The sequence below is a fragment of the Pongo abelii genome, chromosome 5, assembly GCF_028885655.2.
Source record: "Pongo abelii isolate AG06213 chromosome 5, NHGRI_mPonAbe1-v2.0_pri, whole genome shotgun sequence".
In the NCBI taxonomy this organism is placed as follows: domain Eukaryota; kingdom Metazoa; phylum Chordata; class Mammalia; order Primates; family Hominidae; genus Pongo; species Pongo abelii.
The window spans coordinates 42,470,042-42,758,399 of NC_071990.2; the positions used below are offsets into that span (position 1 = coordinate 42,470,042).

The window sequence follows — 288,358 nt, forward strand, 5'->3', positions numbered from 1 at the left end:
GCCAAGATCGTGCCACTGCACTCCAGCCTGGGAGACACAATGAGACTGTCTTAAAAAAAAAAAAAAAAAGAAAAAAGAAAAGACCAGGTGCAGTGGCTCGGCTCACACCTGTAATTCCAGCACTCAGCACTTTGGGAGGCCAAGGCGGGTGGATCACCTGACGTCAGGAGTTCAAGATCAGCCTGGCCAACATGGCAAAACCCTGTCTCTACTAAAAATACAAAAATTAGTCAGGCGTGGTGGTGTGCACCTGTAATCCCAGCTATTTGGGAGGCTGAGGCAGGAGAATGTCTTGAACCCGGGAGGCAGAGAGTGCAGTGAGCCGAGATTGAGATTGCACCACTGCACTCCAGTCTGGGGAACAGAGCGAGACTCTGTCTCCAAGATAAAGCTTCTTCCATTTGTGCAAATCTTTAAAAATTTATTTTTATTTTTCCTTTTATTTTCTCCTCATCTTAAAGTCTGCTTCTATAATACTATATTGTCTTTTTTTTTTTTTTTTTTTTTTGTGAGACAGTGTCTCACTCTATTGCCCAGGCTGGAGAGCACTGGCTTGATCATAGCCCACTGCAGCCTCAAACTCCTGGGGCTAAGTGATCCTCACACCACAGCCTCTGGAGTATCTAGAACTACAGGTGTTTGCGACCATTTTTTATTTTATTTTTATTGTTTTGTAGAGACAGAGACTTGCTATGTTGCCCAGGCTGGTCTCAAACTCCTGGCTTCCAGCAGTCCTCTCACCTTGGCCTCCCAAAGTGCTGGTTTTACAGGTATGAGCCACTGCACTTGGCCCATTTGTGCACATTTCTAAGCTTTATTTCCCCAAAGTGCTTTCACATATGCATTTTAGCCTAATGGAAAACTCTAGGCTTATAATCAGATCTGGTTTCTAATCCCAGGCTTACCAGTTAGTTGAGTGACTTTGAGCAAGTTACTTCCCTACCCTGAGCCTCAGTTTGCTCATATGTCAAAAAAAAACAAAAAACAAAAAACAAAAGATAACAGTAGTTCCTGCTTCCAATAGTTGCTTGGGAATTCAATGCAATACCAATGTATGGTGTTTAGTACAATACTGCCATGTAATGATACACTATAGATGTCATCCACTATTTGTGACATTAAGTTTCTACCTCACCTGCCTCACAAGGTTGTTGAGAAGATTAAAAATAAAAAGATCAAGTTTATGAGAATATTTTATAGCATCCAATAAAGAACTGTACAAATATAAAGTTTTTTTTTTTCTCCCCACAAATAGTTATTACTACCCTATTTTGCAGGCAAGAGAACCAAAGAAGAGATAGAATGATTCGCCCAACATCACACCTATCTAGGAGATAGAAAAGGTCTAGGAGCAGAAACCAGTTTCCCTGCCCCTCAGGCTGGCCTCTGTTTACTAGAATTCAGTCCGTGTTGAGGTGTGGCAGAGATTCCAGTGTGGCCTTGCACCAGAGTATGGAAACAGCACACTTCACCTGTGTGCACTTCTTATTTATTTATTTTTGAGACGGAGTTTCACTCTTGTTGCCCAGCCTGGAGTGCAATGGCATGATCCTGGCTCACTGCAACCTCCGCCTCCTGGGTTCAAGTGATTCTCCTACCTCAGCCTCCTGAGTAGCTGGGATTACAGGCATGCGCCACCACGCCCAGCTAATTTTTGTATTTTTAGTAGAGACGGGGTTTCTCCATGTTGACCAGGCTGGTCTCAATCTCTTGACCTCCTGATCCACCCACCTCAGCCTCCCAAAGTGCTGGGATTACAGGCTGGAGCCATCACACCCGGCCTCACCTGTGTGCACTCTGCTGGACTCGGTGATGCCCCATGTTGGCAGGCTGCCCAGTGCCCTTCTCAGAATCAGTCTCTCTCTCTGAATTGTGACACTTAAGGGGATTTCCCTCAGCTAATGGGGTTTTCCAACAGCCTCCCCACTCCCAACTCTGTTGCTGCTTCCAAAGTTTGCATCGGTCTGTCCAAATGGCACTTCCGTGAGGCCTTTCAGCCTGCCTCTGTCCCCTTTGAGTAGCCTCAGCTGGGTGAGTGTTCTGCAACTATAGTGCTTGCAAACAACTTTCACCTAAGTTACCTACTCTGATCCACACCAGAAGACATGGATTTTATCCTCATTTTATAGATGAGGAAACCAAGGTGAAATGACTCACTCAAGGTCATATGGTAAGTTAGTTACAGCTAAACCAATAACCATCTTAAAAGCAGTGCCTTTTCTACCTCTGCAGTGGGCTGGTGCTGATTCTATGATGAGGTTCAGTTCTATTTAAATCTCTTGGATAATAGGACTAGAAATACCCACCACCCTAGCACCACTCCAAAAGAAATAGGGGCTTATTTTTAAAGACCCGTGTGGTCTGGACAGCTCCTGGAACTGGAAAGGTATGCTTTAAACAGTCTTAGGGACTGGATACCCTCTTCACTCCTGAGGCCAAATGTGTTCTTTTTAATGATGGCCTTTCGCTGCTTACCAATAGTTTCTGCTTCCTCAGGACTCTGCGTGGCCACTGCTCTCTGCTTTTGGCTCATCAGATTTCTCCATTCATACTCTCAAATGTGGGAATTTGATTTGGTCCTCTCATCTTCCTGGGCTGAGCCAAATGTGTCACCAAATGGCCTAGGGGCCTAATGGTTTGGGGTCAAGTGCCGACTTGCTAGGGCCTAGGTAGAACTCATTGTAAGGGGCAACATCAGGTTTTGCCAAGAGTAGGGCTGTGAACAGTGCTCTTTGGCATGAGGTGTGGGCAGGGACAGCGTTCTGAAGCATGGCCTATCCGTTAAGGGTCTCTTTCCTACAGCCTAAACTTCCAGACACCCAACCTCATGTAGAGGAGCAGGAGTCCAGTGATTCTAGATAGTTGATGCAAGTAAACTTTGCTTTATGTCCAGAAAAAATAAACATAGATACATCAAATATTTTACAGTTAATCATTTTTTGATTGTGCCAGTTGTTCTGTTTTTAAAGACAGTCCTTTCCAAAAGATCCTCTCTTACATAAAGGAAGTAATCAGCTCTTTGGCTCCTTTTTTATATTTATTTTTATTATTATTGTTTTTTGGAGACACAGTTTCACTCTTGTTGCCCAGGCTGGAGTGCAATGGCGTGATCTTGGTTCACTGCAACCTCTGCCTTCTGGGTCCAAGGGATTCTCCTGCCTCAGCCTCCCGAGTAGCTGGGATTACAGGAATGCGCCATTATGCCTGGCTAATTTTTTGTATTTTTGGTAGAGACAGGGTTTCTCCATATTGGTCAGGCTGGTCTCGAACTCCTGACCTCAGGTGATCTACCTGCCTCGGCCTCCCGAAGTGCTGGAATTACAGGAGTGAGCCACCACGACTGGCCCTTTGGCTCCTTTACACAGGGATATCTACAATTCAAAGATCACTTATGGTTCTCTTAGGAATATATTATTCAATTTCTTAAAACGTCTTCCTAATTATGCTTTGCTGTGTCAACATGAACTCTCATCCACATTCCTAGAGCACATCTCAGCTCGCTAGCGGTGGCTGAGGATGGTAGATGGGGAGTAAATGGAATTCAGGATTTACACACACATTCTCTCTCTGCCAAACACACACATGGATGAGCATACCTGGAGGACTGGCGAGTTAACTCATTGAACAAATGGTTGCTGAGCACCTGCTATAAATTGCTGTGTACATGTGGGTGATGGTGAGAGGATTCCGAATATTGATAGGGCTCTTCTCAATGCTGGAATTGAATCTGTTCCAAGGCCCCCATATGTCTTTCTGGGTATTAAATTCCTTGGCAGGAAGTAATCATGTGCAGCCATCTTTATACACTCTCCTCCCCCATGTATAATACAGTATGGAATAATGGTGGCTCATGAGGATTGACTGACTGAATAAAAGTAGAAAAAAATCTTCCAGTTAGGCCTCCAGAAGTAGACCTTAAATTTACAGCACTGGCTAAGTCACACAGTTTCTAGAGGAATAGCTATTTTATTTGGTATAGGTTGTCTAAAGTAAACGGCTAAAATTAAAGTCAAAAACCAAAAAAGGCCAGGCGCAGTGGCTCACGCCTGTAATCCCAGCACTTTGGGAGGCCGAGGTGGGTGGATCATGAGGTCAGGAGATCCAGGCCATCTTGGCTAACACGGTGAAACCCATCTCTACTAAAAATACAAAAAAAAAAAAAAAAAAAAAATTAGCCTGGCGTGGTGGCACTTGCCTGTAGTCCCAGCTACTTGGGAGGCTGAGGCAGGAGAATCCCTTGAACTCGGGAGGTGGAGGTTGCAGTGAGCCCAAATCGCGCCACTGCACTCCAGCCTGAGCGACAGACTCCATCTCAAAAACAAAAAAAAATCCAAAAGAGGCTGGGTGCGGTGGCTCGTGCCTGTAATCCTAGCACTTCAGGAGGCCAAGGCAGAAGGATTGCTTGAAGCCAGGAGATCAACATCTGCCTGGCTAACATAGTGAGACCCTGTCTCTATTAGTTTAAAAACAACAACCCCCCTTCCCCCCCTCCCCCACCCTCCAAAAGAATCTAGATCAAGGTCTTGAATAGGCATTCCCCACTTAAAGCAAATTTATTTTTGTAAAATTCTGTAAACTTCTATATGAAATCCAGAATTTCAAAGTTCTTCTATAGTTTTCTGTTGACCATGAAAAAGTAAACATACATCACGCCTGTAATCCCAGCACTTTGGGAGGCCGAGGCGGGTGGATCACGAGGTCAGGAGATCGAGACCATCCTGGCTAACAAGGCGAAACCCCGTCTCTACTAAAAATACAAAAAATTAGCCGGGGGTGGTGGCAGGCACCTGTAGTCCCAGCTACACGGGAGGCTGAGGCAGGAGAATGGCATCAACCCGGGAGGCAGAGCTTGCAGTGAGCTGAGATCACACCACTGCACTCCAGCCTGGGTGACAGAGGGAGAGTCTGTCTCAAAAAAAAAAAAAAAGTAAACATACAGCCAGGTGCAGTGACTCACACCTGTAATCCCAGCACTTTGGGAGGCTGAGGTGGGCCTCGGACAGATCTCTTGAGGCCAGGGGTTCGAGACCAGCCTGGCTAACATGGTGAAACCTCGCCTCTAATAAAATACAAAAATTAGCCAGGCGTGGTGGTGCATGACCTATATAGTCCCAGCTACTTGGAAGGCTGACCCGTGAGAATTGCTTGAACCCGGGAGTGGAGGCTTCAGTGAGCCGAGATCGGGCTACTGCACTCCAGGCTGGGGAACAAAGCAAGACTGTCAAAAAAAAAAAAAAAAAAAAAAAAGTAAACTTACTTACTCAAATTTGGAAATTCAGATTTAAAATGCAAATAAATCGGGGTGGACTTAAGACTTTGTGGAGGATTTAGTGTAAGACACCTGTGTGTCACAGTGTGCTCCCTTGAATCACAGTGTGAGTCATAAGGTTTAGAGACCACCAAGTCCCCAGGTGGTTCATCCACTGCTTGAATAGCAGAAATGTATGTCCGGGTCTCCGGAGTCAGGGGACACTTTGATAATAATCATTAAATTTGATCAGTAGACTTAAACTTGTTGTCTACAGAAACCAATTAACAGGTAAACTAGCATTTATCCAGCATTGAGAAGTCATAGCAGTGGCTAGAAAGAAGAAATATTTAAGCCAAACGAAACGCAAAAGATTAATATTTTATTTTCAGAGCAGCTGATGCAATATTGAATCAGGTTTTCACAAATAAATATGACAGTGTCTATTTGGTTACATCTCCATTTGATGAATGCCCATCTATAGGAACTGTAATAACTTTCTGAGAAGGCTAATGATTAGAATGTGTTAAATAAAATTTCCCTGGTTCCCTTTTTGAAGAAGCATTGTGATAATTAAGAAAAAAAAAAAAAAAGCTTATCACTTGGAGGGGAAACAACCTAGAATGCCCCAGTTTCCTTCTTTTTTTTTTTTTTTTAAGGAATGCACCTTTTTAGGACAAGTCTATAAAACATCTTTATTTATTTGTTACATATGATGTTTAAATATAACTTTGCTTTCAAGCTTCAAACTTTTTTTAAACCCCTGGTAAAATAAGACTTTTGGTTCACCTTAACAAAAACTGACCTAGGAAGAAACATTTTTAGCAAAATGTTATTATAAAATTCACTAGAAAATACTGTCCTCTTGTTGCCAAAATGTTACATAAAATCCTTATTAAAAATACACACATTACAAAAGAAAAATTATGAATATGCTATACATAGTGCTTTAATATGGACCAAGGGACTTGCATTCCGGGAAAATACAGTTAAGCACACTAGATATTATGATGTCAACTTATAATAGTGCAAACCTGAATAAATTACATCCTGATATGGAAGGCATGCAATTCATCTGCTGAGAATAGAACATAACGAAGCCAGAACAGGAAGCAATCACAACCACTATTTAAAAATGTTTTCCTTTTTATTACATTAATTTTTTTCAAAAATACTTTTCTTTACAATAGAACTCCTAGAAAATATTTACAACCTTCCTCTAATAAAATATAACAGCAGTTAAATATATTTGAAAATAAGATGGGTTTTTCCATAAAATATATCTGTTAACTTTTTATATACAAGCTTTCTCAAAGAGGTCTAAATTCACTAATGAAAAACCATCTGATAGTAAACAGTAACCGAGTTGAGACATTAACCATTAGGAAGAAAAGTTCTTTGGGGTGGGGTAAGGGGAGAAGCTAAAACACAACACATACATGCAGGCAGAATTATTTCAGAAAAAAAAAATAAGTGCAACATTGTACTAGGAAGTCCATTCTTTAAGTTGATAGTCAAGAAATACTAATTCAGGAATTTGAACTGTCTCGTTAAGGAGGAGTTCTTTGGTTGTTTCAAGTCAAAAATCCTTAAGCTATACTGCATGGAAAATTATAAGTAAGCTGTGCATTCTATTTTTGCCATGGCAACTGAGTTTATTTTTTAATGTTTAAAACTGGAACAGCTGGGCAAATCTCTAAACAGAGGCAATACATTTGCTTTAGAAACACTTTTCTGGATGTTTGCTCCTTTGATAGATAAGCTTCCATAGACCCAATAGCAGCACCCTTCTAGGCTCACCCTCAGACACTAAGTGGAGGGCAGTAGTCCCTGGGAGAAACGATCAGCCAAGGATATGACAGCTGTAATGGTTTGGCCACAAAGTTGATGCACACTACCCAGGCAGTTCCTGACTCATAACTGCTTGGATAAAACAGGATAGCATAACCTTTCTGAAATGGCAGCAAATGAAACTTTTTTTTTCCCTCTAAACAAAAGATGTAGGAAAATGCCAAGACCTCTTCTTTGAAAATAGAATGACGGAAAAGAATTTTATTTTTTCTTCTGTCCATGGCTTTCCTGAAGTTCAGAGACCACTGCCTGTGTGGGCTGCTGTGGCTCACAGCCGGTTCCCCCCAGTGAGTGTGTGCTAAATGCTTTTGCAGAGTCAAAGACGTCAGGTCCTACTCTCATGCTTCTGCTGATACTCTCTCTCATGTCAAGCTATGAATGTTGTCAGCAAAGTGGCCCAGCGTGATAGGCACACCTACTTGGAGCTGGGAACCAGCATACCTGGGGTGGGCGATGCCTGAAAACACCGGCCCAGGAAATCACGCTGCATTAACTCCGAAAGGGGAGTTGCATGAAGCAGGATCCTCTCTGTACTGGCGCTGTGTCCCAGCCTGACTTTTGCCCTAACGGTGGGATGGGTCAGTCTGACTCAGCTCAGAAGCCTGGGGCTAAATGGCATTTTTGAAGGATTACAGGTTTATTACCTTCAAGTACAAACAGCAACCCTGCTGACAGGGACAGAAGGAAGCAGGGCAAAGTCATGGAGGTTGGAGAAGTCTAGAAGTGCTTTGGTAAGTGACTTGTGATGAATACATTCATTGTTTGAATGCAAACATTATAGCTAAGGTGTATCTGAAGCCATTTTTGTTGGCCTTCAATACTATCTGTCTTGTATTTGCTATCATATGTGTTAGAAAACTATTTCTTATAGCTAACATCAAAGTAAACTTCAGTCCAGCGGATGTGAATTAGAGCAAAATCCCGGTGAATGTGGTTTCACAGTACTTCCAAGTGGCACAAAGTAATTTCAGAACTCCACTAATCATTAACAGTGTTGCAAAAAAGAATAGGCTTTTCTGATTTGTTTTTTGGGCAACAGAACACTTTCTGGCATTCTAGGTACTTCATTCAATATGTGTCCTTCAATCACCCTAAAGTGAAAGCAGTCCTGGCAACTTAATATTTGCCTCCAGATGGGTCTCTAGTCAGTTCATGCTGAAACACAGCTCTGCCACCCACAACTTGGAGCTAACCAGCCCCCAGGGAACATGGAAGACGACAGGACACACCTGTTCTAGAAAACCAGGTCCTCAGTAAACACTGCTGGGAATGAAAACCTAAAATTATACAGTACTCCATTCCTGTGAATGGGCCAAAGGATGACGGGCAACACAGGGGAAACCTGTTTTCACATTTGGTCATCTCATGTCGTGTGAGCTGGAGGAGAGCCGTGTAACACAAGGGCTTGCTTTGCCCCTGGAAAGCTGCCCCTAGCATAGTATCTCCAGGCAAAGATGCCATGCTCACTGCAAACTATGGAATGAGGTCAGAACAGAATCAAAGTAATGCTTGATGGGAAAAGTTGACCCCAAGACCCCAGTACTAAGAGGGTCGCCTGCCTCTCACACACACACACTCACAGCAAGCTTTGGGATAAAAGGCAAATGGGATGGTTGACATCTGAATGCAATGGAACATGAAGGTCAGCTTCAGTCCCTACCGGGAATGATTTCATGAGAAGGGAGCCCAGATGAAACACCTCTTAAAGATAGTTGTGCCAATTATTTATTCCCCCAACCCCCCAGAAAAACAAATTTTTTTAAATAAAAGGAAAAGAAATGGGATTTTTTTTTCTAAACCTGAATAAAATGACCACTTTTAAAACAGGTAGTTTAAAAGGGTTACAAAACAAGCAGGCAGTCCAGGTTTCCTGATTAATGAAGATGGAGGCCGTGGGTTTTCACTGTCTCTAAGTGACACACAGGGCTTTATAGTTCTGCATCACCCTGAAGCAAGACTGAATCTTGATCATCCAAGAGAAGATCGGTGTCCACGACTTCAGCCTCTTCCATGACACCTCCCAACTGCTGGACGACGTCGTCATCGAGGATGTCCACGTCCTTGATGGGTTTGATCAGACTCAGCTGGTCCAGGGGCAGCAGCCCCGGCGCCCCCACGGGCCCCGTAGTCCTCTCGATCGTGGCTGCCATCTCAGCTGCAAAAGCTGCCTTCTGAGCCTTTTGCCTCTGCTGTTCCTCCTGCTGCCTGTGAGTTTTCATGTGCGCATTTCGGCTTTTGATCTTGAAGAAGACTCTAAAAATAAAGAAAGAGAGGTGTGTAGAATTTAGAAGGAGATCTGAGTTCTTGGAAATCCAGATGTCCTATGGGGAATGGGGGTGCGTGGTCTGACAGAGTCCCTGGCTGCTGGGCTTCTAGGACTTCCTTCCCCTGTGACCTGTCACCTCTCTTCCTTCCTCTCCAAGCATTACAAGGAAAGGGATGGGGACAGAACACACTGACCGTGCCTCAGGCTTCCTTCCTGTGACAACGGAGGAGGAATTCTCAAAGGCCTCCTGTCCACCTGGAGTCTGGAGCACAGGCCCTTTCTCCTCTTTCAGCCTCCCCCTTCTCCTCATCACTGACCATACCCTCTCCACTGGAGAATCTTCTAAATCATGCTAACAAGCCCTGATGGTCCCCATCATGAAACAACCCACCATCTGCCTCTGGCCTCTGCCCCTGTTCCTCCACAGTCGAAAGTTGTTGGTTTTTGTTTGTTTGTTTGTTTGTTTTTTTAAATAGAGACAGGGTGTCTCTCTATTGCCCAGGCTGGAGTGCAGTGGTGAGATCACAGCTCACCATAACCTTGAACTCCTGGGCTCAAGTGATCCTCCCACCTCAGCCTCTCGATTAGCTAGGACTACAAGCACATACCACCATGCCTGGCTAATTTTTAAATATTTTGTAGAGATGGAGTCTTGCTATGTTGCCTCGAACTCCTGGCCTCAAGTGATTCTCCCACCTTGGCCTCCCAAAATGTTGTGATTACATGTGTGAACCACTGCGCCCAACCCACGGTCAAAATTCTTGAAGGATCTGCCCACACGCACTTGGTGGATCTCTTTTTTCTCTCCTTCTTCCTCTCCAAGTGGACTGTTGTCCCCTCCCTGTCAACCCAATTGCTCTTCTCGAGGTCATCGTTAACTCTGTGTGGCCAAATTCAGTCGCCCCTGTCTTTATTGTACTTGACTTCTGAGCTGCATCTACTACTCCCTTTCACTTAAGGCCCCTGCTTTGTGGCCATGATACTATCATAATGGCTACACATCCTACAACACAGAGGACACTCCCTCTTCCCCAAGCAAAGAATTAGCAGACTCGAAATGCCAATAGTGCTGAGGTTGAGAAACCCTGGGAAAAAATGATATATTGCTGGGGTTAATTCTTTAGATGAGAGGTCTGCAAACTATGGTCAGTGGGCCAAATCCTGACTGTTTTTGGGAATAAAGTTTTATTGGCACATAGCCATGTCTGTTTATGTAATGTTGATGGCCGTTTCTGTGCTGCAGTGGCAAAGCTGAGCAGTTATGATAAAGACAGTAAACGGCCCACAAAACCTCAAATATTAACTATCTGGACCTTTTTCAGAAGAAGTGTACCCAGGTGTGAGACTGTTTATGGAGAGGGGGTGGCATAATACTCTTTAGTCACTCCTGAGCTCATGAAGGAAAAAACAAAACAAAACAAAAACACACACACAAAACACCTGGTTTCTAAGGCCTGAGTCCAACAGGGCTGATAAATCACAATTCTGCTTGGACACATTGAAAATGGTTAAATGTAACAAACATAATTTCAGCACCTCTAAGAGGTATTTTGTGAACATTTGCCTAATGTTATTTTGAGTTAGGAAAAGCCACAGAAACCATTTGTATTTTCCATGAAATCATAACTGGATTTCTGGTAGAAAAAGTTCCCAAGCAACGTTAAGACTCCAAAAAAAAAAAAAAAAACATTTAATAGATGCCACTGAGACATGGCTGGGAAACATGAAATACTGATTTTTTTTTAGTTAAATCATCCTCTGTCTCCACCTGGTGGAATGTAGAGTTGTAGCCTGTTTGAGCCTAATGAGCGGGAGGTGCTGGCTCCTCGAGGGGGAAAACTGGCAAGACCCTGATACCCTGATGCTGCCACTCCAGGACAAATAAGTGGGAGATCACTGAGAGTCCGCTGAGGGTGGTTCCATCATTATTTCAATTAAAAAAGCCTTAAGATCAATCCAGGGGCCCATTTCTTCCATGGTGCACCAGTGTGGTGGGTGGTGATGTTAAAATGACATCATGGCCAGCTTGGAAGGACAGCAGGGTGTGGAGGAGACCCACACCGAATCCCACCTCTCCCATCCCTGTGCTTCACAGGGGGAAGTGATCTGCTAGTTCCAGTTCACTTTGGTGGGTGCCATCAAGCTGGGCTTAACCAGAGGCAGCATGGTATAGAGCCAGGAGCACAAGGCCAGGCCAGCCTGCATGGTGTGAATCCCCACTAGGCTGCTCGCTGTGAACTGCAACAGGGGCTTCACCTTTTTGTGCCTCAGTTTCTGCCTGTAAAAAAGAAGCTCCTAGAAGTGCCTGCCTCACAGGGCTATTTTAAAGATTAATCAGTACATGTGCTATGGGTTCAATGTGTCCCCCAAACAGCACATGTTGAAAACTGAATCCCTAATGCAGCTGTGTTGGAAGGTGTGGCCTAATGGGAGGTGTTTCAGTGATGAGGGCCTCACCCTCATGAATGGATTCATGCCGATTATAATAGGGTATGAGGCTGCAAGTTCAACCTCTTGCTCTCTCTCTCCTCTCTTTGCCCTTCCACAATGGGATGACTTAGCAAGAAAGCCCTTGCCAGATGCAGGCCCCTTGACCTTGAACTTCCCAGCCCCCAGAACTATGAGGAATAAATTTATTTTCTTTATAAATTATCCAGTCAGTGATATTCTGTTGTAGCAACACAAAACAGACTAAAACATGTAAAGAATCCTTTAAAACAGTGCCAGGCACATAGTGAGTAGCTGATAAACAGCAGTTACTATTAAGTTGCCTGCTCTACTCTACGAGGATGTACAAGTAGAGGTCCCACCTGGCCTTGCTTATGTAACTAGGGATGTTTTCCTGGTAGAGTTTCAGAAACCACTTGGGCAGCATCTCTCCCAGGTAATACTCCTTTTCATGCTTGAGGCACTAGGAATTATGGGAAGAGGAACTCAGCAAGGCTCCTAAAGGATGTAATTCGTAACAATGTAGTACCCTTCTAGTCAGGTGGACTCATTGAGAACTACACTGGAATTCTCTACTGGAGGCTGTGGGAGGGAATCACCCATCTTACCATCAATGGCATTTTCTACCTAAAGCAAAAAAACAAAGTAAACCAAAAGGACAGAGCAGTGGTCAGAAGCCCAGGTCTGCATTTGGACAAAACTGGATTCAAATCTCAGTTCTGCTCTTTACTGGCACTGTGACTTAGGTCAAGTCATTTTACCTAATTTTTAAACCCTTATTTGTAAAACAAAGATAAAAAAACAGTATCTGTATCACATGGAGTTTCTATGTAAGGATTAAGTGAGCTCATACACATAAAGCATGTAACAAAATAAGTGCTCAATAAGCGTTAGCTATTATAATTACTATCTCATGTTACTTTTTTCTTTAGTTGTTGTTGTTTTTTCAATTATACCTAAAAGGGAAGGATAACAAATAGGTTTTATTTCATGTGTCAACTCTGATTAATTGGTTGTGCAGCTTGAAGCATGACACTGAAAAGTAATTGAGGCTTTGTCTTAAAGTGATAGCAAAGTGTGGTGATTGATTAGTGATGTCTGCCTTAGTCACAGAAGTAAGCGAAGGTGGTAGGATTACCCTGTATGAGCCATCTGTGTTATAGAGAGTTCCTGATTAGGTGTTCTAGAGCCATTCTCAAATCATTCATCGGGGATCCAAACAGAGTAATGCTAGTGAACACAGCTTGGGTGTGAAGGGAAGGAGTGGGAACCAGAGTCCCACCTGCCATTCCTGGGAAAGAGTGAAGTTTTGTAACTTAGAGGTTCACTCTCTGAAGATATCCATCCTTACAAGGCTCTAAGATAACAGAAGGCCATATTCTGAGTCTGCGACAAGGACTACATACCCATCCCAAAGATGATATGAAGAAGAGTTTTGAGGTCTAAGTTATTTTCTCTGATTGAAGAAACCTCAGGCCATCCTGGCCCAGCTCCCATAGAGCAACTACCCATCATGAACTCAGATTCAGTCCCCGGTCCCCTGCACCTACTTGCCACACTCCTTGCAGGGGAAGATGGTGGTGGGGTCTGTCTCGCCACTGGTGGTGCTGTGAGAGGGTGAGCTCTTCACCGAACAGTACCCACTCTGGGTGCCACCAGGCTTCTGCTTCCCAGAGGGGATGGCACCTCGGGCCTTGGTCACCTGGTTGGTGCCCCCATGGATGCGGGCATGGCCATTCAGTGCCTGTCGGGAGCTGAACACCTGGGGAAGAAAGGGAGTGACATGACATCTACAGTCCTGAAAAGGAAATTAGGGTTATTAGTTACTCAGTGGTAAACATGGAATACTTGAAACTGTCTAATGACAGGGCACAAGGGTTTTATATAAGCAAACTTTGGGCATATGCTACAAAAGGTAAACATCAAATACCACAACCACAAATCCTGTGCCAATCAAAACCTCATCACTGCTACAATCAGAAGAGAAGAAGTGACGTGGCACAGGATAAAGAATAAAGCTACTGTCTAGAAGTCAAGACGTCAGGGGTTTGGACCCAGCTCTACTATAACTAAAGCTGTTGGGCCATTTCCCTTCTGTATACTTTATTTTTTTCCATCTGAAGAATGAGAAGGCTGGACCAGCTTTCAAACTTTTTTATTTATTTATTTATTTTTTGAGACAGAGTCTCACTTTGTCACCCAGGCTGGAGTGTGGTGGTGCGGTCTCAGCTCACTGCAAGCTCTGCCTCCCAGGTTCACCCCATTCTCCTGCCTCAGCCTCCCAAGTAGCTGGGACTACAGGCGCCCGCCACCGCGCCCGTCTAATTTTTTGTATTTTTAGTAGAGATGGGGTTTCACCGTGTTAGCCAGGATAGTCTCGATCTCCTGACCTTGTGATCCGACCACCTTGGCCTCCCAAAGTGCTGGGATTACAGGCGTAAGCCACCGTGCCTGGCCTCAAACTTTTTAAAAGATGGTAACTACCTCCTTGTCTCCCTCCCGTTTTTCTTCCTTCCTTCCTCTTTCCCTCCCTCCTTCTTTTTTAGGAAATCAGTTCTTACTCAAAAAACTCAGGCTCAAGTTAAAAGCAGAGGTGCTCTGGCTAGAATGGAGACAGCGCCCCAGTATTGGGCCTGTTTGCTCAGCTCTATCTACCCCGAGGAAGCCCTAGCACCCTAAGGAATCCAGTTTGAAAGACAATGATTAGGTTTTCTGACATATTCTACGTTATAGATAGCCTTAATCAGTAGCCCATTGTTGAAGCAATGTTTAAGACCCCCAAATTTTAATACAGAATGATAAAAAGAGGAAGGATCTGGGCAGAATTTTAAAATCCTGCCATAAAGCTGGGTTTCTTAACATCAGCACTACTATCATTTTGGGCTGGATAATTCTTTGTTGTGATGGGTGGGGGGCTCTGATGTATAGGATGTTTAGCAGCATCTCTGGCCCTACCAGATGCTAGTAGCACCTCCCCATTTATGACAAAAGTTATGACAAATTCCAGACATTGCCAAATGTTCTTGGGGAATAAATCATCCCCAGTTCAGAACCACTGCTATAAAGGGATGTAAATCCATATCCCTGAATCGCAAGAGTCCTGGCTTCAAGCTTGTTAAACTCATCAGCTAAGGGGAGTACCTACGGGGCTGTCTAGCTATAGTAGTTGCTGTGTTAAGTGTATGATCTCTGTTTTTTTTTTATTTGTTTGTTTGCTTGATTTTTTGTTTTTGTTTTTGTTTTTTCAGATGGAGTCTCACTCTATCACCAGGCTGGAGTGCAGTGGTATGATCTCAGTTCACTGCAACCTCTGCCTCCTGGGTTTAAGCGATTCTCCTGCCTCAGCCTCCTGAGTAGCTGGGACTACAGGCGTGCACCACCACGCCCAGCTAAGTTTTGTATTTTTAGTAGAGACGGGGTTTCACCATGTTGGCCAGGATGGTCTTGATCTTTTGACTTTGTGATCTGCCTGCCTCGGCCTCCCAAAGTACTGGGATTACAGGTGTGAGCCACCACGCCTGGCCAAGCTCTGTTTATTTTCTCACATAGGAAAAACCTATTGCTGACTTAGCAACCAAAGCCTCCATCGTTAGGCAAGGAATAAAATAAAACCAGCATGCTTTTTCCACTGTGATTTTTAAAAGTCATTAAAAAATATCTTTTTTCTTATGTACAGAAAAATTGGAAAGGAAAAATATCTACCTTGCTGAGCATTTGATGGGAAAAAGTAAAAGATAACTTCCCATTTGGTACACAACTTACCGTACATAGAGCTATGATTTGAGGAGGCATCTAATTTCTGAACAAATTCACCAAGAAATACCATCACTTAAAGTCATTATCGTAATCATGCTGCACTGAACACTCTATACAAAATGGCCAGGTCATTAAACATCAAAGATGGAAAACAAGCCAGCAATCTCTTCTGTTCTCTTCAAAGTGAATACAAAATGTATATATCTTTTTTTTTTAATTTTCATTTTTTCTTAAATGCAAATCAAATGAATTTCTGCTTTAGGATCTAAATATTTTAAAGACTGTTGCTTTCTCCATCTAAGTGACAGGCTTAATAAGCAGCATTCAGTACACTCTGGAGAACAGCACTGTCCTATATCATGTACAAACAAAGACAAGCACACTGACTTGAGGAAAATGGGCTTCCTCTGGAAGGGGCAACATTATTTGGAGGGGTATCCCCCTAGAACTTGCCTATTACAGGTGTGCCTGGCCTTAAGAAACCTGATTTGGAAAAAGCTCACCAATTCAGACTAGTGGGGGACCAGTGGCAGATTGAGAAATAACCTTTAAAAATATCCTTTAAAATAAACATGGAGCCTTAGACAAGGCCAGCACAGATACTGTAAGGTCTTTCTTTAGTGCTAAGAATGACTAAATGGCGAACTTGTTTTATTTTAGCTAAATTATACTTCTAATATTCTTGAAAAGTACTAGCCTCTGTATTTACACACACCCCCTTTTAGCCTGTTTATATGATCAATTTACTTTTAGTAAATCTTTTTTTCTCCACCATAGAGTACAAAGATAAACTTTAGTTAAATCTTTGTAACAGTGTTCTCAATTTTAAATTAGTGACATTTCAATTAGTAACACTTTATGAAATGTGAAATGCAAAACCTTCTAAATAGCTAAAATTGCAGGAGGTAGGGCAAGTAATTATGTCATAAAAGGATGACCTTTGTCAGCAGGCTCTCCTAGTACATTTAAATGCATGTTGACAGGGCACAAGCTTGTGTGACACACAGTCCAGGGGAGTGCAGAGGCTCCAGGAGGCCATGCTCACTGCAGAGCTTGGAATCACACACTCCTGGGCATGGGGGCCTTCTCTGTGTTCTCCAACACGCAGCATTGTGCTTGACACAGAAAACACACTCTGTAAATACCTGTTGGCCAAATGAAGAAGAAAACAGTGGCAACATGGAACACCCTTTGCCAAACTGTGATTGTTGGAAGAGCACTCTCGAAAATACATCATCTCTTAAAGCCAGGCACAGCTATATGGCTCTCGCTTGTCCCAGATCCCCAGACGACACAGACACACTTACAGCCCCACAGTTGGGCATTTCACAGATGAAGGAGCCTGAGGGCTGGCCCAGGGCCTGCAGGGGCGGCCCCTCCGTGGGAGCCAGGACTGGGACGGGTGGTGGCTCCGGGGACTTCGGCACTTCACTCTCCTCTTCTTTTGTGGATTTCCTATCTTCTTCCGGGTCCTCCTCCTCCTCCTCTAACTCTTCTTCTTCTTCACTTGTCTAGTGTTAAGGTAATAAAAGCAAGAGGGGAAAATCCCCAAATGGCATTCTTAGTGATGAACAGAACTCACAGATCAACAGAGGAGAGAGGGGCTGGATGCTGGCGCTGTGTTCCTTTCTTTCTGCATAAGGAATGGTGGACAAAGCCTGTTAGGCGTGGTCCTCAAAAGGTTGGTCTCCGGATGCTTAGGACTTTGAGGTCAAGGAAGTAAGTCCCCTGCCCCACTTTGGGACCCCTCATCACTTATATAAAAATATGGTGAGGCAGAGAGGAGCAATTTCTACATGCAAGGATTCCCCGCCTTGTTCGAGACCATCAGATCTTAAAATGACTAAAACTCAGGCTGCGTCCTGCCTGTAAGTAGCTCTGTCTCCTCACAGCGGTGAAGAGGGTTTTCCAGCAATAACAATACCGTGGAATCCCCCTTGGAGAGAAACTAAAGAAGGACCTGTGCTGATTTGTTTTAGAGGCTTTATAACACACCATGCAAGATGCCGGATTTGACCTGCGGTGTGCAGAGAGCACGTGACTCAAGGGGCGCTCCACTCTGGTCTTGTCAGAAAATAGAGTGAAAGGAGAGAAAATGGAAGGGGAGATTCCCTTTTATTTGTCATGTGCTTTTCCTTTTGTCTCTGACCATGGGCTTAGAAAAAGCAGTGTATTCAATGTTTCTATTTAGTCATTTTCTCCTACCAGAGGCATTTAATGAAAAAGAACAAGAAAAACTTCCTATGAATAAATGATCTCCTCTGCTTCTATGGCCCCTCTCCCCACTTCAGAACAGCAGCCATGTGGAGAATTAAGCAGAAGGTCCCTGCCCTCCTCAAGGTTAACAGAATAGTAAGTTACTGGCATAGCTTGGAGTGGGTGCCCTGGGTGTGCTGGGATGGAAGGGCAGGGATCCAGGAGGCTCTCATTCTCCCCTTGCTTAACTACTTTATTCTGCTCTCTCCATCCTTCCCAGGGTAGGGGTGAGGGGTGACGGCTCCTGCAGGCCCCAAAAGGGCTGAGGACCAATCAGCCTCATTTCAGCTTTTATTTTACAGTTTACAAAGTGCTTTCACATTTACTATGCCACTGAATAGGCTGTAAACAGACCTCTCGTTTTATAAACGAGGAAGGAAAAGGCATGTCCAGCTGCCCCTGACCTGGCAGTTCATTTGTCTCTGCCAGGCTCTCTGCATAACTCATCACTTAATGCACGTGGGCTCCAGTCTACTCTACCCCTGACAGTGATGTAAGTCTGGGGAGCCTATGATTCTTAAAGCCCAGAAGCAAGACTTTCCAAGAAGGATAAAGATTTCTTAACCTAGGACCCAGAAAACATAAGCTTCCTCTCTGCAGTTTGGATTTGGGGTGTGTGTGTGAGAGAGGGAGACAATGCCAGTATGTATGTGGCATTTAGTAGCTCCTCACTGTTTCAGTATTGTCCTTAATATCACATACATGTATACTTGCGATGTAGTATGAACAGGGTGTATTTAAGAAATGGCTTCAGTTTCCATTGGTAAACAGGATTAATTAGCAATGATCACATTTGTTAGAAGACCTCAGTGAACACTGATGTAGGCCTAGTACATTTGACAAAGTGGTTTATGATCTAAGCAGCCAGCCTCTTACTAGTATAGAATATACAGGTTGATTTCACTTAGGTGGTCTTATTCCTGTAAGACTCCACCATCTTTTCATCTCAAAGAGTTTCAGGTAAAACCATGTTATGTCAAACTGGGACTTTGTGGTCTCAAACATTAAGTAGCCCATGGCCTACAGTTTGGCATTTAAAAATAATTACATACAACAAATGACAATGCCATTTGTTTCATGGTATTTGTTATAATGACAATTTTCTCACAATGCCATTGTTTGGCTTAAACATTCTTAGAAGAAATGTTCCATATAGCCACAAAATTATAAATTACACTGTACCATGATTATGTATGTCTCAGGAATTTAGATAGGTGTTATTTCAACTGGCAATCTATAAATCACAAAATGATTTATCATCAAGCCATATGGCTCACCAAAGTGACTAAGAGATACAAAAATACAAGAACAAAAATCTTAACAGTAGAACTTTTTAACAACAAGTTGGTCATTTTATGATATACTGTGAAACAAAACACTTAGTATATTCCAAAATTAGAAGGCGGGCAAATATGGGGGTGGGGAGGAAGCTATACATTTAACATGGTGCGCAGACCCTCAAGTGTCCACAATAAGAGTTTCTTGAGGAGGATATTTTTATTTCTCAAGCATGCAAATGGAATTCATATTATGAGAAATTGGTAAGTCAGAATACAAATGCTCAACAACCCAAATCTGCTCAAGACACAAATTTGTGTGTTAGTCACTAATAATAATGATGACGATGACAATATTGAATGCCTGCTGAGAATCATGCATTTCACACACACACACACACACACACACACAATTCTAGTTCTCATAACACTGTAACATTTTTTCATTTTTAAACAAATGAGGAAATTGACCCAATAAATAAGTTTCTCAAGGTCACACAGCTGGTAAAAAAGTTGAACTGAGATTCAAAACCTGGCCTATCTTATTCCAAAACCTCAACCTTCTTCACTCCTTGGTCTGGCTGCAAATGTCCACAGGTGCATGTTTGTCCATCTGTAAATGGCTTAGAGATCCTAAACCTCTCAATATTATTGGAACCAGCTGCTTTGAAATGTCAAAGGGAAGGAGGATGTTTCCCAAGGCCCTCATCAATGGACTGTGCTGTAGGTAACTGTGCTGACATCATGGTGAGTTCTACCTTTGCCCTTGGAGCCCTGATTGCTGTTTTCCACAGTCAGTTAACTGCCTCAGTTGGTTTCCTGAATTGTGCTAAATTTTGGTCACAGCCAGCCCCATATATTTGGCCTGAGTCGGGGAGCATGAGCACAGGCAGGGGACAGGAAGGTGTGGCCAGCACCTTCTCCTCTCACCTCATTAACAGAACCCATCTTGGCTCCCTGCCTCTGCTTCCAGTCACACTGCCCCTCCTGAGTGAGCAGCTGTGCTCTGTTGACCTCCCGGCTACTTAGCTAAAGGGCAATCATTCCTTTCAAACCTCCTTCTTTTCCCCTCTCAAGTCCTCAATAATCCCTGAACCAACTGAGCATGTTCCTTCATGTTCCATCTGGAAGGACACGGTCACCCGCCCTTTAGTGAAACATTGAAGATACATGATCAGGAGAGCTATCCCTGGTGTCCCAGGCAGGCCCCGAGGACAAAGAGTAGGACCACATCCTAGGACTGTGCCTTGCACACCCTCCCCAGGCGCACCCTCCCCAGGATCCCCATGATCCCAATTTTTCATATCCACTTGGCAAACTATGCTTAGAAGGCTGACTGTGCACACAGTGCCCACAAAGGAGCTGTGAGCTGCCATATTGGCCTTTAATCAAGATTTTCTTGTTTTTTTTTGTGGGCCTGAGTCATCTCTGCACATAAGCCTTTTGCTCTCCCTAAGCTCACAAGTAATGAGGGTGTGGACACTCCTGGCCCAGCCTAATACTGGTTCCTGGTGAATAAACCCAAGAGGGTGTGGCCCCTCGGGCACCCTCTTACCCTCTCCTCCTTAATCTGAAGCTTCACACTGGCCTGGGCCTTCCTACCCATCCTCAAAGCCCAGGCAGTCCAAGACGGTGCCTCTGCCTTGTGTGGAAACATTTTTGTTAGTGTCACTCCTCTGCTCAGCATCCCCTTGTTCATTCCATCTCCCTCCAGTGAATTCACAGAAGGAATGTTTATGAATCAGAGCAACTCCTATCTTCGAAAAATATTCACTCATTCATTTAACAAACATTTATTGAGTGACCAGATTATGCCAGGCACTGTCCTAGGCACTTGATAACACCCAAGCCTAAGATACACCAATTTACCTTAGAAGACCATATTCTCTGATTTTGCCCCTCTTCCAAAACACGGCACTGACAGAGCCCAGAACATTCCAGAATTGGAAGGGACTTTCTAAATCATTTAAATCATCTGGCCATTTTACAGGCCAGCAAGCCTAGGAGCAAAGCCTAAGTCTTCAAGGCTAGGAATCTTTGTGCTTCCTTGTTTACTGTCTCTTCTACTCATTTGGAAAGCAATGCTCTGTGTGACCTGGGGCAAGCCCCTTCTTCTCTCTCTGGGTCTCAACTTTCTGCCTGTAAAATGGTGAAATTGGGTGAAAGAGTCCTTAAGGCTGCATCTAAGACTTTCTGGATCTCATTGCATACTGCTTTTAAACACTCTTGGGGTTCATGGTGTATTTCCACTTACATGTGTTACATTTTCCCAACAAGGACATATGTTCTGTGTGGTGGGGGGAGAGGAGGGAGGGGCCATTTAACATCCCGGGTTACCTACAGCACTACATACACATTGCTGTTTACATTGTGGGATTCAACTGCTTTTAGTTGACTGAACTGGAGGAGATCATACTGGTTATTTTTTTTTTTGAGATGTAGTCTCACTCTGTTGCCCAGGCTGCAGTATGGTGGCGCAATCTCTGCTCACTGCAACCTCCGCCTCCCGGGTTCAGGCAATTTTCCTGCCTCAGCCTCCTGAGTAGTGGGGACTACAGGTGTGCACTACCACGTCCAGTTAATTTTTTAGTAGAGATGGGGTTCCACCATGTTGGCCAGTGTGGTCTCGATCTTCTGACCAAGTGATTCGCCTACCTTGGCCTCCCAAAGTGCTGGGATTACAGGTGTGAGCCACAGTGCCTGGGCGATCACATGTTTTTTAAAACATTAGGCCACAAACGAGCAAAAGACTATTCTGATATCATACATCACTACTTAAATGAGTCAAACAAAAGCCCTGGTCACAAGAAATCCTGAATGTAGAATACTGCCATCTCTGATTGAAAAAATGGCAATACCATTCTATTCTACAGATTTCTATTTTCTCTGATATTTGGGCTCAAATATAAATGTATTTATGTATGTATATTTCATAGCTAGGATCAATTATTAGTTAGAAGCATAGGCTTTGAAGCATTAATGAGTCCAACATTTTTTTTTTTTCAGATGGAGTTTCGCTCTTGTTGCCCAAGCTGGAGTGCAATGGTGCGATCTTGGCTCACCGCAACTTCTGCCTCCCGGGTTCAAGCGATCCTCCTGCCTCAGCCTCCCGGGTAGCTGGGGTTACAGGTGTGTGCCACCACGCCTGGCTAATTTTTTGTATTTTTATTAGAAATGGGTTTCACCATGTTAGCCAGGCTGGTCTCCAACTCCTGACCTCAGGTGATCTGCCTGCCTTGGCCTCCCAAACTGCTGGGATTACAGGCTTGAGCCACCGTGCCTGGCCAAGTCCAAATTTTTTATACTTCTTTAAGAAAATGTGCGGCCAGGTGCAATGGCCTGAGATTACAGGGGTGAGCCTGTAATCCCAGCACTTTGGGAAGCCAAGGCAGGAGGATTGCTTAAACTCAGGAGTCTGAGATCAGCCTGGGCAACACAGTGAGACGTTGTCTCTACAAAAAATTAAAATATGAGTGGGGCGTTGTGGTGTGTGCCTGTAGTCCCAGTTACTCAGGTGGCTGAGGTGAGAGGATTGCTTGAGCCCAGGAAGTTGAGGCTGTAGTGAGCTATGATCATGCCACTGCACTCTAGCCTGGGCGACAAAGTGAGACCCTGTCTCAAACAAACAAAAGAAAATTTGCATCTGACTGCTCTTAACTACACAAGGGAATCAGGCTCAACAACACACTCAGCAGCTGCGTGACTATGGCCAATTTGCATAAGCTCTGTGCTTCAGTTTCCTACCGCATAGAATTGGTATTAAATGAATTACATTGGATTAAATGAGCCATTATTTATAAAGTCCCTAACACAATGCCTGGCACATGAAAACTGCTATTTCACTGTCTGTTATAGAAAATAACACACATGCATGTGCTAACCCTTACAACTGGGGCACAATTGGGAATGAAAATATAATTTCAAATATTTACATAATTCATGAATTCCCAATACTTCCACTGATGGTGACACAAGCTAGAGTTTAGTAATGTAAGACATAATTTTTATATACACATATACGGTAGGTAATGTTTTCCACAGAGTGTGAAAAGGAGATTTCCCATGGCTATGGATGCAGGGTGGAGAGTTAATTGCAAGGATCACAAGTGATAGTAATCATCAAAGCCACACATACAGGGTTCAGAGACTAGTTAGGTCTTCTTGTGTCTTTGGTACATACTTAATGTGCAGTTGACGGTGGACTGTCTGCTAATGAAGGAAATCAATACCAGGGATAATGGTGATGTAAGGATTAGAATCATCTACATGCAGCGAATTAGTTCCTCAATGATGGAGGGTTCCTGGCACTACCTAGAGGTCAAAGCTCCTCTTGCTCATGCTTTATAGACTGTGGCAAAATCTCAGGGACCCTTTCTGAGGCACATTATGGGCTCAGGTCAGTAGCATCTTGACACAGAAAGATCAGAAAAGAATATTCCAGGGGGTCAGGACACCACCCAATCATAAACCAACAAACCCAAGGCTGGGACCATCCTTGGTTTAACTCTTCCGGCTCCTAGCTGCCTTGAAGCGGGCACCAGCCCTCACCTCTGTTTCTGAACACTGAGCTACAGCCCAAACCTATGGATGCCTTTCCTCTAAACCTACTCAGGACGGCAGGTCCTGAATCCTGCAGGAGAGCTGGGCTGTTGTCACCTCCTTCCTCTGGCTATCTTGGCAGCAAAGCCAAACCAAACACCAGCTACTTACTAACCTGGGCCTGGGGTGGGAGCTGTGCCAGCACAAGCAACAACTTAGCAGCTTCACTCACCACACAATCATCGATGATTTCCGCCAGGCGTGTCCGGTGTTTCCGCCCCAGCCGCATGATCTTTTTCCACGTGTAGTAGTACTCCACGCACTGAGCCACCGTCTTGGACTTCACCTGCCGGGAAAGCGAGCTCAAGGTTAGCTCCAGCAATGGGCAGAGAGCAAAGGTAGCAAGCATTTTTGAATATTTAATTTTGTAATAGGGTAATAAACAAGTTTTTACAGTTCAAGAAAAAAATGTACACAGTGAAAGGCCTCCTTCCCACGCCTGTCCTTACCCCTCACCCTGCAACACAGGTAGCCCCTTGCATTAATTTCTTTGGGTACTTGTGGGGTGGGGGAAGGCGGGAGGGATAGCATTAGGAGACATACCTAATGCTAAATGATGAGTTAATGGGTGCAGCACACCAGCATGGCACATGTATACATATGTAACTAACCTGCACATTGTGCACATGTACCCTAAAACTTAAAGTATAATAAAAAAAAAAATTTCTTTGGGTACCATTCCAGATTTTTTTTTTTTTTGAGACGGAGTCTTGCTCTGTCGCCCAGGCTGGAGTGCAGTGGCGAGATCTCGGCTTACTGCAACCTCTGCCTCCCAGGTTCACGCCATTCTCCTGCCTCAGCCTCCCGAGTAGCTGGGACTACAGGCGTCCGCCACCATGCCCGGCTAATGTTTGTATTTTTAGTAGAGACGGGGTTTCACTGTGTTAGCCAGGATGGTCTTGATCTCCTGACCTCGTGATCTGCCTGCCTCGGCCTCCCAAAGTGCTGGGATTACAGGCGTGAGCCACTGCGCCTGGCCTTTTTTTTTTTCAGATGGAGTCTTGCTCTGTCGCCCAGGCTGGAGTGCAGTGGCACCACCTTGGCTCACTGCAACCTCCACCTCCGAGATTCAAGCAATTCTCCTGCCTTAGCTTCCGAGTAGCTGGGATTACAGGCACCCGCCACCACACCTGGCTCATTTTTTTCTATTTTTAGCAGAGATGGGGTTTCACCATCTTGGCCAGGCTAGTCTCAAACTCCTGACCTCAGGTGATCCTCCTGCCTGGGCCTCCCACATTGCTGGCATTACAGGCATTGAGTCACAACACCCATTCCAGAATTTTTTTCTTTTTTTGAGATGGAGTTTCACTCTTGTTGCCCAGGCTGGAGTGCAACGGCGCGATCTCAGCTCACTGCAACCTCCACCTCCTGGGTTCAAGCGATTCTCCTGCCTCAGCCTCCTGAGTAGCTGGGATTACAGGCATGCGCCACCACGCCCAGTTAATTTTGTATTTTTAGTAGAGACGGGGTTTCTACATGTTGGTCAGGCTGGTCTCGAACTCCCGACCTCAGGTGATCTGCCTGCCTTGGCCTCCCAAAGTGCTGGGATTACAGGCGTGAGCCACTGTGCCTGGCCTCCAGAATTTTCTAATGCATGTACCAACACACACAAAAATATATTCCTTCCCCCACCATCTTTCCTCACAAAAGGTAGCACACTATAAATACTGCTTTGCAACTTGATTTTTTTCTCAATATAGCTTGGAGATTTTTTCAGATCAGTCCTTACAGACTTACTCAATTTTTTAACCCATAAAGCAGCTGCTTTATCATTTAATATGCTTGAATGTCTCTAACTCGACCTTCAAAATATGCTTATGAGAAATGTTCCTTACTAATGGAATAGGAATATAAGGCAAAAGTTATGATGACAGAGCTTAGGTTTTGCAGGAAATGGGCCTTGCCCTATTTAACCCCAAACAGGCAAAGGTCTATGCATCTTAAGGCAGAAACATTCCTTTGTTTAGTTCATATGCTGTATGATCAGGTGAGGTGTAATAATGTGGGTTTGCTGGAGGCAGATTAAAGGCTGGCCTTACCCTTGAGGGTGGGAACAAGGCCACCTACATGGTGAGATGAGAGGGGCACCAAGTCCTGTCTCCTCAAAGTTGCCCCCCTCTCATCCCCCTGACACCTGGAATTTCCACACTAGAATCACCTGAGGGAGTGAAGATAGTGTCTGTCCCAGAGAGCCCTGGGTTAAAACCCATGTTGCCTGGTAAGCTCGATACACGAATCCATCATCAGTCGCAAGTGTGGGGCCTAAAGGATTGAGGTCTATGCCAGGCCAGTCCTGGGGGGGAGGGTGACTCAAGAAAGATGAAGCATGAGAGCTGCTGGGCACACAGGGCAGCAAAGGCATGGCGGCCACCAAGGGCAAGGCAGGAGTAAATGCAGACATGGAGGTGGAGGCAAGTCAGAGACAAAGTCCTCCTGCTTCTCACACTTGCCCAGGCAAGGCCCTAGACTGACAACAGGAGACATGCCACCCTAGGACACCTCCGAGGACCATCTGTCTCAGCCAGGGGCCAGTGGGTGCTGTTACCTGCGGCCCTGTTCTCTGTGTACTTGAACAGCCTTAAATGGCTTTAACACAATATGGCTCCATCGTCCATCAGTTTGTTGAAACACTCTTTGAATGATTTTAATTTTTTACACTAACCCATCTCTCAGCCAATAAAGTCAATAAGTTTATCTGTTGTATAAAGTGCTATTTCATCTATGTGAAAGTTTTATTTTGCTTTAGAATGCTGTATATGCAAGGTATTTTTATTATTACTGTCATTAAAAATAGGAGTTCAACACCAGAAACTGTGCTACTGGGTAGAGGGAGGCCACATATTCTCCTTTCCCCAGAAAATTCTGTCAGAAATATGGTAGATCTGTCAAATATATGTAAATTATGTATGGCCAGGCATGCTAGCTCATGCCGGTAATCCCAGTGCTTTGGGAGGCTGAGGGAGGTGGATCACTTGAGGTTAGGAGTTCAACACCAGCCTGGCCAACATGGTAAAACCCCGTCTCTACTAAAAATACAAAAATTAGCCAGGCATGGTGGTGCGTGCCTGTAATCCCAGTTACTCTAGAGGCTGAGGCAAGAGAATCGCTTGAACCCGGGAGGTGGAGGCTGCAGTGAGTCAAGATCACGCCACTGCACTCCAACTTGGGTGAGAGAGTGAAACTGTCTTGGAAAAATAAAATAAAAAAATAAAATAAAATAAAATGAAATAAAATAAAATAAATTATGTAAATTGTGGACCAGGAGCCTGAGTTCTAGTTATTCTGACAGAATTATGAATTACACATTTTTATTAAGATAGAAAATAACCCCGTACCACTGCAATCTCCAGATAATCTATGCCTTCTTTCCCCTGTCCTCTCCCTGCCACAGTCCTAACACTGGGGCCATACCACCCCTATATCCACTACCATCCTCACCAGCGAGTGTGGAAGACATCCTTTTTGTAAGTATCTTAAACCAGTATCCAAATATTTCTAAATATTTTTGTGTACAATTTCCCAAATTTAATTTCAAGGGGGCAATGGGAAAAATCACGCTTACCATCTTCTGTACAAAAATAAAGTCTTTGCTGTAAGTGGCTAGTGCTTTGTTAAACAGTTTTCTTTCTAGGGAGGTCCACTTGTCCGAACCTACAACAAAACACAAACCTCGTAAGAACAGCTCACAGTTCCCCCTGCTTTTAGTTGCTGGTTCATTTAGTTAAGTTACAAAATACAACTACAGAGCAAGTGATATAATACATATCAAACTCCCATTTGAACAAAAAGATAGTGTGATATAATGGTTAGCAGCTCTGACACCTGGGTTCAAGTCCCAGCTATGGCCTTGACCTTGGCAAGTTACTTATCCTAAGCCTGTTTTGTTACCTACAAATGGGAATAACTGTAATTGCCTCCACTGATTAGGATTTTTGTGAAAGTTAAAGAAGATAATGCACAAAAAGTGTCCAGCATCATCACTGGGAAACAATGAGCATTCAACAAATTTTAGGTAGTTTTAATGTAATTATCATATTCACAAGTGCAAGCATTCATGTAGCAAGTACCCTTCAGGGTGTGGCTGGATTCACCCTCCACCCTCAAGATGCTCACAATCTACTGGGGAGACAAACAAGTAGGCCATGACGTTCAGGGTGGTAACTGCAATTATTCAGGTAAAGGCGAGGCGCCAATGGGGCACAAAGGAGAAACACCACACTCAGATTAGGGCCAGGGCAGCCAGGACTTCCAGCTAGAGAAAACGTGAGTTGAGTTTTAAAGGTCACATAGAAGCAAGTCAGACAATAAGGAGATGGAAGGGTATTCTGGTGAGAGGAAGCAGGATGTGTAAAGTCAGAGGCAAGAGTGAAGTCATGCACTTCAGTTGTTCATTCAACAGTTATTTATTAGGTGTATATTACAAGCAAGATGCTGTGCTAGGAAAAATAGCTTAACATTTCTAAGTGCTTACTATGTGGCAGATTCTAAGTACTTCAGTTACTCATCATTAGGTTCTACTAACAATCCTGTAAGACTGTTAGGATGATGAGCCCATTCGACAGATGAGGAAATGGAGGTTTTCAAAGAACGACTAGTAATCTAATCTGGTTCAAGTATAAGGTTCCAGCAGAAGCAGATGAGGCTGGAGAGGTGAGTGGAGCCAGTTCTTGACAGATTTGCTGACCGAAAAGGGAGAGGCTTCACTGCTGGGCTGGTGCATCTTCCTTACTGACTAAACCTGATATTTATGTCTTTTTCCTCCATGAAAGAAAGCAGGATATGCAGATAATAATATAAAATTGACTGGCTTGTTTGGGGCAAGAAATAAGGCCTACTTCTAAGGGGACTCCTATTTCTGGAGGCTCTAGGGAAGCTTCCACCACTATGGCTGGTTCAGAGAAAACTCAGTCTTGTTCTTCTGGCCTGCTGAATTCTCCACATCTCTGATTCTTTGGATGGTATTCGGCCAAGGCTTTGACCTCACTACACTTCTCTAGACTTCATTAGTGGGGTGCACTAGTACCCTACCTCACTATACTTCATTAGTGGGGTACACTAGTACTCCAAATCATAATATCTTTCCTCCCATTCCGGGCGAGTCCAAGGTTTCCATTTTGCTATGGTCAACTGATGGGGCTGCAGTACAGGAAACCCTAACCGCCTCTTTCTTTGTAGGGTTTGGCCAAAATAAGTGAATCGGGCAAAAATGCTGTGGGCAGGCAGGGCCTCCTTAGACCACAGGTGGGGAGCCTAGGGTCCTTAGGAGAATATATGGCTCAGTGACATAAACTCACATTTCTGAAATAAACAACTTCCTTGTGCAGCTCTTTGATGGGTCCTCAAGTCAGGAGCTTTGGCTCCAGACTCAGAATATGCTCTCCACAGCTGGGCGGGGTCAAACATCTACAAAAGTAAGGCCACCACCCAATTTATTTGGTTTGCAAACTTATCTTTTTTTTTTTTTTTTTTGGAGATGGAGTCTTGCTCTGTCACCCAGGCTGGAGTGCAGTGGCGAGATCTCGGCTCACTGCAACCTCTGCCTCTTGGGTTCAAGTGATTCTTTTGCCTCAGCCTCCTGAGTAGCTGAGATTACAGGTGCGTGCCACCACACCTGGCTAATTTTTGTATTTTTAGCAGAGATGGGGATTCACCAAGTTGGCCAGACTGGTCTTGAGCTCCTGACCTCAAGTGATTCGCTTGCCTCAGCTTCCCAAAGTGCTGGGATTACAGACGTGTGCCACTGTGCCCAGCTGCAAACTTATCTCTTTACTTCTAGAAGGAAAGCAGCTTTCCCATGAATCCTCAGCAGAAGGGAGTCATCTTCCATGGGTTCCAGAGGGCTGGACAGCTCTGACCGTGCAGACCACAGTAACAGGGAGCCTCAGCGGGGCTGGGGGTTTGGAGATTCCTTGCTGGAGTGCATGTGAGCACAGGGGTTGGTGGGATTTGAGGCTCTATAGCACTTCCATCACCATTCTTCAAATTCTGTCCAACATTCAAAGCCTTGGGGTCCCCTTACCCAGGAACAGAGGCAGAAAGAGGACCACAGAAAGGAATAACCAACAATTCAGCTCAACAACCAAACAACAATCATGGTTCCTTTTAGGTATCCACCAAAACAGCAAACGGGTAAGAGGAGTCAGAAAGATAATGATGGAAGGAAGACCACAATGGCGGTCTGTCATACCAGCTGACTCACGCAAGCTTACACAGAGGTTGCTCTGCGGCCCTGCTGCAGGTCCAGAATCTGTGTGGCCCTCAGCTGCATCTCCGGTGGGGTATCGGGACATTTTGCTGATGAAACCCTCAACTAGATTAATGATAATTCTTTCCAACCTCAACCAGACCATCAGTTTCCTAAGTTAGAGTGCAGCTCTGAGACATGACAAGACACTAACAGGGCCATCCAGCCTTCTCAGCCAGTCTCTGCAGTGAATATACTTTTTTCTACCTGCCAGGCTCATTACCTGATTTCTGGCCCCCAAAGCAGTGTTCAGTTCCCAGGCCTGTCGATTTCTGAGAAGCATGTCCCTTCATGTTTCCAAATTGTTTGCCAGATGCAACTCCACAGGTGAAGTAACTTCCTGGCCCATCTGTTAGGAGGGATCCCCAAACCTCGTGGGGGAAGGAGACCTTCTCCCAGCTGACTCCTGGTGGTTTTTAAGACTGCTGCTCTGTCATAGGATTTGGTGGCTTCCTGATTCTGGAGTGTGCATTCTGTACAACTCATCCTGAGATGGAGTGGGCTGCGTGTTCTCCCTGCCCCTCTATGTCACTCTCCCATTCCAAGGGATACAGGGCTGGGTCAGGGAGCACGGTCTTAAGAGAGTAAGAGGTGGCTCTTCTGCATAGTCCTAGGCTTTGTGCTTTGGTGCAAATGACAGTGCTCTGTGTGTGCATGTGTTAGTGTCTGCTCAACAGGGTGTCCACAAATTGAGGGACAGAGGCTTGGCTGGGAAACAAATCCATTCTCACACTAGAGCTGGCTTCCTGATCACAAGATTGCCCACTGAGGCTGAGAGTCCATCCCTGGGCTCTTGGATTGAATTCCCAGGCTAAAGCCTTGGACAGATAAATAACATATGAATGTGTTTTCCCCAAATAATATCACTGAACTGTGATAAAAAGGGTGATTTTAGTCACCTTAGGTTGTGAACCTGGTTCTGCCACTTACTCCTTCTGTGATCCCAGGCAAGCCTACTTAACTTCTCTGAGTCTCAGTTTCTCCACATGACATAGGGATGGTGGCAGTCACCCTGTGACTGACAGGTTTGGTCATAAGTGTTCGATACATGTTTTGAACCTTCACTGGCCACTTGGAGAGCAGATTCCAAATCAGCCCAGGGCTATGAGACGTATGCCACCCCTGCTGATATGTGGACAGTGGCATCCAACACCACCTGTTTCTTGTTCTGTGTATTTCTTATCCACAGTCTCACTGCTGGCTGCTTATTATATCCATAGTCTTCTCCTTCCTGCCTCCAAAATCTCTCTGTAATCCGAAGTTAAGGAAAGGCTCAGATGTCTCTCTTTCCTGGAGTCTGACAGGGACACGTTCCTCATTCTTAGACAAGGTTCTCTAAGCCGGCCCTTCTTGGATCCTGCATCTTGGACAAAGTCCAGGATAAAATACAAAACCGAGGCAGGGGGTTGCCTCAAATCCTCCCCTATCCTTCAACTACCCCCCACACCCTCCCTTCTCTCTAGGATCCCTGCTGCCCACTCAGCATGCACACAGGGTTCGTGGGTTGAGAGTTCCCCCACACTCATTTGTTCTACCTGGGAATTCCTGGCTATTGGGCTATTACCAGCAGGAGCCCCTAACAAGATGATTAAGGCTAATTACAAAGAACCTAATTAACTGGATGAAACCGGTGCTGGAACAGTATCCAGAGGAAAACTGTTCTGACCTTCGGTTGCTGGGAAACAGGCTCTGGACTGTGGCTAATTTGGGGGCAATCGACAGTGAACCCAGGCAATTAAAAAGAGACATGGTGGGGTGAGAGAAAGTTTGGACACAGTATCTTTTAGAGGGCCTTTCTGTCTTTCTTAAAACTTCTATTATAACTTTTTTCTTCTCTTTTTCTTCTTTTGTTTTTTTTTTGAGACAGGGTCTCACTCTGTCGCCCAGGCTGGAGTGCAGTGGCGTGATCTCAGCTCACTATAGCCTACGCCTCTTGGGTTCAGGCAACTCTTTTGCTCATCCACCCAAGTAGCTGGAATTACAGGTATGCACCACTATGTCTGGATAATTTTTGTATTTTTAGTACAGATGGGGTTTCACCATGTTTGCCAGGCTGGTCTCGAACTCCTGAGCTTAAGTGATCTGCCCGCCTTGGCCTCCCAAAGCGCTGGGATTACAGGCATGAGCCACCGTTCCTGGACCCATTGATGATGTTTTGAAGTTACACAAGACAGACATGTTCATTGTAGAAAAAGGAGAACTGTTTTTATACCAGATTTTCATTTCCACACAGGGTTTTCAATAGTGGGTGAAGGGTGAGTAATTTTTTGGGGGGTGCAGGGTGAAGCAGGCTATTACACCAAAGTTTTCTCTGTGGATAAAAGGGGGGGGGTTGGAAGCCTCAAACTGAATCCAGAATTTGAGCTTGTCCACTAGGCAATTTTTTTTTTTTTTTTTTTTTTTAATTTAAACCAGTGCTGTGTTAGGCAAGGTAAAAGAGTATTAACTCAGTCCTGCCCTTGAGGGGACCACTGTCTAGAGACACAGGCTAAGGATGCCTGGAAAATGAAATCACAGCTGTGCTTCTTGCAAATTACTCTCTTGAGTACGTAATTCTGTCTCCTCATCTAACTGGGGCAGCTTCCAAGGCAGAAGAGACAAGTCCTCTCCAATGGAATGAGTATTTCCTCCAGGTCTCCTCCATCTCCACAACTCAGGTCAGGGTTTCAGGACTAAACAGGTGTTTGGGCTGTGCTGAGGGCCAATAAGTAGCCTCTGCTGAACACTTGCCAAGAAGCCAGGGTCAGTTCTAACACCCCTCCACTCTTCACCCATCTGCAGGAATGACTAGTTCAATGAAAAAAAATCAAGCATGCTGCAATCCATATAATCACAACCAGGCTTCCTCTCCACCCTGACTCCCCCATGCTTGGCCCTTCCCAACCCAAGTGCTAATTGGGAACCACTGCACACAACTGCTAACCACACATGGGTGTGAGGGTGCTGAGAGCAACAGAGGGCTGGACTGTGCATCGTGGTGTGGGTTGAGCGCCAGGAGCCACCACAACAGCACCTTCCTCTGAGGATCCTGTACAGGGTTCATGTGGCCTTGGCAAGCAGCCCTTAGATCTGGGCGAGTTGCCCACCACATCGGTCCTTCCCCCATAGCACATCCCTCCTGGGTCCCAGCACTGGCCACTTTTTCCTTTTCTTAATGAATGGCTTGGAGTGGGTGGGAAAGGGAAGATAATGAGTAAAGTAAGGAAGTTATTTTCATAGGCCTGTGTCTTTGTCTTTCTCCCCAAACTTACAGCCTCCCTCCCTGACATGGACAGGCTCAGGCAGGCTTGGGAGACCTGAACTCCCTCTCCAGATAACTAGGAGCCTGGAGAGCAAATTCGGGGCTGGGACTCAGGACGGGTGACACTGGCCACAGCCACAGAGTCAGGAACCAAAGGAGATCCAGAAGATAGGGTCCCAGCAAGGTGGCAATTAAGCCAACAGGCAGTCAGTACTGGGGAGCAACCCAACAGGGCTCAACACAAAGGCCAAAGCAGAATGGGGCCATGGAGATGGGATTCACTGACACTTAGGAAGCAAATGAGGGGGTTCAGCAGTGGGGGAAGGAGGTGGCGGCTGGGGCATGTGATGGGGAAGACTCTGCTGCTTCTCCTGTGGCTTAGAAGGAAACTGTTAAGGAGATGGTTTTGGGTCAGACTTTAGAGACCAGTGACCTCTGCCCTTTTTGCTCATACTTCTAGAAGATTCTCTGGGTCCCAGTCTATCATCAGTTCCTGGAGAAGGCAAGTGACTGGCAAACATAGGTGAGTACGCTTCTCTTGGAGACATCAACCCTTCACAGCTTAGCTCTACCTCTTTTGCCTCCAAGGATTGAAATGATTCCAGAAAACAGCAGAGTCTTTCCTGGTCTGCCTGCTGGAGAAGGGGACAGGGGACAGGCAAGGGATTAGCTAGAAACCCCTAACCTCAAGAGATCAATTAATTGTTGCAGAGTTTAGGGCCTTCTTGTTTCAAAGTTTTTGGTAATATTTTAGTGTTTTTATTTTGTTTTGACTGGGGTGTGTGGCGCTCCTAGTACATAGCTTTCTGACCTTTTTAATCTCATGATACACATAAAATGATACTTGTTTGGTACACTTGGAAGAACCAGAGGAGAGCTGTATCCCAGATGAAGCTGCTCACAGCTGGAGCTAACCAGCCCAGAGGCTCTGGCGACCCCAGCCACTCTGAGGGCTGAGGGCAGCAGTATCTCACAGCACATGGTTGGGAAGCTCCTTTTAGCCAACCCACTGTCCCACCATCATGCAAAGAAGCTTGAGATAGGCTCCAGGAGGCTGGACAGCCTCTCAGGGTTCAATGGGCAGCAGATGATGCTGGAAATTAAGAGAGAGGACTGAGCTGTTTCCATGGCAGATTAGGGAGAACTCCTACATCTTTTTACCCACACTTGGGACAGACACCAAGCAGGAAATGATGGAGAAAATATTAAGAAGCTGGCTCCTTTAGGCCACCGGAGAAGTGATGAACTTCTTATTCCATGCGTCCACTCTGTACTGGCCTAGTTCCAGGAATGACCTACAGGCAGACATCTTGGGCTTACTGTGCTTGGAAGAGGGGCTTTGAGGTCTACCTTGTGATGACAGGCAGGAAGGCTCGTTCATGAAAGAGGAGGAGCACAGTAGGTGAGGCAAATGTTGGTGGAGAAAGCAAGCCAATATTTGTAAAGAAGCCCTCACTGGGCTGCCCGGACTAAAGATTGCAAAATGTATAGCTAGCTCCCCAAGCCCACATATTTGGCACCTGCCTAGGCAGGGTCTGCCCAGAGCACCAAAGAAACCCTCAAGTGATCAAAAATCAAGAGGCACTGAAAATTCAGCCCCCTCCAAAATAAAGAACCAACTTAGGTTCGTGGAGACCCTCAGAAGGAACAGTTAGTACATGGAAATGAAAATGTTGACCTCAGTGTCACTGGTCACTTCTTAGGCTCTCCGACCTATTTCCTTCACTCTTCACAATTCTCAGTCCATTTAAATCTCAAAGGTGTCTTCTACTTCCCTCTTATTGTGGTATTGTCATTAATTCACATACAAAACCCTGCGTGTATGAAGACTTTCCTGTCAGTGTGATCCATTATTTAATAACTGCCTCCTCCTCAGAGCCTCTGAGCTGCACAACGTAGGACTCTGCCCATGTCTGTCATAGTCACTGATGCACCTCAGTGTTTAGCAAGTCCCTAATACACAGTAAGTGTTCAAAAAATAATTGTTGGATACATGAGTAATAAATGCTACTAGGATGTGTCAGGCATTGGGCTACATATACCATCTCTAATCTCACAAAAACACTACAAGGGATGGAATACAAGTCTCATTTTACAGGTGAGAAAACCAAGGCTGCAGAAGACCATGGGACTTGGCCAAGGGGTGCAGTAGAATCTAAACCCATGGCTACTGATTCCAAAACCAGGGGGCTGCTGATTGTACCTTCTGTGGCTCTCTCTTGTCTCATGCACTGCTCTCCTTGCCACACGTGCAGGCACTGTCCACTATCACCCAGGTCTTGGCACACCCACAAGAGGCAGGAGCTTATGCCAACAGACAAATGCCAACAGAGCCAAAGCAACAGACATAGCTCTGCCCTAGGAGGCCTTGAGATCACAAGTGGTGATTAGGACAGAACCGGTGTTATCCATTGCTAGAAAGTGACACAACCGAACATGCAAGCAGCCCGCTGTCAGGAGGCAACAGGGTACAGGGCTCCTGGCAACCTACCGGCATAGTGGTAATTTGCTAAAGGATGACATTTTAACCTGACAGGCTTCCGCAGTAGCAGCATTTCCAGAGCAACCTGCAGACCCAAGGGAGAGAAAAGGCAAGAGTCAGTAACTGGTCTATGTGTCCTACGGAGATCATCTACCCAAAGGGGAAAAGTGGTTAGCACTGTGGAGGCCAGGGGCGGGGGCACTGGAAGGAAACCCAGAGGGAGACTACCCTAACTAGGGTTTCATGTCTGTTCAGCAAGTAAGACTCTCATTCTAATACCCTCTCCATCCATGCCTGAAGCCAGTTTTTCATGTCACAGGAAAACAGAAAGACCTGACTCTTCCTTGGTAAAATCCCACCAGCCCCAGAGATGAGTGGGGCCTCCTCTGACTGGAGGCTGAGTCTCTGGGCAAAGGTTCCGAGGAAATGAGTGGGTGATCTGTAACTGTTTTATAGAAAAATCGTGTTTCATTACAGCTGAATAGAAACAGCTGCATCAGTAATAACTGTACTACACACACACCATCCTTCCAGAGAGCCTAGCTAAATAAACTGTTTCAAATCAGCCTTGGTAGCTTTTTAAAAGATGCCGCAGGCAGAGTTGAACAGCAGATAGTTTCGGGGCAGAGCAGGGCCTAGAATCTTGCTACTCTAAGTGTGGTCCATAGAACAGGAGTACGTCCCCCACCTGGGAGCTGGTCAGAAAGGCAGAACCTGGGCCCTACTCCCAAGCCTCTGAATCAGAATCTGCATTTTTAACAAGATTCCCCAGGTGATGTGTACGCACATTAAAAGTTTGAGAAGTGCTACACTGCCACACTGATCTCAAAGGGTTAAGGACAGTTCTCCAGCATTCTAGGAAATACTTGAAGGGTATCATAGTATTGGGACATTTATTTTCACATTTTCATAAAATCAAAATGCAGGAACCTAGATATACTACCATGTATTTATATAAAAGGGAAACAGAGGTTAGTGATTGAGTGATCTGGTCAGAAGTCCAGGATGAGGCTGGGTGCGGTGGCCCATGCCTGTAATCCCAGCACTTTGGGAGGCCAAGGTGGGAGGATCACCTGAGGTCAGGAGTTCGAGACCAGCCTGGCCAACATGATGAAACCCCATCTCTACTGAAAATACAAAAACTAGCCAGGCATGGTGGCATGCACCAGTAATCCCAGCTACTAGGAAGGCTGAGGAGGGAGAATCGCTTGAACCCAGGGGGCAGAGATTGCGGTGAGCCGAGATCATGCCATTGCACTCCAGCCTGGGTGATAGAGCGAGACTCCATCTTAAAAAAAAAAAAAAAGAAAAAGGAAGTCCAGGTTGAGCAGGTCAACTGTTAGCTCTGATTTTGGGAAGACAGCACCAAGGCATGGGTTTGGGAACATCTGCAGAACTGTGTTAAAAGTGGAAGAATGGAACCAGTTGGTGAACAGTAAACACTTTATTTTGGTTAGAGGAGAAAAGAGTTCTATAAACATCAAACTTTGGCTGATTTCCATAGTAGGGAAGAAGAATCAGCAGAGTATGATAGGCTATTTTAGACCAACTTCTGCTTCAGTAAAGCCTTCTACCTCCATCACTGGAGACTCAGTTTTCTGATGTGAAATGCAAGATATGGAAAAGAAATTCTAATGTCCTAGGACAGTTGTACCCACTGTTCTAACTTTAGGAACAGACGTGGAAACAGAAATCCAATTGGAGATTTTTTTCTACAGACTTTAACATCCTGACCTACTCACCGAGAGAAGGAATAGGGAGGCGTGCTGATTGGTCATCATGCGCCGATTGGTCATTACAAATTGGTTGTATGGTACATGAGACAATATTGAAACTTGGGAAAATACTCTTCAGGAATTTGTAAAGCCTCTTTTTCATGGTTCCTTACCATCACATCACCTTTGGCCTCAAACAGAGAGTGCAAAGCAAATTCAGAATTGGTCCCTCCACCTGGCAATGCACTGGAACAGCACAAATTCAGAAGATTCTCCACTGTTGGGAATAAGGAGAAGCCAATGCATTAGAGAGAGCTCAGTGTAATGGAAAACACACTAATCCCAGAGCCAGTGATCTCAGTGAGAGAATCAAACCTCTCCCACCCAGCTCTTCCCATATGCCAATACCTCTTTGCTGGAGGTCATGGTTTTCTAGTTCTGGCCAGGGCTTCCATACCAGTGTGGCCTTGTGTGTGTCCTGGGCCAGGGCAGAGATATCTTGGAGTTCAGGGATTTCTGCTTGGAATCTCAAGCCAATGTTGATGCGTCTTTAAATGACAAGAAGAAAAACAACAATGTGGTCTTCTATTTGATGGCTCAGGCCAAGGGCAACTGTCAGGAACTTGAAAAAGAAGGAAACTAGTTCTTTCTGCAAGAATGCAGGGGCATTTCCTCACAGTGTGACCCTAAGATTCCACACATGGCTTTTTCACTGGGATAAGGAACAGCTTTAAGATTAGGGAGAAATATTTTAGGAGCAAGGGGGCAATCGGCCTAGGGCTTTTACAGCTCCCTGTAACTGGGAGAGGGAGGGTGATTAATTCCAACAGAACAGTTTCCCAGAGCATGGCCAATGGTGCCATTTAACCACACAAAAAAGTGGACAAATACAAAGCATTCTTTTTTTTATCTCTTTCAGATCACTTTCACAGATATTATCCCATCCGAACCTCACAGAGATCTGTGATGTAAGCAAGGCTGGAATAATTACTCCCATTTGATGAGTCAACTAAACCCTATAAAGGTTAACTGGATCAAGATCAAATTACAAAATGGTGTTGGAACTTAGGTTTTTTGATTCCTGACTCAATCTACTCACCACTCTACCACCTGGCCTCTTTTCTGTGCCTATCCATGAAAATAACCACCTTTGCCTCTCCTAATACCACCCACTGCCTATGCAAAATTAAAGTACTTAACAATCCCATTTGGAGGACTGGCCAAGAATTGGGGAGGGGGGAAGTGAAGACATTCAGAAGGAGCCTCTTAAAGAATGAGCCACCCCGAGGGAGATGCCTGTGTCACTGGGGATGAGAAAGCACTGCCTGTGGAGCCAGACACAGGGACGCTAGGCTCTCTGAATACAGGGCTTCATGCTTTGACCATGTATTTAGTCTTTGGCAAAGGCCTTGAAATACTGGCAACCATTGTGTAGGGAAACAACAGTACTCAAGAAATAACTGCGATCCTACAATTTCTACAACTGCTCTCTCAGTGTAATCCTCTGACTACAAAAGTATTAACTATACTTCTCAAGAAGCTGAGGCTTCTGTTCTAAAGAGTAATTGACTTTTCCTTACGGTTCAACATCTACAGTCTGCTCTCCAGGCCCTGGGGTGATCGTCACGTTGCTGCCATCGATGCTGTCTAAAACACAAAAATCAGAGGTCACTAGTCAACAGGGAAGGAATGTTGAAAAAGACTAAAGCAAATGAGCAGTTACCTAACCAGCCATAATAGAGCTCCTCTCTTACCCAACTCCTGCCAGAGTTACCCTTGACAGTTTCCAGGGAGCTGGGTGGAGTATGGTGCGAAATAACTTAGGGTTACCCATTTCTCACACATGGTGAGGAGAAGCCAGCTGTCCCACAATGGTCTGCTAAGCGGTGTGTTTTCTATGCAATTATTCTTGCTCCAGAAAGAGATCCTAGCCTCTCTATGCTTGATTTTTATAAAGCATGGTAAAATATCAAGGCTTGATCTTGCATGTAATACCTAATCTTATTTGTACATCTACTGAGTACATTTTCTTTTTTTTGAGACGTAGTCTCGCTCGTTTGCCCAGGCGGGAGTGCCGTGGTGCGATGTCGGCTCACTGCAGCCTCCGCTTCCTGGGTTCAAGAGAGTCTCCTGCCTCAGTCTCCTGAGTAGCTGGAACTACAGGTGCCTGCTACCACATCCCGCTATTTTTTTTTTTTTTTTTTGAGATGGAGTTTCGCTCTCGTCCCCCAGGCTAGAGTGCAGTGGCGTGATCTTGGCTCACTGCAACCTCTGCCTCCCAGGTTTAAGCGATTCTCCTGCCTCAGCTTCCCGAGTAGCTGGGATTACAGGTGCGTGCCACCATGCCCGTCTAATTTTTGTATTTTTAGTAGAGACAGGGTTTCACCATGTTGGCCAGGCTGGTGTCCAACTCCCGGCCTCAAGTGATCCACCCGCCTCGACCTCCGAAAACGCTGGGATTACACGTGTGAGCCACCGTGCAAGGCCTCATTTTTTCTCTCTTGCACGATCATTGCTGGCAGTCTTAAAAAGTGGGTGAACATTTCAACTGTTTCCTTAACCCAGAGACTGTAGTGATCACTTTATACATCTGTCTTCCAATTAGACTGCGATTCCCTTGAGGATAAGGGCTACGTATTCCAAGTCTTTCTTAACACCCAGCAGCGTGTGCTACATACAGCCAATACTCCGCAAAAGTCTGTGGGATAAATGAGAAAGCTAAAGAGAACGAGGTGTCCCAGGACTTTACCCAGCACCCAGAGCCCAGGAGGACGCTAAAGGGGTGACTCACTGGAGCGACACAGCAGCACCCGTGGTGTGGGCGTCAGGGGCGTCAGGGGCAGCTGCGGGTGGGCGCCAGGGCCGTGGCCGGAGATGAGAACATTGCTGAAGAGCCCCGAGCCCTGGCGCACCGGGCTCAGCATAGGTGGGGGCGTGTAAGGGGGCAGCTCGTGGGTGGGGTCCAGGAGCAGGTGGTCCCCGAGGACGCGCGGGGAGCGCAGCTGGCTCTGGTACAGGGTGGCGCCCGAGTAGGAGGCGGCGGGGTTCGGGTTGTAGGAGGGCGGCGGCGGGATGAAGAGTGGTTCCGGCCGGTGCCGGAACTTTTTCTTCTCCTGCACGGTCTTGAGGGGCTCCTCGGCTTTGGGCACACTCGGCTGATGCTTCCTGGGGATTTCCTAAAACCGGAACAACGATCTGATTCGAATACTTCAGCTTCCCCCGCAGGCCATGTCCACAGGTTCAGGGAAGGGGGCCTTCTACTGTCTAAGCATAGAGCCCTTCTGCTTGACCCCCCACCCCCAACGCCCCCACATTCTGACCACATCCATTTTAGGCAAAGCGAGTTCTGGTCGCTAGACTAGGGAGAAAACTAAGGTTTTGGAAGAAATCCCTAATTTCTGAAAGAGCTGGGGGTGGTAGGAATAGTGGGCGGGCAAGAAGTAATAAATTCAAATTCTTTATTGCTTATCACTACATTCCCATCTGTTTGAGTGGAATCCAGCTGAGTGGGCTCTTTAATTCCCCCACTGCTCCCCAGGGACGGACATCGGGAACAGATACCACATGTTCTGAGAAGGGGACAGAATAATCTCTTCAGGGAAGCTGGGACCGAGACCTGTGAGGCAGGAAGTGGGGGTTCAAGCCTAGCCAAGGTTCCTAAGGCCAGCGACCCACACCGGGCTCTCCTGGGTCACTTTCAGCACGGGGGAGAGCCCTCGATGACCTCTAAGGGCCCTTCCATGTGCTCACCTAAAAACGGATCTGGTTAACCTCCCCCGTCACCACCCCTCACTATTGCTCCCAGAACTCGTAGCTTATTTGTAGCAAACTCTTCTCTGAGGTTGGCTTCCTGTCAGGAGAGTTAGTTTATTTTAATGGCAGCGGAACCAAGCATAGTCTGGAAGGAGGATCTGCCACATGGATACATATATACTAATAAGTAAACATAGGCACGTAAACAGATGAGCAGGGCATGCCAAAGCCAAACAGAAACAGACTAGGGTTGTGTGGTAGCATCAGCCCAGAAAAGTCGAGAGCTGGGTGTGGCTGCAGAGGCCGTGTGGTTGGGAGGGGCCACGGGGATACCTGAGGGAAGGTTCTGGGCAGTTTGGGGTGCCCTCTCAGGCCCTGCAGGCCAGGGGCCAGTCACAGCTGCAGGTCCTGGAGACTCCTGAGCCCAGGGTGGCGCCTGGGTAGGAAGCAGCAGGGGGTGATGGGAAGGGCTGGCTCTGGTCATGTGACCATCTGCCTCCAGGCCATGTGACCTGCCTCATGGGCTCCTCTGCTCTGGACTCCTCTCCCTCCAGAGCTTCAGGCTCTGCCCCCTTCTGTTTCTCCCTCAGCTTCTCTGCCTTCCATGGTGCCATCCTGGCCTCTAAGAGAGGAGTCTAGGGAGGCAGAGAGTGGGGAAAGGAGGAGGGGGCAGAGGGTCCCAGGCTCCCGGCTCCAGAGTGAGGTTCCTAACTACCCGCCCCCACTCCCCGACCCCCGCGCCTCACCCCCAGGGGACCATCCTTAGGCCAGCGCGCTCAACCGCCTCTTTTCTCCACCAGAGGGCTCCTCAGCGCCTAAGGCTGAGGCGAGAGAGGGGCTGAGGAGAATGGCGGAAGGAGGCTTGTGCCCCCCACAAGGGGAGCAGCCCTGAAGACACACTCTGTTCCCGGGTAACAGATAAGGTCATCCAAGAACATAAAGACCTTACACGATCTCAACGCAGCACTGCAATCCAGACCTCTGATCACAGGGCCAGAGATCCCTTTTGGGCTCCCTCTCCTCCAGCTTCTTGTCCTGTTACTCCAGCTCTAAACCTGGATTTTCCGATCCTCCAGGCAAGGCTCTGAGCCACTGGGCCAGAGAAGCCACCCAGGATGACATGTATGGTTGTCACTTGAGAGGAAGCACTTACAGTGTTCCACCCCACCAAGCTATTTGGACACTTTGGGGGTGAGGCCAAGCACTGAAAACTTTAAAAAGCTGCCCACAGAGAAGGATGAGAACCACTGATGAGTCCAACCCTATCAAGGTCAGGGGAGGAAACTGAGGCTCTGAGTGGGGGCAGGTCTCAGCTGTCTTCATCCCAGCTGGCTAGGAGCCCAAGCTGAGATGGACATTCGGGGCTCCTTCCCGGATGTTTTAATTTCTTTACATTAAGTGCCAGGGCCTTGCTCCCATGTATTCAGTCCCATCTACATGCTTCCACTTCAGCCTACCGCCCCCACCAACGAGGTCTCTCTCACCCTTCCATTAAGCCAAGTTCATCCCTTCGTTCAAAATCCTGCTCAGAACTCTAATGATGATCTCCTGAGCAAACTCCCTTGCCCCTCCCCAGTCCATAATGACTTTGGCTACCCAGGTGTATTCTCATCCAGTCACACTTAAAGCATCCATTTCTTGTCTGCCCCTGTCTTTCTCTTACCATCTTGAAGGGGTGCCTGGGACTCTGACCCCCATGTGACTATGAACCCTTAATTGAGAGTTCCCCAAGGGAACTATTTCCCCAAGGAAACACTGTTTCTCCCGCCAAAGCATGAACTTCCCTGGGCAAAGAGGGAGCTTGGATGTGTCATTTCATGTCTCTGCCTGTTGCTGACCCCCCAAGTCCTGACAGCTTATGAGAATCTTCCCCCTAGTTCTCCAACAGTTTCTCTTCTTTTGAGGACTTGATATTACACAGATAACCATAAAGGTTTTTTTCTGTACTTTTCTAGTTGTATTCATTATCTTCTCTCCCTCTATCCCGGCCCAGCCTACCCTTATGCCTCCTGGATTCTCAGCAGCTACCTATTCCTAAGGACAAATATGACCCAGCATGCCACTTTGTGGGGAGGGGGTAGGTTTGATATTGCCAACCACACAGGTCACAAATTCCCTAGGGGCCGAGAGACAGAAAGAGAGAGACAGACAGACAGAGAGGGAAACCCTTCCCAGAGGCAAGTTAAGCTGTTTGAGTGAAGCACTTAGAACTGGAGAAAGGAGAACAGTGAGTGAGAAAAACAAATCTCTTTGCTTTCCTGAGATTAGGGGTGGGTGGCTCTCAGTGGAACTACTTTGGGAACTTTAATGAATTAGGTTCTCCAGGGTATTTAAGCAGACAAAATATTAAGCATCTGGTAAGGCTGATTGTCAGAATGGATGCCAGGGCTATTGCCTGGAAGCCTGCTGCGCCAGTGTTTACCTCTTTGGTTGTGGGTTTGGGAGGTCTGGAGATCCTGGGGAAGGGGCCAGGGCCTGGGGCAACAGCTGCTTACTTTCTGGGATAGAGTACTTCCATATTTCAATAATTGCTATGATTGTCCCAGTGATTCCCAGCTGAATGATCATCTCTGTTTAAACCTGGGAACACTTTCGGGTCTCTCAGAATCTAACCCAGGCCATTAGTTTGGCATTTAATGGGGAGCAGGCAGTGTGAACAAGGATGGGGTTCCCAACATGGTCACAGGGGTTCAGCCCTGAGAGACAAAGCCATGTCTGAGCTCAGGTCAGTGACTCTGGAAGGGCCACCCCATCTCCAAGAAAGCAAAGGGATGTCCCCACCTAGGCAGGTGGGGCAGAGCAGCAACTCACAGCAGGCGTGCGGGGGGCAGCCCCTTGGGGTGAGTGTGGGGGAGAGAGGGTCATCCTCACGAGCACAGGCATCTCGTCGTCCGACATCGAGCTGGCTGGCTTGTCTCTGGCGGAGGGGGCGGCAACGGTGCTGTTGGTGAACCCCTGAGAGCTGGGCTTGGGTGGGAGAAGCTTGACAGGGACAGACACGGGCATGACCATAGGCGTGAGGCTTTCTGCCTCGGGAGGGAGCTGTGGTGGCGGCGGAGGCGGAGGCGGCAGTGGCGGCTGGGGCTGAGGCGGCAGGACCTTCTCTCCTTCCTCCTACACAGACAATAAAGGCTTTGATCCTGGGCTGAGAGCAGCTCTCACAAGGGGGATGCACTTTGCTTTTCCCGAAAGGTTCCAGGACATCAGGTATGGGTGATAGAGAACCACTGCAGGGCGATTTCCTTCCTGCAATCCTGAGTCCCTTGGCTGGAGTGATGCCAGCTGATGGTGGAGGAGGCCATGGACTCCATTTTCTACAGTTAAAAAATCTTGACCATGCATTACTTGTATATTAAACTATTTTTTAAAAATTGTGTGGTTGTCATGCTTTTAAAGAAAAGGACACGGACTTGTAATCAGTCCCAAAAAAGGTATGATCTTGTGTAGGAGTTTTTAATTCTATGGGCCTTAGTTTACTCATTTGTCAAATGGAAATAGGCATTCCATCCTAAATTTTATTCAGGTCAGGAAACCACACTGGAGATACAAAACATGTACTTTTAACAAGTAAAGACAAAAGCTTTTTTAAAAAACATAATCTGGCATGGCCAGGAGATGGAGTGATTTGGGTAATCAAAAATTCTGGTCAACAGAGATTTAATCCCATAGATTTAAATTAAGAGTAACAATATTAAAATAATTCTGAGAAAATTTTTTGATTTTAATCTAACTCTAAAATTTGTGGATAGTTTACTATCTGGATATCCTACCTGGATAATCCAGAGGGTATTTAAGGATCTTTAGATGTTGAGCCAAACATCACTGTATCAGTAAACAGAAAATTCTGACTGAGAGCCTGATGATTATATTAGCTTTCTCTGGCCATTGACCACTAATCTGGAAGGCCCCAGTGGGCCTGGTCTTGGGTGTGTCAAGCAGCAGAAGTTTAAAAATAATATTGCATTTACATGTTTTCCTTTGCTGTCTTCTCCAGGAGGCAGAGAGAGAGGCTGGGATGCCCTAAAAGGCTTTCTAGCGCCTCTGATTTTGACCCTCGCTCATCATAAAGCTGGGGAAGTGGGGCTGCTTGACCTGGCTGGCTCCCAGCGCCAAAGCCTAAGCATTCCTGTCAAGGGAGGACTGTGCCTCGCCAGGTCCCGCATGGGGCTCACATCACTCTCTGTCTGACCGCAGCAAAGCAAAGCAAGCAGCACACGGCCTAGAAAGGACCGGGAACTGGCTCCTGCTAACCTGTTTGAGGTTGGGGGAGGCCCTCATTCCCCCGTGGGACCGCATGTGGCCGTTCAGGGCAGGCAGGTTCTTGAACTCCTTCAGGCAGATGGAGCATGTCAGCTTGTTCTTGGCATCAAACTGCTCCCCAAACGCTCCTTTGGGTTGGCCACTGCTCAAGGGTAGAGCCAAATGGAGAGGACACATATGTTGAGGAAGGGGAAACAGTGACTTGCCACAAGACCTCATACTCACCACAAACCCATTTCATTCATCCAATGATCCTATTGTCCATGGCACCACTTGTATCACCCCAATGCCCTTTAGAGAACAAAGTTCAATTTATAGATGAAAAACTGAGGCTCCAGGGTGGGAAAAGGCCTTCTCAAAGTCATGCAAGAATTGAACAAAATGTCCTTCTTCACACCAAGCCTTCAGGCAATGGATTTTGACTTGGGAACGATAGCTTATTACCCTTCCAGGGTCAGCCTGAGCCCAGCTCCTCCAACAGCCTCCCCACCTAGAGACATTTGTGCAAGTTCCTGGGGCAGCCGCCATACTGCACACTTCAGCAGTTTATCAGGTTTGGCTAAATCTTTATTGACCATGCCCATGAGATGAGGAAGCAAGTCTGTACTGTTCACTGCTGCGTTCTCAAAACCTAGTTCTATGCTTGGCACACAGTAGGCACTCAATAAATACCGAATGAATGCATAGTGGACAGAACATGGGCTTTGCAGTCAATCCCAGCATTGTTACTTGATATGTAACCTTAAACTCTTTGAGCCTCAGTTTTCTCATCTGTAAAGTAACAATCATAATAGCTAACAATTATTGAGTGCTTACTGAGTATAGGCACATCGTAATCACACCCACCCTCATAGGTTACTTTACTATACATAATGCCTAGTGCTTAGCACATAGTATGCACTCAAACACAACAGCTGCTATTATTATTTCTACACACTTCTTTGAGGAATGACTTGGAATTTAGAAATGAATCATGAGAGACACCCCAGAAAATCCTCCCAGTCTCCCAAAATACCAACAAGGTTCCACTCATCCTACCTTGACTCAGGGGACCCTGGCTGGGCTCTCCCATCAGGTAGGTGCATCTAATTTTGAGCCAAACAGGACACCGAAAAAAAGAAGAGAAAAAAACGTGTTCTGAAGGGAGAAGTCCTCGAGCAGTGGGAACACCAGGTACTCTTCCAGGACTCTTTCTGCTGTCTGCCTTGTGCTGACCCCATTCATGTCCACTCACTCCCTCACTCTTCTGCATTTGACTTCTGTCCCTGAATTGCTCCTTGACTTGGGACCACCGCCCCACTCCTGGAGCTGCTGCCAGCCACAACAAGCCCACCAGGATGCAACCCCCCACCGTGTTCTTTCCTGTTCTCCCAGGGCACCCACTCTGTGCACAGACAGGCTCCATTCCCATAAGAGACACAGAAGAAAGAGTTGGAAGACACAGCATTATGCCAGGAGACCCCCTGACGGAATTCTTTTTTTTTTTTGAGACAGGGTCTTGCTCTGTCACCCAGGCTGTAGTGCAGTAGCATGATCATGGCTCACTGCAGCTTCTACCACCTGGACTTAAGCAATCCTCCTGCCTCAGCCTGCCAAGTAGCTGGGACTACAGGTGTGCGCCACAACACCCAGCTAAATTTTTGATTTTTTGTAGAGGCAAGATTTCGCTATGTTGCTTAGGCTGGTCTCGAACTCCTGGGCTCAAGCGATCCTCCTGTCTTGGCCTTCCAAAGTGCTTGGATTATAGGTGTGAACCACCATACCTGGCCCTGGAATTCTTCTTAAAAAGCCTTAGCCAAATCATCTCATTCTTATATTTACAAAGGCTCTCAGTTACCACCGGTTCTGAACCCCAGACAAAACAAACTCTAGGGGAAGTTCATCTCTGGCCTTCAACCTCCAACAGAACCTTCTTTCTACCCAACCAGTTCCCATCTGGGGTCGCCTCCTCCTCAGACACTGCTGTCATGTGACTGTATGCCTTGGAATAAGCCAAGGCATGAAAAGTGCCCAGCACATAGTAGGCTGTTTTCTGGTCAAATACTTTTGGGAACTAATCAAGGGTTAATCATGGTGCACAGGCTGAACCGGCCTGCAGACATGTTTGTTTGGCTAGACTGTTTTTTAAAAACCGTTAATGAGAATGCTATGGGATGGGGCATCTGCTCTCTAGTCCACAGTCACCACCACTCCCTAATGTCTCATACCAGACAGTTTTGCTTATTTACTTTCCCAGCCTGGATCATGTGGGCAGCTAAGGTTTTCATCTCCACAATCACACATGGTATCTGGGAGACTCACGATGCATACTACCATATTAAAGGTCACAAAAAGTCCTGTAGTACAGCACCCTGTTTCACTTTGGGAGGCTAAAGCAGGAGGATTGCCTGCGGCCAGGAGTTCAAGAGCAGCCTGGGCAACATAGGGAGACCTGTCTCTACAAAACAAAACAAAACCAAAGAAAGTGCTCAGGCATGGTGGCATGCACCTGTAGTTCTAGCTATGTGGGAGGGTGAAGTGGGAGGATCGTTTGAGCCCAGGAGTTCAAGGCTGCAGTGAGCTATGATTACATCACTGCATTCCAGCCTGGGTGACAGAGCAAGACCCTGTCTAAAACAAGAAAAAAGAGGCCGGGCACAGTGGCTCACACCTGTAATCCCAGCACTTTGGGAGGGTGAGGCAGGCGCATCATGAGGTCGGAGTTTGAGACCAGCCTGACCAACATGGTGAAACCTTGTCTCTACTAAAAATACAAAAACTTAGCTGGGTGTGGTGGTGTATGCCTGTAATTCCAGCTACTTGGTAGGCTGAGGCAGGAGAATCACTTGAACCCAGGAGGTGGGGGAAGTTGCAGTGAGCCGAGATGGTGCCATTGCACTCCAGCCTGGGCTACAGGGCGAGACTCCATCTCAAAACAAACAAACAAACAAAAAAAACCCCCTAGTTTATTTATCCAGAGAACCCACTGTTTCCCTAGCAATATTCATTAAACACTGTGGAATGGCTGTTCTGAGCAATATACTTTGAGAAATGCTGTCATAATGTGGTCTCCCTCCCAAAGGGAGACCAATGTCATAGAGCATATCCAGAGTACACAGATCCAAGGGAACTGAGACACCAACACTGTGTGGTCCCCTGACACGTGACTCAAGGTCTTGACCATTAAGTGAATCATTTAGGGCATGATATGGTACTCTGGCCATCTCCTTAATAGATTATAAGCTCCATGGCCAAAGGACTTAATAGAGATTGATTTTGTATTCCAAGTGCTTGGCACAGACAGTGCGTGACACATGTAGGTTAATGTTTGTGGAATGAGTAAAGAACAAAAGGGTTGAGGGGGCTTGGAGAGAGGATTGAGCACTGCAGACTCAGCTCTGGCTGACCCTGTAGCACACTGGGTATTGAGAAAAACTCCCACTGGGAGAATACCTGGGGCCACATGGCACTGGGAGACAGCTGCTGATGCTGAGGCCCCATGTTGTTGAGGTGGATCCCACTGGGGGATAGGAGGGGGCGATGGGGGAGGGCGCTGCTGACCCGGGTCAGATCTGAGCTTGCTGGGTCTCCCATTCCTGTGTCAGGAGGCCCCAGGTCCCCATGGGAGCTCAGCATGGCCTGGGCCTGTCTGTCGCTAGAGTAGGTCTTCAGCTGACTGTCCTCACGCTGCTGGTGCTGGGACAGGTGGCTCTGCTGGTAGAGGGGGTGGCTGTAGGGCTGCTGGGGCTCCTGGTAGTAGTACTGGGACATGGAGCCCAGGGGAATCAGCTGGACAGTGTGTGCCTGCTCTGGGGTATACTGGTGAGGGTCCCTGTGATAAGATGGGGGCTGCAGGTGCATCTGTTGCTGTTGCTGCTCTTGCAAGTGCTGCATCATGGGTTGGGGCTGATAATACTGAGGTATCTGCATTGAACCCTGCCGCTGCTGCAGCTGTAGCTGCTGCGGTGGCTGCTGCTGCGGCGGTGGCGGCTGCGGCTGTGATGGGCGAATTTGTTGCGGCTGCGTCTGTATTTCTTGCATGGAGATACGCTGTTGCCCGGCTTGCTGCTGTTGCTGCGGTGGGTAATACTGGTGCTGCTGCATCTGTTGCATGTGCTGTGACAGCATCTGTGGGGCCTGCAGTGGCTGTCCTCCCTGCACTGGCACCTGGGCCAGAGGCTGCTGGTAGTCATAATACAGGTGCCCTTGGGTAGGGTGCTGCCCGACCTGAAGAGCTGGTTTGGACAGCCCACCAGTGAAACCAGGGTGAGGCTGCTGGGGCACCTGCTGGTAGCGGGAAGGGATAGCCGGTGCTGGGGGCTCCACGGGCTTCTGAGACAGCAGCTGGCGGAGGGCACTGTCAGGGGCTCCATCCATCACTGCTGACTGAGTGTGCAGCACCTGGGCCATATTGTTGACCTGAATTCGCAGGTTTTGGTTGGCAAACACCTGGGTGAAAGAGTCCAGCTTGTGTAAGACACCGCTGGTAAGCTTCTGGGTCCGGATCTCACTGGCCTGGGAGTAGGTATATTGGTAGCCATCAGTGGGCTCAGCCGGGGCTGGTGCCCCCCACATCATGTTTGAGTTGGCCAGGTTTCCACGTAGCTGGACATGGTTTCCAGGCCCTGCATGACTTCCCCACCCTCCCTGCCTCGAGGTATCCATTTGGCCAAGGTTTTTGGAGCCAACAGGCAAGCCCAGACCATCCCGTGTATCTTGAGGGAAGTGGGGGGAGATGGGCGAGGCCTGAGGGGCATCCATTCCGCCCCCTGTTACTGCATTCCCATAGTTGTGGTTCAGCCCGCTGTGGACGCCAAGTGGTGGCTGTTGGTAGAAAAGGTTCTCACTACCATGAGCCACATGGTTGGTCTTGTACAGTTGCTGGTCACCCATGCTGTCTGCCTTGGTTGTGAACGTCCAGCCACAAAACCATAAAAAAGGTAAATAAAACAAACCCAAAAGGACTGAAACCCTGAGAAGCTGAGAGAAAGTGTCGGCACTACTCCACGGCTGACATGTCTGTGAATGTGGGTGGAGCCAGGTGTTCCTGTTGGCCTGTACCACTCATGTGCAGAGTGGGGGGTTTCACATCCTCTCCCTGGCTGAGGTACGGACCACACAGCACTGTGGTGAGGAGACGTTGCTCACACCTGCAAGGCAAGATGCAAAAGACAGGAAAGGATTTATTTGGATGTTTTGTGATGAGCAATTGATATCCACCATTACCAGTGATAAAAATAAATATATAATCCCAGCTACCTGGGAGGCTGAGACACGAGGTTCATTTGAGACCAGCCTGGGCAACATAGGGAGATCCTGTCTCAAAAATGTTTTTAAATTAGCTGGGTGTGGTGGCATGCGCCTGTAGTCCCAGCTGCTCAGGAGGCTGAGGAAGGAGGATCACTTGGGACCAGAAGTCTAAGGCTGCACTGAGTTACAACTGCACCACTGCACTGTAGCCTAGGTGACAGCATAAAACCACACCTCTCTCTCTCTCTCTCTCTCTCTGTATATATATATACACACACACACACACACACACATATATATATATGAAACAGGAGACTCTATTAGAAATAGCCAGTGTCATGCACTCCACACCCTTTTCACTCAGTCTGCAGATCTTAACTCTCACATAAGATGCAAACTCCTTACTTTTGAGCCATTGCTCAATGGCTCAGTAGTTCATTGATTTGTTAATTCATTGTTTTGTTCATTGATTAATTCATCCATTCTTCTGAGACCCTGCTATTGAAAGCCCAACACTATTCTAGGACCTGTGGGAAATATAAAGAAGTTTAAGATGTGCATTAATCAATTTATCTGTTCAACACATATTTATTAGACACCTATTAACTGTAAGGCACAACGTGGAGAAATGACTAAGACACAGGCCTGCTCTCAAGCATGTAGTTAGAAAAGGTGATGAGTTGCATGAATAATTACAAAGGGGAAAAAGATGCATGTAATCAAACGGTAAAAATAAGAGAAGCAGGGTGCGATGGCATGCACCTGTACCCCCACCTATCAGGAGACTGAGGTGAGGATTACTTGAGCGAAGGAGTTCAAGACTAGCCTGGGCAACACAGCAAGACCTCATCTCTTTTCTTTTTTTTTTTTTTTGAGATGGACTCTTGCTCTGTTGCCCAGGCTGGAGGGCAATGGTGCGATCTTGGCTCACTGCAACCTCCGCCTCCTGGGTTCAAGTGATTCTCCTACCTCAGCCTCCCGAGTAGCTGGGACTACAGGTGCCCGCCACCATGCCCAGCTAATTTTGTATTTTTAGTAGAGACGGGGTTTCACCGTGTTAGCCAGGATGGTCTCGATCTCCTGACCTCATGATCTGCCCGTCTCTACCAAAAATACAAAAATTAGCTGGGCATGGTGGCAGGCGCTTGCAATCCCAGCTACTTGGGAGGCTGAGGCAGGAGATTCACTTGAACCCGGGAGGCAGAGGTTGCAGTGAGCCGAGATTGTGCCACTGCACTCCAGGCTCGGTGACAAGAGCAAAACTCCATCTACAAAAAAAAAAAAAAAAAAAAAAAAGAGGTTCAATTTCTAGATCCTCAACTTGAAATTCTTTCTAGAACTCATGGATGGCAGAGGTGCAAGCTGTCCTTTTAGGACTTCTCTTTCCTAATCACCCTCCTTTACAACAAGAAGGGCAAACTTTTCATGTACTGCACCATGGAGAACGAAAAATGGAAACACAATAAATGCTGATCCTTGTCTCATGCTAGTAATAAGTAATATTCTTCCATGGATAATGAAATTGAAAATATAGCTCAGCACCAGCAAAATTTTGTTTCTAGACCTGGATGGTAACTGCATGGTCATTCTCACTCTGCTGTAATTCAAGCTATACACTATGACCTGGTCATATACATAAAGGTGTATATGTCATACGTCAATTAAAAAAAGTTTATTTTAAAAAGTCACCCCCCCAAAAAAGTTACCCAGTACCACCATTTCATTTAGAGATGCATTTTCAATATAATTTAACTATTTATGTTTACTATTTATCCAAATTAGTAATACATTTAATGTTTTGATCAACTGTGTACTATTAATAATTGTGATAACTCAAACCAGAAGAACATTTTAATACTTAGATCTTTTAATTTTAGGAAATTAAAAAAGTTTCAACTTTATATAAAATTGCTACAGAAAAATATGGTAGGGAAACAAGTGAAAAAGTTCCAAGCATAAAAATATATTACACATATCACATTAGGATAAAATTCCATAGGGCAAATGAAATGAAAATACAATTTCCAGAAGAAAAAGGAACACTGACTATTAAAGAGGGTGTTCACGCATTTTTAAAATGGATGACGGGAGGTATTAAATTGCTATGGTGTTTAGATTCCACTGGATAAATTTAAAACAGTGATGTAATAGTTTTGCTTAAAAATATCAATGTTTACAATGTACTGGAAATGGTATCTTCAGCAAATGTATCATAAAAAAATGTGTGTGTAAACTTAAAACTGTATGAAGGGGCAAAGAGTTTTAAAAGATTCTTTTAGGGAGGATTTTAAACAGAAAAGTTTGAAGACCACTGCAGTCATCCCCCTCTACCTGGGAGTGAGCTGAGTTGGTCTGTCCCTTTCTGAACTATGAGAGAAAGAGATGGAAAACTTCAGATGAGGGGTTGCATTTGGTGGAGTGAAGGGTGGAGGAAGGAAAGCCGTAGGTGGAAGGGGAGGCTGGCCAAGGATGGCTGCAGCAGTGAAAGGATGTTGGGCGTGAGAGTGCTGAGTTTCAGAAGCAAGGAGACTAATGAACCTCGCTGCTCAAAGGGTGGTCCAGGTCCTCTCACCTGGGAGCTGGTTAGAAATGCAGAATCTCAGGCTCCAGTTGAGATCTATTGAATCAGAATCTGTATTTTATTGAGATGATGCCCACCCCCAAGTGAGTCACGTGCACATTAAAATTTGAGAAGCACTGAATTAGCAGACTCTTGCTGCATCCAGGTGAGGCATAATTAAGACCAGAACTCAGAAGACAGTGAGCAGGGAGAGAGGGAGAAATAAGAGAAACATTCCCTGTCTTGCCAGTGGGAAGCAACTCTCCTTCCTTGAAATGCTCTGGCCCACTGGGGCTTATGACCCAGTCTGAGATACCCACTCCTTTCCTCACACATATTCTCTCCTTTGATAGCCTCATCCACCACCCATCCTTTCTGACCCCCAAAGATTGCCCCCAGCTCAGATGGTCTGAGATCCTGATTAGCTGCCTACTCTACGTCACCACATCCATATTCAAAGGCAATTCAACATCATCTCTCCCAAACTGGATGCTGTTTTCAAAGAGCTCTTTCCTTGAACTTGCCATGTTCCCTTCCACTGCAGGGCCTTTGTACATGATGCCCCCTCACCATTTGGAGAGCTCTTCCCCTCCTTCCCGCCACTGGGTATCCTTCAGATCTCAGCTCAAACTACACATTCTCAGAAAGTTCACTCTGACCCCAATCCCCAAGTCTACATCAGATTCCTTTCTTATATGTTCTCATAAAACCATATTCCTTTCCTTTAGACTACTTTCTTCTGCTTGTAATTGTGCTTCCACCAGTGCAATTATTTGATTAATGGATCTTACTCTATTAGAGCAGGAACCAGGTCTATTTTTACCTAGGAGTCTCTTCCTCAAACCAACTATAATGCCCAACACATTGTAGGACTCCAATAAGGATTTGTTGAAGGAAGGGCAGTATTTATTGAATGAATAAATCAACACATGAGAAAGAATTAGAAAACAATGATCAAATATCCCAGTAAGTTGAGACAGGCAGAAAAAGATACTCAGTATAGATCAAGAAGTTCTTACATTCTCATGAAGAATAGTCAGATTGCACCTCAGTCCTGATAGACAAATAGGGCTTACAGAGGTGGAGAGGATCAGGAAGGGTATTCCAGACAGGGAACAGCATGAATAAAGGCATAAAGTCAGGTGCAGGAGTTCATGCTGGGACATCATGTCCTTGTCCAGAACTTACCAATGATCAGGCTAAATTTGTAAGAAAGGGATAAGTTGCAGTGGGCCTTAAAGTGACATCCAACAGTATTATCCTTTGGGCATTAGGCCTGGCTATTTCAGAATGCCCTACCAGGCTTAAACCTCTCCACTTAGCCTTCCTTAAAAGGCTTACACAAAGTCACCACACCCAGGAAGAATTACTTGTTGAAACTCACCCGACTTTGAGCACTATTGATTTCATGTCTCTCTCCTATGGCCCTGTGGGTAGAATGGAAGCTAGATAATTGAACTTCTGTTGACATGTTTGCTTTGTTAGGTCTTCCCAAACTGCTAGGGAAAGGGATTACTTCACATTCAGAGTTGCAGGAGGCTATTTTTTATTTGTTGACATTTCCAGAACTGGAATATAGTTTATTTATAAGCACAGAACCCTAGATGGAACCCTGGGTGGGTTCCCAAAGTGTGGTTCTTGGGCTAGCAGCCCCAGCATCACCTGGGAAATAAAAAATACTAATTCTTAGGCCCTATCCAGACCCACTAAATCAGAAACTCAGGCTGTGGCTCAGCAGTCTGTGTTTTAATGAGCCCTCTTGGTGAGTCCGATGCACACTCAAGTTGAAGACCTCTGCCCCAGAGATGATCCAGTCTCTCCACATTACAGATGAGGAAACCGAGAAACAGAGGCCCAGAGATGTAATTTCTGGGCCTAGAACAGTGCCTCGCTAATGGTAGAAAATCAAGACTCATTTGTTCAATGAAAGAAGAGGAAAATGGCTCAAGCCTGTAATCCTAGCACTTTGGGAGGCCAAGGCGGGTGGATTACTTGAGGCCAGGAGTTCAAGACCAGTCTGGCCAACATGGCAAAACCCTGTCTCTACTAAAAAAAAAATACAAAAATTAGCCAGGCATGGTGGTGCACACCTGTAGTCCCAGCTACTTGGGAGGTTAAGGCACAGGAATCCCTTGAACCCAGGAGGTCAAGGTTGCAGTGAGCCGAGATCAAGCCATTTCACTCCAGCCTGGGCAAGAGAGTGAGACCCTGTCTCAAAAAATAAAAATAAAAATAAATTAAAAAAAAGACAGAGAGAAAGAGAAAATGATTTTTCCTAAAACACCATAGGGAGATAATGGCAAAACATGTGCTATTTATTTTACGTTAAATGTAATATTTTTTGAATAGGTACTATATTCACATGGTCCAAAATTCAAAAGGTTAAAATGGATATGCAAAACGGCAAAAATTATCCTAAATAAATGCCTGTAAATATAGTGAAAATCATGCAAATTGTAAAAATAAGGGCGTGAAAAGTCTCCCTCCACCTTCCACCCCCATCCCCAGCCACCCAGCACCCCTTCTGGGACAGTCAATCAGGTTCTTATATATCCTCCTAGAGACACTTTATGCTCATACAAGAACACTAATGCACAGCCCCTCTTATACAGATGGTAGCGTGCTAGGCCGTGGTTTAGCATCTTGCCAAAAGGCTATTTTAAACATATCATTTAAAACCTGGAAACTGTTCTTCTTAGTGGATTAGTCAATCTCACAGAATTCTTATAATACCAACTCAGGATTCAAGTCTTTATTATTTTTCTAACAAGGTAACTGTTTTGCTCATTATGTGTAACAATTTCTACTGGGTAATTTGTACCAGGAGCTTTTTCATTCATGAATTAATTAACAGGACTGCTACTTTCCCATTTCTTTGGTCAATTTCTTCCTTAGAGCAGGACTCCAGGATTCCAGGGTGGGCTCAACAAATAAATGCCCACTCAGAACCTAAGGTGCCACTCCACGCTCCCACAGAACCTGTGACCGCTTTTCCTCTGCACTGACCATGTCACAGTCAGGCGACCCACTTCCGTGCCTGTCTCCACACTGGCTTCCCAGTCACTGTGATGTAGGGACAGCAGCCTGCCCATGTGGTGTCCTCAGGGATTGGACATAGCAGATGCTCAATAAACGCTCACTGAACTGCAACACTGCGCCAGGCAAAGGAGACCTAGAGTGGCTTGTTCCCCTCTGCAGGTCCCATGCCTCTGACATGGACTAAGGGACAGAATTTACTAGTTTCTGTTGAGGGCATAGTGCCCTAAAGCACCAAATTTATGGAGTGCTGTAGATAATAACAAGGCTCTACAGAGACCTCCCAGCACACTTTTTCTATACAGGGCCAGCTAGTAAATATTTTCAGCTTTGGGGCCCATACATATGGTTTCTGTCACAACGCTGCCATGGTAGCGTGAAAGCGGCCACAGACCATATATAAGTGAATGGGCGTGGCTGTGTTCCAATACAACTTTATTTATGGACACTGAAACTTGAATTTTACATAATTTTCACATGCCAAATGCTGTTCTTCTGATTTTTCTTCAACCAATTAAAAACGTAAAAATCCTTCTTCACTCACAGGCAGTACAAGAATAGGTGTGGGCTGGATCTGGCCTGACCCATGGTTTGCTTGACCCCTGTTCTAGAGCATCAAAGTCTCTCCACACCCCACCCCCTGGCCTGGGGCACCAGGAGACAAGGCCGCAGTCTGCAAGGAGGATATCTGTCCTAAGGGCCACCCTTTGAACCAGAGACACAGACAGAGAGATACACCAAGAGAGGAAGTTGACTTTGGCCGAGGTCTCCGCAGGACTTGTTTGCTTACAATTCAGAAGGGGTAACACCCTGCTCCGGCCAGACCACCATTGCTTGTTTGAGGAAGAAAAACCAAAAAGATTTTCCTTTTTCTGACCCTGGGCCGTCAGTTAGAGACTGTATACACAATTCTCCAAATGCCTTGGCTTGTGTTTTAGTCCAGCCTTCCTCTCCGCTCTGTCAAGGAAGCTTCACTCGACTCCCATGGGGCTCCTCTTACTCCAGCTCACTCCCAGCTCCCCTAAGCAGGCAGGAGCCAAGGGCGGCTCTCCAGGATGTGGGCCGCAGTTCGCGGTCTTCTTTTTAGCACCGTTGTTGTTCTAAATGCTTTCTGATTAGTCTTCTAAAAAATTCCAGTGGGTATTTTATAATCCAGTAACCCGATTATTGTGGACGTGTGCTGCCAATGACAGCAGTTAGCAGCTAAATCTTCCTCTGTGCAGTGAGTGGTTCGCTCTTACTCCTTCACAGCCCTGGCTTTCCTGCTGACTCTGGGCTGTGGGAGGATTTTCAAGGCTCCCTTTGGGCAGCAAGAAACATTCATTTCTCCACCCTCAGGTCTCACCCTGTAGCATCAATTGCTCCCTCCAAGCCCTGGGGATCAGTAAGAAGCCCGATGCATAGCCCAGGAACCTGCAGAACGGACAGTTTGGATTTTGCTTCCTGCAGGTAGCTAGCTCCTCATTAGGAAATAGAGATTGGACCGATTTCACTTTTTGTCACTGTCACTGCCATCTTTCCTCTGGGCTGGCTGTAGTTCTTTACCAGGGACTTTAACATCGTCTTCCCGCTGTGACTACCATATGCCACTTCTCTCTCTTCCTAGCTGCCATGGAGCAGTATGGAAACTAAGGACATGGGGAGAGAAGTGGGAGCTGCAGGAGTCTAGGGTAACTTCCTGGAGGAGGCAGCCATGGTCTGAGTGGGCCTTGCTGATATATTCCTGGACACATTTGTTTCATACTACCTTCCCTACGTATCCAACAGCAGGGGTCTGCCTGCTCCACCTCCAGGGCCCTGGCTGGGATGACCTCTCCCTCCTGTGTGGCTTGAGCTTCGTATTGTGGCTCCCACCCTGTGAGGCCTGGGGTTGCCAGTTGCCCTTTTCTGCCTTCTCCTTGTGACATTCTTTGGAGTCTTTTTGAAGCCTCATCCTCCCTCAGACTGTGAGCTTAAAGATACAGGTTTGCCCCGCAGCAGTCCTGACATGGCTAGGATTGTAGGGAGGTTAGGAACACGGGCTTTGGCTCTGTGAATATGGGATAGTTAGAGGAGCATTGGAAAAAGCTGGGAGTGGTGGCTCATGCCTATAATCCCAGTAATTTGGGAGGCCAAGGCCCACAGATCACTTGAACCCAGGAATTTAAGATAAGTCTAGGCAACATAGTGAGACCCCATTTCTACAAACAATTAGCTGGGTGTAGTGGCGTGCGCCTATAGTCCCAGCTACTTGGGAGGCTGAGATGGGAGAATCACCTGAGCCTGGGAAGTTGAGGCTGCAGTGAGTGGTGATTATACCACTGCACGCTAGCCCTATCTCAAAATAAATAAATAAATAAATAAATAAGAAGAAGAAAGAAGGAAGAAGAAGAAAAAGAAGAAGAAGAAGAAGAACACTGCAATAGAAGACAGGAGCCCTGGGCTTTGGTTCTACTGACTCCACGTGACCCTGGGCAAGTCATTTGCCCTCTCTGGACTTCAGTCATGGCTTTCTCTATATCCAGATAATTGAAGCAAAGTTTTTCTAGAGAGAGAGGCTGAATAAAATCCATACAATCTCTGCCTCATCTTAACCTGACTTGTAGAGACAAAATTCAGGGTTCTGGATCCAGCTGGTATTCACTGCATAGATCTGACGACTGTTTAGGGGGCAAATGCACGCAGTGTAGAGACCAATGTAATCTCCACCTCTCCTTTTATGACACACAGAAGCTAGGGAGGGGAGGCGATGTTAAATTGATGTAACTGACGTGGCTGAGCACTTCCTGTATGACAAACTGCTCTGGGAGACTAGAATGGAACAAGCTCCAACACAGTTACCTGGGATTAACAACCTTCACATCAGTACTGATAAAGTCAGCTACAGCCTATGGTTCCAAGGAGAAAGCAGCAGATGCAAATACAGAGATCCTGTGGCAAACTTACAACCACACTTACCACACCTTTCAGCCTAAAGGGAGAGGTGCAACAGGCTCTGAGTGGGGCATGCCAGGGACGAGGACCACTCCAGCTTGCCTGGCTCCCCAGGAAGCTTCCTCCCAACCCACAGTTGACACCATCCCCAATCACCTGGTGGCAGTGAGGTTGACAGATGATCCAGCTGAAAGCTCTGCAGAAAGAAGATGGGACAGAGGAGCATCAAAACAATCCACATGTGATTACCTGAGTGACCCAAATGCTTTCATGATCACATGTGTCCCCTGAGGAGGAGCTGCTAAGAGAATTTCAGAATCAATCATCAATCAGATTGAAGACTTGCTTTGTGCCAGGAGAGATGAGAGGTCACGAGGGCCCCTGGCCTCATGAGGTTTACAGTCACATGAACTGAGGCCCTCACACTCAGACCAGCAACTGTGTCCTGTCATCCTTTAGTCTTTCATACCAACTCACACTGAGGACCTTCTATGCCAGAGCTGCTATGTGACAAACCTGTGTCTTTAAGATTGCAATCTGAGGAGAAGGAGGCTTCCAAAGGACCCCAAGGAATGTACAAGGGGAAGGCAGAGAAGAACAACTGTTGACCCCGGGACTCGCAGGGTGGGAGCCACAATATAGGGCTTGGGCCTCACAGAAGGATGAGGTCACTCCGGCCAGGGCCCAGGAGGTACAGTGGGCAGACCCTTGTTGTGGGGGACTCCGGGAAGGTCTCTGCAGGGCACTTGGCTGGAGGGGTCTGGGTCCAGGGCCCACAGGAAGGATCCTCTACTCCTGCCCCCAAGAACTTGGGGCGTGGGGCCTTCTGAATCAGCACCTGGGACTTCAGCCAAACAAAGGATCCCCGGCCCTGCAGCTGTCCTGGGCAGGGCAGGGCAGGGCAGGGCTGGGAGAATGGGAGGAGATTTCCCTCCGGCTGCTCTGATGAGGCCCCAGCAAGAGTGGGAATAAAGATAGAGGGGAAGTGGGCTGGCAGGGAGATCTGACCCCCTTGGCCCCACCTACAGCCTCAGAGTGAATTATTAATAGAAGAAAACACAAGTCAAGCACCTGCAGGCTCTGTTGCTCTCACTTAAGCTCCACACCTAGCGTCATGGGGCCAAGTGGCCAGAACAGCCTCTGGCAGGTGGGCAGCACAGACCAACTTCCTCTGCAAGGGACGATAGGGAGGGGGGTGGCTGGTGCTGTCACCACATCCTGGCCATGCACATTGAGATGGCACCAGACCCACAGACTCTCCAGGCCTGTGTGTATGTGAGCTATACTCCCAAGCAGATCAGTTGGTGTGACTTTGGTGTGTGGCCTTCCAAGACATCAGGCTGTATAAAAAACCAAAGGGTCACCCAGGGCCCCAGAGAAGAAGCGATCATCTTAAGGGACAACCACTCCCCTTTTTTTTCTGGAAAACAGCTCACACAGTAACAAAGTCAGTGATGTACAAAGTCAGTATGTAAAATAACCGTGCAATAGTGTTCTTGTGTTTGGATTGTCGTGGGTCCCCTCTGGGTCTCCTGCCTGCGTTTCAGACAAAAAGCCTGTGCGGAAGCCCAGGGTAACCCAGGTTATGATGTCGGTGCCATGCGGGAGCATTCTGTAAACACCGGCAGCGACACCGAGCTACATCCTGGGCAGTGCCACGGTCCCAAGCTTTTCACTTTTAAGATAAGGGGGCTTGGACAAGCCACAGTCCCTTTGGCTCAGAGTTCTAAGGTCTTTTGGGGAATTCTGGGAGTCAACAAACAAACCCGAGGGGACCTCTGGCGACTGGGGCTGGAGGCCTTCCAGCGGGACTTCCTGAGTCGCTCCCTCCTCCAGCCCTCTGAGGATCCGGTTCTGGCCTCCTTCTAGAAGCCCTGGGGGATGGTGAGCCTCACTCAGGCACCCATCTCCCAGCAGGCTCGTTCTCTGAGGGAGGGCAGGGGGAGCCCTGGCTCGCTTGCTCGCTCAGTGGTCTCCGGGACTCAGCCCATGCCTCCCCTGACAGTGTGAGTGAGTGCTCAGGAGGCACTGACCCAGGGCAGCCAGGAAGAAGCCTCTATGCCTTGCAGCCCTCGGGGTTCAGCCCAGCCACTTGGCCTGCCTGACGACATCTCCTCTGTTCTTCATGGTGCTATGGGAGGCTGGCCTTCCCAGGCAGATGAGCGAGCCTCCTCATTCGAGGGTCCAGGGGGAGCCTCACCCTCATGGCACCCTATGCAGGCTCTCAGGGCCCTTGGGAGGCTGCTGCGGGCGGGGAAAGGAAGGAGTGAGGGAGGAGGCCTGGAAGCCAATTGGGAAGATGTCCTTGAGAGGCAAGTCCATGGGAGCTGCAGAGAAAGTCTGCCAGGAGGACCTGGTTCCAAACTTATTCCAAATCACAGCATGCCACGATGAAGAAAAACAGTATGTTTTACTTCATAAATGCTTCTAAGAATTCAGTGTTATGGAATAAAGTTGGAAGTGAAATTCCCCCTCACCTGAGATTCCCACTGTCTGGTGCTTTGTATGTGGATGGTGGGAGGGATGATGAAGGTTGGCTTCTGGTTACTGAGAGGCCTCAGGGGATAAAGAGGGGTCCTGCCCTTTCTGGGTTTGCTCCTCCTCTGGCAATCTTCACACTCCCCTGGGAAGCCCCCAAACCTGTCTGGACTTGCTCAAGGCAGATATCCTGTTGGTCACTGGCCCCCATTATCTCACAGTCCCAATTTCTTGCCAAAACAACTTCCCTTTGCTGCTAGGGGACCCCTGCAGCTGAACCAAGAAGACAGAAATGCGGCCCCGGAGCCTGGGCTGCAGGGAGAGTGTAAGGACCAAATCCTAGCTAAAGGTTTTACAGGCCCAGACACGCATACTTCTGTTTGTTGGAAACATTACCCCACCAAGCTCAGTCACCCCAGGTACTTCATTTTTCAAACAATACTAGATATCCAGTTCCATAGAAACAGAATTGTGTTTAATAGCTCTGTTTTTTAAAATCTCTCCCTCTCTCTCCACTGTGCCATGAGCAGTGTTTGGCCAAAGCAGATTCACTCAATGTTTATGGAACACAGCAAACAAGTTTGTCAAACATCAACCCTGTGTGCATGGTAAACTATTAGAAAGTGAAGGAGCCAATCCCCTTCTCTGCACCAGCTGAGGTGGTCCAGAATTACGTCTAGGATGCCTGCTTAAGAGTGCCCAGACTCTGCCAGCATCCTCCAGCCCTGTGTGGAGGCGGGTCACAGAGGGGTGGCTGTAGGAGGGACACCCAGCGTGGCATCAATGAGCTGGACTAAGATGCTGCTAGGCAAACAGGAAGGAAGAACAGCAACGATGGCTAACGTGCACTGGGCGCTAACCCCGGGCTAGGCACAGTGCCAAGTCCCTCAGAAGCCCCTCCCAATAACCCCACAAGGTGGTAAGCGCATCCATCACCTTTAACTACCTTACCAACCTCCCAATGACACCTTGCAATGAACATTCTCAGATGCATCCCCTTAGGAACATCTGTGAGAATTTCTTTAGGATACATACCCAGGAGTAGAGGAAGGTGTGATGCTTTTTATGTGTCAATTTGGCCAGGCTGAACTACTGCCCTCAGAATTCCCTTTCTAGGGAGTTGGTTAAAGCAGAGACTCATAGAAAATGACATGTAGACAAGTGTGTATGCTGCAGTACTGCTAGAAAAGCCAAAGACTGAAAACAACCCAAATGCCTAACCATAAGGGATTGATTGAAGGAAATCATGGAATAACCACAGGATGGGATACTATGCAGTTGTTAAAACTAACAAGGAGACTGGGCGCGGTGGCTCATGCCTGTAATCCCAGAACTTTGGGAGGATGAGGCAGGAGGATTGTTTCAGCCAAGGAGTTAGAGACTAGTCTGGGCAACATGGTGAAACCCTGTCTCTACAAAAAATACAAAAATCAGCCAGGTGTGGTGGTGCACGCTTGTAGTCCCAGCTACTTGGGAAGCTGAGGTGGGAGCATCAATTGAGCCCAAAAGGTTGAGGCTGCAGTGAGCCATAATGGTGCCATTGCATTCCAGCCTGGGTGACAGAATGAGACCCTGTCCCAAACAAACAAACAAACAAACCAAACCAAACCATAACAAAAAATCCAAAAGAACAACAACGAAACTCTCTATGAAATGATATGGAAAGATGTCCAAGGTTAAGTGAAAAAGAAAGATGCAGAACAGTATGTTCAGTATGCTCTCTTTTGTGTAAAAAATGGTTAAAATAGAATATATACATATGTAGGTATATAGACAGTTGATTTTTGTTAGTTGTGGTAGTTACATCCTATAAAGTCTCTATGATCACTGAATTAGTGAATACTGAGCCACTGCTCCTAAGAGAAATACAGGGTTAGGTTCCTGCAAGCCCCTGGTTGCAACATTTTTGTCAACTGATCAGTATATAACCTTGTTTTATATGTGTCTACTTAAAGGATATCTTATTTAACATCTATTTTTTTTCATTCATTAACATTTACCTCACAGCCAACAGTACTACAACTAATGCCTGAAAGGAGCTTATCTAATTCACCCATTTTCTCTGTAAGGCACATCACAGCCTTCTTGTGCTGAGAGCAGTAGGCAACACTTCAGCATTACACTTGGGGGCCATTTTAAACTGTGAAATCAACAACAAAAACCACAAAAATATGAAAAATGCCACACTAAATACACCATAAAAAGCACATTTGTGTCCAGCAGGAGAGCTGAAATAAGAAGGCGGACTTGCCTTGTTCAACCTCAGCTTGGGAACGTGCATCGGGCGACTCAAAACTTTTACTGCTCTGTGCATGTCCTCAAATGACCAAGAAAGCACCGAGCATCAGTTCTGTGGTTACAAATAAGTTTAGAGAGTAGGGAATTTGCAAATATGGAATCTGTGAATAATAAGGGTCAACTATGTATTTATAATTGATATATATTCATAAAGAAAATCTGGAAGGATCCAAGAAACTAATAATAGTTGTCTGCAGGGAGGTGGCAGAAACTGGGCTAACTGGGGAAAAGAGCAGGAGGGAGATTTTTCATTTTATAACTTTTTATATTTTTCTGTGTTTCTGAACCATGTGAATATATTACTTACCAAAAAAACCCAGATAGAATAACATATGAAGAAAACTTTTTTTTTTTTTTTTTGCAATGGAGTTTTGCTCTTGTTGCCTAGGCTGGAGTGTAATGGCGTGATCTCAGCTCACCACAACCTCCACCTCCCAGGTTCAAGTGAGTCTCCTGCCTCAGCTTCCCGAGTAGCTGGGATTACAGGCATGCGCCACCGTGCCTGGCTAATTTTGTATTTTTAGTAGAGATGGGGTCTCTCCATGTTGGTCAGGCTGGTCTCGAACTCCCAACCTCAGGTGATCTGCCCGCCTCGACCTCCCAAAGTGCTGGGATTACAAGTGTGAGCCACTGTGCCCCAGCCAAAAAAAACCTTTATGTGCACTTAATGGCAGTACATTAATGCCTTATGAATTTATTTTAACTTAAAACACAAATATCTTACTGGTCTTTTGAGGCAGGGTCCAGAACTTTTCTTTGCTCATAGATCTGTGGAATAGAGCTCTGTATTTATCTTTTGTGCATAAACCACTGATGATGCATAATCTATACTTTTTCAGTTTGGTTTCTTTAAAAAGGAGCCAGAAGTAGAGAATCCTGGTAAAGGAATTGTAGTGCAGCATCCTCTGACATGCTTTTATTTTCCTCTCCCTCTAGTGTCAATCTTTATAATTTTTAATTTTCTTTTTGTAGAGACAGGGTGTCACTGTTTCCCAAGCTGGTCTTGAACTCCTGGCCTCAAGCAATCCTCACGCCTTGGCCTCCCAAAGTGTTGGGATCACAGGCGTGAGCCACGGCACCACAGTGCCAGTCTTTAATAGTTGTCTTGCTCACACCTAATTTGGCAGCAATTCTCTTTTGGTGGCTTGCTTTTATCACTTCTTTCCAAAGCATTCAACAGTGAAAAATGTGTCGCCTGTCACACATTCTCAGCTGAGGTAGAACAAGGTGACTCTTACTTTTCATTGAAATAGCACTTCTCTTTCTTTTTTGCATTTATAGTTCATTGGCTTAGATCACATTTAACTAATTTACATAATTACAATAACAAGGACAACTGGCATAAGCAGGTTTGGGGACCAACACAGCCCGTGACTACATTTGTGGGAGTGGGTGCTCTGTTTAGGGGAGCGCTAGCAAGTTGTGGAGAAGGCCAGCTGCCACTCAGCTACGTAGAGGCTGGTTAAAGACAGTTCCACCTGCGTGTGAGTGTGACTTGCTAACTTTAACACGAGAAGCATGCTAGATGTCTCTGAACTATGCCGTCTGACATTGTGCTTCATGCATTCAAATGTCAGGTAAGTGTGTACAGGTCAGGCACATGCTCCTCAGGCAGAGCGCTGGGGTCCCTGTGGTGCTCAGAGCCAAGCTGTCATGGGGCAGGCACTCTGAAAACATTTTCTGAAGTGAGCAGACCTTTTTTTTTCCAAAGGTCTTCAAGGTAAGATTTCTGACAAAGCTGACATTTAGACTTCACGGTTTAGGAAAGGGATGGGGAAGGGCAGGTCTGTAAGATCTCCTAAAGTGTCTGGGATTAAATCCTCAGTTGGCCCCCAGTGCCCGAGGCTGAGGCGAATCCCTCAACTGTTTAGAGACGATGTGGAACCCTCTGCTCGTAAAGGGGGAAGAGGCCCAAGTCCATGACCTGAAGCCGAAAGGCCTCTGTCTCAGCAGATGACCCTAACCCTGCTTCACAGAGAATGGGGGCTGCCAGCCTTTGCTCTCTCCACCTCCTCCCGCCAAACAAACTTTCACACCTCCCCCTGCCCTAACTCTTCTCTTCACTTATCTGAAACAACTGGAGACCCTTTACCCAGGATCCTGAATCAGAAACTGGGACCCCAGGGGCCCACCACCTCCCCATTCCCACTCACTTCCAAGAGATGATCAATTCCTGCCCACTTCTCCTGCACAGCCTTTCCCTGGCCATCTTCTCTCATTGCCTAATCCATGCTCCTCTGGTCGGGTCTCCAACGCTCCCTCTGCCAACAGGTTAGTGTCCAAACAGCTCAGCTGGGCATAGAAAGCCCTCAGGATCTGGCCTCACTCACCTTTCCAGTGATTTCCCCACCCACTCAGATATACCCTGAGCACCTGTCCTATGAAGCCACACAAGGTTTCCATAATGCTGGTCCTTCTGCTTGACAGCTCTTTCTCCCATTCTCCACCTTCTCAGCCTACAAGTTCCTGTTCAAACCTAATGTCTTTCACGAAGTCTTCCCTGATCCTCAGCCACTCATCATAACAAAACATTTATTGCATGCTCACATATACCAGGTACAGTGGATGTAATGGAGGTGGGAACAGAGATAGTGCCAGTTATATAGGGCTTGCAGTCTGGGGGCGTGCATGTCAGCCAGAGACAGGTGCAATTTTACACCTGTCATGAGGAGCTATAAGATAGGGCCGAGGGCCGGGCACCGTGGCTCACTCCTGTAATCCCAGCACTTTGGGAGGCCGAGGTGGGCAGGTCACCTGAGGTCAGGAGTTTGAGACCAGCCTGGCCAACATGGTGAAACCCCATCTCTACTCAAAAATACATAATTAGTCGGGTGTGCTGGCACTCACCTGTAATCTCAGCTACTCGGGAGGCTGAGGCAGGAGAATCGCTTGAATCCAGGAGGTGGAGGTTGCCATGAGCCAAGATGGCGCCACTGCACTCCAGCCTAGGCAACAAGAGCGAAACTCCATCTCAAAACCAAAAAAAAAAAAAAAAAAAAAAAAAAAATAGACAGGGCTGTGACCTTGGCAGAAAAGTCAGGGAAGGATCCTCTGAGAAAGTCACAGTGATGCTGTGATCTAAAGATGAGAAGGACATAGGGAGGGGAAATAGGGTGCGGAAAGCTGTATTCCAGATAGCGTCAAGGACAGTATGGGCAAAGGCCCTATGGCAGGTGGGAACAAGGTAGATGTAAAGAACTAGAAGAAGGCCAGTGTGGCTGAAATGGAGGAAAAAGAAACACAGTGATGAAACTGGACAGGGGGCAAGGGCAAGACCATCCAAGGCTCTTGAGGTTAAGGATCTTCATCTTAATGGCTCCCCTGAAGAGCAGGGGGAACCATTAAAGTATCTTGAACTCTGTGTGTGTGTGTTTGTGTGACCAAGCACATGTAACTGATCATATTTCTATTTCGAAAAGTTTGCTCTGGGCCAGGTGTGGTGGATCATGCCTGTAATCTCAGCACTTTGGGAGGCCAAGGCAGGTGGATCATTTGAGGTCAAGAGTTCAAGATCAGCCTGGCCAGCATGGTGAAACTCCATCTCTACTAAAAATACAAAAAAATGAGCTGGGTGTGGTGGCACATACCTGTAATCCCAGCTACTCGGGAGGCTGAGGCACAAGAATAGCTTGAACCCAGGAGGCGGAGGTTGCGGTGAGCCGTTATCATGCCACTGCACTCCAGCCTGGATGACAGAGTGAGACCCTGTCTCAAAAAAAAAAAAACAACAACCAGCAACAACAAAAAAACCTTACTCTGGCCACAGTGTAGACCAAGGGTCAGCTAAGTTTTTCTGTTCAAGGCCAGATGATATATATTCTGGGCTTTGCCGCTGAGAGGCAAATACAGGCTATTATGTAGGACTTACATAATAAGAAAGAAAATTCTACACATTTTTAAGAACACTGAAAATATGATAATTGAGTGAGTGTAAATTTTTATAATACTGATCCTCTAATGAGAAGAATAGGATTGTTTTTTGGAGAGATAACACTTCCCCTTCAAAGAGAAGGAAAGTCAGTGTTCCCATATCATCAAATGCTCATCTGTAAAAGCAGCTCACGGATTGTGTGAAATCGACAGGCAGTGGCTAGATTTGGCCCCTGGACTGTAGTTTGCTGACCCCCATTGCAGACAATGGACTGGAGGAAGGTGAATGAGGACATGGGGCAACTTAGGTTTGCCATGGTCCAGGCCAGACAGCTTGGATGAGGGTGACGGAGGGGTGTTTTGGGGTGAACCTGACAGGATTAATGATAGAAGGGACCTATGGGGGTACAGGAGGAGGAGTCAGATGTGACCTAGATGTCAGGTTCACATTTATGAAGCGTGGAGCACTGGGAGAGCTGTTTCACATGGAGACCTCAACAGGAGCTGTCACTGAGGCAGCTGGACCGAGGTTCCAAGGCCCAGAGAGGTTTGTGAGGCCCCTGAGAACAGGCAGTCACTGAAGGCAAGAACATGAAGAAGGGCGGCCAGCGCGCCGGTGAGCATAGGCCCAGCGCTCAGGGGTCATGTCTTCCTCACACCAGTCAGCACACCGCTTCAAACTGTTTCTTTTGTCTCCTCCATCAAACTGGGACTGCTTCTAAGGAGTGCCTCATGGTCAGCAGAATACCTGGCACCCACTGGGTGCTAAGGACATGACAGAGGAAGGTAGGCAGGGAGGGGGGACGTCGCGACTTTTGCTTCCACAGTAAACTCAGAGCCAATCACCTCAATTCACAACAGAAGCCGATTTCCTCCTCTTGCCCTGGTCAGCTGCCCCTCACCTGTGGCCAGCCCTCCCCAGCAACTGCTTTTGAGAAGGGTCACTGGACCCTTCCCCAATCACTCTAAATCATCCAAGTGTGTGAGCACACACACGCATTTGCACACAAATCTCCTTCTGATCAACCCTGGGAACATGATTTATGGTGATGGTGTATTGACAACACACTCATCAACTGTCAGCTCAACATGTCTAAATATTATGTCCCATCACCCAGAACATCATTTTTTTAATTAAAAAAAAGTTAAGTGGCAATCTCACAGCAAGGAGAGAGGAAGGAAAAAAAAAGCCACAGGTCAAAGAAAATTAATTTATCCTTTTTCCCATTTCTTTCTTTTTTTCTTTTGAACAGAAGAGTAAAAAGCTCATAATTGCATCTCTTTAACAGCCCTGGGATGGGGAAGTCAGTGCTGGGATGTGGGGTGGCCTGCTCCAGTGACCACATGGTGTGTTCGCTTGACATCAGTGGAGCTCCCGGCTTGGAGACCAGTATCCCTGGGCCACAGTCACGAACTCTCTGGCCCGGTGTAAAGTCTCTGAGAAGGACACCAAAGAATTCGTGAAAGGGTGTGCAGGTCCTCATGGCCAATAATAACATTCTAGAAAATATTTCGTAATAACATTCTTGAAAATATTGCAAAAAGAATGGACATATACTATTTTGTTCTGTGAGGTCGCAACAAACCTGTGAGGTCAGAACTGTCTTCTCTGTTTGAAAGGAGGAAATTAACATGCAGGGGATGAACTTCCCAAGGTTGCATGATTAGTGATGAAGGGCTAAGCCCCCAACCCTCTGCTGCCAAAGGACGAGGCTTCCTCTGATATTCTGCGGTGCCTCTTGTCCTCCCATTGCAGATCTGTTCAGCATGAAGCTACTTCCTCCTTGCAGGACCCTTCCAGCTTTTATCACTGGTTTTTGAAGGGCCAAGGAGAGAAAGTCTATGCCATAGTACAGGAACGTCCCACGAATCTGGCTGTCAGCTCCTAGCAAACTTCAGTGCTCTAGTGTTTAGCCATGAACTTGGAAGTGTGAAAAAGAAGCTGATGCACTTTACACTAAAAAAAAAAAAAAAAAAAAAAAAGTTCTAGGCTTAAAAGCTCCAGTTATCTGGATAAGTTTTTTGTTTTGTTTTGTTTTTGTTGTTTGTTTGCTTGTTTGTTTGTTTTTGAGATGGAGTTTCGCTCTGTCGCCCAGGCTGGAGTGCAGTGGCACGATCTCAGCTCACTGAAAGCTCTGCCTCCTGGGTTCACGCCATTCTCCTGCCTCAGCCTCCCAAGTAGCTGGGACTACAGGCGCCTGCCACCATGCCCGGCTATTTTTTTTTGTATTGTTTAGTAGAGACGGGGTTTCACCATGTTAGCCAGGATGGTCTCGATCTCCTGACCTCGTGATCCACCCGCCTCGGCCTCCCGAAGTGCTGGCATTACAGGCATAAGCCACTGTGCCCGGCCCTATCTAGACAAGTTTTTACTCATCAGGAATATCTCATTGGAGAGAAACAAACAGATTATATGACAAATATTTTCCTCATGGAAACACCAAGAGCACTGCTTCTGGAGTCAGATTGGGGTTCAAATCTCAACGTTCCACTGTCAAAGTGAGTCCTTCCAGCAGGCCTAACTTCGCTTTTGAGCTTCAATTTTGACATCTGTAAAACAGTAATAATAATAGCTACTGTTCTGGGTTTCTGAGAAGATTAAACAAGAGAAGGTACAGGACACATGTGCTCCCAGGGAGGACTCGAGCAGTCTCATTGTCTGGGGTGGGGTTTCTGTTGTTCTGTTTTGACGTGGGTTACAGTTTAGACCAGGCTCAATGACTCAGGCATGATTGAGTTGGTTTGGTTATTTGTTTCCTGGGCAACCTTCAGCCCTCCTTTTGTTTCAATCAGCAGAATGGTGCTCAGGGGCAGAAACTGCCAGGCGTGGACGCAGGAGGGAAGAGAGAAGGGCAGCCTGGGCCCTTTGGGATAGGGACCAACGACCTTGCTTACTCTAACATCCCCTGAAAGCGCCTGTGTCCAGGGCACATTCATTTTATCCACAATGATGATCCAGAGACATCAAGGAAAGGCCATAGTTTGTTCAGTAGAATTGTTCACTGACAGCAGGAGACAGAACGCAAACATGCACATGACTGGCTCATCCTTGCAGGAAGTCCGAGAGCGAGAGGCCTACAAGTCTACACTGGTCAGTGCAATTCAAGGGGTATAAAAGAAGGAATCGGTGTGGCCACGGGTCAGGCTGAGTTCCCCAACTTGGTGTTACTGGTAACAAAGGTGGTTTTCTACTTTCTGGGATATGGCTCTCAAGCAGTTCAAGACCCCAGAAGAGGAAATGAGATGCAATTATTTAGTGGCAATCTAAAGCTTAATCGTATCCAGTAGAATATCACTTTACCTGGTATCACCATCTAAAAAAGTTAGAAGGGGTGGGCCCTGTTAGCTGGAGTCATTTCAGTTCCTCTATAATACCAGATAAAGTGATATTCTACTTCGTTTTCTGTTTCGAGAGGGTACCCAGCTCTCCAATTCCAGAAAATTGGCAGTAACTCTGTCCATATTTACCATTTCCTTACTTTTAATTACAGCCTTTCCTGCTTAAATGACATCCCCCTTTAAGGAACTGGGGACACATTGCCTGGAAGGGCTGTCCCAGGAAATCGGGTCTGGAGTGGCCTCTGTGGCCACCTGATCTGATGGGCACATGGGCCTTCCCTGGTGGAAGCTCCTGACTCCCTCAGAGCTCATGCTGGCGTCACAGACATGGAAAAAGAAAAAATGAGGCCAATCTAACCCTGACAGTTTGTGGGGGACACTCTCATACCCATTATTTCTCTGTGAGGCAGGCCCAGCAGGAGGTTTTATTTCCATCTTGAGATAAGCTACGGAAGCGCCGAGGGAGGAAGAGAGAGTTCCAAAGGATCACACATCCTGGTAGAAGCCAATTCAAGGGAGATGAGAACCAAAGGCGCCCGGTCCCAGGCCAAAGAGCCTCCGAAGACCACAAACCACTGCTACTAGAACGAGGCCAGAGCCTCCACATGGCTTGAGTGTTGTCCAAAAATACAAACAAGAAGGCATCACTGAAGTGCAAAGAAACAAACTCCTATTTGTTTCTATTTCATCCATAAAAATGTCACAGCTTTCTCTGAATAGCTCTCATGTTGTCCTCCTTTTTCTCTCCACTCTTGGCCTCCTGGACCTGAACCAAGTCTCCCTCTTCTCTTAGTTCGGTGAACACAGATTATCTCCCTCTTCACGGGACAGTCACAGGAAATCTAAACATTTTCAGATGGGGTTCTTTTAAGCCCACTTCCCCTGTCCTCCACCCACCCCCCACCCTGTTGCTGTGTATTCAGGAAATGCAAACCCAATATAAAGATAACCCGGACCAAACAGAAAAAGAGATGTGCCCTGTGACCTGGTTGGGCAAATGACTTCCCCTTCTTGCACCTCAGACTCAGCTTCTGCAGAATAAAGTTGGACCCGAGGAGCTCCAAGCCTCTGTTGGACGAACCTCCTGAGACCCTGCCTGGCCTGTCCCAGAACACTGAACAATCCTGGGCCAGGATATCAGGATATTGAGACAGTAGGGTTTCCCACCAATGATACCTGATCCCTAAGGATCTGAGCCCTTTGGGGAAACAGTGCTAGAAGTCAGGATGTCTGGATTGCAGTCTCAGTTCTGCCATCTTTTGGAAAAGGGAAGAGAGTGAGTAGGGGTAGGAATTAGGGGTAAGAAGTAGCGGTAGCTCTATCTATAATGTAATTTTTTTTTTTTTGAGACGGAGTCTCACTCTGTCTCCTAGGCTGGAGTGCAGTGGTGCAATCTCAGCTCACTGCAACCTCCGCCTCCTGGGTTCAAGCAATTCTGCCTCAGCTTCCTGAGTAGCTGGGATTACAGGCGTGCGCCAACACGCCCAGCTAATTTTTTTTTTTTGTATTTTAGTAGAGACAGGGTTTCACCACATTGGCCAGGCTGGTCTCAAACTCCCGATCTCATGATCTGCCTGCCTGAGCCTCCCAAAGTGCTAGGATTACAGGCGTGAGCCACCGCGCCCGGCCTTAATGTTGCAATTTAAAAAAATAGAATAATGGATATGACTGGTATAATAAATAATGAAATATTTTTAGAAGGGTTCCACCAACACTGAGAAGGAGCCAATGGCCAATCTCCAGGGCAGCACATGAAGATTTGATGTAGAGCATATTTCCACCGCTTTTATGTGGCTCTTTAAGCACAGGAGCTCTTGGCCTGGGGCACCTCCTGTCTCTATACCCGCAATAACCCTGGCAACCCAAACTCCTCAGATAATGTGTCCCCTGAATTCCTGGTCCTGAAAAGGGTCTCCATCTGCATCTAGGACAATCCCTTCTTGCAATGTACAGAGCTAGCCGACAAACAGAACTCAACCTGAGGTGTCATCTGATGAAGAATGTTTAATCTACCAGGTAACACTCTCCATGGGCAAGGTCAGTTGGATGGCGTTAGTAATCAGTCTTGGCTCACGGCTCTGAGTAACCAGAATACAGAAGGGGCAGGAGGGATGAATCATGACCAGGACAGAGGCTGTTAATAGACTTTGAGGTTTGCTGGTGGGAACAAGGGGCGGGGTGGGGCTGGGCATTTAACTCCAGGCAAACAGGTTTGGCCTCTCGGCTGGGTTGGAAATGTCCTATCATCTTGGGAGACTGGGATAACAAAGAAGCCCCATCCCTAACTCTAACAATGTCCCTGCTTAGTCCCCCCAGAAACCTTCACCCTTCTAAATATTTGGGCAATGCCCGGAAAAAGATAAGAGGTGAACTTCAAATAATTTCTTGGTGCTCCCAAGAGGCTGAACTTTTAAAGTTGCCAATCCCTGTTTTACAGAAGTGAGGTGGTAGCCCAGATGAGCTGAAGCATTAGTCAGAGAGACAGAAGGCATGTGGAAACCCATTCAAGACCTCCATGTTCAGCAGCTATGAGTGGTCAAACACACTTGGGAAATCTGGTGTCAAATGTTAGCCGCAGGACTTCTGAGGGCTTTTGATAATGGGAGATGGTGTTCCAAGAGGGACCACAAAGGCCATCTGTGGGGCTTTCTAAACCCCAGTTCCTACCACTTCTACACCCAGGATGCATGAGGCTCCTTCTCCAGCAGCCTCACCTTGGCTGCCCCATAAGACCAGCTCAAATCATCATCCAGCCTCATCCAGGAAGCCCTCCCTGACCATTGAAGGGCACCGTGCTTTTCCCTCTTGGATATCCACTCTGAGTACCTAACAATCTTATGAAGATATTTTAGACTTTATGCATTTTTTTTGGTTTCAGAGTCCTCTTGTGATTAACAGACTTTAATTTTGGAGTAGTTTTAGATTCACAGCAACTTTATGCATTCTTTTATACTACTTGTCCACTATACAAAGCCCAGAGTCACTATAAATAGCAGGCTTTGAAAAAAGACTTGTTGCCTGATAGATATCAAATCAGGAAACGACACATGTCTAGGTGTAATATAAAGCCATTTATTAGAAGAGGGCATGAAAAGTGAAGTCTCATGCCAGCTATAAGAATAGAGCTAAAGGATATTCACAACCATTCTCCCCCAGCCCCATCACTGCTGAAAAATGCATCCTCAGAGCAGTAATGCCATCCCTTGATCTGGGGGCCCTGCAAGGGAAACCTCCACAGTGAGTCCACGCAGCCCCAGCCCCACCACGGCACCAGGACACAGGGCACAGCTCAGCGGGAGGGCCAAGATCTGGAGTGTGGAGGTCTAGGCCCCATTTTCAGAATCCCTGGTTTACATCTTCCACAAACACTGGCCAGACCAGCACGTTCTATCTTCCCTCAGATTATTTTTAAAAACACCCCAGTTCAAAGAACATCATAGAGAGGCTGGGATTCCCACATTTACATTAGATTTCTGCCTCCATTTTCATCTCATTTTATAAACTGGCTTTGTCAATTTAAAAGCATCACCAACAAGAGCACTGGCCTTGAAGTGGTCTGTTCTCAGTCATGGTTATATGAACCACCACTGACCAAGCACTGATGATGTCCAAGCTCTGTGTTACAAGCTCTACAGGCATCATTTCATTAAGTCCTTGAACAGCTCTATCCACTGTCCCCATGTGACCAATGAAGAAATGGAAGCTCAGAGAGAGATTCCGCTATTAAGTGGCAGAGGTAGGTTCAAACTCAGCTCTTTCTCCCTGCCCCTCAAAACCCAAAAGCCAAACCACTGTGCTCTGTAGACTCCCCTCCAATGAAAGGCACACCACCATGAAAAAGAAAAACCAATCGCAGGAAGGATGGGGAGAGGGGAAAAGGAAGAAGAGGCAGAGGGAAGGGAAGAAGGTGAGAAGGAGAGAGTAGCATAAGGAGGAAAGGAAGCCAAGGTCTGGATGAGAAGCCCATGGGATCTGGCTTCAGGTTCAGGAGACTTTTTGCAGAATGGGAATGAAGCAGGAGGGCTGCTGGTGACTGCCAGACAAACAAGCCACAAAATATGGAGAAGCCATTTCCTCCCTCAAGGAAGATAAACAAAAGATTCATAAACAAATTGTACAAAGCTGTTCAGCTAGTTAAAACATTTTGGTAGCAACTCATATTCTTTGTGGGATTAAAGTTTGTCCTCGCCAATGGTCAACAGTTATCTTGGGGAGAAGGAAGGTGGGGAGAGGAAAGGAGAGGGACATATTCTCTCCCAGCCTTTCACCTGCTAGGCCTATGGCTATACCCTCTCTGAGCTTCAGGTCACTCTTCTGTGAAGAAATAGAAATTCCTGCCCTCCTGACTATTGTGGAGAAGAAAAAGATATACTTTTGGCAATATGGCAGACCAGATACCTTACTTGCCACTCCTAATGGAAAGAACTAATATGCTGGATACAATTTTAGATATAAAGACTGAATACACATTGCTGAGATAGTACAAATGAAAAGACCAAAACAAACCCAAAGCAGGAACCTTGGAAGGTGAGCTGGCATCAAAGCTGGCTTTTGCCCTGAGGGTTTCTGCTGAAACCTGGAGATTCTAAGTTTCCCAATGACAGCAGCACAGGGTTAAGAGCCTAGGGAGACCCCTCCACAAAGTTGGGACTTCAAATGGTTCCACTCCACAAAATTCATTCGACTTGGTGAATGAGAAGTAAATGCAGAACACAGAGACTGCAAGAAAACTGGACCTTGGGCTGAGCAGAATGGGGGGAAAAGCTCTCTCCTGAAAATGTGTAACCATAGCTGGACTTCACACAGGTTTGTAGCCTGAATTATATTACTTGGGTAGCCAGAAAAGCCTTAACTAGAAAATTAATTTAAAGTGATTTTTGTTGGTAATGCCCACCAGACAACCAGCAGAAGTTAACCAAATCCTCTCTGGAAAAGACAACTCAATCCACACCTCAGATAATTCCCAAAGATAAAGCGCCAAGAAAAAATGAGCAATTCACAGGAAACAAGGCATTATGAATACCAGCCAGCAGAAACAACAAGTGGCAGAACCAGACCTGCAAGAACTTCAGATTTGGGAATTACAAGACACAAAATTATAAAATTTCTAAATGGCAAATTTAATATTTTAAAGAAATAAACATCTTCAAATATGAGCAAGAAATGAGAGACCAGAAAAAACACCAAGCAGAACTTCTAGAAATGACAAATAAAGCAAAAAGAAAAAATCCAATGAATGGGTTAAACAGCATTTAAGACACATAATAAATTAGTTAAATAGAAGATAGTTTTTTTTGTTTGTTTGTTTTTGTTTTTGAGACAAAGTCTGGCTCTGTTGCCCAGGCTGGAGTGCAGTGGTGTGATCTCGGCTCACAGCAACCTCCACCTCCAGGGTTCAAGTGATTCTTGTGCCTCAGCCTCCAGAGTAGCTGGGATTACAGCTGCGTGCCACCACATCTGGCTAATTTTTTAATTTTTAGTAGAGATGGGGTTTCACCATGTTGGCCAGGCTGGTCTTGAACTTCTGACTTCAGGTGATCCACCCACCTCGGACTCCCAAAGTGCTGGGATTACAGGCATGAGCTATTCCCCAAGCCAGAAGATAGACTTGAATCAATTATTCAGAGTTCAGCACAGAGAGACAAAGAGATGAAAATGTAAAATAGGTTGAGGGCGGTGGCTGATGCCTGTAATGCCAGCACTTTGGGAGGCTGAAGCGGGTAGATCACTGGAGGTCAGGAGTTCGAGACCAGCCTGGCCAACAGGGTAAAACCCTGTTTCTACTTAAAATACAAAAATTGGTGGGGCACGGTGGCTTATGCGTGTAATCCCAGCACTTTGGGAGGCTGAGACAGGCGGATCACCTGAGGTCAGGAATTTGAGACCAGCCTGGCCAACATGGTGAAATCCCATCTCTACTAAAAATACAAAAATTAGCCAGGCGTGGTAGCGGACGCCTGTAGTCCCAGCTACTCAGGAGACTGAGGCAGGAGAATTGCTTGAGCCCAGGAGGTGCAGGTTTCAGTGAGCCAAGATTGTGTCACTGTATTTCAGACTGGGAGACAGAGAGAGATTCCGTCTCAAAAACAAAACAAAACAACAAACAAACAAACAAAAGCTAAGGTAGCTACTCTGGAGGCAGACGTGAGAGTATCATTTGAGCCCAGGAGTTTGAAGCTAGCCTGGGCAAGAGAGCAAGACCCTGTCTCTAAAAATTATCTATCTATCTATCTATCTACATATATATATCTAGCTAGCTGGATAACCCCTGAAAAAACACACATAGAGTCTGTTTTTTCTATCTATCTATCTATCTATCTATCTATCTATCTATCTATCTATCTATCTATCTATTGTCTATCCAGGTAGCTAGTTGGGTAACCCCAGAAATAACAGACATAGAGTGTGTAAGTTCCAAATAAGAAGATGAAAAATGAAATGAGGGGGGAAAATACCTCAACCTAAAAGAAAGAGCAGAAAAAATTAAACGCATATAAAGATGGTAGAAATAAATCCCAATTCATCAATAAAATACACCAGTTCTAAACATCTATGCACCAAACAGCATTGCCTCAAAACATATAAAGCAAAAATTTCAGCATCGCAAGGAGCAACTGACAAATCCAGTGGGAGGCTTTAACACACCTCTCTCAATAATTGATAGATAATCAGACAAAATCAGAAAAGAATATATTATAGATGATTTGAGCTGCACAATAAGCTAACTTATTTTTCAATGATGGTATATGGAAAACTATATCCAATATTTAAAGATGTTTTTTGAAGCATTTATGGGACATTTAAGAAAAAAAGTTGCAGAGATAAAAATGTAAAAAAGGAGCACACGGAAGTAGTTCAATGCATATTTCAAACTCTCTCTAAGGATCTAAACCTATTTTGTCTTAAAAGACAGAGACCCTGTCTTTCTTCTTCACTGATATATCTCCAGAGTCTAGCACAGTGCCTGTCACAAAGCAGGCTGTAAATAGCCACTGAAGAACGAATGGTGAATGAATGATTCTCTACTGAAGATGGTGCAGGTTGCATGAGCAACCAGCAAGGCAGACGCTGGAGGTAACTAAAGCCCTTTCCAACACGGAGGGGAAGAGAGGACAAGGTGACTGGCACCAGTCTCTAGGGAGAATTTATACCAAAAAAAGAAAGACGGAGTCATGACAGCCAAATCTTCAAATCTTCAAACCCAATGAGACAGTCATGTGGAAGAGTCTTTGAAAGCCAAGTCTTTGTGGTTCCTAATGGCAGAGCAGAGACCAGCAGACAGAACTAACAACTAACTGTCCAACACTGGCTGGAAACTGGCCTGACTGATCATCTAAGGCCCCTTATGACTCTGTGTGGGACAGAAGTCTGTCTGGCAGGTACTGGGACTCTCAGGTCGTGGACTGAGTAATCTTTCCCATTCTATCCTGTCTCAAGAGATTTTTTCATTCAAAATTCCCTGGATACCCCATCCTGTAAGACCTGTCCAAGGTCCCAGATTCAGGAGGTAGTGGAAGAATAAGAAAAGCTCCATTCCAGACACTCAACTCAGTCCTTTCTGCTCCATATCAGCCTCTCCTTTAACCAAAATGAGCACGCTTTAATCTGTAAGGCTGACACGCACTTTCTAAGTCTACCCTCATCCCAGGAAACCTCATTCTTTTAGCACATAGCAAGGGATTACAAATGCATACAGAATGCGTTAAAATGACAATTCCTCAGCCTTCCAGAAGAAGGAAAGCAAGCTCACCTTGACCTCCGCAGATGGCTGAGTTGGGGGCCTGGTTCTGGGGGCTTCTCCTGCGGTCGGCCAATCATGCTGCTTTCATGCTGCTGGACAGGTGGGAAGAGGAGGCCTGGTCCTGTGGGGAAAAGAAGAAGGAAAGGTCATTTCCTCATCATTTGCTCCTAGCTCTTCATCACCATCCTGCAGAAGGCACTACCAGAAATCCCAGGGAAATTCCTGAGGCTGTCCTCACCTACTCTTAGGTAATGAGGAAGCAGACAGGCATGCATTCAACAAACGTTTCCAAAGGCCTGCAATGTGCCAGGCAGGGCACTGAGGAATGAGGCCATGGAGATGAACTGGATGCAGTCTCTGCACTTAGGAAACAGAGAGAGAGAGACAGAGAGAGAGAGACAGAGAGAGACACAGAGAGATATAGAGAGACAGAGAGAGATCTGAGTTTCATTATAATATCAGTTGCTAAGTGCTGTGATTCCCCAAATCCATTGAACAGCTGACTTTCCTCATGGGGGAGCTACAGCAGCTTACAGGTGCCTTGGCATACAGCTTTTCAAGTTATTTGTCATGAAGAATCAGTTTGTTTTGTTTTGTTTTGTTTTGTTTTTTTCTGAGACAGTCTCGTTCTGTTGCCCAGGCTGGAGTGCAATGGTGTGATCTTGGCTCACTGCAACTTCCGCCTCCCAGGTTCAAGCAATTCTCCTGCCTCAGCCTCCCAAGTAGCTGGGATTATAGGTGCCCACCACCAAACATGGCTAATTTTTGTATTTTTAGTAGAGACGGGGTTTCACCATGTTGGCCAGGCTGGTCTTGCACTCCTGACCTCATGATCTGCCCGCCTCGGCCTCCCAAAGTGCTGGGACTACAGGCGTGAGCCACCGTGCCCAGCCGAAGGACCAGTTTTTAAAAAAATTTCCACACCATTAGAGATGACTACTTTAATAAAATATAGTAAAAATGAACTGCTAGAAAAAGGAAATGAAAAGATACTGATACAAAGTGCAAGCTCACTTTTAAGTTCTTTGATTCAACAGATTATTCTGTCAAATCGGCATGAAAGTTACTAAGCACGGACTCAATTTCTGAACTTATCTCATGGACCGCTAAAGAGTTTGCAGAGAGCACCACTCCCGAGCCACAGCTGAGTAGTAGCGTTGCTATAGTAGAGACTTCCACATTGCACACCTTTCCTAAGATGTCTAGCTGATATGTTCAGAGAGGGAGGCTAGAAAGAAAAATGATTTCAAATTCACTCTCTGGACTATAAAAAGTTAGTTCAGAGAGTCTCTCTTTGGGAAGGAGAACCACAGCAGGAGCTTTGGGAAAGTGTGGCTCCATGCTGTTTGGAGATAGGTGGTGGCACCCACCTGCTGTGTTCAGGTAACAAAGTGTGAGGCTCATGGAAAGCTGTTCCCGGAGCCCTGTCTGCCTCCACCCTGAACTTCCCAACCCTAACTATGGCAACCCCGCCTGAAGCTCCCTTCCTGAATGAGAAGAACAAAGAGTCATCTATTAAAATGGACTGGGACATTTCAGAAAATAAATCATTTTCAAAATGTCAAAAGGGCTGCTGGTATGCATTCCTACTATTTAATGCTATAAAATGATTTTTTTTTATAATGAGAAATCCTTTGTCTGTGACAGCTAGCTCCAAAAAAAACCTTTAACTGCCTATTTCCTTAATACTTGAGGGAGGCATTACAAGTCATTTTCACCCATTTGAATGTTTAAGAGAAAGTGCTCATTCTTCTAAATTCGCTGCTTTTAAGTAGTTCTTATTTTAAGCTTCAGAAGAAGATAACTCTGCAGAAGAAAACTTCCTTTTTCAAAGCCTTGTTTGTTTTGTTTTTTTAAATGCAAACACACATACACTCTCACTCCCTGCTTCAAATGTTAAATCATCTGCAATTTTGGAGTTTGTTGCTCATGAAATTCTAGCGATAAGCACATCACAAACATTCCTATAGCAACAGAGTGTTTTTGAAGCAACATCTGTAATGTTACAAAGATTGTATATCATTATCTCTGAATGTTGGCAAAGGGAAGGTTATGGGGAATAACTGTTTATGTACAAATAAGTCAGTACAGTAACTGGCAACCTGAATAGCAGACCTTACCAAGGAGCTAAGCATGGCACGGGTGGGAAGCAGGAATGCACTTCATTCCGTTTCTGTGAATAAATTCACCATCCTTACCCTCTATGTGTGAAAACAACACTCTAGGGTCCTCTCTGCAGGAACATGAGTTCTTGGAACTGCTTGTCTTATGGGCAAGAGTTTGTCTTAGATAACCATATGGTCAACTTTTATTAGCCATCTACTATATGTCAGGCATGGAGCTAGACTCAGGGCTTCTAAAGATAGGTTCTTCTTCAAAGAGGCTCAAGAGAGACATATAAACAGATAATTACAATTTCCTAAGACATTATTGGCTGGAGTTAAGGGAAAGGAAATGAAATTAACTAGCTCAATCCATTCATCCAACCATCCATTCACCTACCCAGTGTTGGCTGGTGCCTAGTATGTACTAGGCAAATGCAAGGCACTTGGCATACAACAGCTGAGTGAGACCAATGCGTTCCCTACCTTCACGGAGCTTACAATCAAGTGCAAGAAGGAAACCAACATTAACAAACTAGAGATAACTATAATAGTGGTCCCCTAAAGAAGCATAGCTAATGCATAATAGCATATGCCAGAAGATGGACTAGCATGGACATGGGGCAGAAGTGCTTTCCTAAGCAATCAGTCTTTAAAATGAGCCCTAAGAATAAATTACTGAAGCAAAGTAGGGAGGGCAGCAGGGGAAAGATAGAGAGCAAGGGTGCTGCTGGTACACGGATTAGCCTGTGCAAAGGTCCTGGGACAGGACGGAGCATGGCGTACTCTAATTAGGAGAGAAGGCTCTTGATCAGGATTACACTGTTTCTTAACCTCACACTGTGCTCCAATCACTGTGGTATTCAAGACAGACATTAAAGATGTACAGGATTGGCTGCGCACAGTGGGTCACACCTGTAATCCCAGCATTTTGGGAGGCCAAGGCAGGTGGATTGCTTGAGCCCAGGAGTTTGAGACAAAACCTGGGCAACATAGTGAAACCACATCTCTACAAAAAAAATACAAAAATTAGCCAGGTGTGGTGGTTTGTGTTTGTAGTCCCAGCTAGTTGAGAGGATCACTTGAATCTGGGAGGTGGAAGCTGCAGTGAGCAGAGATCGCACTACTGCACTCCAGCCTGGGTGACAGAGGGAGACACTGTCTCATTAAAAAAAAAAAAAAAGAAGATGTACAGGTTTTTCCAAAAGCACCCAAGAAGTTTTCTAGGGCAAATCAGGAACATATTGTGCCTAACTGCTAAATTCTCCCTCTTCCCAAACTGGCATGAGACATCCAAAATAGGGGCACCGTTGCCCTCCCTCCCAATGTATGATAAGTTTTAAGATTCTTATCTACTTATTTTCTGCAACAGTGGTAAATTCAGTTTGGCTGGTGGCAAAATTAGGTGGCCAATGCTGACATAGGGATGTGGATAAGCATTCTATTAAAATGATTGCTGGAGAAGCCTCACGGAGGTGTTACTTTCTAAGAAAGGTCATGCAGTTTCATGCATAGCATGTGAGCTTTGGAGCTAAGGAGACCTAGGCTCTGCCCTAGGTCTGGCCCTGCCCCTCACTAGCCGTATGACTTTGTCCCACTTCTGTGAAATGAGGTTAGCAGTGTCTTCCTTGCTGAATAGGGAGATCAGTGAGAGCGTAGGTCCCTCACTGAGCACGCTGCCCCTGCTACTAATAGGCCCTGGATAAGTGGCAGCTGTTGCTAGCACTATATCCAGTGAGTGGGGATAATCATGCCCCTCCCTCTATGTGAATATCCACAAGAATCCACAAGGATTTCCCTGCCGGTGCTGACGCTGCAGGGCAGCTTTGCAAGGGCTCAGAGTCAGCTATTGCTGACCAGGGGTCCTGATGACTTGCTGGTTCTTGGTCTGTGCCTTGAAAGGTCCCCAACCACTGTGCTGAGAGATCCCAGAACAATCCAGATACCTGGCCCCTACCCCTTAGAAGTCAGTAGAACCTCCCAAGCTGAGACAATGAAAAAACTCTCCAGACATTGCCAAGTGTCTCTTGCAAAATCACTCCCAGTTGAGAACTACCATTCTACCATGTACAGAAAGGCCTACCCACAGCAAGAATTATCCAGCTCACAAAACCAGGGTGCTTACAGATAGCTCCTCCCAGGAGCTGAAGGCCTGAAGCCAGCAGACCTGGGTTCTAGTTCTAATTCCAGCTCCACCATATGATTGGGGTCCTCTTGGACAAACAGCCGAATCCCAGATGGCAAGGGAGATGAACAGCTACTATATCCCAAAGGCCAAAGAACAGCTACTGTATCCCATTCAGACCAGGCACGTTGCTAGGACTTCCCAGACAGTGCCTCTAGTATTTACAACCATCCTGCTGAGGTGCTGTAGGGATCACCATTCTACAAGTGAGGAAGCCGAGGTCTGATGCCTTGCCCAAGGCCACAGAACTGAGTGGTGAAGCCAGAGCTTTAAGGGCCAAATCCCATCCTCTTTACCCCATCACCCTACCTCCTTACAGGAGTAGAAATCTTATCTCCTTCCCATATGACCAGTAAAGAGGCAGCCCTGGAGGGTTGTGTGACTTTCCAAGGACCTGTCATATCCATCATGCCACCAAGCAAGGCCGGAATCTTCCCACAGCCCCACACTCCTATCAGAACCTCAGTTTCCCTTCTGTACAATGGGGGTGACAAATGCCACCTCACACGCCACACTGCTGTCAGAGTTAAGGGAGAGTGAAGATTAGGAGTCTTAGGGAAGGAAGAAATTAATACACAGAAACAAGCACTTTAAATGAGTATCTAAAAGCCCAAATCAAAGAGGGGTTCTCTGCAGCCACAAGGCCGTTGAAAGGAAAAGAACAGCTCACGTCTACCAGACCAGGGATGGGGGTTTCAGCTAGGGGAAGGGAGGGACACAGGATATAAACTATGAAGCAGGACCAAATGAAGTGTGAAGAATTCCCTCCGTGCCACCCACAATTCATTAGAAATTGGCACAGATTTTAAAAAGAAGAAAAAGGAACAGGGGAAGGGAGATGGAGGAAAATGGGGAGGAGGAGGAATTAAATGTGAGACAGGCTCTACAGAGCATCTGAGAAACAGTGCAGAGAGGAATCACTGCAATGAGATCCCAGGCTTCAGTCACCTAGGGACCCACAGTTCTGTCAAATGAGTTCTATGTGGAGATGCCAGAAGGAGATGTAATTTTCAAGTGAGGCCCAGAAACTTTTCAGACGTGAGGAAAACTCCCATTCTCTCTCCAAACATCTCTCCTTTTTTTTTTTTGAGACAAAGTCTCACTCTGTCTCCCAGGCTGGAGTGCAGTGGCGTGATCTCGGCTCACTGCAACCTCTGTCTCCCAGGTTCAAGCAATTCTCCTGCCCTAGCTTCTCGAGTAGCTGGGATTACAGGCATGCGCCACCATGCCCAGCTAATTTTTGTATTTTTAATAGAGAGGAGGTTTTGCCATATTGGCCAGTCTGGTCTCGAACTCCTGACCTCAAATGATCCACTTGCCTCAGCCTCTCAAAGTGCTGGGATTACAGGTGTGAGCCAACACGCCCGGCCAATCTCTCCCTTCTTTTGATGCCTTTCCTCTTTCTCCATGGAGGCTGAGTAAAGAATAATTTTCATGCACTGGAGGAAGGGGATCCTGCCCAGACCATGATGGGATATAGGCAGATCACTTAATCAGGCCCTCATGTATCTGCTCATTCCAGAGCACAGAAGCTTGGGCCTTTCATACCAATATCAGAGCAGCTCAAACACTGACAGCATGTCAGGTGGACTCACCACAGGCCAACATGGGTGACAGGCTACCATCTGCTCCCCAACCTCAGGCTGCCCACCCTCCTTGCTCACAGCGCCAACCAGCTTGTCTTTCAAGTCCTCAGACACACCAAGCTCTTTTCTACCCCAGGGCCTTTGCACATGCCAGTCCCTCTGTCTGGGATGCCCTTTTCCCAGCTCTCCTCTCATTAGCATCTACTCATCTGTCAGGCTATAGCTTTGGGAAGTTGTCTCCAACCCTCTGAAATTTAACTGGGCAAGAGCATTTATCACAGTTGTAATTAATCAATCATGTGATTAACGAGTTGGTCTCCCCAGTCAGACTGTAAGCTCTATCAGGGCATGGGCTAGGTCCGTTTTTTTCACCGCTGTGTCTAATGGCCTGGCACAGCAGTCAATCCTGATTGCACATCAGAATCACCTGCAGCTTTAGAAACCAGGGATGCCTGGGTTTCACCTGGGCTCTTGTTGAACACCCTGTTAAACAAGAGCGTGTAAAGCTCGCCAGGTGGTTGTGATATGTGGCCAAGGCTAAGACCGCCGACTTGAAGAAGAGGACCTTGGCTTATGTCCTAGAACAATTTTGAAGTGGTGCAGGCAGTTATATGAATAGTAGGACCTTGCTCCCTTTGCTTGTGTATACAATGTATCACTTAAATGTTGTGTTCCACCCTAGAGATTAATTTTGAGGAAATTCCAGAAGAAGAAAACAAAACCCTCATTGTTAAAGAGGAATACTATTCCTTTCATTAAGTGCTCCCCACATGGCCTCCTCCCCTGACACTCCTCTGTCCCTTTACTCAGGTTTATCACCTTCATCCTAAGGGCCACAGGATTAACTTGATGTGTTTCTGAATACACTTAAATATTTGGAGTAAAATCCTTTAATTTTTAATTAAAACAGGCCCAGCTCTATATTACACAGTAGAATACCAAACTCCACATTAAATTTTATTAAAACAGGAGAGTTCAAGGCCATTTCATGTTGGAACGGGCCCTCCAGGCCAGCCTCAGATGGACAAGCAGAGGCGCTTTGCGGAAACTCACCCAGGGGACACCAGGGGGTGGATCATCTGTGCTGATCTGGCTTTCCCAGGACAAGTCAACGGCAAACTGTTCCTTTCTACTCAGTTGTGCTTACTAAAGGGGAGAGGGTAAATGTATGAAAAAAAAAAACAAATAAAAAAGATCCAATCGCTATTGCAACAGCACACGAAGTAACAATTCCAATTCCCTGATGGGCTTCCCCAGCCCAACAAAGGCACTGCTGCAGGGAGTCCCAGAACCTGGCAGCAGTAGACTCTGACTGAACTCACTGAAAGAGGAGCTCTCATCAAAGCAGTGGTTCTCCAACTTTCAGGTCTACACGAACCATCCTGGGGACTTGTGAAGAATGAAGCTTCCCTTCATACCCACCAGGTTGGCCATAACCAAAAACACAAAATCACAAGTGTTGACCTGGAAATGGAGACACTGGCACCCTATGCATTGCCAGTAGGGATGGAAAATGGTGTAGCCACTGTGGAGGGCAGTTCAGGCGTTTTCTCAACACATTTAAACATTGAATTACCATGTGACCCAGGAATTCTGCTTCTAGGTATATACCCCACATCACTGAAAATGGGTACTCCAACAGAAACTTGCACACAAATGTTCCTAGAAACGTTATTCACAGAGCCGAAAAGGTGGAACGAACCCAAATGTCCATCAACTGATGAGTGGATAAACAAATGTGTTATATTCATACAATGGAATATTATTGACCAATAAAAAGGAATTAAACACTAATACATGCAACAACATGGATGAACCTCGAAAACAGGGTGTTAAGTGAAAGACGTCAAACAAAAAAGGTCACATAGTGTATGGTTCCTTTTATGTGTAACATCCAGAATAGGCCAATGCATGGAAACAGAAAGCAGGTTAGTGGTTGCAAGGGGCTGGGGAGGGGAGAATGGTGAGTGGGTACAGAGTTTCCTTCTAGGATGACAAAAATGCCTTGGAACTAGACCGAGGTGAGGTTGCACAATATTGTAAATGCAGGAAACGCCAATGACTTGTATACTTTAAAATGGCCGTGCAGCCATAAAGAAGAACGAGATCATGTCTTTTGCAGGAACATGGGTGGAGCTGGAGGCCATTGTCCTCAGCAAGCTAACGCAGGAACAGAAAACCAAATATCCCATGTTCTTACTTATAAGTGGGAGCTAAATGATAAGAACTTATGAACACAAAGAAGGAAACAACAGACACTGAGGTCTACTTCAGGGGGGAGGGTGGGAGGAGGGAGAGGAGCAGAAAAAATTACAACTGGGTACTGGGCTTAATTCCTGGGTGATGAAATAATCTGTATAACAAACTCCCATGACATAAGTTTACCTCTGTAACAAACCTTCACATGTATCCCCGAATATAAACTAAAAGTTAAAAATTTTTTACATGAAAAAAAAAATGACCGATGGTTAATTTTATGTCGGTGAATTTTACCTAATATATATTTTTTCTTTTTTTAAAAGAAGCTTCCTGGGCCCTACCATTAGAGACTTTAACTCATTAGGTCTGGGCTGGGCCCAGGGACCTATTTTTTAAAAGAACATCCTGGGTGACTCTGAGAGGGGTGGTCCCCAAACACAGCCTAAAAGGCAGGGTCGATTTGTGTAAACAATGCCTTTACTTTGGATGAATCCATAATGACTGATACTATTTACCTACTGAGTGTCAAGTATCTGCCAGGCACTGGGTTTGGTGTTTTTAAATGCACTATCTCAGAATCACACTGCAAGGTAGAAATGATCTCTTTAATTTTATAGATAAGGAGATGGAGGCTCAGAGAGGCTAAGTAAAGGGCACAGAGCTAACAATGGATTCAAATCAGTATCTGTCTGACTCCACAGACCATATTTTTCTCTCTCCCTACTCTATGCCACTCGTTCTTCAACAAGCTCTTTCAGGCAGCAGGAATCTCATCTCGGTGTTATATGTGCAAAATGCTCTTTATGTCCCAGGCTTAGATCATCTTACTCCAAGGTGTGGTCTTTAGACCTGAAGCCTTAGCATCCCTGGGAATTTACAGACTCTCAGTCCTCACCTCAAGTTTGCTGAATTGGACTTTGCTATCCCCAGATAATTCATATGCACATTGAAGTGTGAGCAGCACTGGCCTTTCTAGAGCTGTGCTGTCCAATATGGCAGCTACTAGCCGTAAGTGGATATTTAAATGAATATTAATTTAAAATAAAATAAACTTAAAAATTTACTTTATTTTATTATTTTGTTTTATTTATTGAGACAGGGTCTCACTCTGTCACCCAGGCTGGAGTGCAGTGGCATGATCAGGGCTCACTACAGCCTCAATCTCTTGGGCTCAAGTGATCCTCCTGCCTCAACCTTCCGAGTACCTGGGACTACAAGCATGCGCCACCAGGGGTCTCCTTTAGCAGAGACAGGTTTTTGCCATGTTGCCCAGGCTAGTCTCCAGCTCCTAGGCTGAAGCAATCTGCCTGTCTTGCCTCCCAAAGTGCTGGGATTACAAGCATAAGCCCCCGCACCCAGCCTAAAATTAAACTTAACTCAGCTTTTCAGTTGCACTAACTACTTTTCTTTTCTTTTTTAAGAAACAGGGCCTCACTCTGTCACCCAGGCTGGAGTGCAGTGGCTTGCTCACAGCTCACTGCAGCCTCTAACTTCTGGGCTCAGGCAATCCTCTTGCCTCGGCCTCCCAAAGTGCTAGGAGTACAGGCATGAGCCACCACGCCCCGGCCTACACATTTTAAGATGCTCAATAGCCACATGTGGCTAGTAGCTACCATATTAGACAGCACCAAATAGAACATTTCCCTCAATGCAGAGAGTCCTATTGGACAGGGCTCTCAGAGCAGCGTAGTGCAACCTTGGCATTTGTGACACTGTGGGTTGGATAATTCTTTGTTGTTGGTGGGGCTTTCTGTACACGGTAGAGTAGTAGTTCTCAACAGGGAGTGATTTTACTCCTCAAGGGATACTTGGCAAGTCCAGAGACATTGTTGGTTGTCACAGTTGGGGGAGTTCTTCTAATATCTAACGGGTAGAAGCCAGGGATGCTGCTAAACATCCTGGAAGGCATGGGACAGCCCCCAACAAAGAACGATCTGGTCTAAAATGTTAGTAGGAGAAACCCTGCTCTAGTGTAATCAAGAGAAAACTGCCAGTCTCAGCAGAACTGGTAGCAGGAGGCTAAGGAGACCAAACAGTACCCACCCCCAACCATTTGTCAAGCCCCAAGAAGCCTTCAGAACTCTGAGAAGCTACTCTCCAAGAAAGCAGGTGTCTATTTTTGCCAAAAATGCAGAACAAGAAGTTCTGGTTTCCAGAATAATCTATAAACTCTTTACTAAAATGAAGTCCCTGCATTTCCAATCCCAAGAGCAAGGAAAGGAAGAAATTCCTTTTTGGCGTTGATGTTTGGAATGTGTGATAAATTCTGCATGTAAACCACAATCTGCTGTTGGTTAGGTGTAGAGATATATCACTCATTCAGTTGTGCATTCATCTATTTATTTATAAATATTTATTGAGCACCTACTATATGTTGGGTACTCTTCTAGTGTTGGAAACACAGCAGGAAACAAATAAAAGGTCCCTGCCCTTGTGGAGCTGATATTCTAGTGGAGGAGAATAACAATATACAAGTAAGCAGGCACATGTGCAATGTCATGGCAGGTATGATGAATGTTATGAAGGGAAATAAAGCAGGATAAGGGTCAGAGGAGTGATGAATATGGGTGGCGCCTATCCATGGTCACCTGAAAAGGTGACATCTGGGCATAGGCCTGAATGAACTGGCTGAACCAGGTGGCTCAGGGAAGGAAGAGAGTCCCAGGCAGAGGACACAGCAGCTGTGTCCTTCCACTCTTTGGTGGAATGAACTTGGTGGAGGGAGCCGGCAGGTGCAGTCAGCAAGGCAGGAGGCCAGGCTGTAGGCATGAGATCATGGAGGGGCCAGGTGCGGTGGCTCACTCCTGTAATCCCAGCACTTTGGGAGGCCGAGGTGGGTGGATCACGAGGTCAGGAGATCGAGACCATCCTGGCTAACATGATGAAACCCCGTCTCTACTAAAAATACAAAAAAAAATTAGCCGGGCGTCATGGCGGGCGTCTGTAGTCCTAGCTACTCAGGAGGCTGAGGCAGGAGAATGGTGTGAACCTGGGAGGCGGAGGTTGCAGTGAGCCAAGATCGTGCCACAGCACTCCAGCCTGGGTGACTGAGCAAGACTCCGTCTCAAAAAAAAAAAAAAAAAAAAGAAGAGATCAGGGAAGGTTGTGAGCAGAGGAGAGATGGGGTCTGATTCACTTTTCATGTGGAGAACAAACTACAAGAGGACAAGAGTGGAGAAAGCTGTTGTCGTCTTCCAAGTAAGAGAGGGTGCTGGCTTATTATTAATTAATTAAACCATCAACATTAATACAAATTATCTATTGGGCCAATGCTATTACTCTTTTCTTTCAGATATTATCATAAGGAGACCAAGCATCGCATTCCAGCTATTTCTACAAGAAAATGCATTCTGAGTTCCATGATCAACTTGAAAACTTTTCCATCCACCTTGGTTTTAAGCTGGTGACTGTGTGGTTGGATAGAAGACAGCAGGAAAGGGAGTCAGGGATGAGGGCAGATTAACAGGAGGAAAAAAGGGCATCTCCCCTCATCACGCCCTTTTCCCCAGAGCCACCAGAGAAGAGCAGTCTCAATGGAATCTTCCTATCATACTCCTTCTAAGGTTTGTTGGGCAGCAGATAGATGAGCCCCAGCTGTTCTGCTCCAGGCTGGCTCTCCCAGAAGGATGGCACTGCAGCTGTGTCCAAAAGAGAGCTATGGAGTCTTTCTCAGAAGCGGGGAGCCCCTACTTTAGAGTTTCCGAAGATTCAAGGCAGCACTGGATCATGGAGTCAGTAGAAGTGGGGCAGAAGAATCCCCCTGTGCCGCTTACAAAACGCACAACAGGCATGTCAGCCAATCTCTCTGATCCTCGGCATTCCCCTCTGTAAAATGGAAACAACCTCCTTGGCCTCTCAGAGTGGTTATGATGGGTCAAAGCAGACAATGCTGGCACTGGGTGTGCCGAGGTCTGGGCATCTGCACCTTCGGGAGCAGATACAGATGCTCCATCCTCCACGGGCATATGGATTTGTGCTGTACTCACATCCAGGTAATCTGGCTTTACCCACGGAAAGGGGCTTCCCTTTCATTAATTCATCGACTCCACACACATGCACTGGGTCTTAGTGCCGGGTGTGGTGTTTGGAAGAACAGTCAGAGGCAGCCCCCACTCTCCAGGAACACAAGGGCAGTGTGGGAGACAGACCCGAAATAGGTTCTACCAATGTTCCTTCTCCTTCAGTGCCTGGTTGCCCAAATAGTTTTCTTGCCTTCAGACTAGAGCCACCAGCCTTTTGGGGCCTACAGATTCCCCTCATCTACCCATAGCTTGCAGCCTCGACCCTGGGGCAGTGCTCTCTGCTCATTTCCAGACGGGCAAGCAGGCCTGATTGTTTCTGCTGAAGCAGGAAAAGATGGTGAGAGAAAGGCAGGGCCGGCTGGGTAGAGAGGGGAACCAGCAGAAGATTTGCCTTCAATAAGGCTTTCCTTCCAGCCCACACTTCCAGGACACCCACTTGTGACCCTGAGATCGCCTGGGGTTCGGCATCTCTCTGGTGCTTCCCAAGGAACGTCTTCAAGAGAAGGCTCCGGCTCTGAGTCATCTGAAGCAGAGAGGAGACCTTGTAAAAATAACTCTAAGTATGAAGCTCCTGTATTCATATTATTCACGATACAAAGAACAAAAAAGCAGGGCAGGAAGCAGAGGAGGAAAGTGTCGTTCACATCAGTTTTCTTCATATGACAAGCAGCCAGGAACTCACTTGCTAAGCCTCATCTCTCTCTCTCTCTTTCTCTCTCTTTCCTTGGAGCGATTACATAAGCTGGAAAGGGGGTCTTCTCTGCAACATCCTAACTCTCCCAAGAGTCCCTCTCCATCTGTCACCTGTAAATCTGAGCCTTCCCAGTAACCCTTACCGGGATGCAAACGTGCTCAAGTTGTGCCCTCTCCTGGGATGTGGGCCCCAGAACAAGGAATTCCCTTGAAGACCCAAGGGCCTTCACTGAGCCCCAGGAGTGGGATTTCTGGCACTGTGACCATATGAGGGAGAACCTATGGGGGAGGCTGGCAGGGTTGGCCAGGTCCCTGAAGGCATATGTGGTGGGGCTTCCTTGAAAGACCTTGAATTTCAACATGTTAGGATATGTGGGCCTCAGGAACTCTCCTGGTCATATTCAGGACTTCCTGGGCTCCAAGCAGGGAGGTGCTGCAGACTCACTTCTACACTGCCTTCTGAGAGCCATGGTCTTTAGGGATCATGGAGGTAAGGACAGGGATTTTGAGACAAGGATGAGAGCCTAGTAAGAGAAAAAGCAAAGGAATAAGACCAGGAGCCGGGAGAGATGAGAAATAAACAAGATCCTGGGAAACAGGGAACAGCTGGAGGTGTGGCCCTAAAGGGTTTTTTTTTGCGCTTATCAGGCACGGCCCTTTCTGGAGAGGTGCCATAGTGGTGGTCCTGACCTCTTGTGGCTCATAATTGAAGACAAACTAATTACTTTTAGACAAATGCATGTACATGTTAGGAAATGAAAACATCCACCATGGCATGGTAAGTATAAGCTTCAGCTAAATTCAGAACTCTAGCTGATGCCAGTAAAAAGAACTATTAGCAAATTCACTGCTTTGTGCTTTGTAAACATCTCTATTCACAAGAAAACATGCTTTAGAGTATGAGTCTACCCTGATCGAACTCTTCATCAACATAAATCCCTGGTTTTACAACAAGAAGCCAAGCTCACCCGATGCTTTCAAATGTGCACAGTTAAACTAGGGCAGAGGTTCCAGCAAGCCTTGCAAAATTAAGCTCATGCATCTAAAAAAATAACTGGCCGAGTGCCTCAATGCTAGGCATTGTTCTCCGTGACTGGCACGCAACAGTGAACAAAGAAGACAAAATTCCCTGCCCTCATGGAGATTTCATTTGAATAGGGAGAAACGGAAAATAAAAATTATTATAATTAAAGTGTATAGTGTATTAGATGGCTGTAGATGCTATGGGAAAAAACGAAGTAGGAAATAATCAGGGAAGCCCTCTCTGAGAAGGTGACATCTGAGCAAAGGCCTGAAGGAATAAGAACAATGAGATTTGGGGAAAGAGCATTCTAGGAGGAGGAACAGCAAGAGCCCTGTGGTGGGTACATGCCGGATGTGACTGAGGAATTAGAAGGGTGTGGCTGGGACAGTGAAAACCAGGAGGAAAGCAGTAGGAACAAGGTCAGAGATTCTAAACGTGATTTTAAAACAAAACAGAAGTATAAACTTGATGGAGCGAATAGGTTGGTCGCATAGGGTGCTTAGGAAAGGCCAAGGTAAGGAGGTGTCAGGTGAGCTGAGACCTAAATGAGCAAAGCATGAAGATATGAGGAGAGAACGTTCACACCAGTGGTGACAGCGAGTGCAGTGGCTCTGGCAGGGATAAGCGTGCATGTGGCAGGTGTGCAGTGGGTGGGATGAGGCAGCATGGTAGGAGGTGGTCTCCATTATGTAGGGTAGTGGTCTCCACCTGGAGTGATTTTGCCTTCCAGAGGACATTTGGCAGCGTCTAGAAACATTTCTGTGTCACGACTAGGGAAGTGCTATTGGCACCTGGTGGGCAGGAATGCTGCTAAACATCTTACAATGTGCAGGACAGTCCCTTTCAAGACAGAATTCTCTAGCTCCAAATGTCAATAGCACTAAGGTTGACAAACCCTGGTGCAGGGCCTCACAAGTCACAGTAAGAAGTCTGGGTGCTCACAGAAGCACACGCCAAGGACTTTCTAATGCCTCGTGCCTGCTGGAGTGTGATCCTTACACGTGGCACATCCAGGTCTAGAGTATGGCACATTGGGATGAAAGAGAAGGGCGCCAGGATCGTGCTCAGAGCACAGAAGCAGGGGTAGAGGCAAAGAGGCTGTGATGAGGTCACCCTAACCTAACTTGGAGCTAAGAGGGAGCTCCTGGAGTAGAGACAAAGGAGGTCAAATGAAGGGGGGCCATCGGGCTGTCTTCTAGCAGCTGATGTCCTTCAAGACCAGGTGGGGCCCCTGGGTCAGGGTTGGGGAAACGAACACCACCCCCACCCCCACCCCCACCCCTTAACGTCATAGCAAAGTGGCTGAGGGCTGGAGAACGCTGCAGGTCTGAGCAGTGTGGAAGGCACGGGTTGGGACCAGTGTGCAGACAGCTCAAGGCTCAAGAAGGACATCACCAGCAGAAACACAGGCAGAGGCTGAAGAGGAGGGACTTGGGTGGGGGTGCTCTCCTTTCAGGGAAGAGGACCCCCACACCTACCCTCACGGTACCTGGAAGATGCACATAAGGACCCAAGAGAGGCCTAAAAAATAAGAGGCTGTTTTGGGATGATCTCAGATTTGGTTCTTCCTGCAGAATGAGTTGTTCTCTGCTCCACTGGGGGTGGGGGCACCTGGACGTCAGGCTGCCTGGCTAATGGGTCTACACAAATGACATTTCGAGTCACAAGCTATTTCATTTCTCCGCCAAAGTCAAGAAAGTCCATGGGTCTGGGGAAGTGGCTGTGATGACCAATGACTCTGGCACGCAGTTAACCCCAAGCATGCACCTCCTCTTCCCCGCATTGCTAATCTTCATGATTCATCCAGAGAGGCTGGTCTGCCTCAGTGGAAAGAAAATCTAGGTGAGGGTCTCATTACTAAGAAATGAGAAAAATGCCTCAATGTAGAGGCAGGTCAGAACCCTTCCTGGTCACTATCCAAAGAAGCTTTTCTAACTTGGGGAGGATAGATGAAGGGGGCTGCCTCATAGTGACTTCATTCTAACAAAATTTTGGATGGCATTTTCAGGTGCCTGCTTATGTGTGCACAAGCAGGCAGGCACCTTCATTAATACTCTTGAAACCACCTTTGCAAAGATTATGACAGTGACAGGAGTCTAGCATGGCTGACTCCATCTTGCCTCTAGCCTCACAAGCCGGCCGTCCTCCCTCATTCCTGGGTGTAGACCAAGCTAACCACGGGAGGAATTTAGTTTATTGTTTTAACTTTGAAGCAAGGATGATAACAGTCCCTCCCTGAAAGGAACCCCCTCCTTGCTCAGGGACCAAAATCGCCTTTGTAATAGTAATGAAAGGCCACAAGATTAGGATTATGGGAGGGGCCTGAATTCTGCTAACATGTAGGTATAGCTAAAGGATAACCAGCCATTCCCCCGCACCGCCCCCAGCTTGCCTTTTTATAATCCCTTGCTACTCAGGAGTCATGTGGCCAGAGGTCACAAGATTTGTGACTTCCCCAATTGCTCCTATAGATAACATCACTATCGTAGAACTTAAGATGGGTCTTTTGAGATGCTTTTCAGACTTTTGCATTCTGGCAACCAACTGACTCTACCTGGACCTGGGACTCATGACAACCTGTCCTGTGGCCCCCTAATGTAGAGGCTGACTCAGCACACAAGGACCATTTTCCACACCCCTACGATTTCAACCTTCACCAATCAGCAGCTCCCATTCCCCTGTCCACAAAATTATCCATAGAACACCCTAGCCTCTGAGTTCTCTGGGAGACCAATTTGAGTAATAACTCCAGTCTTTCTGCTTGGCTGGCTCTGCCTTAAACTGTTTGTCTACTACAATACTGTGGTCTCAGTGAATTGGTTTTGTCTGTGCAGGAGGAAGGAAGAACCTGTTGGGTAATTATACCCTCACTCAGCACTAATTTCCTCCTCAGTAGTTTTTGTTTGTTTGTTTGTTTGTTTGTTTTGAGACAGAGTCTTGCTCTGTTGCCCAGGCTGCAGTGCAGTGGTATGATCATGGCTTGCTGCAGCCTCAACCTCCCAGGATCAAGCAATCCACCCACCTCAACCTCCCAAGAAGCTGGGACTACAGGTGCTCACCATTATCCCCGGCTAATTTTAAAAATTTTTTATAGAGACAGGGTCTCATTTTGTTGCCCAGGCTGCTCTTGAACTCCTGGGCTCAAACAAGCCTCCTGCCTTGGCCTCCTAAAGTGCTGCTCCCAGACCTCAATAACTTTTAAAATAACAGTCTCCTCCACATATAAAACATGTTCATTGTAAAAATTTTAGAAAACAGATACAAAATAAAAAGAAGAAAAACTCCATCACTTGTTGAGAATTATTTTTTTTTGCTAAACTTTTTAAGATATAGTTGAGATTATATTGTATACATAATTTTGATATCCTGCTTATAAAATAAGCATTTTGTCATGTTGTTAAAAGTTCTAGGCTAGGTGCGGTGGCTCACGCCTGTAATCCCAGCACTTCAGGAGGCTGAGGCAGGTGGATCACCTGAGGTTAGGAGTTCAAGACCAGCCTGGCCAACATGGCGAAACCCCATCTCTACTAAAAATACAAAAATTAGCTGGGCATGGTGGCAGGCGCCTGTAATCCCAGCTACTCTGGAAGCTGAGGCAGGAGAATCGCTTGAACCTGGGAGGTGGAGGTTGCAGTAAGCCAAGATCACCCCACTACACTCTAGTCTGAGTGACAGGGCGAGACTCTGTCTCCAAAAAAAAAGGTTCTTTATAAATACTAGTTTTAACCATTGAATAATAATCCACTCTAATGCTACAAGAAATAGAGGTCCATATTCTCCAAGGTCTTATTTCGCTGAATACAAGTAGTTTTAAGCCAGCCCCCAACATCGAATACAGGAAATTTCTGAGCACTTACTACTGAGTGCCAGGCACTCTACCCCTACCTACCATGTAGGGTGGCTGTGGGGAGGGCTAACATTGGACTGACATAGACAAAATTTCTTTCTTTTCTACAGTCTTGGGATCTCTACACTTCACTTGGTGGAGGGTCATATTCCACTGTTTTCAGTGAAACAGCCAAGACGAACCCTTCATTCAGTTGAGAGGAAGCTCCAGGCTCTAGTTAGGCACTGGAAGTAAAGGAAATGTGGGTTAGGTCCCAAGAAGCAGAGGTAATGTGGACAACTGAAAGGCTCCAGAATGGATACTCAGGGGCTGGACAACTACAGCCTGCAGGCCAATCAGCTGCCTGTTTATGTAAACAAAGCTTTATTTGAACATAGCCACACCCATTCATTTCAGTATTATCTATCTATGGCTGCTTTCAGCTGCAACAAGCAGAGTTCAGTAGCTGCAATAGAGACCATGGCTGCAAGCCCAAAATATTTAGTACCTGGTTCTTTAAGACAACATTGGTTGATTCCTGTATTGGGAGGCAACCATCCTTCAAAATTGATGCTCTCCCTTCTTTGGCTAAGAGTCCTCACTTAGAGGTACTCTGAAGTGTGGCCAGCCAGAGACTACATTTCCCATCTCCTCCTGCAGCAAGGTGGAACTCCCTGACCAGTTCTCTCCAATGAAATGTGGGCCAAGTATCCTGTATCGCTTTTGGGCCAAGGTGGTTAAGAAGCGGGTGAGCCTTCTCCATCTTCTGTTTCCCTTCCACCTGAATGAAGAGTCCTCATAGGCCTGTGGCAGTGTTTCTCCACCTTTTCTTCATTGTTGCCCTCCTAAGGGGCCTTTTTAGACATTTTTTTCCCTAATCACTTTCCTCCATGACATTTTCACACCACAGATATACTCTATATCTGTTTATGTACCATGTAGATGTTTGTGATTTATGCATCAAAATGTAAGATTTTTCAGCCTCCAAGATCTTTGCCCCCTTGGGCATGATACTGCCCCCATTAAAGATGCATGCTCCAGAGTATAGCAGAGTGACAGAGGCAAGGCACATAGATCCCTAAATTAACTTGTAGAGGAAAGCCAGTTACAACCAGAAACACTTGCATTGACTGTTACAAGGGCAAGAAATAAACTTCCTTCATGTTAAACTCCTGAAATGTGGGAGATGATTACAGCAGCTAATGTTGCCCTAACCAATACAAGCTTTTAATTTGATTGTTAAAAAAACTGAGCCTGGCACACTGGCTCATGCCTGTGATCCCAGCATTTTTGGGGGCTGAGGCAGGAGGATCACTTGAGCCCAGGAGTTCGAAACCAGCCTGAACAACATAGAGAAACCCCACGTCTACAAAAAAATGTAAAAATTAACTGGGTGTGATGGTGTGTGCCTGTGGTCCCAGCTACCTGGGAGGCTGAGGTGGAAGGATTGCTTGAGCCTGGGAGATCAAGGCCATGATTGTGCCACTGCACTCCAGCCTGGGTGACAGACTGAGACCGTGTTTCAAAAAAAAAAGGTGTATTCAATAGACATATAATAATATAATGTTATATATTATATTAAATACATTATATCATTATTATTTTTTGTTTGTTTTTGTTTTGAGATGGAGTCTCACTCTGTCTCCCAGGCTGGAGTACAGTGGCGTGATCTTGGCTTACTGCAACCTCTGCCTCCTGGGTTCAAGCAATTCTTCTGCTTCGGCCTCCCCAATAGCTGGGATTACAGACACCCACAACTATGCCCAGCTAATTTTTGTATTTTAGTAGAGATGGGGTTTCACCATGTTGGCCAGGCTGGTCTCGAACTCCTGACCTCAAATGATCCACCTGCCTCGGCCTCCCAAAGTACTGGGATTACAGGCATGAGCCACCGCACCCGGCCATAACTAAATCATATTATATTATTATATGTCTATTCAATCCAACTTTTAATCCTAAATTTACCCCTTTAGGGTTTAGGACAGGTTTCCTAAATCCTAAAGGGGTAAATTTAGGATTAAAAGTTCCTACTTTAGGTGGTGGAGCGTTTAGCCTATTGGCTCTTACATTGACATAGGCCAACAACTTAAACAGATTCAAGAAGGGTTGACATCAGTTCTGAGCACAACCTATTAAAGACGAATACACTAATTGCATTCATTTATATCCTCTCCATTTGAACACATCACTACCAAAACAAAAGTGAAAGAATTTTTTTTTTTTTTGAGACGGAGTCTCGCTCTTTTGCCCAGACTGGAGTGCAGCGGCATGATCTTGGCTCACTGCAACCTCCTCCTCCCAGGTTCAAGCAATTCTCCCTACCTCAGCCTCCTGAGTAGCTGGGATTACAGGCGCCCGCCACGTCTGGCTAATTTTTGTATTTTTTAGTAGAGATGGGATTTCGCCATGTTGGCCAGGCTGTCTTAAACTCCTGACCTCAGGTGATCCACCCGCCTCAGCCTCCCAAAGTGCTGGGATTACAGGCATAAGCCACCGCACCCGGCCTAAGAATTTTTTTTAAAAGGCATAACTTCAACAATACAAGGAACAGGTGAGGGCTACCCAGGACAGAGATTGGGACAACTTTGTGGAAAACAGACAGAATATGGAAGATTAGAAACTGATGATGCAAGCACAGGAAGCCTGAGCTTCAGCGCTCAAATATTATGAGATTCCATTAGCCGGCAAAATGGCCACAGGCTCATGACTCAGAGATGCCAGAACAATGGAGGGCAGGAATCAGATAGGAGGCTGAAAAGGGGGGAATTTTATAAAATCTGAAGTCAGAAGATTTGCACCCTTCATAGGTGGCTCATGAGGCAGCCAGGTTATCTATTCTTCCAAATCAAAAAAAAAAAAAAGGCATTTTCTTCTCTGGAGAAACTGAACTGACCACCCCCAACCCTGAGATTCTCCCCAAACCCCACCCTGAAAAAAACATTTGAGATCCAGGAAGCAGTAGAACCAATCTAGTAAAGTAGTAGAGGAAATCTCAGGTGACAGCTCTATAGCAGACCTAGAATGAAATCAAATTTGAGAAGAATAGAGGACCCTGGGAGAAAGGAATATATAAAATACCCAACTGGCCAGAGAGTTTGAGAGAAAAAAATGAGGATATAATAATATAATAACAGCAAATAGTTTTTAAAAAAAGGCAATGAGAAACTCTTGGAAAAATTAAAGCTGTAAAAGAAAGCATCCATAGTATATTACTTGGCTCCAAAGAGAATACCACATCAAGCATCAGGGTCACACACTTAAATGCCTTCAGGGTCATGCAAGTAAGTAAATAAATGAGCAAGTCAGGTATTGGAACACTTGCATATACTCCGAGTGGTAGGAACTGTGGCAAACTAGAGTAGGAATGCCTATTCTAAAGGGGACAGACTCCAGCAGAGTGTTACTATATGTGGGAAGTCAGACCATATGTGCCAGAACTTCCAATTTTTAAAACAAAACCCCAAACTCTAAATCTTTTATAAAAAACTCTACCAATTTTTAAATGTTGGATGTAAGCCTAAAAAAAAAATCACTAGGCAAATCAAACAAGTATGTCCAATGGTGGATTGTCAATGTGCAACTTGTCATTTATGCAATCACAATAACATAAGCCCTATCTGCTAGTTTTTCAGCCTTTAAGATCAACCTGTAGATAAAGCATAAAAGACTGAATGGCAGCTACAAAATACAAATGTAAATGTTATCAATCTTAACAACGTAAAAGTAAAAGCAGAGATGACAGAAGTTGGAAAGTAGAAGGCAAATTAGGTAAGAACGCAGATACTGCCATTTTACTGCACCGGGACTCAGGAAGTACCGTTGTTAAGAAACAAGAAATATGATAGTAAGAATCTTACTTATAAAGGTAACTAAGCAGAGGAACTATAAATAATAATACAACTTTGTTGTGAGGATGTGGGGAGGAGAGGTAGAGGGACGGTATAAGGGAGTTAAGTTGTTATCTATCATAACAGAAAGTCAACAAGCAATTTCTAAAATAGGAGTAAAATTAAAGCACATTACTGAAAATATGGAGGTAAATGCCAAAAAAAACAAAATAAAATAAAATTGAGTTAAAAGTGCCTCCAAGGAGTGGGTCTGGGTTAGGAAGGGAAGGGGCCAGGAGACTAATTTTTATTATAAATTCCTCTGAATGCAAACTCCCTGCCCCAAATAAAGCAAAATGCCCTTTTCAAGAAAATAACACAGATCAATTCGTGGGGTTGTATATTGGGACAGATAACTAAGCCTGTAAGTTTGACTCTCAGATACTATAGATAACGATCAAAAGAGTTTAAATAAAAATAATTTAATAAATGAACAAGTTACAGAGGTGTGGGGAGGATTAAGGCAACCAGCAATATATGGTGCAGCATGCAGAGACTACGTATGAGACTAAGTATGAAGGGCAAGAAGGCAGAACAGTGTTACTGTAGCCCAATGCGTCTGGAGGACTGGAAGGGGGCTGTAGCTGTAAAAGATAGCCATTGCCAGAAAACTGATAAGGCTGAGAGGAAGCAGGGGGATTAATGCTACCTGCTTTCTGCCTATTCTTGGATCTCCTACTGGTGCCTTCTACTGGCCAAACCCAACCACACCTAGAAGGTAAAGTAAAGGAGCCTAGTTGACACAATCCACTGGGGTTGGTCTCCCAGGCCACAGCAGGGCAGAGAATGGCACTGGGAGGAGGAGGGGGGCAAACAGAGGATAACTAGCGCCTATTCTCACACTCTCCATTACCCTGCCCTCTCCATTGCCTATCTGAATGAAAAAAAATGGATTCAACAAAACACGTATTTGTCTAAGAGTGGTAAATACTGACCTCCTCTAGTTCAGCAGCAGAACTAAGGAACTGTCAGGAAGAGGTGATAAAGGAGGTGCAACTTTCCCCCAGTTTGTTTTTTTTTTTTTCTTTTGAGATGGAGTCTCACTCTGTCGCCCAGGCTGGAGGGCAGTGGTGTGATCTCGGCTCACTGCAACCTCTGCCTCCCAGGTTCAAGCGATTCTTCTGCCTCAGTCTCCCAAGTAGCTGGGACTACAGGCATGCGCCACCACGCCCGGCTAATTTTTGTATTTTTAGTAGAGATGAGGTTTAACCATATCGGCCAGACTGGTCTCAAACTCCTGACCTCGTGATCCAACTGCCTCGGCCTCCCAAAGTGCTGGGATTACAGGTGTGAGCCACCGCACCTGGCCTCCCCCAGTTTTCATTAGGGATACTGATGGATAACTTCCATAGGTCAGCCCTGCATTCTATCATGTGAGAGAAGAAAGATACCTATGAAGCAAGAATCCCAGCAATCTGACAATAGGGAAGGTGAGACAACCATGGAGAAAGACCAGGATACAAGGTAGCATGATGAGCACCCAGTGAAAAGTGCAATCTTAGGTGCCTCCAAGCCCCAAAACCAGGAGGCAACATGTCTTGCCAGGTTTTCCTAAGCAGGTAAGCGTTGGTCGGCCCCAAAGGTTGAGTGGAATTAGACAGGAGAAGGCAGCCAGTGAGACATGTTTAGGGACAGCGAGCAAGTCTACCTGGCCACGGGAGGAGTGAGAGATGGGCTGTTTGCCAGGCCAGGGCAGTACAATAGGGGGAGATCTAAATGCCAGGCTCAGGAGTTGGAACTTTATTTCAGAACAGATTGTTGCCAAAGTTTTCTGATCAAGTGACACGTTTGAGGCAACAGGGACATTACATGGATGGGATGTGCTTGGCATTTGTTGAACCACCATCAAAGAGAAGGTGGAGACATAAAGTGGGAGACTTGCTAATCTTGGTATTCCCACAGCCTAGCACAGGGTCTGGTCCATAATTAGTGCCCAGAAAGAGCCAAATCAAGAATGCAATCCCATTTACAACAGTCCACCCACCCAAATACCCAGGAATACATCTAACAAAGAAGGTGAAATATCTCTACAAGAACTACAAAACACTGCTGAACAAAATTATAGATGACACAAACAAATGAAAAAAACATTCCATGCTCTTGAATCAGAAGAATCAGTATCATTAAAATGTCCATACTTCGTAAAGCAATCTATAGACTCAATGCTATTCTTATCAAATGGCCAACATCATTTTTCAGAGAATTTGAAAAAACTATTGTAAAATTCATATGGAACCAAAATAAGCCCAAATAGCCAAAGCAATCCTAAGCAAAAAGAACAAAGCTGAAGGTATCACATTACCTTACTTCAAACTATACTACAAGGCTATAGTAACCAAAACAATGTGGTACTGGTACAAAAACAGACACATAGATCAATGGAAGAGAAGAGAAAACCCAGAAATAAAGCCACACACCTACAACCAACTGATCTTCAACAAAGTCGACAAAAATAACAATGCAGAAAGAACTCCCTATTCAATAAATAGTGCTCAGAAAACTAGCTAACCATATGCAGAAGATTAAAACTGGACCCCTATTTATCACTATATACAAAAATTAACTCAAGATGGATTAAAGACTTAAATGTAAGACCTAAAACTATAAAAATCCTAGAAGAAAACCTAGGAAATAGTCATCTGGACATCAGCCTTGGAAAAGAATTTATGACTAAGTCCTCAAGAGCAATTGCAACAAAAATGAAAATTGACAAGTAGGGCCTAATTAAACTAAGGAGCTTCTGCACAACAAAAGAAACTATCAACAGAGTGAACTGACAACCTACAGAATGGGAGAAAATGTTTGCAAACTCTGCATCTGACAAAGTCTAATACCCAGAATCTATAAGGAACTTAAATAAATCAACAAGAAAAAAAACAAATAACCCCACTAAAAAGTGGGCAAAGGACATGAACAGACACTTCTCAAAGGAAGACATACAAGTGGCCAAAAAGCATATGAAAAAAAATGCTCAACATCGCTAATCATCAGAGAAATGCAAATCAAAGCTATAATGAGATACCATCCGACACCAGTCCAAATGGCTATTATTAAAAAGTCAAAAAATAACAGATGTTAGCGAGGCTGTGGGGAAAAGAGAATGCTTATATACTGTTGATGGGAGTGTAAATTAGTTCAGCCACCATGGAAAGCAGTTTGGAGACTTCTCAAAGAACTAAAAATATAACTACCATTCAACTCAGCAATCCTATTACTGGATATATACCCAAAGGAAAATAAATCATTCCACCAAAAGACATATGCACTCATATGTTCACTGCAGCACTCTTCACAATAGCAAAGATATGGAATCAACTAGATCCCCATCAACAGTGGATTAGATAAAGAAAATGTGACACATATATGCCATGGAATGCTATGCAGCCATAAAAAAGAATGAAATTGGCTGGGTATGGTGACTCACACCTGTAATCCCAGCACTTTGGGAGGCTGAGGCAGGAGGATCATTTGAACCCAGGAGCTCAAGACCAGGCTGGAGAACACGGTGAAACCCTGCCTCTACAAAAAAATACAAATATTAGCTGGGTGTGGTGGTGTGCACCTGTAGTCCCAGCTACTCAGGAGGCTGAGGTGGAAGGATGGATTGAATCCAGGAGTTCAAAGCTGCTGTGAGCTGTGATAGCACCACTGCACTCCAGCCTGGGGCCACAGAGCAATGAAATCACGTCCTTCACAGCAACATGGATGCAGCTGGAGTCCATTATCTTAAGTGAATGAACACAGAAGTAGAAAACCAAATACCACATGTTCTCACTTATGAGTGGGAGCTAAACACAGGGGTACACATGGATGAGAACAGACACAGGGGACTCCAAAATGGGGGAGGGTGGCAAGGGTTGAAAAACTTCCTATTGGGTACTATGTTCAGTACCTGGGTGATGAGTTCAATTGAAACCCAAACCTCAGCATCACACAATATACCCTTGTAACAAATCTGCACATGTACTCTCAAATCTAGAGGAAAAATTGAAATAAAAAAAAAAATTCAGTGCAACACTGGCCAGGCGACTGGCTTGCCAGTCGGCTGGCTGGATGGAAGAGGTGACAGGGGCCTGTATGAGAGTGGTAGCAATGCAAATGAATCAAATGAAACGCAGAATCAGTAGGTTCCAAAGCCTGGATGCTTCTCAGAGTGCGCAGGTCTGACACTTGTCTCTCTTGGAGAGTGGGAGATTATAACACAATTGCTTTATCACTCTGCAAATATTTCCCAACTTGTGAGGGCATGTTTGGTTATTAACAGATCGTGCAACAAATTAGACACAGGAAACAAAACATGAATGACAGAAAGGTGGGTGGGGCCCAGGGCAAGAACTGGAGACCAAAGCCTCCCCTCACATACAATCCAGGAGGATGGGGCCAGACACCCTGGCTTGCTTTGCTCTAAGATTTGATCATTCCATTCTTTATAGCCCATCTCAGGAGGGTGACAAGGAGCAAGACTCCCTTTCCATGGGGCTGTTTCTCCACCATGCACCAATGTATTATCTATTACCACAAGCTTGTTTTTAAATAATGATCTTGGCAAAAATGATAGAAAGCAAAACAGTGCTCTTGTATTAGGTTCCAGAATAACAACAGCTGTTGGAACTGCTGAAAATTAAACAGCCAGACTGGTAGCCTAATAATGAATCAGAACAGTTTCCTCAAAAGGTGCCATCAACAGACAAGGGACTTTTGGGTGTTCACCTCTTCCAAACAATATAACCAACCACTTCCAATCATATGGGACTGCTGCCTCAAATGCCATAATCCTACTGGCCTGGTATAGAAGCACAGTATCTTTTCTAGCAGCGGGCCAGAAAATGATTTTGAGATTCTAGTCAGAATCCTTGAGACATTTAAGAATCCTCTGATGTTATACAATGCCCACGAGTAAGGGCAGGAGGTGGGGGGAATCTGATAAACTTAGTACCACCAGGATAGAGATCAATAGTGGCTGATTCTCCACCATTCCTTCATCCAGGTAGGAGAAGGGGATGTGCTTGTTGTTTCCTGGTCCCAGAATAAGTATACCCAGTGACATCCTGCATCTGTGCCCCACTGTGCATGTCCCAAAGTGGTTTCACCCATATATCTCACAAGAACCAACCCAGAGGAGGAGCTGGGGGTCGTCCCTTTAATTCCCTTTTACAGATGGGTAAAATAAAGCACAAAGCACAGGTATCTGTGTAGGCAATTTGTCCGGGGTCTCCGAGAGGAGTCATTGACCCAATCTGGTCTTGGAACGTTGGTCTGCTGATGACTGGAATGCAAAGATGATGACTTCTGTATCCCCAGATCCTAGCACAGAGCCTAGTCCATAATGAGAGCCCAATAAACATTTACTGAATAGATAACTCCCAGTGCCCAGCTATCCCATTAACCTCCCTTAGGACTTGGTTTCTTTGTCTGCGGAGTAACAGTCTTCTTTTATAAGGTTAACGTGAGGATCAAATGCATTCACACACGAAAAGCTTTAACAACACTGTCTGGAACATAGTTGGTACTGTTATTGCTGAGGTTGTTAACTGCTAAGAAAACAAAGTAAGATAGGAGGAGAGAGAATGGTTGTTTTAGAAGACTCTTCTGAGGATGCACCATTGGAGCAAGATCTAAGTGAAGAAAAGGAGTCAGCCCTCCTGGAGCTGGGGAACAGCAGGGCAGGCAGAAGGCACAGTGGGGGTGAGGGCTTGGAGATGGACAGGTGTGAACTCGGTGTGTTTGAGGGCCAGAGGAAGTGGTAGTTTTGTAATTATCACAGTCCACCTTATTATGGTTTTGGTTTTCATGCCCCAATTACTATCCCTAATTTTCTTTTCTTTTCTTTCTTTTTTTTTTTTTTTTTTTTTGGAGACAGGGTCTCACTTTGTCATTCAGGCTGGAGGGCAGTGGTACAATCTTGGCTCGCTGCAACCTCCGCCTCCCAGGTTCAAGCAATTCTCATTTCTCATGTGCCTCAGCCTCCCAAGTAGCTGGGACTACAGGTGCATGCTACCATGCCCAGCTAATTTTTGTATTTTTTGGTAAAGATGGGGTTTCACTGTGTTGGCCAGGCTGGTCTTGAACTGCTGGCCTCAAGTGATCTGCCCGCCTCCGCCTCACAGAGTGCTAAGATTACAGGTATGAGCCACTGTGCCCAGCCAACTATCCCTAATTAAAAACAAACAAACAAACAAACAAAAAAACTTTTATTTTAGGCTCAGGGGTACCTCTGCAGGTTTGTTATGTGGGTAAACTGGTGTCACGGAGGTTTGTTGTGCAGATTATTTCATCATCCAGGCACTAAGCCTAGGAGGCAATAGTTATTTTTTCTGCTCCTCTCCCTCCTCCCAGCCTCCACCCTCAAGCAGGCCCCAGTGTCTGTTGTTCCTCTCTTTGTGTCCATGAGTTCTCATCACTTAGCTCTCACTTTCATGTGAGAACATGCGGTATTTGGTTCCTAGCCCTAATTTTTGGGAGGAAATGTGGAGTTGTCTGTCTGAACAGCAATGCCATGCTAGGCAGAGTCTTAAGGGCCACTCTGAAGGTTTGTTCAGAGCATCTTAAATAAGGCTGAAGAATCTGCTCTGCTGAAAGTTAAAAAAATTCCCTACAGCACTGTTCACACATTTCTAAAACTGAGTTTACTTTCTAGGCCATGGGCAACCGGCTGGGGAAAATGAGGCTCCTATTCACCCTGATCCTGGAAGGCCCCCAGCTCATGCTCAGTTGAGAGAAATTTACCAGCATCCACCCCAGTCAGCCTCCTCCCTGACCAGGTCTCCGGGAAGTCACTATGATAAGTGGGCAGGAAAGAGGCGAATCTATATAGCAAGCACTGGGAGAAACACACATTGGAAGGTAAGGCCCTGCCTTGAAACAACACTGTCGTGTGTCATTTGAGGCTATTCTGTGCTGTTATCACAGTGAGGACAAGACGAGTTGGACTACCTGACTTGACTCAATGCTGGTTTGGATAAAGCATTGAATCAAGTCAGGTGGTCCAACTCATCTTGTCCTCACTCCCACTTAGGCTCAATCGGTCAGAACGGACTTGGACAGGAATAGCCCCTCCTCTTGACACCAGCTTGGTTCCCATGGCCCTGGTGGCCAACACTGCTCCCTGAGGCCAGATGTCAGTGGCCAGGGTGGGGTGGGGGCTTGCTGAGATGACAGCCATGCTCATCCCCATCATGCCCCTCCTGACATTCAATCTCTGCCTCTGAATCGCTCCAGTTCAAGGTGGGTCTTGGAACGCTCCAGCCAGCAGCTCCCAGGTCAATAATGTGAAGGCTCAGGTGGGGACTGCCTCTTCCCCAGGACCAACCTCCCACCCTCCAGCTGCCACCATGCCTAAGCAACCCCCAGAAGAATTGTCTACTGTCTTCTGAAGGAACTGAGGATCACAACCTGGAACTCAGTCACAGATGCATTTGCAGCCAGCCCATCCCTCAGGTCCAGCGAATATATAGATATAATGGAAGTTCAGGAAAAGGTCATTCTGGAGGCACACTACACAGGAAAAAGACCGAGACATTTTACCATTGAAAATGTATTGATTTGGCTGGGGGTGGTGGCTCACAGCTGTAATCCCAGCATTTTGGGAGGCTGAGGTGGGCGGATCATGAGGTCAGGAGTTCGAGACCAGCCTAGCCAACATGGTGAAACCCCAACTCTACTAAAAATGCAAAAAATTAGCCGGGTGTGGTGGGGGCACCTGTAATCCCAGCTACTCCGGAGGCTGAGGCAGGAGAATGGCATGAACCCGGGAGGCAGAGCTTGCAGTGAGCCGAGATTGTGCCACTGCTCTCCAGCCTGGGCAACAGAGCAAGACTCTGTCTCGGGGGAAAAAAAGTATTGATTCTATGTATGAACAAACAAAAAGAGGTAAATAAATTAAATGTCAACAAAACGAAAAAATAAATTTCCCTCTGCATATTAATATCCTTAATATATAAAGACAGCATTAAAATCAATAAGAAAATAACCACACGAGCAAAAAAATGGGTTATAGGCAACCCACAAGAGAAGAAACACAAATGGCATGAACACACAAGAAATAGTCAACCTCAGGAGACATCAATAAAATGCAGATTAAAATAGCCTGTCAAATTGGAAAAGAATTTAAAATCATACTGCAGTGTTGGCAAGAGTGTGGAGGAAACATGTATGCCAATACACTGGCTAGGGGGAAAAAGCTAGTAAACTCACCAGTATCTATCAAAATTTCAACATGCATGCCCTCTGACCCCGGAGTCAAGTCTACAGAATGTTCATGTTATATACACAAAAACACAGGTTCAAATATATTCAGTATTGACAAAGGTGTAAAGAAGTGGACACATTTATTGCTAATGGGAATGCAAATTAGTATCATATTTATAAAGAGAATTTTAGCAATATGCACCAGAAACATCTTAAAGTTTTGCATATCCTTTGACCCAGAAATTCTTACAGAAATTCACCTGTAGGAATATGCCTAAAGATTTAGCTGCAAGGATACTCATGCAAACATTGTTTTATTTTTTATTTTTTTGAGACAGAGTCTCATTCTTTGCCTAGGCTGGAGTGCAGTGGCATAATCTTGGCTTACTGCAGCCTCAACATCCTGGGCTCAAGTGATCCTCCCACCTCAGCCTCTTGAGTAGCTGGGACTGCAGGTGCATGCCATGGTGCCCAGCTAATTTATTTATTTATTTTTGTATTTTTAGTAGAAATGGGGTTTCACCATGTTGGCCAGGCTGGTCTCTAACTCCTGGGCTCAAGAGATCCACCCGCCTCGGCCTCCCAAAGTGCTGGGATTACAGGTGTGAGCCACTGCACCCGACCAAATGTTTTTTTTAACGGGGAAGCTGTAGGGAGGAACAATCTAAGTGTGCAAAATATGAGACTGGGTAAATAGAAGGCACAGGCATAGAATGGAATACGACAAAGCTCCTCCAAAGTATGCTGTAGGACTTCTGATTCAAAGACGGTAGATTGAAAGCATGTCTTTATCTCCTTTCCCTTCTCAGATTCCACTAAAATGACGGTTTACAGGAAAGAGGCAATTAGCAACAAATTATAGGGAGACCAAAAATGGATGGGAGTGGTAACTGAGGCAGCAGGACAGGACACTCACAGAGAAGGATGTGCATAAGAAGAATGTGATCTGCTTGGTGAAGTCCAGAGAGTGAGAGAAGCAGCAAGGAAGACAGGGGAGTGCAGGGTGGGGACTGAGATGAGGCTAGAGATGGGACTAACTGAAAGTCAGAAGGCAGGAGACTAAGACCTGCAGAGACTCTGCCTCCCTCCACCTGCCTGCACTTTGCAGATGTGCGAGTGGAGGTTCCTGCTCGGGATTAACTGACTGGCAACTAGGTCATCCCAAGTATCAGCCTATTCCCTGGGGATCGCCCACCGGATAACCACTAAGTCAGAGGGGTCGGAGGTATAGATCCCGCAGAATGAAGGCCCACTGGGTGCTGCAGATCCCTAAGCAGGGAAGAGGCTGGGATTCAGCAGCTGGGGCAGAATCAGACATTAATTAGCCAGGGGAGGGCACCCTGTGAGCCACAGGGCTGGGTGCCGGGTGCTGTTCCTTCTAGCTCTGACATTCCGCACCACTGAGTTCCAGGTGAAGCTGGCCTAGCAGCGCTGCCAGGGGTACACATACTCTAGGCCCACACGGGCCATGTGGCTGGCCCTTCCACCTCCAGCCTCCCTTTCCCTTGAGCTCTGCCCCAAAGAGTTAGGAATGAGGAATTTGTAAAATATGTGTCACTGGCCATTCTTGCCCTGAAAAATCACGAAATATTCTTTTTTTCTTTTTGAGATGGAGTCTTACTCTGTCGCCCAGGCTAGAGTATGGTGGTGTGATCTTGGCTCACTGCAACCTCTGCCTTCCGGGTTCAAACGATTCCCCTGCCTCAGCCTCCTGAGTAGCTGAGATTACAGGCATATGCCACCACACTCGGCTACTTTTTGTATTTTTAGTAGAGACGGGGTTTCGCCATGTTGGCCAGGCTGGTCTCGAACTGCTGACCTCAGGTGATCCGCCCACCTCGGCCTCCCAAAGTGCTGGTATTACAGGCATGAGCCACCGCGCCCAGCGGGGAAACATTCTAAACCAGCCATGACAGACTTGCAAACAAGAGGCCCTGAGAGAGACAAGGTGAGGTGTAGCAGGCGGGGCCAAGCCCAAGGATGTGGTGCCCCCTCCAACATTTCCTTAGATCCCTATAGACAGAAAACAACTCAGAAAACAGACTAGCTATTACAAGGGTCCCTTGGACAGTCAAGGCTCTCTCAGAGATGAAGCTGGGGGCAATGCCAACTCACCTCCCTGGGGTGCAAGCAACAATGAAAGGGAAAGCAGCCTCCCATGGCTGGGGCTGGGGAGCAGCTTCCTTGGGCAGCAGTCTCTATTACTTGATGGAAGGGATGGTTCCCTCTAAAGGAAGGAGATAGCCCTTGCTCCTTTTCTATAATAGGACCTCTCTTCCCACCACTGTAACCTTCACCTCTGTAAATGTGCTCAAAGGGCCCTCACGGTTACTTAGGGCCTGTTTAAAGAAGACTTCTTCCACTGGTTTCTTTGGGACAGTCAGTATTTTCCTGTCATGGTGCTTACTTTTTCTAAGAATTCCAGCAGGCTGCATTCTGGCCATTAAGATCAAGGTGACTAAGGGCCAATGTTTCCAGCTGGGTATGAGGAGGGTCTTCTGCAGAGGAGGGTCTTCTACAGAATAAAAATGCCATGCCCTTCTGAGCTGAGAGGGAAGGAGAGGAAACTGGCCTACTTTTATGGGTCATTTTCCCAAAAAATTATATAGGGAGCTCCCATACTATTCCAGGGACTGTTGGAAGGTAAAAGAACCAATTTTTACCCACAAGAAGAGCCTACTAAGTGATGGGTTGGAGGTTAATACGGAAGTTGAGTGTGTGAGTCAGCAGAATGAGCCAGCATTCAATAGCTCAGTGCAAAAGCACACACTCATCGGTTAAGGTCTTGTTCCTTAATAGAGATGAATCGTTTGCTGGTTGGTGTTAACTGAGATGGTTCCTGATGAAAATAATCAGTAAATGAAAATGTATCTCAATTTTCAGAAGCTCATTTCATATGAATCACTTTCGCTTTTCTGGGATTTCAAATAAATTGGAGAGCTTGGGTCAAATGATGTTTTAGGGTGCTCACAACTGTTCTCAATGCTTAAGAGCTTACTTGAAAGAGTAAGTTACAAGCCTCTTCGTGAGTCATGAGTCAGACATCCCAGGGGATGTCCTTTGTTATCCAAAGGACCTGGAACGTTGTCCTATCAGGCACCTGACTCACTGGACCTCTTCTCTGTGGCTCCTTACTGCACCTGACACAAACCTGCGGTGGCCGCATCAGTCAGAGGCTGCCCTGCACCCTGCGCAGCTGGAGAAAGGCTTGGGCTTGGCCTGAGAACTGACCTCTGGTCTCTGGACAAGGATGCAAGGTTCCCACCACTGGTAGGTAAAGGGACTGCCCCTCATTCCAACAGGCACAGGGGTGGAAAATAACTGTAAGATCCAAAAGGGGCCCCATGACTAACTTCAGCCTCCATGGGAGGAAAATACAGGAGCCTCCGAGGGCCACATGGGCCCCTTGAGTGCTTACTTAACTTGAAGAGGAAATTGCCCCACAGACTCCACCAACGGATACAAAGACACTGAGGCCCAGGGCAATGACGAATCCCAACGGCCACATCCGACCACCTTCTGGTCATCAAGAAATGGAAAATTTCAAGGATGCAGCAAAGATATTTTTTCTCTTAGACTGGTAGTCCTAGGTGAGCTTTCAGCTGAGGCCACTAGGAAAAAAAAGACCACACACATACACTACATATATATACACACACACACATACACATACACACACGTATGTACACATATATGTATATGTACATATACACATGCACATACACATGAATATATATATATGTGTGTGTTTTTGTGTATCTTATACATAAGCCACCCTCATGGGATAAATATAGAAATCTAAAAATAAAACAAAGAAAACTTTGGGAAGGCAAGCGGGACCTGGCATCCAGTGATCTGAAGGTAGCTGAGTTGTGTCAGGGTTATGGAAAGCTTAAGACAGGAACCCCAGGAGATCTGCCTGTAGCAGCCACTGAGAGACTCCTCCTTCCAGAACAACTGACATCTCAGGCTCTGCAACAACTTCCACCATTACTACCCTGTTCCAAAGTTGTAAAGCAACTGAAGTCCCAACTCTAATAGTCTCAACAATTGTATTACCTAACAGTTTTACACAGGCCAATGTCATTGATCAAATCTCATTACAAGAAAGAATTGCTTGTATGGGCCAAGTCGTGGTGATATTTTGATCTGATTAGCAAAAAAAGTGTCTCTGGGACTAATTCTACACAGCAAATCCTCTATCTAGGCCTGTCCCTTAGACTGGTTACTCTGTGATGAAAATAGCTGGTTCTGAGCAGGAAACAGGGTGGACCTGTGAGAGGGGCTGAGTGGAACATGGCATGGCTCTGCTTATGGCCCCAACTCCCACACGGGTAAGAGAATTAAACTCCAAGTCTCCACCCAGGCAAGGGAGGTCACAGCCACAGGCCCAGGAACCACAAAGGTGAAACAGGGAAGGGAAGATGCTCCCTCTGATGTTTCAAAGCTCTGAGTGAGCGGCAGAGCACCAAGGAGCCCCACGTGTGCTTGAGTGAGGCACCAGGGACAGGAATCAGCACTGGGGTTCCAGCCTGATGGTCCCTCCTGGCTCACTCAGCTCCATCTTTGGTGAGGTGATGGGAGTTAGCCCAGATGGTCCCTTCCATCTCTAGAGTCCTAACATCCATAACAACATGAATCGGCATATTAGCCCTAGAAATGACCTTGCCGGATCATTATCAGGCTACGTGGCACACAGGCCACAGAAGTGGCTTCAAGTGCTGTGCCTTCTACACAGCAAAAGTAAGTATTTATGAGATCAGCTATGGAGAGTAAAGCAGAGAAAAAGGAACTGGGCAGAGCGGGAAGGGGATACCAGCAAGCCAGAACTTTTGGCTCACCTGGCAGTGAAAGCCAAGAGCCTGAAAGCCTTGCTCCCAGATGCTGGGGGCTAGCATGAGGTATTCCTTAATTTTACCAATAGCTCGAGGTAGGGCATCCCCTCTGCTGACAAGGCAGGGGCACAGCAACAGTAACAGCAGCAGCCAACCACATTTACTAGTACTCACAGTGCGCCAGGCACTCCCAGGTGCCTTACATATATCAACTCATTTAGTAAAGCCACAAGACAATTCTGCCATGGACATATTTCAATGCCCATTTTACAGATGAGGAAACTGAGGCACTAAAGGTTTAAGAAGCTGGTTTTGAACCCAGGCCAGTTGGATCTAGCGTCTGTGCTTGGCAGGGTTAGCCAGGGCCTGTGCTTCCACATGGTTCTGGATTAGTCAACGTTGAGTGCGGATGGGGTATACCATTGATTGAATGCCACTGATGCACCAAGTCTAGGCACGTATTCACGTGCATTAACTTTGGGATTCTCTCTCTTCTACCCTCCTCCTCAACTGTCCTGCCAACCTGGTCAGCACCTGGTCCAACTCTAGCTCAATCATCCCTTCCTCAGGAGCACATTCTCTGACTCCCCAAAACAAGATCTAGCTTCCATTACGTGCTGACATGGTTTCCTCTACTCCATCTTCCTGTTGCTTCCCATGGCTTGACATTATTTACTTGCCTGTTTATGTAATAAACACTTCTCTCCCTGGCAAGACTCTAAGCCAGTGCTGACCAGCAGAACTTTCCACAACAATGGGGATATTTTACATTTGTGCTGTTCAACTTGGTAGCCACTAGCCGCTGTTGAGCACTTGCAGTCTGGCTGGTGTGACTGAGAAACTGAATTTCAAGTTGTATTTCATTGTAGTGAATTTAAATTTAAATAGCCACATGTGGCTACCACATGGGACAGTGCAGGCCTAATCCCCACGAAGGCCTGTTTTGTGCTGCAGTATCCCCAGGGACTAGCAGGGTCAGAATGCAATAAACATTTATGAAATGAATGAATGCGGAATGAATGGATGAATGAATGGAAGAATACATGAGAGAGAAGTTGATGATGAAGAAAGAAGCAGGATCCAGAAGCACCCATTCTTCTTTCCTGTCCTTTCTGCACTGCCCCACTAACCTGCCATGCACCACCATCCCCGACCATCATGCCTCATCCCCTGGGTCTTGAGAGGTTCCCTGGAGGAGCTCCTCGTTGCTCCACCTTTACAGCCTCTGAGATCATCATAGAGTCAGGAGCCATAAATGCCCATTTCTACCTCCCCACCTTGGTCAGGAGGTATGTCTTCTGCAGACTGCCTTATTTCACCTATTGAAGATGCACCGGAGTAAACAAGCTATCATCCCCTGCTTAAATAATCTTAAGAGATTATTTGTCCCAAGAGAGGGATCATCCCTCTTTCCCCACTCTAAGCTCTGCCCAGAACTTAACCAGCAAATGTAGATTCGTCCTATCAGACCGCTCACCTCCCAACTTGGCGGAGGAGCATGAATTACGTAAGGAAACGGTGGCTCAAGGAAAACTCACAGCACCCGGGACTGGGGAGTCAGCAGCCTTGGGTCAAATTCTAGTTCTGCCACTAACACATCAGGGAGCTTGGTGAAGCCTCACAGGCCTGTCTCATGGCTGCTGCTTGGTGTTTGTTCAGCTCGTATTTATTAAGCTCCTGCCATGTGTAGGCTGTGTGAGGGCACTGGGGCTGCGGCAGAGGATGGCGTGATCGTGGCTCCGGCTCAACGGAGCCTTGGCTCTAGCAAGCGCCAGAGAGAGCAGCTCATGATAGGAGCTGCGGGGGGCAGGGGATGCGTGCAGAAGAGTGGGCATTTGGAATGGGGTGGGAAGAAAAGAGGCAGGAAGATGCAGAGAGACTCTGGTCACTGAGGCATGTCCGTGGGCACCCTGAGCTCCTTGGTGGCAGTGGGAGCACGAAGGAGCTGGACACACCCTGGACGCTGCCCAAGACCCAGCAGGGAGGCAGCTGGTCAGGGAAGGGCAATGGGTAGGGGCCAGAAGACCCCTCTCAGAGTGGGGCTGGACCAGCTGTGTGCAGCCCGAGGGCCAGGGAGCAGGAACTGTAACACCCTCCATCTTCTCCAACAGCTGAAGCATCTCTTTCCACTTGGCCTTTTACTCTTGGAAAAGCCGGGCTGAAGTTCTAATACTGCTCCTGATCCTCAAGGAGATTAGCTGGAGCAGGTCTGAGGCCCCTGTGGTTTTTCTCTGGGTTCAGGAACAATCTGCTCTGCTCCTATTTATTGAGTCCCCACCTGCAGATGAGCAGGCGTGATCCTCATCCTCAAGGCTCACCAAGTCTACTGGGAAAGGCAGCCATGCTCAAACCACTATCCAGAGGCAAAATGAGCCACAGACAGGCACGCCTAATGTGAGAGCTCAGTGGAGGGGGAGTGATATCAACAGTGGGCATCAAGATGGCTTCAAGGAGACATGGCCTCTGAGCAGAGCCTTGAAGGACACACAGCCTTCTAATGGGGAAGCAGGGGAGGAGCTTAAGCAGGAGGGATAGCATAAGCAAAGGCATGGAGGTGGGAAAGCCGCAGATCAATGGTTCTCAACCTTGGCATATGAAAACCTCCCGAGGAGCTTTCACAGGCTGATGCCCAGGCCCTATCAACCAGAGATTCTGAGGCAACTGATCTAGGATAAGGTCCAAACATTGATATTTATTAAAAGTTCCCCAGGGTTGAGGGTTGAAACCCTTGCCACCTGGACCAGCAGCAGCAGCAGCAGCAGCACCTAGGTGCATGTTAGGGATGCAGAGTCTCAGGCCCTACCCTGGACCTCCTGAAACAGAGTCTGGATTTTAACAAGAGCCCCCAGGTGATTGTGGGCACGTGAAGGTCTAGGAAGTCCTGTTCCAGAGGAGTTACATTGAAATCAGCTGGCTTACATTTTTCTGATCAAAGGCACCTGGCTCACTGCTGTGAGGAAGTGGCAGGACCCAAAACAATACCAAACGACCAAAAGCAGCACTAGCCACGTGTCAGAGCTGGCCTCTGCTGGGTACCGTGGGGAAAGGAGGGTCACCATATGCCTCAGGCACAGGAGAGAGGGAAGGAATAAACTTGGGGGTAGGGAAACGGGCAACCAGTGTTCTGAACAAGACTGGGATTCTGAGGCAGAGAGAAGAAAAGGAGACCTGGGTCACGGGACGTGGGTAGGGGACGCACACCCGCATACACACGCATGTGCACAGAGGTATGAAATTCAAAATGGTGCTAAAGAAGTGTCAGGCTCTAAGAACTACTACCAGAAAGTGAGTACTAAATTAAATGCATATGCTCATTAGAATGGAATTTTTAAAGAAATTAACAAGCACTCTCCTGTTCACCTCTGGAAAGCAGCAGTGTTACTTCTGAGAATTATGAGCTGGAAACCAGATCAAAGGTAGACTCACGTGGTGCTCCCTCTGCCACCTCCTTTCCTCACACACCACTTCTAGGAGTCCTTCAGGATTTATGACGGCTCTCCCTGCACCCAGCCTGCCATCCTGCATCCAGATCTTGGTAGTAATCAACCATGTGGCTAGAATGGGACCTACCAGAGGTCCTTCTGCACCATAATACCAGGGTTCCCACATGGGACACTCTGCACTGCCCACACTCAGGAACTTCTTAGGAACGTGAGCTTTTTGTGGTGGTGACTCAATGTATATTTGTTTATCTTTATATTTTTTTCACAACTGGTCTGTGCCAGACAGTTGGCTGACTAACCCACCAGTAATCCCTAACCTCTCCTGCCCACCTCTGCTACAGAGGCTGGAAAAGCTAAATCATCTTTTTCCCAGCCTTTCTTGCAACTAGGGGTGAACACATGGTACTGCCAGGACTGACGAAAGCAGCAGCACTCGGCCGAAAAGCCAAAACACGAAGAAGGGCAAAGCGGAAAGACTGAAAACTCTTATCTATCCTTGAGGTCACTGCTGAACTGCAGGTCAATACCAGATAACCATTGCCTCTATCCAAACTTCTGGTTTATGAGAAAATGTGTTTCTCCATCACCATTCCTTTGTTTTTCTGCTACTTACAGCCAAAAGCATGCCTATGGTCTTTCCTGTCCTCCACATCTCTCCTTCCATCTGCTTCACCTCCTTGCCTATTTACTGTTTCCATCAGTTTTTGTACCACCCTCTGCTCCTTTTTTCCTTCATCTTTTCCTATTCATCTCCTCCATCCCCAACTCACAATATAATAGCAGGGTTGGAAAACCAACCCACTTTTGAAACATCAAGTCTTAATGTCCAATCAGTCCTCAGGCAGCAACTTCTTCTGAGCCCAGGAAACTCGATAGCTATGAATTGTACCCAAAGCTGCAAAAAACAATAAGCAAATTCTATTATGTTGTTTCTTTACTTCTTGGATTACTTTTACGAGCTAATAAAAGCACATAAGGATATTTCACAAGTGTGTTTATGTTTCTATTTAACAAACCTTGAATTTCATAGTTTAGGTATCAAGCCTCAGCCAAACCCATGCAGACTGACAGATCAACAAAGACAACAGGCCCTGAACAAGTAGCTCCTCCTGAGAATAGATGTGTAAACAGAAACACAATGTATGAATTAGCCCAGTGCTCTTTCCCAGGTAGACTGAGAGAATCTGGACACTACCTGTGGCTGAGCCCCGGAGCCACCAGAATTTAATCAGATACGTGATTAAGAAAAATCTATTTTAATGCTGAATAAGTTTAAGATTTCTATCTTTCAGTTTACTACTTAATATATATTCAAACCAACATGTTTTCTGCAACCATCAACATGTCTTGACCTCTTTTAGGGTGTGAAGTGCTCAAAGGCAAGAACTGTGTCCAAATGGCACCATGTCCTTCCACCCTGCACCCACCCCAGGGCCAAGTCTTGTCCTATCCTCAAAACAACAGCAATCAAGTCAAAATCAGAAATTGCATAGCAGTTGCCAGTCACAACCAAACAGCCATTTCTTACCTGTACATGCTACAGAAATTACTCATATTTTCAGGGCTCCCTCATTTCAAGAATGATTCACATTTTTTTTGTGACTCAGACACACCACCCCATTCCTGCTCTAGCTCATAAGGAGTGTGGAGTGACAGCTTTAAGGGATGCGTTAAGTACCCCCAAGACTACCTTGGAGGGAGGGCAGGCAGAGAGAGGGATGAGGGTTCACCAGGCCCATCCACAGACGGTTGAGGGTTCTTTCTGGTGGCAATGTGCAATTTGTCAAAACATGAATATTGCTGCCATGTTCAACGTCTACTTATCAGCCCATAGATTAATCTATTTATTCTTTTAAAAGTAGCATTTTCCTCCTGTATTAGCTTTGTTTCTTCTTCACACACCACATAAGAAGCTTCAGAAAGGTCACCTTTCCTGAGTGATAAATATGGGCAAAAAAGAAAACTCCTCATTTTATTTTATTTATTTATTTTGAGACAGAGTCTTGCTCTGTCACCCAGGCTGGAGTGCAGTGGTGCAATCATAGCTCACTGCAACCTTGAACTCCTAGGCTCAAGCGATCCTCCCACCTCAGCCTCCTGAGTAGCTGGGACTACAGACGTGTGCCACCGCACCCAGCGGCAAAAAAGAAAACTCTTCTCAGATCGCAGTAAATTAACATTCTCAGAGGAGTCTCCTGAAATGATCAATTTCTCTCTAGAACTTTCTCTGATGGAGGAAGTTTCTCCTTCCTCCATAACACCCCTAGCTGACTGGATTTTAAGGGGTAATCTTCATACCTATAGGTGCTGGGAGATTGTTTAAAACTAGTTACTCCAAGGACCCTGCCAGTTCTAAGGGGCCAAGGGCCCATCATTTCTGCCTGGGTTCCAAAATAGTCCCCCGTGTACAGTGGAGAACACAGCCTGGATTCCCTCCACATCCTTCCAGATTTGGGTGCAGGGTTTTCATGACCTCAAATCATTTACCAGCAGAGCAAGGAGTGGAAGAAACAAGAGGACTGACAGACAGAAAGCTCTAGGTTTGAACCCCGCTCTGTGTGATGTTAAGCATATTACTTAACTCTTCCAAGCCTCGGCCATCTCATCTGTAGATTAATACCTGCCCTGCAGGGGTGTTTCAAGGATTACAAATAACCGTAGGAAGTTTCTGGCCCAAACAAGATCCTCCGTACTGCCCAAATATCAATAAGCATCATTCTTATCACCATAGTGAAAACACTCAAGAATCACATTCAACTCTGTGACAGCTGAATCACACCTAAGTACAGGCACTGGGTGGTCTGTGTATATGTCTGCTAAGGATTTTCATTCTGCCGAGGGTCTGTTCATGGGTCTGCCTCAGAGTCTAAGGCCCCGGGAACAGGAGGGAGTAGGCGTAAGGAAGGTTTTGGACAATGCAACCCAGGAAGGTACGTTTCCCTCAGAGATGGGTGCCTGTTCTTTTTCTGGGAGACTTGGCCTACTATCACAATTCAGTGGGTTAGCAAAGGTCTGCATGATGCCAAGGCCCCAGGTCTACCCCTAGCATGACTCCCTCTTCCAAAGCCATGAAGCCCACAGACTTTACTTGCCAGTTGTTTCATGAAAAAAAATGACCAGCAGTCACAAAGGGCAAGTTACCATAATCCACTGGCACTACTACAAGAACACTAAACATTTCTTCATCAGTTCATGTTGGATGTGATGGGGTAGGAGTCTCAACTTTCTTTGTAAGAAGGAGGATGGCATAATGAATGTTCAATATCAAGTCATACATAGACATTCCCCTCCCGCAATCCCAGGCTTTGGTAATTATTAGTAGAGCCATCTGCTCAGCTTAATGAAATGTGCAATCTCCTGTACATATAATTAGTGAAATCATTTTAATTAATTAAACAAATTAATTAATTGCAAGGATACTGCAACCATTTTCCAAGAACTGCATCCAACTCATTTATTCTGCATGTGTCTACTGGGCTCCCCCTGAGGGCAGAGGCCCATGCCAGTGCTCTGAGGAGGTAAAGATTCCCACTGTCCTGAGCAGAAATGAAAGCCCAACACACACAGTTGCTGATGACTGTCCCTTCTGCTTAGGGCGTTCAGTTCATCCTAGCTTCCCTGGGACTGTCTTGGTTTTAAAGTTGAAAGACCATGTCCCAGGAACTCCCTCAGCCCTAGGCAAACTAGGGTGGTTGGTCACCCTATACTTTGGCTTGACCTGGGGTCAAAGGTCACCACTGGACAATCTCCACTGTAAAGGAGATGGCAAATAGTGGGTATCCTGCAACTCCAGCCCCTACTCATGGCAGACATTGCTAGTAGACCCAAGAGTCCCGCATCCTTCTCACCTCTGTTCCAGGCAGCCACTATTAATCACCCTGAACAGGAGGCCTGGGAAATTAAATCTATTTTCTATCTATGCCTGAGAATCACAGAAGCTCCAGGCTCAAAAAAAAAAAAGAAAATGCTGTCAAAGTCTAGTTTAATCATCCATACAGTGCTTAAATCCCTTCTACTGTATTCTCCACAAGTGGCTAGCCAGCTCTCCTTGTATACCTCTAATGATGGGGGACTCACTGTCTCATAAAGCAGTTCTTCCTGTCTTCAACAGTCTTGGCTGTAAAACCCTTTCCTTGAAGTTACTAACATGTCTCTCTCATCAGTCTCTTTTTTGGAAACCACATGGTGGTCCCTCAAGTGACGAAGCACAGTTATTAAATTGCTCCCAAGTCTTCTCTTTTCTAGGCCCAATTTCTCCAACTGTTGCTCACATGATTTGGTTTAAAGTTGGCGTGCCATCCTAATCTAATGACTCATCCAAGGCCTCTCTGGGGCCAGGTACTCACACATGGCTCCCACACCAGTCACCTTGTTCCTGGTGGATTCTCTGCTCTGCTATAGTATCTGGCTGCCCCACCCCACATTGACTCATATCAACACCCTGACGCCATTTCTGAGCCTGTTACTGTTGAGCCACAACTCCATCCATCTGTCACTGGGCCTCCCAGGAGCTTACACTCCATCTGGAGAGTCCTGGGATATGAGAAACCCACAAGATGGTAAGAAAACATAATATAAATTACAGACTGCCAATTTCCCAGTTACAAACAACTTGCTCTAAAGGTTTGCTTAAAAGTAATTTCTTTAAAATGCTGACAGCATGTAGCCACAAGAAACCATATTTAAAATGAGGGTTAGACTCCCAGGTCAGCCCACAAAAGCCTTCTGAACTCATAATGTACCTGCCGCATAAAACTAACAGTGTTATTTTAACTCTATGTAGCCACCATTTATAAGATGGTTTCCACGGTGACATGCACTCTGAGATCCATTTCAGAGAACTACACAAAAGGTATACCTGGTGTTGCGCTGCTCTATGAGGTTGTAGGGGGAGCCTGCTGACCTCGGAGGAGAACTGACTCTATACACTGGTCCTCCCAACCTCCTTCAGGCCACAGGTCCTTTGAAGTGTGTTATCCTAAGGACAGAGCCTACGTGCACGAGCCTGAGTGAGCTGTGAGGCTGCAGCCAAGAGAACTTCTGGAAGGAGGCAAGTGATAATGGGTATGGGGTTCGGTTGTGTGTTTGTGGTGGTGCTGTTTTTCAACAATCTACTACAGACATGAGGACAGGGGTATTTCTCAAAGTCAGAAATGTAAAACTAGAAAAGTCATGAATTGTCTTGTTCTTCTCTGTGCCTGTAAGCAGGATCTTTATAAGCTGGCATCTACAGTGCTAAGAGGGTAGGGGGAGGAAGACGGACTGATGCATAACTGACCGCGTGGGGATGCCAGCAGAGCTGCTGAGCCTCAGTTCTTGCCTGTGGAAGCTTCAGCCATATCCTTCGTTATTCCTGCCCCAACCGTCCCTTGGCCCCAGGCCAACAGAGCAGGCAGGAAGGCACTGCATGGAATTGGAGGCCAACTCTTCCTGGGCATCCCACCTGAAGGAGAAGGAGCTGCGTTCACCTGGAGAAAGGCAGGTGCTCCCAAGGACCGAACTGCTTGGAGTCTCAAGGCCAGACCGGAGACCCTGCTCCATGACCCCACTATTGTTCCAAACTTGTTAACTAGTGCTGTTAAACTCCCCAAGCCTCAGCTTCCTCATCTCTAAACTGAGCAGAATGTCCTCTTCACAGGTCAGGTGCCAGTAGTAACGGAAAGGCAGTCATAATAACAGCTGAACTTTCTGAGCTCTGACCAGCACTGCTCTATGCATAGCACTTCCATTAACTCGTTTCAGCTGTACAAAAATCCTATTATTTTGTAAATAAGGAAACTGAGGCCCAGAGAAGATGAGTTATTTACCCAAAACCGTGTAGCTAGTAAGCAACGAGGTCAGGAGGATAGGTAAAAAGCTGCTTTGGAAACTGTAATATGGTATATAAATGGTGGTGATCATTATTGTTAATGACTAACACAGGAAAATGCTTGAGTGCTCAAGCCTGGGCCATCTTTTCTACCACAAGGCATCTGGGCGGTTCCTGCCCAGTGCTACTAAAGCTCTGCTAGGATATCTCCTCCAGCCCCAACTGCAGATCAACCCAAGCAGTCACCTTGGCAGGACATGCTGCTTGCTAAATGTCACAGCCCCCCACCAGATGCTTGCTTAAAGGCTGCCACTTCACCTGACCACCTGGATGAAAACTGCAAAGTGCACCCTACCCACCTTCTTTGTCTCATTTTTTTCCCACAGCACTTATTACCTTCTAACCTTCTACATATTGTACTTATTTGTTACTGCATGTCTAGCCCAACTAGATTACAGGTTCCATGAGGGCAGGGAATCTTCTCTGTTTTGTTCATTGCTATATCTTCAGCACCCAGGACAGTGCTGGACACAAGGTAAGCATGTGGTATTTGCTGAATGAGTGAGCAAGTGAACCTATATTATCATGGAGAAAATGTCCATAATATATTGTTAGGCAAAAGAAGACAGGCCTGCCTCTAAATTCTATATATAATGATCTCATCTCTGTAAATGCATTACTGTGTGTCTGAGCATGTGTGAGTGGACAGAAAAAAAGTCTAGAAAGCTACACATGAAAACGTTCATTGTGGTTCTTTCTAAAAGGCAGGAGCAAAGACAATTTTAACTTCTTTCTAAATGTTTTACAAAGACCATGTATTATTCCTATAAGTTTGTAAAGCAATTACATTGGAAAGCAAACACATTTGTGCATGTGCACACACACACACACACACACACGGGAGAAGCATACATTGGCTACAGAGGACCCGAGCAAGAGGTGAGGCCCAGTGACAGCTTACCCACCTTCCTGACAGCAGGCTGGTGCAGCTTCTTCACTCACAGACCGGCAATGCTGAGAGAAATAACAGAATGAGATTTACACAGGCCTAGGACTCAGCAGCACCTCCTTCAGAACTCCTCCAAAAAAGGAAAACTCTAAAAACCAAAAGCTATTTCACTGCCTCTCCAGAGCAGTCTTGGAATTATTTAATCCTCTGTGATTGTTTTTAAATTATATTAGAATGTTCCAGAAAATGTAAAGCTAAACTAATACATAAAGTGCAGTCTTTTGCAACTAAAAATCCACTTTGCATAAAAAGCCTCATTCTCCCATGCCAGTATTAAACTGGAAGTCAGGATAACTGAATTCCACCCAAGATCCTGGGCCTGGCTTGGGGCACCGTCTTGATTCCTGCCCTCCTTCTCCATTCTGACAGCATATTCTGTATACAGGTGCCCATAGGAAACCAACCCGGTGACTTACATATCCCCTGTCACCCATAAATCACCGAGGTACCATTCATCAACAATATGCATCCAGTGAGGGCCAACTCTGGGCCCAGCACGGGCAGGTGCTATGAGGTGGAAAAAAAGGAAACAAAAGATAAAGTCAGCCTTCAGAGAAGGACTAACACACAAGAAACAAGGAAGAAAACAATTGCACTCCCTTAACGGCACAGTGCTTACTATATGTGTAATGAGAGTTCTAAGAAAAATGAGGTAAGTGTGGGCAAGAGGGCTGCGAGGAAGAGGGCGGGCTCATGCTCAGGCTGAGCCAGCAGCAGACCAGGGTGTTGAGGTTGGAGACAGGAGGTGGACCTCAGCACCTGTCACCTCAGGACTGTGGGCAGAGCTACCCCAGCCACTGCCCATTCCCTTGCCCCTGGCTTCCAGGCAGGGGGTGCTGCTTTGACCAGTTAATCGGCTGCCCACTTACTGAGCACCACGTGTGCACAAACAGCCTCCTGCACAGGGGGCCGACTCCCCCTGAAGGCAGATGAATTCTAACTCTCTGTGACAGAAGCTTTCACATCTCAGTTGATCTGAGGAGCCAACCAGAGCCAGAGAGGAAGAGAAGCATGTGCATCTATGTCCAGCTCCAAGAACTCTGGTCAATCCACAGCGATCCAGAGCAATGCTCTAGAAAGGCCTCTATTAGAAATGCAAGCAAGGCTCAGGTAGAAGCAGTGGAGAAGGCAGAAAGAGGAGGAAGGAGGCCAAGTCAAGGACATTGCAAAGGGAAAAGGAATTTCAAAAGATGGCTTTGCAGGGGGCAGGGAAGAGAGCAAGTGGCATCTAAAGAGACCAATCATCCTAGAACTCAGGACTTTCATTCTAAAACCAGGACAGTCCCAAGCAAACCAGGACGAGTTGGTCAACCCAGCCATACCATCCTCAGGGATGGTAAGAAGTTGCCTGATAACTGGGTGCTCTTTCTCCCATCCTTTGTGGAACTGTCACTGCTCATTAGCACCCCTGGGGCCAGTGGAAAGGAAGAAATGGTCAACCCAGGGAGGTGACTACGGTGTCCTTCCTGCTGTCCTCCTGGCTTGTGTCTTCTCATCTCAACCATGCAGGTTTCCAAAGGGGCTCAAGTAGAATAAAATTCTTTATTGTTGTTCTTAAAATAAAATCTAGAATCACAGCCACTATCCTTTATTCCACTGTTTCACAGACATGAGCTTATCAGCTGTCCAGTTGGGAGAGGACCCCATGTATCCCTCTTGGAGAAATAAGCACCTTATCTGTAAGAAACTTGGAAATCAGAAGAAGCTGGAGGGGTTGGCACACTCAGCTCTTGAAGCCATCCCCATTCATTCTCCATCTCTCTCTTCCCTCTTAGAGCTTCAGTTCCCACCCACCTCTCCCAAAGGCAGGTTCTAAGAGAGTACTCCACCCACATAATCTGTTCATTCAGCGAGGATTTACTGAGCATTTACTATGTGGCAGAAAGTTTGTTAGGCAAGATTCAGAACACAAAGCACAATAAGACACAATCTATGCCTTCCAAGAATTTATGGTTCAGTTGATGGGGAGAGGGAGTGGAGGTGCGGGCAAGGATGGTGTAGAGGTGAGAATCATTGAGTTATTCAACACATATTTACCTTCCCCTTAATATGTGCCAAGAACTGTACTGAGAGAATGTAGATAAACAATGGAACAACTGCAAAACCACGTATAAATGCTGGTCATGTGGGAGACCTCAGGACAGCAACCGCCCCAGCCACCAAGGCAAATACCAACTGATCACCGCTTCTCCTTCGCATGGCAGTATGTGCTGTGGAGGACTAAAAACAAAAGAAAAGTGGTAAGGCCAAGCCCTGACCTCAAAGAGTGAACCAAATGATCAAGGAGATAAAACCCCCACAAATAAACCAATTCGCGAGCCACCAGGTATGGTGAAGAGCTAACTATGGGACACAGAACTTCAGCACAAGGAGCAACAGAGCTGGACAAAGTCTGCAGAGCTTCCCAGAGGGAGCGGAGGTAAAACCTGAGAAGTAATACCGAATGGGGAGCGTTTTCCAGGCAGGAAGAACATAACAGGTATCTGTGATTTTTCTCACAAATCAAAGGTGAATGTATAGTTATTACTGAAAGTGTTTCTAAATGGCACACCTATCCACACGTCTTTGGCTTGAGTAAATAGGAACCTTGCCAATACTGACCTTCACAAATGTGAGTTACACTGGAATAGAAAGATGGGCATCAAATCTAACTTCAGCTGCCCACACTATGAAGGTGGGGAATTGAAACACAACCCTGTAATGCAAGTCAGTGTGCACGTCTGTATAAACACACACACACACACACCCATACTTCCCTGGCTTTTTTTCTTTTTTCTTTTTTGAGATGGAGTCTTACTCTGTCGCCCAGGCTGGAGTGCAGTGGCGCAATCTCAGCTCACTGCAACCTTCGTCTCCTGGGTTCAAGCGATTCTTCTGCCTCAGCCTCCCGAGTAGCTGGGATTACAGCCATGCGCCACCATGCCCAGCTAATTTTTTATTTTTAGTAGAGATGGAGTTTCACCATGTTGGCCAGTCTGGTCCCGAACTCCTGACCTCAGGTGATCCACCTGCCTCGACCTCCCAAAGTGCTGGGATTACAGGTGTGAGCCATCGTGCCCGGCCTCCCCGGCTCCTCTTTACAGGTCTACCCTCAAGCTAAACAAATTTCATCCTTCTGTTAGAAGAACACTCCATAACTCAGAGAAAGAGAAACTGAATTACCGGGGACAATCCACAGATTAATAACTGGGAATCGACCACATTGGTTTTTGCTATAATGATATTCACTAAGTATGAGCAGAAAGGCCACCTTTGGTCTAATGGTACACTGGTCACTCAATAACAAGTTAACAACCATTGACTGACTATCTATTTAATGAAGAACACTGCAATGGTGCTAAAGGAATGGAAGGAAGGGGGCAGTAGGAAAGATTAGTTAGAAGGAAGGCAGGATACAGTGAAAAGAAGTGGAAGACTCACAAGATAGTGAGTCTGGTCCCAGCTCCACCACTGCAAAGTCTTGAGTAAGTTGATCCCACCTTTACTTCCACATCCATGAACATGTCCTATCTATCTCTTAGGGTCATTTATAGTTGAAATGAGCTAGTGTAAGCCTAAGTGCTTGGAACTGCAGAAGGCTCTGTATAATGCACCATGAGGATCTGGAGGTACCTACTTCCCCAGCTTCACTAACTACCCTGTCTACTTTCCCAAGAGTCTTCTGAATCTCTCAATTTGTCCAATCCTCTCAGACAGTAACTGTTTCAGGGGAGCACAGGGGCCAAGGGAACCCAGTCGGGGGCAACTAAACTCAATTCCAGACCTTTGGGTGGCCCATCAACGAAGCTGTCTTGTTTTTTTTTCCACTGGAAAAACTGGTTTTGGGGCATCTCAGCTGAGCCCTGGGTAAAGCCTCACCTGATGCCGGAATCTACCCCTAGATTGTTCAACCACATAGGCCAATATTTTCTTCTTTTGCTTGAACCAGTCTGGGTTGGTTTACAGGTAATCAACTAACTGATAGGGAATGAACAAAAATATGGTTAAAGTAATGCTATAAACCTTTCTAACTCCTCACGAAACCTGTGGCTCCATAAGCTACCCAGTGAACCATTTCCTACCTGGTGTCCCGAAGGAGGTGAAGATGTTAAAAAGATCACTCAAGGAACAAAAAGAAGAAAGACAATCATAAGCAATAAAACCAAAGTGATTACTGGGTCTGCCTTTATTTCCTTCCTATCTTCTAAGACCAGGGAGGGTCACAGTGATGGAGGGGGTAAAACCCTTCAATGGTAAGCCAAAGAATTAGTGTCTATCTCAGCTCTACTTCTGCCTGTTTTCTCCAGATGTTTACCTATTCCCTTTCATGGTAACCGCCGAAGAGCCCAGAGGAACAATACCAGTATCCCACTGATTTATTTTATATCTTAAAAAATTACTCAGGGCCTGCAGTACTGAGCTCATGTTCAAATTAAGTTTGCTGAAAATCTAATTTGGGATGAGTAATTTAATTTGGCTACTACAATTAAAAGTGGTGCAGTATTTGTGTTTTAGAGGGAAATCGTATTAGATTCACCTAATCTTATTAGTGGACTATCATATTTAGATTGCATTCTATCTGGAACAGATACATACTAGATTGATTTCTTTCATAAATCATTTGGGAGACCAAAGGGACTAGACTTCTCCCTGCTCCTTGACCACCCACCCGACACAGGTCAGTGCAGCCAGTGAATGCAAAAGAGGCCTCACTGAGAAGCCCACTGCACAGCTCTGGAATTCACTAATCCAACACATCCATCTAGAACAAGCCCTCACGTTTTGCAGATGAGTAAATGAGGCCCAGAGTGAACAAGTGACTTGCTTCGGGTCACATGGTCAGTTAGTGACAGAGCTAAAACTACATTTAACTTCCCTGTGCCACAGTCTGTGTCCCTGATGCTCCAATACATGTGTTCTTTATAAGCTCTAACACGAAAAATGGCCAGATGGCCCCTGAGGCCCCGCTATTACTCACTTGGTTAAAGCATGGAGTCATCAGATGCCACCTCTCAGCCTGCCTCTCTGCCTCTCTGAAGTTCCCAGGGAAGGAAAGGAGCATGGAGAAGCTGATCTCACTATCTCCATGGATAACTTAGACCAGTGCCCCAAATCCTTCCTATCAAGTCCATCATCTTGATGACGAGTTTAAACCCCCTCACTCCCAGGTAACAAAAATTCACATTAAGGACATTCAAACCCTATGACAGGTCAGGAAAAAGAGTCTGGTTTGCATTTTAAAATGTTCTTAATCTCAGGAATACTGTTAACTGTGCAGACTCAATGGGTATAATACCACACATCGGGGTTCCAACTGCAGAGTTTAACCTAAGAAAATGAGGTTATGAAGCAAAAACATGAAAATAAGCTAGATAAGAACACTTGCAACATATGACAAGGGAATACACACACTGCATAAAAATCCCTTGTAAATGATTTTTCAAAAGATGGAGCACTGCAAAATAAAAATGAGAAGACCCAAAGAGGGTCTCTCTCTCTCTCTCTTTCTCTCTCTCTCTCTCTCTCTCTCTCACACACACACACACACACACACACAGATTACTGATGGCCTCATGAAAAATGTTCAAATGCATTAGTAAGCAAAGCTTGCAAACTGAAACAACACGATACTATTTTCAATGATCAAATTGGCAAAAACTGAAACAACCATAATGTTCACGATAGTCAAGGATGCCCTGAAATAGAAATCCTCAGATGCTACTGATGACTGTAAATTAGTCCACATTTCTGAAGGGCCATCTGGTGATATGGATCACTAGCCTTAATACTGAGTTCACTCCCAAGAATATTCCCTGATGAAATAATCAGAGGAATACTCCAAGATTTACGTGCAGAGACATTTATAGCAGCAATATTCATACTAATAAAAATCTAGAAAAATCCAATGGTACTGTAATAGAAAAATAGTTAAATAAATGATACATCAATACAAGGAATAATATGTCGGCTTTAAAACTCATGTTTTTGAAAAAGATTTAAAGACACAGGGAAATGTTCACAAAATTATGCTAAAACTCAAAGCTATTAATAGGATGGTTCTATTTTGTTAAGAAAAAATATATAGCATATGCATTTATATATATCATGTGCATTATAAATACAGTATCTTGTGGCAGATTCAGCTAAATGTCCAACAAATATTTATGCTTCTCTTTCCAGAGTGTGGGATTTTCGGCAAGAAGCAGCTGCTCAGCCAGGGGCTACATGCCCCAGCATCCCTTGTATCTAGGTGGTGCCATATAACTACTCCCACCAATGGAATGGAAAGTGATTTGAGCACTTCTAGGCTGAGGGAGGTGGAAAGTGATGTGCCTTTTCTGTGCTCTCTTCCTCTATCTGCCAAACGGACACAGGGGACTCCAAGACCCTAGAGAATGGAAGAGCAACCAATGGAAGGGGCCTGGGCCGCTGAATCACTCAGGGGAGGGCTCCACCGGTGGAGTGACCACCAATCTGAAACATCTATGTTGGACTGAGTGAGAAATAAACTCTATTGTGTTAAGCCATAATTTGGTGTGGGTGTTGTTGTTGTTGTTTTTGAGACAGGGTCCCAACTCTGTCACACAGGCTGGAGTACAGAGGTATGATCACGGCTCCCTGAAGCCTCAACCTCCCAGGCTCAGGTGATCCTCCCACCTCAGCCTCCTGGGTAGCTGGGACCACAGGCACACACCCACGCCTGGCTAATTTTTTATGGAGATGGGTTTTGCCATGTCGCCCAGGCTGGTCTTGAACTCTTGGGCTCAAGCCATCCTCTAGCTTCGACCTCCCAATGTGCTCGGATTACAGGCGTGAGCCACTGCATCCAGCCTCATAATTTGGTGCTTTAATGGTTTCCTCAGCTAGTGTTACCTTAATATGCACACACAGAAAAACTACTGAAAGGAAAACAACCAAATTTTATCTGATGCACTGTATGTTAGTCAAATTATAGGTATATTTTAAAAATGTATTTGATTTGACCACAAACATATTTTATTTGATAACCAAAAAGTTACCGAAATAAAAAAGCAGACTTTAGGTAGCAGTGTTATATGGTGAAATCTTAAAATAGTGAATATGGTTACAAACATTAAAATGTAGAAAATTACAAGGGCTCAAAGGAAAAAAAATCCAGACGTACAACCTTTAGCAAGATCTACTTAAACAATTCTGGACAAATGATTGTCCAAAAATGAACCAAGGTTAGAATCCTTTAATATGGAAAGAGCCCTTGTGAGCCAATTAAGTGAGAGATAAATAGAATAACTGGGGGGAAAGACATAACCACTTAGTTATAAAATATGAAATGTAAATGATATATAAAAAGATTTTCAAACTCATTAATAATCAAATACATGCAAATGAAAATGAGATAGTCTTTATCTCTTTATCAGATTTATACATTTAAAATATTGTGAATATAGGATCCAACATTGCTAAGATTATCATGAAATGGGTAATCACATACACTGAAAAAAGGAGTTTGAAATTGTATCATAATTCCAATGAGTAATTTGGCATGACAACAGGAAAAAAATGCCTTAGCTTTCCCAGGCAGGGTGCAGTGACTCACACCTGTAAACTCATCACTTTGTAGTCCTAGCTACTTGGGAGGCTGGGCTTGAGCCCAGGAGTTCGAGGCTGCAGTGAGCTGTGATCACACCACTGCACCTTGGCCTGGGCGACAGAGTGAGACTCCATTTCAAGAAACACAAACAAAAAACAACCAAAACCCCCTTTGATTTTCTAGATATTTGTTGAAAGAAATAATTAAACAAGTATGCAAAGTATGCACCAGAGTTGTTTGAATAGGAAGATGAAAAAAAAACAACTCATGGCCAGGTGTGGTGGCTCACTCCCGAAATCCCAGCACTTTGGGAGGCCAAGGTGGGTGGATCATCTGAGGACAGGAGTTTGAGACCAGCCTGGCCAACATGGTGGAACCCTCTCTTTAGTAAAATTACAAAAAATTAGCTAGGCATGGTGGCGGGTACCTACAATCCCAGCTACTCAGGAGGTTGAGGCAGGAGAATCACTTGAACCCAGGAGGTGGAGGTTGCGGTGAACCAATATCGCACCATTGCACTCTAGCCTGGGCAACGAGTGTGAAACTCCACCTCAAAAAACAAAAACAAACAAACAAAAAAGACAACTCAGCTATCTGTAAGGAGCTGGTTAAACACATTATGATATATGTGTGTATGTGTATTCATGTATTGAAACAATGTATAGACATTAAAATTATGCCAAAGATCTAAATGAACAAAGCATAAAAATGCTCATAAGGTAAAAAAGCAGGATATAAAGCAATTCAAGTAGTATAATTTCTTTATTGTTTAAAAAAGTGTGTGTGTGTGCGTATATACATATAAACATACGTTATAAATGCATAAGAAAATATTATGGGAGGATTTTAATCAAAATCGTGATGGTAGTTGTGGAATTATATATTTGCTATATTTCATAAGCTTTCAACAATGGACATGTATTACTTTAATTTTTTTATGTTGTATTGTGAAAAATTTCAAACGTACACAAAAGTAGGTAGAATATATGTACCCACCACCAGCTTGGATGAAGATCTTCAGGGGTCTCAGTGTAAGAGCTGGAATGTGGCCAGAGGCCCTCTGTGAGGCATGGGTGGGATTGGGGTTTGGATCCAGCTGCCTTGGAGGGTGCTTGTGTCAGTGCTTGGGGGAAGGATCCAGTTGCAGCCTGCAGAGCCATGGGAGGGCGTATTTCTTATTACTGCTGAATTTGTACATTTTCTATACATTTGTTTAGTGTTGTATTTCGTTATCTATTCAAGTGTTCTAACAAGGTTTAGTACTTTTCTTTTTAATTTGAGCACTTCACAGTGTAAAGATTAATTCTGTCATATTATTGCCAGTCTTTCCCCAGTCTGTTGTTTCCCTGCTTTTTTTTTTTTTACATAAACGCTTCATTTTCCTGTAGTTTGATTGACTATTCTTATCCTTTTTGAATGCTTTTCTTTTGTTTCTAAGTAATATTCAATGCTATAGATTTCCTATGCCTCTACATTTTGCACTTTAATTGTTTAATCCATCTGTAATTCATTTTGGTGAAGCCAAAATGATTTTTCCCAAATTGTTAATGAGGCATCAGGTTTATTTATTGAATAATTTTCCCTTCCCCACTGATTTGTGATGACTGCTTTATGATTTATTAAATTATTTATGAAAGGGTCTATTTCTGAACTATCCTAGTTCACTCATCTACTTCCACCTTTTATGACAGTACCACAGTATTTTAATTACAAAGACTTTATATTGCATTTTAATACCTGGTAGTGCTATATATTTTAATATCCAATAGATCTAACTCCCTTCCCCCAAAACCACTTTCAGAATTCCCCCCAATGTTCTCGTCTATTTATTTTTCCAAGCAGACATAGAAACATCTTGTGAAATTTAAAACATCCTGATGGGACTTTCAGAGGAATGGCACTAGACTCATGAACTAATTTCAGAAGAATCCAAATCCTTAATTTCAAGCTCATCATCTAGAAATAGGGTTTTTAGTTAAACTCTTTAAGTCTTCTTCATCTACAACTAAGCAATCTGTAGTTAATAATAACTTTATCATTTTTCTTTATAATATTTATTCTCCAAGTTACTATTTTATGACTTTCTGCACTGACTAAAACTTGAAGAGGTAACCAGTGATGCCTTTATTGTTTCACCAGTAAGTATATAGTAGCAGTGGGCTGCATGAACCTGATATTCCTTATAATATTAAAGATTGGTCACTTTATATATTCCTCTTAAAGTGGTATATAAAAACTTAAAAACTGATTGAATACACTTTTGGAATTAATGAGGTTATTACACATTTTTATTTAAACAACTTATGTGAACCATAGGGAAATATATGTATATGAAGCCATTCCTGCATTCCAGGAATATAATCTATTTGGTTACGGTAGAACATTCACATACTCTATTGTTGAAATCTACTCGCTAGAATTTTATTTAAAACTTTTACATTCCTAAGTGAGACTGGTATAGATCCTCCCTCTGGGGACTTGCCTGTTTTGATATCAGGGCCTTGCTTGCTTGAAAGAAGGATCTGGAAGTTTTCCATCTTTTTTCTCAATCCCGGAACAGTTTATATAACATAGGAATTATCTGTTCCTTGAGAGTTTAAAAGGATTTTCAAAGGCCTTTTTATATCTTAAAATATTCCACCTGGCACAGGGGTGTCTAAGTGTGTGTGTGTCCATGTGGCCATTACCATGTTAGTATACATTTAGAATGACATGTAAGATACTGATCTCAAATGGAACAGCTCTATTATAATTTATGGCCATTCTTTCCCCCATGAAAAGGGAGTAAATACCCAAGATGATAAAGTGTTCAGAAAAAAACACATTTTCCCAGGCTTTGGTTCCAAGAGCCTTCCTTTTAAGAGGCACATGAAGGTTATAGAAGGTGATCATGGAATATTGGATGTGTTGAACCATTCAAATTTCATTGAGGCTGATAAAGTTTGGCAACCATAACTTTACCACTGACATTCAAAACTAGGAAAGCTAAGACCTGGAGAGACAAGGAGAACCTCTGTCTAGCCCCAGCTCACCTCCAGCTCTGTGGTAAAGGTCTTCCAACTTCCCATTTTATTGTGCCATCTGCAGCCTAGGATGCTTCCCCTCTTCCACAACAATGAACACTTGTCACTCTAAGGCTTTCTGTACTGCAGGGCCCCTGGAGAAGTGACCCTATAAGCACTTCACAGGCACCACAAATACAGACTCAAGAGTTGTTTTGGACTGAATGTTTCTCTTCCCCCAAATTCCTATGTTGAAGCCCTAAACCCCAATGGGATGCCATTCGGAGATGAGGTCTTTGAGAGATAATTAAGTTTAGGTAAGGTGAAAAGAGTGAAGTTCCCATGATGGGATGGGTGATCTTATAAGAAGAGGAAGAAGAAATTCCTGTCTCTGAGTGCACAAGGAAGAGATCAGGTGAGCACACAGCAAGATGGCTCTCACTCACAAGCCAAGAGAAGAGGCCTCAGAATAAAACTTACCTTGCTGAGCACCTTGATCTTGGACTTCCCAGCCTCTAGAGCTGTGAAAAATAATTTTTATTTATTTATTTATTTATTTATTTATTTTTAAGATGGAGTCTTGCTCTTGTCGCCCAGGCTGGAGTGCCGTGGCACAGTCTCGGCTCACTGCAGCCTTCACCTCCCGGGTTCAAGTGATTCTCTTGCCTCAGCCTCCCGAGTAGCTGGGATTATAGGCGCCTGCCACCACACCCGGCTAATTTTTCTGTATTTTTAGAGACATGGTTTTGCCATGTTGGCCAGGCTGGTCTCAAACTCCTGACCTCGTGATCCACTCACCTCAGCCTCCCAAAGTGCTGGGATTACAGGTGTGAGCCATTGTGCCTAGCCCATAAATTTCTATTGTTTAAGCAACGCACTTTATGGTATTTTGTTATGGCAGCCTGAGCAAAGACAAGAATGTTGTGGTAATGTCTGTCAAAAAGCACAATGTCGTCTGCCGTGGAGCAAGATATGCCTTGAGAGAAACCAGTGGTAAGGGGTCTCAACAAATTAAGACCCAATGTCGGCTGGGTGTGGTGACTCATGCCTGTAATCCCAGCACTTTGGGAGGCCGAGGCAGATGGACCACAAGGTCAGAAGTTCAAGACCAGCCTGACCAACATGGTGAAACCCCGTTTCCACTAAAAATACAAAAATTAGTCAGGCATGGTGGTGCATGCCTGTAATCCCAGCTACTCAGGAGGATGAGGCAGGAGAATCGCTTGATCCCAGGAGGCAGAGTTTGGAGTGAGTCAAGACTGTGCCACTGCACTCCAGCCTTGGCGAAAGAGTAAGACTCTGTCTCAAAAAAAAAAAAAAAAATCCAGTGTCTGCTAGAACATGCAAGAACTGTGCCATATAAGCATATGAGCACAGATGAGGATACTAGAAGGACTCAAACGGTAACGCTTTGCCTAAGAATGCGGTTAACAGACAATAACTGTAGGTGTTAGTGTGCCACAGAATGGTCTTCTTTTTATTGAGAAAGCCACATCTGAGATCACGTCCTTGTTTACAGGAGACCCATGAAACATTAGAATTAGGACACCTTTTGCCAGTCAAGGTGATGAGTGTTAGGATAGTCCTGTAGGAAGGCAACCAACTTGCTTTGGCTCCAGGATTCCATGATTCCATTCACAATTTCACACGGGCGAGCAAGCAGTCTTTCTGTCCCGGTCAACAAGGACAGAGGAGTTGCTTTCACACCAGTCATGGCCTAACACAGAAGCTTAATCCTGGCTGGAAGGCAAAGTGTGTTTGTGGCAAAGCCAGGCAGACGTGTAATGAAAGCAGAATGAGTAATGTTTAGTTAAGCTTCTGGATGGCAGAGGTGGTTGGGTGTATGTTTGGGGATTTTTAATGACTCCAAAAGGCGTCTTAAAAAGTCACACTATTTTGGCAGTTCTGAGATGCAACTTTTGCTACAAGTACTAACACCAGCAAGTGACTGCTACAAGTATTAATACTAGCACTTACCAGCAACATTTCTCACAAGCACCCCTTCCTTTCTGGGGCTCCTGTGATCAAACCAAGTTTTCTGCATATGTATGGGGGTGGGGGGGACGGTGGCACACACACACCCTTTCCCACCTACAGAGGCATACCATACAACTGAAAGCCAGATCAAATTGAAGACATTTATCATTTTTAGGGTTAAACAGTGGAAAAGGAAAAACTGTTGACATACTTTCTAATTTGAACTACTTAGGTATTGCAAGATTTTCTTCCTGCTGGTGGAAAATTTAACAATTCTAAGTTAATGACTGGAGGGTAAACGGTTCCTTCTTTATAAAATAAATTAGGTTTATCAAAACTTGTATTAAAATGGATTTTCTCCCAACTTTAACATATAAATCCAATCAAGATATGACTCTAGGGAACTCTTAGGTTCCAAGTGAGGCTTCAAAAAGTAGGGTGTATTTCCCTACAGTTGCACATTCAGTAGCTAACTCCACATCACCAGGTGAGCACCTGACACCTGGAGGGCAAATGCGGGGCAGTGCCCACCCTCCCTTGGTGTAGTTTTCACAGGTGATGTCAGAAAAATAAGAACAATGTAGTAAATTATTCCTAAAGCTGAGTGTTTTCTATTTAAAGATTTTTGTTTTGTTCTTATATCATATTTTCCTACTACTTTGGCATCAAGATGGTTTTTTCATAAAAGCTTGGTGATGAGTGTTAAGAGTTTTTAAAATGTCCTAACTTGGCAAAGTAAAAAAGACTGGGAGCCCTAGGCCAATGCCCTAAAGACTTTTTTTTTCTCCTAGTGCTTTCTGGGTCCAGGTAATCTTCATTTGAGAACCACTAGTTTACAGTACTCTCTGAGCCAAGGAATTTGGAGTCAACCAGTGCTCATCTAGGTATCAAAATGGTGGCAAGCCCCAAGTGCAACTAACAACCTACAGAAAACGGAAGTCTAACTTTAATCAACACTCAGGGAAGTGGGGATGAACAATGTAGTTTTCAAAGCTCCTGGCCACTCTGGAACACTGTTCTCCTGCTGCACCCTACATGCTCACCCCTCCATCGTCAAAGCCTCCTCCTCCTGGTTCTGGAACAGGTGGTAAAACTTTTGGAGGCCCTGTGCCAACCAGTGCTCTCCCCACCGTTAATCTGGGAACTCCAAATCAAGATGCTTGACACTTCTGGGATTCTGAGAGGTCAGCCCTGTGGCACCAGAGGCTTTCGGGAATGATTCACCATATCGTCAGCTGAAATTCTACTGAAGTGGATGCCCAAGACTAGCTTCTCAGTACTGCAGCATCTCACTCAATCCCAGTGATCTGAAAATCCATCCATCCTCCCAGGACAGTCTGACTGCGCAGCTGGTTCAGGAAACCAAAGGCAAGGGGTGTCACTCATCCCTCCAGAGCCTCCAGACTGAGAATAAGGAAAAAAATCGCTAGGTGCAGTGGCTCACGCCTGTAATCCCAGCACTTTGGGAGGCCAAGGTGGGTGAATTATGAGGTCAGGAGATTGAGACCATCCTGGTCAACATGGTGAAACCCCATCTCTACTAAAAATACAAAAATTAGCTGGGCGTGGTGGCATGCGCCTGTAGTCCCTGCTACTCGGGAGGCTCAGGCAGGAGGATCACTTGAACCTGGGAGGTAGAGGTTGCAGTGAGCCGAGATCGCGCCACAACACTCCAGCCTGGTGACAGAGCAAGACTCCGTCTCAAAAAAAAAAAACAAAAAACAAAACAAAACAAAAAAAAACAAAAATCAGCCGGGATAGGTCACGAGGTCATGACAGGCCACCAACTATTTAAGAGATTTTTCAACTAAGAATATAAGAACATATTGCCATAAAATTTTAAAATCTCTATATTCTAGAGGTTATATCTATTTTTAATCGTATGCTCCTTAAACTTATCTGTATTTAGGCTTCCCCCAAAATGAATTCTAACAGAAAAAAAAAAACTTTGGTAAAAAAAGAATCCATAAACACTAAATATTTTAATACCTTTATTTACCTCCTCTCTAACAGAACTAATCAGCAGCAGATAATATATTTGTTATGAAGAGAGTTAATTTTCTAGATTAAACATGCACATAAAAACATAAAGGTGACAATATTTGGCAATATATGACACTAATAAAGGTAACGTTTATTGGGCTAGCCACTGGGCTAAGCACTTGACTCGGATCACCTCAGTTAATCCTTACAGCAAACCTATAAAGTAGGTGCTATGCTTATTTCCATTTTATAGATGAGCTTATAAATGAGGAACCTCATTACTGTAATTTAATCTTCACCAACCTAGAATTTGAGTTCAGTGTTTACTCTGGCTATTAAAAGGTTGAATAAGCAAATTAGAAATTAAACGGAATTTCAGAAGGTATATTTAACCTACTAGAAGGTTCCACATTCTAAGACATACTGAAAAACAGATGCTAACTGCTTCCAACAGGATGTGTTTGGGAAGATCCTGCCTGACACTATACCATATTAAAACACTTGAAGATTCAAACTTTTACTAGTTAAGGTTGAGTGTCCTCTCACTATTATCCCCAATGACTGGTCCAAGTTAGTAAGGTATTATTCTACTTCTATGGGTGGTACAGTATGGTGGATGTCAGCTGCGGCTCCCAAGATCTATTTCCCCCCCCCATGACAAAGTGTCCAGAACTCTACACACCCCCAGCCTCCCCACAGCCTGGTGCAGAAGCCAGTCTAGTGCAGAAGCCAGCCTGAGGGTGAACTGACCCAGGGAGGAAGGAGTGGAGAGATAAAAAAAAAAAAAACAAACCCTGGATGGTTTAGGATACTGCTGAGCTGCTGGTTCACACCCACCCTGCAGTCCACCCTATCCCTGCACGTGGCAGGTACATGAGCTGATTAATCAATTCATTGTGCCGTGGGAGCCCCTGAGTTAGGTTTTCTGGTATTCAGAATTAGGATTTTTGATAGTCAACCTGAAAGAATCCAAACTGATAAATGGGAAACAAGAGCTTCTATGGCCTGAATGTTTTGTGTCCCTCCCAAATTCATGTGTTGGAATCCTAATCCCCAAAGTGATAGTATTAGGGGTGGAGCCTTTGGGAGGTGATCAGGTCTTGAGGGTGAAGCCCTCATGAACAGGGTTAGTGCCCTTCTTCAGGAGGCCTGAGAGAGCTCTGGTCCCTTCCATGACGTAAGGACACAAGAAGTTGTCAGTCTGCAACGTGAAAGCGGCCCTCACCAGAACCTGACCATACTGGCGCCCTCATCTCAGACTTCCAGCCTCCAGAACTGTGAGAAATATGATTTGTTGGTGGTTATAAGCCTCCCCATCTATGGCATTCTGTTATAACAGCCCAAACAGACTATGATGTGTGTGAATCCACAGTCTCTTCCTGGCACTTACTCAGATTTTGCTTTATGCTGTTTTTTTTTTTTTTTTTTAAACTGTTTCAAATGTTTTGTGTTGTTTTTCCCGAGAAAATGTAACGGGCTTTCGAGAAACACTTTCATGAATTAATGAGTGGCCTTGGGCAAATCCCTTGACTTCCCTGGGTCTTTTCAAGTCTGAAAAGGACTGGGATCTCCATTGCTCCTACCATCCCTCACAGCCGGCACGTCTACATAGCTGACCTCATGATGCAAAGTTTCACTCAAACATACACAAAAGCCTCTTTTGGTCTAAAGTAGAAACGTCCTTATAATCCAAGTGACCTGCAACTCTTGACTCTGTGAGACTGTTCCCATTCGCTCCGCAGATCCACCCTCCATCTTCCTTCATGCAGCTCTGCCCCACAGAGGCTCTGCCCTCCGTGGACAGCATCCACCCAGTTCCCTTGCCTTCTAGCTCTGACTGAGGCTGCCTAATGGGAGGCACTGGCATCAGGAGATGGGAGATCTGAGGGGTTCAGTGAGGATATTTATTCTCTTGGCTCCTTCCTGGCCATGCTGCTGTAGGTTGATTGCATTCCTCTACCAGGGACACCTCTCCAGCTCCTGTTTCCCATCCTGACAGCCAGTCCCTCCCTCTTCCTTCTGGGCACAGTAACAGCTCCCTGACACTGCTGGCCCTGGGTGCTTCAGCATCTCTCGTTGGCTTCTCTTAACTCTGCCTGCATCCTTATAAATACTCCCTTCAGTAGATGCTCTTCAATTACCCCATTTGCACGAGCCACGTGTTTCTGACTGGAACCCCGAGACACAATGGCTTTAAACTTAAATCAGAATCAGGCACAATAAAAAAGAAACCAAAGCAATCAATTCTGAGCCTCACATAGGAGGAATGGGAAGTGTGGCACATGCCAAGAAAACAAAACCACACACACCGAAATAATCAAATCAGACACCACCACCCCTTCCCCACTGTCGCCAAGAATGCGTGGAGGATGGAGCCATCTCCTGCTGGATCAGGGTTTACACCTGAAATAAAAGCTTAAAATTATATTTATGCACAAACTACTGACCCTTGAAACAGCTTGTGGGGGGCTCGGCAGAGGAATCATAGCTGTATGCCCATTTTTTGGAGGGACAAACTGAGAACGGAAGGGATCGTGAGGCCAGAGCTGATAAAAACGTGAGGAATGCCCCAGGGCCAGCTAAGGCTCCTGAGTCCAGCAATCCGCCTCTGGCAGGCTCTGTGGAGCTTCCCACAATGGCCTTCTACACCACCACTGCATCCCAGACATTTTTAAATCCTTCTAAACACTTCTAGAACTACCATCCATGGACATCCATTGGATCCTCAACTATTTACAACTCTGCGAAATCAAGAGACACCCTCCGCCCCATTCCAGAAGCTGCCAAAAACCATTATGTGAATCCACAATCCCTGACAATTTCCCAGAGAAAATTTTCTAGAAATTAATGGATGTCCAGGCCCAGAGCAGCCCTCCTCCGCTTCCTGGGGCATTCTCCACACCCTGTGGGTCCAAGAAATGGTCTTATGACTGCTTTGCTGTAAAATGTTCCAACACCAAGAACTACCGAGAAGCTACCTGTTTGAGGATGAAGAGGCTGAATCTTTCAGGGTCGTCCTGCTTCTGCGTCTTCTACCTTCAGCATCCTCCACAGCCAGGGCCTGCAGGAGTGACCCAAAGAGCACAGTCAGGACATCTGGCTTCAGCATGGGAACAGTGAATATCAATCAGGGAGAGGCTGGGGTAGTGACCTGGGATGGAGCCCTGAAGAACCCAGCAGCTGATGGGCCCACCCAGGAGGAGGACCCAGCAAAGGCTGCTGAGGAAGGTCCCGAGGGAGAAGAGGACTTAGGAGACCAAGATGTTCAACTTCATTCTGGTTATTCAGGCTCTAAACCCAAGTCATCATGGCTTTCCTCTTTCCCTTACACCCCACATCTAATCCATCAGCAAAGGACGCCAGCTTCAACGTAAAGTAATATCCAGACCCTCACCATTTCTCAACACCTCCACTGGTACCACTTTGGTCCAAGTGAGCATCATCTCTCATTAGGTTATTGTGATAACCCCCTAATTAGTTGTCCTACTCCTCCCCTCACCTTTCTATAACCATGTCTTGGGGGTTGAACTGTGTCTCCCCAAGATTCCTATGTTGAAATCCTGACCCCTAGGATCTCAGAATGTGGCATATTAGGAGACAGGGTCATTGAAGATGGCATATTAGGAAACAGGGTCATTGATGATATAAATAGTTAAGATGAGGTCCTACTGAAGTAGGATGGGGGTTCCTAATCCAAAATGACTCTCGTGTCCTTATAAAAAGGGGACATTTGGAAGATTGGAGGTTTTCTGCCACAAGCCAAGAAGCTACCCAGAGTTGGAGAGGAGCCCGAAACAGACCCTTCCCTGGAGTCTCCAGAGGAACATGGCCCTGCCAACACCTTGATTTGGACTTGCAGCCTCCAGAGCTGTGAGGCAATAAATCTGTGGTTTAAGCCACCCGGTGTGTGGTACTTGGTTATAGCAGCCCAAGCTAACAAATACAGCAAGCTCCCCAGAGCAGCCTAAGTGATCATTTAAAAATCACTCTTCTGCTCAGAATACTCCTATAGTATTTCATCTGTATCAAAGTAAAAGCCAAAGTCCTTGAAATGACCACGGTCCACATGACTTGGCTGGGCCTCTTCCCTGATAGACTGAGACACCTGACCTCTTCTCCTCCTACTCTGCCCTTCCTCCATTTCCTCCAGCCACAATGGCTTCCTCAAACATCCAGGCAGGCTCCTGCCTCAGCCCTCCACACTTGCTCTTCCCCATCCCTGGAGCACTCTTCCCCCAGACATCTGTCACTTCCTACAGGTTTCCGCTCTCATGTCCTTTGCAGTGAGGCTCACCTCCAACCCCGGCCCCCTTCCTAGCCTCCTTCCCTGTTGTATTTCTCTTTGCAACCCTTATCACCGCCTGACATTTATTATTTTTTTCATCCCCCTTTCCCCACTTCTCTTAGACTATAAATTCCCTGAGAGCAGGGACATCGTATTATGGTGTACCCAGAGCCTGACACATAATAGGTGCTCAAGAAATAGCTGTTGAAAGACTTTGTATGATGGAATCAAAGAAGCCAAGAGAAAAGGGAGTTGCAAGAAGGAGGAAGCTGTCCAGTGTCAAAAGCAGCAAAGAGCCCAGACAGATAAGGACTGAAGTGTCCGTTGTGTGTGGCAACATGGAAGCCGTGGGTGACCTTAGAGAGGGCAGCCCCTGCAGAAGGCGGGAGGCCTCTGCAGCAAACCCACCGGGTCCCTGCTCTGGACCAGGCATAAGCCCCCACCAGTGGAGGCCAGCCTGTGTGGGCTGTGTTAGCAAGGGCAGATTATTTCCACACATCCATCCGTGAGGGGAGGAGAAAAGAGAAGGTAAGGCTGAGGGGTGTGAAGGGCTGAGGAAGTTGCTGCTGCAGGACTGAGGCGTGAGGTCCCAGGGGCTGCAGGAAGCACGGGGATCCCTGTCCACGGAGAGGGTTCTCTCTGGCCAGGAAGAAGGATGTCTCTTTCTCTGAGTGCAAGGAAACAAGGTGGGAATGAGCCCAGATGCAGGTCAGCACACAGGAGGGCAGGCGGGAACCTGAGTGGGCTCGCCGTGGAGTAATATTTTCAGGGAACAGAGAAGCCAGGTTGTCTCCTGAGTGGTGAAGGGCAGATAGGAGAGGAGGCTGGGGTGCACGTCCCACTGTGGGTATCAAGTGCAGGCGTGGCCCTGAAACCCAGCACCTCCTGACGTTTGTGCCCTAGGTGGCTCACTCTCTCACCCTAGTCCACACCCTGACTGGAGACAGCCAGCTGCTGGCCAGTATCCCGGAGGGCCCTGCTCTAGCCAGAGGCCGTGGTTTCGTAGAGGCACAATCTGCATGGATGTGGGGTTTTCTGTGACACCCCTCAGTAGCCAGGGTTTAGGAGAAGTTCCTAAAGCTGAATTCGAAGGCCCCAAGCAGTTCCATCTCTTTCTGTGAAGGCTTCATCATTCTCCCGGGCTCCCAGACTCAGAACCTCATACTCCACTCCCCTAATCCCTCCCAGTCACAAAACCATGCCTCTTCCCGCATGAGAAGATTCATTATTCCTTGAGCACCTACTAAGTGCTGGGTGTGTTACAAGTTAAAATCCTCAAACAAGAGTCCTGTGAAGTGTTTTTAGCCTCTATCTATAGATGACAAAACAGGTTGAAAGAGATGAAGTAATTTGCTCAAGGGCACACAGGTAGCAAGCCGCAGAGCTAAGATCTGAAATCTTCCACTTCCCTCTCGTCTTTTCTACATACACTACCACCACCCTAGTCCAAGTCCTCAACGTTTCATTCCTAACTCTTGACATGATAAATGTCTCCTAAGTTACCTCCCAGCACTGCCCATTTACAGTTCACAAATCGAGACGGATCTTCTCACAGCATTGCATTTACTAATCCCGGCTCCATGCTTTGGCTTTGGAGGCTCCTTAATACAGGAACGTTCCAAGCTCCACAGCCATCCTTTGGGATCCTTCATAAATGGTGCATATCTCCTTCTTCAATCTTGTTTCCCATGCGTACCTCTGCTCACCCCATCTGTAATCCCCTGCCCAGTCCATGCACCCCGTCAAGGTCCGAACACCCAGCACATTCCTCCCCTGCAGCTCTGCCCTCTGGCCACCCAGCTCCAGCCCAGCTTACCAAGCTCTCCTGGCTCTTCTGAGCTCACTGCATCTAGCTTCTCTGGGCAAGAGTTCCCTGTGCCCATGTGGACTTCCAGCTTCTTGAGGGCAATGAATCGTGTATTGAAAATGCTTGCAACTGCCCACTGCTCAACACAGTGTCTCAGTTATTTGATTCACAGAACAATTCTGATGCTCAGGTGATATGATTCCAGAAGTTTTTCAGAAAATGTAGGAGAACCAAGATGGCCAAGTGAAGGGACACAGGGCCTTCTTGAAGCTGGGAGGCATACCTGTTCTTCCTGTGCAGGAGGCACCGGAGTCCGGCACCTCCTAACATCCACTCTAACGGGGAGGAGGATGGCTGGGTTTGGCTCCTCCCTCCTCTTCCTGCACCTGCATATTCAAGGTCTTGGTGTCCTTCCTTTACCACCCTTCCACATGCTTTTGTAGACATAGATAGATACACTCTCTTCTTCCTTCTTCAAGGGAGAGCTTGAAATGTGAGAAATCCAGCTGTGTGGAGAAGCTCATGGTGACTGGCAGAACAGTCAGGGCTGGGCACCCAGAAGCAGGAAAAAGAATATTCTATTTTGGGAAATGAGGAGCTGGACTGATCCACTTCGATCACCAGCTATGGACCACCATCTAACAATTCTGGGGTTCCCAGAGCCACAAGAGGAAGATGCCTGGGAAAGGTGAAAATCAGCAAAACACTCAAGGGCCATCTGATCACCCCAGGCAGACAGGCAGATCTGGGTAACAAGGGGCTAAGAGAAAACCACAGGTTTCAAGGGATACTGTCACCAAGAAGCCCCATAAGAAATCAGGATCTGCCCAAACCAGGGGCAACCAAAGGGGCAGTGTACTCCTCAGGACTTAGCTGAAGTCACAAGAGCACTGGAGTCAGGCCTGCAATCAAATCCTGACCTCGTCAGCCAGGTCAGCCTTCACCTCTTGGAGGCTGGCTCTGCATGAGTGACTGTGAGGCCTAAATAAAATAAGTGTATAGAAGTATATAATATCTAGCACAGGCCTGGCCTTACATAAGAGGCACACTCAGTGTTGCTCCCCTCCCCCTTTCCAGCCTTCAGACCTCACAGCTCTCTCTACTCTTACTAACAGAAACAAGCACAGAGGCCACAGAGCATTTCCCAGCAAGAAGGTTTGCAAAGAAGGATGGCAGAAGTCCGCAAAGGAACAAAGAGGCCACCCCACTGCTGGTAAGAGAGAAGCACCGGACCTCGGTGAATGCCTGAGTTTCAAAACACACAAAGCTCCGAGCCTCTGATTGTACCTAAACAGGAAGTTTGTGACAAACTTAGAAAACATGCATGCACAATGGCAAGAGGCTGCACGCCACTGAGAAAAGATGAAATCTGGTCCTGCTGGGGGCTCTGTGTTGAGGAGAAGGAGCGTGTGGAGCTGACACTACCACCGCACCAAGATCTTCCTGGCTGTAGGGAGGCACCCTTACCCTGGGCTTCTCACCCCAAGCATGGGAGTGATTTGGGCCAAAATGTGTGGAGCTGTTCTGGTTTCCAAAGCCAGGCTCTGCTCACCCCCTCCTGCTCTCTCTCCCACCCCAACCCACTCAGGCATCTAGGACATCAAGCACTCCCAACAGCTGGCAGGGGCCTGGTGACTGAGGTGTGTGGCGGGGGACCATTTTTCAGCTGGGAGATCTTAGCACAGAAAGGGGAAGTGACATACAGAGGTCCCGCAGAGCTCTCGTCCCCAGTCTGATCTCCATCTGGCTGCCTGGCCAGCGTCTGTATCATCGGGCCCTTTAGCATTCCACAAAGGGGTCCTCAGCTGCTATCTCCTTCCACTTTGACACCCTGCCTGGCCCTAACATTTTTACTTGCAGTGCTCACACCAGTATGGGGCTCGATAACTTCAGCTCACTTATCTGAAAGTGCAGGCAAATGTGGACACAATCTGTGTCTCATCTCAAGTAGAGGACAAACTTGGGAGATTGTTCACAATCTCCCAAGCGCCTGTGGAATGGGCCCTGCGTCCAGGCAGTATATTTGGTGGCTGTGCTCCAGTAAATACTTGGTAGATGAATAAACAACATCAATACCTTCCTATTGTACCTCCCCAACCAGGTTATGTCCCACTTGCCTCTGAGTCACCTTCAGCAAGGACGGGTCCCTCTACCCCTCCTGAGTGGAGGGCCCAGCTGTAAACTCAGTCTCCTGATGGTTGGCTCCTCGGCGCCCCCACACAGCACCTCCCGCAGTGGTTTCCTCGCCCCCCCAAGTTAGGTTCCTTTTTAAAAAAATGACTCATTTAGGAAGAGACAAAACCAAGAACTTCAATGGTAAAGATAAAACGGCAAGCACCAAGACTCTAAACACCTCCCACTCCATGTAGAATTTAGATCCGATAAAGCTTCCCCAAACTGGACCTCCTAATTTGGAACTTACGGTATACACAATTCTTCTAGCAAAGACACTTCCAGTAAAGTCTCAATGTTTCAGCGTCTTCTTTACAAATAGAGATGACCCCAGGACTCCAGGCAGTAGTTTTTTCAAAATGACGGAATGAGAAATTAAAGATTAAAGTCCACGCTTTGGACTTCTGGGTCAAAAAAGTAATTATTTGATGTTTTACTACATTTATGATTCTAATTTATTGATTGTAGGACATAGGCATTATATCACAGGCCTAATGAGAATTATGGGGAGTTTTTTAATTAAAAAATGACTTCTTGGTATGTAAGAAGTTTATGACATTTGGGCACAGTATCCGAAAGGAATGAAATTATATGATACAATACAGAGAATCATAACATTTTAGGGCTAAAATGAGCAATTAAGATGACCCGAATCTAGGGGTTCCCAATGTTAGCTGCATTTCTGAAAAAATTCCCAGGCTCCCCAAGAATCTGACACATTCAGTCTGGAGTGGGGCTCTGACATCAACTGTTTCCTTTTATAAGTTTCCCAGTGATTTTAATGTGCCTACAGGGTTGAGAACTGCTTATCTGCAGATAAGAAGGCTGGGATCTAAAAAAAACTGAGGAGGCCGGGCATGGTGGCTCACATCTATAATCCTAGCACTTTGGGAGGCCAAGGCGGGTGGATCACTTGAGGTCAAGAGTTCCAGACCAGCCTGGCCAACATGGTGAAACCCCATCTCTACTAAAAATACAAAAGTTAGCCAGCATGGTGGCAGGTGCCACCCAGCTACTCAGGAAGCTGAGGCAGGAGAATCGCTTGAACCTGGAAGGCAGAGGTTGCAATGAGCCAAGATCAAGCCACTGCACTCCAACCTGGGCAACAGAGCGAGACCAAGCCACTGCACTCCAACCTGGGCAACAGAGCGAGACTCCAACTCAAAAAATATAAACAAACAAACAAACAAACAAACAAACAAACTGAGGAGTCCAAAACTGCAGTCAGTCAGACCCAAAACCAGAACTGAATCTAAAATCTGCACTCCCACCCAGTCCGGTTCTACACGTTTGCTCAGGTTTTTGGTATTCACAGATTTGCTAAAACTTTTTTTTTAAACAAACAAACAAAAGAGGGGACTAACTAGGGCTGCCAATTTTGTTTTGTCAAGCAAAGGTATTTTACAAATACCTACCAGTTATCATACTATTACCACTTCCTGATGTGTCTCTTGTCCATTTGCATACCTGCTGCCCCCTCTGGCACAGTCTCCACCCAGGAGGTAAAATTTCACAATATCTGGCCCCGCCCACTGTTGCATTCACCTTCACTCACCCTGCTCCTTATGACAAATCCAATCAAAACCCAGGCCTAAAAACTTCTCCATCTCCTCCTTCTCTAACTCCAGTTTCTGAAAGTCTCTTCTGTAACCACAAACTACTTCCCAGTCCCTCTAAATCTACCCTTCACCTTCCTCCTGACCTCCACATGAAAACATCTGTACAAGCCATACTAACAGTTTTGCTATTCCACACACATTATCCCTTCTAAATGTCTCCCTTATCAATGATATACCAGCAACTATTCAAAGAGGCTGCCTCTGAGGAGCAGAATTAGGGGGTAAAGGATGGATGCAGGGGAAGGGGGGGGTCTTTTATACCCTACCATTCGAATTTGGGAAAGCATATATTCTTTTCAATGGACACAAATCACACATAAACACATACACACAGCAGGTTACAAAATGCATCTTTGATTTGCTTCTGTATTTATAAAAACACAGAAAATTGTCTGGGAAGTACACATGTCCAGGTTCTAAAAGTAAACGATATCTGAGTGGTGGGATTACGGGTGACATTACTTTCACTTCCCTTTCCTCTTTGTTATCTTTATTATGTTTTATTTACGTAATAAAGAAAAAATAATAGTTTAAAACCTGAACCAGAGCTGGGCATGGTGACACATGCCTATAGTCTCAGCTACTTGGGAGGCTTGAGTGCGAGTCCAGCCTGGGCAACATAGCAAGATCCCATCTCTTTAAACAAAAACCATGAACCAAGGCATTATCTGATGTCTGAAATCTACATAGTTTAAAAAGCAAAGGCACCAGAGCAGGTCACAGACTGGCATAGAGAATTATCTCTTTTCTGTAAAACGAAGGCTCTTCCCCAGCCAGGCCCTCCTGGCTTCTGTGCGCGGCCTGGGTCCTGAGTCTACCACTGCCATTGACCCCAAGTCACCCCTTGGCCCTGCCAGCCCCCAAGAACAGATGCAGAAGAGATGTCCTCGCATAGGTACAGAGCCCCTTCCGGAGCCTCTCTGGCCTCCTGAGGTCACCCCCTACCAGGTCTCCCTGGCCCCTGAGGAGGATCCACTATCCTCTCCTGAGTGTCTCCTCTGAGCCCTGGTTTTCTCTGTTTTCCTCTACATTTTTCCCAGGCTATGCTCCCCAAGGCTTTCTGAGTCTCTGCAAAGGGGAGCAGCCACATACAATCCAAGTAACCCTCAGGCCCACAACCTGTAAATCAGGAGCCCAGAAACTCTTTAGATGGCGTGCAAACGGTGGGATTCTCCACAGTCACCACGGCTCCCTAATGTTTTACAAGGCAGAGAAGAGGGGTGGTGGAGTGCTCTAGGTAGCAAGAACAGAACTGAGAGTTCAAAGGCCTGGAGGTCAGAGGGTAGGTGATACGTTCAGGGAAGTAAAAGGCATTCAGGATAACCAGAGTGTCTCTGAGCACGTCCAAGGCCTAGCAGAGAGAAAACTCCAAGGAAACTTACCAAAATTCACAAGGGCCAGCAAAGAAGGGCATAAACAAAGAACTCTCAACTTTTCATCTGCTGTGTCTCCTTCCAAATGCTTCCTCACTTGATCTACCTTTCCAGTGTCTAGGAGGATCTAGGCCAACAGGAGTGGGTGGCAAAATAGGAATAGAGAAAAAAGAAATGAGATTAAGCAGCCCCACACAGGAGGCAGACTGAGGTCCTCCCAGTGCAGCGGTTCCCGAGGCCGAGACCTGATGCTCAACCCCATCCTTGGCATCAGCTCCAAAGGCAAAGGACATCTGCAATGTATCCAAACTTCTGGGGCTCTCAAGGTAGCTTTTTAAAGAACTTTGAGACTTTAAGAGTGCCAAAACACAGATTGGCGTGCTCAACCAGATGCATCTGTGACCTGTGTGAGGCCTTCTGGGGAACCCTACGGAGCCGGACTAACATTCAGCCCCTGTCCTATAAGAAGGAAGCCATTGGCAATTCTGTCTCCTTAAATGTCCCCCCACATTGTGCTTGTATATGGCAAGCTCATCTGCTCAGGGGGAAATCTTGCCCTGTAGCAGCACTGTTCTGTTTAAGTAGGGGGTATGTGCCTGTTTTCCCTCCCTCAAAATCTCAACTAAGGCCTGGCGCAGTGGCTCATGCCTGTAATCTCAGCATTTTGGGAGGCCAAGGAGGGTGGATCACTTGAGGTCAGGAGTTCGAGACCAGCCTGGCCAACATGGTGAAACCCCGTCTCTACTAAAAATACAAAAATTAGCCAGGCATGGTGGCACATGCCTGTAATCCCAGCTACTCAGGAGGCTGAGGCATGAGAATCACTTGAACCCAGAAGCCAGAGGTTGCCGTGAGCCGAGATCAAGCCACTGCACTCCAGCCTGGGTGACAGAGCAAGACTCGGTCTCAAAAAACAAAAACAAAAACCCCTCAACTAGACTGTAAGCTCCTACTAGAGTCAGCTGTAGCTTCTGTTCTTTATTTGCCTTAAAGAAAGCCCTCCCTGTTGGCTTTCATTGAGCTCTTACTAACCAAGTAGAAAGCCAGTTCTCAAATCCATCAGCTCCTACATGAGGCTTCTGTCCAACAGCTACGGCTCTCATTGGGCTATGGTGACAGTTCTCTCCAATGGAGGTCCTTCAGGCCTCAGAGTGGCAATGGCTTCCCCCCACAGGACCATTCCCCTGTGACCACTTAGAGTCGAGTCTCTGGGTGCTGTATCCTCCCAGTCAGTTCCCTTCCCCCTAACTAACTTAAAGTCTCTTCAACTAAACCTTTTGAGTGAAAGAAAACTCACGACCTAGGATTTGCACCTAAGAAAGCTGGATTCTCATTGGAGACTTTGGAGATGTGCACACTCAAAACAGCCGGATAACATCCCAAGGGATGGCAGAGAATCGCCTGCCACTGATGCCTAATAGAGAGATGGAGAGGGCTGAGAAGGTCTCAGGGAGGAAGTGAGATCTGAGTTGGGTCTCAAAAAATGGGTTCAATGGGGTCAACTGGAGAGGAAGTAGAAAGACCATCCCAAGCAGTGGGCCAGCACACATGTGGCACTGACCACAGGGTGGGTGGGGCTCCACTACGGAGAAATGAGACCCTGAGTCAGGCAAAGGGTAAGAGTGTGTGTTCGGGAGTCAGTCAGAATTGGTCCGAGCTCAACTCTACCTCTGGCTAGCTGAGCAACCAGGTAGCTTGCTAACCTCTCTCAGCCCTGCATTCTTCCTCAGTAACAGGATGAAGACAAGGATAATCAGGGTACCCATGCTATGGTCGTTGTAAAGATTTAATGAGAGGATGCACATAAAATGCCGTCAATAAATATAATTTGTTATTCTTGCTACAGTCAAAATACCAGTGGCCATCCTACTGGTGTGGCCGGGGCACTTTCTTCTTTCTAACAGCCACAGTGTTGTGAAGAAGGGAGCGCTGGTGGATTGGGCACATCCTGAGTCACCTAAGAAGGGGAAGAGGCTGGGTGCGGTGGCTCATGCCTGTGATCCTAGCACTTTGGGAGGCCCAGGCGGGTGGATCACCTGAGGTGGGGAGTTCAAGACCAGCCTGACCAACATGGAGAAATCCTGTCTCTACTAAAAATACAAAATTAGGCTGGGTGCGGTGGCTCATGCCTGTAATCCCAGCACTTTGGGAGGCCGAGGCGGGTGGATCACGAGGTCAGCAGATCGAGACCATCCTGGCTAACACAGTGAAACCCCGTCTCTATTAAAAATACAAAAAATTAGCTGGGTGTGGTGGCGGGCGCCTGTAGTCCCAGCTACTCAGGAGGCTGAGGCAGGAGAATGTCGTGAACCCCAGAGGCGGAGCTTGCAGTGAGCCAAGATGGCGCCACTGCACTCCAGCCTGGGCAACAGAGTGAGACTCCGCCTAAAAAAAAAAAATTAGCCAGGCGTGGTGGCATATGCCTGTAATCCCAGCTATTCGGGGAGCTGAGTCAGGAGAATTGCTTGAACCTGGGAGGCAGAGGTTGCGGTGAGCCGAGATTGCACCATTGCATTCCAGCCTGGGCAACAAGAGCAAAACTCGGTCTCAAAAAAAAAAAGGCCGGGTGTGGTGGCTCACGTCTGTAATCCCAGCACTTTGGGAGGTCAAGGTGGGCAGACCATGAGGTCAGGAGATTGAGACCATCCTGGCCGACACGGTGAAACCCTGTCTCTACTAAAAATACAAAAATTAGCTGGGCTGGTGGCACATGCCTGTAATCCCAGCTACTCAGGAGGCTGAGGCAGGAGAATTGCTTGAACCAGGGAGTCGGAGGTTGCAGTGAGCCGAGATGGCACCACAGCCCTCCAGCCTGGCAACAGAGTGAGACTCTGTCTTTTTTTTAAAAAAAAAAAAAGAAGAAGAAGAAGGGGAAGAGCCCGCTAAGCCTTAGAATGCCCAGGCAGCCAGGGGCGGGTGTGCGCAGCTTGCCCCTCACACTCTGTTCTCTGCCCTTCCTGGACCACTGGCTACATCAGCTGGGCTCTCTGGGCTTCCAGCTGGAAAAGTGAGAGCATTTATTCCCCCTTCCTCCTCTTCACCATAGTTTGGCAGTGGTTGTGTCTCGTCACCATCATAGCTGTTGTCGAAGCCCTTTCTACCCATCCCTGGGGCTCCTTCCTTCTGGCCGAGGGGAGGTAACAGCTTCCCACTGTTGTCAGCTCTGGGGAGCCTCACCAGCCTTGGATGGTTTCCCTCACCATGCCCACACATCTGTAAATAGTCCTCTCCAGTTAAACCCTCTGTGTGCACCCGTCATTTCCTGCCAGAGGTCTGACTGACAGAGCAAGACCTACATCCACCTACCAGATAGATGGGGCTGAGAGGACAGCCTGGTCCTACCCTCACCCCCTGCCATCTCCTCAGAGGTAGAAATGTGAACGGCAGTGTTTAAGACATAAGCACCTGGCCAGGTGTGGTGGTTCACACCTGCAATCCCAGCACTTTGGGAGGCTGACATGGGCGGATTGCCTGAGCTAAGGAGTTTGAGGCCACTCTGGGCAACATGGTAAAACCCTGTCTCTACCAAAAAAATACAAAAAATTAGCCGGGTGTGGTGGCGTGCACCTGTGGTTCCAGCTATTCAGCAGGCTGAAGCATGAGAATTGCTTGAACCTGGGAGATGGAGGTTGTAGTGAGCCAAGATTGCACCACTCCAGCCTGGGCAACAGAGCAAGATTCTGTCCAAAAAAAAAAAAAAAAGACATAAGCACCAATGTGTTTTGCCCAAAAGCAATTATATGGGAACTTAACACCCCTGGAAGCTGGAAGAAACCTAGGAAGCTCAGGGGAAAGCGACTGTCCCAGCCCAGGCAGGGCCTTCTGTGTTCTTCCAAGTCTATCACACAATGGGGTGCCAACAAACTCACAGGCTCTAGATGGCTGCCTGGCATATGGTAGGCACTTCATAAACACCTGTTCATGAAGATGCCTTCTGGCTGAAGATGCAAGCCTGAAATCCAAGAGATCCTGCAGAACCGGATACTCCATGAAAGCCACTGCTCTGTGGGGGCAGCTCCGGAGCCACCCTTTGCTCATCATCCCATGCACATGAAGCTCAGAGGAGCCTCTTCTTTATCCACACAAATGCTAGTTCCTCCTCTCTTAGCAAGAAAGGCTGACAGCTGCCTCGCCACCTCTCTTGCTGATTTCGCTGCTCCTCATGCCCTCACAGGGCCAAACACAGCCTTGGTTTTGTGCAGTCCAAAAGCATTTATTAAGTGCCTACCGTGTCCAAGCACCATGCCAGGCACTAAAGTTCCAAAGGCGATTAAGACAAAGGTCTCAGGGTCCAGGGACCATGAAGAACATGAAGGAGGAAGGCTACACACTGACTGACTAAAGAGGATTCTCAAAGATGGGTGAAGAAACCTGAACTAAACTGGTCTTGAAGACTGCGGCTGTGATTACTATGGGGGGCTGTGATCACGATCACTATGGGGAAGGAGGGGGAAGGTGCAGGAGGTGTAAAGAGGGAAGTGGGAGCCTGGAGAACCCCTGGGCAAGGGCAAGCAGAAGTGAACTTCACAGGGGCCGGAGCAGATAAGAACCAGGCAAGGGGCTTGAATCAAGGGGCCCCCTTGATTCAAAAACCAAGCACATTAAACAGAGAAGAAATGAAATCTGATTAGAAGCTGTCTCCTCCTAGCAGCCTCAAAAGTCACAATGTCCCCCGCTTTAGGAAATGTGAAGGCGGTGTGGCTGGATCTGGGGGAAACTGCCTGTCCTGAAGGGGATGTTTCTCAGCCTACCACTCATCACCAAGCTCCAACTCCCCAAGTGCTGGGGTCAGCCCAATCAGTGTGAAGGGGGCCTGGCCACCCCCAGTTCCAGGGCACTGAGCACTCCCACCCCAAACAAAATAAAAACCTTTTACACATGCTTGCTCTTACTTGGAATTCTAAAATTAAACGTTCATTCCTCTCACCTAAAAGGTTTCTCCTTTTATAAGCTAATATGCAAATGCCTTGGAGAGGCTAAGTCTTAGCAGCCACATATCCGCTTAGCATGAATGCTTCCAGAGGATTGTTCCTGGAAAACAGGCTTTGCGTGAGCGATGTCTGAGAGATGATCTCTGGCTGGGGTAGGGGAGAGACAGGAGTGAGAGGGAGATGCACGTGGAAGGCAGAAGGCTGCTCCTGTGCTGAATCAACACCCAGAAGGGCAGAGGGGAGAGGGTTAAATGTTGAAAGCTTCATGACTTTTCGTCTAGCTAATTTTTTTTTTTTTTTTTTTTTTTTTTGAGACAGAGTCTCGCTCTGTCACCAGGCTGGAGTATAGTGGTGTGATCTCAGCTCACTGCAACCTCTGCCTCTCGGGTTCAAGCGATTCTCCTTCCTCAGCCTCCCAAGTAGCTGGGACTACAGGCACGCGCCACCATGCCCAGCTAATTTTTGTATTTTTAGTAGAGACAGGGTTTCACCATGTTGGCCTGGATGGTCTCGATCTCTTGACCTCATGATCTGCCCACTTCAGCCTCCCAAAGTGCTGGGATTACAGGTGTGAGCCACTGCACCCGGCCTCCTCTAGCTAACTTTTAAAAAATAAAAACAATTTTTTTTTTTTTGAGACGGAGTTTTGCTCTTGTCACCCAGGCTGGAGTGCAGTGGTGTGATCTGAGCTTACTGCAACATCTGCCTCCCGGGTTCAAGCGATTCTCCTTCCTCAGCCTCCCAAGTAGCTGGAATTACAGGTGTGAGCCACCACGACCAGCTAATTTTTGTATTTTTAGTAGAGACGGGGTTTCACCACGTCAGTCAGGCTGATCTCAAACTCCTGACCTTAGGTGATCCACCTGTCTCGGCCTCCCAAAGTGCTGGAATTACAGGTGTGAGCCACTGTGCCAGGCCTAAAAGTAAAAATTTAATTAGCATACCAAAAACTTCACTTTTTTTTAAAGTGTACAATTCACTGATTTTTAGCATAGTCACAAGGTGGTACAACTATTACTATGACTACTTTATTTCAGGACATTCTCATCATCCCAAAGAAACCCCATACCCATTCGCAGGCACTCTCTTTTCCTCTCTTCTCCTGACAGCTGCTTTCTATCTCTACAGATTTGCCCATCCTGGACATTTCCTGTAAATGGGATTGTACATCATATGGCCTTTTGTAACTGGCTTCTTTCACTCAGCATAATGTCTTCAAGGTTCATCTATGTTGTAGCATGTATCAGTACTCCAACCGTTTTTATGGATGAATAACATTCCATTGTATGGATATACCACATTTCATTTATCCAGGAAAATACTTTGTAAAGGACAGAACAAATGATGCTGTCAGCATCTGTCGGGCTGCTTGGGCAGTATGAACATTTATAAATCATCCTTCTCTGCCCCTTCTACCAGGACTCATGGGCACCGTCCAAACCCTCCCTACCCAGTTGTACGGATTTTCCAAACACACAGTGGCTCAGGATAGCAGCCCTGAATCTCACAGGCCATGACAGAAATAACTCAAATTCCTTCCGAGGGAATGTTCAGTGCCTCTTAAATTGTGTTATATACATCTCCATGGTTGGTCCTGGTAACCTAAGATGGAAGTAGCAAAGGCAGCACCGGCTTTAGGGACATGCAGCCTGTGCAGTCTCACAGGACCCCACGCTTGCTGAATGTGCTCTTGTCACCATCTTGAAAGTCTTAATGATTTTTAGTCAAGATGCCTCACATTTTCATTTGCACTGAGCCCAGTAAATTATGTAACTAGTTCTGGGTAAGAGGCAAGGGATTGGGAAGGGGGAAGAATTTGATCTTCCCAAAGCTAGTGGGACTATTACTGCTGTGTTATAACAGCTCATTGGCCAGGTTGAGGGGCAGGTGAGGGGTTGAAGGGAGATGGAGATAAGTGGATGAGGGGTACCAGCTTCCAAAGAAAGCCCAAGACCATATCTTCCTACCCTGAGGGCTGAACACTTGGCTGATACGGCCTCCCCAAAACAGCCAGACTAGCTGAAAGCAAACTTGATAACTCAAGGCGATACAGGCTCAGACTGTCAAGCAGAGGGAACTCAAACTGAAACTTGTTTGATCTTGTGATCGCTCATAGGTTGAGACCAAGAAGAAAAAAGAAAAAAAAAACCCCACATTTACTAAAGTAACCGGCACTGAGAAAACTTTTTAAATGTTTACTTTTTTTAACTGTCACCTTTATTTTCAGCTTATCAAGAAAGTCGTGGTTTCATCAAAAAGCTGATATTCAATCCAAAGAGGGCAGAATTTCAAATGCAGAGGTCTACATGGATGTCAGTACTAGAAGGGACCTTGGGAACAACCTAGATCACTGGCCCTTGTCTGTCTGAGGCAAGGACCCCCAAAGCCCATCTGCATGGATCCCTAGGAGAGTCGATGCCTAGTCCAATTCTTATTTTATACATGAGGAAGCTGAGGCTGAGAGAGGGGAAGTAACTGTCCAAGGCTACCCACAAAAAAGGGGCAGGACCTAAACCTGGGAGCTTTCAGCTTCCCCTCCCAACCTCCCAATTTTATGAACACAATCAAAATTTATATATTATAGGCTGGGCCAGTGGCTCATAACTCTAATCCCAGCACTTTGGGAGGCCAAGGCAGGCAGATCGCTTGAGTCCAGAAGTTCAAGACTAGCCTGGACAACATAGTAAGACACTGTCTCTACTAAAAATTAAAAAAAAAAAAAAAAAGGCAGGCATGGTGGCATGCACCTGTAGTCCCAAGCTACTCAGGAGGCTGAGGTGGGAGGATCAATTGAGCCCAGCAGGTAGAGTCTGCAGTAAGCCGTGATGGCACCATTGCACTCCAGCCTGGGTGACAGAGTGAGGGCTTGTCTCAAAAAAAAATTTTTTTTAATATATTTTGTTTGTACCACCCCCCACAGTCTTTCCCTGGGTCCTCAGCTCATCTTCTAGTACATGTCTTTTCCTTGCCAGAAAAAGGAGTCTAGGCATGGTAGGTACAAGAGCCATGCAGGATGAATGGTGCTCAGGAAATGTTGCCAGCCTACCATGCCAAAGAGATGGATCCACATGGCCAATGGAAAGCAATGGAGTCTCCACCACCCCAGCCCATTGTGTCCTTTTCCTATAGAGGAGACTAACCAAATCAAACCATCCTTAACACCAAGTGCCTGGAGGCCTTTCATTTCCATTTGTGTTTATCTTTCCTTCCTCCCCTCCCTCCTACCTTTGCTCCCTTCCTTCTTTCAACAGATAGATACTGGGCACTTACTATGTGTCAGGCATGTATTCCTTATTTATTTATTTATTTGACAGAGTTTCGCTCTTTCACCCAGGCTGGAGTGCAGTGGTGCAATGACAGCTCACTGCAGCCTTGGCTTTCCAGGCATCAACAAACCTCCCACCTCAGCCTCCCAAGCAGCTGGGACCACAGGTGTGCGCCACCACACTTGGATAATTTTTGTATTTTTGGTAGAGACAGTTTCGCCATGTTGCCCATGCTGGTCTTGAAATCCTGAGCCCAAGCAATCCACCCACTTTGGCCTCCCAAAGTGCTGGGATGACATGGGATTACAGGTGTGAGCCATCACACCCAGCCTGTGCCAGGCATGTTCTAGGTTCTGGGGACAGAGTAGTGAACAAAACAGAACAAGTTTTGGTGTTTACGTTCCACAGGGAGGAAACAAAGAAAGAGTTAAATAAATATCTATATGCCATGCCAGACGGTGATAAAGGCTCTAGAGAAAAGGAATACAGGAGGAGAGGGATCGAGAATGGTGAGGAAGGAGGGCGTTTTATCTACAACGGTTGAGGCAGAGGTCTCTGGAGGAAGAGTGGAGTCGGCCACGCAGATACCTGGGGGAAGATATTCCAGGCAAAGGATCAGCAAGTGCAAAGGCCCCGAGGTGGGAATCTCAGGAACAACCAGGAGTCCAGTGTGGTAAGAGTGAGGAGGAGGGGACAGGTTAGCAATGTGAGAGGTGGGCAGGGGTGGTGAGAGCCAGGGCAGACAGGCTCTGAGGCCACAGCTAGGCCCTTGGCCTTTTCTCTGGGGGAGATGGAGCATGCAGGGCTCTGAGCCAGGGAACAACTGACCTGACCAAGCCTTAACAGGACTTCCCCGACCACTGCTATTACCAGGCAGCCTGTGTGGGGCACGCCAATGAGAGGACTAGACTCAGGAGCCAGGCTGAAGCCCAGCATAGCCTCTAAGCAGTGTGTGATGCTGATAAAAACCCTTCCCTTCTCTGGGCCTCCATATTCTCCTCTGTGACATGAGAAGGTCAGGCTAAATGATACTTTATGTCTTTTCTTCAAAAGTCTTATTTTCTGACCCTAAGACTGATTGCCCAAAGAGTCTAAAAGTCTCACTCTCTGACTTGAGAGAAAGTAGGGAACAGCAGCCAAGTTCGAGAAGCCCCCAACAATTCCCCACCACCCGTCCCACCTTATAGCAATTTCTCACTCCCCAAAGGGCATGGCTCTCTAGGGAAAAAGGTCCAACCCAGGAAACAGCCACGTCAGCAATGTCCTCTAAAGATTACAAAGGGCAACCACTAAAGATAGCACAGCCTCTGCACGGGCTCCAGGGTGGGGTTGGGCCCACAGAGGGGCCACATCAGCAGGCACCACTACATCTATTCTGCCCAGGCTGCCACACTCTCCTCCTGCCTCCTCCACTTCTGTCCTGGGAGAAAGAAAGTTAGGGGTTTACGAATGGAAACATCCATTTCCATGAGGATTCTCTTTGTATCACACATCATCAAAATGAGTCAGAAAGCAAGACTCAAATATCTTCTATGAGGCCGGATAAGCAGGGTTTGTCTCTCCCCCATCAGACTGGGAGGTCCTGGAGAACATGAACTGTTTCACCATCAGACTGAATTCATCCTGCACCTCCTCCTATGCCTTCCCCCTCAGATGGGGGCTCCCTGAGGACAGAGGCTGTGTCTCCCTAACAGATTGGGAGTCCCTGATGGCAGGGGCTGTGCTGCCCCCATTGGACTACAAGCTCCCCGGAGACAGGGTTTATCTGCCTCTTTCCCTCTGTCACCTCAATGCATCCCATAAGGCGTCTCAGTATTTGGTGGTTTCTTAAAACAAGGCGCTGGTTGAACCAACGCCTTGTTTTAAGAAACCACCAAATACAGGGATTGGACCACCCACCCAGGCATAAGACCCTGTGATCCCTAGCCATTAACCTATCTGAATATGAAGCTCCATGCTGAATGAAAAGAAATTAAAAATCAGCTTCACCTAACGACTTCCCAGTAAGGCTGTTTACAGGGTCGGACCAAAGGCTGTCCTCATTTTATAAATAGCCCTTTCTGGTGACTGTGGTGAGGCTGAGCTGAAATGCACCTTGAGGACCAAGAGCAGGGAGCCCACCATCCCAGCTGTGATTGAAGCTGGGTTCTACAACCATCTTCTCAGCTTTCAGGATAAGAAGCCCATCTCAGAGAGGCAGGGCCACTCTTCCCTCAACGGAGGAGGGAAGGGTGGATGAGGAGGGAGGGGAACTGGCTCAGCACAAGCTTCAGCACCTCCTGAGAGAAGCAGAGCCCACCCCAGACTCGTGGAGAAGCATTCGAGACAGGAGGGCTCACGGAGGCCATCAGAGGCTCCCCTGGAATCTAGTGTGCTGGCTGTTCTTGGCAAAGGGTTTCCACAGGACTGAAGAGGAGAGGCAAGAAGGCTGGAACTGCCAATGGCTGAAACCAATAATAATCATCATCACAATTATAATAGCTAATACTTAATGGCACCATTCTAAGCACTTTCCCATACTCAGTTAATCCTCATTACAGTGCTAATACTATTCCCATTTTACAGACAAGGCAACTGAGGCCTGCCCAAAATAATGAACAGGTGAGGAGTGACGAGTGAAGATTTCAACCCTTCAGTGTGGTTCCCAAGTGTGGTACCCAAATCCTTGGGTATTTCTACGGTTCCTCGGAGTCTCCAGGGTTGGACATGGAAGGCCACCCAGGAACGGGCATCCTGAGGGCACAGGAGACTCATAGCACAACACGGTCTCACCATGTGGGGAGCATGGACACACTGAAAATGCCACCTGATGCATCAATGACCCTTTCAGACCCTTCCAGCCTCAGGTTAAAACATTCTGTCTCCCGTGTCTAGAGTATCCTTAAGAGAAAGAGTGATTCTCTTAGCAAAATCCTTCTCAAAGCCATGATTAAAAAAAAAAAAAAAAAAAAAGCTGCCAAGCAGAAGGCAGTAGGGTGGAACCAGTGGTCACTGACAGGTCTCACCTCTCACAATCTGAAAAGTTAGGACACAGGGTACTGACTTATTTTAAAAACAGTGTGCTGGTTGCACTTTCAACTAAAATTCTCCATGTTTTTCCTAGGCCTCCACACCTTTTCAGGTGAAGTTTTTCTGAATGTAAATCAGTGAGTCCCACTGTGCCATAAAAGAGTGTCGAAAATGTCTGAAAACAGAAGGGAACAGTGGATTCGTGATGCTTTTTTTTTTTTTCATATTAACAACCAGACCCCATTTGCTTTACATCAGGGCTTTCATGTCTTAAACTTGGGATTTGGGGCTAAAATAGGAAGCTTTCCTCTGCACTGAAGGACGTTTAGTAGCATCCCTGGCCTCCACCCACTAGATGCCAGTAGGATTCTCCTTCCTCTCCATCTCCCAGAACACGGCAACTGAAATGTCTCCGGACATTGCCAAATGCCTCTTGGGGCTTGCGGGGTGGGGTGGGTGTGGGGCAAAATCACTCCCAGTTGAGAACCACTGCTTTGTGTTTAGGGAGGCTGAGGTAGGAGGATTGCTTTAGCTCAGGAGGTCAAGGCTACAGTGAGCTGAGATTCTGTCACTGCACTCCATTGCACTCCAGCCTGGGTGGCCGAGTAAGACCTTGTCTTGAAAAACAAAAACAAAAACATATTGAGCATAGTTTTGAAAATGTAACTCACATACTGTTTAAATCCAAATGTATCCTATTTCTCCTGACTTCTTGGACACTGTGTATTTGAAAATCTCTAGTGTCACTATCACGTCTCTTTCCTATGAAACTGCCTAAATGCAAATACTCCATGCTCTGGATACCCCCTAACACCCCCTTCCTCCTCCCAACCCTGGCTTTCCTAGTCTCATTTGTGTCCGTCTCCCCACCAACCCTTCCTCACGTGTTCAACCCACCAGGAGGCACTTGCTCTCCGTATGAGTCAGACTGTTCCCCGCTCCGACGAGCACTGCAGGGGTGAGGACCAGAAACCACCAAGCTTGGAGCCCCCAGCAGCCTCCAATGGAGCAATGGCCACACCCAAGAAAATGGACTCGTTTTCATCACCAGAGAGTTCATCCATCCCACTCACCAAAGCCTCATTTGAATGCACAGGCTGCCTCAGTCCCCAGAGTGGGCTACACCAAATACAGAAATGGGTCAAAGAGATACCAAATCTAAAAGACTTGGAAAGACCAACAACTCAACAGAAACATGGACAGACTATGAATCAAAAGAAAATACAAATGAATCTTAAACTTGTGAGAAGATGTTCGACCATACTCATAAAAGAAATACAAATTAAAACTGAGATACCAATTTTCATCCATCAGATTGGCAAAGATAAAAAAGTCTGATAACTTACTGGTAACTCATCAATGAATGAGACATCCTCACCAACACAGTGGTGAGGATGTCTCATTCATTGATGGTTTTGGTGTAAATTGCTACAGCCTCCTTGAAAGGATACTTAGTATGTCTATCAATATCACAAATGTAGAGAGGCTTTTACCAGCAATTCCACTTCTAGGAATTTATCCTACAGACATACTCCTATACATGCAAAATAAAACATATACAAGGATACTCACTGCAGTATGATTTATGACAAAAGATTGGAAATAACTACAATATCCACCATTTGGAGAGTTGCTTTAATAACTTATGATTCTTCTGTAAAATGGAATGTTATGCAGCTATAACAAAGAATAAAGGAAAAAATGTTCTAAAAGAATGAGGGCATCCTCTATGTCATAATATGGAATAATTTTCAGTGTATATTGCTAGGTAAGACAAGCTACAGAATAACATGAACAGTATGCCAACAGTTGTTGAAAAATAGTACATATTCATATACACGTTTATATGCATAGGTTATCTTTGAAAAGATACCCCAAAAACTAATAAAAGTGGTTACCTATAGAGAGGAAAAATGGGTAGCTGGGGGCAGAAAGAATTATTTAACCCACTTTAGACTCTTCATAACTTGCAAATTTTATATCATGTACACACCTCAACTATTAAATCAATCAATAGGAAGCAAGCAAAAAGAAAAAGTTTCTAAGTACCTGATCTAGTTCTACCAACACCATGTGTGCATGCATGCAACACACATTACGGTCAGCTACAATTTTAAATCCTCTATTCCTATAAGTATCCATACGCGTCAGTTCAAATGTCTCAGGGTTTTTTTTTTTTTTTCATTTGTTCATTTTGTCTTTTGGGTTTTTGTGTTTTTTTTTTTTTTTTGAGACAGGGTCTCACTCTGTTGCCCAGGCTGTAGTGCAGTGGCATGATCTCAGCTCACTGCAGCCTCCATCTCCTGGGCTCAAGCAATTCTCCCACTTCAGCTTCTTGAGTAGCTGGAACTACAGGCATTTGGTACCACGCTCAGCTAGTTTTTTCTATTTTTGGTAAAGACGGGGTTTCACCATGTCCATGTTGCCCAGGCTGGAGTGCAGTGGTGCGATCTTGGCTCACTGCAACCTCCGCCTCCCAGGTTCAAGCGATTCTCCTGCCTTAGCCTCCTGAGTAGCTGGGATTACAGAGTGTGCCACCACGCCCAGCTAATTTTTGTATTTTTAGTAGAGGCGGGGTTTTGCCATGTTGTCCAGGCTGGTCTCAAACTCCTGACCTCAAGTGATCCACCAGCCTTGGCCTCCCAAAGTACTGAGATTACAGGTGTGAGCCACTGCACCTGACCTGGTCCTGGTTTTCTGATTCAAAAGTAGGATGATCAACACAACAAGAATACACAAGGAGCTCACCAGCTTCTCTTCTTAACAGGGCTTTGAAAATGTTCTTCCTCAAAATTACCTTCCATCTGAAGCTACCATCATCTGAAAAATGTACAGTCACTGACACTGGGGCCACCACCACCCTGAAGTTACGTGGACAGGCAGGCAGAACCCTTTAGAAGGTGCACTGCAATAACAACTGCCAGGGACGCAGGGACACTCACACTTTCAATAATGCCTCCAAGTACTACCAGCTGAGACTGTGCATCACAAAGTGACCTGGACCCTGAAACCTATCGGGAGTGGCAAGCACCTCTAGAAGCCACCTGAGAATCCTCCCTGCAGCTCTGCCTGTGGCAGTGTTTTAATGGTGTATTACTCAAAGACACCACTGACATCACTTTTAAACCTACCCCACCACCACTGCCACTTCATCATAAAATAGCCCTTATATTTTAAGCTGTAAATCAACATTTGTCAAGTTCTAAATTGGGCTACAGCAATATTTATTCATCAAAGAATAAATCTTCTCTGCACAGTCATAAAACTGCCTAATAATTTAATATGCTATCATTCTTACCTGAAACTTGTCAAAAAGTGGCCTGAAAGAGGTATGTGTTTTACAGTTGACTGTCGGTAAGCCTATAGTTTATCAAATAGTTCACAGTTTTAATTCTCTATATGGGGGGAAATGGCACACAGAACATATCCTATGCAGAATAACAATTCAGAGATTCATTAACCTCTGTTTTGAGATAGAAAAAAAGCAGATTCTGACCAGGTGCGGTGGCTCACGCCTATAATCCCTGCACTTTGGGAGGCCAAGGTGGGCGAATCACCTGAGGTTGGGAGTTTGAGGCCAACGTGGCGAAACTCTGTCTTTACTAAAAATACAGTGTCAGGCACTGTATTTTTAGTAGAGACGGGGTTTTGCCATGTTATCAGTTCAAATGTCTCAGGTTCTGACATACAGTGACTGTATTTTTAGTAAAGACTAGTAAAGTGCCTGGTGGCAGGTGCCTGTAGTCCCAGTTACTCGGGGACTGAGGCGGGAGAATCGCTTGAAACCAAGAGGCAGAGGGTGCAGTGAGCCAAGATCACACCACTGCACTCCAGCCTGGGTAACATAGCGAGACCCTGTTTCAAAAAAAAGAAAAAAAAGAAAGAAAGAAAGAAAAAAGCAGATTCCCTAAAGAGGACCAACGACTCCCCCCCAATGGGTAGAATAGATAGAAAAGCAAAAAAAGCCCAAATTGTAGCACTTGGCTTGGAGTGTGGACAAAAGGCACTGGATTAGAGAATTAATGTTAGGGGACAGGTCTGTGTAGCAACAAGACATGATGGAGAAATGTTAGAAGGAAAAGGTGGAAACACCTCTAAGCTGCAAAATTATCACAGATGGATCAAGAGGCCAACTCCTGGGACCATTCCGGATCTTTGGTTGGGAAGCTCTCCGGGGCTGGGGGTTGCATTTCAGCAGAAGGATGTTCTTCTCACAGCCCAGTGCTGAGACACTGCTCTCTCTGAGGATGAGATGGGCAGCAACTAAGCTCTTAGGTCAAGATTTCACAACTATTGACATTCAGGCTGATCATTCTTTGTTGGAGAGGGGGTTCCTGTACATGTAGGATGTTTAGCAGCATCCCTGGCCTTTACCTATCACTTGCCAGCATCCCCTACCATCATCACCACCATCCCCAATTATGACACCCAAAAATGTCTGCAGACATTGCCAAATGTCCCCTGAAGGCAAAAACCACCCCAACTTGAGAACTACTGTCCTAGATGAATTAAGTCTAAATTTTTATTTATTTGGGGGATTTAAAAAATTTTTTGCTGTTGTTTTATACACAGGATCTAAGAATTAAGTCTAATTTAACAAAGGTGGGCCACTGGGGGTAAACCCACTCTGCCCCAACAAATGTAATCTATTTCCTTTTCACTGCCTTTTCTCAGAAGTTTCAAAATACAAATCTAAGGAAATGCAGAAACTAGAACATCAATATTTAGCTCACACGCTGCGAACTTCTCACTAGCGAAGTCCAAGCCTGCTTAAGGGCCGAGAAGCTCCAGCCAGACTTAGCTTTCTTTCCTTCTTTCTCTGTTCTGTAGCCCCTCCAACATATCCCCTACCTACCAGCCTTTACCTTTTACTATTAAGTTACCCCCCATTTCCTTTACGTTTTTCCACAACCTTGTGGTTTACTCTGGCACAAGAACATCTTTCAGGCTGGCATGCACTGGTGGTTAATGACAAGGTGGTTTTCTAAGCCACAAACTCTATTAATTTTATGTTCAAATGCACTCGCTCTGTTCATGGGTGAGTGTGGGAGGCAACGCCTCCCCAGTGCTGAACACTGAATTCATTATAGTACTTCAATAATCAAACAAAGATAGTGAATCACTTTTTAATTGGGGGGAAAAAAGCCAATTTCATATGTTCACATTCGGGGCCACATTTCCCACAAGAATTTTTACATCAGTAAACCAAGATGCTACCTTTTTTTTTTTTTTTTTTTTTTTTGAGACAGGGTCTGGCTCTGTCATATAGGCAAGAGTGCAGTGGTGCAATCTCAGCTCACTGCAACTTCTGCCTCCCAGTCCCAAGCCATCCTCCCATCTCAGCCTCCCAAGTAGCTGGAATCACAGGTACATGCCACCACGCTTGGCTAAGTTTTACATTTTTAGTAAAGACAGAGTCTCACTTTGTTGCCCAGGCTGGCGATCTTCCCGCCTCCACCTCCCAAAGTGCTGGGATTACAGGCATAAGCCACTGCACCCAGCCCAAGACACTGCATTTACCATGAAAGATGCTAGCCAGCGAAGCTGCCTGGCTAACAGGGCATCAAAACCAATTGGGAGATAAGAGAACCTGGAGTGAACTCAAATAAATGTTGTTAAAAGATGCAGTTTTGATTTCATTGTTGTTTTTTTTTTTAGGCAACTTTATTCAGGCAGTACTGGAACAGGATGGGAAAACGAATGTGAAGTTGGGTTCGAATTATTTTTCATCTGTTTTTAATCATCTATTACGCAGGTAGATGATGCCCAACCTTCAAAACCAGAAGAGCAGGAAAAATATGAGCTCAGCACACTTACACAGTCTCAACTCAGTGCTGGCTGGCCTGGCATCAAGTCCGCACAGTTGCCGCCAACCACAGTCAAGTTGGTACAGCTTCCATAAAAAGCTGAAAATCAGACTGCCACGAGATCTGCCTGAAAGCTCTCCGTACATTCCCCCAAGTTTTATCCACCTGAAAAATGCCACTTACCACCACCTAGCACACCTTTAAACAGCTTGGTGGCACTGCCAGAGTAAGACACCTAAGGCTTGGGTTTTTCAGAAGGTGAGGATTCCATTAGTAAGTTGATTAGAACTCCCAGAATTAGCCCAGGAGTGTCAATCAAACAGCCATGAGAGGCAATTGGCTTGGTTTTTAAAAATCGTTTCAGTCTCATGGACTATGTGTTCCATTCACTATGTACAACTTCACTGAATTAGCAGACAGTCCAGCTTATGGCTTCCATGCCTCCACCAAACAAGATTAGAGAAAAAAACCAAACAAAACAAAACAGAAATGAAACCACAGGAAGGCAGGCAGGTATCTAAGTCATGGGCCCCAGTGTGGATCAGTTTGGATGCACTGTGTGCCTACAGGGTCTTGCAGGTGAAAACAGCCTCTGTTACTGAATCCTTCCACCAAGACTGGAACCTAGACACTCAGAGCAGGCCTTAAACACAATCTGAGAATGACAAAGCCAAAATACCATGGACATAAGATAGAATTGGAGAGAGGGGGTACTTAGAAAAGAAAAAAATCAAGACAAACCATAAGCTTTTCTTTAAAATAGCCCACTCCCTGGTGCACTATTCCAGTAGAATACAGTTGACACTGAAATCTGCAAGGCTGTGGCACAGGCAAGAAGCGAGGTACCTCTGTGTGTCAGTGGCCAGTCTGCCTATCCATCAGCAAAGCTGGAGGATTCCTGGTCAGGATGTGCCCTGGACAAGGGAAACCTGGCCCTAGAGAGACAGTCTATTGCCAGGCTACAGACCGTACCCCAAGCCCAGCCCTCTCAGAAACTGATGCCAGTGAAGGCAACGTGGGAGACGCAGGCTGTGACAAGAGTGAACTAAGAGGCAGGACACTGCTCCATCACTTCGGGTCACTGCTGGAGGTCCCCATTGTCCATCTCTCCATTGGCATCCCTTAGTGTTAAATAAGACCGGACTAGTGACCCAGTACGGAGCCTCTGAACCCCAAAGAATGTGCCCAGCAAGCATGGGCTCACCATTCCTGTTTTCATTCTTTTATTATTAATATTATCCAGCCGTGATTGATTAAGCACCTATAATGCCTTCCCTCCCAACTTCAAACGCTTGATAGGAAGGTAAAATTAGGCAATTGAGGTGAAGCCCACACAAACACATAGCTCTTATCATTAGCACAGCTATTATTGTGAGCTCAAACCCACTCAAAGCCCCTACAGAACTAACTCAACCTGAGCTGAGTGAGCTAAAATATCCCAAGAGGGAGTGCCTATCAGAAGCTTCATTTCTCAGGACCACGTTTGCTCTTCAAACGAAAAGCTAGTTGTCCAAAGGAACAATCTCTCTCTCCATCTGGCCAGCCAGTGACTTGTCCCTTGTATGTGTGAAATGTGCCTTCCCCGACAGGAGGCATTTTAAGCTTGACGGGGTTTTGTTAAAGTTAATATACGTGGGCCCTTTACAATCCTGGAAACTAATTATTGAATCGCCTCTCTCTCCTTCTTCAAGTAATCAGGTGGAAATGAAAAACGGAGGTAGAAGCAGAGAAAGAAAAAGTGTCGGGGGAGAATTCTACTTTCCCCACATCTTCGAGTATAAGAGCTAATCTAGTCCTACAAACGAAGATATACAAGAGGCACAATTTAAATAACTTTCCCAGCCTTTAATTAAGCAAAGTAGAGTGAAAGGATCAACAGCCTCTGACATGAATTTGCATACCTTTTGCCAAGTTCTGTGTGTGTGGAGGGGGAGTTACATCTTCCCTAAACTTGTTTCACACTCACTACTCATTCTCTCCACAGGCCTCGTAAGAGGCACAACCATTTAAAACAAACAAGAGCTTCTAACCCAACCATTTGAGAGAGCTATGTGATTTTAAAAAGAAAAAAAAAAGGTCAACAGCGTTCTGAGTACATATCGCAAGCTTTGTTCTACTCGCTTCCCCACTTCCTGTTGCTTCCTCACCTCGTAACTTTTTATTTTTGAAGCCTATGCGTTCGCACTGGTATCACTGTAAGGTTTCAGTGGGAGGCCGTCGGAGACACCAGGATGAGGAGGCTCTGTACTGTTCTGAGACACACAGGACCATACGAAAGACAGAAATCACAACCGCCCGGCCCTCAGGAAAGTACAGCCAAAATTTCACCGCTCCCGTCAACACTGGGGGTGCTAGGAAAACAGTTGTGGGCGAGCTTTACTTTGTGGGGAGCGCACTGTGTGGGCAATGGTCACTTAACCACTAGTTAGTACCAAGTGGCTTACAGCTGGGGGCAAGGGGAAAAAACACTTGACACCCACAGACCAAGAAATACATGAGCCAGCTCTGCAGGTTACTCGGGCCTCTCCAAACACCTGCCCAAGCGTCGCACTCCAGGGAGGGATCACCACTGGCAAAAGGAACTGAAAGACTGAAATGCTTTGTGAGTGGGACCCTGTATTACCTCCAGCTTAGAACAGAGGTCAGAACAAAAGGGGGACATGGACACCATTTGGCCAGACCCTTCCTGTTACAGAGGACACCAGGACCAAGAGCTGTTATCACAAAGCTAATTTACTCACAGGAGACCAGGTACTGGATCCCAGTTCTCCCATCTCCCAGAACAGGGCTTTTCAAGATCTTCTCAAATGAACATGGAGCAGGTGCTCAATAAATGTTGGCTCAGCTACACTGGACTGCAATGCATGGGGGGCGAAGAGTGCAACCCTAAAATACTTTTTGTCTGATACCAGGAGGTCCCATCTTCCAGAAGATGTTTTGGGGGTTAAAGTAGCCTGTCCTCATAATCTACTCTGGCTCTTAAATGCCTAGGGTTAAGGACTGCCCTTCAACAGGTCCCTAAGCTAGATTGCTGCACCCATTTGCCATTATTTCCCAGCCGGGGGGAACAATTCTGGGAGACAGGGTGATGTTGCACAAGTCACAGGGCAGGGAATGAAAAGCTGGGCTCCAGCCTCTGGTGAACAGTCTCAGCTGATGGCCTCAGGGAGTCCTCCTGCCCACCCCCCACCGCCCCCATGCCTTCCTGCATCCACGTGTACCCTTTGAACACGATCTCTAAGAAGCCGCTGGTCCTGTGGGCCTCGGATCCTAAGAGCCTGTACTCTCCTATCTGCTGGCCACCACAGAGCTCATTCTTCTGCCCCCACCTTCACCCTCAGCCTTCTCGCCTACTCTACCTGCCTAGAACATCTGTGGGCCTTCAGAACATGGAGCAGTGGGCTGGAGGGTTCTATGTACATTTGTACCTAATTTGAGTTTACCATGAGCTCTCAATGTTGTCTTCTGGAATCCTCCCCACAGAGTAAAGCTTTGCTCCTAAAATAAAATAAAACTTAAAATGTGATGAAGGCCTGTATGTGCAAGGTGCTTGGCCAGGGTCAGGCTGGGCTGTGTCTCAAGGACTGGGAAAAAGACATCCAGAGTTGGAATCCAAACAGCCAAAGCCCAGCCTCACCCCATCAGCCTCTATCTCCTTCCCATGACTGATTTTCTTCGCAGACCTCATCGACACCTGACATTGTAGTAGATGTGTACATGTTTACTTATTATCTGTCTTGCTCATTGGAGGGAATGCTCCATGAGGGCAGGCGCTGGCTTTGTCTATCCTGGCAGCCAGGGCAGCACCCGGCACATGGCAGGGGTGTGATGCCTGCTAAATGAATGAAGAAATGAATGAGTGAATGAATGAGCAGTCGATCCTGGATGTGCCTCAATCATGACCAAGTCACATAACATCTTTAAGTTTCCTTATTTATAAAACAAGGATAATAATGTATTCTTTATGTGACTGGAGTGAGCATTAAACAAGAAAATGATCATAAGAGCATTTAGGACGTACCTGGGACACAGCAAACTATCGATAAACGTTAGCTATTACTTATTAGCCATTATTATTATAGTCACTGATGGAAACATAGAGAAATAAAGCCTCTTTATTATACCCTGGGCAGTTTTTAGGCTAATAACTGAAATTCTGTGTGTGTAAGACCTATCCAGAAAGGATCATTAAGAGAGGCCTGAGCCATGGGCCTGCATAGATACTGTGGGTCCCTCAGAGCATCAGTCTTAGCAGAAAATCTTTTCATGTCCCTGAAAGTGATAAGCTCATTTGCACAAAGCCTGCTTTATGGGTCTCTGATAGCCATCATCCCAGCAATTAAAGTCTTCAAATACCTAATTCCTGCCCTCAAGAGCTTACAGTCCAGCTGGGGGAAATGAGACATTAACATATGAAAGGCGACCTATAAATTCAAACTCAAGACAACATATGTCAAATGTCAAATGAGTACACTGGAGACGAAGTCCTGAGAAACGCTGGTAAGGCGAATGTTTAACAAGCAGCTCACACACACACACACACACACACACACACACACACACACACAGCAGTTGTCAATTTCCATGGTATAAATACTCCCACTATGGCGTTTCAAGCTGCCGATGCGAGGGCCACTGGACGTGGAGTTGGGAAGAGACATGCACAGTTAACTCCCACGAGCTGGTGCAAGCCAGCTTCCACACACATCGCCGGTCTAGGGCCTATTGTCAATAATCTCTCAAACAGGTCAAGGGCTGTGGGCCAAGTGGTCAGTGCTAACAACCAGCATCTTTGTAGTACTTCAGGTTACGAAGCACATCAGAGGTCATTACTGTATTTCATCCTCACCACCTGGCCAGAAAGGCATTCCTGCCCTCATTTTGCAGATAAATAAACTGGGTTTCAAAAAAGTACCACAGATTTTTCACTGTCATTCTGCAAGTGAGTGACATTGTCAGGGCTTGAACCAGTATCTTCTGGGGCAGCCGAGGCCTCTCATCATCCCCTCTGCCCCTGAGAAGGAGGGCTTCTCAGAGAAGTGGTTGAAGGACGATGAGAAGTAAGTAAAGGGCAGAACGGAGATTCAGGAGAGGTACAGCGCTTACGCAGTTGGTGAATTCCCTGCAGAGCGCAAAGGTCACGGGAGTGTGCAAGGCCTGGCAAAACCTGAAACTAATGCAACCATTTAGTTCAGTGTGCTTCACCAGAGAATGTCTTTCCTAAAACAGTGACCTAGCTATTAAAATCTGCATTCCCAAATCCACTGCAGCATTAGGTGAATGAGCAAAAGAAATGGAAGGCAATTTAGATGACTAAATATACGGGAGCTGGTTAAATAAGTTATAGAACTTCCGCATAATAGAACGCTGTGCCACCACAGAAAGTCAGGTTTTAAAAGAGCAGTGTACAACTAGGAAATCCTCACAATAGAGTTTTTAAAGCACATTACATAACAATATGTGCAGTATGATTCCAGTTCTGTAAAAATGAACAAGCAGGCAAACTCTCCAATGTATATATGCAGGAAAAAAAAAAAAAAGAAAAAAGACTGGGATGTAAACTTCCAAATCCTCACACTGGTTTCTTCCAGAAAGATGGATGTTTTTATTTTCTTCTCTATGATTTCCTATATGTTCTAACTTATTCTGTTAACAGGTTGCTTTATGATCATAAAACAGTAAGCGGACCAGATTTTTAAATCTGGATTTTCAAAGCCTGAGAAGACTACAAAGAATCAGTGAGGTGATGCCCAGGAAGACACCCCTCTAGGGTGAAGGTCCAGGTGCTCAGGCCTCTGATGCTTTCCCCATATACTCCAAAGAGACAAGCCAGGTCACCCCCAAACTCCAACTCTCCCCCCACAACACAATAACAACAGCACATCCCTCCATACCATCCCCGTGCCTTCTCCGTCAGCAGGCTATCCTGTCTACACCCTCCCCTGATCAACGCCCACCTTGGTGGGGGGCAAGGCTTGGAAGGCACAGCAGAGAAGCCAGGCACAGCCAGTAATTCATGAGCACCCTCCATGTGCTGTGCAGTAAGCCAGGGCTTCACATACGGGACTGCAGATGTACACATTCATTCTAATACCTAGTCATTGCTTCCAACACTTTCCAGAGAAGAGACCGAAGTTCAGAAACAATATCCAGGCTCACTCAGCCAGCGAGAGTCCAGGATTGGGAATAAAAACCAAGTCTAACCAGAATTGGTCTATAGATGCTTAAGAGGCTTGCCCAACAACTGCACTTGGCCATTAGGAAATGCAAAATAATAATAATATAGCAATACTAATGCAAAAAACATTTCAATTCAACTTTTCATTTATACTCAGGCTGAAAGTGAAATGTACCACCAGTCCCGATTTGAGAATATAAAAAAAACAGATATTTAATCGTTTTAAAGGAAAGAAAAGGAAAGGGGGGGAAAACCTCAGCTCTGCGCTCAACCCTCATTCAGTGAAGTAAAAATAAAAACCCAACCTCCCCCCCAACACATTGTGCTTTAATGAAAGCACCAAGCCAATCTTCTTCACTACCGCCCACCACAGCCCACTTCGTTTAAATTTAGGCACCCACCAGGCAAACTGTACCCAGCCGCATTCTCTGAAATGAAGTCATAAAATTCTCATCTGTAACACCGGCACTTGTTCCCAGGAAAACAAGACAGGTGGGGTAGACAGGGCCGGCATCCTTCTGGGGAGTCCAGGCTGTGCCTCAAAAGAGCCCTTTGCAAAGAGTTGGTTCCGTGACCAGGCTCAGCCCACATGGGGCTGTGTGACCTTGTGACAGCCAACTTCCCCTCTACAAAGTCAGGGTGGACTAACTAAAAGGAGCGCTAAGGCCCATCTAAATGTACAGCTCTATGGCTACAGCCCAGATTCCCCACCCACCTCCCAACACCCAGAGAATGATCAGCAACCCAAGATGGGGGTAGAGCAGGGCTAAATTTGTTTGTGTGACCTGGGGCTGCTGTCATTCTTAAGATCTGGCTCTTGCAGTATTCAGTTCTCAGGAAATGTCTGGCAACAGGAGGGGAACAGAGGATTGAGCCCGCCGGAAGGCTTTGGCAATGAAGGCTCTGTGGCCACCCTTTGGTCCCATTCAGGCAAGATCGGAGAGATTTTGCCCACTCGGACTCAACAAACTCTGAGTCCCTGATGCCATACCTGGCTTGTAAGTGTGACTGGGTCAGAGAAGAGACCAAAGAGAGAAGCTACTAGCTAATGAAAACTCTCCTCAGTTTTCTGGATGAAACTGAGGCTTGAGGGGCCTACAAGCTAGCTGGATTTTTCTTCCAACAACCTAGTCCATGGATTTTTTTCCAAGGTTCTCTTCCAGTGTTTCATGAGCGTATCTAAGCCCTTACAGTAGGTCCATAATCACCCCTCAAGCAGAGGAATGAGACACCCTAGAAAAGGGGAATACAATTACCATTCACAGCTCAAGGAGAAGCACGGCCTTAACAAATGCATAGCTCACATCTCTGTACTACAGATGCCATCAAACTACCTCACGCTCACTGAGACCTGTGGATTGACCACACTGTTCAACCAACATGTGATTCCAATTCCTGCAATCAGTGGACGAGCAACTGCCATCTGATCAATGGTCATGCACACGTGTATGTGTGCACACACACAATTCTGGTCTTCCCCAGGCCCTGCCCCCCTTCACACCTGGAATGTCCCAGGCAGGTCTGTTCCCAGTTCGTCATCTTCTGAGTCACCCTCTAAGGACTCCATCAGAATCCAGTAGAAAATCAGAAAGGGTCAGAAAAAGGAGATGTAGAGGAAACTGGAGGGAAACTGATGGCCTCTGCACTCTGAAGCTCTCATATGTGTGACTTTACTATCCAGCTTCAGGAGCTGAGAAATAAACCTCCCAGACCTCTCCCCTTGCTCCGAATGACTGAAACAAGAACCCCAAATCTGGGCCCCCACCCGTCCTCCCACCATGGCCAACTCAAAGCCAGAACGCCCCACCCTCCAAAGGTAGTACTTTGAAGGCAAATAGAAGTGAGATATGCATATTACACTAATTTACACAGTGCTAAATTTACCCAGCCCATCCTCCCAAGAGAGGGAAATGATAGAGAATAATAAATATTTTTTATTGTAAAAGTAAATACAGTACTTTTATAGTAAAATACTTTTATTGTAAAAGTATGGCTGATGCAGGTAGTAGAGAAGATCATGAACTCTGAAATCAGGATCTGGATTCAAATATAGACCCTCTCACTTAGTAGCTGTGTGACCTCAGGCAAGTTACTCAACCTCTTTGAGATTTCTTGTCTGTACAGGGTGTATTATAAGAGAGAACATATATAACTTGGGATTTATTCATTCGTTTCCACAATGAAACCCACAAACTGTTTTCCTCAGCTGCCTGGGATGGTGGGAGGAGAATTACAAGTACCCCAAGAACTAGAAGGACCCAGACTTCAGAAGCAGAGTAAGAACGACAAGACAGGCACATCAGTCCCCTACACTATCTAGGCCCCTGTACACACCCATACACATACCCTGCAGGAGGCGCTGCGGCCCTCACCCACAAACCCCCTTGGGCCACCCTTGCAGACAAGGAGCACTGCAGAAATGATCTAGGCATCTGGTTTTCAAACTTTTTTTAGCAGCAGAATCACAGACCCCAATATAGAGAACAGAGATAAAAGGCAAGATGCTCTCAGAGCAGTGGATTCTAAGATTAACTGATCTGCAGCCCTGGAAGAAACTTACAAACTAAAATTACACTGTAACAGAGAAGGGGGAGAAAGAAAGGAGAGGAAGGAGACAGAGGGCATCATCAGAGTATGGAGACAAGAAATTCGATGTGTAACTGGGTTGGGACCTCATGAGGATTACATCTCATTTGTGAGACAAAAACCAACAGCCTCAGGCACTTTCCCCAGAAAGTATTCTCTATACAAACCCCTGGTTAGAGGGGTCAAATGACAGGACACAGGCACTGTCGGGATGTACTGTAGAATGACAATATTATATCATTGATTAATATTGATTAAGATATTATTCAATATTGAATTACTGATTAAGATTCAAACACTCACCCTACTCCCTGAATGGCTTTCACCTGCCTGACAAAATCCCCTATGTCCCAAGACATCTTCTGGAAAAATAGATACAAAATGCCCAACGCCTTTGCCCCAGGAAATGCCACCTCCTATTCAGCCACCACTCCTCACCTCACTCATCCTCGTTGTTTGTCTTTTCAGGTTTCATGGACAGCATTTGTTTTCCAATTAAAACCCCACTCTATTAAACAGAAGGACACCCAGCCAATAGTGCCAGCTCAGAAGCTTGTCTCCATCAGAAGTGCATTAACAACCCACTCAAGCGAAGTGTATGACTTGCTAGTTTGGGCAGGTCATAGGTCAGAAGATACCTGCTCTTAGAGAAATAATATATACAGCAATCATCTGATAAACCAGCCAAAGACCAACATTACAGAGGAGTGGCACTGTGAAGGGTCCTCCAGAAAGCATGGCCAAAATAGAATATTCCTTCCACTCATCACAGAAAGTCTGAGTGATGTGAGTTAAGACAGCAAAATATTTTCACAAGCTTTCCTGCTGGTCAGAAGCCAACTCCACTTTGCAACCTGAATCCTATATTATTATTTGGGAATGACTGCTTAGCATCAGTGATTCCCAAGAAGAAGGTGATAAGTCAGTAGGATGGGAAGGGCAGGGGCCCTGAAGTCAGAGTCCTGAGTGCAAATCCCAGCTCCAGCACTTGCTAGCTGTGTGCCCTTGATTAGACGATGTATACGGACTGGATAAACGTACACAAAATATTCAATAAATACCAGCCCTCTCCTAATGCCCTCCTTCTATCTCCAACCCTATCCCCAAAGTGAAGCAGGTCTGAACATTTTGCAAAACCATTATAGGGCATGTACCATTTAAACCCAGGACAGAATCACCTCTGAGTTTGTGCAGTATGGTAATAAGGAATCCAGAGTGTGGCCATCACATGCCCTTGGTCCTTATTTTCCTAAGCACCTTTCCATAATTTGCCCAGTGCCAAAATTCTATTCATCCTTCAAAACTCAGATCCAATGCCATCTTTGCATCTCTCAACAAAAATTAACCCCCCGCTTCCACTACTCCATTTTGCCTGTATGCTTATTACAGTGCTTACTTTGTTCTCCTTGGTATTACAGTGATGTTATGGTTCTGCCCCTCCAACTCCAAAGAAAAGACTCTCCAGAAATGAGATCTTGTCTCTCTCATTCCCCAAACCTTCTGGGCCTGGCACATTGCCTTGTGCATGGCAGATCAAGAAAGATTTTGGATGAACGGGTGAATAAATGGATAGATGGATGGATGGGTGGTCGGATGGACGAATGTATGGGGAAGGAATCCATTCAAGATTGTCCTGACACCATGTAAAATGCATGATCAAAGCAATTCTGTAGTGAGAGCTCATCTTAAGTAAGCCAATGAAACTACAAGGAGATCATGCACTGCTAGGGAGATCATCCCACAGATAACACCAATGCTCTGGGGAGCGGCAGATATACTGGCCTGGTACCTACATTGTGCAGGCCTGATTCAAGCCCTGATCCAGTGTGTACTTCAATCAATTCCCATTCCCTCTATGGGCCTCAGTTTCTCCATCTCACCTCCTGCCACCTGGAAAACTCATGGAGAGACTTAACCAGATGGAAGGAAGTCAGGCAGCATGGAGAGAAAATGCTACATAGTCCCCAGGGTCCAGTTTTATTTTCTAAATGGTTTTGTTGTTTGGTGACTTTTAAAAAGAAAACTCCAATGGAAGAGAAATGAAACAGAATGTACAGAATTTTTAAAAAATAAAACAAAAATCAGAAGAAAGTAGGTCCCTCCCATAGGTTTCTCATTAAACCAATACTGTAGTCAAATTATAGTAATGAGCTGGAGTTATCATTCCCTTTACAGACAAAAACATACTAAACCTAAAATGACCAAAGAGAAAGTATAGGCCCCATCCCACTAAATTCCACCCCAGAGCTCCCCTGACAGTGAAATCATTCCCAACTACCAAGCGAGGGACCTAGGTGTCTTCAGGTATCTGCTTGCATGAAAGGAAGAGGCCCTCCTGAATGGAAGCCAACACCCAAATGCCAGCACACAACCAGGAAAGAACCCAGACCTTGGAGTGGCTGCAGTGCTGGGGTCCCTAGCCAATGCAGTCCTGGTGTAGCTTTGTATCTAAAACACTGGAGCAAGCAAGTTCTTCCAGTTTTAAGGCTTTAGAAAAGTCACATGCATTGCTGTAGTCTGTTCCAGGCCTAATGCTGATTAGAAGTAACCAGAACTTGACCATGGGGACGGAGAGGGAGGAGGGAGGAGAGAAGACCTCCAGTGAGTCATTGAGACTAGAACTGTGGCATTCTGAACATGTCTAGTAGTAACTGAATGCTCTGGGAACAGAGGTCAGCTTCTCTACCCTAGTTTCTGATTCCCATCCATACCCCATGGTTAGATCCTCTATGGTGTGGTAGTGAATGGAGAAAGTCACTTTTGTTGCTCACCATTAATCCACACTCTTTCTGTTCTCCAAGAGGGTCCCACAGAACCCTCAAATAGATGGAATTCTTGTATTACAGCATTCTGGTATTCCAGGAGTCAGTGTGAGGCTGTGGAAAGAACATGCTCTTTGGAATCAGAATTGTGTTAGAATCCTGATTGTCACTCAATGGAATGCACCCCAGAGGAAAACCTGCTTTTACTGGATCCAGTCGTCTCCAAAGAGGAGTCACAGGACCTGCATCTTTTGTGTGGAGAAAAATACTCCTGGTCCCAGTCACAGACCATAACCCTAACCTCAGCTAGCTACACCCTAAACTCAGCACCACTACTACACAATGGAGAGCCAAGCACGGGGGTCTCGTACGGCTCCATGTGATACAACCCAAATGACAGCTGATGACAGCTGCGCAGCCCAGCACGCAAACACATGCCAAGAAGGAGGAGTAAGGCAGCTAGAGAATAACAAATATAACTATCCTGTGGGGTGGGGTGGGGGCAGCAGTTTCACCCGGTCTCATTGTGAGGGGCTTTCCTTTGGCACTTCATTCATTCACAATTGCTTGACACTGGCTTGCTTATTGGGGGTATGCCTGGGGATGCAGTTGCAAACAAAACGCAACCTTCCCCCAACCCCAATCACCCACCACCAGCAGGGCCCATGCCCTTAGAAGGGCAGTAAACACTGGCTGGAGGAACAGCAGCATCCTTGTGAGACTGTGGGTTCCGGAAGCAAGGGGGCTCCACTCTAGGACAATCACCTTCCCACAAAGCTGGGGATGGGAGAAGACGAGGACTCACAGAGAAGACACCAGCAATAAAAAAGGAGGCAGGCGTAAGGGGTGTCCAGCCATGGCAACCATTATCCTGAATGTCCCCAAAGTCCCAATGTCAAATAGTCTGTCACCACCACCCCCATAAACACTGGCTGTGTCCTAGACAGCACCACATTTCAGAATCTCAAATAGATGTTCTTGACAGGTCTTGCTCCCAAGGAAGACACAAGATTGTCTAGGAGACCCAAGTCCCAACTGGGGCCTTGGAAAGGACAGAATTCAGCACCTCCTCTGCTTCACTGGCCACAGAAAGGTGGAGGGGTGTGAACTAAACTGCAGGGGCCCCTGGCCATCCTCCCAATGCACCAGAAAAGCACGGCCCTGTCAAAGCATCTGGGGCCAATCATTTGAGAAGCCTTCGAAGAGGAGGGCACAGGCCACAGAGGGTGGGAAGGGCAGATATTCTATGGGGGCCAGCAGCAAATACCTCAGTGGAGAGGCAGCAACCAGCCAAATGAGTACAGAGGCCAATCTGAGATACTGAATTAATTACCATAAAAAACCAGGCCGTCAACTACCAGTTACCCAGATGGACTATCTCAACACCCTTCTTTTCACCAAAGGCTCCCTCCACCATCCGTGCTCTCAAAATAAAAGATTCAAAACACTTCTCATCATTACAGTTACCACCTTTTCAGCCCTACTATGCTGTAGGCCTACACTAGGTACTTTAAATATCTCATCAAATCCTTAAAACCACCCAGTTGAGGAAAATTGTTATTATCCCCATTCTACAGATGAGGTAACGAGGCCGAGAGGCTACATAACTTAACCAGAGCTCCAAGGCACAGATAAGCATACAGACACGCACAAAAAGATTTTATCCGCCTCACCAGATTTGAAACTCCATGAGACCCCCAGGCCCTGCCACAGAGCCTGCTTGCAGAGAACCTAGCTCCCAGCTTGGTGCCAGCGTGTACGGGGCACTCCGTGGGTACCTCTCTAGCCACTTACCACTCTCCACATCCTGCCCGACCCCGCCCCACCTGCAAGAGGGAACATGCTGTGCCTAGGAGTCTTGTCTTTTCAGTTCTTCACAACTGAGTTCATCCCCAACGACTGAAATGCCTCAAGCCCTGTGTACCACTGGAGACCAAATGGAATTTCACGGATTCATTTCTTGAAAAGAAAACCATCACCTGCAGGCAGAGCAGCCAACTACATTTCTACTTAAGGAAAAAGGTCTCGGGCTTTGAGGCATTCCTCTCAGCGACCGAAAATGAAGAAATAAGAGTGGGTCCTTTTATTAAAAATTAATATTTTACATAAAAACAAAACAGACGCAACATAAACCTCTAGTCTAGAAGCAAGTAAACACCAATTTGCACAGACTTCTTTAGTTGGCTCCAAAATGTGCCTTCCATTGTTTGGAGACCAAAGTTAACTTCCAGTAGTAAATTTAGGAATGAAGAAGTTAAGATGGCTATGGACCCTCAACCAAGACCTCGGTACTACTTGGGACCACAAAAAGGATTTTCTGTGTCTTTTTAGACCCCTGAGGCTGGGTTGCCTGTATTGCAGAGGGCCCTGTCAGTCCCAACTGGCATGCATCTGCCGGGCATCTGAAAGCTTTACAGTAAACGGTGACTCATCTATTGCAGCCACCATAGGTACCGCTAATGTAATAAGCCAAAGTTTGTTCCATCCACATGAAAGAGAAACACTGGGTGCAGGGCTGTGAGTCTGACTCAAACTGAGACCCCTGTTCACCGCTACTCGTCAGCATCTAGCTGCAACTCAAACTGTAATTACCCAGCTCTTAGGGACTGAAGGCAGGGGGAAGGGGGGTTTCTAAGGAAGGGTCACATCCATAAACACAGAACTCACTTCTTATAAGTCATTTCTTTTGTTATTGTTGTTTATTTGGTTATTACCAAATGTCTACCCTTCTGAATTCTTATAAAGTCATTTCTTATCAAGCTAAGTCTCCCCATGTGGTCACTTATTCAACAAATATTAACGGAGCACCTACTATATCAGACACTATGCTAAGTGCCAGATACACAAAGGTGAGCAAAACAAGATCGAATGCTGCCTTCATGGAGATTCTAAGTCCGGACCAGCTGCTTTACATACCTTTTCTCATTTAATAGATCCATCTTACAGATGGGAAAACTGACGCTAGGAGAGGTCAGGGAAGTCACCCAGGGTCGCACATTAATTAAGTGGGGAGCCTGGACTCACACCCGCTTCTGTGGCACCCTGAAGCTGAGGCTCTCAGCCATCAAGTTGCTGACAAAGAGAGAGGAGCGAGGTCCAGTCCCTGTTCTGAGGAAGCTGGTGCCTAGATAGGACAGGGACAATGAAGAAAGTATTGGAGTGAAAAAAAGAAAGTACTGGGGTGCTTGCAGAAAGGGAGAGGCTCACGAGACAGAGACAGCAAACCTCAGCTGGGGTAGATTCTGGACATCTTCCCCAAAAGAGGCCATGAAACTGGGAGGGAAATAAGGCCCCAAAAAGCAGGTAAAAACGAGGCTGGTGCTAGGTTGTCTCCCAAAAATTCATGGCCACCTGGAACCTTAGAATGTGATTTTATTTGGAAATAGGGTCTTTGCAGACATCATTAGTTAAGATGAGGTTAAACTCATCTTAAGCTCACCTAATCCAATGACTGGTGCCCTTATTTATAAAAAGAGAAAATAGCGACACACACACACACACACACACACACACACTCACGGAGAATGCCACGTGACAATGGAGACAGGGATTGCAGTGATGTTGCTACAAGCCAAGAAACACCCAGGATCGCCAGCAGCCACCAGGAGCCAGGAGAGAGGCACGGAGCAGTTTCTCCCTCAGAGCCCCTGGACGGAACCAACCTTGCCAACACCTTGATTTCAAACTTCCAGAACCGCAAGAGCAGACATTTCTGTTGCTTTGAGTCATCCAGTCTGTAGTACTTTGTTTCAGCAGCCCTAGAAAGCTAAGACAAGGCAAGGTCCAGGCAGGCTGTGCACACTGTGTTAAGGAGTTTGTACTCCACCCTGCAGGTGTGGGGCAGATTGTAAGCAGCAGAATGGGATACATTCCAGAGCGCATTTTGTAATTGGAGCTTATATCCTTCAAATCTATGGTCTCCAGTCCGAGAGCTGTTAGTGTCCTCCAGGGCTTCATTGTCCACTGTCAATGCTTTCCCTCCCACATTCTTCTTGCTGGGCTCATCTGCACTGACAGATTTGAAATTCCATGAGACCCCCAGGCCCTGCCACAGAGCCCGCTTGCAGAGAACCTAGCTCCCAACTTGGTGCCAGGCATGTATGGGGCACTCCATGGGTGCCTCTCCAGCCACTCACCACTCTGCCCGACCCCACCCCACCTGCAAGAGGGAACATGCTGTGCCTGGGAGTCTTGAGTACTAGACTCAAGTACTAGAATCTGTTTGCAGATGGTGCCCGACTCCAGCCAGGACATTCTTCTGAGCAGATGCCTCTAACTGTAGTTCTCATGGGTTTCTCAAGCTCAACATGTCAAAAGGTAATCTCAGCTCAACATCCTTCACCTTATTTCTCTTGGGTTCCTCCTCATCTTTGTCAGTGGTGCCACCAAGCATCCAGTAACATGCTAAAAGCTGAGGGTCACCGTAGACTCCCATGCACACCTCCACAGCCAGGGAACTACAAAATTATCTCTCTATTCTAGTCCCACTTTTTCACTCCATAGCATAATTCTAATCATTTCCTCTCTGGATTCTTGCTGTGGCCACATGATGCATTTTCATTCCTCTAAGACTCCCCCTTTTCTCCCCTACCCCCACCCCAATCCAGCCATCTTGAATGTGAAGTCAATGCTGACTCCAAGAAGCGCCACTTTCAGAAAAGCTACCTCCAGCCCCACTGCACCCAGCCTGAGGGCCTCTGGTGATTCATAGGCCTTAACCCTGTCAGGAGCCCCACCCAACCTCATTTCCTTATCCTCTCACCCCGGCAGGATACTCTCCTCCTGCCTCTTGATCCTACCCTCTAACTGCTCTCTGCTTCCTATCAGTGCTAAGCAAGTGCAGAATCCAAGGCCCTAAGGAGCTAATACCTCAGGGCTGCTGCTTTCTCTTACCAGGAAACTCTCACTTTGGGTTTTCTTTGTATTCATCAAAAGTGGAGAACAGTTCTCATTTGCAGGACTAAGAGAATTCCTCTTGCCTAAGGGTGGGACAGGGAGATTGAAGGGTCACTAAAAGTTTTACGTATTTAGTCAAAGCTAATATACCCACCCCCGGGCTACAGTCAGCAGATAGGCCAGTTTCTCAGGGGGCTGGATAGTGTTCAAAGTTGCAGACCAGTGTTACAGCAACCACCACTTACAGCTGTGCTCCAAAACTCTGAGTATTATTTAATCTTCACAGTAAACCTACCAAACTAGGTGCTGTTATCACTGCCACTTTATAGACAGAAAAGTGAGGCATTAAGGGGTTAAGTACTCTGACTCAAAGTCTTACAACTGGGAAGGGAAAAGGCAGAATTAAGGACCATCCCAGCTGTGTTCCAGTGAGGTCACTTACAAGGAAGGGAGGGAATTTGGTTCACACAGCCTTAAGATGCGAGGCCCCAGCACACAGGGTTATACTGATGTGTGCTCAGGGATGCAGACAGAATTTGAATCTCCTCCTGTGGGACTCTCTAGGCCTCCATTTCCTTATCTGAAAAACAAGAATGATTAGCCCCACCAAGAAGAGTTATTGGGAGGATTTAAATGAGATAATGTATGTTAAATTACAAAGCAAAATGCCTGGCACATAGAAGGTGCTTAATAAAGGCAAGCTGCTTCAAACTCAAAATAGACGGGTCTGGCGCAGTGGCTCACACCTGTAATCCCAGCACTTTGGGAAGCCGAAGTGGGCGGATCATCCAAGGTCAGGAATTCAAGACCAGCCTGGCCAACATGATGAAACCTTGTCTCTCAAACAAATACAAAAATTAGCCAGGCATGGTGATGCACATCTGTAGTCCCAGCTACTTGGGAGGCTGAGGTGGGAGGACTGCTTGAGCCTGGGAGGTGGACATTGCAGTGAGCTGCGATCACACCATTGCTTTCTAGCCTGGGCAACAGAGCCAGACCTTGTCTCAAAAAAAAAAAAAAAAAAAAAAGGGAAGGGGCAGAAGATTGAGACAGAGACAAGCAGGCAGAGGGGGAAGCAACTACCTGCCCCTGTGGAGTACAGGGAAAGTGTTACTGACCCACCATGCAACAAAGCCCATGACACAGAAGTACCGTCGTTTTCAAGGGGCATGAATCCTTTGTGATCACAAAAATAACAAGAGCAGCAGCTAATGTGTACAGAAGACCTGGAAAGTTCCAAGCACTTTCCAGATACAACTCAGTTAGTCCTCCTCATATCCCTAGGAGGTAAGTTAGTCATCCTCATTTTACAGAGGAAGAAACTGAGGCTCAGAAAAGTTGGCTGACTTGGTCACAGTTATGGAGGCTGGCAGCTGTAAAGCTAGGACCTGGCCCCAGGTGACTAACTCCAGGTCCCACATCCTATCAACTGCTTCCCGAAAATCAGTCAGACCCCCTTCCTGGTTCCTGACCTTCCTCTTCCCTCTTCATCTCAGAATCTTCTTGCCCTTCACCCTCTTCTCTTCTGCCCCTCTCCTCACTCCACGGAAGAAGATGAACTCTGGCCAGTGCCCATGACTCCTCTTGTTGAAAGGGCATTGGTACAGAGGAAGGACCACAGGCAGAGCAGGCAGAGGCCTCCGTCCTGGACCCAAGTCAGCCCAGAAAGGAGCTCACACCTCAGTCCCTGCACACCCCAGTTGTCTCAGCTCACAGGTTGCAATCAGGCTCCAATGAGGTAACAGACCTGGGTATGTCCAGTATATCCTGGACGACTGCTCAAATCTACCTAATGTCTTCTGGAACCTTCCTCAACAAATGCCGCCTCTCTCAGGCATCCCCCATACTGCATCTTGCCCAGTCACTAGCCCCTTGCCCTGAGTGGCCCCAATGTCCCTCGTCTTAAAAACAGCATCCCTGGCCTTGCTGCCTTCTCATGACACTCACCCCCCACCACCCTCCTCCCCGGCCTTTGCAGGGATTTGTGTAACCACTCCCTCTGGATGTACAAGCTCCCCAAAGGCAGGGACAATAATCCACATTCCCTATGGGATCCTGCATTGTGTCTGTTTTGGCATGCATCCAGGAGAAACCTTGACAAATAATAACTGAAAAGCACAAAGAACATTTAAGCATGACATCTTAGGTCACTCTCACAACAAACCAGGGAGACACAGAGGTTATTCCCATTTCAACATGAGGAAACTGGGGCTTGGGCTAAGAAGCTCAAGGTCATCTAGCTCCCAAGTAAAGGAGCTCAACACTAGAATTCATTAGTTATGCCCCAAAGTGTCCTAAACATACCAGATAAGTGGCTGGCCTCCTTTCCTTCCTGCTTTTTCCACAAACCAGGCTTACAAAAAGTTTCAACTGCATGGTAAATCTAAGTCTGCTCAACAAAACGCTCTCTTTAAGTCTCTGTCTTCTCCCTTAGGCCACGTCTCCAGATCTGAAATGGAAAGGGCACATATTTATTTGCTGGGGGCTGCAGTCTCTTTTCACCGTTATTCGCAATGACTCTGTTGGCTGCCCTGTTCGGGGCTGTGTTTGTCTGTCTGCCCGTCTCTGTTGTCACGCTAGTCCTGGATCTGCTCCCAAACTACAGACATTCTGCAGAGATGGGACAAAATGAGGGAGAGGGGGCAAGGGACTCCAGGACTCCATAAAACGGTCTCGACAAAGAGAATGCTTGCTCAGAAGCCAAGAACTCCTGTGATCTAATTTGTGGGTGTCACCATTACCTCCTCTCAGGGTGGAGACTGGGAGCTTGAGAAGAGATGTGACTTGTCCAAAACCACATGGTAACATAGTGACTTAAATCCAGCTCCATGTGGATGACTTCCCAGTGCCGTCTCTCCACCGCAACGCATTTCCTCTTTTTACTACAGAATTTCCCCCTCCTTTCTTCTTTTAAAAACCAACATTCCATGACATATTTACAATTTTACAGAGAAAAAAAAACCTAATCAAAAGTACATCAAATAAGCCCTATACCTGTCCAGATTCTTATGGACGTGTGCGCACAGATATTTACCAGGTCATCATCAGCACAGGTAAGTGATTCCATATTCTTGTCCCACTTAACCTTGCTCTGTCTATCTCGTATCAAGTGTTTTAAGTTCTCCACTGTATTGTTTTCATAGCATTTGCCTAACTATTCCCTAATTACCTGCATTTGGTAAAGAAAAAAAGAAAAGAAAAGAAAGTGAAACACCTTTGTATCTCTCAGTTTATGATCCAGGCTTCATACAAAATGATGTGCTCCTATGCCTGGGTTATTTCACCCATATAGTCTAAGTATTTGCCTTAAAGATCTTCATCAGTTCTGTGCTTAACTTTGATAACATGTCTTATCCATTGGTTTATTACAACTGTTTCCCTCTTCCATTAACTTCGCTATATATATATGTGTGTATATATGTGTGTGTGTGTGTGTGTGTGTGTGTGTGTGTGTGTGTGTGTGTGTGTGTGTGTGTGTGTATATATATATATTTTTTTTTTTTTTTTTTTGAGAGAGAGTCTCACTCTGTTGCCCAGGCTGGAATGCAGTGGTGCGATCTCGGCTCACTGCAACCTCTGCCTCCCGGGTTTAAGCGATTTTCCTGCCTCAGCCTCCCGAGTAGCTGGGATTACAGACACGTGCCAACACACCCGGCTAATTTTGTATTTTTAGTAGATATGGGTTTTAGCCCTGTTGGCCAGGCTGATCTCCAACTCCTGACTTCAGGTGATCCACCCACCTTGGTCTCCCAAAGTGCTGGGATTACAGGCATGAGCCACCGTACCCTGACATCCTTTAACATGATTTTATTATTTTTATCTTATAGATTTTATTCCTTTATAGTTGAACACATCTCATTCCATTAATGATCATTTTTACGGAATTTTCAAACACATTTGCTCTCGAGGATAAAAATACCACCTGCTTCCTCTGAGTTTTAAGAGTTTGTAAAACTAACTTTTTAATACATCTAAAATTTATAACATATGATGTGAGATATAAATCTGAGTTCATTTTCTCCACATTGTTATCTAGTTTTTCCCAAGAGCTATTTACTGTAAAATTATTTCTTTCACTATTGTTTGCCTCTCCAAATTTGTCATATATAAATGTCTTCCAGGTCAGGCATGGTGGCTCATACCTGTAATCCCAACAATTCGGGAGGCTGAAGCAGGATGATCATTTGAGCCCAGGAATTCAAGACCATCCCAGGCAACATGACAAAACCCTGTCTCTACAAAAAATTAGCTGGGCATGGTGGTGCATGCCTGTAGTCCCAGCTACTCAAGAGGCTGAGGTGGGAAGATTGCCTGAGCCCAGGAAGTTGAGGCTGCAGTGAGCCGTGATCACGCCACTGCACTCCAGCCTGGGTGCAGTGAGACCCCGTCTCAAAATAAATAAATAAATGTCTTCCATTCATTTAGATCTATTTATTGTACTGCTCTTCCATTTTCCTGCTTTATCCTACTATTGTACAATTTTAATAACTACTGCTTGCCTGCCTTGTTTGCTTAGACAAGTCCTGCTCCTAAAGATTTTCAAAACATCCTTTGATACGCATGTCCACCAATTTTTCCTGATTATTATTATAATTATCATGTCCCTGCATTATGAAGTATTTCATTGGGATTTTAAATGCCAAAAGGGCATGAAATCTAGGCATAAACTTTGGAATGCTGACCCTTTAATGCTTTAATTTCTGATCAGAAGCAGCCATGTAGGATTTTGTAATTTTCTTTGAATAGAAATTGTGTCATTTGCAAACAGCGATATTTTTATCTCTTCCTTCCCTATACCAATCCCTCTAGTTTCTCTTTGTTCCTATATTGTTATGACAAGCATCTGTTAAACTATGTTAAATAAGAGTAGAGATAAGGGGCATTTTGGTTTAGTTCCTGTTTTTCAGGGCACACTTCTAGTATTTCCCCACTCAGTATCTGCAGCCCCTGTGTAAGGATTGCTACATGGTTATACACAAGAAGGCTCTTTATCCTACATAGGGGTAAATCCCCCAATACACCTATTTTTTACTCTTCTGATGCTTTATAATACACATGTAATTATTTCCAGTATTTTTCTACATCCACGGAGACCAAATTCATTCATCCATCAAATATTTGTTGACTGACTGTATTTTAGGCACCATGCTGAATAATAGGTATTCCAATTTTTATAATTTCTTTCTATTAATATTGGTCTCTCTGTGTTGAATCAGACTTATATTCCTGAGATGAGCCTGGCCTGGTAATTTTTCAAGACTCTTTTTTTGAGACAGGGTCTCATTCTGTCACCCAAGCTGGAGTGCTGTGGCACGATCAGGGCTCACAGGGTCTCAGCCTCTGGGGCTCAAGCAATCCTCCCACCATGCAATTCCTCCCAAGTAGCCGGAATCACAGGTATGCACCACTGTGCCTGGCTGATTTTTTTTTTAACTCTCTGTAGAGATGGGGTCTCACTATATTGCCCAGGCTAGTCTAGAACTCCTGGGATCAAGCAATCCTCCCCTGTCAGGCTCCCAAAGTGCTGGGATTATGGGCATGAGCCGCTGCACCCGATCTCAAGACTCATTTTTTAAAGAGCCCATTCAGTGACCATAAAATTCATCTGGAAAAATTAATAAAAAATACTGAAATATCAACCTCCAAAACCCAAATCAAACATCACCTCCTCTGTGAAGCCTTCCCAAACCTCACCTTTATTTTTTTACCCTCGCCTTTCTGAAGTAGAGGTGGAGGCTCCACAGTCCCCCCTCCCTCCATCACCACATTCATTTATCACAGGGACTGTAATGCAATCAATCAATGGCCATGTGTCTGATTCCCCTCAGGATTCAGTGCCCTAAGGACAGAGACGTGGTATATCACCAGGGCTAACTACTATGTCTACTGGATGGTAGATGTGCAATAAACATTTTCTAGTTAGGTCATTCACCTATTTATTTATTCCACTGACGACTTTTGCAGCTGTGTGTTTACATGAAATTGATCTGTAATTTCCTTCTTGGGATGAGGAGGGCATGGACAAGCCCACTCAGTTCCAAGCACATACAGAGAAGCTGTGGTCCAGTGGGCAGGCCTCCTGTCTGGAGAGATGCTGGCAATCTCCAGCTGGCTAGGCTCACAGGGACTGTGGGGAAGGGAACAGCCTAGAACAAAATTATGAATAGTCCCAACAAGTGGGCAAAGCTCTATGATGGGGGAAGTCAGGATGGGCAACCCTCTGCAACTCAGGCATCAGGACATCTATTGAAGGTTACTAAGGCTCCATCCATCTGGCTGGATTGGGCAAGACTCCAACCCCTGGGAGTAGGACTAGTGATGCCAGCTACTAGTTATCAATAAACACTGTCTACCAGTTCTATGACCACCCTGTCAGGTATATTCTATTGCTCCTGTCTCATACATAAAGAAATTGAGGCCCGGGAGGGTTAAGTAATTTACCCAGAGTCACACAGCCAGTAAGCAGATGAGCTAGAATTCAAACCAATGTCTCCCCACCACACCTGGTTATCACTAACAAAAGGACAGGACAGGGTCTCGGTCCCAATTTGGGACTTGGATATCAGGCACGTTAGCAGAAAAGGAACTAACACAGAAGCCTCTTAGAAGAACTGAGACTCAGAGAAGGAAACGGGACACAGGAACGAGGCAGGAGGCCCTGCCATGTCAAAGCCAGAATAGTGTCTGAGCCCAGAATCCTAGCCAGAAGGGATCTGAGTCTCCGTTTCCTCAGACCAGACATGACTATAAGAGTTGAGGGCAGGGCTTGGCTGAAGGAAATAACCCATGGAGCTGCCCTCACCAGAGACGAGGCAGGCAGGGTCTGGATGGGTGTGCACCACTCAGCCCAACAGACCCCAAGGAGAACCAATGTGTAGTGACACAGGCTTCCCACCACGGGCAACATCAGCTGCACTCAGAACACTCAGAGTGGGAGGGAGGCTGTGGAACATGGAGAATCTGACTTTGAATAAATGTCTGAAAATCTTGGCCTTTGGTTTTCTTATCTGTAAATGAACACGGCTGGACCAGATGGCTTCTGCAGACACTGTGGATTCTGTTTTTCATTTGGGGATTCTTTGCCTTAACCACACCAATTATTTGAATTTTTTTTTTAATCTTTTTTTTTTTTGAGACGGAGTTTTGCTCTTGTTGCCCAGGTTGGAGTGCAATGGTGCGATCTCGGCTCACCACAACCTCCACCTCCCAGGTTCAAACGATTCTCCTGCCTCAGCCTCCCAAGTAGCTGGGATTATAGGCATGCGCCACCATGCCTGGCTAATTTTGGTATTTTTAGTAGAGACAGGGTTTCTCCATGTTAGTCAGGCTGGTCTCGAACTCCCAATCTCAGATGATCCGCCCACTTCGGCCTCCCAAAGTGCTGGGATTACAGGCGTGAGCCACCGCGCCCAGCCTAAAGAAATCTTTAAAAATATTTTCTGGTGCTCTACATGTTCAGAGAAATTTCTCTAGTAATGAACTATAGAAATGATTCCTGAAAGTACAGTCTTAACAGCACCATTTAAATCAGGGGTCCTATGTATGGTCATAACTAGCTAGGCTTTAGGAGGCTTGCAGCTCACACAGGCGAAATAAAAACTACGAGTTTGGTGTACATGAATACAAAATTGGGGAATGTTTCTGAAGAGAAAGTCCATGGCTTCCATCATATTCCCAAAGAAGTCTATCAGCCACCAAAAATGTTAAGAACAACTAACAACTAACTGATCCAAATGGACCTACAAAGTCAGCTCAGTGGTGGGGCATGATGGTTCATGCCTGTAATCCCAGCACTTTGGGAAGCTGAGGCAGGAGGATCACTTGAGGCCAGGAGTTCAAGATCAGCCTGGGAAACATGGTGAGATGCTTGTCTCTACAAAAAAAAAAAAAAATTAATTAAAAAAAATTAGCCAGACATGATTGCCATGTGTCTGTCATCCCAGCTACTAGGGAGGCTGAGGTGGGAGGATCACTTGAACCCAGAAGTCTGAAGCTGTGAGGAGTCTGGGTCAGTGAACTATGGCTGTGCCATTGTACTCCAATCTGGGTGACAAGGTGGGGCCCTGTGTCAAAAATAATTAAAAATAAAAGAAAACAACTCAGCTAAATCAGTGGAGGCTAGGACAGCAATGCTTAGCCAAAGTAGTCAGGTCAACCAACCAAATGTGCCCAAAGAAATTTTGTAGCCACAAACCCTCTTCTACCCTCTCAGACCATCTAGAAAGAATAAGGCCACTAATGAAGGCAAAAAAAGTGATTAGGTGGGTCAGGGCATCTCATCTTCACCACTTCAATAGAAAACAGGATGAATTTCATTGCAATAGTTAGAAGTATCATCTTTATAACAGTTGGTGGATTCGTTTAATACTGGATACTTGGGTACTTAGTGCCCTAATATCAGTGGAGGAACAGGTAGCATTTTCTCTACTTTCTCACTCCCCAAAGGTAGACCCCACCTGGAGCTGGTTAGAAATGCATCTGGGGCCTCATTTGCACTTGCTGGATCATAATCTGCATTTTTTTTTTTTTTTTTTTTTTTTTGAGATGGAGTCTTACTCTGTCACCAGGCTGGAGTGCAGAGGCGCTATCTCAGCTCACTGCAACCTCCGCCTCTTGGGTTCAAGTGATTCTTCTGCCTCAGCCTCCTGAGTAGCTGGGACTATAGGCGCGCGCCACCATGCCCAGCTAGTTTTTGTATTTTTAGTAGAGACGGGGTTTCACCATGTTGGCCAGGATGGTCTTAATCTCTTGACCTCGTGATCTGCCCACCTCAGCCTCCCAAAGTGTTGGGATTACAGGTGTGGGCCACCGCGGCGGCCCAGAATCTGTGTTTCAACAAGAGCTCTAGACCCAAGGAGCTTCATGTGCACCTTGAAGTTTGAGAAGCACTGCTGCGCTTGCGTTGGCCAAAATTTACGTTAAGAAAAAAATGAAAGATAAAAGAAAAATTAAAAGTGAAAATACAAGTAACAAGAATGTGAGCAAATGTCAGGGAAGAGAAGGAAAGCCAAAAGTGGGCCCTTTGGGGAAAAAAATTTTTCATGAAATTAATAAACCATGGGCCCAATTAATTTCAAAGGAATAAACTGGAAAAGTTAGAAAAGAAACACAAAGACCCAATAAAAGTGCCACTGATACAAGGAATTTTATGTGCAATCTTCAGATAATAACTTTGAAAGACAAAATCAACAGGGTGGTACTTACAAATTTATAAGACACCCAAATGAAAGCAAAAGGAGAGACACAAACTGAGCAGCAACAAATAAGTGAAAAACAACCAAGGGGAAAGCATCTGGACTTAAAGCATCCTTGGAGGGTCTTTCAATAATGTGTAAACATTTTTTAGCCACTTAAATATACAGGCAAAACATTCACACTTTTTTTTAATGCGCCATAAAGCGTAGGCCTCTCTCAACACCACTCTGTCCCCAGAGGGCACCTCTGTTACAAGCCTGGTTCACAGCTTTCAGGTCTCTTTTGCATGAATAAGTGATTCCATCAAAAATATTATACTGTCAAAAATATGATATCATTTTGTGTGTTTTCTTTTTTCAAAAATAGTGTCACCCTGTACTATCACTCTGCAACTTGCTTTTTTCACTCAAAATTACATTTCTGAGATCTAGTCTTACGACTAGTTACTAACTTAATATATTCCTTTTAACTGCTCTTGCAGTGTTTTCCAACTTTTTTGACTGAATCACACAGTAAGGAATACACTTTATATTGCAATCCAGTTCACATTTGTGAATACACAAAACTGAAACAAAAGCTCACCAATTATTCAGCCACATTATGTGCAATGCACTCCATTATCTTCTATTCTTTTGTTTCACACGGTGTCAAAACCCACTAAGGTATTTTATTAACCCACTAAAGGTCTGAACAACCCAGGTTTTATTTAGCCCATCTCCCACTGATGGATATTTACATTGTTGTCTTCAATTTTTCACGATTACAATAATGTTCAATGAACATTGTACATGTGAGTGTTTCTCTAGGACAGATACCTATTAGCGGAACTGCTGGGTTCTAAGAGATGGGCATTCATAATTTAGATAAATATCACAAATTGCCTTCCAAAGCAATTGTATCCATTTACTCTCACCAGCAATGTATGAAAGTAATTTTTCTTTACACTGTCACCAAATCAGTGTATTATTAAATATTTTGATCTCTTCCAATCTGATAGGTTAAAAATGCCTTCTTATTGCAGCTCTGATTTGTACTTTTTATTATAAGAGGGTTGCGGGTCTTTTCATATATTTAAGAACCTCTTAGAGTTCTTTTCTGCAAATTTCTATCCATGTCCTTTTGCCCATTTTTCAATTAATAACCCTTTTTATTTATTTTTAAGAGCTCTTTGTATATTATGAAAATTAACTCCTTTTATCATATTTTTTCCAAATTATTTTTCTCAGATTATCATGTATCTTTTGACTTTGTTTATGGTGTTACTCTTATGAAGTGGTTCTCATTTTGATGTTGTCAAATATATCAGTCTTTTATGTTATAGCTTCTGGGATTTGTGTCAAACTTAGGAAGGTCTCTCTACTCCAAGATAACAGAAAAATTCTTCTATGGCTTTTACACTTTCATTCTTTATTTAACCATTTGACCTATGTTTGATAGGCTTATTCTGGTCTAAGGCACAAATTAGGGATCCTGCTCTTTCTTATCTCTCAGATAGCTATCTGGTTGTGAAGATCCTATATTTCTCCATACATTTGAAATACTGCCTTTATCACAAAATACACACATGCATACACACACCCTTATTTATTTTGGGCTCACTATTCTGTCCCATCACTTGTTCAGCCAATTAGTACCAAGTGATCTTAGTTATTGTAATTTTTTAAAATGCTTACCAGGTATCAGAGCTAGAACTTTTCTTTTTCATATTTTTCATGCATGCTAATTTTTCCATATGAACTTAGAACCAGCTTTTCTACACCCAAAATAATCCTAGTGGTAATTTTATTATGATCACACTTCACATGTATAGGAAAAGTGACATTTTTATAACACTGACTCTTTCGAGCCAAGATTATATTATCTTTCTCTTTAAGTCTTTTATGCCCATTGGTAGTGCTGAGGTTATATATTAATATAATTTTATTAAGCTTATAACTGGATATTTTATCTCTTGTGTTGCTTATACAAGTGAGATTTTTTTTCTTCCATCATATTTTCTAGCTGGATATTTATGGGGGAGTACTACTGATTTTTGTGCATTAACTATGCACCAAACTACCTTACCGAATTCTCTTGTTTGTCTTTCAGTTTTGCCTTTTCCTTCTAGGTTTTATACCTCTTATCTAATTATACCAGCTTATCCCCACCAGAACAAGGTTATATAATTGTGGTGTTTAATCGGGATTTTAATGGGAATGCATCTAGTATTCACCATTTTAATACTAAGCAAAATTTTTGCTACTTGCTTGACAAAAATGTATTTTCCCATGTTGAGGAGGTATCCAATTATTTCTACAGCAGTTTTTATTAGAAACGGATGTGTAATTTTTCATAAACCTTTTCAGCATCTTATTTTCTCCTTAGATCCTTTAATACAATGAATTTTTATTAACAGAAATCCTGAAGTTAACCTATCCTTACCTTTCTGTTCTGGAACTCCCGTGACCATGGAGTTCTTTAAATGGGCTGCTGGGTTCTAATTACGTTATCAGAATGTCGCATCTTCAGTATTCAAAACAGAGACCACTTTGTGGCTCTGTGTGCACACCTGTTTTTTGGTCACATTTTGTTACACTAGCTTCATAAAAAGAATTTAAGCACTCTTTCTCTGCTCTAGGACAATGTAAATAGCATTAGAATCACCTGTACCTTCAATATTTGAAAACATTTACCTGTGAAACCATCTGGTCCTGGGACTATTTTAAGGAATAGCTCTTTGATAACTTTCTCCATTTCTTCTATGGTAATTGGTCTGCTTAAATTTTATTCTATTCTAGTGTCTGGGGTTTTTTTTGTGTGTTTTTTTTAAGAACACATACTTTCATGTTACATAAACTATTTCTAAACATAGAAAAAGATCCTACCAGCATCACTATAAGAAGTAAATATAGCCTCCACCCCAAACCTTACCAGGACAACGCCCAGCCAGCCTGGTTCCTAGCTGCTGCACCCCTCCTCCCTGCCCTTTTTAAGGCCTCATCTTTTCTCACCAACAGATTCACAAAAAAAGAGGACAGACAGGTTTGCAACAAACCAGAAACATACTCCAAAGCAACATGGGGGCTACCCCTGCTCACCCCACCTCCAGTGCCATCAGGGAAGAACTGCTAAAACTCGCCTTACTTTCTCTTATGCAGCCAAATGGCCCATTCCCCTCTCAGTGGAGGCCCTTCCAATTTTGTCTGGGCTTCTTTTTCTGAGCCTTCACCAGCCCCTACCCCACGGCTGAAGCCAGCAGCCCACCCCACTCCACTCACTCCAAATACTCTGCCTCCTATGCACAGTATGAAGGGATCCATGTGTATGCCTGTCCACCAGGCACCCGGCAGAGGCTGAGGTACCTGTTATACACCAGTCCTGCCCTCTAAGAGCGTGTCACCTGAGTGAAGGGTGAGGACCTGTCCACAATTAACAATAAGCCCCCCAGGAAACAGCCCAGTATGACAAGGCACTAAACAGTACAGCAGAGTGGTCTAGGGGTATAAAGAGGAGGAACGACTGGCTGGCCAGGAAACCCACATCCAGCAAGAGACAGAGGGCAAGGCTGAAGACTGGCATCTGCCTGGCCAGAGCAGGGGCCAGATAAACCTGGAACACATGGGACCTGGAGCCCCAGTAAGAGGTTTGGACATGACACAGCAGACAACCAGAGCCCCTGGGGGCTCCAGGGAGTAACAGGAAGAAAGTGGTATTTTGGTCACACCCCCCAACAGTCTATGATGCCAGACTTGCATTCAAAGAAATGGCTAGCTGTGCCAAGAACTCGGTGAGCTGCAGAGGGTGAATAAACCACAACCCTGCTCTGATGCCACAAGTGACAATGAACACACACACATACAATTCCAGGCTCTAATGACAGAGAGCAGACTGGAATCATACCACAGCACTAGGGTTTAAATCGTTTATTGCACTACACAATAAAAACCACATTGCCACAAATCTCTAACCTCAGGGGGCATCTGTGCTAGCCCAGCACTTCTCAAACTTGACGTGCACCCAATCACCTGAAGGTCTTGTTAAAACTGCAGATCCTGATTCCACAACCGTGGATGGGACCAGAGGTTGGTTTGTTCGTTCGTTCTTTCTTTCTCTCTCTCATTTCTTTCTTTCTTTCTTTTTCTTTCTCTTTCCTTTTTTTTTTTTTTTTTTTTTGAGATGGAGTTTTGCTTTCTTTCCTTTCTTTCTTTCTTTTTTTTTTTTTCGAGATGGAGTTTCACTCTTGTAGCCCCGGCTAGAGTGCAATGGCGTGATCTTGGCTCACTGCAACCTCTGCCTCCTGGGTTCAAGCAATTCTCCTGCCTCAGCCTCCTGAGCAGCTGGGATTACAGGTACATGCCACCATGCCCGACTAATTTTTTGTATTTTCAGTAGACATGGGGTTTCACCATGTTGGCCAGACTGGTCTCGAACTCCTGACATCAGGTGATCCACCCGCCTCAGCCTCCCAAAGTGCTGGGGTTACAGGTGTGAGCCACCGTGCCTGGCCCTGCGTTTATTTCTAAGCAGCTCCCAGGTGAAGATGCTGGTGCAGGGACTGCGCTTTGAGTACTAGATTGTACTAAGGCTCTAGTGGGCTTGCAGGCAGCTGATTAAGGGCATTAACCACAGGCAGAGAGAGAACTGGGGGCTGCCTGTGGCCTGCAGCAGAGCACCCAAACTAATCAACTCATTTTCTATTCAAAAGATTCATGCTGGGGGTTCAGTAACAGGCAGGGCTGCCTTAAAGCCATTAGTAAATGGAAACCACCCCCTGCATTTCACAACTGCTGTCTAATTACCTTCATGTAACCTCTCACAGCGCCCTAAGCCAGCTCTTTCAAGTACTGATGCCACTAATCAAGTCATAAAGCCTTAAAGCATCATATTATTAGCCTTGATAACAGAGTGTAAAACAAACCTGAACAACAATGCATTCACTTCTCCTCCCAGCTGAGGCCATCAGTCAAGCTACGTTACAACCCGGGTCAAAGGAAAATGCACTTAACCAGTGAGAATCCCATATCCAGGATGGCCCATGCCAGAGAAAAGTAGTAGCTTTTTAAACGAACTATTTGAGAAGATTCTGGAAACTGATATGACCTGCCACAATCCCAGAGACTTCTTTCCTGTCTCCATCTCCTTAGATAATTCAAAACCTGGAAGAAGCTTCTACTTCCCACCCCCCCGCTTCTGCTGAGTCCCCTCTCCTCACTCAGGTCACCTGCTTAGGCACAGAGTGACCGGTTCAGATCAACCCCCGTCACAAACCACAGTGCTCCCCATCATGGCTCGATTCTGAAATCAGGCAGCCTGTGTTTCAAGCGCATGCCTGTGGCCTGCATGTCCGAAGACAGACCTGGACCCCACCTCCATGCGACCCACAAAATTAACCCTCCTACCCATCCCCCCACATGTGACAACAAATTAGGGTTCTAAAGTGCACAGAACCTCAGCACCTTACTATACACTGGGGGGATTCACAAGACACAATCCCTGAACTTGAGAGGCTGCCACAAGAGGAGATATAGCACTCCAAGCTTATGCAGCAACCAAACCTCAAGGTCCCCAGTGGCTGGCACCCACAGATTTGGAGAATGTCCTATACTTGGGCCCACAGTTCTACAGCACATAACTAATGACAACTCCATGGTGGGGATTAGGTCACTGGCTCTGGAAGGAAATAAGGCTGAGGACGTGCCCTGCTCAGGGTAAGCACTCCTGCCGTGGTGTTGACTGGGCAGAATGTGAGGAACAAGTAACCTGTCCTCCAATGGCCACGGGTGAGTAACTCACCTGAGGTTACACACTGGGTGTTAATGCTGAAACCACAGCTCAGGTCCCCCAACTGCCAAGCAGAGGTTCCTTCCACTAAATCACACTCCCTTCACCTCCATTTTGGAATTCCTCAATGAAATTAGCATTAGAAGATTTGTCTTTTATTTGCTCTTTATTCTTCCCACAACCTCAACCAACCTCTAGCACCCTCTTTCTCTTGGGGAAGCAACATGATTTAACCTACCTAGGAGTTGCTCCTGTTCTGCTATCCATGAGACGGGAGGACGGCAAAGCAAAGTCACCTCCCTTCCCAGGACTTAGTTTCTTCTTCCCTAAATGAAGGGGTTAGTGGAGATACTTTCTCAGATCCTTTCCAGCTTTAAGCAGAATCAACAGGCACTTCACTTTGTAGCTAAAAGAGAAGAGAGGCCCCCTAAACTATGGCTCCTGCCTCATCCTGGTCTCTGCAGGGAGGACGGGCTGGTCCAGGCACCTGATAAGAAGCTCCAGTCCACAAAGAACCCATCCACCAATCGCCTCCCGTGGTCCACCCAGAGCTTCCCCAGCCCACACAAGAGGAGGAACAGAATGCTGCCGGCAGCCTCTCAAAAACTTGCCAGGAAGAATTCTTAATTAGAGTTTTTTGTTGCATTGCGGTATTTTATTTTTAATGACTTTTTTAAATTACAGAAATTATAAAGTTAATTCATGCTTATTAGAATCAGAAAACATTTTATTTTTAACTTTTAAAATCATAAAATAAATGTACATTTGTTACAGAAAAATCAGGAAACTTATTAAAAGAAAATCCCATTTATAAACAAATCTAAATATATTTAATTAAATCATATTTCAATCAAGAATCAAACCCAGGAGTTGGGATTGACTTTAGAGTGACGGTACAGGATGAGTCTTGGATGCTGTCACGTAAGTCATAGGGGGATTACTATGATCCAATCCAATCTCCCACTGAGGTAGAAGAAGGTGGGCAAGAATTCTGCTTCCACTGTCCCTGACAGGGGGCCACCCAGCCTCTGCCCGAACACTTCCCGCTTTTTCAGCCCTTTTCCAGACAGCCCAGGCCATTTTGGAGGACAGCTCCATCCACGTTCTTCCTACAGTAAAAGGTAGTGAATATGCACAGGCTTTTGAGAAAGCTGGGCTCAGGTTCAATTCCAGGCTCAGCCTCTTACATGCTCCATGACCCTGGGAAAGTCATTCAGTCTCTTTGAACTTGAATTTCCTCATCTCTGTAATGGTAACAATAATGCCTACCTCACTGGGTCATTGTGAGATTTCAATGAGTGAATGTATAGAGCGCACCTGGCAAAGTGCCTTCCACAGTAGTCTAAGTGATCAATAAACAGCAGGTATTATTATTAAATGGTAGCTTGGAACAATGGCTTTCAAATTTTTTCCATTCTTACTCTCACTAATTAATTACACTTTATATCATGACCCAGCACATAAAATATCTCCATATACACATAAATATATAAAACTAGACACATATTTTCAAGAAACAAATGCTGACCCATGTTCATCTGGTCCACTCAGACTTTTTTTCCCCTACTTTCCTCTTTCCTTTCTATTCATTTCCTTTTTAAAAACTGCTGGTCTTGGCTGGGCACAGTGGCTCACTCCTGTAATCCTAACACTTCGGGAGGCTGAGGCAGGCGGATTGCCTGAACTCAGGAGTTCAAAACCAGCCTAGACAAAATGGCAAGACCCGTCTCTACTAAAATACAAAAAGTTAGCCAGGCATGGTGGCACACGCCTGTAGTCCCAGCTAATCGGGAGGCTGAGGCAGGAGAACTGCTTGAACCCCAGAAGCAGAGGTTGCAATAAACTGAGATCGTGCAATTACACTCCAGCCTGGGCGACAGAGCAATGCTGTCTCAAAATTAATTAATTAATTAATTAATTAATTAAAATTGCTGGTCTTGATCACTAACTTGATTGCACAACTGACAAATAGATTGCAAATCACAGTTTGAGAAACACTGGCCACGTGTGGTGGCTCACGCCTGTAATCCCAGCACTTTGGGAGGCTGAGGCAGGCGGATCACTTGAGGTCAGGAGTTCGAGACCAACCTGGCCAACATGGTGAAACCCTCTCTCTACTAAAAATACAAAAAAAAATTAGCCAGGCGTGGTGGCATGCACCTGTAGTCCCAGCTACGTGGGAGGCTGAGGCAGGAAGAATCGCTTGAACCCAGGAGACAGAGGTTGCAGTGAGCCGAGATCATGCCACTGCACTCCAGCCTGGGAGAAAGAGTGAGACTCCATCTCATTAAAAAATAAAAATTAAAAAATAAAAAAAAAATAATAAATAAATAAAAGAAAAGAAAAACACTGACTTATACTGAGACCAAATCTCTCCTCCTAGCCAGACACAGTGGCTCACACCTGTAATCCTGGCACTCTGGGAGGCCAAGGCAGGCAGATTGCTTGAGCTCAGGAGTTCAAGAACAGCCTGGCCAACACGACAAAACCCCGTCTCTACAAAAAATACAAAAGTTAGCCAAGTATGGTGGCATATGCCTGTAGTTCCAGCTATTCAGAAGGCTGAGGTGGGAGGATCACTTGTGCCCAGGAGGCGAAGGTTGCAGTGAGCTGAGATCGTACCTGGGCAACAGAGCCAGACCCTGTCTCCAAAAAAAAAATATGAATCTCCTGCCATACCTTCCACCTTTCACTTCTAGCTTTACCTTCTGGAACCATGCAGATCTACTCTGCTCCATCTTCCACCTCAGACTCTCACATATGAAACATTCTTCATTCTCTCAAGCAGTCATTTCATGAGATGGGGCTGCCCAATCCCCCTTCGCTCCATCCCTTTCTGCCCAACTCCTTCCCCTGTACTCTGTGCCCCTTCCATCACTGCCGTCCAGGATGGCCGTGATCATCTAGCAGCTGCTCTACTTCTCCCATAGCCTCTCCACAGCCTCAGCTCAAGCAGCCTGGCGTGAGCATCTTTTTTTTTTTTTTTTGAGACGGAGTTTCACTCTTGTTGCCCAGGCTGGAGTGCAGTGGCACGATCTTGGCTCACCACAACCTCCATCTCCCGGGTTCAAGTGATTCTCCTGCCTCAGCCTCCCGAGTAGCTGGGATTACAGGCATGCGCCACCACGCCTGGCTAATTTTGTATTTTTAGTAGAGACAGGGTTTCTCCATGTTAGTCAGACTGGTCTCGAACTCCCGACCTCAGGTGATCCGCTTGCCTTGGCCTCCCATAGTGCTAGGATTACAGGCATGAGCCACCGTGCCCGGCCATGGGCATCTTTTTGAACCTTCATGCAGGATGCTTTGTCCATCCCCAGAGGAACTCATCTTGGTTTCTTCCAGCCCATCCGTAACTCTACTCGGAAAGCTGGTTCTCTCATACAAATGTGTTCCTTCTTTGTCCTTCCACAAATTAGGATGCCATGGAGCTCATCAAATAAGAAGAGCGAAAGTGAGGAAGAGTTTCAGCACACATATTTGAGCCAAAACTTACAAGCAGAAAGTGCCCCTTTCTTACTCATTTCTAAACTAGCTCTGCCTGCTAACCCTGGAACCAAACCGAGAAGGCCCCACCACCCAGCCACATCTATGTCCCCCTTACGGTGAAAGCAGCCCCGAGACAAGGAATCGCACACCTGTCTGCAAACGCAGCCTTTCAGAGCTGAGATCTCCCAGCACCACTTTGCATGGGCAGGAAACCATAGATATCAGATGCAGCCACAGTTTCCCATATCCTATCTGCATTTGTAGTGATCAAAAAATACATTCGTGGTAATAAGAAAAAATAAAATAAAATGCACACATATGCACCTATATCATACTCCAATTGCTAACATTTTGTAATTTGGGTTATTTAAAAAAAAAAAGTTTCCAAAGCAATGACAAAAATGTCTACTCTGCCTTCAAAACCCAAGCTGACTCCTCCTTGATCCCATCTGTATCATTGTACTTGGGAAGCTTGTCACAAACACATTTAAGGGAGTGGTTCTCATAAGAGGAAACTTCGAAAACCTGCCCCCCAACATTTATGGCTTTCTTAGATCATCTGCATCCCTAAACAATGTAGTTTTAAGTTTTTATTGACCTTAAAATGTAATAAAAAGATATCATGCTGTATGGAATATTCAAAGTCTTGTTTTTCTAAATTCAAAATTATATTACTAAAATTCACTCAAACCATTACATGTAGATGTTGTTCATTCATTTTGCTGCTGTATAACAATCTATCACATGACAACAATGTATGTACCCATTCTCCAGCTGATGGGCATTTGGGTTTCCAGTGTTTTGCCATTATGAAGAGTGCTACTAGGAATATTCTTAGTATACGTCATGTATACATGCTGCCCACGTAAGCAAGTTTCTCACAATGATTATATACCTAGAAGTGGAAATGCCAGGACATGCTGTATGTGAATGTACAATGTTACAAGACACAGGTTGAACATCCCTAAGCTGAAAACTTGAAAACTTGAAATGTTCCAAAATCCTAAATTTCTTGAATGCCAACATGACAACACAAGTGGAAAATTCTACACTTGACCTCAATCACATGACATGTTGCATCAACTGAAGTCAAAGCTTTGTTTCATGCATAAAATTATTTTATGCATTTGTTTACATATAACAAGGGCATTATACTATCTCAAATATTCCAAAATCCAAAAAAAATCCAAAATCTGAAATACTTCAGTCCCAAGAATTTTGGATAAGGGATCCTCAATCTGTACTACCAAACTGTTTTCCAAAGCAGCTGCATCAAGTTACATGCCTACCAGCAGCTCCTAAATGACCATAATGTCCCATCTCCTCTTCAATGCTTGCTACTGCACAGCTTCTTCACGTTTGCCCATCGAACGGGGAAGAAATGGAATCTCATTGTGATTTGTATTCTCTGATTACTAATGAAATTAAGTGTCTCATCATAAAAGGAGATCCTCTCCCAACCTAACTCCCTACACTTTTCTTTCATAGCTCATATCGTCGTCCATAATTAAACATTTGTGGGATTATTTGATGAAAACCCATCACTATTTTCTTCACCACTGCATACTGTACAAGTGGCACAAAGTAGAGCCTCTGTGTATCTGCTGAATTAAAGAATGCACAAGTAACCCAGTATATGAGACTATTCAGTTAGTCTTCAAGCTCTGACCTGATTTTATTAAAAGCCCGGGCTCATAACTCAGGGTCTGACCTCCTCAGCTGAGTTATCATGGGGATAAAAGTGACGAGGTACCTCCTAACCTGGACTGAAGAGACGGAAGGGCCCAGAGAGGATGGGAGCAAAGTCCACTCTGGAACTGGGGCGATTAGCCATGCTTCCTCAAAAACAATAACAGTGAAAAAACAACTGCTCTTATGAATTGCAAGCTAATCATGGGTCACATACTTCACACTGACTAATAAGAGCTACCATTTACACAGTGTGCTGTCACTTACTGGATTATTCATCTGACCCTCACAACATCTCTATGGAATGAATATGACAGCTCCCCCCACCCCCCAACATTTTACAGCAAAGAAAACTGAGGCTCAGAGAGGCTAAGAAAGTGCCCAGTCACAGAGCACATAAAGAGCAAACCCAGAGTCAGAGTCAAATCAAGTCCAGTGTGGCCCCAGAGCCCATGCCCCTTTCACATACCTAAACCGACATGGCCCCCTGGGCATTTTTTTTTTTTTTTTTTTTTGAGATGGAGTCTCGCACTGTCGTCAGGGCTGGAATGCAATGGTGCGATCTCGGCTCACTGCAACCTCCGCCTCCCAGGTTCAAGCAATTCTCCTGCTTCAGCCTCCCGAGTAGCTGGGATTACAGGTGCCAGCCACCATGCCCAGCTAATTTTTTGTATTTTTAGTAGAGACGGGGTTTCACTATGTTGGCCAGGCTGGTCTCGAACTCCTGACCTCGTGATCCGCCCACCTCGGCCTCCCAAAGTGCTGGGATTACAGGCGTGAGCCAGTGCCCCGCCGGCCCCCTGGGCTTTTTATCTTCTCTGCATGGGGCTGCTTTTCCTCCCCACCTGCCCCCACAAACCTCCCCAGGTTCCAAGTTTTGCTCCACATCCCACAAAGACTTTCCCTGCACGTGGGGAGCAGTGCTCTGGAATACAAGGTCACCCTCCAGTCTGTCCCTTACATTTGCACTGACATACTTACCTGACACTTCCCTGGCTGCAAGATGCTAGGTGTCACCCAGCAAGTTGGCAAGGGGACATCGTCCAGGCTCATCTCTCCTAGGGTTCTCCCAAGTCAACGGTTTCCCCTTCAGTTCTGCAGAAACCAATCCCTTTCCAACTCTGAAAGGGTTTTACTGCAAACTGGAAGCAAACATCTAGCAAATGCCTACTACACACCGGGCACATGACATGTCTTAACTTAGCAAGAAATACTATGTAGCCACTAAAATTATATAATCCAGACCAACACATGTAAATATACATGAAATTCTGTGAAGTGAAAAGAAAGCAACTCAAAAATAGTACCTACATGCCAAATATGAGTAAACACATTACCCCCACCCAGACACCAGTGGGTAATATAAATAGAAATGGGTGTTCACTAGAACGTTTCTTCAGTAAAGTTACCTAGATTTCCAATGTCCCCCAGGAGCTACTTGTCAACTATTTGTAACAGATGTGGTTTCAAAGCAATGCTACAAATAATTATTCCCAAAAAGAATGAAAACTCCATGTGGGTCATGATCACATCTATTTTGTTCATAGCTGTCTCTCTAACGAAGAGGTTGAAGCTGTCAGATCAGGGATCAGCAAATATGGCCTGCTGCTAAACCTGGCCAAACACCTGGTTTTGTGAATAAAGTATGATTGGAACACAGACACGCTCATTCATTTACGAGTGATCTGTGACTGCTTTTGTGCTACAGCAGCAAAGTTGAGTAGTTAGGACAGAGATACAGCCCACAAAGTAAAAATATCTACTCTCTAGCCCTTTATAGAAAGTTTCCCAATCTTTGATATAATGCTTAGCCTGGAATTCTGCATATACTGGAATAATACTTATTGAATTAATAAATTCACTTACGAATGTATTATATACATTTAAAACCTTATATCAAATTATTATAGGTTTATTTACTTCAATTAACGTAAACCAAGGTAATATGTAAGAACTAAGGGCTGGGCGCAGTGACTCACGCCTATAATCCTAGCACTTTGGGAGGCTGAGATGGGAGGATCACTTGAGGCCAGAAGCTCGAGACCAGCCTGGTCCACATAGCAAGAACCCATCTCTATAAAAAATACATAAATAAATTTGTTTTAAAAAAAGAACTAAGGCTTATTCACCTAGGGCACATAAATGCTTAGCAAATGAGAAATACGTTATTTGGTTTATTGTTTGTTAAATTTTGATAGAGACAAGGTCTCACTCTACCACCCAGCTGAAATTCAATGATGCAATCATAGCTCACTGCAGCCTCAAACACCTGGGCTCAAGAAATTCTCCCACTTCAGCCTCCCAAGTAGCTAGGACTATAGGTGTGCACCACCACGCCCAGCTAACTTTTTTGTAGAGACAGGATCTCACTATGTTGCTCAGGCTGGTTTTGAACTCCTGGACTCAAGGGATCCTCATGCCTCCATCTTCCAAAGCACTGGGATTACAGGTGTGAGCCACCTTGCCCTGCCTTACCTTTTTTTTTTTCGAGACGAGGTCTCATTCTGTCACCCAGGCTGGAGTGTGGTAGTATGCCATCTCAGCTCACTGCAGCCTCCACCTGCCAGGCTCAAGCAATCTTCCCACCTCAGCCTCCCGAGTAGCTGGGACTACTGGTGTGTGCCACCACACCCGGCTAATCTCTGTATTTTTTGTAGAGACAAGGTCTTCCTATGTTGCCCAGGCTGGTCTTGAACTCCTAGGCTCAAATGATCCTCCCGCCCCAGCCTCCCAAACTGTTGGGATTACAGGCATGAGCCACCACACCTAGCACATTCTTTTTATATATTAAAAAAAAAAATCAGACTCTTGACACCGTCATTAGGAGGTATGTATACCTTGAACAGTTTCTTCCATGAAAGAGATAAGATTACACCAAGTCATATACACCCAGAGCTAGGGTAAGTATCACGCAGCCACTGCTTGCAGTGGGAAACAGCTGGTAGGAGCTTGGCATGACATCTAGGGCCAGAAATAAGAATCAAGTCTGGGTAACCAGTCAACATGCTGTAATAATCCCCAAGTGGGGCTCAAAGTAGGATTTTGGCCTCCTGAGCCTTATATTCTAAGCAACTAAGCTACAGGCCCAGACTGACTAAGGTGAAATCATTTCATTTATTTTCTATGTAACTTCTGGTAGGGACAATGCATTGGAAAACAATTGTAGGCTCAATGATTTTCCCCTTAATTTATCAGTACCATCTGCATTATAATGTAACTGAATATTTTTAGTTCTGCAGACTTGATTATTCAGAGGCTGATCATTCAGCTGTTGGCTTTTTGAAGCTCATTATGGCCCGAGTACCCGAAGACAGGAGAGAGGAAATGAAAGGAGGTGAAACTCAAATCAGTGGGCGTTGCTACTTTATTAGCAGATGAGACACCAAGATTGGGGTGGAGGGGGTGCGAGAGGGTGAAACCCCAGGTCTCCAGAGCTGAGGCTCTCTTCAGGCAGCTTTTATCAGACTCACACATCTTACATCACAGCACACTGACAGTCTGTCAATAATTCTGTGAGACTGGCCTATCCCTATAGTGATCCAAGACTATCACTAAGCTCCCTTCCTTTGTTCATATGGAAAAACCAAAACTCCAAAGGAGATTAACAGTTGAAGCCTTGAGGCCTAGAACCAACCCTTGGCCTGCAGAAGTCAGAGGACAGGTCAGCCCTGACTCCGAAAAGCCTGAGGATGGATTCATTTAGGGAAATGTTTAGAAAAGAATGCTGGGAGGAATCTAAGCCACTTCCTCATGGAGCCCTGCCTCCCTCTCCCTCCCTTCTAGACATTAATTATTCCCAGCAGGCCTTCCCACTTCCCAGGAACCCACAGATAGAGAAGTCCAATACACTGGCTCTGAGCCCTGGGTCACACCCAAGGTCCCCTGGCACTGTCCCTCTCGCAGCAGGCTGAGCTGTGGTTGGAGACTTGACTCCGGTCCCAGGCCCACAGGCCCTTCAACCCCATCTGTGCCCAGCAGGCGCTGGGTGAATGTTACTGAACAAATGAATGAAAGCCACTCATTATTTTAAGTGAAAACTAAGTCACACCCAAGGAGGACCACACTCCTAATTTCTCTAGTGACATTATTCCTCCAGCTGAGCCATGCAAAATGCACCTCACTTCTCTCTCCTTTCTTCTCCAGTCTGCTTCCTTTTTTCTTCCATCCTGAGCACTGGTGTCTGGAGAAACCCCCTATTCTGGGAATGTAGCATTCTCTTCTCTGGCTGACAACAGACTTTCCCGTGGATGGACCCTGCAAGGTCTGGGAAGCCCTACTCACCTCAACCCAGTAGGCTCCGGGCCGTCCTAAGTGAACCAACCACAGGAGAAAACCACGGAGGGGGGGAAATGGAAGGAAGCACCCCCTGCTACCGCCTCCTCTCACTTTCCCCGGGGCCTTAGCTCTGTCAGATTTTGAAGCATAATGAGTTTTGTTTCATAACAGTCTTAAATGAACTGGAAGGGGGAAGGGGATGACAATGATAAAAATCTTAATTAAAAAAAATTCCTACAGGCAAAGAGATTATCCAGATCCTGAGATGTGATAAAAGTCTGTTGAGCTGGGGGCCCTCCCAAGCCCCCAAGGACACAGCACTGGACATACATTTACGGAGCACCTACTGTGTGCTGGGCACTCTTCCGAGGGCTTCGGATGCAGCAGTGAGCAAACCCATTCTAGGAGAGGGAGGACAGGCAACAAAGATAATGAACAAGCAAACTACAGAGGACGGGAAAAGGCTGAAGTGTTTTGGGAGAAAAGGAACAACAGAGCAGGTAAAGGGGATGGGTCATTCAGGCGAAGGTGTGGCGTGGTGCTAACTGGAGAGGTGAGGAAAGCCCTGTTGAGAAAGAGACAGACTTCTGAGCCAAGACTTGAAAGAGGGCCGGGAGGGAGCAAAGCAGATGAGTATCTAGGTTCTGAAAGAGCAACCCCAGCAGAGAGGACGGCTGTGCAAAGGCCCTGAGGCAAGCACATACCAGGTGTGGAGCTGGAGAGGAGGAATGAGGAGGAGAGCTGTAGAAAGACAGGGCCTCAGGGGGGCTCCGGACTACTGTATGGACTCTGGCTTGTACTGCTTGGTGGGGGCTGCTGATGGGTTGTAAGCAGGAGAGAGACAGGTTTCCTTATCATTCTCTGCCACCCCATCCCATCATTCTTCCTGGTAATCTCCCTTGATATCATTTAATAAATATGGCTCAAAGCCCTCTCAGACTTCTGGTGATGAGTTATAAACTCAAACAATCTTAAGAAAACCGGCAAGTCCCATACCTACTGCCCCCCAAAATCAGTATTAGACCATCTTTCCTCACTCCAAAAAGCAAGGAGTTGAATCTTTTTTCTATTAAGAGCTGCTGACCAAGAGAAGAAATAGAAAATGTTAATTAATAAACCAGGCGCTATGGCTCATGCCTGTAATCCCAGCACTTTGGGAGGCCAAGATGGGTGGATCACTTGAAGTCAGGAGCTTGAGACCAGCCTGGACAACATGGTGAAACCCCCTTTCTACTAAAAATACAAAAATTAGCCAGTCATTGGCTGGGCGCGGTGGCTCACGCCTATAATCCCAGCACTTTGGGAGGCCAAGGTGGGTGGATCACGAGGTCAGGAGATCGAGACCATCCTGGCCAACATGGTGAAACCCCGTCTCTACTAAAATACAAAAAATTAGCCGGGCATGGTGGTGCATGCCTATACTCCCAGCTACTTGGGAGGCTGAGCAGGGGAATCGCTCGAACCCAGGAGGCGGAGGTTGCAGTGAGCCAAGATTGTGCCACTGTACTCCAGCCTGGCGACAGAGCAAGACTCCATCTCAAAAAAAAAAAAAAAAAAAAAAAATTAGCCAGGTGTTGTGGCAGGCACCTGAATCCCAGCTACTCGGGAGGCTGAGGCACAAGAATGGCTTGAACCTGTGAGGTGGAGGTTGCTTCAAGCTGAGATTGTGCCACTGCACTCCAGCCTGGGTGACAGAGCAAGACTCAGTCTCAAAAAAAAAAAAAAAAAAAGAAAAGAAAAGAAAAGAAAATGTTAAACAATAACTAAAGACAAGGGAAGAGTAATTTCATTCAGCGAATTTTTTCTTGAGAGTGCAAAAGCTAAAAAGCTTGTTTCTAGACTAAAAATGGAAAAAATTTATTCAATAAATAGAAGACATTTTAAAATACAGGCTACTTAACATATATATAACTAGCAATTAATAGAAAGGAGGAAAGCGAGAGATGGATAAAAAAGGGAAGGTGGGTAGGTAGAAAGATAAGAATGGAAAATAGAATGAAAAATACAGAGAGGAAAATGGAGATATATGTGGAAAAGTACAGAAGGCTCCAAACAAAGAGGCAGAAAGAAAAAGGAACTGAAGTTCCACAGGGTCTGAGGTTTCTTGCTCTTCATTCACTCCCCGCAGTTTATTAGGTCCAAAGCACCAGCTTAATCCTTTCATTCCCTACTGCCCTGTGGCTGCCCTGATACTCCAGTTAGTGGGCCCTCTATTTACACCTCTTTATCCTTACGCTAAGTAGAACTGGAGGAAGGGAGGGAAGAGACAGATTAAATTACTCTTCCTCTCAAAACTGGAAAGGTAGTGGCCCAACCAACACTAGCTGGTCAAGCCAGAGGTGGCAACAGAAATTCCCTTGTCACTAAATACACACCAGGGACCCCCCACCCCGCCCCCCACCCCACAACAGATACAATATAAGCCACTAGGCAACCTTACCTTCTCAAGATATAAAGTGAGCCGCCATGTCTGAAACCAGGTCCCAAATGCACCTTCTGTCAATGGAACCTTCTGTCCCAAATTGTCCCCACCTTCATGTCCATCCGCCCACCCGATGAGAAAGAAAAAAAGGCCCAACTAACAGAAGATTGAGGAAGCCCTGAAATAAGCTAAAATGGTTAGAAAGAAAGTAATAATAAATGAGAGCGATGAGCTTATGGTAGTATAGTATAGCAGTTAACAGTACAGGCTCTCGGGTCAGAATGCACGGCTCAGCTCTGCCACTGACAACTGTACCGTGGGCAAGTGACCTATTCCCTCATGCCTCAGATTCCTCTTCTTGAAAAAGAGGACCAGTAATAATACCTGTGTCCTAGGGCTCTTGGGAGAATTAAAGTCAGTATTATACAGCATGTAAAAGAATGTCTGGCACGTGGTGAGCATTATATGAATATTTCTCAAGAAATAAAAATACTTTTTAAAAAGGAAAGCTTCTTTCTGAACCATCCAAGAGAGAAAAGGTCTATAGTTTTATTTTTGTACATGCTATATGCATAAAAACAATCACTACTGATTAGTATTTTCATCTCTGATCATTTCTACTCCACACTTTTAAAATATGAATAAAATGCTTTGGCAAAAATATACAAAGACATTTGTGGCAGTATTATTCATAAAACAAACTGTAGGAAATGACCTAAGTATCTGACAATCGAAGAAAATGTGAGTAGATCATAAAAGCCATATCAGGGAGCTTGTGCAAATATTAAAAATCACATGACGGGCCAGGCACAGCGGCTCACACCTGTAATCCCAGCACTCTGGGAGGTCGAGGTGGGTGGATAACTTGAGGTCAGGAGTTTGAGACCAGCCTGGCTAATATGGTGAAACTCTGTTCCTACTAAAAATACAAAAATTAGCCAGGCGTGGTGGCAGACGCCTGTAGTCCCAGCTACTTAGGAGGCTGAAGCAGGAGAATCGCTTGAACCCAGGAGGCGGAGGTTGCAGTGAGCAGAGATCACACCACTGCACTCCAACCTGGGAGACAAAGCAAGACTCTGTCTCAAAAAAAAAAAAAAAAAAAAAAAGTCACCTAAAGAAGAATTTTTAAAGACATGGAAAATACCTCTAATGTTAAATAATAAAGGATACAAAATCAGACTTCACTTTCAGGTATTATGGGGCAGTGAATATTAAACTAGTCCTCTGGTACAGAACAGCTACATAAGATAGATAAAATACAAGATAATTATAATAATAACATTTTGAAGGTGTGGAAATACAACAAGGCAGTTAGGACTTGAGGGACCAGGCTCCTAGAGGAAAGGGAGGTGCAGTGAGGTGAGCCATGTATTAGTAGCTACTGTTTTCCCTCGGGACACTTGCTAATTTGGTGCAAGGAACACAGAGGTAAAACAGAAAGCAGTAAATGAAAGCTTTCAGCAGCTTTCTCCCTGGGCTGAAAAGACAAAAACTGGAGTTCAGGGCTATGAAAATATCCAAGATTTAAGAGACCAAGATACCAGAAAAAAAAGTGAACCCCAAAGAAATGAGTCCAATGTTCTGTAAGCGATTTCTCCTCAAGGCACTGACACACACCTAAGTCTTCTGTATACAGAGCTAAAACCTAGGAATCCAAACAGAAAAAAAAAGCTATTAAAACACTAGCACATTAAGCAGAGCTTTGGTAGTTTTACAGTGGCAAACAGACGAAACTCTGAAATCAGGGCCTACCAAGGCCTCCTTGTACCATTGTACAAGTAAGGGCAAATAACAAATACACCAGCCTTAACTAAGCCTGTACATTTTCCATGGTAAAATGCCCAGCACTCAAACAACAATCACCAAGCATGTCAGGAAATAGGACCAAACCAAGAAAAATATACAATCAATAAAAACAAACCACAGAAGCTATCCAAATATTGAAGTTGTCAGCCAGAACTTTAAAATTACAAGGGCCAGGCATGGTGGCTCACATTCATAATCCCAGCACTTTGGGAGGCCAAGGCAGGAGGATCACTTGAGGTCAGGAGTTCAAGACCGGCCTGGGTAACAGAGCAAGACCCCTTCTCTACAAAAAAAATTTTTTTTAATTATCCAGGCATGATGGAGCACACCTATAGTCCCAGCTACGGGAGGCTGAGGCAGGAGGATCACTTGGGCCCATGAGTTTGAGGCTGCAGTGAGCCAAGTTTGTGCCACTGTACTCCAGCTTAGGCAACAGAGTGAGCAAGACCCTGTCTCTGTTTTTCAAAAAAGAGAGAACTGAATAGATGGGCTTGACAACAAAAAGGAATAGTAGAAGAAATGACTGGTGTTGTGGAAGATGGGTCAGTAGAAAAAAATATATAAAGGCACAGAAAATACAGAAATGAGTTCCAGAGACATGTAGGATACCATTAAAGGGTCTAACATATGTGCAGGAGTCTGAGAAGGGGAGGAGAGGATTAAAGGGCAAAAGCAATATTGGAAGAGAATGCTTCAAGAATTTTCTAAAACTGACCAAAAACCCAGAGCCACGATTTACAGAAGTACTCCAAACTCCACAGGGGATCCATATAAAGAGAACCACACCTATGTACATGATAGTAAAATTGCTAAAAAAAACAAAGCCAAAGAGGAAAAACAGATATGTTACTTTCAGAAGAACCACAATAAAACTGACAGATGACTTTTTAACAGAAATGAAGAAAGCCAGAAGACAATGGAATGACATTTCCAAAGGACCGAAAGAAAATAAAACAAGCCCAAAGTCTATATCCAGGGGGAAGAAATCTCTCAAATATGAAAGTGAATAAAAGTCATTTTCAGACAAACAAAAACTGGAAGAACTGGAACACCAGTGGACACCCTCTACCACACACAGACACACACACACACACACACACACACACATCTAATAGGAGTTATTCAGGTAGAAAGAAATTAAGCTGAGAGAGAAGCATGCTTATATGGAAAGAAATGAAGAACAGCAAAAAGAGTAAGTATGTGGATTAATCTAAATTATTATTGTCTATATAAAACAATGGGCCAGGTGTGCTGGCTCATGCTTGTAATCCCAGCACTTTGGGAGGCCAAGGTGGGCAGATAACCTGAGGTCAGGAGTTCAAGACCAGCCTGGCCAACATGGTGAAACCCCATCTCAACTAAAAGTACAGAAAAGTTAGCTGGGCATGGTGGCGGGTGCCTGTAATCCCAGCTACTTCAGGAGGCTGAGGCAGGAGAATCGCTTGAACCCATTTGGCAGAGGTTGCAGTGAGCTGAGATTGACTGCACCACTGCACTCCAGCCTGGGCAAAAACAGCAAAACTCTGTCTCAAAAAAAAAAAAAAAAAAAAAGAAAGAAAGAAAGAAAGAAAATCAAACAAACAAACAAAAAAATGTCTTCTGGGGTTTAATAGAGAGAGAATGAAAATACACAAGACTTCAAAAGGCATAAGGGAGGTAAAAAGAGCCTAAGTGTTGTAGGTGGCCTGAATTGTCCAGAAAATGGCTAAAACATTAATTAAGGGTAAGCTCTTTAAAAGTTTTCGTATTTTTTGAGGAGACATGGACGGCATGTATACAGAGCCGGGTGCATCTACTCAAAAAATACAAAAACTTAGCTAGGCATGGTGGTACACTCCTGTAGTGCCAGCTACTCAGGAGGCTGAGGCAGGAGGATTGCTTGAGCCCGGGAGGTCGAAGCTATAGGGAGCTGTGATCACGCCACTGCACTCCAGCCTGGGTGACAGAGTAATACTCCTTTCTAGGAATTTACCCCCCAAAAAGAATCTAAGATGAACTTAAATATTTACGTACGAGGATATTTATCAAAGTATTATTTATAATAGTTAAAAAATGATAAATAAGGTAAATTCCTAATAATAGGGACTAGTTAAATAAGTTATGGAGGCCAGGCACGGTGGCTCACACCTGTAATCCCAGCACTTTGGGAAGCTGAGGCAGGCGGATCATGAGGTCAAGAGATCGAGATCATCCTGGCCAACATAGTGAAATCCCGTCTCTACTGAAAAAAAAAATACAAAAGTTAGCTGGGCATGGTGGGGGGCACCTGTAATCCCAACTACTCAGGAGGCTGAGGCAGGAGAATCATTTGAACCCGGGAGGCAGAGGTTGCAGTGAGCTGAGATTGTGCCACTGCACTCCAGCCCAGGTGACAGTGCGAGACTCCATCTCAAAAATAAATAAATAAATAAATAAGTTATGGGACCCAGTGCCCCGTACACAGTAGGCATTCCATAAATATCTGTTGAACATAGAGTACATATGAAAGGATAATAAGCGTCTGGGCGCAGTGGCTCACGCCTGTAATTCCAGCACTTTGGGAGGTCAAGGCAGGTGGATCACGAGGTCAGGAGATCCTGGCTAACACGGTGAAACCCCGTCTCCACTAAAAATACAAAAAAATTAGCTGGGCATGGTGGCAGGTGCCTGTAATCCCAGCTACTTGGGAGGCTGAGGCAGGAGAATGGTGAGAACCCAGGAGGCGGAGCTTGCAGGGAGACAAGATCGCACCACTGCACTCCAGCCTGGGTGACCAGAGCAAGACTCCGTCTCAAAAAAAATGATAATACGCAACTATTTTTTTAAGTTTCAAAAAAATATTTAATTAGTAAGTATTAAATCACATTCAAAAGAACCCTAACATGATTCTGAAAGCATAATATAATAGCTAATATGTATTAAGAACTTACTATCTGCTAGGCACAGCCCCAGATGTTTTACATGTATTGTCTCACTTCATTTCACTCAGGCCTATTGTTATTTAAAGTGAATGAAGGATCCTGGATTCAAATCCAGGCAGTCTGACTGCAGTGCTTGAATTCTTAATCACTAGACTTTACTGCCTAGAAAAAATACTTGAAGGAAATACATTAAAATGTTAACAGGGAAGAATTAAAGCCCATTTTTATTTTCTTCCTTATCTGTGTCAGTATTTTCCAAATTCTCTATAATCACTATGAATTACTTGCAATCTCCCTCTACAAAAAAAAAAAAAAATATATATATATATATATATATATACACACACACACACATATGAACTACTTTCACTTACCATTTATACAATTTCAGTGAAAAAGTCTTAACGCTAACAAAGCTTTCAATTATGTCTGCTCCAGGCCTTAGAAGCAGGAGACTGTGGTGTAAATCTGAGGCAGAACATTCTGACCAGGAAAGGCTGATGAGCCTGATCCAGAGACTACAGAGCCCATGACTTCCATTCCACAAATATGTCACCATTATCTTGCTTAGCAAGTGTGGATTTTTACACACATTCCGCTAGTTAATCTTCCTAATAACCAAGTAGACGTGACCACCTCAGGAAACGGAGGTTCAGGAAGGCAAAGTGACCCTCCTAAGGACACACAAGGGCACTCCAGCTCTGGTTGGAGGTCCTCCCACTTGCAGCCCAGCCACCAACGGTTCCCCCAAATCATGTGGAATAATTTGGGGCAGACCTGAGCGCACATTCAGCCCCAAACACTTCTGGGAGCTAACAATGTGTGTGAACCACACACCCATCGTGCCCAAAGCCCAGGGATGGCACTGAGATCCCACCCTCACAGAGTTTCACCCCCTCAGAAAATGATTATGCAGAAGAGTAAAGAATATGGCTTCACAGTTCTCAAAGCACTTTTGCATTTTTTTAAATCTCATTTTACTCTCAAAATAAACCTTTTCAGTCAGTAAAACAAAGGTACTGAGAGGACATGGAAAATGAGGCTCCAAGAGTTAGACTGCTATCCATGAATAGCCCCAGAGGGTTGGCGTGGTATTCCTTCCACCATATTATCATAGTCATATTTTTGAAGGAAACTCAAGCCATGCTGTCTGGTAAGGCGAAATGGGAGGTAGGATAAGCAAGGGGGGAAAGAACCTGCTTTTACAGTCACCCAGGTCTGAGTTCCTGAGTCTGAATCCCTGCCCTGCAATTTACTAGCCATATGACCTTGAACGAGCTTCTGAATTTCTTTGTGCCTCCATTTCCCCATCTGTATAATAAGGATAAGAATGCCTTCCTCATGCAGTTGTTCTGAGGGTTAAATGGGGTAACAGACCTAAAATGATGATGTGCGTCTGCACTTACTGGGCAGCTGTTATTTATTTATTTATTTAATTTATTAATTAATTTATTTATTTTTGAGACGGAGTCTTACTCTGTCGCCCAGGTTCGAGTGCAATGGCGTGATCTCAGCTCACTGCAATCTTCGCCTCCCAGGTTCAAGCGATTCTCCTACCCCAGACTCCCAAGCAGCTGGGATTACAGGTACCCGCCACCACACCTCGCTAATTTTTGTATTTTTAGTAGAGATGGGGTTTCACTATGTTGGCCAGGCTGGTCTCGAACTCCTGACCTCAAGTGATCCACCCGCCTTGGCCTCCCAAAGTGCTGGGATTACAAGAGTGAGCCACTGTGAGCAGCTGCAGCTGTTACTTTTTAAAATGTATCCTGTCCCCCAACATATACAAGGTGAGGTCACCATGGCCAGAGCACATTGCCTCACCTTCCTAAAGAAAACAATCCCCCTGGCTGGGCGTGGTGGCTCACACCTGTAATCCCAGCACTTTGGGAGGCCGAGGCAGGCGGACCACCTGAGGTCAGGAGTTCGAGACCAGCCTGGGCAATATGGCAAATCCCCGCCGCTACTAAAAATACAATAATTAGCCAGGTGTGGTGGTATACACCTGTAGTCCCAGCTACTTGGGAGGCTGAGGCAGGAGAATTGCTTGAATCTGGGAGGTGGAGGTTGCAGTCAGCTGAGATCACACCACTGCACTCCAGCCTGGGCAACAGAGCGAGACTCTGTCTCAAAAAAAAAGAAAAAGAAAAGAAAAGAAAAAGAAAAAAAGAAAAAATAACCCCCTTGTGCTTTTCCAAATTCTGCCATCCTGGTTAAGACTAGATTCATATCAGCTACTTGCCTTTTTAAAACTCTTTCCTAGTTTTTAAATTTAAGCCCCAAAAGTGTCCTCACAGAAGGAGCAGGTACGAGTTGAGGAGGACAGAAGGCTGAGACCCCAGGCTCTGTGTTCTGTGCTTCTGTGCAGATTAGATCAGAGGGTTTAGATATGGGAGCACACAGCATACGGCCTGCCCTGAAGGGAATCACACAGGTGAGCACAGGATGGGAGGGGAGGGGAAGGAGGGCAGCCCACCAACAGAGTGGAGAGTAGAAAGGGAGTGTCACAGAGTACATGGCCAGGGGCCTCAAGGAAGAAAAGGGGACAGACACAGAAGTGAAAATGCCTCTTAGAAACTGAAAAAGAGCAGGCAAGATGGAGAGAGCAATGGCAGGCCATGCTGTAGAAAGATGGCAATGCTTCTCCTTCAACATCACTGCCACTTGCCCCTGTGTTTCCAACACTTTCCTAAGTGGTCTCCTGGCCTGCAGACTCAACCCCTCCAGACTGGACTCCATTCTGCCACACATATTTCCTAACTCCAAAACCTTCAGTGACTCCCCTACTGCCTACAGGGTCAGGACTACACTCCGTAACGTGACATCGGGTTCTCCCTGCCCAATCCGTGCTCACTTCTCCAGCCTCATCATCTGGCAACTGTCTCTGAGACAGTACGTGCCAGGCTCCAGGATGGGTGCTGGGGACACAATAAATAAGACATGGTATACCCTTAAGAAGCTGAAAGCCGGCTGGACGCAGTGGCGGGCACCTGTAATCCCAGCTACTCAGGAGGCTGAGGCAGGAGAATCACTTTAACCTGGGAGGCGGAGGCTGCAGTGAGCTGAGATCGCACTGCTGCACTCCAGCCTGGGCGACAGAGCAAGACTCTGTCTCAAAAAGAAATCAATAGATAAATAAATAAGATTCCAAAACAAACAAACAAACAAAGGGACTCCCAGGGCGCCCTGGCCCATTCCGCCATGTGAGGACCCGGTAAGAAGATGACCATCTAAGACCAAATCTGCCCCTGCCTTGTTCTTGGACCGCCTGGCCTTCTGAACTGTTAGAAATAAAAGTTTGTTGTCTGAGCCACTCAGTCTATTACATTATTGTTATAGTAGCCCAAACAAAGACAGAGGGATAAGCTTAGCTGCTCCAGGCAGTATGTCCTGTGAACTTCTTCAGAAATTCTGCCTTTTTCTGGTGGGCATCACTGTGTGTCGTTATTTCCATGTTCACATGACGGTGCTTCACTAGACTCTGAGCTCCTCTTATTTGTCCTGGCATTTCCAGCCACTGGGACAATCCTAATATATGGCAGGCACTCAATAAATGCTTGATGAACAAGTTGTCAGCAAAGCCACCCACCATGGCCTGGCAGGGATGGGGGCAGGGCACTCATCTCTTCTAACAAGGCTATGAGACCCTTGACCTTCCTTAGAATAACAGCTCACTCCAGGAACTCAGGAAAGATTCTCTTAAAACATCCTGAGCACTCTACCCATAGCTGTCAACGGCAGGCCTCATTTGCAGCTCTAGATATTTTGCTGAGGTTCTTAGAGTCTAGAGGTCTGTACATAGCAAGTATACAGTGACTAGGCAATTTCTAAAGGCAGCATAGTCTAAGGATCAGGAGCCAGTCTTTGGAGCGGGTCCTGAGTTTGGATACCAGCTCCGCCACGCAGCACCTGTCCTTAAACAAGTTGCTGAAACCCCCCGAGCCTCAGTTTCCTCAAGTGTGAAGTGGACATCACATCTGCTTCTTACAATTGTAGGAGAATGAAATGACTAAAATATCCACACAAGGCCAGGCACATAGTAAGCTTTCTATAAATAGCAGTTACTACTACTGAAGCGATCTGGAGCCCTAATGCTGATACCCCATGGCCTGTGCAAATTCCTGAGCCCCTAAATAGGCTCTTCTTGGTGTGCTCTGGGAGGTAAAAGATACCCAATCTCTGACTCACAATATGTTGCCAAAATTCTCCTCAAATTGCCAAGAGAAAATGTATTTTAATTCCCTCTAACTTTAAAAATTAAACGGTTCTTACAGCATTTTGGGGTGCTAGGGGTGAGCAAGGAGGCCACAAAATCCAACAAGCAGCTTTTAAAAGGTTACAAACTGGAGAAAGAAAGGAGAAGGCAGCTGGAGGGGGTGAGAAGCGGGGATGGAGACAATCCCCTGAGTTTCTGCTATTATTGAATACCCCAACTCTCAAAGTAGCCCGGCTGCCCCCTCCTCCACGTGGGCTAAGCTCTGTTAATGAGAAAGCCGAGCTGTGCCTACATTACCACAATAATGATTTCCCGGTTGCATTTTTACATGCCTGCCGCTTTATCATAGCAGAAGTAGACATATATTTTCAATAAATCCCTTCTCTCCTTTCCCCTCCCCAACTCGAGCTCTCCCAGTAAATGCTGTTCCCTCTGCACCCTCCCCCAACGCAATCCCAACCCTGGAGCACAATGAGTTCCACTAATCAAAACAGAAAGAAAAAGAAAAATGGAAAAATCACAGCTGCTGAAAAACAGCATTTGCTACAAGTCAAAGCCCTCTACATTTTTTCTGCACGCAGCATTTACTTCTTCAAGGACACATCACCCCGCCTCTATCAGAAATCTTACGTAGAGTTGCTCAAAGGGGAAGGAGGAGGGGGTGGGTGAAGAAATCTAATATTCAGTCTCTTTCCTATTTTGACTAAGCCAGCACAGACAGAAATATAGATAAGGCCTTGAATAACTGATTTAACAAAATGTCACTTATTAAAAGGAATGGGGGATGGGACAGCATTTGCATTCGAGAGCTCAGTTAAACCACCCCAGCTAAAGGCTGCAAGGCCAAGGCAAGGCAAGGGGGAAGAAAATATTTCTCAGGTCTGGTCTTCTTCAGTGGCTGCAAGGACTGGGCCTGGTAGCAGAGAAGCCTGGATTTCTCCTTCCACTAAGAACCAATGGGGAGAAAACCAGAGGTTTAAAAAAAAAAAAAAAAAAAAAGGAAAAACCCAGCTGATTCTTAAGTAAGCATTTTTACAGCACTAACTAGTGTCAGGCTCTGTGCTAGAGGCCGGAGGGTACAGAAATGAGTGATGACCCAGTTCTGCCTTCCCCATGCTCCCAGTCCAGAGGGGTGAAAGACACGTCCCACTGCAAGTATGACAGCAGCAGCCTTATAAACCAAGGGCAGCAGGAGCCCAGGAACAGCCCCTTCTAGCCCACCCACTGCCCTGGCCAGGCCCAGGCACACAGAGTCATCACGAAAGACTTAAGGAATGAGCGTCTGAATTCCATACTGCCTTCTAAAGAAGCTCAGACTCTTCAAAAGGAAAGAGGCCCCTAAATGTCCTTACTTACTGTGGCTCCCCCTGAAAACCCCTCAGCTCACATGTATTCACCCAATTAACAAAGAAAAGCGAACTCAAGCCCCAATACTTCAGAATCAGCCTCATTACTGGTGTCCTTCAGTTGAATTTAAGGGAGCTTGGTATCTCCTATTGTAATGACAACAGAGGGAACTCAAACGACACTCCTATTAAAACTCCTTGGGCATCAACTCCAGCTTTTTTTCTTTTCCTTTAAAAAAAAAAAATCTTTCAAAGGAGTTAGATTGGGGGCAGTTTCCCAAAGACCAAGGGAGGCCCTAGGAGCAGCCTCTGTAATGACAAAGACCCCTAGGGGTCCTCAGGAAGGATTCTTTCTGAGGGAGCAAGCTGTCCAGGGCCCTGTTATCTCCAAAGTCAGAGCCCAGGGGCTAGAGGCCACACCATCTAGAAATGACCACTAGACCACCCAGGTACCTCTGCTGAGGGGCCCCACAGAAGGGACAGAGCTGACAGTAGGACACAGATGGCAAATAGCTGCCCAATTTGTTAAAGTCAAGTCTTGGCCTTCATTATAAGGCAGCCTTAAAGCTTTGTGCTCCAGAATAATGGAGGCACACAATTTAAGTTTTCAAAAATGTCATGCCAAAAACATGCTTAAATCATCTGAGTATTTCCAACTAAGCTCATTGGAGTTGTAAGCCCAAAACACCCAGATGATCTTCCTGGTTTCCACGATCTTTTACATATATTCTGTACCACATTATTTTATTTAATGCTGAATAGTATTAACTATTTCAGAGTGCACAAAATTTGGAAACCATTCAAATTGTGGCATTAAATCAGGGCTTTGGATGCTGGCTGAACAGGTGACTCTTAGTTGATCATTTATTTTTATTTTCCAATTTTATTTCTCGAGCCTCAGTTTCCTCAGCTATAAAATGAGGATATCTACCTTCTCTGGTTGTTGCAGAACACGAATAAGATATGTCAAAGAGGCTTTGGAACTATAAAATGTGAGTTATTTCAGTGATGGCCTCCATTTCCTCTCTCTCTGATTTTTCGTTGATTTCTTCCTTCTCTCTATGAAACCAAATTGGTATCAGTTCCACGGTTTTTCAAAATCGACGACACATATTTATTATACAAATACAGGAAGGAGCCCCATTATCCACAGGTGTGGCAAAATCTCAATAATTGCTAAATCTAGGTAATGAGTACAAGAGAGTTCATTATACTAGCCTCTCTGCTTTTGTGTATGTTTAAAGTTTTTTCATAATAAAGATCATTTTTAAATAAATAAATAAAGCTTCACCTTCTTAGGCAGAGGCCAGGAGCCCGATTAGTGAAAAGCACTGGATATCTTTTTAAAATGAGAATTGACTTTCCAGCATACACAGTAAGACTAAGGGCTCATGACTGCATTTAGGTAGATTCAGCTTCATAGCACAATCCTTATTTGCAAAACAAACACTGAATGCAAATGAAGACGGCTAAGACTGTAGAACCTCAGTCGGGTTTCTTGGGGTAGGTTCAAGGTTCTCCTGCACCCAGTTCACAGGATTCTTTGTGGAGCACACCAAGTTTATTTGGCCCTTTGGGTGAGCAGGTCCCAGATTCTGAATATGGGATCAGAATTTGAACCTGCATTGACTGGCACTGCCCAGCCAGCATTTCTGAGGCCAGCCTTCCGACAAGAAGAGCAGTTTCGCTAAAGGATCACAGAGAACTTGAAAACCTAAGGCAGCTACAGGGAACAACAGTGGGAGTGGACAAGGGAAATGTTTCGCTGGCTGTCAGATTTTATATCTGAAAAGGAGACCTGGCTGAAGATCAAGTCGCCTCGCTGCTGTCTCTGTTCTATGCCTCTTACCGTTGACATCGCACTTTCCATACATGATCTGATTCCCCCTCACAACTTGAAGAGGAGAGGTGAAGATGGTACCAGCCCTCTTTTTACAGATGCAGAGAGGCTCAGAGGTCGACTAGTCCAGAGCCTTGGTGTAGAGCTGGATCTCAATCCAGCTCTGACTCTCTCCTTTTCCACCCACCTCCCATGCAGACCCCCTGGCTGGGAACCACCGAGGCTGGTAGTCCATGGGATATTTTTTGTGAGAGACAACCTAAACAACAGGCAGCCTTTGCTTTTTTTTTTCTTTTGAGCTTCTTGCTCAAAACCTATGACAGTACCCACCAACTCTGAACAGGGCTGAAAATCACAGGAGGCTTTTTCTAATCATAGTTTTCAAATAAATTTAATGTGAGGCCCAAATTACTTTAACTGAAGACTCTTTTCTCCAAGCTAAAGAATTCACTCTTTCCTCTGTGCCGCTCAGTAACGCAGTCAAATGTTCAGAAAAATGCAGTACCATTTCTGATGCAGTCTTAACCCTTGAGTCTCTGGCTGGTATCAAGTCCTAAGCCCAAACTCCTTCCCAGGGACAGGACAGCCTCAGCCTGGGGAGGCAGAGCATCTCGGTCCTCCACAGAGTCCCCCGCCTGCCCACTCCTTAGCATCTACCCCCTTATCAGTTTTTCTTCCCTGTCATGATGGAGCAAGTCCCCGAAGTATCCCCCACCCCCTTACAAAGGCCAGATCTTCCCCTCAGACCTTCTCAAGGGCTTTTTGCTCAACTGACCCAACTCGTTTCTCTTGATCAATCACTCCCTCTCCACTGATCTTTCCCATCAGCACACAAATTACCAACCCTTCCAAAAAACCTCTTTCCGTTGTGCACATCCTTCCAGCTCCCACTCCATTTCTCTGCTCCTCGCCTTTCATCGTCAAATTTTGCCAAAGAGTTGACTACACAGGCTGTCCGCAGCTCCTCCCTCACGATCCCCTCCCAACCCTCTCCAGTCGTGGTCCCAGCCAATCCTTCACTCCACTGAAACTGTTCTGCACAAGTCACAGACAGATTCCATTTTGCCAAATTCAGGGCCTGGCACAGTAGCTCACACCTGTAATCCAGCACTTGGGGAGGCCAGGGCAGGTGGATCACCTGAGGTCAGGAGTTTGAGACCAACCTGGCCAACATGGTGAAACCCCGTCTCTACTAAAAATATAAAAACTAGCCAGGCGTGGTGACGCATGCCTGTAGTCCCAGCTACTCGGGAGGCTAAGGCAAGAGAATCACTTGAACATGGGAGGCAGAAGTTGCAGTGAGCCGAGATCACGCCACTGCACTCCAGCCTGGACAACAGAGCAAGACTCCAACTCAAAAAAAAACCAAAAAACGATGAAACAAATCCAATGGTGATTTTTCTGGCCTTATCAGCCTCAGGAAACACTACACACACAGACACACACACACACACAGCACACACCCCCCTTCACACTGCCTGTCCTTCTCTCTCCACGGGCTCCTTAGGGCATTCTGTCCGCTCTCCTGCATTTAAATGCTCTCTCCATGCTGATGGCTCCCACATTTTTATCTCGTGCTAGGTAGTAGATCAGACTACCCTACTTGACATCTCCACTTTGAGTCTAACAGGCACCTCAAACTTAGTGGTGCCCCAACTAAAATATCTTGATTCTGCCCGCCTCCCTTTCCCAATCTTTCTTCATCTCAGGAAACAGCACCACCATCTACTCAACTGCACAAGCCAGAAACCTCGGAGTTCTAGATGCTTCTCCCCACCCCACAGCAGCCCTGCCCATTCTACTCCTAATGAGCATCTCACACCCACCCACTCCTCTCCATGCATCTCCTTCGCCTCCTCCTCCACCTGCCTCTTTACTGTGCTCCACCTGCCTCTTTACTGTGCTCTGCCTTTCTCTGCTCTCTTCTCCACCAATGCAATCTTCTTAAAATGTGAATTAGGGGCTGTCGCTTCCCACTCCAAACTTTCTTTTGTTTGTTTTGTTGTTGTTGTTTTTGAGATGAAGTCTCGCTCTGTCACCCAGGCTGGAGTGCAGTGGCACGATCTCCACTCACTGCAACCTCCACCTCCTGGGCTCAAGTGATTCTCCTGCCTCAGCCTCCCAAGTAGCTGGGATCACAGGCATCCGCCACCACGCAGCCTAATTTTGGTATTTTTAGTAAAGACAGTGTTTCACCACGTTGGCCAGGCTGGTCTGGAACTCCTGACCTCAGGCTATCCGCCCCCTTCGGCCTCCCGAAGTGCTAGGATTACAGGTGTGAGCCACCATGCCCAGTCCCACTCCAAACTTTCAATGGCTTCCTACTACACTTCAAATGAAATGTAAACCTTTTCAAAGCCCAGAGAGTCCCGCACAATCATCTCATGCCGCCCTCCCTCCTTCATCTTTGACCACCTGTGCCTCTTTGAGTTCTCCAAAACCAAAGTCCTTCTGCACAGGCTCTCCTCTGCTTCATGTGCTGTCTCCCCCCACCCCCAAACCTCAGAGAGGCCTTTCCAGGCTACTCTAATGAAATCCATCCAAGTCACTGGACTTGTGGTTTCGTCAGAGCACTGATCACAATTGGCAAGCTATATTTCTTTACATGTCTGCCTCTGGACTGTAAGTGAAGTGGTAAGGGTAGGGGTATGGGTAGAGGGAGATGATTATGTCTCTTTTAATTATCAGTATATTTCTGGAGCTTTAACACAGTGCCTGGCAAATAGTAAGTCCTCAATAAGAAGCTGCCACATGTATGAAAGAAACCAGGGCTGCTATGGCATTAAAAAAAACCCTTGTTCCGCGGCCGGGTATGGTGCCTCACGCCTGTCATCCCAGCACTTTGGGAGGCCAAGGTGGGTGGATCACTTGAGGCTAGGAGTTCAAGACCAGCCTGGCCAACATGGTGAAACCTTGTCTCTACTAAAATAAAATTAAAAGTAGCTGGGCATGGTGGTGCACGCCTGTAATCCCAGCTACCTGGGAGGCTGGTGCAGGAGGATCACTTGGACCCGAGAGGCAGAGGCTGCAGTGAGCTGAGATTGAGCCACAGCACTCCAGCCTGAGTGAGAGAGCAAGACACTGTCTCAAAAAGCAAACAAACAAACAAATAAAACCCTAGTTCTTTGAGCTCAGAGTTATCACTGTTATTTAGGCACACGGGTTCTTTGTCCGCTTCCTGCTCTATCAAACATATAAAAAGAAATGTTTATGTTGCTAAACCAAACCCCAACAGCTCAGCATATGCTACCCCATGCCAGCTCATTGTCTTCCATGATGAAAGACCAAGAATCATCTGTTTCTTCAGTAAACCAAATTACTACAAGCAGCTACTCTGAGAACTTAAAATTCTTAGAAAATATCACAGAGGCTTTTTGTTGTGTGTTTTCTTTAGCCCGGAAGAAAAGATTTATTGACAGAGCCCTGGCGTCAAACTCATGTTACTGAGACTATATTATTCCTTAAAAATGCCTACAGCACCCTTGTGGCAACGCATGCCAGTAACTGGAATCCGGCTGTTCTTGTCCTCCTCTCTCCACAACAGAAATCAACTATACGTTAGTTCTCCTTTATTTTATTGGTTTCCCTCCAACATGCAAATTCAGAAATATCATTAATCCACAAGATCCCAGATGATTTTAATCCTCCCTCCTCCCTCAGCAACACAGTTTTATGAGGTCAGAAATAAAATGAGCTGAACTCAACTGCCTTTAGAGTAGGACCACGAGCACTACTTATACCGCCTGGGGTATAAGCCACTTGCCTAGATCCTTACTTTTCTTTTTTGTTGTTGTTGTTTTTGTTGTTTTGAGACAGAGTCTCGCTCTGTCACCCAGGCTGGAGTGCAGTGGCATGATCTCGGCTCACTGCAACCTCTGCCTCCCAGGTTCAAGTGCTTCTCATGCCTCATCCTCCCAAGTAGCTGGGATTACAGACCCCCACCATCATGCCCGGCTAATTTTTGTATTTTTGTAGAGACGGGGTTTCACCATGTTGGCCAGGCTGGTCTTGAACTCCTGACCTCAGGTGATCCGCCTGCCTCAGCCTCCCAAAGTGCTGGGATTACAGGCATGAGCCACCGCGCCCAGCCCTAAATCCTTACTTTTCATGGCAATGTCCAAAGTCAATAAAAACATCAAGAGCTTCTCCCAAAAATGCCCATAGTGAAATACAGAGAATCCTGGTGATAAAAATGATACTATATCATTATTATGAACCTTATCACAAATATTCAGCCAAATCCCAATTACCCACAGAAAGCAGGCAAAGCCACACTGGGCTTTCTGGTCTCCAGCTTCTCCCCAAAGCTATCTCCTCCTGCTGCCTGGGAATAAGAGCTTGGTTAACCTTAGACTTGACCAAGGATTAGACAAGTTAACCAGCTGGCTGGAGAAGAAACTTCTAAGATGAACAGAAATTATTTTTGGTACCTAGGATATGTACATGCTGTACTCTCTGTTAGCGCATAGAATTGGGAATTTTTTGTCCAAGACACTGGCAGATATTTATTCATAAGTATTTCCTTGTGTTTGATGGTCAAGATCACCAGGCCACTCAAGAGTCCCTTCTGGAATACCAAGGATCAAATCCACTTTCTCCATGAGAAGACAAAAACAGAAGTTAATCAGCTCACCCAAGTCCATGAAGCAATTGGCCGTTGGCTCAGGAAGAGACTGTCAAGACCTCTGGAGACCTCACTTACAAGACACAGAATTTCAGAGCCGGAAGGGAACTCACGGATCAAACCACGCACTTTTAAGATAAAAAATCCAAAGCCCAGAAATGGCTAGAAATTGGTAACTTCCCCACCTTTCTTTCCAGTGATGTTTCCCCCAGCCTTGAGCATCAAACTACCTTTAAGTTCTTTGTCACTTTACCAATACTGTAAACTTGAGCCAACTATTGAACACAAGACAATTTTAACACTTCCTGGCTAATCAGCTTCACAGAGAATCCTTACATTTGTCAACAAAAATAACGCTTTCGGTTATTATGACCAACCCACCCATTAAAGAAAGAGAAAAAGAAAATTACAAACAAGCTTTATTTTTTGTGACCACACATTTTATTATACAAGCAGCAAAGAACACTACAGTCTGTCTCCTCTTTTACACTTTAAGTTCCTAACTCAACAAAAACCACAGGCCCAAGCCGGTTATAGGAGGCAAAACTGAGTACTTTCCACACAGTTCATAGAACAACTGTTTTCACAGCAAGCTCACATAAATGCTATGTGATAATAACACATGCCTGCTATGTGGAAGCCTGCTTACCAAGCTGTGAAAAGACCCATGTTTACTATGGAACCTGCAAAATTAATCTTCTCATACAGCAGAAGGGAAATGCTCTTTTTGGGATGTCAAGCTGGCTTCTAAACAATCCTTTGGCGAAAATGGACATGCCTAAAAGGGCGGAGCCCAAAGAGGTGTGTCACTCCGGGTATCAATTCCTATAAATCAGATCCTGACAATCACCACAATATTTTAAAAAGAATGAATTATGATTCATGGGCCTTCAAGCCTTTATTACTGCAAGAACATTCTCGGTAGAAGAGAAAAAAAAAACCTACTGTGACTTGATTAATGGCCAAAGCAAGACAATAAAATAAATCTCATAAATATAAGGAAAAAAACCTGAATGACTGCTCTTGGCTCTGAGGCTAGGCATGTAAATAATTCCACCCTGGAATGAACATACATAAAGATTTTGTTTACCCTTCCAGCAAATACAACAACCAGACTCAGATTTTCATCAGGTAAAAATAATAGCTAATTTGTTTAGCTAATGCCTAGTTAGGAACATTTGATAAGCAGCAATAATATTTAATTCCCAACTAAACTCTCAAACTGCCAAATATCAACCCTCAATCTGGAAATCTGACGACAGTTAGGAAAGAAAAAAAGCACTCTCCATCAGCAATGTGTAGCGAGTTTTTTAAAACCCATTTTTCTCGACCCTGCTAGAACAGAGCCTGTCTACAGAATTGCAGAAAGCTTAACCAACCTCAGTTAACCCCACTGCCTAGTGGCTACTCCCTAACCCTACTAAACGTCTCTGGGTTGGACCCGAGATGCTAAAATTATCCTAACAAAGTTAAAACTCCCAGCATCATCAAGGTAGCTGACAGCCAAGACCTACAACTCTTCTGCAAAAACCAGTAGGCTGAGGACCAAGAAAACAGAGGCAAGGAGAGGCAACGGCTGCTGGTTAACTAGTTAAGCGCTGAGGACTCCTGCTGTTATCCTCTCCAGTCAGTGAGCATCAACACCACACTTCCTATCGCCAAACTCCTTTCTTAAAAGGGTCAGTGATGCAGAAGGTGGGTGCTAACTGGGACAACTTAAAGCTCTCCTCAATGACCTGCTGAAAAGTGCACCTGGACCGGTTTTCAGGAGACATTTTTTAATGAACTCTTTAGCCACTCCAGGGGCGGCCACTCCAGGGGCGGTCATTCCTGAGCACGACTTCCACGCACTTCACAAGACAGACAGCCCAGGCCACGCTGACTTGAAGCCATCCCCTTCAGTACGGGCACTTGCCAAAGCTGCGTCTAGTCTGGGGAAGAGTTTCCACAAAGCTGGCTCTAACAGGCCGGTAGAAGACACACGGAGGAACCAGAAAGCGTTTTCTTGTAACCTAAGGATGGCAGGCGCACATGCTCCAGTCCAGTGCTGGCCAGAGGCTGCCTGCCAGGTGCTCTCGGCCTCCGCCGGTGAATGAGTGGTTTGGTTTGGTTTTTAATATCTGTTTCTTAAGACCACCGGCAGTAACTTCCCAGTCTCCCAAACTGAAGTTGGGGAGTGAAGGAACAGGTTTACCCCCTTACACATTTCTCCCATCTGGGTGGCCACACTAACTTCTTGGGAGTACCCAGCCCCCACAGAGTCCGCAGGCGCGTATACATACACATATGCATCATGTCAAAAACCCCAAAAGGCAGAGTCCTGCGGTTTCTTAGCTGGAGAATGAAACCTTTATAACATCACAACCTCAAATGCAAGCCCACCATCACTACCTTTAAGCCAGGGTTGCCAATTATAGCGCCCACCTCATCCCTCCCCCTTCGCTGGGATGCTGTGCAGCCCAGAGAGGGGAGAGGGGAGAGGGAAGAAGGGAAGAAGGGAAGAAGGGAGAAGGCCCTGCTTGCATAGTGAAAGTAAACGGTGGGGAGACTTCTCCTTCTCTGTCTCCCCACTCTTCCCTCCCCACTCCGCCCCACCCCCGTCTTCTCGAGGAGCATCCCCAAACTAATTTTTAAAAAATGAAACTTAATAAGGTTCTTGCCTACCTTGGCTGTTTCTGCAACAAGTGCATGGGCAATCCGACGAGAAGACCAGTCTCCGCTTGGGGGGTGAGATGGGGGGCGAGCAGAGCTGATGGAGTAATTTCAATATTAATTTATGTCAGCCGCCTTCTCTCAGCGCTACTCACTTACAGTACTGCCCTCAGCCTGTAAACAAATATCGCTCCGCCAGGAAACATACTCCCCAGATGCAAGCCCCTCTCCCCAGCAGAGAACCTGGCCCCTCGCCCCCCGCCCCCGCAAGAGTGTGCTCCCCAGCCCAGGGTAGGAAGCTTTGGGTTTCCAAAGCACCAACCCACCACCTCCTCCACCACCCCAGCAAGAAACTTACTCGGTCCGTCTACGCCTCCACCCTCCCTTCAGGAAATCTACTCTCCATATGCATTCAGCCTCCCCGCAGGAAATCTGCTCCCCCCTCCCCCCTTCTATATACATGCACCCCTCCCTCTCCTCCTCCCCATGCGCCCTCCCCGGCCAGAAACTTACTAGTGAGCAAGCGTGCAGGCTCTCCTGATGCTGGAAACTTACTCCCAGATATAGCGCCCGCCAGCCCCCTTTCCCAGCCCTGCTCCCCTTCCTGCCCTCCGCCGCAAGCAACTCCAAACTCTCCGCATCCAGCCGTTCTCCCTCCCCGGTGGAAATTTGCAGCGCCGGGCTGCGCGCGTGCATCCACCCTCCCCTTCAGGAAACTTACTCCCCATCTGCATGCACCGCCTCTCAGCCATCGCTTAGAGGAAAGGGGGTGTGCTGGGGAGACAGAACTACATATGTATCTCTCGCCCCTCCCCCGGTCGCAGCCCACTCGGGGCCGAGCCGCGGTAACCTGGCCTTACCTTTGCATTGCTCCCCATCCTCGCCCCCTCCCTTAGCCCTCCTTATCCGCTCCCCGGTACCCCCCTTTTTTCACCCATTACCCACCCCTAGCAACCGTTCCCAAGCTCCTCTCGGCCTTTTTTTTTTTTTTTAAATCCAGGATGCAAATTCCTCCCCTGTCAGCAAATCGACTGTCAAATTATTTTCTTGCAAAAGGAGAAAGGCGGGGTGGTGGGGGAGCAGGAGCAAAAAGGGGGGAGGGCGGGGGAAGGGAGGGAGAGGGACCGAGGAGGGGAGAGATATCCCTCCGCAGAGCTGGGTCTGGCCGCGGGCGGGGAAGCAGGAAGTAAGGTGTCCAGCGCCGCGGCCGGCTGGTCGTCCGCCGCGGCCCCCGCCCGCGTCTTCTTTACCCCGGGGCGCAGCGCTCCGGCGGGCGCGGGTCGCCCGGCGCATTGTTCGCAGCCTTCGCGGCGGTGCGCTGCTGACTTTATTTGTGCGCTTTGCGTGTGCGTGAGGTTGCACCTTTTGTAGGCTGGCGAGTCTCTAGACGAGGATGGGACGGGGGACATGGGCCCAGTTACGGCCCTGCGCGAGCGGGACCTGTCAGCCCTGAGGTGCAGCGGACTCTCCGGCGTGGCCGGAAAATCGAGGCCGGGGAGAAGGCAGCGTGGCCGGGAAGCTGCCGCCTTAAACCCGGACCAGTGCAGGATTGCTTCCTGCGTAGCCGTCCCGGTTATTGTAACGCGCTTTGCAAGCTAACGACTGGGGTTTGGGAGGGGGTTTGTTTATTTTTCTAAGGGTCTACAAAGATGCCGAGGTCGAGGCGGGCTGCGAGGAGACGGTCCGCGCCTACCCCCACGGCACCCTGGCCTCGGTGGGGCTGGGAGAGGGCTGGGGCTCTGGAGAGGGGGCTGGAGGTTCGGGAAGCGCGCGTCTCCATCCCTCCGCCCCGATGGGGGCGGGGAAGAGGTGCAGTAGACCGCGCTGGAAGAGCAGCTCTCTGGGGAGGGGTCTCCATCGCCGCGGCGGGCGCAGCAGGCCGGGTAGGGAGGTTGCCTAGGAGAGGGGCCGGGCGGCGGAGGGGAGGGGAGGAGAGGGGGCGCGGGTGCCGCCGCCGCGCGCTCTCGCCCCTCCTCGCGCGCCATGACTGGAACGTGGTGCCGGGGAGGAGGGACGGCCGCCGGGGGCCGCCCGGGGCTGCTCGGCATTGGTGCGGAAACCCGAGCCCGGAGTCGCTCCCTCGCGCTGTCTCCTCCTCCTCCTCTGCGGGGGAAACCGCTGCACCCAAACCGGGAGCAGCTGCGAGCAGGGGGCAGGGCGCGGGCTGCAAGGCGAGCCAAAGGTTCAAACCTCGGCGGCGCGGGCGGGGGCGGAGGGCAACAGCAGGACGGCCCCCAGGTCCCGAGAAGGCGTGGCAGTGGTCGGCCCAGGTGTCAGGGAACCTGGCCTGAGACCCCTGCATTTCCAAGCTGCTTTCCTGGTCAGAGGAAACGTAAACCAAAGGTAGTTCAGCTAAACAGACCGCCTCGAGCCGGGTTCGAAGCATCTGTCTCGAGGGCAAGACAGTATTTTTTGCACGACAGAAAATTACACCATCCTTTTTTTTCCGTGGGGGAAATCGTTGCGCCCCTTCCCCCAAAATCTCGCGCAAGAAGAATGACCTGCCGCTACCCAGACCTTCGCCAATGTCCCCCACCCTACCCCCACCCGGGCGCTGGGTGTGGATTGGGCGGAGGGAGGCTATATGGGAGCTTAAAGCATGAGGTCATGGGCGGAGGAGACTGCTGCCAAAAGCACCCGAGGTTTTTGTGTTTTTTGAGGGGTAACGGTTCTCCACCTTCAGCAGTGGAAAGTCCTCCCGCCTACCCTACCAATTCTGGGGCACGTGGACCAGAGAGTCCCTGAAAGAGGAGGGGACCTGGGCTATTTCGCTTAATGAGCGTTTGGCGCGTGCCCAGCCCTTTATGGAGCCCTTCCACATAAGCAAAGAAAGCCGAGGGACAGCGCACAGTGTTGCGGCGACTGGGAAAGGCTTCAGATGCTCGATGTCCCCCGCCCTCTTTCCTCAGTCCTCGGTCGTCTTCCAAGTGGGCTGCGTTCTGCGATAGCTTCCTGTCCCCCCCAACCCATTCCTCCCAAGCGACTAAAACTCCTAATGACATTATTTTAAAGCCTTCAAAACCCTCCTCCATTGCCCTTAGAATAAAGCCAAGTTGTGACTTCGCGTCTACAGACCTCTCCACCCGCCCAGCTCTTCCTCGGATATTGTAAGCCCCGTCGAGCTTTCTTTGTTCAAGGGGTGGAGGAGGGGGCGCCTAACCTTTCCCCTTCCACCTCTTCTTACTAACTCCTGCTGGACCTTCAAGATTTGACTCAGCTGTCAGTAACTTCAAGATGCCTTCCTAAGGGTACACCCAGGTCTCTACCTCAGGGGAAAAGACCTACCCTATGTCTCCTGGCAGCAGCGCTGTGGCCGGAGTTGGCCCCAGTGGCGGCCTTTTTCCAAGCGGAGAAGGAACAGCCAAGCTAAGCTTGACCACCATCACCGCCCAGGGACCTGAGCCGGAGCTGGCTAGGACAAAACCTCAAAACGAGACCTGGGAAAACCGCACCGCCCGGAAAACTCAGCCCCTCCACTTCCCACCCAGCACACATACACACCCTTTTAATCTAAAACTCCTCCCCAGGGCAGATAAGGAACCTATTCGGAGAGTAAGTTAATTGCCCCAGGTCAATATGGAAATTCACAGCCTGTCTTTCCAGCTCGTAAACCAGAAGCTGCAGAGAAGGAGGGATTTGGTATTTGCGGCTACACAGCCAAGGACGCTTTTGTCATCTTCAAAGGACCCCCTACACCCTACACGCTTGGCCTGCTCTGTTCATTGCCAACAGAGAGATGGTAATGCCAGATGTTTAGGTCTGCAGGCCCTGACCTTAGGCAAATTACTTAACCGCTTGGTTCAGTTTCTTTGCCTGTAAAATGGGAATGATAGTATTCATATCATAGTGTTATTGTGAGGTTTAAATGAGTTATTTTATGTAAGGCCTTAGAGTTTAAAGCAAGTTACTAATATTTGTGAATAGGGTTGTGTACCCTCCCCCCCCCCCCCACACCTTCCAAAGAACTCTAGAAAATCAGATCCCCAGAGTCTTAGCTGATTGAAGCATCAGAAAAATATCTATGGGGCCAGGCAGGGTGGCTCACACCTGTAATCCTAGCACTTTGGGCGGATGAGGTAGGCAGATCGCTTGAGCTGAGGAGTTTGAGACCAGCCTGGACAACGTGGAGAGACCCTCTCCACGTTTATTATTAAAAAATAAAAAATTAGCCAGACATAGTGGTGCATGCCTGTAGTCCTAGCTACTGAGGAGGCTAAGGCAGGAGGATGGCTTGAGCCCACGGGGTTGAGGCTGCAGTGAGCATATTGCCCCACTGCACTCCAGCCTGGGTGACAGCACAAGACTCTGTCTCAAAAAATAAAATTATATATATAGAGAGAGAGAGAAAGAGAGCACCTAAAGGACTGGGGAACACCGGCAGATGCACAGACAATGCATCCCTGATTTTACCAATAGACTTGACTCCCAACAATACATACTCTTGAAGGCAATCCACAGGTTGAATAAACTAAGTCTATGAGCACTGGGTCTGGAATCTTTCTAAAATCAGGGTCAGAAGGAGAGTGACTGAAATTAAAATATTAGCTTGGATCTTTGAAATCAGAGTCAGGCTGAAAAAGTCCCAATCTTAGTTCAAAACCTGTCTTGCATGACTGAAGCCCTCCTAGGGCTGCACAAAATATAATGGAATTATTATTATTATTATCATTAGATCCTAGTCTTACCATTCTCAGCACTTATCCCCATAGCAAAAGACCATTTTTAAATGTAATTTATTCTTTTGGAATAGGTTGAATGCATTCACATGGTTCCAAATTCAAATAAACAGCAAGAAGTCTCCCTCCCACCCTGTCTGCCACCCACTTGGTTTTCCTTCTCTAGAGGCAACCTGGGTTAGTGGTCAAAAGATGCATTTAACTGTTTTCCAGCTGAGGCCTTGTGAGAACTCCTTGGACACCAATTTAAATCTTTATGTCCAGAACTCTTTTCTCCAATCCAGGTAGAGCCACTCCCCTATCCGATCCCCACTCCCACCCTTCCCCCCTTCAGATGAGCCACCATTTCCTTGAGCTACTAACAAAAGCCAATGTTTAAATACTTTGTGGTTCTTTTTCCTCCTCTACATTAATTGCTAACATTTATCGAGTGCTTTCCATGTGCCACGCACTGTGCTAAATACTAAGCATGCATATTCTTATTTAATCTGCCCCAAATCTTCATCATTATCCTTATTTACAGATGCAGACAGAAATTAAAGTTCAGAGAGATTATGTAATTTGCACCAATTTGCATCCAGGCCAACCTGAATCCAAACCCTATCTCTTTATATTTTTTCTTTTTCTTTCCTTTTTTTTTTTTTTTAAACAGGGTCTCACTCTTGTCACCCCAGATGGCATGCAGTGGCACAGTCTATGGAGGCAATCAGGGTTAGCGGTCAGCTCACTGCAGCCTTGACCTCCCAGGCTCAAGTGATCCTCCCACCTCAGCCTCCCCAGTAGCGGGGACTACAGGTGTACGCCACTACCCCCAGCTAATTTTTGTATTTTTTTGTAGAGATGAGGTTCCACCATCTTGCCCAGACTGGTTTCCAGCTCCTGGACTCAAGCGATCTGCCTGCCTCGGCCTCAAAAAGTGCTGGGATTACACACATGAGCCACCATACCTGGACCCTCTCTCTTAAATAGTGGCCTTTTTGCCTCTCTGCAACACAGGAAAAATTCTGTTAGCCTGCATCAGAAGGAGTGGCGTGGAGGCTTTGGAGTTAAGCAGATTTAATTCAAATTATGTGTCCGGTGCCTGCCAGCAATGAGACCTTGGTAAGGTTTCTTAACCTCTCTGAGCTGGGACCATACCTTCTGCATTGATTTAATATAAAGGTTAAATGCATGTAAATAAATGACTTCTTAAATAAATAACATTCTATAATGTTAGTAACAACTAAATACAATATTTAGATCTTGTGAGGATTTGATTTGAATAAATAAATTAGATTTTTTTAAAAGACATTTTTGAGACAAAATATGGACTATCAGATATTAAGAAATTAACCATTTTTTCAGACATGATAATGGCATTGCAGTTTTTTTTAAAAGTTCTTATCTATTACAGATACATAATGAGGCATTTTGAGTGAAAATATATCTAGGATTTGCTTTCCAATACTCCATCCCCTCCCCATCAAAACACTAAATAAATAAAACAAGATTAGTGAAATACGGAAGATTGTTAAGTTATTCATTATTCTATTTCCCATATGGAACTTTCCATACTAGTTTCCCTACTGCTGTTGAATATTTGACATGTTTCAAATACATTTGAAATAAATTTATTGTCTGAGATGATCAGGTTGAAAAATAATAAAATGAAATAAATTTAAAAGTAAAATAAACATAACCCTTTTAAGCATTAAAATTAAAAATTATGAGGCTTGTTGAATTATTAGTGTTACAAATAATTACATACATGTATTTTTGAAACAGTCTTGCTCTTTCACCCAGGCTGCAGTGCAGTGGCATGATCACAGCTCACTGCGGCCTCAACCTCCCAGACTCAGGTGATCCTTGCATGTCTGCCTCCCAAGTAGCTGGGACTGCAGGTGTGCACCACCATGCCTGGCTAAATTTTTCTCTTTTGTAGAGATGGGTTTTGCGATTTTGCCCACACTGGTCTTAAAGTTCTGGGCTCACGGGATCCTCCCACCTCAGCCTCTCAAAGTGCTGGGATTATAGGCATGAGCTACTGCACCCAGCCTAACATTTTTTAAATTAACAAAACACAATGCTAGTACATAATAGGCATCCAGAAATGGCATTTTTTGTCACCATGAGCCATTCAGGGTAGCATGTAAGTCAGACCTGAGCCCTGAAAAGAGCAAGGTAGACAGGTGATTGTTAAGGACGCATTTAATTCCACAGAAGACAGCATATATGAAGGTAAATGGCAGAAGGACTGGGTGACAGGAACAGGCAAATTAAAGTTAGGGGCTGGTTTTTCCTGAAAATGTGCATCACTGCAGAGATGCCTCAAGAATTTATAGACTTGGAATCAGATGCACTGGGTGAAATTCTCAACTCTGCTTACGGTTCTGCCACCCTGTCCAGAACTGTGACTGACTTCCCTCGTTTTCAGTTTAGATGCTGGCCCTCTCTGGCTCCTTCTAGTTGTCTAGACTGTCCACAATGCTGCTGGCTTTCCCAAGAGAAGGATCATTTCTGAGGCTACACTGGTTATTTGCCTATCTCAGGAACAAATCAGAGCTGAATGGAAATGTATCCAGTCCATAATCAAACAAAACGTTTTAGGCCCAGTGAGCATTTGTGTATTGTTCTTGGAGTAATTTTTCCCTGCTCTGGATTTAAGCAGCTGGAATTATTTTTACATATGACCCCATTTTGAAATGAAAGTTTGTCCTCTTTAAGAGAAAGTGTGCATTTTGGGGAAAAGGTAAGACAATATATTTGGTAACTCTTCAAATAAGTGAACCCTTCTATAAAATACTTCCCTTTATATTAAAGATGGAGCTTTGGGAGAGCTTCTTAAAAACTGGACAAACTGCAGGCATGGAAAAATAGACAAGAGCATGGAGGGGGAAATACCACCTCAGTTGCCTTTCTACCTACTGCTGCAGAAGGAAGGCTCAGAGAGGCAACAGGACCAAATGAAGGGGATAGCACAAATCAAGTGTGTGCTTTAGGGATGAGTGATGGATATAATTCATGCAGTTGTTGAAGCAGTCCCAGTGATCCAGAGGCAGGCGAGTCATTCACTTTCAGTGGCAAGTGAAAGCAATGAAACAATAGGGTTGTAGGGTGTTTCTCAAACCCTTGTTTCTTTGCCATCCTTGAATCTGCAACAACCAAAGCAATGAAAACAAAAACAGAAAATTGAGGCACAGGAGGGTTTATGGAACTCCCATTTGAAACCAACAAGGCAGCATAATTTATTGTAGTTACTTCAACCCTCAGTTCTGTTAAGGATGGTATTGAGAGAGCTGGCCTTACTCAAGACCAGAGGCCTAACTGATATTTGTTTAGTAATACTAAGAGATTGCTATCTAGGGTAAGTTTCTAGCCAGAGAGAAAAATGGGTTCCAGGATATGAGAAGGTTCTCAGCTTAAGCCATATGTATTTTTTTAATTAGCCTATTTAGTAGATTCTGTATCCAATACAAAAAACTAGAAGTGATCAACTGGTTTGGGTAACTCCTAAAACTTCCTGCACCTGCCCACGAGGCGTGCTTGGTAGTCACGCATTTCAGCTATGGCAATAGTAGGTGGCATGCAAGGGCTATGGTGGCCCACAATAGTTCCCAGCTTCAAGTTAGTCCCAAATGAGTGGCTTTGTTAGCTGTGAGGGTGAGGAAAAGAGAGAATTTGTTAATTTCCTACTGCAGATGCAAATCTACTAAAGTTTTAAATTGCACGGTGAATATAGATTACAGCTAGTTTTCCAGATTCCCTAATGGAGCCACAATTCTTTTTAAGTGGGAGAGAGAACACATGAGATCTTGTATCAGAAAGAATTCTGGCAGGAAACAGGTGGTATTCTCAATAGATAACTGCAGATCATTTAAGGTAAGTAGTATTTACAATACAGTGCAGGCAGGGCCAAGCTCCATGGGTGTGCAACCTGTGAAACTGGACCCCAAACTTAGAGGGGCCACACACTAGTTTAATGCTTTGCAATCCCCATCTTGAAATTCTTTGAAATTTTTTAAATGTATATAGAAATGGAAGAGTCTGGCTATGTTGCCCTGGCTGGTCTTGAACTGCTGGCCTCAAGCAGTCCTCCTGCCTCGGCCTCCCAAAGTGCTGGGATTACAAGCATGAACCATTCCACCCGACCTTTGTAATTTTTGAACAAAGGACCCTGAATTGCATCGGCCCCACAAATTACGTGTGTGCAGGATAAAGGGAAACCAGCAAGGGGTGGTATAGCACCAAAGGACCAAAACCAATATGGAGCCTTTACCACTCCTAGTTCAGAAACAGCAAGAAAAAAAAATATCTGCAATGGAGTGAAAGTGATTGCTGAAGTTGTGGCCACAGGTGTAGCTATAAGAGAGGCCCACCTAAAAGGAGCTGTGGCCTTCAGTAGAAGAACACAACCACAGCCAATTCATAGCCTGCAGAGAGGGAGGTAGATAAATACATATCCCAAATTATTTCCCTTCCTACCCTCTGATCTCCTATTTGTGCCTCCCACGACTGAACCTGACAGGAAGCCAGAGGGTATGGGAGCCCGTTGATGCAATCGATGGAGGTCAGTCTTCCAGGGCATAGGGTACAGTAGAGAAAGGTAGCAAGTAGGTCTATAAAGAGCAATCAGAGAAGATCCAGCCCAGAACTTGTACCTAAAAATTTCAGGATCATGGTTAAGAGTAAATAAAATACAAATAAACAAATTTCAGTAAAGAACTTTACATTGTAATGATTTTTAAAGAACAGTCACTTGGCATGTATCATGCACAGGATTTTACACATTTTTAAAGGAAAAACAAGATTAAGAATGTCAAGAAAAGAGGCTTGGGTATTTGAAAGGGTCATCACTAATGAAAAGAAAAGGCTGGGATTTCAAAATTTTTGTAAACATTCCAGGCCCCAAAGCCACATTTTGCAAGCACCCCACTCCCCTTGATCCTCACTTCTCTCACCCTGAGGCCACCATCACAGGCACAGCGTCCCAAGATTTGCAAGGGCCACTTGGGCAATAGCAGCTGAATAGAATATATTCCAACAAAGAGGATTTTGGTTTAATTATATATTTATTGATACCTTTTACATATGAGGAGCATTAGGAGCATTGAAAAGGTGGTGTGATGGGAATACATTATGCTAACTTGTAACCATTCTGACTACTGAATTCCTCAGCACATTATTAGACTATCCAGTTCACTTTCAAAAAACAGCATGGCTCTGATTCATTTGGATTCCACTCATAGTTCCTAGCTCAGAAATGGGCAGAGCTAGATTCACTCTTTATGATTTCCCTGAAAAATAAAGATTTTTCTACAAACATAAACAAGATTCCAGAGACACAACCTTCTTTTTCAAACTGAGGTAAAATATACAGAACACAAACTTAGCCATTTTAAAGCATATGATTAAGTGGCATTTTGTACATTCACAATCTTGTGTAGCCATCACCTCTATCTAGTTCCAAAATATTTTTATCATCCTAAAGGGAAACCTTTACACATAAAGCAGTTAATCCTCATTTCTTCTCCTCAGCCCCTGGCAACCACTAATCTGCCTCTGTCTCTGAATTTACCTATTCAGGATAGATAGATAGATAGATAGATAGATAGATAGATAGATAGATATAGATGGATAGATATAGATAGTGGTAGTTGTTGTTGTTGCCCAGACTGGAGTGCAATGGTGTGATCTCGGCTCACTGCAACCTCTGCCTTCCAGGTTCAAGTGATTTTCCTGCCTCAGCATCCCAAGTAGCTGGGGTTACAGGCCCCCACCACTATCATGGCCGGCTAATTTTTGTATTTTTAGTAGAGACAGGGTTTCACCATGTTGGCCAGGCTGGTCTCGAACTCCAGACTCAGTCTCAAAAAAAAAAAGTCACAGAAAACTTTCTGGAAGAGCTAACCACTTGCATTAAACTGAAGTGAATAAAATACCTAGCTTATAAGTTTCCCATAATATTAAAATTTAAAATCTCAATTACTTGTATACCCCGTGTACACTGACATAAATTATCCATAAAGTACTATTTTTTATAAAGGCACTGGAAACAAAGTCATTGGTCATTGGTTTTCTACCATGATGTTTAATATCATGATGTTTAATATCACGATGTAAAATCCTTGCTTTAAGGATTATAAGAATTAAACTAGCTGGTGCGGTAGCTCACACCTGTAATCCCAGCACTTTGGGAGGCCGAGGCGGCGGATCACAAGATCAGGAGATCAAGACCATCCTGGCTAACACGGTGAAACCCCGTCTCTACCAAAAATACAAAAAAATTAGCAGGGCTTGGTGGTAGGTGCCTGTAGTCCCAGCTACTCGGGAGGCTGAGGCAGGAGAATGGTGTGAACCTGGGAAGCAGAGGTTGCAGTGAGCCGCGATTGCACGACTGCACTCCAGCCTGGGCTACAGAGCGAGACTCCATCTCAAAAAAAAAAAAAAAAAAAAAAGAATTCAACTAGGCCTGGCGCAGCGGATCACTTGAGGTCAGGAGTTCAAGACCAGCCTGGCCAACATGGTGAAACCCCGTCTCTAATAAAAAAATACAGAATTTACTTGGGCATGGTGGTGGGCGGCTGTAATCCCAGCTACTTGGAGGTTGAGGCAGAAGAATCTCTTGAACCCAGGAGGCGGAGGTTTTGCAGTGAGGCGAGATCGTGCCGCTGTACTCCAGCCTGGGCGACAGAGTGAGTCTGCCTCAAAAAAAAAAAAAAGGGAAAGACATAAAGAGAGAGAGCGAAAGGGAGAAAGAAAGAGAGAAACAAAGAAAGAGAAAAAGAAAGAGAGAGAGAGAAAGAGGAAAGAAAAGAAAGAAAAAAGAAAGGAAAAGTATTAAACTAACAAGATGTTTCCTGATTTTTAATTTGGTTGTTTTCCTGCTATTGAGCTTTGAGGAGTTTTTCTAGATACAACTTCTTTGCACATGCAATTTGCAAATATTTTCCCTTAGTCTACAGTTTCATCCTCTTAATGGTATATTTCACAAAGCCAAAGCTTTTAATTTTAATAAAATCCAATTTATTACTTTCCCATTTTATGGGTTGTACCTTTTTTTTTTTTTTTTTTTTTTTGAGACGGAGTCTCACTCTGTCGCCCAGGCTGGAGTGCAGTGGCGCGATTTCGGTTCACTGCAACCTCCGCCTTCCAGGTTCACGTCATTCTCCTGCCTCAGCCTCCCGAGTAGCTGGGACTACAGGCGCCCACCACCACGCTCGGCTAATTTTTCGTATTTTTAGTAGAGTCAGGGTTTCACCGTGTTAGCCAGGATGGTCTCGATCTCCTGACCTCGTGATCCGTCCACCTCGGCCTCCCAAAGTGCTGGGATTACAGGCGTGAGCCACTGCGCCCTGCCGGGTTGTACTTTTGATGTTAGGTCTAAGAACACTCCCTAATCCCAAATCATATACATTCTACTGTTTTCTTCTAAAAGTTGTATAGTTTTACATTTTATTTTTACATCTGTGATGCATTTTTGAGTTAATTTTTATATAAGGTGTGAGATTGAGATAAAACTTTTTTGCTTTTAATTTTGTTGTTGTTGTCATTGTTATGTGTTCGTTCGTTTGTTTTTGAGACAGGGTCTTATTCTGTCACCCAGGCTAGAGTGCACTGGCACAATCTCGGCTCACTCCAGCCTTGACCTCCCAGGTTCAAGTGATCCTCCCACCTCAGCCTCCCAAGTAGCTGGGGCTACAGGCATGCACTACCACTCCTGGCTCTTTTTTTTTGTAGAGATGAGAGCTCTCTATGTTGCCCAGGCTGGTCTCGAACTCATGGCTTGAGCAATCCTCCCACCTCAGCCTCCCTAAGTGCGGGGATTACGAGTGCAAGTCACTGTTCCCAGCCTGTTTTTATTTTTTTGTGGAATATTTTTGTATACAGATGTCAGTTGTTCCAACACCACATGTTAAAAAGATTATCACTTTTCCATTTAATTGCGTTTGTACCTTTTTCAGCAATCCACATTGGTGACTTCATTTCTGGACATTTTATCCTTATTAATTGGCCTGTACATCTATCCTCTGCCAATAGCACACTATCCAGATTACTGTCACTTTACAGCAAGTCTTAAAATCGGGTAGACCTATTATTCCTGCTTTATTCTTCTTTTTCAAAATTGTTTTGGCTCTTCTGATCCCTTTGCCTTTCCAAATAAATTTTAGAATCAGCTTGTGTATATTTACAAAAGTCCTATTGGAATTTTTATTGGAATTGCATTACATCTATAGATTAATGTGAGAAGAGTTTGACATTTTAACTAAATTAAATCTTCCAACCCACAGTATGTCTCTCCATTTATTATGTCTTCTTTGGTTTCTTCATCAGTGTTCATAGTTGTCAGCATATAGATATCCTGCACAAGTTTTGTTATATTTATACCTAAGTATTTCTCATTTTAAAATTTTAATTAGTATTTTTTAAAATATTGGTTTCCAAATTTTAAAATAAAGTATATAGAAGCATGATACATTTTTTTGAGTTGACTTTATATACTGGGACTATAATAAATTCATTAATTAGTGTAGGAGTTTCTTTGGATATTCCTTGGGATTTTCTACATAGAAAATCATCACTTGCAAATAGGAACAGTATTTTTCTTTCTAATCTGTATGCCTTTTACTTTTTTTCTCTGCCTTACTGTACTGGCTGGGACTTCTAGTACCATATCGAATAGGAGAGGTGAAAGTGGACATCCCTGCCTTGTTTTCTATCCTAGGGGAAAGTATTCAGTCTTTTACCATTAAGTATGATGTTCACTTTGGTATTTTGTAAATTATCAAATAAAGGAAATTCTCTTTTATTTCTAGATTGCCGAGGATTTTTACCATTAAGGAATGCTGGGCTTTTTGAAATGCTTTCTTTTTGCATTGTTTGATATGCTCTTGTCATTTTTACTCTCTGGTTTTTTAATTTGGTGAATTATAATAATTGATTTTTGAACATGGAACCAGCCTTGCATTCCTAGGATCTAGGATAAACCCCATGTGGTCATGAAATTATTATTATTATTATTATTTTTTTTTTTTTTTGAGACGGAGTCTCACTCTGTCACCCAGGCTAGAGTGCAGTGGCGCAATCTCGGCTCACTGCAACCTCTGCCTCCTGGGTTCAAGCGATTCTCCTGCCTCAGTCTCCTGAGTAGCTGTAATTACAGGCAGGCGCCATCATGCCTAATTTTTGTATTTTTAGTAGAGACAGGGTTTCACCATGTTGGTCAGGCTGGTCTGGAACTCCTGACTTTGTGATCTGCCCACCTCAGCCTCCCAAAGTGCTGGGATTACAGGTGTGAGCCGCCGCACCTGGTCAAATGTTATTCTTTTTATATATTGCTGGATTCAATTTCCTAATTTTTCATGAAAATTTTTGTGTACTGTTCATGAAGGATATTGGTCTATAGTTTTCCTGTATTGTCTTTGTCTAGCCTCATAATTGAACTGGGAAGTGTTCCTTTCTCTTCTATTTTCTGAAAAAGATTGTGTAGAATTGGTGCTATTTGTTCATTAAAAGTTTAATAGAAATTCACCTATCTGAGCTTGGAGATCTTTTTATTTTATTGATATTCTCTATTGCTTTTCTGTGATCAATGTTATTGAGTTCTCCTCTTTATTATTTCCTTCCTTCTGCTTGCATTGGATTTTATTTTGCCCTTCTTTTTGTCAGTTTTTTAAGGTAGAAGACTAATTTGTTGCTTGGAGACGTTTGTGGGGTTTTTTTTTCCCTCCCTCCCTCCCTCCCTTCCTTCCTTCCTCCCTTCCTTCCTTCCTTCCTTCCTCTCTCTCTCTTTCTTTCTAGACAGAGTTTTACTCTGTCGCCCAGGCTAGAGTGCAGTGGCTTGATCTCGGCTTCCTGCAATCTCAGCCTCCCAGGTTCCAGTTATTCTTCCACCTCATCCTCCCGAGTAGCTGGAATTACAGGTGTGAGCCACCACACCCTTCTGATTTTTGTATTTTTAGTAGACATGGGGTTTCACTATGTTGGCCAGGCTGGTCTCGAACTCTTGATCTCAAGCAATATGCCCACCTCGGCCTCCCAAAGTGCTGGGATCACAGGTGTGAGCCACCACACCCAGCGTAGACCTTTCTTTTTTCTTAATGTAAGCATTTTAATGGTATAAACTTTCCTTTAAATACTTGTCTTAGTCTGTTCCTGCTGCTATAACAAAATACCTTGAGGAACAAGGTAGCTAGCCTGAGCCACAGCTGGAGTGACTAAAGAACAATGCATTGGAATGCTTGGAGCAGAAATGTAAAGTGGCCCTGGGCAGCAAGCCTAAGCTCCTGAGGGTGCCCTGATCCCCTCCTTTGAAGCCATTCTGCTCTCCAGATCCTGGCACTCTGGGCCTGTGATGGCAGTGGCAGCCCTGACAGACTCCAAAATGCCTTCAGAGTCCTTCTTCCATTATTGTTTTGTTTGTTTGTTTGTTTGTTTGTTTTTGAGACAGGGTCTTGCTCTGTCACCCAGGCTGGAGAGCAGTGGCACGATCATGGCTCACTGTAGACTCAACCTCCTGAGCTCAAGTGATTCTCCCACCTCAGCCTCCTGAGTAGCTGGAACTACAGGTGCATGCCACCACCACACATGACTAATTTTTGTATTTATTGTAGAGACAAGGTCTCACCATGTTGTTCAGGTTGGTCTTGAACTCCTGAGCTCAAGCTGTCTGCCTGCCTCGCCCTCCCAAAGTGCTGGGATGATAGGCATGAGCCATCATATCTGTCCCATTCTTCCATTATCTTGAGAATAGCATCTGGCTTCCTTCTAACCATACTAATCCCCTTATCAAAGGTCATTTGGCCACACTCTTGGTGTTCTCTCTGGAGCATGCTTTCTTATTCTTCAGATGACTAGGCTGGGCATTTTCCAACTCTTTAAGTTCTGCTTATCTTTTCATTATAAATTTTATCTTTAATTTGTTCCTCTTTTCTCACATTTTGCTATAAGCAGTCAAAAGAAGCCATGCCACCCCTTCAACACTTTGCTTAGGGATTTCTTCTGCCAAATATCCTAGGTCATCACTTATAAGTTCTGCCTTCCACAAAGCACTAGGACATGGACACAATTCAGCCAAGTTCTTTGCCATTTTGTATCAAGGATGGCCTTTCCTCCAGTTTGCAATAACTTATTTCTCTCTGAGACCTCAGTGGAACTGCCATTTGCCATTTACCAATATTCTGTTTACAACCACTTAGATAATCTCTAAGATTTAGCTTCTCCCTACAGTTCTGTTCTGCACCCTCACCAGAATTGCCCTTAATGCTCAGTTCATGGCAATCCAGGCTTTTCCTAGCATGAACCTCCAAACTCTTCCAGCCTCTACCCATTACCCAGTTCTAAAGCCACTTCACTTCCATATTTTCAGGTACTTGTTATAGTAACACCCCATTCTCTGTACCAATTCCTTAGTCCATGCCTGCTGCTATAACAAAATACCTCAGACTAGATAATATATAAATAATAGATATGTATTCTCACAGTTCTAGAGGCTGGGAAGTCCAAGATCAGGGCACCAGCAGCTTTGGTGTTTGGTAAGGGTTTGCTCTGTGCTCCCAAGATGGCACCTTCTTGCAGTGTCCTAATGGAGGAAAGCAAAAAGGGCTAAAAGGGGATGAACTCACTTCTTCAATCCCTTTTATAAGGGCACTAGTCCCATCCTTTTAGCTTAATCACCTCCCAAAGGCCCTACCTCTCCATACCATCACCTTGGGGTTTAAGCTCCAACATATGAATTTTGGAGAGACACATGCATTCAAACCATAACAGCACTGCTTTAACCTCATCCCACAAATTTCTACGTGAGTGTTTTCACTTTTGCTCAAACATATTTTCTAATATCCCTTGGGACTTTTTCTTTGACCCATAGGTTATTGAGATATGTGTTGTTTAATTTCCAAGGGTGTGGTGATCTATCAGTTATCTTTCTGTTATTGATTTCTACTTCAACTCTATGACTGGAGAACATACTTTATATAATTTCAATTCTTTTAAATTTTGTTCTATGTCCCAGGATATAGTCTGTCTTGGTGAAGTTTCTATGTGTATTCAAAATACACATAGGAGTGTATTTGGAGTGTATTTTGTGGAGTATTTTACAAATGTACATTAGATTCAGTTGTTTGGTGGTGGTGTTCATCTTTTCTATATTCTTGCTGATTTTCTGTCTAGTTGCATTTATTAATGAGAGAAGAGTATTGAAATCTCCAACTATAATCATGGATTTGCCTATCAGTTTTTGCTTCATGTATCTTAAAGCTCAGCGGTTTAGTGCATATACATTTAGGATTATTACGTCTTCTTGAGAAATTGACTTCTTTTCTATGATGTAATGTCTGTTTTTATTCCTGTTCATTTTTTTTGCTTTAAAGTTTACTTTTCTTAATGTTAACAGAGCCATTCCAACTTTTGTTGGCATTGTATATCTTTTTACATTCTTTTACTTCTAAGTTACATATGATATTATATTTAAAATTGGTTTCTTGTATACAGCATATCTTTGGGTCTTTATTTTAAAAAATTTTTGGACAATCCCTATTTTTTAATTGGTTTATTTAGACCATTGGCATTTAATGTAATTTTTGGCATATTTGAACTTGTATTTACCATTTTTACTATTTGTTTCCTGGTATTTGTTTCTCTATTTCCCCTTTCCTAATTTCTCTTGGATTATTTGAATATCTTCTGTTATGTATGTTAGACATTTAGGTGTGGTCCCATGAATCCCTTAGGCTCTTTTCATTAAAACAATTTTTTTCTCCCATTAAGATTGAGTAATTTCTATTGACCCATCTTCAAGGTCATGAACTCTTTCTTCAGTCATCTCTGAACTCTTTCCTACTGAGCTCTTCCAGGGCATTTTTATTTTTGTTATTATATTTTTCATTTAAAAAATTAGGCCGGGTGTGTGGGCTCACGCCTGTAATCCCAGAAGTTTGGGAGGCCAAGGCAGGTGGATCACAAGGTCAGGAGTTTGAGACAAGCCTGGCCAATATGGTGAAACTCTGTCTCTACTTAAAATATATATACAAAAAAAATTAGCTGGTCATGGTGGCACGTGCCTGTAGTCCCAGCTAATCAGGAAGCTGAGGCAGGAGAATCGCTTGAACCCAGGAGACAGAGGTTGCAGTGAGCCGAGATTGCACCACTGCACTCCAGCCTGGGTGACAGGGTGAGACTCCATCTCAAAAAAAAAAAAAAAATTACTACTCAATTATTTATATCTTCTATTTCTTTGATGAGATTTTCTATCTTTCCATTTGTTTCAAGAGTGTTCATTTGTACTTCTTTGAGTGTGGTTATAATAGCTGTTTAAAAGTCCATCTCATAATTACAACATTTGTATTTTTTTCAGATTGATGTCTGTTGATTGCTTTTTGATTTGTTAGTTGAGATTTTCCTTTGAATGCTAAGTAATTTGGGGTTGTATTCTGGACATTTCTAAGGTTAAAAATTAGGAGGCCTCAAAAATTAGGATTTATTCTAGGTCAATATTTTAATTCTGGACACATATTGGAATCAGCTAGCAACCCCATATCAGCTTGCTTCCAACAGTCGTCCTGTTCATGGAAAGCCTTCTAATTTAGTTTATTTGGGATAATTTTGCTTATTTTGCTTTACTATTATGGAATATATTGGTGTTGCACTCTTTGTGTATTTTTCATTTAAAAAATTAGGCCGAGTGTGGGGGCTCACGCCTGTAATCCCAGAAGTTTGGGAGGCCAAGGCAGGTGGATCACAAGGTCAGGAGTTTGAGACCAGCCTGGCCAATATGGTGAAACTCTGTCTCTACTTAAAATATATATACAAAAAAAATTAGCTGGGCGTGGTGGCACGTGCCTGCAGTCCCAGCTACTCAGGAAGCTGAGGCTTACTGAATATATTCTTAAATTGAACACTTATTAATCTTCTAGATATCACCTTTTGTCAGAACTCAAGTTATGAAGGGCCCTTGCCATATCAATGCTTTCTGACTGAGCTTCTCTCTACCTGAATACAAGAGACTAATAGGCAGGAATATAATTGCCCCTAATTCAGCCTGAAGAAGTTACAGGAGATGGATCTTTGTCCTTCTACAACCCTTAGGATTAAGGGTTCCCTTGTAGATGGGAGGGGGGAATTTTCAGAAGCGTTTAAACCAGAGCGATTCCATCTTGTATAGAGGCTGGGTAAAACAGGGCTAAGACCTACTGGGCTGCATTCCCAGGAGGTTAGGCATTCTAAGTCACAGGATGAGATAGGAGGTAGGCACAAGATACAGGTCATAAAGACCTTGCTGATAAAACAGTTTGCAGTAAAGAAGCCAGTCCAAACCCACCAAAACCAAGATGGCAACGAAAGTGACCTCTGGTCATCCTCAGTGTTCATTGTACACTAATTATAATGCATTAGCATGCTAAGAGACACTCCTACCAGCGCCATGACAGTTTACAAATGCTATGGCAACATCAGGAACTTACTCTGTATGGTCTAAAAAAGGGAGGAAACTTCAGTTCTGGGAAGTGCCCGCCCGTTTCCTGGAAAACTCATGAATAATTCACCCCTTGTTTAGCGTATAATCAAGAAATTACTGTAAATATCCTTAGTCTAGCAGCCCACGTTGCGCTTATCCTATGGAGTAGCCATTCTTTATTCCTTTACTTTCTTAATAAAGTTGTCTTCACTTCAAAAAAATTAGAATTTGTTAGCAGGTTTTTCAGGTTTAATATCATTACAGACCAGTAGAAGATGAAATAAACTTGTCAATAACTGGATATACTTTTTGAAAAAGTATGCACTATGTATGCCTACTTTTGAAAGTGTGTGCACTGCATATGTAAGTAAAAGTTGATGTTGAATTCTATTGCTTTTTAGCAAGTAAAAGAGTATTATTATTTTCTTTTTCTAAGCAATACTATAATATAGTGGTATGCAAATTACAGCCATATTACTTATTCAGTTACTAAAACACTTTTTGATAGCTGTGGCCGTAGCCCCTTGGGTCTGTCTCCACTAGGCCCCCACTGTCTCAGCTTTTTCTTTGGAGAATCCCAAACTTTCCTTAATCCAGGAACTAAAGAGTTAATGCCTGGCTGGGCAGGGAGCCTCCTGGACCCTGCAACAGTACTGTGGTTGAAGACTATTTGGATTGGTCAAGGCCAGTGTCTACTGGTCATTAAATATTTGAAATGTCACGTCTGCCAGTATTTTACAGCCTTTTATAGTTTACAAAAGATGTTTACCTATATTGTCTTGTTTAAGCTTCACATTAACTCTGTGACATCAGTTGGGATTATTATTGCCATCAGAAAGCACTTTATAAAATTAACACATGATCAGTGTGGCAATGAATTAGTGTTGGAGAACTCTAGGCTCAGAAAGGTTGTCACTTACCCAAGGTCTCATGCTTATAGGCAATGGAGCCTGAACTCCTAACAGCTTCAAGAATGGTACACAACTTAAATGCTCTGAGTTTTGGGGAGGAATATTTTACTCTGTGCTGGGTGGATCTGAGAAGGCAACTGAGGTGCTGGTGGGATCTGAGTTGGAAGAGAGGAAGAACAAGGATACATTTTACAAGAACAACGGTGTCTGACTCAGAAACAGTATGAAATGTGGCCCAAATATAGTAAAAACAAATCACACTTCCATGACCTTTTCAATGCCCCTTCTCTGGAGGTGTTGGAACTGAAATTCCACAAGGCTTGGCCACAGAAATCACCTAAGGCAAAGCTCTCCCCCACTACATTGCCTTCTCAATGCTGGATTGCTGTTGAAGGAGGCAGGAAATGAACATCCATGAGCAATGGGAAAAATTTGCTCACGTAACACTTCTTTAGCTCACTTAACACAAGGATTGGATCCAGGTTTTGTGGAGCTTGAATCTTACACAATTTCGGGCTTCTTAAAAAAGAAAAAAAAAAAAAAAGGAAACATAACTAGAAATAAAAAGTTAGGCACAGGACTTTGGAAAGAACTCTGCGAGGGTCCAGAAGGTAAACTTCATTAGTGTCACAGAATATCTACTTGTGCTTAACAGTAGTAACACATGTGATACAAGGAGGGTAAATTATCCCATTAAATAACAGTGGAGTATTTCCCACTGTATATTCACCTCTGCTTAACAGTGATTTTAAAAATCTGCTAAAAGGAAAAAAAAATTCAGTGATTAGCATGAGAATATTTTTTAAATGGTATCTGTGCTATTAGCTTCCAAGGTATTATTTTTTCCTTCTAGTACTTTTTAAATCGTTTTATTGAGGTATAATGAACTGCCCATATTGATGAGCTTTGAAATAAGTATATACCCGCAAAAGTACCACCACCACCAAGATAATGAATGTATCTATCATCCCCAAAAGTTTCCTCCATCACCCTCAAAAGTTTCCCCATGCCCCTCTGTAATTCCTCCATCCAGCCCCCTCTGTACCTCCCTCCTACCTCTACCCCTACTTTTTCATATGCTTTTATCTATTTTGTTAGCATTTTAAGGCAGAAGGGTAAATCCAGTTGCTGTTATTCCATCTTATCCAGAAGTAGAAGTCTCTGAGCTTTTTTTTTTTTTTTTGAGATGGCGTCGGGCCGGGTGTGGTAGCTCCCGCCTGTAATCTCAGCACTTTGGGAGGCCGAGGTGGGCGAATCACGAGGTCAGGAGTTCGAGATGGCGTCTTCCTCTGTTGCCCAGGCTGGAGTGCAGTGGTGCGATCTCAGCTCACTGCAACCTCCGCCTCCCAGGTTCATGCCATTCTCCTGCCTCAGCCTCCCAAGTAGCTGGGACTACAGGTGCCCACCACCATGCCCAGCTAATTTTTTGTATTTTTGGTAGAGACGGGTTTTCACCATGTTAGCCAGGATGGTCTCGATCTCCTGACCTGGTGATCTGTCCGCCTCGGCCTCCCAAAGTACTGGGAATACAGACGTGAGCATTTTTTTTTTTTTAACACAGAAAAATATTAACAACCCAAACATGAAAGAAAGGAAGAGATACTCCTTTAGGGTAAGTATGGTTTTGAACAGAGAAACTAGAAGACCAATAACCCACACATAACTTTCCCATCTTAAGGGCAAAAGTGGAGACCACAGCTAAAGGTGTGTCCAGTTCAAAGGGGTCTTTCTTTGCAAACTCATAGAAGCCCTTTTGGAATGTCATCATCAATGTAGAAATAACATAAAAGGAGAAGATTACAGACTTTCTTTCCATACTTGACTGGTCATAAATGCACAATGGAATTAATTTTCATTTCTGTTTTTGTAGATTCTGGCCACAGTCTAAGAGGGGCATGAGCCACTATTATGCTAGGTGTGTACTTGTGCTCAAGCAAAGTTTCTACCTGCATACGATAATTGTTCAGTTCTTCACTTTGCTCGGTCAACGGTGTTCACTCAACACCTGCTGTGTGTAGTGGAGGCACTGTGGGAATTTACAGAGGCCCTGGCATCATTCCTAACCCTCTGCCTAGGCTCTGGAAGATGCCAAGCTGGTTTGTCATCTAAAGCTGGGTTCACATGCCCCTTCTAGGGCCACTCAGGCCAATCATTTTTTCATTTGGAAGTACCTGCCAACTATACATTTCAATGAACATTGTTTCCTGAACAGCTTGTCTTATTTTATCACTAAATCCTTTTTTTTTTTTTTTTTTTTTTTGAGATGGAATCTTGCTCTGGATTGCTTACTCCCAGGCTGGAGTCCAGTGGCACAATCTCAGCTAACTGCAGCCTCCGCCTCCCAGGTTCAAGTGATTCTCTGCCTCAGCCTCCTGAGTAGCTGGCATTCCAGGTACGTGCCACCACACCCAGCTAACTTGTATATTTTTAGTTGAGATGAGGTTTCGCTATGTTGGCCAGACTGGTCTCGAACTCCTGGCCTCGAGTGTTCCGCCTGCTTTGGCCTCCAAAGGTGGTGGGATTACAAGCATGAACCACCACACCCAGACTAAATACTTTTCAAATGCATGTTCTATCTTCTGAATTAAATCATAAAGTTTCTAAAGGCAAGAACTTACTCATAATTAGTATTCTACTCCTTAGCATCTCTCTCCTCATCACAGACCCTAGCACAGCTTGATATATATGTATTTTACTTTCAAGTATAATTTGTCCTTATATAATTAACATTTATTCTGTTATGGGACTGTTAGATAATACAGACAAACAAAAATAACTTTTTTGGGGGGTTTTTTTTGGCAGGGTCTTGCTCTGTCACCCAGGCTGGAGTACAGTGGTGTGATCATGGCTCACAGCAGCCTCGACCTCCCAGCTCAAGTTATTCTCCTGCCTCAGCCTCCTGAGTAGCTAGAACTAGAAGTGCATGCCCTCACATCTGGCTGATTTTTTTTTTTTTTTTTTTTTTTTTTTTGTAGAAACGGGGTTTCACTATGTTACCCAGCTGGTCTTGAACCCCTTAGCTAAAGCAATTCGCCTGCCTCAGCCTCCCAGAATGCTGGGATTACAGATCTGAGCCACTGTGCCGAGCCTAGAAAAAGTTTTAGTTATCCGTAATTCCATCATCCAAGAATAACTACTGTTAACGTTTTATATACAATATACACCAATCAGTAAGGATATTTGGCCCAAGAGAGCTAAGATATTAATGGAATGAATTGAAATATACACAACCACAAGAAAGAAAAGCAAGAGTTGCACTTACTGATGTTTCTTTTGGCCTAGGGCAGGCAACAAAATAAGTGTGCCTTTAGAGACCTGGTCAAGCATGCTGGTCAGAAAATACTTCTCCTCATTAGTTTTTGGGATCCTTATAGCATGAATGAAATCTGTCCTTCCACAGGAATGTCAATGACTTAAGAAGTGTGGTTCCATGGGCTGGGCTCCGTGGCTCATGCCTGTAATGCCAGCACTTTGGGAGGCTGAGGTGGGAGGTTTACCTGAGGTCAGGAGTTCAAGACCAGCCTGGCCAACACGGTGAAACCCCATCTGTACTAAAAATACAAAAATAAGCTGGGCGTGCTGGTGTGTGCCTGTAATCCCAGCTACTTAGCGGGCTGAGGCAGGATAATTGCTTGAACCCAGGAGGTGGAGGTTGCAGTGAGCTGAGATTGTGCCACTGACCTACAGCCTGGGCAATAGAGCGAGACTCTGTCTCAAAAAAAAAGAAAAAAAAAAAAGTATGGTTCCCCCAACCAGCAACAGCATCAGCATCAACTGGGAACTTGTTTAGAAATGCAAATTCTCAAGCCCCATCCTGGACCTACTGAATCAGAAACTCTGGGAGTGGGCCCAGCATTCTGTGTTTTAACAAGCCTTCAAGTGACACTAATGCGCAGCAAAGTTTGGGAAGTACTGTCTAAAGTCTGGGCTTGTATCCTGTTCCGTGTTGAACTCTCTGTTTCAGCATCTGGCGTCCAGAAGGTCAAAAAGAATCTGTTAAATAAAGAATAAAAAAGGCCAGGTGCGGTGGCTCACACCTGTAATCCCAGCATTTTGGGAGGCTGAGGTGGGCAGATCACAAGGTCAGGAGTTCAAGATCAGCCTGACCAACGTAGTGAAACCCCATATCTACTAAAAATACAAAAAATTAGCTGGGCGTGGTGGCAGGTGCCTGTAATCCCAGCTAATCGGGAGGCTGAAGCAGGAGAATCTCTTGAACCTGGGAGGCAGAGGTTGCAGTGAGCTGAGATCGTGCCATTGCACTCCAGCCCAGGTGACAGTGTGAGCCTCCATCTCAAAAAAAAAAAAAAAAAAAAAAAAAAAAAAAAAAGAATAAAAATACCCCTTAGAGGTCAGTTTTTAAAATTATTTTATCATGGAATATTTCTCATAGAAATATGTAAAATATATCATGACTACCTAGTATATCCAGCACTATCTATATCAAATTAAATCTCAACATTTTGTCACATTTCTTTCAGAATTTTTTAAAAGAATAAAAACATTGTAGATATAACTGAGGGTTTTCTGTGTATCCTCTTCCCAGCCTCATTCTTCTTCTTCTCTACAGATAACCCAGATCATGAAGTTGGTATTAATTATTCTTATACATGTTTTATGCTTTTATTCATGTATCTATAAACAGTATATGGTATTGTTTTACAGGATTGTAAACTATTTAAATGGTATCATGTTCTATATACCCTGCAATTAGCTTTTCTGTTTTGTTTTTAAGATTTATCATTGTGCAGACACAAAGCTGTGATTCATCATTATAACTGTTGTATAATATTCCTGTGTATGAATGTATGCTGATATGTGAATCTGTTCTTCTATTGATGACATTTAAATGTTTTCAATTGAGTTTTTTCACTGTTAAAAGCAGTGCTGCCACAAACACACAAATCGTCTGATGCAACCAAATAGTGTTTCTCTAAGGTATATACCTAGGAGTAGACTTTCAGGGTAGTGGGATATGAGCATTTCCAATCTTAATAGATGAAATCAAATTGCTCCCCAAAGTGATTGCACCAATAATTCCACCTTTTCCTGAGATTTGGTATTGTTAGATTTTTTTTAAAATTTTTTTGCCAGTTTGGTGAGTATGAAATAGTATCTCATCATTGTTAAAAATTTTTCATTACCTTAATTTCTAGTGATGTTGTGCATCTTTTTACATTCTCATAGGCCACTTGGCTTTGAAAGACATAAAATTAATATATATTTGCACTAAGACATAAATCCCTGTATCATCTCCATTTCTGAAAGAGAATTTGGATAAGGAGAAAGCCTGTGAGAAAGGAGAAATTGGAAATAGCCCTGCAAAGGGAGCAGACGGAGTGAGGGGAAGATTGGAGGTACTATTTGCCTTCCTTGGGCTTCTTTTCAGTGCCAGCCCTAGCCAACTGTCTCATCAGCCCTGTTTCCTTCCCACGAAACTGAAGTCCCATGGAGAGGCTGTAGTAAAATCTTGATTGAGGAAGGCTTTTTCTGGTCCTGGGTTTTTGGGCTGTTTTGATTCCAGACTAGTTAACCCAGTGGTTATTAACAAGAAATGTACATCCCTACTTGGGTGTGTTTAGGACATTTTGGGTGAGTTTTTAATGATCACAATGATTGGGGGGTTGGCATTACTGGCATGAGTGGGCTGGGAACGGGGTGCTACACTTCCTTCAATGGATGGGACAGTCCTACTCAACAAAGAATTTCTCTTGTCCACTGCACACAACTTTCAAAAGTCCTGCTGGATATTTATATGAGTGAAAAGCCTGCTTATAATAATTAAACCTAAAATCTAACTCTGTTTTCTGTATAACCACAAAGTGTTTTGTCACAGATTTGCACTGATTTTTCCAGGAATGTAAACTGCTATTTAAATTGAGAGACATTTCTAACTATGGTTTTTTTTGTTTGTTTGTTTGTTTGTTTGTTTATTTGTTTGTTTTGAGAACTTTGCCAAGTGTGGTTAACTCTTTGATAGATTTCAAAAAAAAAAAAAAATCTACCACCCAACAATACTGATCATGGTATTTAAATCACCAATACAAGCCACACACTGATACCAATCTACTATTGAATTATCATCTTCAAAGTGATTCTACCTATAGGTGCAAGCATCTGACAATTGCATTATGACTTCGATTATAGTGAGGCCTGAGCATTTTAATGATAAACTGTTCTCCTGTCATCATTTCTTTTTTATATTTGTTTATTATACTACACTTACTTTTAAAATTTTATGAGTAGAATGATCATATTACCCATGAATTTCATTTTGCCATAGAAAAAGAGGTAGTACAAAATATTTATAGGTAGCCAGTGACCTTGATAAAGAAATTTAGGCCAAAAGAATTTTTAAAAAAAACTTATTTTTCTCAAAATCACACAGTTGGTAATTGAGAGAGGAAAGATTTGTACCCATTGTTGATTGACTCTTTCCATTATGTCACCCTACTTTCCAAAGCAATGGCCTCCATCTAAATAACAACAATAGCTCACATGTACATGACACTTTATATGTGCCAGGCACTGTTTGCTATGGTTTGAATGTGTCCCCTCCAAAGTGTAGAGGTTGCCAATGTAACAGTATTGAGAGGTGAGGCATTTAAGAGGTAATTAGGCCATGAGGGCTCCTTGTGAATGAGATTGAGTAAGGAGAGGCTTCACCCATGTTTAGCTCTCTTGCCTTCTGCCTTTGTCCATGTGAGGACAGAGCATTCCTCCCCTCCAGAGGATGGAGCATTCAAGGCAACGTCTTGGAAGCAGAGACTAGATTCTCACCAGACCATGAATCTGCAGGTGCCTTAATCTTTGACTTCTCAGCTTCCAGAATTGTCAGAGAATAAATTTTGAGTGTTTATAAATTACTCAGTCGCAGATATTTTGCTATAGCAGCACAAAATAGACTAAGACAGTCATGAGTTTTACATTTACTAACACTTTGACCCTCATAACATGGTGAGGACTGTTGCTATCTTCGTTGTACAGATGAGGAAACCAACACACCAAGGAGCTAAGAGACTTGCCCAAAGGCAAGCAGCTAATGATAGCACAGTTGGGATGATTGATCCCTAACTGTCTGGCTCTTCATCAGTTCATTGTATCATGTCAAAGACAGAATCAGGACACCAGGCAAACCCAACTGAGGCATTTGGGCTGTAGAAATGAAGAGAAATGGACACATCTAATGAAGAAAAATGGACACACAAAACCATTGCTTAGTGTCAGAATATCCCAGAGGAGCTTCTGGGGTTATATGGATCTGCTGAAACTGTAGGAAAATAATATATCTATGTGTGTGTGTATTTGCACGTGATTCTAGGGAGCAAATCCATGGTTCTCATTGGATTCTCAAAGGGGTTCCCAACCACAGAAAAGTTAGAACAACTGGTACAAAAGCATATCAGCAGGACTTGGTGACCAAGAAGATCTAGGCCCAGAACTTCCCAACCCAACACAGGAGTATGGGAACTGGCTGAGTGCCGGGATAGAAATTCCGTTTGTTCTCAAGGCTGCTGGAGCTTCTTTATTCTTATTAGCATCTCCATCTAGGAGCAGCCTCTTCATTTTGGTTTGCTCAAAAGCAAACCCTGAGAAAATCGATATGCTGTGCAAATAGGATTCATTTCTGTGTGTTCAATTATATGTGAACGAGTAGAAGGCACTGATGTAGGAAGAAAATGGGGAGAAAGAACATATCCTAAGAGCATGAGTGAGGTCTGAAGAGCCACTCAGTACACAAACGGCTATCAAGCTTTTTCTGCCCCAACACATCTAGGGAGGTAAAGAGAGCAGAGACCACCAGGAGCCACATTAGCATCTGATATGCAAGGGGCAACTTGGGAGGGAGCCATTGTCAGTGTGCCATCCATGACCCCTCAGACCACCTGGGAAACCACCAGCTTTGGTTGAAGTTCTTGTGCACACCAATGGTTTCATATCCCAATTACCTGCTTCTTCCACCTCTGAGCCTTCTCTGGCTCAATACTATGTCAATCCTTGCTCCCAGGAGCAATAATAAATCAACAAGGGTGGGAGTTGGTGAATAAATACCTCAGCTTCCTTGTCCTGGCTGGACAATTCTTTTTTGAGACAGGGTCTTGCCCTGGGGCCCAGGCTGGAGTGCAGTGGTGCAATCTCAGCTCACTGCAACCTCTGCCTCCTGGATTCAAGCAATTATCCTGCCTCAGCCTCCCGAGTAGCTGGGACTGCAAGCACGTGCCACCCTGCCCAGCTAATTTTTGTATTTTTTGGCAGAAATCAGATCTCACCATGTTGGCCAGGTTGGTCTCGAACTCCTGACCTCAAGTGATCTGCCCGCCCCAGCCTCCCAATGTACTGGGATTACAGGTGTGAGCCACCATGCACAGCCCTAGCTGGACAATTCTGAGCTGTGTTTTGCACTGTCTTTCAGAGAGTCCCCCGCGGGATTGGGTCTCAGTTGCCCACAGCAGTAGCCTGCTCATTGATGCATCCTTTATCAACATTTCCTATTTTCTTGTCTCAATTCCCCCACCTCTCACTGTGCTTCCTGGGACCACCTCTGAAATAAACTACTTATATCAAAACCCTTTTCTTTAGGTCTGCTTTTAAGGGAACCTAAGTTAAGACAGCACCTTTGGAGAACATATGTCAGTTGAGAATTCTGACCGTATAGACAAGGCCTGTGGCAGACTTTGTACAATATCTGGCCAGATGCACCACAATTATGTCATAGCTGGGTAGGTGGGGAGGGGTCGAGAGCTCAAACCTTTGTAGGATGAATCTAAAGTACTTCAAAAACCAGGGGCAGGGGGATCAGGGGAAAGCATTAGTCCAAATCCTGAAATGGGAAATTTTATGTGTAATTTAAAAGGCTTCATACAGTGAGGACTATGCCATAATGGCTCAAGAAACAAATTCCAGAAAGCCAATTTATTTTATTTTTATTTTTTATTTTTTTCTGAGGCACAGTCTTTCTCTGTAGCCCAGGCTGGAGTGCAGTGGCAATTGCAACCTCCGCCTCCCGGGTTTGAGTGATTCTCCTGTCTCAGCCTCCTGAGTAGCTGGGATTACAGACATCAGCCACCACGCCCGGCTAATCTTTTCTATTTTTAGTAGAGACGGGGTTTCGCCATGTTGGCCAGGCTAGTCTCGATCTCCTGACCTCATGATCCGCCCTCCTTGGCCTCCCAAAGTGCTGGGATTACAGGCATGAGCCACTGCACCTGGGCCAGAAAGCTAATTTATAAACAGGCCTTCAAAGGACAATCGTGTGCAACCAAGGCCTCTGCAAAGGCTGTACAATTTATCCCCGGCTGCAGGGACAAGTGGGATTGAATTCCAGCCTGCCCTGTTCTAACCAAGCTGTGAACCCACGTGAAGGGTCTATTTCTTCTTTTTTTTTTTTTTTCCTTAAGATGGGGTCTCACTGTGTCACCCCGGCTGGAATACAGTGGCATGATCACAACTCACTGCAGCCTCAACCTCCTGGGCTTAAGCGATCCTCCCACCTCAGCCTCCCAAAATGCTAAGATTACAGGCATGAGTCACGGAATCTCGCTGGATCTATATTTTTAAAATTTGCACAAAGGGGGTTATTCACATGTAGCCCTTTGTGCAACTACCCCATCTCTCCAGGTTCACCCTAAAAAATCAGCTAAGTTTCATCTTCAGATCCAAAATGTCATTGCTAGCAATATGGTCTTTATAACAATATTCCACTGATCTTGAACAAAAGCAATTTGAAAGCCCCAGGCTGTTTGTTTTAATGGAATTTTCTTCATGTGAAAAAGTAAGCATTGCTGTTGTATTATTAATGGAGTTTTATCCTTTTTTCCACCAAGTTGACAGTTTTAGTATCATGTTGGTACGATTTATTCTACTAAATGATTAGAATACTTCTGTGTCATATTTCTATCTTCCTTTTCTAAATTGGAAATGTTTGTATTCTTGCTGCATTTGTCCACCATTTAATGAGATTTGAACTTGTTTGCTTTGTATTGAATGAGATTAAACCCCCTGCCAGTGTCCACCCTCAAGTCTTTGTGTTGGGGAGGCCCCAGTTATTTGGGCAAATGGATGGTTATTCTCAGCAATAAAAATGAGCAAATAATGTGAAAGCACCCATACCTCAAAAAGCAGAAGGGTGACCTCTGTTTGACCTTGAGTTCTGCACACTAAAGAGAAAAGTTTCCTAACAGACAAAACAAGCTGCGAGCCAGAGAGAAAGAGAAGATTGCTTACTTTCTGATTACTTTGTTTAAACCAAGCTCCTCTCTGGTTTATAATCCTTTATGGGAGCATATTAAGAAGGGGCAGCTTAAGGTCTGTTTAGATTGGAAAAGAATCGTGAAATAAACAATTAATATTTAGGAAAAAGACCCAGAATGCTTTATTTGTAGACTTTTTCTCCTCTTATTTAATGAATAATAGCCTTGGACTGTGGTCTTGGGCTTCTCATGCATTTATTTTTATTACTGTTGTCATATATTCACTGGTTACACTCGGGACTATTTTGGACAATCCAAAATTAGGGGAATTCGTTGGAGTAAATATTTCGATCATTTCTGCTGGTATGAGTTGTATAGAGAATACAAGAGTGTCAATTCCAGGAACAGGGAAACAAATTCAGTGCTCATATTTTATCCTAGAAAAGAGGTCTTGGAACTTTTGCTTTGGGTGATTTTTAAAAAGCAGTCAATACTCCTTCCCATCTAGCCTAAAACTCCATTATGTCCCGCCCAATGTCTGGTCCAATTGGTCGCTGATGATCCTGCCCAGAGCAGATCTGCTCTGCCCAGCCTCGGGGCTTCTGCTCAGGTCAGCTCCTCCTGCTGAGATGGCCTCCTAGTTTTTTGTAGCTATGAATTCTACACATCCTCAAAAGGGAGATCAAATCCTGGTTCTCCTAAGAAGTATTTCTTGGGAGGCCTGGACACCTTCTCTTCCTCCACCAAACTTCTCTGCTTCTCACTGCCTGGCCCTTTTGAATATATTATTAATTGTCTTTTCAAGCCTACAGGTTCTTATTTCTCCAGGTAAATTCTAAATTCTTTAGGCCGAAATTATAAGTTGCCATCCAAAAATCCATTCTTCCCTGCTTTTTAGTAACAGAATCCCAGTTACTCAGGGTGGCAAACAACCACATAAAAATTGCATTTTCTAACCTCCCTTGCCAAGTACAGTAATGTCAATACATTCTGATCAATAAGATGTAAGCTCTTGGCGGGGCACAGTGGCTCATGCCTGTAATTCCAGCACTTTGGGAGGCTGAGGTGGGCGGATCACTTGAGGTCAGGAGCTCAAGACCAGCCTGTCCAACATGGTGAAACCCCATCTCTACTAAAAATATAAAAATTAGCTGGGTGTGGTGGTGCCTGCCTGTAATCCCAGCTACTTGGGAGGCTGAGGCAGAAGAATTGCTGGAACCCGGGAGGAGAAGGATGCAGTGAGCCAAGATTGTGCCACTGCACTCCAGCCTGGGTGGCAGAGCAAGACTCCATCAGAAAAAAAAAAAGATATAGGTTCTAAAAAACATTAGAACTTACAGGAAGATTGCTTAAGGGGAGCAGATTCTTCAGGAAGGCCGGACCTTTTGTCCTCTCCTGCTTTCACACTCCCGCTGCCTGAGGTAAAGAGGGATGAAGAAAAGAGCTAAGAAAGCTGTCTTGGACCATGGGGTAAACTTCAGGATGGAAGCCACTGACTAAGGACAATGGAGGAGAAAGATGGAAGGAGCCCAGTATCCAATGGCTTTGTAGAGCCACTCTTACATTCCCAGACTATCTCCCCTAGACTTCTTTTCTGTAAATGAATAAGCCTTTTATGTTTAAGCCATTGTTGTCTAATATAGTCAAACCCACTTCTTCTCTGGTCCATCTTCTTAAGGGCAGATCAGCTTGTTAAATCATGGTGTCTCCAGCAGTGTCAGATATAGTACATGATAAATTCTAAACAGCTATTTGTTAAAGCTTGAAAATGTTTTTCTTCTGACCTAAAACAGCTCTCATCCTGATTAATAATAGAATTGCTCTCTTTAAAATTATGTCCATTGATCTGATATTCCAATTCCAAAAGTTCACATTTTTCAACTTTTGGAAATCTAGAAAAAGTGCCATGAGCTCTCATAATCATGCCATGGTTGACTTCAAAGAATGTAAAAGTTTCTCCAGTCATCTAGATGACGCACTGAAGGGAATCGCCACTGATGCCTACAGCACCCACAGGGGTAATTTTCAGAGGCTGCTGCTGAATGTCCTGTCTGTCAAATGTCACATATCTGCTCCTCACAGCTGGAGGAAAAATGATGGTTTCTGATGGCCTGCCTTCCAGATCTTCTGTAAATGTTTCTTATTGGCAGAATCTTTCCTGGGATCTACTGGCAAGGGATTTGGAGAAATATAATTCCCAAGCTTCCAGCTCAGCTATCAGGATGCCTTTTTTTCCCCAATATAAACAACTCTAACTCAATTTAGTTTAAATTATAAGGAAATATTTTGGCTCTCATCACTACAATTCCAGAGGTAGTCAAGTTTAAGACTGATCCAGTATCTCTAGCTCTGTTTCCCTGCACTTCAGTTGGCCTGAACTTATTTGTGTACTGTCTTCATCCTCAGGTTGGTGTTAGGATGGCTAGCATTCTAGGTCTTCCCACATTTCCAACCCCTGGAAAAGCTGATGTTCGGTCCCCAGAATGGTTGCTAACAGACAATCCAGCCCATCTGTTTCTCCCACTCTTCCTTATCAAGCATCAAATTCTATTACATATCCACAATCACTCATCCATAAGTCCAGAAATCCAAAATACTCTGAACACCAAAAGATTTTTTTCTTAAGTTTGGTACAAACACAATTGGCAGCACAAACTGACCTGATATAAGACTATCCATTTAGCATGAATATCTACATGTTTTCTTTACAGAATAATCAAGTTGGATTACAAGGTATTGCCCTACACCTCAAAGAGAGCATTGAATAATATATGGTAAAATTACAATATTATTTATCTAATATCCAAACATTCTCTGTGTGTGTGTGTGTGTGTGTGTGTCAGGGTCTCACTCTGTCACTGAGGCTGGAGTGCAGTGGCAAAATCATGGCTTACTGTAGCCTCAACCTCCCGGGCTCAGGTGATCCTCCCACCTCAGCCTTTTGAGTAGCTGGGACTGTAGGCATGTGCAACCATGCCAGGCTAATTGTTTGATTTTTTGTAAAGATGGGGGTCTCACTATGTTGCCAGGACTGGTCTCTGATTCCTACCTAGGCTCAAGCAATCCTCCCACCTAGGCCTCCCAAAGTGTTGGGATTACAGGCATGAGTCACTGCACAAGGCCCCAAAATTCTGAGTTTCAAAACACACCAGGTCCTAAAAGTTTCAGATAAAGGATTGCAGACTTTTAGAACAATTCATTCCTTGTGTTCCCTATGGCACACTGACAAAATGGAATCTTTATGCGTTTATTTTAAATTATATTTATGAAAGAGTTCTTTTTTTTTTTTTTTTTGAGACGGGGTCTGACTGTTGTTGCCCAGGTTGGAGTGCAGTGGTACGATTCTGCCTCCTGAGTTCAAGCGGTTCTCCTGCCTCAGCCTCTCCGGTAGCTGGGATTACAGGCACCCACCACCATACCGAGCTAATTTTTTGTATTTTTAGTAGAGACAGGGTTTCACCATGTAGTCCAAGCTGGTCTCGAACTCCTGACCTCAGGTGATCTACCCACCTCAGCCTCCCAAAGTGCTGGGATTACAGGAGTGAGCCACCGCGCCCGGCCAAAAGAGTTCTAATATAGCAAAATAGTTACGTTATAACATTATGCAGAAAAAACCACGATACAAACCTACATTATATATATATATATATATATATATAAATTTTTTTTTTTTTTTTTTTTTTTTTTTTTTTGAGATGGAGTCTCGCTCTGTCGCCAGGCTGGAGTGCAGTGGAACGATCTCGGCTCACTGCAACCTCTGCTTCCTGGGTTCAAGCGATTCTCGTGCCTCAGCCTCTGAGTAGCTGAGATCACAGACACGCACCACCACGCCCAGCTAATTTTTGTATTTTTAGTAGAGACGGGGTTCCACCATGTTGGCCAGGATGGTCTCGACCTCCTGACCTCATGATCTGCCCACCTCAGCCTCCCAAAGTGCTGGGATTACAGGTGTAAACCACCATGCCAGCCATATTTTTATTTTATTATTTAATATGAAATATTCTATTCAGTACAATATTTTTATTTTAAAATATATATATTTATTTTAATGTGCATATTATGCATATCAAAATGTATACTAAAAGTCTAAACGCAAATATTGCATAATTTTTCTCCCAGCTTTATTAAGGTATAACTGACAAATAAAAATCATATGTATTTACAGTGTGCACTGTGATATTTTGATATATGTGAACATTTTGAAACTATTAAATCCAGCTAATTAACATATCTCTCATCTCACATACTTTTTTTGTGGTGAGAACATTGAAAATCTACTCTCTTAGCAATTTTTAAGGATACATCCATTATTATTAACTATAGTTACCATGAAATATAGCATCAATTTTATCAGTAGTTCTTAACTTTAGCTCTTTGGCTACAGGTCCCTTTGAGAATCTAATGAGAACACTTGAAGTGACTTTTGCTTTTTGTTTCCTTTTGGTTGTCTAGCATCCAACCCCTCTTCCTATTTTAGGGAAATCCTTCACTAGGTGAATGTTGGTGGGAGCTGGATCCTGTCTTCTATAGCAAAGGAGGTGAGGAATCCTATGTGTACCTCTCCAACTCCAGACAGCTAGGAAGCAGTCCCAGACCAATGCCCCGCCAGTCAGACCCTCCTGCTTAGGGATCTGAATCTTTGGGAAAGGACAATTAGAGATTGTCCATGGTGGCAGCGTCGGGTTGAGAGTTCAGTGATGGCAGCAGTAAGTGTCCTGTGATGGCAGGGGCATCCTCCCCACCAGACTCTCCCTAGGACTGCCGGTCCACCAATCATCTGCTGCTTTTTCTAGCCTGGTTTTTCAGCCTCCCTGACACTTCTGATGGCTTCTCAAAAGACATTTTTGGTCTAAGTTAACCAGCATTGGTCTCTGTGTTTTACAACCAAGAACCTTAATTGGTACAGCTACAGATTCTTTCCTTAGAAAAATGCACATATCTATACAGATTTGCACCAGTTTTCAGGGCTTCATGAACCTCGTGACCACCATGAGACTATGGACCGCAAATTAAGAACCCCTGTAGTGATACTGTTTTTTTTTTTTTAAAGACGGAGCCTCACTCAGTCTGCTGCACCCAGACTGGAGTGTAGTAGCACAGTCTCGGCTCACTGCAACCTCCGCCTCCCAGGTTCAAGAGATTTTCCTGCCTCAGCCTCCTGCGTAGCTGGGATTACAGGTGCACGCCACCACACCCGGCTAATTTTCGCATTTTTAGTAGAGACGGGGTTTCACCATGTTGGCCAGGCTAGTCAGTCTCGAACTCCTGACCTCAAGTGATCCACCCACCTTGGCCTCCCAAAGTGCTGAGATTACAGGTGTGAGCCACTGCACTCGGCCTTGATACTGTTTTTTGAGAGTGTGGAGTTATAGTGACTTTTTCCCACCTTCTTATTGTTTTATGATTTCCAAATTTTCCGCAATGAACATGTACTACTTTCATAATCTGAGAAAGTAAAATAAATTATATTTTAAAGAAAAAGATTATTCCAGAGACTTAAGACATTGTTCCCATACTCTTGAAAAAGAAATGTATTACACCATTGTCAGTGATTAACATATTATATAAGAATATTGAGAAGGAAAATATTCCTCAGACTGTTCCCGGGGATCTGTAAATTGACCTTTGGCAAATCACTTAACTTTGCCTAGCAGCCCTTTTTTTTTTTTTTTTTGAGATGAAGTCTTGCCCTGTCACCCAGGCCGGAGTGCAGTGGCGCAGTCTCGGCTCACTGCAAGCTCCGCCTCCCAGGTTCACACCATTCTCCTGCCTCAGCCTCCCGAGTAGCTGGGACTACAGGCACCCGCCACCACGCCTGGCTAATTTTTTGTGTTTTTATTAAAGACGGGGTTTCACCATGTTAGCCAGGATGGTCTCGATCTCCTGACCTCGTGATCCGCCCACCTCTGCCTCCCAAAGTGCTGAGATTACAGGCGTGAGCCATCGCTCCCGGCCGCCTAGCAGCCCTTTGACTGTCTGTAACATTGTCACACATGTGTGCTGTTTCTCCCACATATATGTGGCTGGGACTGATGAAATCATTATTTGTACATATTCTTCAAGGTCCTCCCATGGAAAAGCACTTTGCAGACAGAATAAATGACTATTGCCCTATTATTATTTCCTAGAACATTGATGGCTGCCACCCTTGAATGAAACCTTATTTTAAAAAGCATATTATTTCCTTTGCCTTTCTTCTGAATATAACAATTCTATAAGAATAAATGGAGGAACACTTCTGTTCCAAAGCTGTGTAGAATATGCAGCAAATCATAAACTTTGTCATCTTAAGGAAAAACAAGTTTAAATTTAATTTTTGCTCTCCATTTATCATCTCCATGCTCAATATCACATACTTATGTACCCATTTTAAGCTACCCTGGGAAGCTTAAAATGTACGTGTGCTCTTAAATTTTAAAAGTGCAGGCCAGGTGCAGTGGCTCACGCCTGTAATCCCAGCATTTTGGGAGGCCCAGGCAGGCAGATCACCTGAGGCCAGGAGTTGCAGATCAGTCTGCCCAACATGACAAAACCCCATCTCTACTAAAAATACAAAAAATTAGCCGGGCGTGGTGGTGGGCGCCTGAAATCCCAGCTACTCAGGAGACTGAGGCAGGAGAATTGCTTGAACCTGGGAGGCGGAGGTTGCAGTGAGCCAAGATCACGCCGCTGCACTCCAGCCTGGGTGACAAGAGGGAAATTCCATCTCAAAAAAATAAATAAATAAAATTAAAAAATAAAAGTGCAATAACCCAGAACTAGAAAAGGACCATGAAAGGGTACCTGATTGTGTGCTCTTTTTTTCAGATAGATGAACAGCTAAACTATTAAGGACAAGTTTCAGTCCATTCCATTCATAAAGGTTTCTAGGAATCGGGAAATCCATTGCTTTCCCAGATAGTCTTGTCCAACATTTTAAAGTTCTCTTGCATATTTAGTCAAAATATCTCTAGCCCCACAGCTACCCTATTAAGATAGTTCTCTGGCTGGGTGCAGTGGCTCATGGCTGTAATCCCAGCACTTTGGAAGGCTGAGGCAGGTGGATCACCTGAGGTCAGGAGTTCGAGACAAGCCTGACCAACATGGTGAAACCCCATCTCTACTAAAAATACAAAAAATTAGCCCAGTGTGGTGGCGGGCACCTATAATCCCAGCTACACGGGAGGCTGGGGCAGGAGAATCTCTTAAACGTGGGAGGCGGAGATTGCAGTGAGCTGAGATCACACCACTGCACTCCAGTCTGGGTGACAAGAGACTCCATCTCAAAAAAAAAGAGATAGTTCTCCTGGAAGGGCATCACCAACACACGGCATCTTTTATGGACAGTGCAGTGGTACAATCATAGATCACTGTAGCCTCGATCTTCGTGGCTCAAGTAATCCTCCCACCTCAGCCACCCCAGTAGCTGAGACTATAGACATGTGCCACCATGCCCAACTAGTTTTTGTATTTTGTGCAGAGACGAGGTCTCGCCATCTTGTTCAGGCTGTTCTCGAACTTCTGGACTCAAAGGATTCACCGGCCTTGGCCTCCAAAAATGCTAGGATTATAGGCTTGAGCCACTGTGCCTGGCCTTAACTTGCTATAATTTTTTATTGAACACAAATAGGCCCACTGACATACAGGACATACAAATGAGAGAGTTTTTAGAAATAAAATCAATGCTAAGTGAAAAAGAAGGTGTGTATGTCTTAGATAGGATGTCTTCTCTCCACTCATCAGGTCATGGATTCTCTCCTGGAAATTCATGTATAGAGGGAAGTGACTTTTTTACATAATAAAGAAACATATTTCCTAAGAAAATATTCCCAAAGGGAGCAAAAGATTGATGAGCTATTGGGTTGCAATGCAATCTATACAAAACCCATACATAAAATAAGGTCATTCTTCCTTTTTGTACCCAAATAATTATGGCTCAAGCCCCTAGCACAATACTTCCTATAAATGACCACATAACGGTCTGCTCCACCTTCAGGGAAGTGTTTGAGAAACTCCTCATTGCTCACCATTCTCCTAGACATGACTCTCTTCTGCTGATGGCTATTGCTAACCACCTCTGCTCAGGTTTAAGACAATTTTCCTTCTAACTCTTTGCCCCCTGCCTAGGCCCCCAGTTCTTTCCTGTTTTCTCCCAGCAGCATTGAAACTGAGCTGTAACTTTAATAACAATAACACTTACTGGAGGTTGGGAGCAATGGGCAGGGTGGGCCACTCCCAGAGGAACTTATAGCTACTTCCTAAGCCCATTGTGATGGCCTGCCTACATAAAAGTAGTCCAGGTCTTTCCTTCCTATGAAGAATAGCTGTTCCCACCACCAATGATCCTGAGAATAGGTTAATTTTCAGTCAGGATATAAAAATATAAGAAGGGTCTTAAGTGGGAGAGGGAAAGAGGAAATTTTATTTTCCTTCTGGACTGGAAATCAGTTTTTCCAGGATTTGGAAATATAGAAAAACCTAGAATTTAAGCCATCTTGATGTCAACCTGAGAATGAGGCCAACCCATAAATAAATTCAGGGCCAAGAGAAGTTTGGTGAAACAGAGCTGAAGACACTGGATTGGATCAATCTTAAACCTGTCCTACCTCTGGAAATTTAGTGATAAGAGCCAATACATTTCCTTACAGTTTTAGACATTATCTATTTAATCTGTCATATGATAGATGTTTTCAGCTCATTTTTCAATAATTCCTGTACTGTGCCTTTTAGCTTCTCTGTTGGTTGCCTTTATACTACAAATAACATCCTAATACCTTTATTTTTTGTTCCATCAACTATCTTTTAATGCTTTTTATAAAATGAAGATAATAGCTCCCCAACCAGTCCACTCAGCAATTCTACACCTCAGTTTGCACCTTTTGTCTTTTGCATTATCAAGGTTGATAATTTTTATAATATAACTACGTTTTCTAAACTTTGTCTATTAACTACATTTTCTAAGCTTTGTGTAAAGGTTGGTTATAAACAACTAAAAATTAATGTACAGATATTATTGTGACTATGTGACTTGGTCACCTCAGGCTCCTATAACAAAATACTATAGATGAGGTGGCTTAAACAACAGGAATTTGAGAAGTCCAAGATTGAGGTGGCAGCAGATTTGGTTCTCACTGAAAGTCATCTTCCCGGCTTACAGATAGCTGTCTTCTTGCTGTATCCTCACATGGCAAAGAAAGCAAGCTCTGGTGTCTCTTTCTCTTCTTATAAGCCATCATGGGTGCTCCCCTCTCATGACCTCACCCAAACCTAATTATCTCCCAAAGACTCCACCTCCTAAGGCCATTACATTGGGAGTTAGGACTTCAACACGTGAACTTGGCAGGGGGTTGGGGCAGACACAAACATTCACTTCATAACACTATGTAAATACTGTTTATTGCAGAAGCAATTATCATAAGGGTTACATTTCATTTCTTATTTCTTTCTGTTTTCCTGGGATTTCTTTTTGTGTGTTTGTTTGTTTGTTTGTTTTTGAGACAGAGTCTCTCTCTGTCACCCAGGCTGGAGTGCAGTGGCGCGATCTCAGCTCACTGCAACCTCTGACTCCTGGGTTCAAGTGATTCTCCTGCCTCAGCCTCCCGAGTAGCTGGGATTACAGGCATGCGCCACCATGCCCAGCTAATTTTTGTATTTTTAGTAGAGAAGGGGTTTCATCATGTTGGTCAGGCTGGTCTCGAACTCCTGACCTCATGATCCGCCCTCCTAGGCCTCCCAAAGTGCTGGGATTACAGGCGTAAGCCACTGCACCAGCCTTTCCTGGAATTCCTGTCTGCCTTTATTTTTATTCCACACTATTTATAAATGTTTATAAACAATGTAAGAAATTTTTCTCTATCACTATTTGTATGTGTTATGTCGTTATCTTTTCTAAAACTTTTTCTATGCATTTGGTTGTATGCATATGTGTAAATATATAGTTTTATTTTGTGGTTTTGTTTTACAAAAATGTTACACATTGTACATATGGTTCTTTGACTTGCTTTTTCACTTAACAGTATGTCTTGGCTTTCTTTCCACATCTTTCAACTCTTTCCTAAGTACTTGATATGGTTACATCACAGTTTTGTCCATTTGTTTGTTTTTGTTTTTCTAGTTGTGTTAGACCTCAGTTGTATGAATGGATTGATATGATTTAATTATTCATGCTTTTCAGTTATAGCCAGTTTGGGTTTTTGTTACATTACCCCTACTCTTCTCCCATATGTTTAATCTGTATCTTTTCAACCCACCTGCCACATTTTTCTTACATAACATACAGCATTATTTTGTGAGCTGAAAAATTTTACAAAAATGGTGTCATACCATATGTATCTACAACTTGATTTTATCATGCAAATTATATTTGAGATTCATCTATGTTGATAATTATGTCTAGTTTATTCCTTTTAATTTCTGTGTAGTAATCAATCAAATGACTAGATCACATTTTACCTATTCATTCCTCCATGATGGTTATTTAGGTTGCCTTTTACTATTTGTCATTACAAACAGTGATGCAATGAACAGTATTGTACATGTCTCTTTGTGTACATGTACAACCCATAGATCATTTAGCTATTTCATGATTGATGGGCAGTTTGTTCTTAAATTTTTACTATTACAGATCTCTATCATGTGAGCATACACATTCTTCTGATATATATTATGCAAGTAGCATTCTTACATAAAAGCTATGCACTTTCAAAAATTTGATATCACTAAATTATCTTTTTAAAGGATTGTATCCATTTAAATTTCCAACAATTAAACATGGGATATCAACTTTCTATACATTTGCCTGCATTTGATATAATCAATATAAAATTCTTGTCTACATCACAATTAAGAAATAGTATATCATTGTTGTTAATGCCCCTGGCATTTTCACTTCTGGAGATTTTATATATTCCCCTGCACACTGACAAAATGATGTATGTACAGGATAATTCATCATTGCATCATTGTAATAGAAAAAGATTGGAAACAACTAAAGTTCCCATCAATAAGGAAATGGTTAAATAAACTGTGCTATATTCATATAATGGAACACAGTACAGCTGTAAAACAAAGCAAAAAAAATTAAGATGCCTTGGCCACTGAGTGGGATGAAGAGAAAGAGAGAATTAGGAAGCTTTTTTGTACTGATATGAAGAGCTAAAGGATCTATTTTAAGAAACAAAAGGAAGGTACAGAATAGTAACATAATCTTCTACCTTTTATGTAAGCAAGAGGGTAAAATAAGATATATCCTTTTTATTTTTCTTCTTCTTTTTTTTTTTTTTTTCTGGCAGACTCTTACTCTGTCACCCAGACTGGAGTGCAATGGCACGACCATAGCTCACTGCAGCCTCAACTTCCCCGGCTCAATCGATCCTCCCACCTCAGCCCCCCAGGTAGCTGGGACTACAGGTGTACTAATTAAAAAACATTTTTTTAAGAGAAAAGGTCTCGGCTATTTTGGCCAGGCTGGTCTCCAACTCCTGGGCTCAAGTGATCCTCAGGCCTCAGACTCCCAATGTGCTGGGATTACAGGAGTGAGCCACTGCATCTGGCCTAATTTTATTTATTTATTTTATTTATTTATTTTTGAGATGGAGCTTTGCTCTTATTGCTCAGGCTGGAGTGCAGTGGTAAGATCTTGGCTCACTGCAAACTCTGCTACCTCCCAGACTCAAGCGATTCTCCTCCCTCAGCCTCCCGAGTAGCTGGAATTACAGTTGTGTGCCACCACACCCGGCTATGGCCTTACTTTAGGTTTTGTTAAATCAGGATGGGCTAGGTTATGTTGCAGTAACAAACACACCAAAATCTCAGTGGTCTAACCGCCTAGATATTTTTCTTTCCTCCACAAAATGTCCATCCTGGGCCCACTGGGAACTCCATTCCATAGTTCTGGAATGCGTGTGTGACCTAGTTCTGACTAATGAGATGTGACAAAATATCCCAGGGATTTCTGGGAAATATCTCCTTACTCTTGAAAAGAGACAAACAGAAGTTGACATCACTTCCACTTAACATGCTTACATAGGATGCCTGGAACTGTGGGAGCCATCTTGTTTCCTTGGGAGGCGCAAGCTGGAGAGCCACAAACCTCACATTCCTGCAATAGTACAGGTAAAAATAGAAAGAAGCTGGGTTGCTTTTTTTTTTTTTTTTTTTAAGACGGAGTGTCTCTCTCTGTCACCCAGGCGACAGTGATCTCGGTTCACTGCAAGCTCCGTTTCTCGGGTTCAAGCGATTCTCCTGCCTCAGCCTCCCGAGCCCTGGGACTAGCGCGCCACCATGCCTAGCCTATTTTTGTATTTTTAGTAGAGATGGAGTTTCACCATTTTGGCCAGGCTGGTCTCAAACTCCTGACCTCGTGCTACACCCACCTCGGCCACTCAAAGTGCTGGGATTACAAGCGTGAGCCACCGTGCCTGGCCTTGGGTTTTTAATGATGTCAGTAAACCTCTGAATTAACCAACTCTGGACACTCCCTACCTCAGGATTTCTTTGTGTTTTTATTTTATTTCAATAGTTTTGAGGGAACAGGTGGTGTTTGGTTGCATGGAAAAGTTCTGCAGTAGTAATTACTGAGATTTTGGTGCACCTATCCCCTGAGCAGTGTATATACTGTACCCCATATGTAGTCTTTTACCCCTCATCCCCCTCCCACCCTTCCCCCCAAATCCCCAAAGTCCATTGTATCATTCTCATGCCTTTGCGTGCCTCATAGCTTAGCCCCCACTTATAAGTGAGAACATATGATGTTTGGTTTTTCATTCCTGAGTTACTTCACTTAGAATGATGGTCTCCAACTCCACACAGGTTGCTGTGAATGCCATTATTTCATTCCTTTCTATGACTGAGTAGTATTCTATGGTATATATATACCACGTTTTCTTTATTCACTCGTTGGTTGATGGGCATTTAGGCTGATTCCGTATTTTTGCAACTGTGAATTGTGCTGCTGTAAACACGCGTGTGCAAGTGTCTTTCTCATATAATGACTTACTTTCCTCTGGGCAGATACCCAGGAGTGGGATTGCTGGATCGAAGGATAGTTCTACTTTTAGTTCTTTAAGGAATCTCCATACTGTTTTCCAAAGTGGTTGAACTAGCTTACATTCCCACCAGCAGTGTAAAATTGTTCCCTTTTCACCACATCCATGCCAACATCTGTTATTTTTTGATTTTTTAAATTATGGCCATTCTTGCAAGAGTAAGGTGGTATTACATTGTGATTTTTATTTATTAGATCAGAAAAAAATCCAAAAGTTGAACAGCTTTAGAAGAGCTAACAGAATATATGGGGAATAATAATGGGGAATATTAATAATAATGGGGAATAATATATGGGGAATAAGGTAATCTCATACATTGCCAGTGGGACTGAAAGATGGTATAACCATAATAGAAGGCAATTTAATATTTCTGTAATTTACAGTGCATTTACCCTTTGACCTGGTTGGTCAAATTTCCCTGATAATTAGTGATGTTGAACATTTTTTTCATGTTTCTTGGCCATTGAATATATTCTTTGGGGAATTGTCTGTTCACATCTTTTGCCACTTTTCAATGGGATTATTTGTTTTTTCTTGCTGATTTGTTTGAGGTCCTTGTAGATTCTGGATATAAGTCCTTTGTTGGATGCATAGTTTGCAAATATTTTCTCCCACTCCATGGGTTCTCTGTTTTACTCCACTGATTATTTCCTTTGCTGTGCAGAAACTTTTCAGTTTTATTAGGTCCCATCTATTTATCTTTGTTTTTGTTGCATTTGGTTTTGGGTTCTGGGTTATGAACTCTTTGCCTAAGCCAATGTCTAGAAGAGTTTTTCTGATGTTATCTTCTAGAATTTTTATGGTTTCAGGTCTTAGATTTAAGTCTTTTATCCATCTTGAGTTGATTTTTGTATAATGTGAGAGATGAGGATCCAACTTCATTCTTCTGCATGTGGCTAACCAATTATCCCAGCACCATTGTTGAATAGGATGTCTTCTTCCCACTTTATGTTTTTGTTTGCTTTGTCAAAGATCAGTTGGCTGTAAGTATTTGGCTTTATTTCTGGGTTCTCTATTCTGTTCCATTGGCCTATGTGCCTATTTTCACACCAGTACCATGCTGTTTTGGTGGCTATAGTCTTGTAGTGTAGTTTGAAGTCTGGTAATGTGATGCCTCCAGATTTATTCTTTTTGCTTAGTCTTGCTTTAGCTATGAGGGCTCTTTTTTGCTTCCATGTAAATTTTAAGATTGTTTTTTCTAGTTCTGTGAAAAATATTGATGGTATTTTGATGGGAATTGCATTGAATTTGTAGATTGTTTTTGGCAGTATAGTCATTTTCACAATATTGATTCTACCCATCCATGAGCATGGGATGTGTTTTCATTTGTTTGTGTCATCTATGATTTTTCAGCAGTGTTTTGTAGTTTTCCTTGTAGAGATCTTTCACCTCCTTGGTTAGGTATATTGCTAAGCATTTTATTTTATTTTGCAGTATTGAAAAAGGGGTTGAGGTATTGATTTGCTTCTCAGCTTGGTCATTGTTGGTGTATAACAGTGTTACTGATTTGTGTACATTTGTTTTGTATCCTAAAATTTAGCTGAATTCATGTATCAGCTCTAGGAGCTTTTTGGATTAATCTTTAGGGTTTTCTAGGTATACAATCATATCATTGGCAAACAGTGATAGTTTGACTTCCCCTTTACTGATTTGGATGCCCTTTATTTCTTTCTCTTGTCTGATTGCTCTGGCTAGGACTTGTAGTACTCTGTTGAATAGAAGTGGTGAAAGTGGGCATCCATGTCTCATTCCAGTTCTCAGGGGGAATGCTTTCAACTTTTCCCCATTCAGCACAATGTTGGCTGCGGGTTTGTCATAGACAGCTTTTATTACTTTGAGGTATGTTCCTTCTATGCCAATTTTGATGAGGGTTTTAATCATAAAGGTGCTGGATTTTGTCAACTGCTTTTTCTGCATCTCTTGAGATGATCATATGGCTTTTGCTTTTAATTCTGTTTATGTGATGCATCACATTTATTAACTTGCATATGTTAAATCATCCCTGCACCCTAGTATGAAACCCACTCGATCACGGTATGTTATCTTTTTGATATGCTGTTGGATTTGGTTAGCTAGTATTTTTTTTAGGATGTTTGCATCTATGTTCATTAGGGATATTGGTCTGTGGTTTTCTTTTTTTGTTATGTCCTTTCTCAGTTTTGGTATTAAGGTGATACTGGTTTCATAGAATGATTTAGGGAGGAGTCCCTGTTTCTCTGTCTTTTGGAATAGTTTTAGTAAGATTGGTACCAATTCTTCCTTGAACGCCTGATAGAATTCAGCTGTGAATCCATCAGGACCTGGCCTTTTTTTGTTGCTGTTGGAAATTTTTAAATTACTGTTTCAATCTTGCTACTTGTTATTGGTCTGTTCAGTTTCTATTTCTTCTTATTTCTATTTAATCCAGGAGGGTTGTATATTTACAGAAATTTATCCATCTTCTCTAAATTTTCCAGTTTGTGTGCATAAAGGTATTCATAGTAGCCTTGAATGATCTTTTTTTATTTCTGTGTTATTGGTTGTAATATCTCTTGTTTTGTTTCTAACTGAGCTTATTTGGATCTTCTCTCCTTTTCTTGGTTAATCTCACCAACGGCCTATCAATTTTTTGATCTTTTCAAAGAACCAGCTTTTTGTTTCTTTTATCTTTTGTATTTTTTTGTTTCAATTTCATTTAATTCTGCTCTGATCTTTGTTATTTATTTTATTCTGCTGGGTTTGGGTTTGGTTTGTTATTGTTTCTCTAGTTCCTTGAGGTCTGACCTTAGATTGTCTCTTTGTGCTCTTTTAGACTTTTTGATATAAGCATTTAATGCTATGAACTTTCCTCTTAGCACCACTTTTACTGTGTCCCAGAGGTTTTGATAAGTTGTGTCACTATTATCTTTCAGTTCAAAGAATTGTTTAATTTCCATCTTTATTTCATTATTGACCCAAAGATCATTCAGGAGCAGATTATTTAATTTCCATGTATTTGTATAGTTTTGAGGGTTCCTTTTGGAGTTAATTTCCAATTTTATTCTACTGTGTTCTGAGAGGGTACTTGATATAATTTCAATCTTCTTAAATTTATTGAGACTTGTTTTGTGGCCTATCATATTGTCTATCTTGGAGAATTTTCCATGTGCTGATGAAAAGAACATATATTCTGCAGTTGTTGGGTAGAATGTTCTGTAAATATCTGTTAAGTTCACTTGTTCTGAGGTATAATTTAAGTCCATTGGCCTTTTGTTGACTTCCTGTCTTGATGACCTGTCTTTGCTGTCAGTGGAGTACTGAAGTCCCCCACTTCAGCAGGGTTGTTCTGTCATGAATTGCTGTGACGTCCTGAGCTGGTTGGCCTCCAGCCAGGAGGTGGCACTTTTGAGAGAGCACCAGAGCTTTTGGCCTGTCTCATGGAATTTGCAGCAGCCCGCTGCTGCTTTCAAAGGATCTGTGATTTCTTTCGGTTTTCCTAGTACACTCCTGCGGTGGTTCCTGGAGCAAAAGTCCATGACATGAGTCTCCACACACTGTTCTGTCCATACAAATGGGAGCTGCATGTCAGCTCTGTCTTCTGTCCGCCATCTTCTCTCACCAATTTTTTTGACTTCAACAATAAATCATCAGCCTAATGTAGGTGGGCTCTACCACTTACAGCAAGTGCACATTACTGTTCAGGTAAACCAAAGTCAAATCATGGTGGAAGGTAAAAGGGAAGCAAGGCACATCTTCACAGGGCCAGAGAAGGAAGAAGAGAGCCAGAATTTATTATGTGAGATAATAAAATGTATTTATTGTATAAACTATTTCAAATTGGTTTTTCTGTTATTTGTAGATGAAAATATCATTTATAGGTTTCTTATTTATTTTTCTTATTTTATTGCATTGACTAGATCATCCAGTTTGGTGTTGTATAGCAGCATGAAAGCAAGCATCCTTGTCCCATTCCTGAGGTAATAGGATTACCTCTAAATTCACCACAAAGTATGGTGACAGCCATAGGTTTTTGGTAGGCCCCTTAATTAAGATAGGAAATTTCCCTTCTATAGCAAGCTACTGCAAGTGTTTTAAAAATCTTAACAGGGGTTAAATTTTGTCAATTTTTTTTAGCATTTATTGATATAATCAGATGCTTTAATTTGTGCGTGTAGCGAATTATATAAACTTTCTTTTTGCTTATTACTATTATTATTTATTTTTTTAGAGACTGGGTCTCACTATTTTGCTCAGACTAGTGTTGAACTCCTGGGCTGAAGCAATCCTCGGCCTCCCATAGTGTTGGGATTACAGGCATGAGCCACCTTGAGGGCCCAATGTATTTGTTTATATCAACATTCAGCTTTCTGTGCCAATAATGCTCCTGCAAACATTGTGAGTGTTCCTAAAACTCAGTGGATTTTCTGTAAGAAGTGTGGCAAGCACCAACCCCACAAAGTGACACAGTACAAGAAGGGCAAGGATTCTCTATATGCCCAGGGAAAACAGCCTTATGATGGGAAGCATAGTGGCTATTATGGACAGACTAAGCGGATTTTCCAAAAAAAGGCTAAAACTACAAAAAAGACTGTGCTAAGGCTTGAGCGCGTTGAGCCCAGCTGCAGATCTAAGAGAATGCTGGCTATTAAGAGATGCGAGCATTTTGCACTGGGAGGGGATAAGAAGAGAAGGGGGGCCAAGTGATATAGTTCTGAGTATCAACTTTTGTTTTATTATGAAGACAATCAAATCTTGAGTTTATGTTTAAAAAAAAAAGATTCAGTTAAGATTCATACATGCAATCGAGTGATGTTTTTTAGGTAACTCTTAGTCTGTAATCCTCCCCGACCACACACACAAATATACACTTTCTTTTTTGCTTGGAATATATTTTTTGGGTCTTTTGTTCTGTAGAATTTCCTGCAGTCTGGATTTTGCTGATTATCTTTCTGTGATAGTGTTTAACATGTTCCTCAGTTCCCGGGTTTTTTTTTATAGAAAGTGGCCAATAAAGGTTTTTTAAAAAAATTATTTCATTTCCATATTCATAAACTTAAGTATATTTGAAGTGTTTTAATCATTGCAATTATCATTTTTATTAATGCATGATTGTTGCATCTTTAGCCAGTAGGAGCCTCTTCAAGTTGTTTCCTAAGTAGTTTTGACACTCTCTCTGTAGTCTTCAGCTTTCTTGCCTCAGATATGACATGTTGGTCCAGGCTCCTCTTGTATATTTCTTGTCCCAGACCTGGAATCAGCCTTTTTTCAAGTGAACATTGATTTCATGTGTATGTGTGAAGCGATGTTTAGAAACTATTATCTAGCTACCAGGGGTGCTGACTACTACTGGGTAGATCCACTTTCTAAACCTTCCTTGAATTCCATTTTATCTGATTTAAATATAATCACACATTTTTTTCATTGAAATATCCTTTTCCATCACTTTATTTTCAAACTTCTCAGATGATTTTGTTTTAGATGTGTCTCTTATAATGGTTAAGTTTTCAAACATCCAATCTAAAATTCTCCTTTTATCCATGGGCTTAACCCAATCATATTTAATGTGATATTGAGACATCTGAACTATTCCTCTCATTTTATTTGTCTTTTCTACTTCTCCTGGATTTTTTAAATTTCCTTTTGCCTTTTGCAAAATTGGTGAGTTTTCTTCGTCTTATTTTGTCCTTCTCAAAATTTAAAACTTGCACCTGTTACTACTTCTAGTGATTATCCTAATTTATATGAGTTTTATAATAAATTTTACTGATTTCTTCAATAAGATACTGCTTCGTGTATTTCTCTTCTTCTTCTTTGTTTTGTTTTGTTTTGTTTTTGTTTTCTGGTTAAGTTTATTCTCTCTTAATTCATGGTGGATGGTAAATTTTCCAGATCCTTGAATGTTTATAAATGTATTTTTTTTTTTTTTGCATTTACACTTAAATAATAGTTTAGATGGGTATAGAATTCTAGGTTTGTGGCTGGGCGTGGTGGCTCACGCCTGTAATCCCAGCACTTTGGGAGGTCGAGGTGGGTGGATCATGAGGAGATCGAGACCATCCTGGCTAACACGGTGAAACCCCGTCTCTACTAAAAACACAAAAAATTAGCCAGGCGTGGTGGTGGGCGCCTGTAGTCCCAGCTATTCGGGAGGCTGAGGCAGGAGAATGGTGTGAACCCAGGAGGTGGAGCTTGCAGTGAGCTGAGATCACACCACTGCACTCCAGCCTGGGCGACAGAGCGAGACTCCATCTCAAAAAAAAAAAAAAAAAAAAAATAGAATTCTAGGTTTGTAACAATGTTCTCTCAAAATGTTGAAGATGTATTTATATTGCCTTCTTGTATGCAATGCATTTTTACTGAGAATTCTGATATTAGTCTTTGCAGAAAAAATTTTAAAAATCTTTGGATGCTTTTAGAATTTCTCCTTACACTTGTTTTAAAATTTCACTATGTGTATCTAAGTGTAGTCATTTCTATTCATCCTACTCGGTTTTCAACCTGAAGATTTGTGCTTTTATTCAACTCTGAAAATTTTTCTTTTAATATGTTTTTACTTTTTCCTCTCTCTCATATTTTCTGCTTTTTATTTTCTTCTGGAATGTGAATTGATAGATTTGGGAGCTTCTGGTTCTACCCTCCATGTTTCTAAACATTTCTTTCATAATTTTTCTCTGACCTCTTACACTACATTCTGGGAGACTCCCTCAGCTATTGTTTCCAGCTCAATAAACAGCTCTTCATCTGTATTCATTTTACCATTTCCCTCTCTTCTGAATACTTTTCACTTCCAAGATCTCTATTTGTTTCTTTTTCATAATTTCCTTCTTGTCTTATGGATTCAGTTGTCTTTTATCCCTGTGATGAAAGGTTCATTATACTTCTCTTAAAATCCCCTTCTGTGAGTTCTATGATCTGTTTCTCAGGTACTAGTCATTTGTTTCATTTTGTGCTTCTCTTTTACGACGTGTTAGTAATTCTTGGCTCTGTGCACATCTTTTCCTTTGAGGTTCTCTGTTGCCCCAACTATGGGAGCTATTTATTGCAGCCTTCTTCCAGCAACTGTGGAGGAAGATGATGGGGATGGGCCTATATGTAGCCTTCTGAGTCTGAAGAGACTGTTTCTCCTGGGTGTCAGCAGCCTACTAAGACATTGCCTAGGGACATAAGGATTTCCCCTCACTTCTGAGAGCAGAGATACCTCTGCTAGCCACTGCATGCACAAAGTAGAAAGTGGGAAGGGGCAGAAGTATCAGGCTTCTCCTACCCAAGTGTACAGTGCTGGGTTAAATAGTAACCCTGCACAATTCATGTTCACCCAGAATCTTATTTGGAAATAGTGTCTTTACACAGAGACTTGGTGTCTGTGTCCAAATCACTATCTCTGTCTTCCCAGTGGGGAGAAGACCATGTGAAGACAGAGATTAGAGTGATGCATGCACAAGCCAAGCCACACCAGAGACTGACAGTAACCAACTGAAACTAGAGCCTTCAGAGAGAGCAGGTGCCTGCTGACACCTTGATTTTGGACTTCCAGCCTTCAAAACTATAAGAGAATAAATATCTATTGTTTAAGTGTCCCAGTTTGTGGTACTTTGTGATGGATGCCCTAGGAAACTGATACACCAAGTAATCCTACCAATCACTCTTGCCCACCCTCCGCCCCATTTTTCATCTTTCCAGTTTTTAACAGCAAGATTCTCAAGTTCATGATAATGTAGAAGCCTTTTCCATCTTTCTTGTAGATGATAATAACAAATCGACCCCATATCACCCCCTACTTTTAGCCAAGAGAAAGAAATTTACCACAAGACAGTCTTTCCTACTTGGTGTACTTGCAGTTGAAACTCAGTGTTCCCTCCTAGACATCAGGTCATTGTGATTCAACTCTTTGAGTCTCAGTTGATTCATCTAGAAAATAGGAATGATAATACTACCTCCTACCCAACAGAATTATCATGAAGATCCATAAAGATAAGTGTCTTTGTCCGTTTTCTATTGCCTTTTTTCTTTCTTTCTTTTTTTTTTTTTTGTCTCGCTCTGTCAGCCAGGCTAGAGTGCACTAATGCCATCTCAGCTCACTGCAACTTCCCCCTTCTGGGTTCGAGCAATTCTCGTGACTCAGTCACCTGAGTATCTGGGATTACAGGCATGTGCCACCATGCCCAGCTAATTTTTGTATTTTTAGTAAGGAGGTTGTTTGCCAGGCTGGTCTCAAACTGCTGGCCACAAGTGATCCGCCCACCTTGGCCTCCCAAAGGGCTGGAATTATAGGCATGAGCTACCGTGCCCAGCCCATTTTCTGTTGGTTATAACAGAATACCTGAATCTGGGTAATTTATAAAGAAAAAAAAATATTTCTTATAGTTATGGAGGCTAAGAAGTCCAAGGTCGAGGGGCCACATCTGGTGAGGGCCTTCTTGTTGGTGAGGACTCTGCAGAGCCCCAAGGTGGCATAGGGCATCACATGGCGAGGGGGCTGAGCATGCTAGTTCAGGTCTCTCTTCCTCTTCTAATAAAGCCACCAGTCCTACTCCCAGGATAGCCCGTTAATCCATTAACCCACTGATCAACTAATCCCTTCATGAGAGCAGAGACCTCATAACCCAGTCACCTCTTAAAGACCCCCTCCTCAATATTGCCATGTTGGGGATTAAATTCCAACAAAGTTTTGGAGGAAATAAATATTCCAACCATAGCAATAAGTTTGGTAAAGCCTCTTGCAACAGAGCCTGACTCAGAGTTGGGGCATTATATTTTCCTTATGCTAAGTGCCACTAAGATAATATTAGCAACTATGACACATATAGAAAGTAATACATGTCATCACAACTTTTGCACTGGTTACCCAATTCTGTGAAGATACCTTAAGAAAATAACATAAACTACTGAAACTTCTTTACGCTTGAAAAATGTTCATCATAGTAATCCTTTAAAAAAGACACTGGCAGTAAACTGAATAGCCAACAATGGGGCAATGATTACATAAATCTGCATTTTCCAATGTATATATATTTTCTACTATGCAAATGTTCTTTATCAATTCATATGTATAAATATACTTATAAAACTTGTAGTATTTTAAAATATTTTGTAATTTTGTTTTCTTTTTATTTAACAGACACATATAATGCTTATTATGTACCAGGCACTGTTCTAGGCATTGTTACAGGCACTTCAAAAATATTTAGAATATTACACTTATAAATATTAGCTCATTGATATATGTTTTACAATTTTTTGTAAAATTTTTTATGTTTAAAAAAGTATTACAGTTCTACAAAAAATATTAATTTAATATAATCTTCAATAATATTCATGTTATTAAGACAAAATTCAACTTTCTGTTTAACATGACACATACTTTAAATCAATTATGAAAGACAAAATATAATTTGTGATTTACATTTTGAAATGGAATTGTTTATTACGGTTAGTTTAGGGACCAAGCCTATATTCAGTATAGATTAAAAGTAACTACATGCAGCTGGGCCAGGTGGCTCATGCCTGTAATCCCAGCACTTTGGGAGGCTAAGGTGGGTGGATCACCTGAGGTCAGGAGTTCAAGACCAGCCTGGCTAACATGGTGAAATCTCGTTTCTACTAAAAATACAAAAATGGCCGGGCGCTGTGACTCACGCCTGTAATCCCAGCACTTTGGGAGGCCGACGTGGGCGGATCACGAGGTCAGGAGATGGAGACCATCCTGGCCAACATGGTGAAACCCCGTCTCCACTAAAAAAAAAATACAAAAAAATTAGCCGGGCATGGTGGTGGGTGCCTGTAGTCCCACCTATTCGGGAGGCTGAGGCAGAAGAATGGCGTGAACCTGGGAGGTGGAGCTTGCAGTGAGCCGAGATCGCGCCACTGCACTCCAGCCTGGGCAACAGAGCGAGACTCCGTCTCAAAAAAAAAAAAAAAGAAAAGAAAAAAAACCTAGCTGGGCGTGATGGCACATGCCTGTAACCCCAGCTTCTCGCGAGGCTGAGGCATAAGAATCACTTGAACTCAGGAGGCAGAGGTTGCACTGACAAACCACTGCACTACAGCCTGGGCTACAAAGTAAGACTCTGTCATAAAATAAAATAAAATAAAATAAAATAAAATAAAATAAAATAAAATAAATAAAATAAAATAAAGGTAACTACATGCTATGGCAGTCAAATGGACAAAAGCTATTGTGATTGTCTAGTGTTTAGAATTTTTGCATTTTAGCTTAAAATATCAACTTTTTTTAATTAAAAATTTCTTTTCACATCAGATGAGTAATGTGCTGATGTCATAACAAGGAAGTTTGAAGGAGTCACATCTCACATATTAGCATGAAAACCCAATCATCACCCTTATGAATCACAAACGGATCTCAACTTTTATTTTTGGACATTTTATGTTTTGTTTCAAAACAAAGAGATGAGAGAGATTTCAGGCTGTCATTTGCAAACAATTTTCTACAAGTACATTTGGAAATGGAATTGGGGTATGGATAATCATTATTCCCAGTAAATGAATTGTTCCTTGCTATAGTTTGAATGTATCCCCTAAATTTCTTTTTTTTTTTTTTTTTTTTTTGAGACAGAGTCTCACTCTGTCATCCAGGCTGGAGTGCAGTGGTGCAATCTCAGCTCACTGCAACCTCCACCCTCCCGAGTTCAAGTAATTCTCCTGCCTCAGACTCCTGAGTAGCTGGGATTACAGGCACCCACCACTATGCCCGGCCAATTTTTGTATTTTTAGTAGAGATGGGGTTTCACCATGTTGGCCAGGCTGGTCTCAAACTCCTGACCTCAGGTGATCCACCCATCTCGGCCTCCCCAAGTGCTGGGATTACAGGCGTGAGCCACCGCGCCCAGCCAGCATAATGTTTTTAAGGTTCATCCACGTTATAGTATGCAACCGTGTGGAATTTATAACTGTCCAATAGACTTCTTAGGTGTTAGTCCCCAGCGTGTTGTGCTGAGCGGGGTATGGACTGAGGGACCGGCTTATCATCTCCACTAATCCTGTGTGTATCCATGTGACACACACCCAGAGGCTCTCATGCCGCTTAGCTTTAAAGGGGCAATGTTTTAAATTAAAAACTGAGCTACTTTTTACTTTTTGAAATTAAAACAAATGCCATTGCTGTCTTTGACAATATGACCCTCCTGGAATGATGTTCATGAATCCTCTAGAGAATCACAAGCACCTTCTGGGACCCCCATAAGGTGGACCTTTTTGCAGCCATTACATGTGAAGCTCATGAAGACAAAATCTATGAGAAAAATATTTATGATCTAATGTCACAGGGGAAAGTGTAATATGAGTTCATAATATGCTATGAAAATTAGAGGAAGACCATTTAAAACTACATAAAGATACTTCTGGTAAGAAGACAGAAAGGGAATGTACAAAATAATAACAATACCATGCTGGATGGTAGAACCATGGGTACATTTTTTTCCTCCCTGAACTTTCCAAAGATCTGTAATGTGCTTATATTACTTTCATAATTTAAACAATGATCACTGACCTTGAGCAGCTTTTTGCTCAAGTCAACCTAGGTTCAAGCCATCACAAAAGTACATGCAGACCCTCATGTATCAATAGATAGGAATCTTTAAGTTAAATGATTGGAAAATTACACAGGAACCACTTTCTAATGTTCACTTTGGAAAGATAACTGCCATTGGCTTGCCTTTTAGAGGACAGCTTCTTTTAATGAGGCCCTTTTCGTAACTTCATTAATCCACCCCTAATGGCCTTTAATTAGATCAAATTCTGTTTCCCACACACTTCTTTAAACAAAAGAACAGTACATTCATGTAATGTACCAGGCCACCTATTTAGCCCACCTATTTTAATGTGTTGGGAAGGACATCGGCTTGGTTGTTCAGGAGGTCTGAGGTCTAACCGTAGCTGTGTGGACTCTGGCAAGTGAAACTCCCTTCCAAACTTTTTTCTTTCTCGTCTGTCCCATGTGAATGGGAGTCCTGACTTCTATGGAGCTCTAAGTGAGAAGGAAGTTCTCAGCTCCTTAAATGATCTCTGTATTTCTCATAAGTAGACATACTCAGGCTGAAAAGCAGGAAAGTAGAAGTGTGATCAAAAGGCTGGAAAGCAGGAAAGGGAAGTGTGATCAAAAAGGGTTCACATGAAAATAAGCAAGACAGGAGAGAAAGCACCAGAGGGTAAATCTCAGGAGACCTGAATTCTACTCCCAGCTCTGCCACTGGTCACTGGCGATCCTGAGTTAGTCATTTCCCTTCTTTAGGGCTCAGTTTCTTCTTCTGTGAAATTAGGTGACAGGTCCAAGTCCTCTCCGGTCACAAATTCTATTTTTTTTTTTTTTTGAAATGGAGTTTCACTCTTATTGCCCAGGCTGGAGTGCAATGGCACGATCTCAGTTCACCACAGCCTCCGCCTCCTAGGTTCAAGCGATTCTCCTGTCTTGGCCTCCCAAGTAGCTGCGATTACAGGCATGCACCACCACGCCTGGCTAATTTTGTATTTTTAGTAGAGATGGGGTTTTTCCATGTTGGTCAGGCTGGTCGTGAACTCCCGACATCAGGTGATCCGTCCACCTTGGCCTCTCAAAGTGGTGGGATTACAGGCATAAGCTACCGCGCCTGCCTCCTCCCTCCCGTCACAAATTCTATTAATATGTGATGCTATATCATAGGACAAGGATTGCCTATTTAGCCTCACTTGGTTCTTAGAGGACCTCTTTGTTATTCAAAGGACTCAGCAAAATGTTGACTTTTTAATCTTTTAATTCATTCTGCCATCATCTGTGAAGTAAATCAGAGGAGAAAATCCAGATCAACATTCCCATCTAAGCCAGTTTCTTGAGGCTGATACTTAACAAACAATAAACTGATGAATCATGAGATGGCCTTGGAAAATATTAGACACTTAAATCTTCTCAACATTTTTCAGGAAATAGGCTGTAAATGGGGGAAGAAAAAAATGTAAATGCGTTCAAGATGGGGAATTGTCTTAAATAAAAATAACTACATTTTATTTTTAAATTAAAAAAAATACTTCCCCTGCAAGAACACTTAGGATGAGAACAAAAATACTATTAGGGGTTTTTTTCTTTAGAACTCACAGCCAACTCTTGCTAAACAGAGCATTTTGGAAAATTTGCATCATGGCTGCAGATTCAGGCAAGGAGGGTGGTTGGGATGGGTGAGTTTTCCAGCCACTTTCCCAGTTACTTGGTTTCCCTGATGGTGACACTGTGCTCTAAAACCAAACACCACAATCATCAGGGGAAGGTGTGGGGTAAAAGCATGGAGGTGGCAACATTTATCTTCCGGCTCAATACCTGGTTCTCTCCTGCGGTGGCAACTCCTCTAAAAAGGTGCCCACTAAGGCCGGGCGCGGTGGCTCACGCCTGTAATCCCAGCACTTTGGGAGGCCGAGGCAGGCGGATCACGAGGTCAGGAGATAGAGACCATCCTGGCCAACATGGTGAAACCTCGTCTCTACTAAAAAAAAAAAAATACAAAAAATTAGCCAGGCGTGGTGGCAGGTGCCTGTAGTCCCAGCTACTTAGGAGGCTGAGGCAGGAGAATGTTGTGAACCCGGGAAGTGGAGCTTGCAGTGAGCCGAGATCGTGCCACTGCACTCCAGCCTAGGCAACAGAGCAAGACTCTGTCTCAGAAAAAAAAAAAAAAAAAAAAAGGTGCCCACTACACCCATAATCCTTTTTGTTTCTTTCTTTTTTTCCACACAGTCAAAGCTTTTTACCAGGACAAAACTTCTAAGTGTATTGTTCAGCTCTATAAGTGGTCGAGCATGTCCTACACTACGTTATATGTTCCCAATGTTGATAAGCTTCTACAGGATTCAAAGGCAGAATTTTCCAGCTAGAGTTACAGTCACCAGCCTGGGTTGAGATAGCATGGGGATGTGAGAGGAAGGGGTGTTTCTAGGGTCTATCCATCAGGGTTCAGTGGCAGAAACCACTAGGGCTAACTTAAACAAATGATTCCTTGACAAGAGAATTAGGTACTTAAAAAATTGTTTGAGGGGCTGTGGGAAGAGCCCTAGGGTGACCTTCCAAGAATGACTCCCCAGAACAAGATGGCAGAAATGGCCCATGAGGGAGCTGCCTCTTCTGTCACTACAATAAGTTGGAGAATGAGGAAATACTAGGATCACCTCGTTCCTGACGCCCACAAAGCTAAGAACCAGACACTGGGACTCTTCCCACTTCTGTCACAGAACTCCATTTATCTCCACACACGTGCATGCCAGGAGAATGACAGAGAATAGCAGAACTGTGGCCCCACCTTATTTCTGCCTTCCAAACACCCAAGTGAGTTTCCTTGATGGACTCAGAACTCCAGCTCTAAAGGAGTCTAGGAAATTAATAGTCTTTCTCTTTTTATCTGAAGCATTTAGCAAGGCATATTAGCTGGAAAAATTACCCCCACTTGTTTCTGCACTGGAATCCTATAAAAGTTGATCAACCTTGGGAACATATAACCCATTGTAGGGTATTCTCAACCACTTGTAGCTCAGAACAACACATTTCAAAGTTCTTCTGGGAGTCGGAATGGAGCTGAGTGGGCCCATCTGTAATATTTGACATGGAGTGGGGAACAACACAATTCCCCCTAGGCCCCTTGAGGTTCACTATGATACACCAAAGCCAGCCCTGAACATCATCATGTGTATAAGAAGAATCTATGCAAAGTGTAAGACCTTCTGGTGGGGAAGGACTCAGAGTACAGAATATAAATCACTCTTGGCTTCCCAGAGCTTACGCTGACTCATTTGAGAAACAGAAACAGTGACTGGCAGGCCAACATATACATACACATGCATATAATATACATATATGCACACACACACATATAAAACTTTTGAAAACAAATTTATGATTTGCATATTTTAAAAATCTACCTTAGATAGCATCAGTATGTAGAGGCTAGGGACATGTTCAATTCCAACATTTATTGAGGGTTGACTGAGTACCAACTGAGGGCTAGATACATCCATGTGTGCTTTTCCATTTAGTCTTCATAATATGTGAATGTAGAATTCCAGAAGCATGAGATAGCTAGACACATAGATATCCTTGGATATATAAAACAGTTATTAGATTTCCCTGGCAGGGAAATTTAGGGATAGAAACTGAGTATGTGTGTAGATGATGCATTTATCTTTATTGAGAAAGTGAGCATAGAGGAAGGTGCACTCATTTAGAGAAGATGTCGGATTTCCAAAATCAGACATGTGGGGAATAAATATGTGTAGGTCACATGGCATTGCACTGCTGATGATCATCTTAACTATAATTTAATGGTTAGATTATAATTTAATGATGTTATGAATGAAGTGTTATGACCTCGGCATACTGCCTGGTTGGTGTGTGCCCGTGTATGCACACTGTGTGTCTTGGGGAGAGGGAAGTTCTGTTTCAGAAGTCACCAAAGAGAAAGTTATTCTTCTACTTAAGAGGAAGCAGAAAAACACTAACCCACTGACACAACACATCACAAAACACAGAACACAGAAGTAGCTGGTCAGAACTCTCATATTCAAAGGCAGATCTTCCATCTCCAGCAGCCAAAGACTTAAGCCATGTTCCGGGTAAAGTAACAAGAGGAAGGCATTTTCCAGAACCCTCCTGAGGAAACCAAAGGCTTTTGGGGGGCAATTGAATGGGTAAGGATTCTGTATTTATAGGTAGAATGTGTCCAAGATGGATGGAGGAAGACCTCCTGATTTGGGAGGTAAGTCTTGCCACCGGGTGGCACACACTATTTTCTTTCTTGTTCTTTTTTATTTCTTTAATTTTCTATATTGATAGTAATAATAATAATGGTATCTACTGAGTTTTGTTTTTGTTTTTGTTTGAGACAGTCTTGCTCTGTCACCCAGGCTGGAGAGCAGTGGCGCAATCTCAGCTCACTGCAATCTCTGCCTCTTGGATTTAAGCAATTCTCCTGCCTCAGCTTCCTGAGTAGCCGGGATTACAGGCACATGCCACCACGCCCGGTTAATTTTTGTATATTTAGTAGAGACAGGGTTTCGCCATTTTGGCCATGCTGGTCTTGAACTCCTGACCTCAGGTGATCCATCTGCCTCGACCTCCAAAAGT

At 44.8% G+C, this 288,358-nt stretch overlaps 2 protein-coding genes, 1 non-coding gene and 1 pseudogene across 28 annotated transcripts; 1 reads left to right on the forward strand and 3 right to left on the reverse strand.

Moving 5' to 3' along the window:
• Positions 1-5,610: 5,610 nt before the first annotated feature.
• Positions 5,611-230,145, reverse strand: TRERF1 (transcriptional regulating factor 1). Of its 26 annotated transcripts, none has more exons than XM_063724788.1 (19): positions 230,026-230,130; positions 229,093-229,177; positions 141,157-141,239; positions 78,870-78,981; positions 51,031-51,152; positions 48,829-50,525; positions 46,435-46,481; positions 45,388-45,538; positions 43,948-44,250; positions 40,175-40,559; positions 38,964-39,030; positions 37,792-37,931; positions 37,557-37,660; positions 35,678-35,753; positions 27,264-27,352; positions 23,874-23,987; positions 16,877-17,080; positions 13,364-13,611; positions 5,611-9,352 (listed from the first exon to the last, which is right to left on the reverse strand). In XM_063724788.1, exons 6-19 carry the CDS (start codon positions 50,266-50,268, stop codon positions 9,028-9,030), a joined length of 3,693 nt encoding a protein of 1,230 aa, XP_063580858.1. In that variant the 5' UTR covers positions 50,269-50,525; positions 51,031-51,152; positions 78,870-78,981; positions 141,157-141,239; positions 229,093-229,177; positions 230,026-230,130; the 3' UTR covers positions 5,611-9,027. The 26 variants fall into 26 exon arrangements, with proteins under 26 accessions (XP_063580858.1, XP_054413469.1, XP_054413476.1 ...); XM_054557494.2 differs by lacking the exons at positions 51,031-51,152; positions 230,026-230,130 and adding exons at positions 59,291-59,330; positions 229,594-229,791; XM_054557501.2 differs by lacking the exon at positions 51,031-51,152 and having other exon boundaries at positions 13,364-13,575; positions 44,008-44,250; positions 229,941-230,145.
• LOC112133933 (small nucleolar RNA U3) lies at positions 190,301-190,380 on the reverse strand (annotated as a pseudogene).
• Positions 230,146-275,988: 45,843 nt separating the features above from the next.
• Positions 275,989-276,972, forward strand: LOC129059817 (large ribosomal subunit protein eL42-like). The gene is made up of 2 exons (XM_063725129.1): positions 275,989-275,998; positions 276,632-276,972. Exons 1-2 carry the CDS (start codon positions 275,989-275,991, stop codon positions 276,970-276,972), a joined length of 351 nt encoding a protein of 116 aa, XP_063581199.1.
• A 5,548-nt stretch (positions 276,973-282,520) lies between these two features.
• On the reverse strand, positions 282,521-282,627 carry LOC112134077 (small nucleolar RNA U13). The gene has a single exon (XR_002915660.1). It is a non-coding gene; the product is annotated as a small nucleolar RNA U13 (small nucleolar RNA).
• Positions 282,628-288,358: the final 5,731 nt, after the last annotated feature.

Coding starts and splice junctions, on each gene's coding strand:
- TRERF1 (XM_063724788.1), bottom strand. CDS start 50,268: ATGGGTGACCAGCAACTGTACAAGACCAACCATGTGGCTCATGGTAGT. Junction 44,251..45,387: donor CCTCCCCCAACCTCAAACAG/GTTAGCAGGAGC, acceptor TTGTCTGTGTAG/GAGGAAGGAGAGAAGGTCCT. Junction 37,932..38,963: donor CAGACTGTAGATGTTGAACC/GTAAGGAAAAGT, acceptor TGTCATTTAAAG/ACGCATCAACATTGGCTTGA.